General features: G+C 32.5%; 35 protein-coding genes and 1 long non-coding RNA gene across 64 annotated transcripts; 21 read left to right on the forward strand and 15 right to left on the reverse strand.

The window, feature by feature from the left end:
• Window positions 1–2,574: 2,574 nt before the first annotated feature.
• LOC8280191 (3-ketoacyl-CoA synthase 11) lies at window positions 2,575–5,387 on the reverse strand. Its single transcript, XM_002516989.4, has 2 exons — window positions 4,273–5,387; window positions 2,575–3,531 (listed from the first exon to the last, which is right to left on the reverse strand). Exons 1-2 carry the CDS (start codon window positions 5,056–5,058, stop codon window positions 2,737–2,739), a joined length of 1,581 nt encoding a protein of 526 aa, XP_002517035.1. The 5' UTR covers window positions 5,059–5,387; the 3' UTR covers window positions 2,575–2,736.
• Window positions 5,388–9,177: 3,790 nt separating this feature from the next.
• LOC8280190 lies at window positions 9,178–11,338 on the reverse strand. The gene is made up of 2 exons (XM_002516988.4): window positions 11,093–11,338; window positions 9,178–9,647 (listed from the first exon to the last, which is right to left on the reverse strand). Exons 1-2 carry the CDS (start codon window positions 11,219–11,221, stop codon window positions 9,546–9,548), a joined length of 231 nt encoding a protein of 76 aa, XP_002517034.1. The 5' UTR covers window positions 11,222–11,338; the 3' UTR covers window positions 9,178–9,545.
• Window positions 11,339–21,957: 10,619 nt separating this feature from the next.
• On the forward strand, window positions 21,958–23,589 carry LOC8280189 (CBL-interacting serine/threonine-protein kinase 7). Its single transcript, XM_002516987.4, has one exon. It carries the CDS (start codon window positions 22,039–22,041, stop codon window positions 23,329–23,331), a length of 1,293 nt encoding a protein of 430 aa, XP_002517033.1. The 5' UTR covers window positions 21,958–22,038; the 3' UTR covers window positions 23,332–23,589.
• Window positions 23,590–23,848: 259 nt separating this feature from the next.
• LOC8280188 (pentatricopeptide repeat-containing protein At3g23020) lies at window positions 23,849–27,143 on the reverse strand. Its single transcript, XM_002516986.4, has one exon. The coding sequence runs from the start codon at window positions 26,579–26,581 to the stop codon at window positions 23,954–23,956; it is 2,628 nt and encodes an 875-aa protein (XP_002517032.2). The 5' UTR covers window positions 26,582–27,143; the 3' UTR covers window positions 23,849–23,953.
• Window positions 27,144–27,323: 180 nt separating this feature from the next.
• LOC8280187 (acylamino-acid-releasing enzyme) lies at window positions 27,324–34,931 on the reverse strand. 3 transcript variants are annotated; one of them, XR_001535078.3, is made up of 19 exons: window positions 34,768–34,931; window positions 34,188–34,366; window positions 33,611–33,920; window positions 33,142–33,366; window positions 32,829–33,044; window positions 32,627–32,701; window positions 31,673–31,805; window positions 31,381–31,532; window positions 31,208–31,290; window positions 30,995–31,116; window positions 30,813–30,891; window positions 29,942–30,119; window positions 29,624–29,684; window positions 28,942–29,064; window positions 28,638–28,835; window positions 28,101–28,221; window positions 27,930–27,998; window positions 27,678–27,754; window positions 27,324–27,578 (listed from the first exon to the last, which is right to left on the reverse strand). XR_001535078.3 is itself a non-coding variant. In XM_002516985.4 (18 exons), the coding sequence occupies exons 1-18, from the start codon at window positions 34,914–34,916 to the stop codon at window positions 27,515–27,517; spliced, it is 2,490 nt and encodes an 829-aa protein (XP_002517031.2). In that variant the 5' UTR covers window positions 34,917–34,931; the 3' UTR covers window positions 27,324–27,514. The 3 variants fall into 3 exon arrangements, 2 of the variants coding, with proteins under 2 accessions (XP_002517031.2, XP_015573526.2); XM_002516985.4 differs by lacking the exon at window positions 28,101–28,221 and having other exon boundaries at window positions 34,188–34,363; XM_015718040.3 differs by lacking the exon at window positions 28,101–28,221.
• Window positions 34,932–35,803: 872 nt separating this feature from the next.
• Window positions 35,804–37,177, forward strand: LOC8280186 (photosynthetic NDH subunit of subcomplex B 5, chloroplastic). Its single transcript, XM_002516984.4, has 5 exons — window positions 35,804–36,077; window positions 36,200–36,260; window positions 36,493–36,555; window positions 36,674–36,732; window positions 36,864–37,177. Exons 1-5 carry the CDS (start codon window positions 35,853–35,855, stop codon window positions 37,098–37,100), a joined length of 645 nt encoding a protein of 214 aa, XP_002517030.1. The 5' UTR covers window positions 35,804–35,852; the 3' UTR covers window positions 37,101–37,177.
• A 2,384-nt stretch (window positions 37,178–39,561) lies between these two features.
• Window positions 39,562–43,196, forward strand: LOC8280185 (serine/threonine receptor-like kinase NFP). Its single transcript, XM_002516983.4, has 2 exons — window positions 39,562–41,251; window positions 42,378–43,196. Exons 1-2 carry the CDS (start codon window positions 40,136–40,138, stop codon window positions 43,107–43,109), a joined length of 1,848 nt encoding a protein of 615 aa, XP_002517029.2. The 5' UTR covers window positions 39,562–40,135; the 3' UTR covers window positions 43,110–43,196.
• Window positions 43,197–47,444: 4,248 nt separating this feature from the next.
• Window positions 47,445–58,651, forward strand: LOC8280184 (putative ion channel POLLUX-like 2). Of its 5 annotated transcripts, none has more exons than XM_025156982.2 (26): window positions 47,445–47,603; window positions 47,737–47,865; window positions 48,591–48,667; window positions 49,005–49,123; window positions 49,476–49,762; window positions 50,440–50,511; window positions 51,485–51,560; window positions 51,679–51,777; window positions 51,864–52,018; window positions 52,108–52,212; window positions 52,829–52,918; window positions 53,397–53,481; window positions 53,578–53,725; window positions 54,067–54,143; window positions 54,244–54,324; window positions 54,900–55,091; window positions 55,173–55,286; window positions 56,131–56,223; window positions 56,357–56,483; window positions 56,545–56,621; window positions 56,777–56,824; window positions 56,916–56,985; window positions 57,075–57,148; window positions 57,632–57,742; window positions 57,834–57,937; window positions 58,095–58,651. In XM_025156982.2, the coding sequence occupies exons 2-26, from the start codon at window positions 47,771–47,773 to the stop codon at window positions 58,126–58,128; spliced, it is 2,610 nt and encodes an 869-aa protein (XP_025012750.1). In that variant the 5' UTR covers window positions 47,445–47,603; window positions 47,737–47,770; the 3' UTR covers window positions 58,129–58,651. The 5 variants fall into 5 exon arrangements, with proteins under 5 accessions (XP_025012750.1, XP_048235339.1, XP_015573528.1 ...); XM_048379384.1 differs by lacking the exon at window positions 47,445–47,603 and adding an exon at window positions 48,396–48,486 and having other exon boundaries at window positions 47,729–47,865; XM_048379382.1 differs by lacking the exon at window positions 47,445–47,603 and having other exon boundaries at window positions 47,623–47,865.
• Window positions 58,652–59,679: 1,028 nt separating this feature from the next.
• LOC8280183 (rRNA-processing protein EFG1) lies at window positions 59,680–63,399 on the forward strand. 2 transcript variants are annotated; one of them, XM_015718019.3, is made up of 8 exons: window positions 59,680–60,080; window positions 60,286–60,415; window positions 60,529–60,656; window positions 60,942–61,080; window positions 62,109–62,223; window positions 62,466–62,529; window positions 62,638–62,925; window positions 63,134–63,399. In XM_015718019.3, the coding sequence occupies exons 1-8, from the start codon at window positions 59,922–59,924 to the stop codon at window positions 63,137–63,139; spliced, it is 1,029 nt and encodes a 342-aa protein (XP_015573505.1). In that variant the 5' UTR covers window positions 59,680–59,921; the 3' UTR covers window positions 63,140–63,399. The 2 variants fall into 2 exon arrangements, with proteins under 2 accessions (XP_015573505.1, XP_015573506.1); XM_015718020.3 differs by having other exon boundaries at window positions 62,644–62,925.
• Window positions 63,190–73,326, forward strand: LOC8280182 (alpha-mannosidase I MNS4). 3 transcript variants are annotated; one of them, XM_048379681.1, is made up of 19 exons: window positions 63,190–63,330; window positions 63,490–63,870; window positions 65,144–65,395; window positions 66,028–66,147; window positions 66,255–66,347; window positions 67,101–67,187; window positions 67,650–67,740; window positions 68,122–68,177; window positions 68,363–68,435; window positions 68,953–69,062; window positions 69,500–69,550; window positions 70,129–70,217; window positions 70,369–70,450; window positions 70,560–70,673; window positions 71,053–71,132; window positions 71,526–71,661; window positions 71,744–71,814; window positions 71,914–72,160; window positions 72,577–73,326. In XM_048379681.1, the coding sequence occupies exons 3-19, from the start codon at window positions 65,267–65,269 to the stop codon at window positions 72,763–72,765; spliced, it is 1,818 nt and encodes a 605-aa protein (XP_048235638.1). In that variant the 5' UTR covers window positions 63,190–63,330; window positions 63,490–63,870; window positions 65,144–65,266; the 3' UTR covers window positions 72,766–73,326. The 3 variants fall into 3 exon arrangements, with proteins under 3 accessions (XP_048235638.1, XP_025012741.1, XP_015573504.1); XM_025156973.2 differs by having other exon boundaries at window positions 63,196–63,330; window positions 63,572–63,870; XM_015718018.3 differs by lacking the exons at window positions 63,190–63,330; window positions 63,490–63,870 and adding an exon at window positions 64,871–65,074.
• Window positions 73,327–73,466: 140 nt separating this feature from the next.
• Window positions 73,467–79,887, forward strand: LOC8280181 (pentatricopeptide repeat-containing protein At4g02750). 6 transcript variants are annotated; one of them, XM_048379680.1, is made up of 3 exons: window positions 73,467–76,813; window positions 76,966–77,045; window positions 79,596–79,887. In XM_048379680.1, exon 1 carries the CDS (start codon window positions 73,870–73,872, stop codon window positions 75,790–75,792), a length of 1,923 nt encoding a protein of 640 aa, XP_048235637.1. In that variant the 5' UTR covers window positions 73,467–73,869; the 3' UTR covers window positions 75,793–76,813; window positions 76,966–77,045; window positions 79,596–79,887. The 6 variants fall into 6 exon arrangements, with proteins under 6 accessions (XP_048235637.1, XP_048235633.1, XP_048235634.1 ...); XM_048379676.1 differs by having other exon boundaries at window positions 73,467–75,944; window positions 76,966–77,061; XM_048379677.1 differs by having other exon boundaries at window positions 73,467–75,944.
• Window positions 79,888–80,057: 170 nt separating this feature from the next.
• Window positions 80,058–81,555, reverse strand: LOC8280180 (auxin-responsive protein IAA4). The gene is made up of 4 exons (XM_002516978.4): window positions 81,203–81,555; window positions 80,899–81,101; window positions 80,683–80,782; window positions 80,058–80,586 (listed from the first exon to the last, which is right to left on the reverse strand). Exons 1-4 carry the CDS (start codon window positions 81,397–81,399, stop codon window positions 80,511–80,513), a joined length of 576 nt encoding a protein of 191 aa, XP_002517024.1. The 5' UTR covers window positions 81,400–81,555; the 3' UTR covers window positions 80,058–80,510.
• Window positions 81,556–103,429: 21,874 nt separating this feature from the next.
• On the forward strand, window positions 103,430–105,950 carry LOC8280179 (auxin-responsive protein IAA14). The gene is made up of 5 exons (XM_002516977.4): window positions 103,430–103,930; window positions 104,189–104,406; window positions 104,959–105,094; window positions 105,317–105,378; window positions 105,560–105,950. The coding sequence occupies exons 1-5, from the start codon at window positions 103,674–103,676 to the stop codon at window positions 105,595–105,597; spliced, it is 711 nt and encodes a 236-aa protein (XP_002517023.3). The 5' UTR covers window positions 103,430–103,673; the 3' UTR covers window positions 105,598–105,950.
• A 1,908-nt stretch (window positions 105,951–107,858) lies between these two features.
• LOC8280178 (protein transport protein sec23-1) lies at window positions 107,859–111,027 on the forward strand. The gene is made up of 2 exons (XM_002516976.4): window positions 107,859–108,790; window positions 109,096–111,027. Exons 1-2 carry the CDS (start codon window positions 108,101–108,103, stop codon window positions 110,752–110,754), a joined length of 2,349 nt encoding a protein of 782 aa, XP_002517022.2. The 5' UTR covers window positions 107,859–108,100; the 3' UTR covers window positions 110,755–111,027.
• A 1,408-nt stretch (window positions 111,028–112,435) lies between these two features.
• On the forward strand, window positions 112,436–116,318 carry LOC8280177 (magnesium transporter MRS2-2). 4 transcript variants are annotated; one of them, XM_025156989.2, is made up of 11 exons: window positions 112,436–112,928; window positions 113,018–113,047; window positions 113,257–113,410; window positions 113,546–113,667; window positions 114,152–114,226; window positions 114,866–115,090; window positions 115,178–115,222; window positions 115,319–115,363; window positions 115,449–115,500; window positions 115,607–115,726; window positions 115,855–116,318. In XM_025156989.2, exons 1-10 carry the CDS (start codon window positions 112,665–112,667, stop codon window positions 115,699–115,701), a joined length of 1,107 nt encoding a protein of 368 aa, XP_025012757.2. In that variant the 5' UTR covers window positions 112,436–112,664; the 3' UTR covers window positions 115,702–115,726; window positions 115,855–116,318. The 4 variants fall into 4 exon arrangements, with proteins under 4 accessions (XP_025012757.2, XP_025012756.2, XP_015573538.2 ...); XM_025156988.2 differs by having other exon boundaries at window positions 112,438–112,928; window positions 115,824–116,318; XM_015718052.3 differs by having other exon boundaries at window positions 112,440–112,928; window positions 115,449–115,478.
• Window positions 116,319–121,372: 5,054 nt separating this feature from the next.
• On the forward strand, window positions 121,373–126,261 carry LOC8280176 (E3 ubiquitin protein ligase DRIP2). Its single transcript, XM_048378807.1, has 8 exons — window positions 121,373–121,679; window positions 121,993–122,272; window positions 122,775–122,874; window positions 123,331–123,670; window positions 123,783–124,228; window positions 124,335–124,385; window positions 125,471–125,543; window positions 125,887–126,261. The coding sequence occupies exons 2-8, from the start codon at window positions 122,152–122,154 to the stop codon at window positions 126,058–126,060; spliced, it is 1,305 nt and encodes a 434-aa protein (XP_048234764.1). The 5' UTR covers window positions 121,373–121,679; window positions 121,993–122,151; the 3' UTR covers window positions 126,061–126,261.
• A 1,320-nt stretch (window positions 126,262–127,581) lies between these two features.
• LOC8280175 (PRA1 family protein D) lies at window positions 127,582–128,359 on the reverse strand. The gene has a single exon (XM_002516973.4). It carries the CDS (start codon window positions 128,196–128,198, stop codon window positions 127,650–127,652), a length of 549 nt encoding a protein of 182 aa, XP_002517019.1. The 5' UTR covers window positions 128,199–128,359; the 3' UTR covers window positions 127,582–127,649.
• Window positions 128,360–129,524: 1,165 nt separating this feature from the next.
• On the forward strand, window positions 129,525–132,764 carry LOC8280174 (protein ACCELERATED CELL DEATH 6). Its single transcript, XM_025156987.2, has 3 exons — window positions 129,525–131,168; window positions 131,253–131,785; window positions 131,920–132,764. The coding sequence occupies exons 1-3, from the start codon at window positions 130,427–130,429 to the stop codon at window positions 132,565–132,567; spliced, it is 1,923 nt and encodes a 640-aa protein (XP_025012755.2). The 5' UTR covers window positions 129,525–130,426; the 3' UTR covers window positions 132,568–132,764.
• A 674-nt stretch (window positions 132,765–133,438) lies between these two features.
• On the forward strand, window positions 133,439–139,580 carry LOC8280173 (CRM-domain containing factor CFM3A, chloroplastic/mitochondrial). Of its 5 annotated transcripts, none has more exons than XM_002516971.4 (11): window positions 133,439–134,416; window positions 135,354–135,849; window positions 135,929–136,059; window positions 136,867–137,217; window positions 137,333–137,489; window positions 137,570–137,862; window positions 138,229–138,288; window positions 138,371–138,460; window positions 138,549–138,704; window positions 138,789–138,926; window positions 139,016–139,580. In XM_002516971.4, the coding sequence occupies exons 1-11, from the start codon at window positions 133,598–133,600 to the stop codon at window positions 139,118–139,120; spliced, it is 2,796 nt and encodes a 931-aa protein (XP_002517017.3). In that variant the 5' UTR covers window positions 133,439–133,597; the 3' UTR covers window positions 139,121–139,580. The 5 variants fall into 5 exon arrangements, with proteins under 5 accessions (XP_002517017.3, XP_015573522.2, XP_015573523.2 ...); XM_015718036.3 differs by having other exon boundaries at window positions 139,024–139,580; XM_015718037.3 differs by having other exon boundaries at window positions 138,789–138,799; window positions 139,024–139,580.
• A 1,290-nt stretch (window positions 139,581–140,870) lies between these two features.
• On the forward strand, window positions 140,871–142,339 carry LOC8280172 (transcription factor bHLH92). Of its 2 annotated transcripts, none has more exons than XM_048379303.1 (3): window positions 140,871–141,260; window positions 141,492–141,788; window positions 142,033–142,339. In XM_048379303.1, the coding sequence occupies exons 1-3, from the start codon at window positions 140,940–140,942 to the stop codon at window positions 142,042–142,044; spliced, it is 630 nt and encodes a 209-aa protein (XP_048235260.1). In that variant the 5' UTR covers window positions 140,871–140,939; the 3' UTR covers window positions 142,045–142,339. The 2 variants fall into 2 exon arrangements, with proteins under 2 accessions (XP_048235260.1, XP_002517016.2); XM_002516970.4 differs by having other exon boundaries at window positions 140,873–141,260; window positions 142,026–142,339.
• Window positions 142,340–143,290: 951 nt separating this feature from the next.
• On the reverse strand, window positions 143,291–145,159 carry LOC8280171 (40S ribosomal protein S15). Its single transcript, XM_002516969.4, has 4 exons — window positions 144,982–145,159; window positions 144,745–144,890; window positions 144,603–144,660; window positions 143,291–143,743 (listed from the first exon to the last, which is right to left on the reverse strand). Exons 1-4 carry the CDS (start codon window positions 144,982–144,984, stop codon window positions 143,495–143,497), a joined length of 456 nt encoding a protein of 151 aa, XP_002517015.1. The 5' UTR covers window positions 144,985–145,159; the 3' UTR covers window positions 143,291–143,494.
• A 4,145-nt stretch (window positions 145,160–149,304) lies between these two features.
• LOC8280170 (calmodulin calcium-dependent NAD kinase) lies at window positions 149,305–152,576 on the reverse strand. Its single transcript, XM_002516968.4, has 8 exons — window positions 152,450–152,576; window positions 152,160–152,354; window positions 151,802–152,087; window positions 150,821–151,033; window positions 150,494–150,617; window positions 150,065–150,396; window positions 149,828–149,972; window positions 149,305–149,682 (listed from the first exon to the last, which is right to left on the reverse strand). The coding sequence occupies exons 1-8, from the start codon at window positions 152,457–152,459 to the stop codon at window positions 149,425–149,427; spliced, it is 1,563 nt and encodes a 520-aa protein (XP_002517014.3). The 5' UTR covers window positions 152,460–152,576; the 3' UTR covers window positions 149,305–149,424.
• Window positions 152,577–154,757: 2,181 nt separating this feature from the next.
• On the reverse strand, window positions 154,758–163,344 carry LOC8280168. 6 transcript variants are annotated; one of them, XM_048379266.1, is made up of 8 exons: window positions 163,027–163,344; window positions 160,599–160,685; window positions 159,640–160,121; window positions 159,435–159,518; window positions 156,685–158,992; window positions 155,565–155,677; window positions 155,303–155,415; window positions 154,758–155,143 (listed from the first exon to the last, which is right to left on the reverse strand). In XM_048379266.1, coding segments are annotated over exons 2-8 (3,210 nt in total). In that variant the 5' UTR covers window positions 160,601–160,685; window positions 163,027–163,344; the 3' UTR covers window positions 154,758–155,035. The 6 variants fall into 6 exon arrangements, with proteins under 6 accessions (XP_048235223.1, XP_015573439.2, XP_048235225.1 ...); XM_015717953.3 differs by having other exon boundaries at window positions 160,577–160,685; XM_048379268.1 differs by lacking the exon at window positions 160,599–160,685 and having other exon boundaries at window positions 163,027–163,343.
• A 4,547-nt stretch (window positions 163,345–167,891) lies between these two features.
• Window positions 167,892–170,870, reverse strand: LOC8280167. The gene is made up of 6 exons (XM_002516965.3): window positions 170,247–170,870; window positions 169,594–169,756; window positions 168,989–169,165; window positions 168,806–168,889; window positions 168,585–168,666; window positions 167,892–168,478 (listed from the first exon to the last, which is right to left on the reverse strand). Exons 1-6 carry the CDS (start codon window positions 170,633–170,635, stop codon window positions 168,045–168,047), a joined length of 1,329 nt encoding a protein of 442 aa, XP_002517011.2. The 5' UTR covers window positions 170,636–170,870; the 3' UTR covers window positions 167,892–168,044.
• A 3,072-nt stretch (window positions 170,871–173,942) lies between these two features.
• Window positions 173,943–175,007, reverse strand: LOC125371139. Its single transcript, XR_007217419.1, has 2 exons — window positions 174,401–175,007; window positions 173,943–174,279 (listed from the first exon to the last, which is right to left on the reverse strand). It is a non-coding gene; the product is annotated as an uncharacterized LOC125371139 (long non-coding RNA).
• Window positions 175,008–176,882: 1,875 nt separating this feature from the next.
• On the reverse strand, window positions 176,883–180,449 carry LOC8280166 (protein WVD2-like 3). The gene is made up of 7 exons (XM_002516964.4): window positions 180,293–180,449; window positions 178,540–179,086; window positions 178,243–178,325; window positions 178,025–178,118; window positions 177,849–177,920; window positions 177,575–177,685; window positions 176,883–177,373 (listed from the first exon to the last, which is right to left on the reverse strand). The coding sequence occupies exons 2-7, from the start codon at window positions 179,080–179,082 to the stop codon at window positions 177,101–177,103; spliced, it is 1,176 nt and encodes a 391-aa protein (XP_002517010.1). The 5' UTR covers window positions 179,083–179,086; window positions 180,293–180,449; the 3' UTR covers window positions 176,883–177,100.
• Window positions 180,450–185,344: 4,895 nt separating this feature from the next.
• Window positions 185,345–190,645, reverse strand: LOC8280165 (ureidoglycolate hydrolase). 2 transcript variants are annotated; one of them, XM_048379355.1, is made up of 12 exons: window positions 190,199–190,645; window positions 189,993–190,078; window positions 189,376–189,450; window positions 189,074–189,202; window positions 188,112–188,234; window positions 187,775–187,977; window positions 187,588–187,690; window positions 187,010–187,101; window positions 186,833–186,895; window positions 186,429–186,669; window positions 186,093–186,133; window positions 185,345–185,706 (listed from the first exon to the last, which is right to left on the reverse strand). In XM_048379355.1, exons 1-12 carry the CDS (start codon window positions 190,385–190,387, stop codon window positions 185,609–185,611), a joined length of 1,443 nt encoding a protein of 480 aa, XP_048235312.1. In that variant the 5' UTR covers window positions 190,388–190,645; the 3' UTR covers window positions 185,345–185,608. The 2 variants fall into 2 exon arrangements, with proteins under 2 accessions (XP_048235312.1, XP_048235313.1); XM_048379356.1 differs by having other exon boundaries at window positions 188,112–188,198; window positions 190,199–190,636.
• A 441-nt stretch (window positions 190,646–191,086) lies between these two features.
• LOC8280163 (DNA repair protein XRCC4) lies at window positions 191,087–193,384 on the forward strand. The gene is made up of 5 exons (XM_002516962.4): window positions 191,087–191,477; window positions 191,552–191,694; window positions 191,768–191,896; window positions 191,982–192,104; window positions 192,854–193,384. The coding sequence occupies exons 1-5, from the start codon at window positions 191,324–191,326 to the stop codon at window positions 193,100–193,102; spliced, it is 798 nt and encodes a 265-aa protein (XP_002517008.2). The 5' UTR covers window positions 191,087–191,323; the 3' UTR covers window positions 193,103–193,384.
• Window positions 193,385–200,513: 7,129 nt separating this feature from the next.
• On the reverse strand, window positions 200,514–201,097 carry LOC125371122. The gene has a single exon (XM_048379448.1). The coding sequence runs from the start codon at window positions 201,054–201,056 to the stop codon at window positions 200,745–200,747; it is 312 nt and encodes a 103-aa protein (XP_048235405.1). The 5' UTR covers window positions 201,057–201,097; the 3' UTR covers window positions 200,514–200,744.
• A 3,281-nt stretch (window positions 201,098–204,378) lies between these two features.
• Window positions 204,379–214,110, reverse strand: LOC8259108 (TNF receptor-associated factor homolog 1b). Its single transcript, XM_002516958.4, has 13 exons — window positions 213,954–214,110; window positions 213,001–213,221; window positions 212,486–212,597; window positions 211,924–212,012; window positions 211,736–211,804; window positions 211,533–211,665; window positions 210,421–210,579; window positions 209,773–210,121; window positions 208,782–208,894; window positions 207,650–207,800; window positions 206,735–207,210; window positions 206,455–206,653; window positions 204,379–205,816 (listed from the first exon to the last, which is right to left on the reverse strand). Exons 2-13 carry the CDS (start codon window positions 213,176–213,178, stop codon window positions 204,560–204,562), a joined length of 3,285 nt encoding a protein of 1,094 aa, XP_002517004.3. The 5' UTR covers window positions 213,179–213,221; window positions 213,954–214,110; the 3' UTR covers window positions 204,379–204,559.
• Window positions 214,111–223,919: 9,809 nt separating this feature from the next.
• On the forward strand, window positions 223,920–233,474 carry LOC8276175 (cellulose synthase-like protein G2). Its single transcript, XM_015725456.3, has 8 exons — window positions 223,920–224,618; window positions 225,919–226,023; window positions 226,205–226,321; window positions 226,456–226,668; window positions 226,770–226,872; window positions 226,957–227,132; window positions 227,303–227,653; window positions 232,819–233,474. The coding sequence occupies exons 1-8, from the start codon at window positions 223,998–224,000 to the stop codon at window positions 233,395–233,397; spliced, it is 2,265 nt and encodes a 754-aa protein (XP_015580942.2). The 5' UTR covers window positions 223,920–223,997; the 3' UTR covers window positions 233,398–233,474.
• Window positions 233,475–233,889: 415 nt separating this feature from the next.
• Window positions 233,890–239,189, forward strand: LOC8276173 (cellulose synthase-like protein G2). Its single transcript, XM_015725460.2, has 8 exons — window positions 233,890–235,402; window positions 235,578–235,682; window positions 236,034–236,150; window positions 236,397–236,609; window positions 236,725–236,827; window positions 236,923–237,098; window positions 237,268–237,618; window positions 237,752–239,189. Exons 1-8 carry the CDS (start codon window positions 234,578–234,580, stop codon window positions 238,298–238,300), a joined length of 2,439 nt encoding a protein of 812 aa, XP_015580946.2. The 5' UTR covers window positions 233,890–234,577; the 3' UTR covers window positions 238,301–239,189.
• A 1,733-nt stretch (window positions 239,190–240,922) lies between these two features.
• Window positions 240,923–244,201, forward strand: LOC8276172 (cellulose synthase-like protein G2). The gene is made up of 8 exons (XM_015725463.3): window positions 240,923–241,578; window positions 241,736–241,840; window positions 241,934–242,053; window positions 242,158–242,370; window positions 242,542–242,641; window positions 242,728–242,900; window positions 243,000–243,347; window positions 243,560–244,201. The coding sequence occupies exons 1-8, from the start codon at window positions 240,991–240,993 to the stop codon at window positions 244,100–244,102; spliced, it is 2,190 nt and encodes a 729-aa protein (XP_015580949.2). The 5' UTR covers window positions 240,923–240,990; the 3' UTR covers window positions 244,103–244,201.
• Window positions 244,202–244,346: 145 nt separating this feature from the next.
• LOC8276171 (serine/threonine-protein kinase BLUS1) lies at window positions 244,347–246,359 on the forward strand. The gene has a single exon (XM_002529273.4). The coding sequence runs from the start codon at window positions 244,592–244,594 to the stop codon at window positions 246,143–246,145; it is 1,554 nt and encodes a 517-aa protein (XP_002529319.2). The 5' UTR covers window positions 244,347–244,591; the 3' UTR covers window positions 246,146–246,359.
• Window positions 246,360–248,783: 2,424 nt separating this feature from the next.
• Window positions 248,784–250,390, forward strand: LOC8276170 (transcriptional regulator SUPERMAN). The gene is made up of 2 exons (XM_002529272.2): window positions 248,784–249,276; window positions 249,435–250,390. Exon 2 carries the CDS (start codon window positions 249,449–249,451, stop codon window positions 250,139–250,141), a length of 693 nt encoding a protein of 230 aa, XP_002529318.1. The 5' UTR covers window positions 248,784–249,276; window positions 249,435–249,448; the 3' UTR covers window positions 250,142–250,390.
• An 11,044-nt stretch (window positions 250,391–261,434) lies between these two features.
• On the forward strand, window positions 261,435–262,217 carry LOC8276169 (transcriptional regulator SUPERMAN). Its single transcript, XM_002529271.4, has one exon. The coding sequence runs from the start codon at window positions 261,600–261,602 to the stop codon at window positions 262,182–262,184; it is 585 nt and encodes a 194-aa protein (XP_002529317.1). The 5' UTR covers window positions 261,435–261,599; the 3' UTR covers window positions 262,185–262,217.
• Window positions 262,218–277,069: the final 14,852 nt, after the last annotated feature.

The following is a 277,069-nucleotide window of genomic DNA, read 5'->3' on the forward strand; positions in this document are numbered from 1 at the left end:
GTAGGCGTTAAACTATAATTACAATATTAAAAAAAAATCGATAATTTCTTTTTGAATTCTTAATTAAATAGGATTAGTTTTTTTTTTTTCTTTTGTAAATCTTCAAAATCTATCAACGACTTTGAAGGCAAAAAAATTTAGACAATGTTAAATTGTTGGTAAAAGGATGAGGATTATTATTAAAAATATCTTAACTAAAATCTGTAATACTTTCATGATACTTGATAGGTTCATATTATATATATATATATATATATATATATATATATATATATATATATATATATATATATATATATATATATGTACTTTAGTACTTTAATGGTATATTTTATACATATAATATGTAGAAATATGTGCTTATTATCTTATTTTTAGTTTTATTATCCAATTTCAAGTGTTGACAGCCAAAAATAGAAAATGTGAGTTAAATATTCTCTAATAGGCTTAAATAGAGTTGTTGCTATCAAGATTCAGAATTAAAAGAGTGTGGACAACTAATTTTACAGGCCCGCCGAATATATCAAGGCCTAAGGGAGGATTAATTAATTTTTTTATGTAATTATGAATAATTATTAGTTATTTAATTAAGTTAGGATAGCTAAGAGTGTAAAAAATAATCCTTAGAAATTTTATATCAGTTATACAATAGAGATATTCAGTTTGTATCTGTTTATTATTTCTCTCTCTGTAATTCTCTACTGTTCATCTTCCACAAACACTTAGTTTAATTTGTCATTGTAATGATGAAAATCGACATAAAATCCATTCTTAAAGTTATTCCACTATAATTTTATTAAAAATAAAATTTATATTTTAACATTTATGTTTTTCTCTTGGAACCCATAAATTTCTCTAATCTCAATGTTATAGTATCTTGCTCGTTTTATTTTATCAAAGTTTGAATTCTAAGGCCAAACTACAAGCTAGAAAGATTGAATATGTCAACTTCATTTGATAGATAAAACTATTTTGATAGTGTCACCTAATTGCTGAATCAACGTAAATATATCAATTTTAAAAATTAGAAGAAAAATAAACCACTCATATATGTATGTATTATAACTATTTTCTGATCCGCCAGTAACAACATTATACCCTAGATACAACAAAAAAAAAAAAGAGCTAAATTTCCTGCAAGCAAGGTATAACACAAAACTATCTCTGACAATAAAAATTGCAACACATGTCTTCATAGTCCAGAAAGAAAGCTCATATGAATTTTGATATCTATTTATATAATGAATAATTTCTTTACCTGTGTATCTTTAATAGTTTTAATTATTATTAGTAGTTGAACATCATATATCGATTTAATAATAATACTTATGAAAATCCTTAGATTGAATGTATTAGAGACACCATCTATATTTTAATCTATAAGGATAAAAGAGACTTTAGATGCATCATTAGTTTGAGTGGGTAAAGAAAAAGACACATCATCGTCTCATTTATTAAATAGACTTAAAGTAAACAAGAGAATTATTTAGTAAATGACTAAGCTAAATACTAATTTATCATATAGCTTTCATACATTATAATCATTGCATATTTATATTATAATTTAGTATAGTTGTTTTACATTACGTTTTTTCAAAATATTAAATTTGAGTGTCTAGATTTATTTTCATATTTTATATGATAGTTAGTCTTTATAACACATGTTCTGCAGTTCCTTGTGAGATCGGTCTCGTGATGAACTAACTCTTACTATAATTTGGTCCGTACACTTGCGAAAACTAAGTTTAAGACATCAATACTAGCTAGTTAGATTATGATTTATTATCTATTTTATCAATACATTAAAAAACTTAAAATTATAAATTGTACATTCATTCATATGCTGTTGCATCATTTTTTATAAATAAACTCTACCCGTCTTCTACTTCAATCTTCTTTTAAAAAAATTAATAAAGCAATTCTTCAGAACACATAATTGACATATATTTGCATGTGTTTATCATCAATCCTTTGTTCGTACCCACATATTGATGGTGGATTCTTGCACTCTACCTCTAACTTGTATCACAATTTGCCACTTGCCCTAGCTATAGCTTGACTTGGTGGTTGTTCCATAACATCTGTCAGCTAAGAATCTAGTATTTTTCTTATCTATAAATATGTGTTTTACGTTTGTCGTGTGTTTGTTAGGTTAAATCAGAGGCGCTGAGAGTAAGATTTAAGCTCTAACATCTATTGTTAAATATAAGTAATGCTGCAAGTTCAAAAATTTAATTCCTGTTCTATTTAAAATGTCAAAGTAGCTTCTTCTTGCATTACGTCTAAAGAATTGCAAGGGTTCGCCATTAAACAATTAGGAGAATCTGCGTAAGAAAGAAACACCATTGACTACTGCTAACGTACCATCATCAATTGGAAATTTACAAGAGTCCAACAAATTAATGCCTTTGCACTTTCTCATACGAAACATGCAAATGAAAATTATTGGGAATAGTAAAACATGAGTTGGTAGAATTAATCACGAGCACAAGATTTTAGATTTTAGATTTTAAATTTATCGATTAAATTAAGATTTATCAATGGATTTTGGATAGACTGTTATAAAGACTAAAGTAGAAAATAATTACTTTTATTAGATAAATCTTGATTTCATCACTAAATTTGTACTCCTCTTGTGTGTAACCACAAAAGAACAATAGCGACACATGAAAAAGAAAAAAAAATCACCCATGTTTAAAATCGATAACACATTCTGCTTGGGGAATCTGAATAGAGCTAGCTTGAAGAAGAAATGGACACCACCTTAGGCACATGTACAGGAAAATCATCAATCTCGTCCATCCAAGGATTCTTCTCTTTGGCAGGATTAATTGTCTTCAATGCACGCCAAACAGCACTGTTACATTTAAATCCTGAACCGAATGCAATTTGCCATGTTCTATCACCTTTCCTGATTCTTCCTTTGGCTTCAGAATAAGCAAGTTCATACCATAAAGAACTACTAGAAGTATTACCAAACCTATAAAGAGTCATTCTTGAAGGCTCCATATGCCACTCTGCAAGATCAAGATTCTTCTCTAACTCGTCTAAAACAGCTCTTCCTCCTGCGTGAATGCAGAAGTGTTCAAACGCTAACTTGAAATCTGGAATGTATGGTTTTATCTTCATTTTAAAGACTTTTCTTGCAACTAAAGTTGCAAAGAATAGTAGTTGCTCAGACATCGGTAGAACTAAAGGACCTAGTGTAGTAATATTGGTTTTCAATGCTTCTCCTGCAACAGCCATAAGATCTTTAGAAAGTGAGACACCAATTCTTTTTTTATCACTTTCATCTTCTTTTTGGAACACACAATTGTAACATTTATCATCAGCTCCTTTGTGGGTGCGAACTGTGTGGATGAGTTGATACTTTGAACGGCGGCGATCCGATGACCTGTTGGAGAGAAGGATGGCAGCGCCACCCATCCGAAAGAGGCAGTTTGAGACAAGCATCGACCGATCATTGCCGAAGTACCAGTTTAGAGTAATGTTCTCCATACTGACCACTAGAGCATAGGAGTTGGGTTGAACCTGTTAGAAGTACATGTTATAGGAGACTAACTAGGTTAGTTCATCTCATATTTGTTGCATCTCTCCTTAAATAAATCTCCATGCTAAGGCATTTCCAAATTACAATTCTGAATTACAAGGAATAATTACTCGTGAGGTTAAAATTCTTCATTTTACGAAATTATTTATTTATTTATTAGCTGCAATTCGAGAACTTACAGCCTAAAACATGATACCTATATTGAGCCATAGCCCTAGTTATTTATTCTTTTATTTCCAAAGCTAAGTTTAATATAATAATGTCCTTGGCTTTTTGGCCATTTCTATATCAGAATTGAAGCTATCATAAATATGGTAGTTGAGGAAAACTAGCATTCATGACTCAAGCAGTAATGTCTTTTCCTTTTTAATTTGATTACAACTTACAGCTGATAACTCTCCATCTCCTTACCTACAAAATTCAAAGACTTTTCACAATAAAATCTCTTAGGTCCCTTAACATCAATAAATAAGGGTGTGCCCTAGTAGCAGCTGTACATGTAAAATGCCTAGCCTCAAACCCTTTCCTTCTAATTTTTCCATCACTTTATTATCATTATTGCCATCATATGTTTGACTACTACTGGACCATGCATGTGTTCGTAACCAATAGCTGACAAGTACCAAATTAATACACAGACACATACGGACCAACAACAAAAAAAGCCCTCTCTTTTTCATGCAATTTATAGTGATTTAAGGAAAAGAGAACCATTTACATACCTGTAAAAGCTGTTTGGCAAGATCAATTGAAATAAGTCCAGCACTGCAGCCCATACCACCAAGATTATAGCTCAAAATATTTCCTCTAAGCTTGTAGTGGTTAATTATCATAGCAGACAGAGACGGTGTAGGATTGAACAAACTACAATTCACAATAAGAATTCCTAAATCCTTAGCTTTAACCCCTGTTTTGCCTAAGAGCTCATCAATGGCGCTGAACATCACAGTCTCAGCCTCCTTCCTTGCCTCCGCCATACACGGGTTTGGTGGGACCCGCATCACGGCCTCCGGCAAGTATGTCTTTTGTCCCAGACCAGACCTCTCAAGAATCTTCTTTTGAAAGGCCAAGTTCTCTTCAGTGAAGCTACCAGCCATTGCTGATTTCTCCATAAATGTTTCTCTTGTGCAGATTCGAGCTGGTTCTGGCTTGTAACATGCAAAATTTACCAAGTATATTTTTCTTGGACGGCTCATGAAGTAGAGAGTAGCCAAGAAAACTATAAGACCAGAACATAGAGTTACAGATACAAAATTGAACTTGAGGTGGTTCCATAGCTGAACAAGATCTTCAATTTTGAGTGTCGAGAGTTGAGCAGAAGCAATGCCTAGAAGTGGAACGAGCAGGAGATACATGGCATTAGAGATTAAATAATGGTAACCTAACTTCACATACTTGAGTCTAACTGATAAGAGAAAGTTTGGCAGATTGTTTCTCTTCATTTCAGGCGGTTGAGCTTCCACTCTGACCGATTCAGGTGGCGAGTTTCGTATACTTTCCTCTGCCATTTCCTTATCAAGAACAGCGCACTGACTTCAAAATTCAAAATTCTTTAGAAACTATAACTTAGGAAGTTGAAACAGAAGACCCAGATTAAAGTAAGAGCTTAAAAGAACAGAACACGGAAAGAAAACAAGTTGTTATTGTCGGAGAAGAAACAAGAACATGAAAAAGGAGTTGTTGCAGAAACAGCAAAGAAATGGGATATTAAGAAACAGAAAAATTAGCTTATGATACGAAGAGGAAAAGGAACAAAGATAATAGGATTTAAAGGGTGTGAAGTTAGAGAAAGAAAGTAGGAAATTAAAGAGAGAAAGGAGTCTAGAGAGAGAAAGGGATGGGGAGAGGATGCAACTACCCCAACGAACCTTTTAATTGTTAACCCGCCATGGCATTGAATTTGCCAACCCGGAAAAGAGCGGGATTTTGCCGTGTGTATATTTTGTGTTTACATGTTTGACCTAACTCTAACGAATGATATTTCCACTTTGCCACTCTTCTTATTAATGTTAGATTATTCACATCCCAGGTGTTTGAATATATTTATGAATAATCTATCTGATATCACATGTTGGTGAACTATATATGTATTCTTCGCCCTCCAAGAAACAATTTTTCTAAGATTGTAACTTAGAGGATCATTATGCTTTTGCATTAGCATTTTTAAGATTTGATTAATAATAATAATTGTTATTATTATTATTATTTGGGATGTCGGCATGAATGCTGTGGTGCATAGACAAAGGAAAAATCATGCATGTTTTTCCTTCATTCCCTTAATTTGCTACTACTATAATTGCAGGTTAATGGAAGGGGAAAAGTATGGAATTGCTTAGAGGGTCTAAATTTAATTAGCAAAAGAGAAAAGAGAGATTATTGGTAATTTATTTACATATAAAATAAACATAAAATTGATAATTTGGTAGTAAAGTGAAGCTACTTTACCAGTGAAATTACAGTTTAAATTTCATTAATCTAAAAAGTGTTAATAAAATAATAGAACTTTGAAATCATAAAATAGTCTGAGCTAATATATTCAAGTATATCTTTCAAAGTCCAAAATCTTGAATTTAAATTCCATTCATATTAAGTATATATAATATGCTAGGTCAGCTTTCTGGTTTTAGAAAGTTATTATGCTAAGTTCTTTTTCTCTTGGGCACTATTAGCTATATAATATATTACCTATAACCCAGGAAAGACAAATGCATTCAGTCCACAATTAAAAGTCTATACAGTAATTGTTTCAAAAAATTAAAGAAAAAGAGTCTATATGTTAAGAGATATACGCACAACAAAACTGTAAATTTCAACAAAGAAAAATGAAAAGAAAAAAACTATAATATATTCCAATAAAATTGGAAAAAAATTAATGTTAACCATAATTTTATTATTAATCTCAGCTCCGTCAGTCACATGTCGTTATATTATATAAAATACCATATAAATTCTTTTATTTTATATTTTATATTATATAAATAGCTAACTATAAATCACCAATACCTATATATTAACAATATATAATATATAAATAGCTAACTGTACATTAACAATATATAATAACTAACTATATTCTGAAAAGTCCCAAAAATAAAGACAGATAAATATTGCAATTGTATATATTGGACACAATCAGTATTTCTTTTTCTAGTGGCTAAAAAAATAAAGAAAGATTCAACTACTTAAATATTATTTAATGGATAAAAACGAAAGAGTTGTTAATCTGATTTATGCATAATAGTGATTTGAATCCATATCATCATAATTATAGCATAATTATTGTGAAGCTTTACATATTAACCAATATGCTGACTATTGCTTAATTAAGATTTGGAATTAATGTGTATGGTCAACCCTATACCATATTGGTCCTAACCAGTTCCATTAATTTCTTCTGGCCTTGAGTTTCTTCATCTTCAAGTATGTTGCCATATCCATATAAAAGACGAACTTAAAAGCAAAAACTGTATTTCTAAAGGCTAGCTAGGAAGATAGATATTGGGCCAACAAAATGTATCTAGAAAGGAGTGGTCCTTTATTCCTTAAAATAATTACTAACAATACATTTCTTGTTAAAGTCAATTATGGATCGTCCAAAACAAGGTTCAAGAATTAACTGCCTATAGAATGCAGAGAAGGAAAGGGTAATACCGGAATAGCATATGTACACTCAACTGTGAATGGACAGCAAAGAACCTAAATGGGGATCCCTCCTTTAAGCCACTGCCTTTGACCTTCAAATTGCGCGTACGACTTTTAAGACAATTGGTTTTATTTTATTTTATTATTTTTTGAACAAGTTCATTTAACAAACGTAATTGTGTTGTCTTAAATGCTCAAACTTCAAACCAAAAAATACCCACCAAAATTAATTAGTGTACCTTTCGGCTTTTGGCAAGTGGACATCCCATCCCATTCTATTTGATGTGTGTTATCAAGGTTCAGATTTCACAAATTGTAGACAAGAAATCTTGCAAACAAGAAATCAATCCCTGCACTTCAGGCCATTTTCTTTTTCTCTTTTTTTTTTTTAATTTCAGGCCATTTTTAAGAATGTGACTAGGTGCAAGCCGAGTGCATTTGTGTTTTCTTCTTTGTTTTTCTTATTTTATTCTCTATTTGATTGGAATTATTACTAGCCTTAGCATATTCCATTAGAGCTTGTCCTTTACGTTATTTTCTAATAAAAAAAGATATAGCTACTTTTGTCTCAAAAATTTCTCATGATATATTAAAACTTGAAAAGCCACATAGGGTAAAAGGAATAGTTAAACACCTCCGTCCATAATTTTGAATATATAAAAGTTAAAGATCACCATCAATGATATTAGAAGATAAATGGAGCTAAATGATGTTGTTAAACTCAAAACAAAACTAATAGGAATAGCTAAAGGAACAATATTAATATTGAGATACCATCTTGTTTTCTTCGAATCAAACCAACTTGATAGATAAAGATGGTCCAGGGAACATCATAACATTATCAAGATTAGCCATATAATGAGAGAAAAATAAAATCTTAAAAGAGCTAGAGAATATTAAATAATTGGGAGAGGGATTAAGATTTCTACATTTGTATCGGATAAGAAACCTTTTTTTTCTTTTAATTTATGTGGAGCAATTATGAACTTTCTAGAAGAAATGCAGGGTTTGCTAAGTCATATAATTAACAGTAAGTGATAAAAAAAATGAAGTAGATTGCTTTAAATTAGTCATGTTTGAGTTGGATTAAATGTACCTAGTTACAAGAAGTAGTGTCTTAATCAGGCAGTTGTCAGTTAGTAGCCAGGAACATGAACATTTCCTGTCATGGACACATAAGATAAGGCTGCCATATGCCGGTATGTTCACCATTGAATGAATCTTCTTGGGTTATCCTGTGAATTTATATTTGAGATTTCGAAATTTCAACGGATAGCATTTATTTGCTAGTAATTGGAAAGGGGAACTTCCATCTTAACGCTCAGTATCGCCTGCCTCAAGATAGATTAGATGGCCATGATTTTATTGATTGAACCATCCATCATCTGTTAATCTTAAGTAACAACCTCCTAATGCAAGTTAACAAGGTTTTAACTCGCGCATCTTTTCTTTCTCTTTTCATGCATTTAATTGAGTAAAATAAAATTAATAGATAATAAAAACTTAAGCCTGTGAGCAATAAAATTAATAGATAATAAAAAGTTAAGCCTGTGAGCAGAGTTGTTGGAGTGCAAATGTTTGAGCTTCTCTAATGTCTTGTTTGAAAGAAGTGACAAGCAGGTAAATTTAGCATTATTATCGGTTTTTTCTTTAAATAATGATTTCAGGGATTTATAAAAGTATTTCTCAGTGTATTTACCAGTAAAAAGTCAGTGAATGAATGCATACGCAATAAACTGTGAAGGGGTCTTTCAGATTCGAGCAACCCTTTTATCTGTTTTCTTTTTGGTGATTCACAAGCAAATATGACCCAAGCACCATCGTTTATAGTTTAAAGTTTAAGATTTCAGAACATGATTGAAGAAGAATTCTCATCTCTCCATAACTTCCTCAATAGAAGAGATCCAAATGACTAACGAAAATCCACATATTTGTATGGCTTCAGAACAGTAAATTCTTCAGCTAACTGGATATTGCAGCAGGCATATTTTAAATCTTGAATGGTGGATTACAAAATTAGGCTTTGTTAATAAGGATACAAACAGAAATGACAAACATATAAAGCCTTCGGAAGGACATTTGTCTCTGATTCGTCCAGTAGGGTCTTCTTTATACCCTATTGAAAGTTTATCCAACTAATTCTCAAGCTTTACCACTATACAATCTGCATATCTCAGGAAAACCAGAAGGTAGAAGCAAATGGAATCCGCTTTAACATTAACTAGATGAGACACATTATTGAAACACTAGAATAGAAGCCACAAAGTCTAGAGCTGCATATTACACATGTGTTGTTCATTGGGACTGCTATCTAACACAGATGAAAGGCCACAAAAGTCACTTGCAGCCAGTATCAGTGACTCTTCCTCTCACGAACTAATTCTCGCGCCATTTCCCTTAGTTCCTCTGGTGATGGAGGCCTTGGTCCCTCTGGGGGATATACTATGTAAGATTTCTTCATGTCAAAACAGAAACAAGAATGCACTAGATTAGACAATGGATCAAAATAATTAAGATCTCGAGAGAAGGAAAATGCTACGGGCTTGGAACTAAAGAACTTAAGATAGATAACCGTGATTTATGTCACAGTTTAACAACATAATAGTTCAAGAAAATCCAGGTATACTGCATGAGAAATCACTAATCTAACAGAATTCCATATATACTGCGTGAGAAATCAGAACATATTATCATTGCCTAACTTAGTGCACATTAGTCACTGCCCTATAACAAGCTGTTCTCCCAGAATATAATACATTGAAGGATCATTCTACTGACAAGAAAAATTGTTGAGACATATGAAATTTCCAACAAACTTCCAAAAGGAAATGTTTTACCGTTAAATCAACGTCACTTGTAACATCCAGAAAATATTCAGTAACAAATTAGAGAGCTCAATATTGGGTTTCTGCCCCACCAATCCACAAACCTCCAATCAACAAGATTGTAAAAAAAAATAAAGAAACAATCTCTCACAAGGAACTTTGGTTCATTAGGAAGGGTGCTAGATGTTGGTAAGGCTGTTCTCCTGTTAAGCAAGTGAGGAGATCTCTAAGCATTCATCTCAAAATTAGTTATTTGGCCAAAGCTATATATTTATACCCTTATAAAGCAGCCTCAAGCAAGATTAACAAAGAGACGAGATGCCTCTTTGCTTTCCTAGTCATATACTAGAGGAACTGCCCTTGAACCGGAATGATCAATGCTCCATTAAAGGTGCCTAAGGATTGACATGCAAAACCCCCATTGCTGAATTAATGATCCATCACCCAGAGCATTATTTACCCAATTACATCCACTAATAAGACAAAGCTCCTCAACATAAACATTAGAAGATCTTTATTACAGCCCACAAAAGAAAAAGAACTACAACTAGGCTACTTTTAAATAAGAAAAGCTTCCACCTAGAGCAATCTACCAATAACCATCTTGAACATAGCAAGTCTTACAGAATGTGTATAAACGTAACAGGACATATTTAACAATAAACAAGGTTCCATAGCTTTCAAGTTCAAATTAAAGCCATTTATTTTTGAGGCTACCAAATAGGCATCTTAGAAGATAACCCTAATTTAATTAACAAGATAGTAAAGGAATGAAATACAAACTCTCTTGTTCGTGTATCCTAAAAGCACTCACTTGAACCCAAAAAAGGCAAATCCATATTATAGCATACTAACACAAGAACATGTACAGAATTATTATAATCAAGAAGCCATCATTCAATAAGCCAACGTTTAGCACTGTAATTCTTTCTTCTTTTTTCTTTCATATATTTGCCTTTACAAATCAATGAAGTTTCTGATTAGTGATTACCCAATAAAAAACATTACATGAAAGAAAGAAAAAAATCCATCAAAAAAAAAAGTAAAGGAGTGCATAAAGAGATGAAGAGTATACATTTCCCATGAATTTCTGGAGATTCTTGGTATTGTTGGCGAAAGTGTACATAAGAATGATTGGAACTGTGACATAAACACCAAACTTTGCGATCTCTAAAATACCCTTTGATGTACCCAATGAAGACATTGTTCCTCGAGAAATCTTTCTTGATCTTGAAAATCACCAGACCACTAATTTCTGTAACAAATCGATCAATCAAGAACCTATTCCATTGCTTAACAGTGCTATAAGCTATTATAAGCTCACCCAAAGAGAGTTTTTGTGGATGAGATTCTTTTATGGGCCCGTTGCTTTACATTTTAAGCCCACAAGACCACAGCTCATTTATTTGCTTTAATTATGAGGAAATTACACCATGCTTTTTTTCTTCTTTTACTTTCATATGCTAGAATTTAGTTTTTTACATTTATATTTTTCTTTTCTTTATATGGTGTTATTAGTTTTTTTTTTGCCTTTTAACACTTTTTTGAGCTTAATACTCTCTTGTTCTACGATTTCTTCTTACAATATTTTCTGATTTTTTAATTTTTTCTCACTTTTTTTCAATTTTCAATTTTCTTTCATTTTCTTTACAATTTTCTACTATTTTTTAAAAATCGATAATTGATTTATTTATACAAGTAGTTTTCTTTTTCAGTTTTGGATTGTGTAACTTTCATTTTCAATCTAATTCACAAATTCTTAGAAATTTAGTTTTTTCTTCTTCTATTACTGATAAGAATTTTGGCGTTATGGGTAATTCACAACTATATACTCGCAATTTCTTCTACTATTGGTAAGACTTTGGAGCTTAGGTTTTGAAGAAAAAAAGAAAAAAATTTAAAATCTCCTACTAAGTATGATGGAAATTCTCTTATTAAGAAGAAGAAAGTTGGTAATAATTCTCATTCAAAAAAGAATATTGATGTTAAAGCTTCAAAAATATAAAAAAAAATATTGATGTTGGTATAAAGCTGTCATTTGTGTTATCTATAAATGTACTCTAAGTGTTTGATGAAATGTAAAACAATTGCAATAAAAGAAAAATAAATGTATTTATAGTTTGAGAGTTTGGAAACTTAGAAGGTAAAGAGAATATAAAATAGAAAAATGAGAGGCTAAGAGAAAATTTTGGTCATTTCTTGTGAACACTAAGACCTGAACTCCATATTATGCTCTTTATTTTTTCTTTTTATTTTTTTGTTATTGTTTTAATTTAATTATTATAATAATAATGGCAATAGATACTCATTATCTATTCATAATATCCTTAGAATATACTATATACTATTAATTGTATTCTTAGTTGTAATTTTAGTTTCTCTTATATTTGTTTGAAAACTATTGTTTAGTCAATTATAATTATTGGTTAAAAGTTTGGGCAAAAAGTTCAGTTTTTTTTCTATTCGTGTGATATGATCTTGTCAGATCATGTTAATCTATGCATAGGACAACTAAAATTTTGGATTTTGAAGAAATAAAAATATAAATCTTGATAGATTATTTCTATTAGATCTTTAAAAAATTAAAACTTGTAGTTTTTTTTTCTAGTTTTACATATATATGATTTTTTTTATTTATGGAAAAGATAATGTGTAACTATGGTTTTTAAATAACAAGCTTAGAATTAAAAAAGGCTTACGATCATGTTATTCTCTTATATAAAATTTAAGAAAGATCGAAGATTTTTTATTGTGAATTTGAATTATATAGTAAGCTTAAGTAGGTGAATATGGCAAAAAAAAATTGGAGGAGGAATTTGATATAATTATCATTTGATTTTTTTAGTTGACGCATTATACAAAAAAGATTATTAGAGTATACTTAGTAGGAATTATTGGCCATATATTTAAATTTAAAAAATATATATAAAAAATGATTTTAAAATCTGAATGGAGAAAATCCAGTAAGAATTAGCATATTATATACTTGAAATAAACTCGTTATAAACTTACTATATATTGTTTACTGTATTCATTTAGGTCAATAACAATAATAGCAAAAAAATTATTTAGTTATTTTCGCACATGCATTTTGTCAAACATCTAAATTATAATATCTGATTCAACAAAATGGTTACATTTTCATAATTTGATAATTTTGAGTTTGATTTATGATTTTGAGTTCATGAAATATAATGAGAAAAATTCAATCAAGTATCATATATCAAAAATATACTCATATACTTAATATATATTATTTACTTCATATCTTAAAACTTCAAATTTGTATTACATTATAATAACTAGCGTACGACTCATGAATAAAAGAAAAGAAATATAAATATTTATTTGTTGTTTATTTTCTAATATGTTTAATACTTTTTTGAATAAAAATGATATATAAAAAGCTTAAGCTAATTGATTTTCATTTTTCTAATAAAGCTCACTCAAGAAATAATAAATATTATTGTTATTATTTTTTATTTTATGTCTCATTTCTTTCATTCTCACATAATCAAGAACATTAAAAATGATATTGATGTGAGCAAATAAAAAGGAAAGCTCATGAATATCTAAAAAAAATGGCTATATACTTAATTAAACTAAAATCTGAATGGAGAAAACTCAATGAAAATCAGAGTATCATATACCTGAAATAAATTCGTTATGTACTTAGTATATACTATTTACTGTACACTTTTAAAATTTTGTCTTTTAGTAATAGAATAATTTTTACATTAAAGTTTATGTATGTGATATTTTCTTCTCAATACTGTTTTGGTGAAAAAAAATAAGTACTATTGCAATGTATGTATATGAGAAAATATTATTTCATAATCAGTAACAATCGCAATATAATATGCTTGAAATATACTAGTTATATACTCGTTATATACTTCTTACCGTTTACTTTAATTCTGTTTTATATGCTTATTGTAAATATGTATATTTTGTATACCTGTATATATTCATTAATTCTCAATATATGAATTTTATACAACATATATATAAAATAATTATTTAAATATTAATTTTCTACAATTTCATAATAGATATTCTACCTGCTTCTATATACTCATAGTATACTTTTTACTGTATATTTTTTTTCCTACTATATACTTATTGTATACTTATTGCATACGCATTACATATTTTTTACCGTAACTTTTAAAACTTATTTTATATTTTATTTTAAACTACTTTTTATAATCTATTATTGATTTATTTTTTTATTTTTTTATATCAATATAATAGTCAATACAATAACACATGAATTTGAATCCATTTTTATAAAATTTTAAAAGATATACTTATAGTACACCTTGGTATACTCGTTATATATGATTTTTCTGTGTTTTCTGCAGATAATTTTTTATTACTTGTTTATCTTTAGATCTAAAAACTTAAATTCTTTAATCATGTTATTCTAAATGTAAGTAGTTAAGTAAATCATATAATATACCTGCTTTGAAGAATTTTAACACATTTTTTTAAACAACAAAAAATAAAAAAAATAGATAAATGAGATTAGTTTACTTAATTTTAGATTTGAATTTGATGAATGTTTGTTAAATAAGTTTTTTGTTATCTCATTTTATTGTTTATTGCATATTATTGTTGAGATTTCTGGTTGATTTCTTGAGATTTTGTGTTGTACTCTTATTAGATTGAGTTGCGACTTTTTAGATATTTAAATCTATTATTTTTGAATTGAGCACGCATGTTTTTCTTGTGTTGTATAAAATAACTTTAATTGGTATTTTTGTAAGTTTTTACATCTTGTGATATAAAAGTTAGAAAGCTCTGTTTTTTAGACATTCCTGGAAATTTTCCTTTAATTATCAGCCGACAATGGCATAGCCCATTTCTTAACGGATTGCAGTTGTTTCTACAAAGCTAATCCGTTCCTTTCTTTCTTTTCTATTTGAAAAATCTCAAATAAGGGTAATGAAAAAATATACATATAAATTTGTTTATGAGCTAATAAGAAATAAGTTTATAGCTTCTAAATAATCCAAGCACATAAGTCTAATCCGTACCATATATTTAAAAAAATTCATAAAGTTCTTATTTTTCAATCAAATGTAAAAGATGAAAGATGTTGATGGTTAAAATCATAGATTAAGTAATATGTATTTTGCAATTCAGAAGTGTGATAGATTACCAACATAAGTATAATTTAAATTTATTCATGTATTGCTTATTGTTGGATTTATTCATTGTCTTACCAAATTACCACCTTCCTTTAATGCACTGAATTACTGTTACTTGTGCAAATGAAGGAGATGGGTCATATTATACATCTGGGCTGGGGCATTTTTGGGCTTCTTTCATTCTTATAATAAAACATATAACAGGCTTATGCGGGGCCCTAAATAAAAAGGTCATTGCTCAATTTAGATCGTTCATTTTTTAAAATAAAAAACAAATGAGGAAAAAATAATATATCCACCACAATTAGTAAAATAATAATATGTACATATAAATATTTTAATGTTAAATTATTAATATATATTTTATTATTTGATACTAATAAATAAATATGTATAAATCGTTTATCGATTTGATATGTTAGTAATAACATCTACCAATTCTATATTAATAATAATTTAACTCTTTCACTTTCAAGCTGTTGCTTCTCTCTCACATATTCCACTAACACTTTTTTTTTTCTTTCTTTGCTCTTCTTTTTCCTAAAGAAAAGTCATATAATAAGCACGTTCGTTTTTCCCTAAAGAAATTGAACACTACTTTCCATGGAACTTAGCAAGAAAACAATCAAGAAAAGCATACTGATATGCGTTGATAAGCTGAATGTTCCCCACAACAACACTCTCAATTTCTATCGTGGAAAAAATAGGGAACCCAAGCCTTTACTATTCTATAAAATTCTAGCATTATTGTGTCCCCTTGCCTGCGTTAAACTTCTGTGGCTTTCAAGCTTGGTGTCCTTTCATCGACAGCAAGAGGCAGGTTGCTGGAATTTTCTTTCCAATTTGATCATCTTTACCAAGTAGAAAATATCTTCTCTTTGAATAAAAGGTGAAATATTAATGTTTATATGCATGCTAATCTATATCAAACAATGACAAACCCTAGTTGGTTGCTAAACTTATGGACATAGCTCAAATTGTGTTGAATTTCTTGTTTCATCTTGAGTTTAAATTCTTATTTTTTTTATTTACAGTTTAATTGCAAAGTTTTATATTTTTATAGTAACTATAGAGATAGTTATTTCCATGCATATCTTCTTTCGAAAGTTCAGTTATAGTTTATCGAAATAATCAACCCCAATCTTGTTTCTCATCTATTGGCCATAACCCTACATATATTACTATGTTAATAATAATCTTTCTCAGTGTTAATGTAATTTGTTTAATATGTTTGATGTTGATATGCAAATCCAATCCTTTTTCTACATTTGCCCAACAAGGCATGTTACATCTAATGTTGTCCTGTCATTGGTCCAAGTAGATATGCCATCTAAATTCATCCAACTACCATGACAAATAGCTATAGTTAAAAGGGTAGCATTATTAAATTGGATAAATATTTGTTCAAATAGAATAATGGTCAAGGTGGAGATTATTTATACCTTAAATCCCAGATATTTTTAACCGTTGAAAGATTATTTAGAAAGGTAAACCAATACATCCAATCACATCAAGTTGCCATCTACCAATAATTCATATATCAAATCAATTTTAATGCTTTTTTAAGCCAACTGATTCGTCATTACTCACTCCTAGCAGGAATAGTTGATTAGTGAGACAAAATAAATAAATAAAATCTCTTAAATTCATCTCAGGGCAATAATCAATTTGTTAAATTGTTCATGGTGCTCGGTATATTCTTGTATAAAATAATGCCTCCCTAACTTCACTCCAAAGCCTAAACAAGTGTGCTGTTGAATAAATTATGCTAGTGACTACTTCAAACATGGAAACCCTTTTAATTTTCTAAGTTATTAAGATCATTGCGTTTTCTTTGATTTATTTTCAGAAAATAAACGATACATAATTACCTTTAAGTAAAGTACAAGTAAATGAGATCTATTTTAAACTTTGCATTAGAATATTTTATACTAACAGTCCAATGAAACCATTAGGTGGGATGAGAAATGCTATTATATATGTATGTTGAAGCCCTCTTTATCTCATATCTTAAAATTGAAACATATAAAATGAATTATTTGCTAAGAGAAAATATCATATAACTTCAATAAATCTGTCAAAACATACCAAGATCCAGTCTAATTATTTCAATTTGGTAGGTGTATAAGTATAATTACACACACAATTCTTCTAGGTTAACCAAGAAGACAGTAGAAATATAATGATGAAATATTTACATCATACGAACTTGTATAAATTATGACATATATACAATGAAATCCAGTATGTGTATATGACTTAATTATATATATTCTGTATTTTTTTTTCTTCTAATTCATAAAATCATTAAATACCATAATCTGAATACTATAATTAGATCTGATCAAACATTTGAATCAGGCTGAAAATTGCTAATATATATATAATCGACCGGAATAGTAACCGTGAATTAACCTATTCATAAACGATCTGATTAAGTGGTCGAATATTCGAGACTAGTTGGAATCTGGCCATTTAGGGAGGTCTAGAATTACTAATTTACGCACTGACTTTAAAGTAAAGTTGGAGGACGATTTGACATGAATTAAAGAATATTATTATTATTACTGAGTTAGTGGCTAGCTAGAATGCCCCCCTCCACACACACACACACACACACACACAAAGAAAAAGAAATATTAATAATAATGATAATGTGTCTTAATGGAAGAGTCAATGAGTCCATTAATAATGGAGAAGGTGACAATAAATATGTCAAATAAAGCATATAGTATTAGTATTACTTTGTTTCTGCCTCCTTTAACCTTGAGATTCATTAAAAAAAATAAAAGAAAAAATTGTTTTAAACATAATTGTAAGGAAAGTGATATGGGTTCTTCATTGATATCCATGGCAGGAGAATTTGAATTTTCGTTACCAAAAAGAAATTATAAGAGCCGTTCACGATTAAGGCATCAAGTGATACTTTTTACCTAATTAATTGCTTAAACCTACAATTATTTCGTGCAATCACTTTTATTAGAGTTTCTTTCTTTATTCATTAATAAAATTAATTTTATACCATTTCGCTTGTAACTTCAAAACACTGTAATTTATTTTATTTTTACATATAAATCTCGTTAACTAAAGTGGCTTTTTATTAAGATTAATAAGATCGTATATTTCTGACTATTACCTAATTAATTGCTTAAACCTACAATTATTTCGTGCAATCACTTTTATTAGAGTTTCTTTTTTTATTTATTAATAAAATTAACTTTATATCACTTCGCTTGTAACTTCAAAACACTGTATTTTATTTTATTTTTACATATAAATCTCGTTAACTAAAGTGGCTTTTTATTAAGATTAATAAGATCGTATATTTCTGACTGAGGACAAGTCTTGGTACAACTAGCAATTAAAAGAAATTTATTTTTTAATGAAACTATATTTCTTTTTATTATTTATATATCACGGTTTTAAAGTGTGAAAATAATTTCATTTTTTATAAAAAAAAAACCCTGATGTGGGCCCTCTCCTTCTATTCTATTATTAAAAGAAATGTAAAATAAGTGAGAGTTTTTTTTATTATTATTTAATTTTAATAATATAGTCTAAGGTTGTAATACAATAAAACAAAAGAAATACAAAAGAATATTTAACCGGCTGTTGGCATAGTGGGTCAAAACAAGAAGCGGACGAATCAGCCATTTTTAAGATTAAATAAACAAAGAAAAAAATATTAAACAATTCTATATACTCACATAATGTAATGCAACTATACTGCACGTATCATTAATAAGATCATGCTTAATATTTTATTTTCAAAAATTTAATAATCTTCCATTTTTGGTTCCCAAAAATATGAGCAAGGTGACCAAGTTGTATGACGTGGCAAAATACCATCCGTCCAACTCAGCAGCAAGTGATGCAAACATCCAGCGAATTGCATGACAAAAGAATGCGACCTCGTAGCTCACGCCACCATCCGAAACTCCCTTCATGGACTAGACCGAACCATTGGCTCAGGAGCTCTCCCTCCGTCGCTTAGTGGCTGTTTTCCTGATTACCTAAAATACCTCTCCAGTCAATTTGTTGTTGTTTTTATTTTTCTTTTGGTATAATTCCTGTCCAGTTTTGACAAGGTTTCTTGTAAAACTTGGAAACAAATGCCATAGAGCTGCCGTGGCCCGTGAAAGGTTTCTTGTAAAACTTGGAAGTGGGTGGGTGGCAGTCGCAGTGAGTGGCTGATCTGATGATGCATGGCGGTGGTGCCAAGTTGCATAGAAAAGTAAAGTAATTCCTGTGAATTGGAACTGGGTGGAGTGTTGTTCCTGTACGATGACGCCCTTTATGTCATAAGTTCGACTTCCAAAGACGATGAGCCTTACAAGATATATTTTGTTATAAAGAATGGGCCTTCTTTGCTTCCATTCTGCACCTAATTGATGCACAATTTTATGACGAAATTTGAAAAACCAACTTTGATATGGAATGTGATATCCAAATCAATTTGTTTACATTTCGATAATGGGAAAATAGGACATAAAATTTATCATAATGACTAAATATATATTTTTATTTTTCAACCGGTTTTGCTTTAAAAAAAAATTAAAAATTGAAATATTTTGAAAAATAATAATAATATCATTTATTAAAACTGACGTATGGTAATTTTAAGAATTCAATGTGTTGAATTATTCATACTTATAAACTTGATATCCTTATTACTTTTAACTACAAAATAAATTATTTCTTAAAATTAATATAACAAAATTTTTAATTCTAAAATTGTTATGTATTAAAAAAAGATTTGGTGTATGTCTCTATTTATACTTTAAATTTATAGATATTTGACATATATTTATTAGTTTTAACTAAAGGAGTATGTCTGGATTATCCATCATCAAAATGTAAAACATTAATAAATATATATCATTTTCTTATTAATTATGGTGGATACATCAAATTTAAATAAGAAATTTTTTAATAAATATACTGGTGTAAAAAGCTATGTGCATCAATGGTTTCATTCGCTGTAAATTTTTTGTATAATTTAAACACTGTATACAAACAATTTTGGCATATATTATGTTAATTGATAATCTAACAAATGGTATAAAATTTGTTAATTATGAAAGAAGTTATCATTACCAATTTGCACAGAGCTGATAAGCTCCAACCCAAAAAAAATAAAATAAATAAATAAAGAAAAAAATGCAACTATCAAATAAAAATCTATTGAGATTGATGTTTTGCCACTTAAAGTGATGGGCAGATAGGTTTCTTGATACAATTGGATGCTTTTGCATATTCCAGTTACATTGACACACACATTTAGCATAATAATTAAGTTTATATAAAGTAGGACTTGACTGGAACACAGTTAAAAGGGAAGAACTATATGAATGCTTATAATATTATTATTAGGGAAGATGCATATTTATATTTTCAAATTTTAGTTATTTAATTATTTTTAATATATATATTTTATTTAATATATTTATATGTATTGTATATAAATATATATTTATCTTATTATTATTTTTTAAACTTGTTATATCATGTGTGCAACTTGGTTTCTTAAATTGAAAATGATAATTTTGTTTATTCATTATTATTATTAATTTTGTATTTTAGTCATTACTAATGATTAATTAAACAAAACCTTTGGCACCATAGTCATTAAAGAATGAGGACCGTTGATTATCAAAGTGGCTGTAGCTTTCAGGATATCTTTTTAATTAAAAATGCATCAACTCAAGTGTGCTTAATTTGCTCCTGCCTATACATTGATGTCGGAGAGAAAATGATTTGACAATTAAATTTTTTTGATATATGGTTTCTATATAAAATACGATCCTTTATTATTATTATTATTACATTATTCTCATTGGTCACTACTGCCTTTTGTGCCCTCATGACTGTCGTCCACAATGAATATTCGAGACATTTAAAAAAAAAAGAAAAAAAAAAGTTTCTTTTTCTTTTACTATTTAATTTGAAAAAGAAGATGAGAAATATAGAAAAGAAATGTTGCTAGGAAAATATCTTCTGAAACTTGATTGTGTTTACGCCAATCCTTTTTCTTTTCCATGTGTCGATGATATGTACTTCTACCAATATTAAGTTATGTGCACAAAATGATTGAGAAATTTCTAAGGAATTAGTGTCGGTGATGAAGGTTCAATTGGATTGTAACTTTTCTATTGTGAACAATATCAGAATATGATCGAGAAACAGTGCTGTCATATGCTGTATCACATCTTAACCTATCAAATATATTCACAGTATTTCAGAATAGTAACAGCAGAAATTAAAATTTGTTGGAATATTAAGTTCTGTGATAGTGGCCATGTCAAACCTGAGCAGCAAAAACAAGTATTTTATAATCGGAAAGGCCAACTTAAGAATTTGATTAATTGATAGAATAGTTTATAATTTGAGACGGAGTAAGAAAGAATGGAATTATGTGTTTAGATGGAAAGATGCATCATTTGGTAAAATATGTTTTTAAATTATGGGTCGTTTAATAAAAAAGGATTAGGGATTAGAACTCCAACACATGCATGCTTGTAACCAAACTCACAGTTAGAGAATGGTGAGTTGTAATAGGATTGGGTCTGAATTAGAAATGAATTTGGTCAATAAAACAATCCAGCCGGTAACTAAAACCTTAAAAGATTTTAACGTGTAATTACAGCTATTTTCCTCCCTTGATTCCCTCAACTTCTCATGTACCAAAAAATCACAACCCCAAGGACATTTTCGTCATCACATTAATAATACACTCCGCCTGACCAACCCCTTCTTTATATATTAAACCACAATCCCCCCTCCCACTCCACCCTCCTCCCGTGCAGCGGCCCTCTCCCTCCTCCATTTCACCCCCCCCCACCGCCACAGCCGCCGCCATACGGCTACCATGGAACCACCACCACGGGGTCCACCACTTTCAAGAACCACCTCCAACACCCTCCCTACCACGCTCCTGAACAAATATGAACTCGGTAAGTTATTAGGCCGCGGCAGTTTCGCTAAAGTTTATGCGGCTCGTTCTTTAGCTGATAATAATAAACTTGTGGCAATAAAGATAATCGATAAAACACGAACCATAGACGCCGCTATGGAGCCGAGGATTATTTGTGAGATCTCCGCTATGCGTAGACTGCAACACCATCCTAATATCTTGAAGATCCATGAAGTTATGGCTACCAAGACCAAAATCTACCTTGTCATGGAACTTGCATTAGGCGGTGAGTTGTTTTCTAAGGTCTTTCAACGCGGTAAGCTCAGTGAATCTAAGGCTAGACGTTACTTTCAACAACTCGTGTCTGCTTTGCATTTTTGTCACCAAAATGGCGTTGCTCATCGCGATGTCAAGCCTCAGAATCTGCTTCTTGATGCTAATGGTAATCTTAAAGTGTCGGATTTTGGGCTCTCAGCTTTGGCTGAGGCCCAGAATGATGGTAGTACTGTTCTTCAAACGGCTTGTGGTACACCGGCTTTCACGGCCCCAGAGGTTATGGCAAGACGGGGATATGACGGAGCTCAATCGGATGCTTGGTCTTGTGGGGTGATATTGTTCTTTTTATTATCTGCTCAATTGCCGTTTGATGATACTAATCTTGCAGTTATGTATAAAAAGATTCATAAAAGAGACTACCAAATGCCTTCCGCTTCAAAATCAGCTAAATCGATTATTATGCAGCTTCTCGATCCGAATCCGAGTACAAGGATGAGCATAGAACAACTAATGAAACATTCTTGGTTCTTGAAGAATTATGAATTACCAACTCAAAATAGTATGTTTGAGTTAGAACAAACAAAATGTTGTAAATTTGATACTTCTACTGTTACTGCATTTGATATCATATCTTTGTCTTCTGGATTGGATTTATCGGGGCTTTTTGAGGCTACAAATAGAAGAGAGAAGAGATTTACCTCGATGGAGAAAGTGGAGAGAATTATGGAGAGAGTGAGAGAGGTTGGTGGGAGATTGGGATATAGAATTGAAGAAGGGAAAAGTGGGGCAATTGGGCTGGGGAAAGGAAGGGTGGCTTTGATGTTTGAGGCGTTGGAAATAGCAGAGCAATTGATGGTGGTGGAAGTGAAGGTGGTTGAGGGTGGTGGTGTGGAGTTTGAGGAGGTTCAGTGGGTGGAGTTGAAAGATGGGCTTCAAGATGTGGTGCTTAATTGGCATAATGATGCTATGTGAAAGAGAAGGATCTATGATCTGGTGGTGATCTTTGGTTGCTCTTGGTGGTGGTGGTGGGGGGGTTGGGTCGATGGAACATGGATGGAATACACTGGCTGATCTATGATCTATGTACATGGGAAAATTCTTTAGTTTCAATCTAGATTTTAATTTAGTGCTTAGTTTGTGTTAGGATGGATCATATGATCCCTGTGGCTTTTAATTATGTAAATGTAGTCTTAATCTTAGTTGGATTGAGATTTTGATTTTTGCTTGTGATCTTTGATTTGCAATGACATAAAATCACTAGATCTGTATACAGTACTGCAGAAGTATGTTTCTAAACACTCTGCAAGTCTGTGTTTGACATCCATTATTGGTGTCATCCTGTCCAACTACAATCTAAAATTGTAATCTTTCTGTTGATAGACGCGCAATTTGGTGGTACGATGGGGCGTCAGAAATTTTCTGTACAAAACAGAGACCTACACCATATGATTTTTGTTTCATTCTCCAGTAAAATCGGAACTGCTAGGCATTGCAGCACAATGGAAAGATTTCATAAAGACTGAAATTGATTGGTCAAGGAAATTATAGTACAAAATAATACAGATTCGCTCACACTTTTTTACACATTAATTGGTCATGTTAATCTCACATCGTCATCGTCCTCATCCACTTCAACTACAGCAGAGAGAGCCGCTAGCCATGTCTGCAAGCCACTGTGACGATCCTTCTTGGTAGTTGCTTCCAGCTTGCCAACCGCCTGCTTTGATATTCCACATTTCACTAAAACAATTCCAAGGGACTTGAAGGTGCAATCATCAGGTTGTATGCCAGCTCCTACCATTTCCTTGAAAGTTCCTACCGCCTCTTTAAATCTGCCATCCAATGCGTACAGCCCAAGCACATTATTGTAGCTCAACAAATAAGTTAAAAGTCCCAGTTCTCTCATCTGTTTTGCAATTTGAATGGCTTGTTCAAACCAACCAAGTCTTTTATACATGCATAACATCATTGCATAAGTAAACTCATTTGCATCCCCTTTCCTCTTCATGCTCTCAAAAATCTCTTCTGCTGGTTTGACCATAGATTGTTCACTGTATAGATCTATCATACAATTTGAAGAATATGTTTCAGGACCCACATCCGATGACTGAAGCAGTTTGTAGGTTTCTTGTGCTTCTCTTAAGTATCCAACTTTGGTATAGAGCTTGATCAAGGAGTTGTATATGACTGTATTTCCAGGCAAGCCTGCTCCTTTCATTGCATCAATGTAACTGATAGCTTCTTTAACACATCCACTGTCAGCAAAAGCATTTATCAACACGCCATAAACTATAATATCTGGCTTCACATCAAAGCCAACCATCTCCTTATATACCTCCTCTGCCATTTCCAGTTTACCTAATTTTACAAAGCTTGAGATCACAGCACAATATTGGACGCAATCGCTAACCAGTCCTGCTTCTTGCATCTTCTTCAGATAGTGTTTTGCTTTGTCAGGTAAGTCTGCACTAGCCAAAATTTGTACGAGGGAACTATAGCTACATTTATCTGGAACTACACCATGACTCTCCATGCTATCAAATAAGTCACACGCTTTCTCGTAATTCTTTCCAAAACCATATGCTTTAATCATCACATTGAACTCAAGGACAGTAAGTTTGTTCTGCTCCAAGCGGCATGCAAAAACTCTTGCAGCTTCCTTTACATGCCCACGCTCCCCATATGCATCCATGTTGGCAGAATAGCACTCAGAACTCATATTTCCTGCAAGATGAAACCTCCAGAACCATAACCATGACTTCTCAAGCATCCCAGCTTCTATGTACATTCTAGTCAAAGCTGATTGTGTATACTCGTCAATCTCTATACCCTTTTCATCCATCTCTGACACCAAATTTTCTGCATCATTGACCATATGCCTTATTGAGAAAGCATACAGGAGGGTGCGATAACTCACAAGGTCTGGCTGTAACTGATCCTTCTTCATCCTTTTAAAGTAGCTAGCTGCCATGTTTATATCATTGTGCTTAGCATGAATGAAAATAAGAATGTTATATGTCCTTGTATCAGGTGGGCATCGAAGTTCCTCCATCTTCTGCATAAGCAAGGCCACTTCTTCAAGCTGGCCTTGATTACCACAAATGTGAATCATTGTGTTGAAAGTCACTGTTGTTGGCAATATCCTTTTCCGAAGCATCTCTGCAAAAATGTCAGATGCTTCTTTAATTTGTCCAGCCTTCCCATACGTGTCTATCATCGTATTGTATGTGTGTGAGCTTAAAGAAACATCCATTTGCCTTTCATTCTCCACTCTAACACTTGCTTTCCCGGTTACCTTATGCCTCAAAGCCTCGCGCAATGACCACTTCTTAAAAAACTCCTCAGCTTTTTGAAACTCTCCTGCCTTCTTATACATTTGTACGACTATCCCCATCGTTACTTCATCAGGTTCCATCCCTTGTTTATTCATCTTCTCAAGCCAATCAAGTGCCTTTTCCCTAAGACCACCTTTGCTATAAACATCAATCAATGTACCATATGTAGAATTGATAGGCGAAATCCGTTTAAAACTCATTTCATTACACAAACATTCAAGGTATCTCCATTGCTTTGCTTTGCCAAGAATCCGAATCATAATATTGTAATGAATCACATTCAATTCATAACAACCCCTGCTTTTAAACCACTCAAAAATCTCCATAGCTCTTTCCCAACTACATTGCTCCTTCAAGATTATGCTCCTTTCTTTATTACTGAGTGTATCCTCCCATGGTTTCAATGCCTCATCCAAATTCTTAATCGTTTCCAAAGCCTCCAAAATTGATGGAATAGAACCACCATAGTTCACCCATTTCGTCGAACACTTGGTGCGCACTTTGTCGACCGAATCATTACCGTTTATCCTATGAAATTTAACACCCAAACTCTTGTTGTTCATGGTTTTATAATTATTCCTTCCCATTTTTCTCTGTTGCCTATCTGGGTTCTGCTCCAAAGCCTGTTTCCCGAACCCATTTTTATGAGCAGAGTCATTAGCTTTATCACGACTCTGTTTGTGAATTACACCGAACTTCTTCACAGTTCCATTAGATGTTTCAAGAAGCCTTTTTTCTCTCAGTTTTTTAACGGGTTCAATGTTTTCTAGTGGAGATACTGATATTCCTGTATTTGTGGAAACTGAAACTCCTACATTTGGTAATGTTCTAGTGGAGTTCAGTGTTAGGAAGTGATTGGTATCTAACTGGAAATTATTCATATACATGTTTTTGGATGAATGGTTATGCGCATTTAACAAATTGTTGAAACGAGGTTTTGAGATTTTACTACAGCTTCACAAAATGATATTTGGGGTTCACAGCAGCCGTTTCAAACTTTGTCTACTCTTAGAACTCTTTGGGACAAAGGAACTGTCGGATGTGTAGAAGTGTAGAACGGAAATTGTCGGATGTGTAAAACAGAGTTAAACTTTGTGTCGTTTGTACTAACTTTTATTTCTCAATCCGGTTCTATTATAAGGAGATGAACCGGGGGCCGGGCTAGAATTGCGGCTCAATACATGTGACTATGAGCATGTGTTCATTTGCCCCGAGTATAGGTCTATCGTACATGTTTGCATTCTAACATCAATAAAACAATTAATAATGTTGCCATCTACTTTTTCTAAAGCAAAAAATCTATCCATTGTTTGGGTTTCCTTAAGTTCTTAATTACTCTGATATAAAAAAAAAAAATGAATTTCAATTAATATTAGTGAATGGTGAAAAAACTCAAACTTGAAAATTCGCATAAAATAAATATATCAAATAAATTAATTACCAGCTTGAAAATGTAAAATCAAATCCCAAACACTCTTTGAAAAGAAAATAGGAACTAGAATGAATCATTCAAAAGAAAGAAAAGGCTATGGTTTAGAATCAGAGATGTCGCTCATAAACTAAATTTATAGTTATTATAAGGATATATAAACTCTTTATATAAATTTCCTTTTCTAATCTTGCCTACAATAACTGGAAATTACAAATCACTTGTTATTAATCTCAACCGTGATCATGTTCCATAGAATATGGGCGTAAGTAACAAACTTGATCAGGATAAAGGTAAGAAAATAGTTTACAAACATATTTGATCCTCAAGATCTTTCTCATGATTAATAATTTTTTTGACTCTCCAAGCATGGCCCAGTCTGAATTGTGGCTCATTTGCAGTATTTCTTGAACCACACCCCAATATTAAGGAAGCTCTCAAAATCGGATTGCGGCCTGCAGAAAAGGAACCATGAATCAATTCGTGAGAAAATGTAAACCTTAGAGCTTGGCGGTTATGCTATTGACTGAGAAGCATGCAAGGCGTAGATTTACCTCTCAATTCCATGAACATCATCAGGAAACAAGAGGATTTTGACCTCTACTCCTTTCTCTTTCAATGCCCGTGCATACTGCATATTTTAAACCATCAGACACATTAATACCATCATATTATGGGAATATTGCATCTAGAAAATTCTCACTGGTCCATGTTTGTCATTTGCATTGCAGTTGTTATTAAATAGGACCATGAAAACTAAAATAAGTTGTCAACCATGGATCATGTTAAAAGGGTAAGTATCTTACTTGCAAGCCATTAGACATTGGAACACGAAGATCCTGCGCACCTATGAGAAAGATTGTTGGTGCTTTGACCTGCAGAGACCAACAGATTAATAAACATCAACAGCAAATGTATTTTTGGAAGTACGAACACTTAGTCCCACAATTTAACAGATAAGATTGTCCGAAGCATACAAGTATCATTCTTCAAAAGAAAACAAGGTGCATATTTTAGGGTTCGGGTTCCTTTCCTCTCGGCCTTTGTTACAGCTACTTCAGTTTCACATACGGCAAACACCCAAACGATACATGTTAACTACAAAAGAAATTAGTTTCTCAAAACCGAGAAATGCCAAATACTTTATCCCTAAACATGTTCTGCTCCAAATCATATACCAAAAGCACAGCTTTCCTATCCTTGTGGCATAGTCCTTGGCACAAACTTCTTGTGCCATTGACAAGAATCCGTAAACATAATTGCCCACTAGAATAACTGCCTGCAAGTAGACCCTGCATATGCATCATTCTGAATCTAGCTATAAAAACCTAAGTTGTGCACTAGCATCAGAATCATGCTTGCAGAACTCATTTTTGTAGTTGGAAAAGAAGTCTTACCTGTTAGTTAAACTTTTTTGCAATTACTTTATTTGGATCACACCATTGTGTACTACCTTTCTCTTAATGTTTTATGAGAATCAGCTGCTACATATTATAATACATAGTTTAGGGTACCTTTGAGATGTGTGATATAGGGGACTTGCTATGAAAGAGAGCCAGGTCATCTGCTGAAGGTGCTTCCGTAAATTTACTTTTCCCCCCAGTCCCATAAGCTTCCACATAGCACCAATCAGGGATGTCTGTTGTACCAACCATTGATGCTAGGTTACATACAGGATTTCTCGCAGCTGCCGCAACAAACTTATGAGGCGACTGCAGAAAGTTGCAAAAAGAAAAAAAACTTTTAACATCAAGTTTACTAATCAAAATTGACTGCCATTAGGACGCATAAGAATTGTTATGTTGGAAACTAGTTCACCTGGCCAATTAAGTGCGTTGTGAGAAAGCCACCATGGGAACCACCAAGAACAGCAATGCTAGAGGGGCTAGCAATACCCGTATCAATAACATGATCTATAGCTGTAAGCACATCATTGACATCCTGTGGATGGTAAGCTAAGAGGTTAGTGTTTACATGAAAACCCAAACCTCAAACTCGGCAACACTTGAACATAATATAGATTTTACTAGATAAAAGATGGAAACCAATGAGGGGAAAAAAAAGAGAGTCACAAAATGCAGATTCTGTATCCTATAAATATAAGATTAAGAGCAATTGAAAAGATAAATTAGAAAAGAATAAAACAGAAAAGCCATGTCTATTTCCACAACTAACATGAATAGGGGCACAAACCCTTGTATATGTAGAAGCTAAGTAGACTAAGAAACCTTTATGTAAATCTCCTAGAAACAGAAAATGGAAATGTATCATCTAAGGAAAATAGGCAAGAATAATTGCAATTTGTAATGTGGAAAATTAATTTGAGGAATTATAGGCTCTAGAAGTGGAGAATCTAATAAATTAATGCGACTTTATATGTTTATTTTAAGGGTTTTCTGGATCACTCAATCTTTGCATATGTTATAAACAGAGGCCTAGTAATTATAGTCAAAGAAATGGGCAAGCCAAGAAAAATAATGAGAGAAGAAAAGGATAAAACCTGGGACCCCACTTTCCCTGGAAGAGATTGCAATGCTTCTTCACCAAATCCTATGGAACCTCTGAGATCAATGATAATGTTAGAGAACTCCTAAATAAAGATCAATGCTCAACCATGTGTCAGTGATATGAGTTCATGTATAAACCTGTGATATTTTAAGCATGATAAGGTGAGAATAAACAATGCCAGAATAAAATTCTTTTGTGGAGCAACACATTCACAATTCATTATAATGGGCAGAACAGCCTCTGGTGGAGTATACATTCTACTTAAAAAATAATTGAGTACAAAAAGGAGAAGTGCAAAGCTTTTTCTAACCTGTAATTTACGATCAACAAGCTATAACCTAGTGAAGAGAGAAATGCCAAAGACTTTGAGAAACTTGACGATGAAACAGAATGCGGGCCTCCATGAAGCATTACTATTAGTGGGTCAGAAGCACCATTCTTCTTAGAATAGGAAGACACAATTATAGCTTCAAACGGTTTGCTAGCACCTGAAGAGAGTATATACAAGCCTCCAAATCAATTTAATGAACAGAACAGTGGAATCATGACTGCAGCTCCATAAAATGTATAATTAAATTTCCCTTTATCAAACCTGTTGATCAAATTTTATACTGGATAGAACCAAGTTTAGGAAAATGCTAGCATCTCAATTATTCTAAGATCTTTCTGAATACATGATATATATTTCAAAATGTGAAGGTTAATATCCAATTTTTTGTTGCACAACGCAATTACAGATTTAAGTATCTTTCTTTCCTTTAAATAGTTCATGGATTGTATGAAATTTAGTACTTTTCCGTGAAACAATGTTTAGAGCTAAATTAGAACTAGTGAATAAGATACATACTACAAATCTACTTGAGCATCTTTGTTTCTTACAAAAGAACTCCTAAATGTTCCACTCTGCATGCCAGTAAAAGTAAAAAAGAGTAAATCAATGGAAAAGTGTACACCAAGCAAAATCTTTCTTTCTTCTTCTTGAGAGGGTTTTACCAAACAATTTGACTTTCCCAACAACTGTTGTGATTACCAAATAGCACATGCATCCTAGATACTAACATCATAATGACACATATTATCATCTGTTTTGTGAAATAGATATTACATTGTTATTGGGAAAATCATAAATGCTAGTCTCGTGCCAATTAATTTAGATACAAAACGCATATCGTATACAATACTTTTTGTTGGGCAACCAGAAACATCCTTGACTGGAATCTTCAATATATCAAAGTGACGAGATGAGAGCAAGGATCTAACCTGCATCAAGAAGCTCTATCTGTGAAACAATAAGCATTTTAAAGCATCATATCGATATGAGAAGCAAAAAATAGAATATCCTATAAATATCAATAATATATACCTCCTCAGAACATCTGAATATTGGGCTTGATGCATCTAACCAATTCCATGTGGCATTTTCAGTTGTTTTCGAAACAAGAGACCCATACCTGATCCCAGGCATGTCTACTGGACTGCTGGATACTGGCATAAGAAATAAAAGTAAAATATTTTCTTCCAATTTTTATCACTTTAAAAGGAAACATTACTGGTAAAGATCAGCATTTAGTTTTACCAGCAATAATGTTGTCCCCGTCCAGAGCAAGAACATTCCATGAAAATTTCGAGTCTATAGGACTAATGCGCTTTACATCCCCACTGTAATTGGTTACATATCGCAAATCAATCATGGACAAAGATATTAGAAGATTTTGCACATGGGAAAATTAAGTCATGCTTAGAATTTACCTTAACACATTGATAGAAAGTAAAACTTCGCAGCTGTGCCATACTGAAGATAAAATCATAGTACATCCATCAGAAAGCCATGGATTACTAAGAAACCCTGAACAATAAAGCCCAGGGAAACAACCATCCTCTGCACACTGCACAACAGGAACCTGCAGGATTATAGAAGAAAACTCTTAGTTAGTATCTTTCTCATCTATAAACAAATACTTCATTGCACAAAAAGTATATCTTTTCTTTACGTACTTAAGAATTGGCCTTTGGACTAAAAGAAAACAAATGAAGATCTCACCACATCAACAATTTTTGGGAGTGAGCTTCCATTAACTGGCCAATCAATTCTGTGAAGTGAACCTGTTCCCATATGAGCCCCAGAATCTACAGAACTTTTTGCAGACAAAAACACAAGGAGTCTTCCAACTGGGCTGGATATGAAAATTACAGATGCACAAAATAAATATCAACCAGCTTATGTCATAGGAAATGAATCAGTCTCTGAATATGCTTGAACATTTTCCAGTAAAAATCACATAGAGATTTTAATATAGAATGGATTTAAGTAGCAAAACATATGCATAATAAAAGCAATAAGCTGGAAAGGAGATGTTAAACTATAAATGTAAAACACTCTAGTTATAAAGCTTCTTAGGCATCTCAATTAACTGGGGGTTATAAAATGGTTAGAAAGGATATTGAGAAAATATTAATCAGCTACTGCAGATTTCACATGATTTTTTGCAAACACTCCTACAATTTTAGAGTTGATGAAACAGATTTAAAATAATTTCTCAACAAATAAAAATTTCAAAATAACCAAAGGACTGCACGTATTTGCTTTCTGTAACAAGCAAAAAAATGATTTTAAAACTGAAATACAAATTATGCATATGCGCCTTGCCTAAAAGAGTAAATTTAGGAGAAATTTGCGATCTATGAAATCAAAGCAGAAATCTGATAAAAATCCATTACTTAAATTCAGCAGGAGAAGAGAAAGAGAGGAATAAGTGCAGTACAATAATACTAAAAATCATTTTTACTCATCTCAAAGTAGAAAGAGAACCTGACCTCTCAGACAACAAATTGCAATTTCTATTCTAGGCTAGAAGTGCAGGAAAAAATCAATCTTCCTAGAGAAAATATGTTTGTATACCTGAAATTTTACAACACTTGGAAAAATTCTCTATAGGAGATTAAAAGAATAATTTTACAGAATATGTGAAGCCCTGAAACCAAGCATCTGGCTTACCTAAACAATGGAAGGAAGGCACTGCTTATACTTTGAGTTAGGTTAAGCGCAGGTGAACCTTCAATAGGATTATCTCTGAAAGATAAGAAAACCAAAAAAACACATAACGATTACAAAACTCAACCTCCAAACGAGAAATTCAGAATTATAAAATAAAATGAACTCTACAAGAAACAAAAAAAAAATACAAGAAGAAACCTACTTGAGTTCAAACTCGGACTCTGATCTATAAACTGGTGCCTGAACTGCATACAATGCACAGGGCCTATTGTAGCAGTATTTTATGCCAAGCTTTCTTGGATCTGCAGACCAACCTACAAAAACTAAACACTGATACGAGTCTTTGGTTGATGGAGCCCAAACAACTTGTCCAACGCTCAGGGACTTTGCAATTCCTTTAACAGGTTTTACCTCTCCACTATCGCGAGATAAAGACAAATTCAGGTTTGGACATTCAAAGAAAAACAATCTACCTTATCATATTACTAAAGACAAAAAGAACAAAGTTGTGAAACCTGCTAGTGCTAATGACAAAGAGCGCAGACTGCCTTTTCCCTGCATATGTCTCTCCCCAACCTTCCTCCCATTCCCCTTGACCTTTCCAGCTGTTATAGTCCTTATCTTTGTTAGCTTCACCTGTTTTGTAGCCTAGACCACTGAACACAGGTTTCGGAGGAGATGGTTCTTCAGCAACAAAAGCAACGAGAGTTTCATCAGAGTTCCAAGATATTCCTTCGAACCTATACATTAGCAAAGTATTCAACAATTTCAAAGCTCTATCTCAAAAACAAATCGATGAAAATACCAACCAAGATATAGTACTAAAACCAGTGCTAATACTAGAGTCTCACTTTCAGCAGATGACCACTTCTACAACTAAAAGACATGTATGTGTGGAGAAAGATTTATACCAGCCTGGCTATAAATACTAAACTAAATGGATCTACTGACAATCAAAAGAATTAGATTGGCATATTTACTCACCATCCATCAGTATATACTGAACCATGAACGGATTGGGGGACGTGGAATTCCTTTTCCATCTGACCCTGGCTCCAGATTTCAAAATGAGTGGGAGATTCATTTTCAGGATTCCTAATCACAAGAAGCTTGGAACCTGATGGTGATGGAACCATTGTAGATACACCTGTCATCTCAATGGGAAATGGGGCCCACTGAAAATTTACAGAACCACTAACTTGTTTGGAAATGCTAGCGGATAGCATGAATTTCCTCCTTTTATTAACCAAAAGATTCGCCTGGCTAATTGAGAAGATCGCCTGGGAGCACATATCTGCACCAAATGTTTCATTTGCAAATGATTATTGACAAAGCTCAACTCTTTTTTGGAAAGTCTACAAATGCGAAAAATCAGATTTTAATGAACTCTATTTAGTCAATACTCATGTTGGAAAAAAACCATAGTTGCTGAATTCAATTCTTTCAACTTTTATATACGAAGCATTATGAAGCCAAAACTTGACATGAATTACATTCTTGCACATGATGTATTCCAAATAATGCCTATAATGCATAGTTACAGAGACACATCAAGTCATACCGGTGTTAGAGTTAAAAGTCCATGCCTTGTCAATTCTGGAAATACTAGTGAACTCTTGAAGCAACTTAGACTGAGAAGCATACTCTTCCTCAGTACTTGCATCTATTCCCAGTGGGGACTCCCTTGATGAAACAGCTTTTGAAGCATCCATTGCTTTAATGGTAAAAAATCTTTTACTACTATGCATAAAAAACAAAAGGTAAAATAAAAATAAGTTAATAGAATAAAATAATAATAATAATAAGCTCGCTCTCCCTCTCCCTCTCCCTCTCAATCTCTACAAAATTTAGCAGAGAAAAGAAATAGCAGATAATATGCTAAAAAGCACATCTAATTATTAAAAACTAATAAATATACAAAATTCAATTGATATAAGAACAAACACTTCCTTTGCATTCCTTACATTTTTCATCAAAAAAAAAAAAAAAAGAAAAGAGAGAGAGAGAGATTAAAACAAAAGTCTAAAACGAAGAAGAGAAATCAATTAATTAGTTAATAAACAGAAACAGAAATAGCAGTAATAATAATAATAGGGTAATGAAGGAAGAAGAAACGGAATGTATATATGATGATAACTTACTGAGAGAAAGGCAACGGAGGTGGGAGTCTAACAGGAGAAATGAGAGTGGAAATAGAAGTAGGATATAAAGGAGAAATAATAAGAGAATTGGCGAATAAACCCCAATTACTGGCCCTGCTGCTTACTCTATAGTACGTGCTTGCTGCCATTTGGAGATTCCCCTCCCCAATAACTACAAAAATACTTTCTATTGTTTTACTATTATTATTATGTCATTTTCCTTTTACCTAATCCTTTTATTATTACTATTATTATTTCATTTCCTTTCGTCCTTTTACTCTATTTCTTTTTTAATTCGAGCACCAACTGTAACCACCAATTAGGAGGCTTAAACCGAATAATTAAATTGAACTGAATTAAGAATTTCAACACACACATATATATAATATTATTAATTAGTGATCTATTTGCGCATTGCCCTAATTGTTACCATTATTTTAATTCTAAATATATTTTTTAAAACTGTGATTTTTTAATTCAAAAAATTTATGTGGGAGGATTTGATTAATAATAATCAAACTAATATTTTAAAATTATTCTTACTAAAATTTTTAATATCTTTTAAGAGTACTTTTTTATAAGACAAAGTAACTGAGTTTCTTTTACAGAATCAAAATAGGAAAGTGATAATCACAAATTTAAAATAACTTACCTATAATTTATAAGTTAGTAAAATAAAATAAAAGTTACTAAAATAGCTAAACTAATATTAGAAAATAAATACATTTTATATATTTTATGTTTTTATAACATTATCCTTTTACAGTTAGAAGAATTACGAAGAATCTTTTTTGTGATTGTAAAAAGTTATATGGAAAGTAGAAAATAATTGAAAATTAATAGCCCCTTTCTTAAGAGTTAAAATATGAAAAGGAATTAAAATTTTGATGAGACTAAATAACCCCCAAAATAAACTGCCACGTTTTCTGAAAGAGTTTTCACGTACACGTGGCGCAAAAATATCAAGCTTTCACGCGGATCATTCTACAGACGACAGTAGCTTAAACATTTGATAGCAAAGGAAAATAAAAGGCGGGCATTAAAACGGTCATCTGAAAGGAAAGATAAGGCAAAAAAAGAGAAAGATGGCAATTAGTTCTTCACTCTCAGTTCTGCTGTCAAATCCAGTACCCAAAATCAGCTCTTATAAATCTGAAATGAAAGAAAGTGGTTTAAACAAGAAAACCCTCAAGAGATTGAGTAGTAAAAAGCGTATATCAACGAGACTGAATGCAGCCGGATTGTCTGAGATAGAGCCTGATCTTAATGAGGACCCTGTCGATCGTTGGGCCACCCCCAGTATTGATCCTGTATGTTTCATTTCATTTTTCTAGATCAAGCATATGCTTGTTTCAGAGTTTTGGTTAATTAATAGCATTAATAAAGTTATTATTAATGCTTTAATTAATTGCTGTTATGTTCCTGAATTCAGGATGATTTTAAGTATGGGGAGTACGACGGTCATCATACCTATTTCGAAGGAGAGGAAAAGAGTAGGTTTTTTGTTTTATTTATTTTCATTCATCAGATTATTTGTTATGATTTCTTTTTTTCTATGATTTTCTTTATCTTTTGAGCTAATTAATTGGGTATTATTAGTATTAAAAGTAATTGTTCAGGAAATAACCCAAATTGAGTAATTTAATAGGAACTTGTATCTGTGGGTATTAGCTTGCATTCGCTCCAGAGCATAAATTAATAACTTCTGTTGAATTTATTATTCAGGAACATTTTGGGAATTAATTGCAGCAGACTATGAAGCAGTAGAGCCGCCAACAGGTTTTCAGGGTATATAAAAACTGTCACAATTCACACGTCTTTCTTTCTTTTTCAACAATATAGTTACCTGGATTACAAGGTGATAAATGTTTCAGGATTGATTTGTAATAAAATAGTAATCTTGCAGGAATTATTTCGTGGCTCTTCCTTCCAGCAGTTGCAGCCGGGATGTACTTCAATGCGCCGGTAAGTTTAATTTTCTGGTTGAGATATTAACTTTAAGAGCTGATTAGTACACGCTGACAACCACAAAGGGGAAAATTGGATTTGCTATATCATGATTAAGAGAGTTACTCGTTGAAATGGTGGGTTTTCAGGGGGAGTATATTTTCATTGGAGCAGGAGTGTTCGCATTTATATTTTGCGTAATAGAGATGGATAAGCCAGACAAGCCTCACAACTTTGAACCTCAGATTTATACAATGGAGAGGGGAGCTCGTGACAAGCTTATAAGTGACTATAACTCAATGAGCATATGGGATTTCAATGAGAAGTATGGCGATCTCTGGGACTTCACCATTAAAAAGGATGCAGATGATATAATGAAGAGATAATTGTAGAAATTATGACTTTGTTCAGGGGTATACATATAATATATACTATAGTGATCAACTATGGTTTTTCTTTGCAATTCTCACTTTTTCTACCTCATGCCCGATTCACATACAAGGCAAGCGGAAAGAGCGTTATAAATTGAAGATTGAAATGGGAATATCAAGCAAAGGCATGTTGGAAAAAGTAGCAAGGCGCAGAACTATGTCGGTTAGTATGATAATAATGGGATCATATTTTTTATTAATTAGTTCCATTTCAAGATTCCACTATTTAGATTAAGCATAAAATCTGTGTATTGATAAGAGTATTGTTATAATAAAAAAAAAACTGTAATTCATCATTAATTTTAATGGTGGATTAGAGGTGAAAATAAGAGCATTAAAAAAGACTGATTTTAAAGAATGATAAATTTGACCAAATTCATGAATTTGGACTTCTATATTGGCTTGTCAAACTATATATCTGTGAATCCAAACATGCCTTAAAAAAGAAAAAGAAAATAGCAATCGTTTTGGACTTAGTGGCCTAGTGGGTGTAAAATTGTCAAAACTTTCATAATACATGGGTAGAATATCTTCAATACTGAGGATATTAATCTTTTGTATTGATTAAAGACCAGAAAGTTGTTGGTTTTTAGTTTTTTTTTTCCTAATTTAAATGATCTCTGGCTATACAGAGATCCTTTTGATGCGCTAAAGATTTTTAAAGTATTTAAATGATCCTTTGGACTGCCTTGCTACATTGTTCGCAATTCCATATTGCTAATTTCCAATGGTGCTTTCACTTTTCACTTCCATCTTCCAAGATTTGCTCCACGAATATCCATGAAGTCGGACCCATATTTATTTATTTATTTGAGACAAATAGGAAGGGTTAAAGTAAAAATGTGAAACAGATTTAGGGGCTAATATTAATTTTTTTTAAGAAAAATTGGAAAATATATCAAACTATAGAGGTAGCGTTTTCAATTTTAACTTTAGGGGGGCCACGGTCCACACCCTTGCACAACGAGTGAGTAATCACTGCCTAAATTTCATGACTTTCTTGCGTTTGCAATTTGCATAGAGAAGGTTGTTTCCCACCTATATGGCAATAATAATAATAGACCCAGCCAAAACCCGGTTCTAATCACGAATCTGATTGGAACCAAATTCGTTAAATTTGGAATTAGTCTTGATTAATGGTTGCAACCATGTTTGGAATCTCTCTTCCTATATAGTTTTGGTTCATCCATCTATATATATATATATATATATATATATATATATATATATATATATATATATATATATATTAATTTTTAAAATTTTAAATTTTTTGATACTTATGTTTAATTTTTAAAACGTAAAACTTTTATCTAGACATATGTAATATTTTTAACATATAGGATTCAAACTCATGTGTAATTTTATAGTTTTTTTATTAATTTAGTGATTAATAAGTTATATTTATAATTAAATACCGACTCGATACTAAAAAATAACATATCTATTATCTTTTAATATTATATAACTAATAAATGATTTTCAAATCATATAATAATAGTAATTATATTCTAAAAATAGCATATTAATTATATTTTAATATTATATTAACTAATAAATAATATCCTAATCAGGATAATGATACTAATTTTATCTTAGAAAACTATATTATTTATATTTGAATATTATATTAATTAATAAATTAATTTTTTAATTAGATAATAATTCTAATTATAGAGAATAACATTTTAAATTATATTTCTAATAATAAATTAATTTTTTAATTACATAATAAAATTTTAATTCTAAAAATAATAATATCAATTATAGTACTAAGTTATATAATACTAAAATTAATTAAAATAATTTTTATATTATTGTATTAATAAAATTTTAAAATTTTAAAAATTAAAAATATTTAAAATTAGTTTATTTGCTATTATCTGTTAAAATATTAAAAAATAATATTAAATATTAAATTTTTTATTAAATTGTATCTATCAATTTAATTTTATAATCAAAATAATAATAGTGGTCGTGCAATGCACGAGTAAATTACTAGTTTATCTGAGATTTTCACCTTAAAAAGAACTAAGAATATTTAGTTTAGTAAATATTAGATTTTTAAGCTAATGAAGTTAAATTTATGTTTTAATTTTATCCACTTATATAAGAAAATATTGGTTGTATATAAAACTAGTAAGTTTTAATTGAGTTGATCTGGTTAATAATGTCTCATATAATATTAAATATTAAGTTTTTAATCATGATCTACCAAGAACAAGAAAACTAATTAAATCAAATCATAAATATTAATTTTCATAAAACATATAGATATTATAACAAATGTTATGAAAATACATATTAAACAAATAAAAAAGTGTAATGTATTCAAATATATATAACCAAACATAAACCGGTAATTCAAGGAGTTGCAATTGGCAGTTTGATAGGAGCAGTAGGATAGAGTACAAGTGGGAAAGTGGCCTCTTAACTCCACCCCTTAGAAAAGTCTCCTTCCGTGACTTATCAGCTTACTTTACCTCTAAGCCATGGCTTTCTGGATCCATATCTGTGCAAGAAGTCTTTGCTGATCTCAGGATCGGAAACTGACCAGTAAATTTTCCAGTAGGACACATCACATAGCATTATTACTACTTTCTTTCTCACAAATTCAAGGTCATGCAAATCATCCAATTTCTGCCACATGGATTTTATCTTTGACCATTTTACGGCAAAGACTCATAGTCATATCACATCCCTTCTTTCAATCTATGTTTTTACCATTCTGGCAGATATATATATATAAAGAAATATTACGTGTTTATCATTGATTAGTAGTCTGGAATCTGATGACGGACTTAAGCATCGCCTAGAGGAGAAATTCCTATACAAAGAAAGTCAATTATGTTGACTGGAAAAGGAACATTAGTTCTTGACAGAGGAGTCTCGACTTTCAAGTTTCACAACCTGCCTCCATAAATATAAAACAGCATCTTTATTCTACGAGGAAGTGACAAACAGAACCACCGTCCACCAGGCTGCCAAAAATGAGAGCCAAAACCAGTTTAATTCTTTCTTTTCTCTTCATTTTTTATCTTAATCATGTTCTAAACCATTTACGAGCACAACCAAGCACTGATGGGATCACTTGCACAGTGAACCAGACCAGCAATCCATGCCAAACCTATGCTTTTTACAGAGCTATGGCACCTAACTTCCTTGACCTGGCTTCCGTAGGTGATCTTTTCTCTGTTAGCCGTCTCATGATATCAGAGCCGAGCAACATCTCTTCTCCATCTTCACCACTAATCCCAAATCAATCTCTCTTCGTTCCCATATCGTGTTCCTGCAGAGCTATTAATTCTACAACTAACCTCTCCTATGCAAATCTTTCATATACTATCAAGAAAGACGACACCTTTTACTTGGTATCTACTACTCAATTCCAAAATCTTACCACTTACCAAGCTGTTCAGGTTGTGAATCCTACTCTTGTTCCTACCTTACTTGAGATTGGCCAAGAAGTAATCTTTCCTGTATTTTGTAAGTGTCCTAATCAAACCCAGTTGCAGAATCAGGTGAATTTTATGATATCTTATGTGTTTCAACCTTCTGATAACTTATCATTAGTTGCTTCAAGTTTTGGAACAAACACACAGTCCATTGTAGATGTTAATGGAAACAACATACAGCCTTTTGACACTATATTCGTTCCAGTCAATAGACTTCCACAACTGTCACAACCTGTAGTTGTTCCTTCTGTGCCTACTGAGAAGAAAGAGAGGAAAGGATTGATAACAGGATTGGCTGTTGGGCTTGGAGTTTGTGGGTTTTTGTTGATCTTGATAATTGGGAGTTGGGTATTTAGAGAGGGTAAATTGAATAGGAAAAAGAGCGAGGAGGATGAGGACAAGAAGAGGTTGCGATTTTACAAAGGAGAGAAAGGCTTGACAGAAATGGAAACAAAGTTGATAGCAGATGTTTCAGATTGCTTGGATAAGTATAGGGTATTTAAGATTGATGAATTGAAAGAAGCTACTGATGGGTTCAATGAGAATTTCTTGATTCAAGGGTCTGTGTATAAAGGGTCCATTAATGGACAAGATTATGCCATCAAGAAGATGAAATGGAATGCCTATGAGGAGCTTAAGATCTTACAGAAGGTAATTTCCCATTTCACAATCACTTTCTCTTTGATTCTTATTATAGGATTAAGGCACCGAAAACTCAAATATTACTGCTTAAATAGCATTAATGGTAATTAGGATCATAAGATCATTTCTTGTGGAAACTGGTTAACAGAACCCTGATTGTAGGACAGCAGGAGGATATAACTATGAATACAAGCATAGAGATGAAAAAAACTGAAACATCTAGTAGACAAGGACACCAGTATATGGCTTCCATTAAAATATGAAATTGTTTATTTTTGTTAGCTCAAAAAATTTGTTGGTTAGGTAAAGTGACCTGTCTATTTTGTTGGTTTTTTTGAAGTTTTAAATTGTAGGATTAAAGTATGGTTATCCGGTCCAAAGCTTTTTAGTCATAACTATAAAATAGCTCAGGTTTCAAATAATTGAGAAGGAAATGACCTTATGTACTATGTCAGCTGGCCCCAGTTCTTTGGAGTGTACTATTTTGGGTTACTGACCATCACCAAATGCAACATGATATTCAATAGCTTTCTGTTTCTACCATTAAAAATGAAATTGTTCAATTATTGTTCATGGTGCTTGAAGGTAGAATGCTGTTCCTTTGCAAAGTAGAATGAAAATATTAGACTCTGGTTTTGGTGTTTGTATAACATTTGGAGGCATCTTTTGATACTATTTTGGAAAATATGGCAAAATAGCTCTGAAGTTAAATACTACATAATATAATAATGGTGATTTCTTTATCATTTATTTTTGCTTTGAAATTAAATACTATGTGTAATATATTAATAATGATGTCTTTTCTTCACCTACATTTGTTCTGGAGCTATTTCTTTTTGCTCATTTGATTGGACTATATCATGTGCCTAGTTCTTTGGTTTGGAATCTTATTTAGTTTATCGTTTTAAGATTGGTTATCTTTCCCAATTCCTTAGAATCTCTTAGAGATTGGACTAAGCTAAATCAGAATGATCCAATTAGTAATTTGCCAAAAATCCAATTGCTTCACAAATCATTTTTAATGTGCCTTCTCAACCTTCAATTTCAATCTTGATTCTTAAGTTTAGCCTTTAATGTTTTTCCTGGAAAATAGTTATTATTGCATGACATTCATACTACTTTTTGTCTTTTGAAGGTAAACCACGGCAATTTAGTGAAGCTAGAAGGGTTCTGTATAGATTCTGAGGATGGGAGTTGCTATCTAATATATGAGTATATAGAAAATGGCTCTCTCCATTCATGGCTACACATCAACAAGAATGAAAAGCTAAACTGGAAGACAAGGTTACGGATCGCCATTGACGTAGCCAATGGTCTCCAATACATTCATGAACACACTAGACCAAGGGTTGTGCACAAAGACATCAAAAGCAGCAACATTCTCTTGGATTCAACAATGAGAGCAAAAATTGCTAACTTTGGGCTAGCAAAATCAGGCTGCAATGCCATAACAATGCACATTGTTGGTACTCAAGGCTACATTGCTCCTGAATATCTAACTGATGGTGTGGTGTCGACGAGGATGGATGTTTTTTCTTTTGGCGTAGTTTTGCTTGAGCTCATATCCGGTAAAGAAGCCATCGACGAAGAGGGTAGGGTTCTGTGGGCAAAAGTTAGTGGAAATTGGGATGGAAATGAAGAGAAGAAGGTGAAGAGATTGAAAGGGTTTATGGATGAGAGTCTTTTGCGTGAATCATGCTCAATGGAGAGCATAATTCATGTAATGAACGTTGCAGTTGCTTGTCTGCACAAAGATCCTGCAAAGAGGTCTAGTATGGTTGATATTGTGTATGATTTGTGCAAGAGTGATTTGTTCTTTGACATTTCTGAAGATGGATTGTCTGATTCTCAGATCGTGGCAAGATAAATACATTCGAGTGTATGGTACTTGATGCAATATATGTAATGATTATAACGTTTATGTGTAATATAAATGATAAAAATCTTCAGTAAATTTTTTTTCATTTATTACAAACTAGGAAATGAATACTCTAATTTAAAGTCTCACTAAAGTTGACATATAAGCTTATTTAACGAGTTAAATTTATAAATATTTTTATAAAAATATTTTAAATTTTGATATAATGATATATTGGTAAAATACTGTTTTAAGTGTGTTTTAATGCAGTTGTATATTTAATACTCGAATGTGATATTTTAATTAAGCAGATAATTACTATCTCACCTATACTCTTTTGATTTTATTTTTTTTAATGCACTTTTCATGGGTCTTTATTTTTTTTATTTATTATTTAGGATGACCTCATAATTTTCGACTCCCGAGTAATAAATATCAAGCTCACCCAATTTATTCAATTTATGACATGTGAATGGGTCAACTATGGTGGATGGAAAATTGCCTCATCCAATTCTCAAGACCATAAGAAGGCTGCTTTATATGTTTCCACACAAGGACCCAAAAAGCCTTTGTCATGCTACCTTAATTTTGATTTTTGTTCGAGGCCCCAGAAAACCATTTCCATAAATAGAACCCAATAGCAAAGCCCAAAAGTTTTATTTTTCAGGTCACGGTATAAAGGAGTTGAACAAGAATAATGCACCACTTTTTTTAAAGAAAAAAAAAATTTATTTTTATGCTTTTTTCAATTTCCTACGACACTATTTTTTAAAATTTTCTGCTTTCTTTTTTCATTACTTTTTGTCAGAAAAAGATATACTACGAGTATACCTATAATGATATAATTTTAACTTATATTATTATGAAATGAGTGAAACGACATAGGTTGATCATTTTAATTTTTATATTTTAAAATTTTATTAAAAGAGATACTATAAATATACCTAAAAATACCAAAAGTGATCAAATGAAGTAAATTTATCATTTTTATCTTTTAAATTTTTTATTTTTTATTTTTTAAAATTTTATTAGAAAAAAACACTAAAAATATACTTAAAAAATATTAAAAGAAGTCAAATGAAGTAGATTTATAGTTTTTATTATATATCTTTTTTATTTTTAAAAAATTTATTAAAAAGATATTAAAATATACCTAAAATATACTGAAAGAATCTTATTTTAACTTATATTATTATGAAAATAGCTAAATGAGGTAGATTTATTATTTTTAATTTATATTTTTATATTTGATATTTGTAAATTAAATAATATTATATATTTCTATAGTAACTGGTGTATTTTAATGATGTGAAGACGTGTATTTAAAAAAATATATTATAATATAACAAAAAACCAAAATACAGTTAAAAAAAATATAAAAATATAGTTAAAATAAAATCAAAAAGGTCATTTAAAAATACTAAATACATATAAAAAAATATTTTAAAAAATACAATAATGTATTTCAAAAAACCCGTATACTTTCATGATTTAGATTGTAAAGGTAAAAAAATTTTGATTGTAAAGATAAAATTTTATATTTTATTTTCCGTATATATTTGTAAAAAGCCTAACAAGAATCCAAAACGTTGTTAAGGTGTTGAAAAATAGAGGCCACGGAGTCTTTGGCCAAGTCCTTGGCTCCTTTAATGCTGAAATTGCGACAGATAGGAAGCGGTCCCAATCCCACGGCACAATTATTACACGCAACTCACTAATAAAACAGAAGCTATCTCTATGGTCAGTGGTCCTGTAAGAAAACACTCATTAGCAGGTAAAGCATTGTCTGTCTTGTTGAGTTGATTCAACTGTGGGCAATGCCAATGGTCTGAACTCAGTGTGATAGGTGGGGTTTTAGGTACTGAGCTATTGATACTTCTAGTGCCTGTCAAAGGACAGAGGCTATCAATTATTCAATTTGAAGATTCGGTTGAGACGGGTTTTAGTAGTAGCTTTAGCAGTGGAACCACTGTGATCAATGCTCCAAAAAACTTTGATATTGGTCTAATTCAGCTTATAATTTTAGAAAAAATCAGAAAGACCGTACCACAAATTTGAAGAATTTTCTATGAACTTTCCGCTATGTACCGGTTATTGTTGATGGAGCCACAATGATGAATGGTCCTACATTGTTATCCCTAGCCTCTAAATGCAAACCTCTACCATGTCCAAGTAAACAAATTTGTGATATTTTTTTTATTCCCTCTCTGAATGGGTTCTTCTTGGGATGCACCAAAACAAATCCTTTAATATCTTAGTCTTATACATCATTGGCCTAGCTCACGCTCAACGAAATAGAAAAATCTTCAATGGATTATGATATCGCAGACCTTAAGGCACGTAAATTATAAAATTTCTATTTTGAAAATGTATGATGAAACCTAGGCATGGTTTAATCAGAACATGGTCTAAAAACCAAAAAGAAGGAAAATCTTTACCAATTGATGTCCAAGGTTCCACGTTTTCTTTTCAAATTGACATTTGACATACATAAAAATTTATATATAATTATATAAAACCTTGAAATTAATTATGATATACTAGAAAAGAAAATCGAAAATAATATCCCATTTTTCACATGCTTTAAATAGTTAGCCCTGAAAAATAAAATAAAATTGGCCACCACAATCGAGTGGACAGTGCAGAGAGAGGACTGGGCTAGTGAAAGATCCGTTTCGTTCGTTGGCACGGAGAAGCGTGCAATTATTCATCCACTTGCAAAGTCGCAACAGGCGACACAAGTATCAGAATTTTTTTTTATTTAATAATTAATTTTATTAATAAAATAATAAAATATAAAATATAAAATATATTAATATTTAATCATATTATATAAATAAAATTAATAAGATAATAAGTTAATACAGTACATAATATATGCATTTTTCAGATATAATTTATAAATATATAATATAAAAATATATTTTAAATAAAATTCAAAAAATTTATAACTTATTATATTTTTATTTATAATTAATCTAAATTTAATAAAAATATTTTATTTTTATATAGAAGATTATTATATACAAATTTTATTATTATTAAATAAAATTTAAAGATTCAATAGTTGCTATATTTTTTATAAAAATGGTTGATAAGGATGTTACAATTACTTTAAATACAGAATCATAGGCATACTTAATTCAGTTTATTCTATTTATTGGATTTGTAAAATTAATATATTGAGTTTATAGTTCAATAAATTTCTAAATAAAATAAAAACAATTCATTATATTTTTTAATAACTAAACTAATCTATATAAGTTTTTGATTTTAAGATTTACATGTTCTGTTTTCTTATATATATATATATATATATATATATATATATATATAGAGTCAAATTTATATGGCTAGATCCAATCCTGGAAACATTGCTTATATCTCATTATCACCTAACACTCGTAAAAATAAGCTTTATATCGGTCAATATTTAATCAATCTAATTGACTGTGTACCAACTTGTAATTGCTTTTTATATCATTAATTTTTAGGTATGGTTGTGAGTTAAAAGGAGGATAAGAGTTAAGAGGTTAACACCCTTGATCGTATAATTACTATATCTTAATTTATTTTTTAATCCCCCTTTTACACATACTAATACTACTGGTGAGACAAATTCACTTTGCGATTCTTTTATTTTAAATTCTTTTTATTATCTTAATATAAATTACAGATGAAAGACTAGAGATAAACTTTTATCGTAATTAAAAACTTAAAAATTTCCAATGGTACTTTTAACTACTAATTAATAGAATTTAGCTACATGATTAGAAATTATATATCAAAATAAAAGAACAAAAATGATAAGATTATCATAGGATTGTAATACAATCAAGAAATAACGAAAATAAAGAAAATAAAGGCTCTTTTTAGCTATTGTTAAAGATAAATACGGAAAAGAATTTCTTTATAATTATATTTTTGGGACCAACTAATTTTTCTACGAGAAAGTTATAGCTTATATGCCACTAAATTATACATTTATTTAGTTAAATATATCCAAACTAAATATATATTTTGAAAAAGAAAAAGACATAATTTAAATAAAAATTAGAAAAGAAAAAAAAATTGTAGTAATAACTTTAAGAAAAAAATCATACACTAAATTACTTTATACAATAATCTATTTCATTTTAAAATTTTAATAATAGCTTAATTAACACATATCTTTTAAATAATTAATATTATATGGAGATAATTTAAAAGAAGAAAACAGAACGTAGAAAGATTATAATTTATTATAATATAATTTTTTTTTATTTGAAACCAAAATTTTGATAGTTATATAAAAAAAGTTGCTCTTATATGAAATATAACTCTAAGAGTCTCTGTAACGGAGAAGTCTAATGTAGCAACTGTGGCATACCAGAAGATATTAACCAAGATCTTAACGTGGAATCTCCCTCCCTCATTTGCAAATAAAAACCAAAAGCAGGCTTTTGTGGTCCCCAAACAATGCAGCCTCTGGAATAGGCAACTAAGATTCAAAAAAAGAAAAAGGTGAACTTCCCTTTGCTTTTCTTTCCACTCCATTTTTCTTAAAAGATTATCCGCTGAATCATTAACTACACTTTCTACTATTACTTCTGCCTGTTTGTACGTATCTTGTTATCTCTCTTTTCTTTTCGCTCGGTAATTTCGTCAAACACGTAGAGAGATAGAGAGAGATGCTTCTTGGTCAGTTACAGAGCTCTTATCCATGGATTTTGCCACCTCGAGTGCCGAAACTAAATCATATGATCTCTCCATCTTCTACAAAGCGGTGACAATCACTTAACTCTCATTCTTGTTGCAATGCATTGGCTCTTCTTGAACTCTATGCCTTTTCATTATTTTCTCATGTGCTTCAACACTTGATATATTTTCTCAATTGTCTAGTTACTTGCTTGAAGTGATCACACGTGAACTCGTTTCTTTTTGAGTATTTGAACAAGTATGATTTGTTATTTATTGCTTAATTATAAAACTTAATCGTGAAACTGTGAAATGTATTTATGAATTTCCTTATTGTTGCCAACGGCTTCTTTAGATTTTGTTTAACCAGCTTCTTTAATCTCTTCTTTTAATAAAAAAAATGATGTATCATTTTATTAGTGCATAGTTGTTCTTATATATTTCTTAAATTCAAACCAAAAAAAAAGAAAAAGAAAGAAAAAAGAAAACTGTTGGATTTGAAGTACTTCTTTGTTGATCTGGCCTTCGTTATGTTTACAAATTTTAATGTAGATTTTGAACTGTCAGCTGTTAATCAGGAAATAGGTCTACAGCGTTCTATTTTTCTTTTGCATATAGGAATAAGTTATGTCCAAGACTTTGATGGTATTCATGCGAATATATATATAAAAAATTATCAGTACGATGAGTTGATTAATAGAAGGAAAATGTGAGTTCTTCTTTTTCTCGGTGCTTGTTTCTATATAATGCTGGCAGCTATTTTCGTTGAAGCAATTAAGGTTCATGTTGATTGCTGACATTGTAGTTCAACAGGAGATCAGTGCCATGCCACATTAAATGGATGAAATCTTCGACAATAAATTCATGTAGTTTCAGAGTACACTGTGGTGGTGAGTTAGAAGCAGTCTACTTTAACAAGTTACGAGGCAGATGGCTAGTCTACTTAAAATGCCTGTATTACATTTTGTCAACAACTTAACTTTAACAAAGAATTAACAGTTACAGTTTGTTAATTAATCTGAGAAGTAGGCCCTAAATTAACAACATTATTTTATGTTTTTCACTTGGTTATCTAACCAAGTCTTCTAATGTTCGTTTTTGTAGGATTATATCATGCCACCTAGCTTTTTTACACATGTTTTATAAGTGAATGTTATGCTCTGCATTGGCAGTTTGCTTTTGGTGATTAAAACTTGTTTCAATTAGATTCTGGTAATTTATTTTCAGCAAATTGGGAAGGCAATTCTCGGAGGCAGGGGGATAAGTTTAATTGTTCTTCTTGCAAGGATATTTCAGAGGATTCGAATACCAAATTCTTGAGAATGAGGCAATATAGTAGTTTTCAGGTGGGGATTAAGTGAAATAATCTGATATGGAAGTAGTTATAATATGAATGAATTTATAATTCATAAGGTTTTGTTTTCCTGAAATTATTATTTAGAATGAAGACAGTTTTAAAAATATTAAAAATGGTTCAATTGTGTTTAATGTTCTTATAGGTGGTATTAATAAATTTGGTTCATAAGTATTTTTTTGTTATTTATGTATGGAGTTTCAAAGAAAAGTAATAGAAAAAATAATTTCTATTCAAGCATAGTTTAATTGCTCAACTTGTTTGTAGATAACTATATGTGTTAAATTGCATAATGTTATCGGTAACTTGTGGTAAATGTTTGATACAGTTAAGTTTACTTGCAGGATTATGAAGCTAAACTTGTGATTGAATCTATTTCATCATATTGCATATTCAGATTTGCACAGTTAAATTTAGTAAATACATTGATAAAGATGGTTCAAGACTCAATTCCGTCTTTGGTTTTGACCTTTGGAGCTACAAGCTCACCTTTTGCTTGTATTTCTAATTCCTTGAATAAACCAACACCACTTGGTTTGGATGTTTCCTTCCCTTCGTTTCAAGATCTCAAGTGGAGCTTAGCACGTTTGCTCTATTTGTTCAACATCCAACTTGAGAGAAATGTGGCAACGTAAGTAAAGTAATGTGTTTGCTCTTTCTTATTAATAAGCCTGTGAACCTGCACCTCTCTACCTGCTGGTTCATAAAAATTTGCTTTGAGTTCGTGATATTTATTTCTCATTTTCGTAGCAGGTATCAGAAAATAAGATGTCATAATATGATTATGAAACTGATATAATTACAGTTAAGACTTAAAGAGAAAATGAAGTATGCATCTTTTTCTTCTTAGCATAGGAATATAGTAGCATGCAATCACAAGTATGTTTGAAAAATCAGGCCTTGCCATCACCTCTTATAGCATTATATTTGTAATATTATCAATTCAATTTTTTTAATGTGGAGAAATTGGTTGTTTTGGAAGTAATAGCAACCATTTTTATAAATATCATCTAATGTGAGATGGTCAAGATGATATATTGAAGTCAGATAGTGTGTAGGTTTTACTTTAGGCTTTGTAGATAAGATCATTCTCCATCTTTAGGGTTCAAAAACTACCATCCACATATTAATGCTGGACTACTTGTATGAAGATTCAAAGGAAAAACAGGAGATAGTAGTTGGATTACATTTGGAAACTTATAGTTATCAGCTCATAATGGGTGCTGCTGTGATACCAATTTGTTTGTCTGTTGTGTGCCCAAGAATATCTGCTTGTTAAATGATTGATTGGTTTAAAATGCCTTGTAGGTTCTTTGTAGTACTCCTTGTGGCTTGCTTCTCATTTGTTGTCATTGGCGGTTTCCTATTTTTCAAGTTCAGGTAACCACTCATTGCATTTTCTGGAGAAAACTAAGATGTAGCTTTATATTTGCTAGTTGTTTTGTGGGAAATGACATGGTATCTTTCTGCAAATGTGCTTGTTTCTGCACCATGCAGTGATGTTTCTTGTATCTGATATCTCTTGCTTAATAACGTTTGCAGAATCACAACCACTTCCTTTGGCATGTAATACTTAGGTTTTATCCAAATTAGAGAGGAAGGAGCATAATTGGAAATATATTGTGTTTGTTAGAGAGCTTATCATCTTCTTTCTTGGTTTTGAGTTTAAACCAACTTGCCAAGAGCAAATATTACTTTGCCTGTCAAGGGAGTCCAGGCTTCTGAAAGCACTGTTTCCTTTCATCCATTATAGTTATGGCCTTTGTTAACTGGGATTTGCGTTAGTGGTTCCCTTGCAAGTCACCAACTGTTGTTGGGCATTACTTTTTTTCTTTTTTAATTTTTGAAAACATGCACGATGATGCTAAGATTTATTAGACTTGGGATTATTGTCAAGTGAAAATTCATTTTGAGCATGCCATAAAGATAACTGGTACGAGTAGGAGATTGTTCACATTTATGCTTCCTTTCTTAGATGGCTTGTTTTCTCTGTATTTCTGCAAAGCCTTCTTATTTTATTCCTAATATGCTCCTTTATATGTTGATTGAGAATTAAGACAAAATTAACAAATATTAAATTTATGAATTCTGTCATAGATGCTTTTGTCTCTGGGAGGATCTCTTTAGATTTTGGTTGCATACTTGTATATGAGAAAGCATCATTTGATAGAGCATACATCTAAAGGTTATAATATTACAAGTTGAAACTCTTCCTTATAAGTTATCGTAAAAGTCCTTTTTCCTACCACTATTGCTGTCTCTTCATGGCTTTAGAATTCTCTCAATTAACTTTTATAGCATTTATTTTCTTTCTTGTTTGCTAATCTTGTTACGTGTTAATTAAATGACATAGGGGTAGTACACAATCTCTGGAGGACTGCTTCTGGGAAGCTTGGGCATGTCTGTGTTCATCATCTACTCATCTGAAGGTTTGGTGATGTCCCGTTAACTTCATAGCTCTTTTCACTTGAAATTTTACTGCTGGTTTCATAATTGCCAATTTATGTTTGTTATGGCTAAAGAACTATATTGCATGTGGAACTGCAGCAAAGAACACGCGTTGAACGTGTTATTGGCTTTATTCTTGCCATATGGGGTATACTGTTCTACTCTCGGCTATTGAGTACAATGACAGAGCAATTCAGGGTAAACTACTGGAAGTCTGGAACAACAATTGCTTATTAAATCAATTGTACGTTTAAATAACTTCCTTAGCATAATTACTTGGACAGAATAACATGCAAAGGCTCAGGGAAGGTGCACAAATGCAAGTTCTTGAGACTGATCATATCATAATTTGTGGAGTAAACAGTAAATTGTCTTTCATACTAAAGCAGCTAGATAAGTATCATGAGTTTGCTGTCCGCTTAGGTATTGCTACAGCCAGGTAATTCGTTCTCATGTTTCCAGCACAGATTCTATGTCCCTAATGTGTCCTCATATCTTAATTTGTAAGACTTGTGTTTGTCTTTATAGGAAGCAGAGAATTCTTCTCATGTCTGACCTTCCAAGGAAGCAGATAGACAAGCTAGCTGATAATTTTGCCAGAGATTTTAACCATATTGATATACTCACTAAGAGGTGTTTGTGTTTGTTCTTTTCTCTCAATTGCTGCAGAATCTAATATGACTTTCTCTTTTTTCCCCTAAGACCACAACCACCGTTTTCAGGGATGTCACTGTGTACTAGAAATTGTTCCCCTTTTCTTTCGTGGACTGACTTGTTCTATGGTCCACAATAACAAGGAAAACATATATCTACTAAATATGTTTTTTGTGCAATCACCAATACATGATGCCAACGCATCAGCAAATGCATTGCCAAATTTTAGATTGGAAGCTACCTAATTACTATTGAGTGTCAGAGAATGCCTGCTGATTTTGACTAATTTTATGGGCGGAATGGTAACTTTTTTAATGGAAGAAATTTTTGATTGCTTCATAGTTTATTTACTACTTAGTTTGTATTTCCTCAGTAATCCAATTGTTTTTTTTCCCGGAGCTGTAATCCAAAGTTTCAGGCATAAGGGATTTCTATTGTTTCTTGATATTGACTAAGAGATAAAGTGCTGTTGCTTATTGCTTGTACCATTCCAATAATCACCAATCGCCGATTATCATTTTGCAAAGTTAAACAACTCGAACATATGAAGTTGGTATCTAATTTGAGGTCTATTTTTTTGCTTCCACTTCTACAGTTGCAGCCTTAGCCTGACGAAATCATTTGAAAGAGCTGCAGCTGATAAAGCACGTGCTGTAATTATATTGCCAACAACAAAAGGGGATCGGTAAGTGAGAAAGCCTTTGAAGGGGATCCTACTGTTGTTTATTTATACAGTACCATATATTTATGCAGGAAATTGCTTGCATCTGATTGTGGAAATCATCTTCTAGTCGTTACAAGAGTGTATTAATACTATTGTATGTGTTATTATATACTCAATTTTAACCTGTGAATATTATGATTCATAGATTTGCGAATTGGTTAATGAGGCACTATAGCCACTGTCTGAGGTAAGAAAAGGCGGATTGTAACCAATACGTTGATTAAAGTGACATGATAATGGTTTATCTTCAGTACATGGATTGAACTTTTCTCTCCTATACTGAGTTCTGGAGTTAATTTTTGAAGTTTACGTTGTTGATGTATATCAAATATCAATCTTCACTTTGCTAATTTACCTCCTGATTTTCTTATATCCTTGAATTATGCTTAATCTATATATTGGCTAAAACTAAAGTGATTTGAAATCTTCAATTGTTTAGGTATGAAGTTGATACCAATGCTTTTCTATCCGTGCTAGCCCTTCAACCTATTATGAAGATGGATTCTGGTCCCACCATTGTTGAGGTGCATGACTTATTGAAGGCTCTTAATAAGACTCTGAGGTTTCTTACCTGATGTGAATTTGGATTTTTCTGATACAGTATTGGTTTTGAAATACAGGTCTCAAACTCCAATACATGTGATCTCTTAAAGTCAATTTCAGGGGTGAAAGTTGAACCAGTGGAGAATGTCGTATCCAAATTATTTGTTCAGTGCTCTCGGCAGAAGGGGCTGATAAAAATCTACAGACATTTGCTTAATTATCGAAGTACTGTACGAATTTTCATCTAGAATTATGTTCACCAGTATTGTATTCACACAGAGAATTGCATCTGCATTGATTACCATATCTTTTATATTTGTAAAACTAATATCTCTCGATTCTTCTTGATTTCATCATCTTTATCTTTTCTGAATACCTTATATTATAGTTTCTATTGAAACAAACACACATAAAAAGATGCATCTGCATTGATCATCAGATCTTTTATATTTGTAAAACTGGTATCCTTCCATTCTTCTTCTTTTAATAATCTTTTCATTTCTGAATACCTTGTGATTTATAGTTTCTGCTGAAACACTAATTGCTATCATGTTTACTTATTGCAGAAAATGTATTTAATCTTTGCAGTTTCCCTAATCTAGCTGGAATTAAGTATAGGAAACTAAGACGTGGATTTCAAGAGGTAATTCTCGCTGATGAAAAAATTTCTGTTAGAAGAATATTTCCATGTAATCTAATATGCTAATTTATATATCTTTTTCCTCAAATGGGTATCTTTTCAGGTGGTTGTATGTGGTCTTTACCGGAATGGGAAAATATATTTCCACCCAAGTGATGATGAAATCTTGCAACAAACTGACAAAGTACGCAGAGACTGGTTTTTTCAGAACTTGCATTCTCTTTCTCCTCAATTTTCAGATTTAGAACCACAAGATTGAGATGCAATCTAGTTTAATTGATAATTTGTGTAAGTAGCAAGAAAATTGAGTAGGCTGTGAGATAGTGAAGGGTTAAGCCATCTGAACTGTTTGCCCTGTTGGTCTGACCTGACATAAAAGATTATATTTTTGTATTCTCCCAACAACTTGTAAGAGTTTTGTAACAGAAACTTCAACCATGTGATTAAAGTAGGGTGAATTAAGAAGTAATATAAAAACCTAATGATATTTTGTAATCTTTCCGTCATGTTGTCTCAAGTTATGTGGTTGATTATTGATCTTATCTTTGTTAATATTTCCGGATATCTACATCTTTACCAGGAAACATGTGATTATTTATCATTTTATCTTTTGAAGTCTGCTTCACACATGTTGATTTGAAGTATGCTTCCTGTCATGTTCTTGTTCTGAAGTATGCTGCTTCACTCATGTCGTTGATTTGATTATATGCTTTTCCGTATCTTAATTATATTCTCTCTTCTTTCACTTTCCTCATGTAGGTTTTGTTCATTGGACCTGTTCATGGGAGAAGGAGACCGGAAATTGCATATTCTAGTGTTTTCAAAGAAGGAACGTCTTTTATAAACAATCTCAAAGTAGAAGAAGACAATGAAGAAATAAATCATGCCATTGAATTGCGAAAGACACGGCTTGAAAATATCGTGACGCGTCCCAACAAATCGGGCTCAAAGGTATCTTTTCAGATAATTTTCTCAAACAACATGCTTTGATTTATGTGCCAACTTGTACAACTGTTTTGCTGGTGAATGCAGGCATCAGATTCATCTCCGGGACCAAAAGAATGCATACTTCTACTTGGATGGCGTCCAGACATTGTAGAAATGATTGAAGAGTATGATAATTATCTGGGACCTGGAAGCGTATTGGTAAGCTTTATATTTGGAGCCTTAAATTCTCATTTTAACTCGTACCTACTCCTAAAATCTCTTGCAGTGTTAGGCATTTGGAACAAGTTTTGCTAATGGATATATATGGATATAAAAAGTTATGTTTTGCAATGTCATGCATTACTTAAGAATAAAAAGTGTCCATGTCATCTTCTTCATGAATATTTGAAATGCAACTTACACTTATGCAGCTTTCTTTACTTTACTCTCTGAAAACGATAATTCAGGCTCCATTGGTATCTAGATTTTGGCAAAGGATGAGGAGTATATTTTTATCTGGAATCTGTTTCCAAGCATACCAGATTATAGCTGCCCTCTTCTTCCTTTCTTTCATTTTTCTTTATCTATTTTGTTTCAACCCTAGTTGGCATTGCCATCAACGACCATTTAATGGAAATTAACTTCCCACGTTACAAACTAGCACTAGGATATGTTAAATTTGGTGTGGTAAAACTTAGTTGCTCACTCGACCTATAATGCAAACACATCCTGGTGTTGCCCAACATAGCTGGGATTTCCCAGCTGTTACTAAAACAGTATCAATTGTTCCATGGATTAAAATGACTGGACTGTATTTTACTAGTCTATTTGAAAATTTCAAACCTTTTCCGCACTAATGCTTATTTCTCTTTCTTTTCTTCTTCCTCTTATTATTTAGTGTTTGCAAGATATTATAGGCAATTTAACTTCAGGTATCAATTATAATTAACATAATGTTTACTTGATGGAATCCTACTTCATTTCATGTATCACAAGATTTAGCTTTCTACATCAAACATGCAATGGTGTAACTTCCAGTCTTCATCATTCTATGTAAATGCAGGAAATTTTGTCAGATGTGCCTTTAGATGACAGACAAAGGGCAAGCAACAGTTATAGTCAAATACAACTCAAACACGTCCAAGTTTCCCACAGGGTACTGCTTCAATTAGTCAACTAGAGAATTCACAATAGATCTTCCCTTCCATTTCTCTCTCTCTCTCTTCTTTTTTCTTTTCGTAATGTTTTTCCTTTCCTCCTAATCCTCTATGGCCTTTATGTTACTGCAGATTGGAAATCCCATGGATCATGATACCTTAAAGGAAACAATTATCAATATTCAAAAGTCTTATCTTAAAGGACTAAATATTCCATTATCCATTGCTGTGATATCAGATAGAGAATGGCTTCTTGGAGGTAACGATATTTGATGCTTTACTAGATTCAAGGAAGTCTTGTATTAATTATCCTTCTTCAGATCCAGCCAGGGCAGATAAGCAGTCCGCATTTTCCCTTCTCCTTGCTGAAAATATCTGCGATAAACTTGGAGTTAAGGTGAATATAACAGGATCCTTATTTGCAATTTCTGAAGATTAGCTTTTAAGCTCTGCTGATTCAAGAACGTTGATGATGACTTTTGAAAGTGTTTTTTTCTCTATTTGATCTTCCGAGTGAAATGAAAATCACTATAATAAATAAGCATTTTGCAGGCCCAAAATCTAGTTGCGGAGATTGTTGACTCAAAATTAGGCAAACAGGTAAGATGTCCTTCAACAGACAATATCAGTTCTTTGACATGACAATTTTAATATTTCATTTTTATATATATAAATTTTGAAATTTCTTCAGATTACAAGAATCAAACCATCCCTGACTTACATAGCAGCGGAGGAAGTAATGAGCCTTGTTACAGCTCAAGGTCTTGAATCATTTTATTCTACCTGCTACGATAGCGTTTCTATTATTCCAGTGTTAAATTTGCAGATTAAACATCTGTTTACATGACAGTGGCGGAGAACAGTGAATTGAATGAGGTGTGGAAAGACATTCTGGATGCTGAGGGCGATGAGATATATATTAAGGTAAAAATGATATTTCAAAATAGTACTTTGCATCTCCAATATTCTTCGGCCTGAGGGTAGCTAGGCCAAAATGATTAACTGACCATAGAAGGAATACTGGCTAGCATAAGGTGGCCTTTCTTGTTTGTACTAAATTGAGAATTATTTTGTTTCTATTATTTCAGGGGAAATTGAATGTTGTAGGTTAATTATTTATTGGTTATGGATCACCCCTCTCTGGTGGTGATCTGGCACTTTGTCAATATGTAAGTGGATAAGGGGGAAAACAATATCATTGTAGTTTGATAAACTAAATAAAATGTTTATTTTGAGATGCGATCAACTGGTAGTTAATAGTGAATACCGTTGGCGTTTCGTGAAATACAGCTTTTTATTATACATCTTTGCCATTATTAAATTGAACATGGAGTATTCAGTTTGTAAAGAGATGCTGGTAACCTAACCGACCCATTTTCACTCAAATTGCTTTTATGTCTGTGGCAGGATATTAGCCTATACATGAAAGAGGGGGAGACTCCTTCATTCTTCGAACTCTCTGAAAGGGCATTTTTGCGGCGAGAGGTAGCTATTGGCTACGTCAAAGATAATAAAAAGGTAAAGGGGACTAAGAAGTTTATGAACACCATAATTTGATTTTATTACACAAATTTGATCTAGACATCTTATTCAAGCCTTACTATTGCAGGTTATCAATCCGATTTCCAAATCAGAATCCCTCTCACTTGGAATGTCAGACTATTTAATTGTTATATCTGAGCTTGAAGGGGAACAACCTATCATCTATAAAGAGTAAACTTCAATCAATCATCTTATTTGTTGCTCCATGTATCTTTTTGTTCTCTTTTAGTTTGTTGCACGGGTTGTTTAATGTAGATTCAGGTAGCTAAAAAGTATAATATTATCAGATTTTGGTAGCACTGTTACACCATGGTTGTCTGGAAATCAGCAGGGTGTCTTTAAGCAGAAATGTAGACAGCTGACAATTGGAAGGCTTCTCACCAAAGGAACTACAGCTGAGTTAGAGGTTCAGTTGGTTGGATGGCTTAAGTTTCATATTTTACTCTCAGCGCTTGTTGTAATGTAAGTTAATTGACTTACGAGCCTCACGAGCATCACGATCATCACTTGGCAATCGACAATTGTATGACAGCTCCAAAACAATGGGTGTAGCTAAACTTGATCAAGTGGATAATGGATCTAGCTAAACATGATAAAATGGACAGGTCGTCGGAATGTCATGCGCAGCAATTCAGCAGATTTTGTGTTTCTTGAGAGTTGAAACCCAGTCCCAAGTGTCTTCTATTTTCACGCATGTATATTGTTTGGTAGTGCAGCAAAAATTTGTATCCATTAATAATTTACCCGCAGGAAGCACTGTAGGTATTTGATTTAGAGTTTTTTGTGCTGCTGATAATTATTTCTAACTATACAACTGAATTTATTCCTTTAGTAAAATGTAACAATCATCATTGATCTAATCTCAATTAGTCAAGAATTTTATCAGCTTCTCTTAAAGAACTTTTTTTATCATTTAATAATTTATTTGATTTATTTTTTATTTAAAAAATATTATTTTTTAAAATAACTGATAATAAAATCATTTAAATTAATTCTTTATAATTTATAAAAAACATATCCTGTCCAAATTAAAATAACCATGATATTTAAATAATAAGACATTTTGAAAAGAAAGTCTACAAACACTTACATTTAAAAAAGTTTATATATATATATTAACGAACTAAGTTGAATAAATTTAATTATAGCAAATTTCAATTATTATAAGTAATGTTTGATAATTTACATAATTGAAAGAAATATAATATATGAGAATATTTTAAGAAATAAATTATACTATAAATAATAATTTAACCATTAATAGCAATAATTAATAAAATTTAATTACAGCAATTTTCAATTATTTTAAACAATGTTTGATAATTTACATAATTGAAAAAGAATATAATATATATGAGAATGTTTTAAAAAATAAATTATATTATAATAATTATTTAATAATTAATAACAATAAATAAAATTTTACTAAACAATTTATATATAAACAGCTAAACTAAATAGATTTTGTATATTTCAAGTGTTGTCTTTTTAGGTTTAAAATCAAATTTCCAATCAAAATGAAAGTTTAACAACATTACAACTGGAATACGTTTATAACAAATGTGTATGGAAGAGGATCGGTGGTCTCAGCGACCAACAGTCACTGAGAAAAAGAAAAAGAAAAAGAAGACATCGTAGGGAGAGTAAAGATAAGTTCAAAAGAGAAAATAAAAAGAAGTAAGCTCTGGTGGATTCATAATTTGCCCCTTTTTAGTTGAAAATAACTATCGCATCAAATGACTGATTATTTTTTTTCTTCTCTTTATCTCACGTACCCATAAAAGATTCGTAGGGCAAAAATGTCTTTAATCTTTTAAAAGAAAAAAGAATAGAAGTCATTAAATTCTTTTAATATTCAATTTATATTAAGAAGAATTCATTTTCCGTAAATTTAAAAAGAAAAAATTTGCGGTGATTACAGTGAATGAAACGGCGGTGCAGGATAGAGAGAGAGAGATAAAAAAGAAAAAAGAGGGAAGCCATCGCTATCGAGCGCAGCTAAAAATTTAACCTCCAGCAAAGCTCCCCACAGGCAGCAGCTAATTGTAGTTCAGTAAAAGTGCAGTCCTTATAATTAGTATCTCTTCTTTATTTTTCTGGTCACTCTTTGTGGTTCTAAGCAAAGTCAATAATAGTGTGAATTGAAAAGAGAGTAATGGCCCATGGTGGCTACGGTAACCGCAGAGTCGCCGAACGGAAACATCATGTTGGTCGGCGATCTAAAGGATTAGGCGTAGACAAGAAGCCGAAGCCAAAACCTAAGGCTGTTTCCCTTAAGAATCAGATTCGTTCCACTGAGCGCATGCTCCGCAAGGTACATTTTTGAATATGAAACAATTAGAAAAGGAATGTTCCATTTCTGTGCCCTAGAGCTAGGGTTTGTTATTAGCGTTCACCATTTTATTGAACCTGCGTCGTTTTTATACATGTTTGACGCTTTACTTTCCTAATTGGAGAGTATCCGTGTGTGTGCATGAGTAATAACTGTTTTTATGTTCCAAAATTAAATATTATGTTAGGAACTTCCACCTGAAGTAAGAGAAGCACAAGAGAAAAAGTTAGAAGGACTCAAGAAGCAACAAGAGATTCATACTCGTTTGGCTTTGGAACGCAAAATTTTCTTGCGCGATAGGAAGATTAAGTTTTTTGGTAATATATGCTGCCTTTTCAGTTATCACAATAAATATATATTAACTTTATATGGATACTCTTTTACCTCCCAATTCTTGATTGACCCTATCAAAGAGATTTCACTGTTTTAGAGAGAAGAAAGATTGAACGGGGAATAAGGCGCTTGGAGAAACTTCAACGTGGTTCGTCTGGTCAGCCACAAGATGCAGAGATTGCTGAACAGCTCTCTAAATTGAAAGAAGATCTTGAATATGTCAGGGTATGCTGTTATAATTGTTTTCAATTGCACATTTTTCGCATTTTGTATTTAAGTGTGGTGAGTGTTATATTGGGGTTTCATGCAAAGCCTAACTAAGATGGAAGATGTGGTATTTACTAATTGATAAAGCTTTCCCATTGAGTGGCTGTTATTTAGTTGATCCCAAAGGTCTCCAATTAGAAGCTTAAGTGAATGTGCATGGTTCGGATTGCTTGTCGAGAACAAAATAAATCATGGATTATGTAGGGCAAAACTAATTTTATTCTTACATTTTTGCTAGTGCAGTTTTTTCCCAAGACAGAGAAATATGTATCTTTGTTTACTGGAGGTGAGGACTCGGACATGGTTGATAGGAGAAATAGATTACGCAAGCAGATTAAAGCCAACTTAATTGCTGCTGCCGCCAGTGGGAAGGATATGGAAGGTATCTATCACTGGCATCTTTTATGGTTAATGTTATTTCAAGATTGATTTTTATTTTATTATTTAGCTTTATTCTGATACGAAGTGTTGACTAGTGGAACCTATACAAAATGCGAGTTTAGATGGATCCCCTTTGATGGAGAGTCATAGTAAATCACCTTAAAGAAATAAATTACATGCTTTGATGAAAAGACATTGACTTACACATGTAGTTGATAAGCTATGCACTTCAATTATGAGATAAAATTGGTTAGACCTGTCCTTGATCAACTGCTTGGAATCAGGTTGATTTGTGCATCAATCCTTTTCAAAATCTTACACGGATGAAATGGAAATTCTATACCTTTAGTCTTATATTCTGTCTTCAGAAGCACTGGTTGTACTAAATTGATCCTTGACCTCCAGCAGTAGCTCCACGCCGTGTGCCATGGAAGAGAAGAATTCCGTTCATGTTTTTGTTAATTAGTTAGAGTAACAGGTTGAACTATCCACATTGGTCTGGAAATTGGTTTATTCTTACTAGATATTAATTTATTTAGGCAGTTTGTCTCAATATCTTTTGTTGGGAATTTGGGATTGAGTTGATAATATGTTTTTAGTAATGTTAGTTTCTTTCTAGTTTTGGCTCTCTATTTTGTATCTTGTGACGTTTTGCCTTTTTAGTGCCGGCCATTCTTATGCATACCACTTTTGAGCAATCATTTATCCCCACCTAGCCTTCTTGTGATTACAGTGAGGCCTTGAGTAAATGCTTAAATGGAAATGTGGTGGACAGTGTTCTCAGTTCTTCGCTGATTATTGGGTGCAAATAGCTTTGCTGAGGCTTACAACTTTGATTAAAGTGGCCTCATAGATTGAAAGCAACCACCAAGTAGTTCTTTTAACAATAGAGCTAGAAATGATGGATAGATAATGGCAACTTCTTATATCTGCTATTTCACTTGCAGTGTACATTCTTGTCATTATGTATTCTTATATATTTGCCTCTTTGAAAGACATTAACATCTCCTTTTAAACTTCACTTTACAGAGACAGGGAGTGAGGATGATGGGCTCTTGGATTTGAGTGAAGACGATTTTTTCTTAACTGGAACTTCAAGTGATGAAGCAAATGCCGATGATGAATGGACTGATAAAAGTACAAGGTATGATCATATTGTTTGTGGGAGATGAAGGTTTTTACTCTCACTGTTGGTGTGGCATTGACATTTGTTTGTTTACATTAGTCACTTTTGATACCAGTTCAAGGCTGATTTTCAGAAACTTATGTAACCAACTAACATGTGATGGTACATTAGCCAGTTGCTGTACTGTCTTTTTCTTTGTGCCTGCAAATGTTTTTAGGCCAAGAAAGTTGCATTTCAAATTTTATCATTTACACTTTCAGGGAACAGGCTTCTAGCACTTCTGGAAAAGCAGCGTCTGGTATGTCCAGTGATGAAAGGAATCAGGTCATCTATCCGACCTTAATATTGCATCCCTGTGAAAAACCTTTACATTGTTAACTGTTTTCATGTTTTTCTTCATCTTTCTTTCTCACTTCAACTTGTCTCACGTAGCGGCAGATGTCTGCTAGAGCTCTAATGCCTCCTCCTCGCCCTTCAAATAACTCTCGGTCAAATTCAGTGCATACTCGATCAAGGTTTGGAGCTTCATCAAGCAAAAAGCCATGGATGCAGAGGTCTGAAATTTCTACATCCAGCAATACATCAAGTAGCATAAGTGGATCTTCCTTTAAAGCAGGGGAATCATCAAATACAAGGACAGGCCACAGTAGTAATTTAAGTTCGAACTCTGATGCCCGCAAACCGCGAAGGAAGAGGAGGCCAAAGAAGAAAAAGCAACAGGTATCTTTTTCCTAAAATTAGTTCTCTGCCATTTATATTGTCCCTATTTGTTGGAATGCTAATCTATTTCAATGATTAAGGACGTTATCTGTAGTCAAGGATTACTATTCAAAATATTGATTTTGGTAGTGATTCCATAACTCAATATTGTATGTGAATTTCGGTGATCTTTGCTGCATAATTGTATGTTTTTCTCCTCCATTTGCAGGCATGAGGATGAACTCGGCATTTATGTAACTTCACTATAGTCAGTTGAAGTATATCATCAGAAGACAGTAATGGAACACTTATAGTTCTGTTTTAACCATCAACAGTTGTCATTTTTCTCTTTTTTTGCGGTTAAACAGTGAAGATTTTGTACTAAGTGGTCTCTGGAATGATCATCTCAAGTAATCTCTCAACAAGGTGCTTGGTTTATGTGAAAATTCTTTTCAATGGCATCTGTTATAAAGTCAAGTTTTTGATTAGCATGAACTCCTCACTCTTGTCTTTCTTCATCTTCTCCTTATTCAGTGTTTTTCTTTGAATGAATTTTGAATGAGATGGTTAAATTGACTTTGTCAGGGCCATAAGCGCAAGCATAGTAGACCTGTTTTGTAGTTGGTGACTGACAAGAGTTTCTACTTTCTTTGTTAAACTCTAAAAGGTGGGAGAAGGTTGACTCTCTTAGTAATCAAGAGTTGGATATCATTGGTCAACATAGTGCCTGTGTTGTGCTTTTGGTGATGCCTTTCATGCTTGTGGATATAGTGGGCAGAAAGCGCAGATAAGCTCATTGCAGTTTGTGATGCAGCTTTCTTCAGCTTGTATTTCTAGGGTATTTCACAAGTTCTCATGTTTCAAATGCCACTCCGATGGTTTTCCTCCTATTATTAATCACGTTGGCGTACTGAAAATTAAGAGGCAAGGGCAAGGGCAAGGGCAAGGGCAAGGGCAAGCTACCCTGTAAGCAGTTGATCCTCATTTAAACTACAATGTCTAACTCAGTATGATATGCGTATGGTTGTCGTTGTGGACGGTACTAACCTTCTAACCAAGATGAGTAGTAGATAAGATAGCAAAATCGCCTCTATTTCTATATGAAAATGAACGTCAGCTTGGGCTTAAAAGGATATAGTCCTGCTGTTGGCGTGGGAAGTAAAGATTTTACTATACTTTAACGAGAAGATGCAAAATTATTGATTATTTGCTTTTTAAGTTTCAAAAGAACATAAACGAGACTGTTTCTTGAAATTTCTTTCCTCTAAAAAACTATCAATGCTTTCAATAGTAGAGAAACATACTGCTGCTTTTAGTAAGTCTAGATCATGATGAGCCATTTAAAATCAAGATCGACCATAACTGTAACTAAAAGAGGAAGAAATGACTTGTTGAAATTTTCAGCCAAGAAGTTTTGGAGTAAATTAAATTAAGAATAAATTTTACATTATATTTAGTTGAAATTCATAAAATTTAATTATATATTTAAATTTGATGTATTTTAAATGAGACGAAAGTTAATTTATTTATTTTTTAAATTAAATTTATATGAAATTGGTAATAATTAAATTAAATTTTAATAAAAATATATATAATTTATAAATAAATTTTATATTAATAAATAAATATATTTTTTAATATTAAAATATCTCTTTTAATTTTATTATTTTTATTTATTTTCTCTTGAAATTTTTTTAATAAATAAATATTTTAATGCATTTCAACCAAATGATTAGTATAATTCGATTAAAAAGCTGATTTTAAAGTGAATTAGACTTTGGAAAGTAGTTCTGGGATCAAATTGATCATTTAGCCGTCATAAAGGTAATAATAAACTCTTACTAATAATGGTGGATAGTGATCTAAAAGACTCAAATTTGATATTTTTCTAATTTTCATAAATAATAAAAGAATACTGATTAGATATAATTCATCATTTGTTTATTGGTGTAATAGTAACTTTGAGTTTTACTTGCTCCGAATTTCACTTCTAGAAAAATTTCTGATCCCAAAGAAGCCCTAAATGAAAGACGGATAGTAAGAGGCCTTGGAATACCAAGAATTGATCTAGTTAGCTTCCGTTCCTTCAGGCTGGGAAAAGAGATGTAGAAATGGGCTGTTGTTAAACTTGGGAAGTTGTCCAACTAAAAGCAAAAGAAGAAGTTTATTGGTAAACGTAAATCATAACTCGTACTGTACGACTGTAATTATTTGGCTAAGGAAGTTTGAGTTTGGACAGGGACAGGGACAGCTTTCGGAGTAAAACAGGCCAACCGCAGAGGTAGAGTAGTGAAGTTTAAACAGAAACAAAAGAAGCAGTCAGCAGGCCCGCGTCAGAAGAATACGGAGTGAAGCAAAGCAGATGGAGAAAACACTGAAACCATGGATTCAGTTTTTTGTATTGCTCTCGTTTATAACGTCTACAACCTTCTTCCATAGAGCCCTTGCAGATGGCGTCACTCCTCTTGAAGCCAAAGTCCTCCGCGACGAGGTAACCCCCAAACCACATACATTACTAATCTTGTAAATTAAGCTTCTCTTGATAATTGATATGATAATGTATGTAATTGACGATTCCTGGATCTGCCACTGCCTTTCCGGTGTGATCCTTAGATTTCTTTCAAGTGAGAAATCACCATAAGGCTCTTTCTCTATATCTGATCAACCTCTTGTTTGTTGCTGCTTTAAAGTTGTTTCGATGAAAGACATGATGAAATAGATAAAAGTTTGTTTCTTTTTTCCGAGGAGTTATTTTTTCTTATAGTGATATAATTTCGAAAATATTGTACAAATGGCTAACAATTATTCTCAGATTCATGCATTGCTGAACTTTTTCTTTTTATATGACTTGCTTTTCTACTTCTACATTTATATTAGGAGCAATTTTGGAACATCAATTTTTCAAGTGGATATTTGGTCAGCAGTAATGTTAGAACCAAAATAAATAAATTATTGAACATCTTATGGATGCCAATAACCCTTAGGGTCATTGACGATCAAGAATCTTTTTAATCCGTTATGAACTATTGGTGTCAATATGCCATCTATAGGTTAATGGACATAGTTTGATCTTTCCTTGAGCTAGTGGCATTTCTTAATAGGTAATTTATTTTTGTGTTATAGGTTCGTGAAATGTTCTATCACGCTTTTAATGGATACATGGAGAATGCTTTTCCCCTTGATGAATTAAGACCTTTATCATGTGAAGGAGAAGATTCTCTTGGTGGTTATGCCTTGACTCTGGTTTGTAGATTGCTATCTTTTTCCTTTTTCTTTTTTCTTTTTTAAAAATGTCTTGTATTATTTTAGTGAATTTTTGGTGTTATATTACAATCCTGCCATTGTTGCAGATTGACTCCTTGGACACATTGGCTCTTCTTGGTGATCGAGATCGCTTCACTTCCTCCATTGATTGGATTGATAAAAATCTTCGGTTTGATATAGTGAGTAACACTTTTGTTATATTGCATTTCTATTTTTGCTCTAAGAATGTTGAGATAATTTTGAAGGATCAACAATTTAATAGGAAGTGATGAGCTGAAAATTGGCTTCTGTACTATGAAAAGCTTTTCAGCCATCCAAATCTCATCTTCAGCAATATCCTTAAACATTCTTTTGATCTTCTATATTATTGTGATCTGTAAGATGGGATTGTACCTTTTGAATATAAAATATCACTAGCAATCATCCACCATTCCAAACTCTTATACATGTCTTGGAGATTTAAAATGCTCTAAACATCAAGGGCCCTTTAGCTACCTCATAAGGTGATCCTGTTCAATTATGTATCATCTAAGGTGTGCACCCATTTTCTTGAACTATTGGGATTTTGCAGTTATCTCAAACAATGATGTTTCGTTTTTCTTCACTTTTTTTTTATGTTGAATGCCTTTTTAAATGCTTCATTTGCAACATGTTTCTGAAAAAACCATATGCGGAGAACAAGGAGCCAGTTCAGTTCTCAGACATATTATTGGGATTTAATTTTTACTTAGAGCTTCAGTTCGCTTTTTTTTTTTTTTTTTATACTTATTTTACATGTTCTAACCTTAATTCATGCCTTTATTTTGCTATAAACTTCACCGTTTTTACAAATAAAATCAAGTTTGACTGTTGACTTCAATTTTGGACATAATAGTTTAATTGTAGAAGTTATTCATTCTCAGCTTCCGTGTCTCTTTGTGTATTTCATGCAGAATAAAACAGTATCTATCTTTGAGACAACCATCCGAGTCCTTGGAGGTTTGCTCTCTGCTCATCTAATTGCAAGCGATTATTCTACGGTACCTTCAGTTTTGACATTTTCCCTCCTATTTTATTCTTGGTAGTACATGAATATGAATCTTGGTGGCATATCTGACAATTTTAGTCGCATTTATCTAAGATTAATATTATTTATCCATTGCGTTTGCTATTTTAAAGTATATTCAGGAGAAGCTCACTTCTTTATAAGATATTTATTACATATCAAACATGCTTGCCTTCATGTACACAAACACAGTAATTTCTCTTCTATGCACTTAAACTTCTATTGCTTAGTCAAAATAATGATAGATTATAATTGTCTTGATTGCTTTTTTGTGCGTCGTACTTATTTCGCTGCATGGTATAAATGACCATGATAAATTATATTATTCAATTATTAAAGCTTGATCTGCAAAACTACACCTCAGTTATAAGTAAATGGTTTAATGCCCCTTTACCATTTGGATTTGAGATAAATTGCGTCCCATCTTTTGGTGTAGGGTATGGGAATTCCATCCTATGAAAATCAATTGCTTCACTTAGCCGAGGATTTGGCTTGGAGATTGCTGCCAGCATTTGACACTCCAACAGGTATTATAGCTGGGTGTTGCAGTTTGCTGCATGCTTTGTGATCTTTGTCATTCAAATTGTTGGGAGGTTGAGTCCTCTGCTGGTACATAAAATTTTTTCTTTATATGCCATTTAGCACTAGGAACAAGTATATAGGAATTCATTATAAATTTTTCTGTCAGCTTAATTATATTTCCTAATATAGCTGTTAAATTAGATAACGGAGAGCTTATACTCGGTTGGCTTCTTGAAGCCTCTAGCAAAAGCAGTTTGTAGCTCTGACTTTGCTTTCTGGATCGCACTTCACTATTAGCTCTTATTTTCAATTTCTGAAATAGTACATATTTTGAATGTTGGTCTTCAAGTTCTTGTTTCTCCAATTTAAGTGATTACATGTGGCAGGAATTCCATTTGGGTCTGTTAATCTGCTGCATGGAGTTGATGAACATGAAAGCAAGGTAAGTGTTCTTTCTTGTTTATAAGTGCAACATTTTCAATCATTTTTACTTTGAAGTGAACATTTTGAAACTCTTTTGGGCCAATTACTATGTTTCTCACCATTTTCAGATTGTAACCGATCAGTTTTGTCCATGTAACTTTATCTTATTAACATTTTCTTAATTTCCAATTTTGGTCTATTTAGATAACATCAACTGCTGGTGGGGGGACTTTGACCTTGGAATTCGGGGTGCTTAGCCGACTAACAAACAATCCTAGTGAGTATTGATACCAATTTAATAGGCTATTAAAATTTTTTTATTCCCCAACTCTTACCTGACTGTAATTGGTTTATATTACATTTTTGGGAAAAATAAGATGTCAAACTTCACTTGTGGATAAAATTCTGAGTCTTTCTCCCTTGAAGGGATAAAATCTATGAAGCTTGTTGATAGAGAAACTTCTCTAGAATTGAATATCACACACATTCTAGTATTGTTTTCCATGTGAATTCACTTGGCTCCAGATGGCCGCAGACTCAAATTACCATTAGAAGTGCTTAGTAAGAAAGGTGGAAAAGGTTGTTGGAAAGTTTGACAAAGGCCTAAATAAGTTGCATGGAGCTGTGATCCTTATTGAGTTCAATAATATAGCCTTGAATTTCTTTCTTTTCTCAGACCTTTTTCAACTATGATATTTTATTGACTGTTTTCACTTATTATCCTTTTGCCCAAACTTCAGTTTGAGCATTAATTAGATGATCTTATCTTTATACCCCTTTTTCTGGAAATTCAGTTTTTGAACAAGTTACCAAGAATGCTGTGCGCGGATTATGGGCACGTCGTTCGAGACTTAACCTAGTTGGTGCTCATATCAATGTATTTACAGGTGAATGGACACAAAAGGTAACATTTCTGTGAACATTTTTTAAAGGCTTAAAGGGACCTTCTGATTTGTAAATTACCTAATCCTAGTAGCCCTACCACACCTTCGCTTTGTTAAGAAGTTATACTTAATTTGTTAATGCCCTCTATTATGTGAGTATAAGATTATTGATGTATTTAGTTTCTATACTTAAGGTTCCCCACGAGAAGAAAAGAAAACAAAAGAGCTCTATCTCATGAAGATGTTTGTCTAGGAAATTTTAAGCTGCTTTTCCTCTGCATATCCTGTTCTAAGATGACTTCTTTTTTAAATCACGTTGATGTTGATTATTTTTTTCCTCTTTTTCCTTTTCTAATCAAGCTGCTTCTAAAAATTTCCTGTGGCTGAAATATTATATTCTTGGGACCGTTTCATTTTCATTGAGCAACTTTATTAAATTTACTATGATACTTTGCAGGATGCCGGAATAGGAACAAGTATTGACTCTTTCTATGAGTACCTCTTAAAGGTACAGAATGATGATTTCATGATGACAGATGATATTTTCTGGGGTTAATATAGTCAATAGCTCTGCAAGATGTTTTGGACCTGTACTTCTGTTCTGCCCTATCAAGGTTTAGGAAAAGCACTCTATGCATGTATAAATCTTTGTAGAAATACCACTTCATACAGGATTATCTGAATTATGTTTGTAGCTCACGATAGATTTTCTTGACAAATGGATTTGGGTAAAACTCATTTCCAAAAGCTAGCTTAAAGGAAGAGAGTGCCCAATCCACTTATATACACTATTCTCCCTCATGCTTGACGTGACATGCAAACGGGCCGGGTCCAAACCCATCACCGCAGACAAAAGACCGGCCTAATACTATGACAGATGGGCTTGGGTAGAATTCATTCGCAAAGCTAGCTCAAAGGAAGAGGGTGTCCAATCTACATATATACACTATAATAGCCCAGTAACTAGGCGATGTGGGATAAATACAACTTATAACATTTCTCAATCACAATAAACAAAGTGCACTTTCAATATGATGATATTTGTTTATATTTAGAAGATTTTATTGAAAATCTGTTAATTTTCAGGCGTATTTGTTATTTGGAGACGAGGAGTATTTGTTCATTTTCCAAGAAGCTTATGCAGCTGCTATGCAATATCTTTTTAGTGATCCTTGGTAAAAGTATTTAGCTATCATGAGCATTTAGATAAATGCTCATTATTGTTGCATTGATTATTGGGTTTCTCTTTTGTTTTTGTTCTCTTTTTTGTTTCTCTTCTGAATTTAAATCCTAAAAGTTAAATATTACTTTCATTTGTCTTTGTAGGTATGTAGAGGTAAATATGGATTCTGGTGCTATTGTCTGGCCATTATTTAATAGTCTGCAGGCATTCTGGCCAGGCCTTCAGGTTTTTGCTTTTTCTGTATTCTGGCTTTGAACCATAAAAATTAATAGTTGACTTCTATTTGTACGTGAGTTGGAAAAGACGCAATCTAAATTTTTTTTTCTTTTGCAAGGTCTTAGCTGGAGATATTGATCCTGCCATTCGAACACATGCTGCCTTCTTGAGTGTCTGGAGAAAATATGGTTTCACTCCAGAAGGTTTTAATCTTGCTACTCTAAGCGTTCAGGTATCCGATTCAGTAGTGTATTCAAAACTGTTATAGATAATTGTGATTTGATATACAATTTTTAAAGATATTATCTTGTCGGAGTTAAAAAATGAGTTTCACTGAATTGAATTGTTATTTATGTGCTGAATTTTGTCAAGCACTAAGATTATCAGTCAAGGTAAAGATTTTGTTAATGAAGTATCTCCTTGAGGACCAAATACTTACTAATGTTCTGTGGCATCTGGTGGTAGGGCTGTTTTATGTGCTCATAATGATTATTCATGATCACCATAACTTGCATTTGTGGTTGATGATGCTATACTTGATAGTAGAAATTAACTTTCTTCAATGTTATATCTCATTTTTGCATGACATACTTTCGTGATTTGTTTGATAGCATGGGCAGAAGAGTTATCCACTCCGTCCAGAGTTAATAGAGAGCACATATTGGCTTTACAAAGCTACCAGAGATTCCAGGTCAGGATGTTTTAACTTCGTTCTTTCTGATGCATTAGCTTGAAGGGACATTATGTAAACTATTTCTATTTTATTATTGATCTTGTATACTACTTCAGGGAAATTTTTATTGGAGTTCCTTGTTTAGGAAAGTTGGGGTATTATCATGATATTGGCTTTGTCTGGCAGGCAATATTTGCTGTTCCTATTAGGTTTAAATTTGTTCAATTCTTAGAATTTCTTTAACTGTTCTATTAAAAATGCACAACCGAATTTCAATTGTTATGATGAATATACTATTGTATGTGACAAGGCTTAACTATGATATGAAAAATATTAATTTTAGCAATACAAGATCTACTGCTGAATTTGTGATTTGCAGTTGAAATACATATCTAAAGTTAATCTTTATAGATATCTTGACGCTGGGAGGGACATGGTTGCAAGCTTGCAATATGGAGCTCGTTGCCCTTGTGGATATTGTCACATAACAGATGTGGAATTTCACAAGAAAGAAGATCATATGGAGAGCTTTTTCCTTGCTGAAACAGTATGGATCAAATTTGAACTAGCTAAGTCCATGTGATATTTACTTGACTTCTGTGTTATTGATACCTACTAAACTTTCTTAGGTCAAGTACCTATGGCTACTTTTTGATTTGGCTTCAGGTCCAGATAACCTCGTAGAAAATGGGCCATACAAGTAAGGGTTTTATACTTGCAAGTTGTAATTATGCTTCAAGGAACTCTTTCTCCTAATATTTCTCAATTTCATTTATTTGCTTTATTCATTTATTTATAGGTATATCTTTAGCACTGAAGGACACTTATTGCCTGCAATGCCTCAAATATCTCTTTTAGGGGAACACTGTTCATATTTTGGTGCTTACTGTGAAAGTGATGACATCAAACAGGAATCTCCTAAATCCAGTATCTCTGTGAATTCCCATGAAATTAATGCTAGTACATTCTATGGTGGTCAAGTTCACCCTCGGTATCCATTAGATTCCACTTTTTTTGAGTCAACTGCCACGTCAGGGTTGATGAAGGTCAGTAGTAAACCACCTTCCTTTTTTTTTTTTAAATAGTTGGGTTGTCTATTCCCTTCCTGAACCCTTTAATACATACCACCATGAATATTTATTTTATTTTATCATGGCTTCATCCCCTCATTTCTTTTAATACTGCCACCACTTAAGCGCACTGAAGAAAATTATTTTCATTTCATGATATCTTCTTTTTGAGATGAAAGTTTTGCATTTATTTCAGAATTTGATTGTCAAACATTTGATTATGAATTGCAATGAACTCCATTTAAGAATGAGCTTTTATGGAAATGAATGGCCAATAAATTTTATTTATATGCTGAATGCACATTGAACTTATTTTCCAATGGTTATAAAAGGCTCTCCTGTGCTGCTAGGCTTTTTCCTCTGCTTTATTTTCTTTGGGGTACGTTTTGTAGGGGATTTGCCCCGGATTAACTCATGGACAAAAATATGGCATATCATATCTGGAACCTACGGGTACTTCTCTGGAGGATGTGTCCACACACCAAAGGGAGAATGTGGTTAAGAGCAACTCTCTGGTGGTTGTTACTGATCAGAATGCTGATAGTTCTCCTTCTAAGAACGATCAGAATCAGACTGTTTAGAAAAAAAATCAACTGATAGCAGGCGGCAGTGATCCATCTCAAGCATGACGATGGCCTCCACGCATGAGTTTGTTGTAGCTTTAGTATTTGGTTAGAGGATGCATCTAAAGAATCCTGAAGCTACATTATTCACATCCAACTAGCTTTTGCTGAAAGATCAGGTCCAGCAGGCATTTTCTGACAGTCGAACTGATTTCAGTTTGTTATTGAAGCATAACAATCAATTGGTCTCTGTACCTGGGAAAACCGGATGTTTTGTTCATCTTTTCCTAGCAGCAGTTGTTGATGCACAGTGGAGCTCGAGAATAGAAACATAACAGAAAATTGAAGCGGGATTACAGAATTACTGATCATACTGCCTCAACACCATGGCAGGAGTTGTATACTTGATTATTTTTGGCGTTTGTAACTTCCAACATGATTTACCGCCCTCCTGTAAAATGTACTAGTAGTCATAGCAAATTCCAAAAGTCGATTGTATTGGTTAGCAAATCTTAATTATCTCAGGGTTAGTGAAATTCATGAATGAAGTACAAAAGATCGCAGAGATTCAACCATCCACTTCATTTCTTCTTTAACATTAAATTAAACGATAGGGCAGTTTGCAGAAGTAATTGTCTCATGCTAGGAATCTGTTGATTATTGTCTTCAAGGCAAGATGTTATTTTTCCATCAGTTAATTTTCTAATATCTGATTCGGGAATGGCTAAAATACTACTAAATTTAAACTATTACTTAGAATTTCACTACTAGTGCCGCATTCTTATTAGTGGATATTTATATGTTTTCTTTCAATATTAGAGATGGTAATGCTAAATTAGTGAACTTTGATGGGATTTTACTTCTGGAGTAATATAATGTGTTTTTTTTTTTATTCATTGGAAGTGTGGCAGATATAAATTCAAATCTCTTTAATATTTTATAATAAAATATATCAATCAAACCATTTTTTGATTATAAAAGAAGTACTAGAATTGCTAAATTATTACTGAATTATCGAGAACATTAAATAGAATAAGGCCAATCAGAAAACATTTTAAAAGTTAATTTTACCTAACCGTTAAAACCACCTTTTATCTTATTCTCCAACTTTGGCGCCATGAAATGAATCACTCCCTTATCTCAAAACTTCTCAAGCAATGCCGCTCTCTCAAAACCTTAACGACTATCCATGCCCATCTCTTGATCTCGGGTTCCATCGCCTCTTCAGACCTCACTTTGAACAAACTTCTCCGCCTCTATTCGAAATTTGGTGCTGTCTCTTACGCTCACAAACTGTTTGATGAAACTCCTGAACCAAACTCATTTCTTTGGACAGCATTGATTCATGGTTTCACCGAGAATAACCAGTATGAGAATGCATTTGCATTCTTTATTAAAATGCATCGAGAAAACATTGTGCCTTTGAATTTCACTATTGCATCAGTGCTTAAAGCTGTGTCTCGGCTGGGAAGAATCAAAGATGGGGACTTGGTATATGGGCTTGCAGTGAGATGTGGATATGAGTTTGATTTGGTAGTGAAAAATGTGATGATTGAGTTGTTTATGAGGTGTGGCGAAATGGGTTCTGCGAGACAGATGTTTGATGAGATGGAGGAAAGAGATGCAGTTTCGTGGAACTCAATGATCACGGGATATGGAAATAATGGAAGAGTTGATATTGCGCGTAAGCTTTTTGATAGGATGGAAGAGAGGAATGTGATCTCTTGGACTAGTATGATTCAGGGATATGTCAAAGCTGGGGACCTGTTGGAGGCAAGGGTTCTTTTTGAGAGAATGCCTGAAAAAGACTTGGCATCATGGAAGGTGATGGTTTCTGCGTATATGAGTGTAGGAAATCTTGTTGCCGCTCGGAATCTTTTTGAATTGATGCCGATTCATGATGTTGGAACTTGGAATTTGATGATATCAGGATGTTGCAAAGCAGGGGAAATGGATGCTGCTAAAGAGTTCTTTGATAGGATGCAGGAAAGAAACGTTGCATCCTGGGTTATGATAATAGATGGGTATATCAAAGTTGGAGATGTAGATGCTGCTAGGTCTGTATTTGATCAGATGCCTGAGAAGAACCTGGTTGCTTGGTCTACCATGATTGGAGGTTATGCCAAAACTGGACACCCTTATAGTTCTTTGAAGTTGTACAAGACCTTCAAGGAACAAGGTATTAAGCCTGATGAAACTTTTGCATTGGGAATCATCTCAGCTTGTTCTCAGTTAGGAGTTCCAGATACAGCTGAATCTGTCATCTGTGACTTTGTCGGACCTTCACTTTTTCCGAATCTGCAAGTTGTCACCAGTTTGATAGACATGTATGCAAAATGTGGAAACATTGAGAGGGCTGTGCAAGTGTTTGAAATGGTTGACCAAAAAGATTTGCATTGTTATAGCACGGTGATCACAGCCTTTGCAAATCATGGATTGAGTGAAGATGCTATTTCCTTATTTAGTGAGATGCAAAAGGCAAATATAAAACCTGATGGAGTAGCTTTTCTTGGGGTTTTGACTGCTTGTAACCATGGGGGCCTTGTTGGGGAGGGCAGGAGACTTTTCAGACAAATGATAGACGAATATGGAATTCAACCCTCGGAAAAGCACTATGCTTGTATGGTTGACATTCTCGGTCGTGCTGGGTGCCTTGAAGAAGCACATAGCCTCATATGTAGCATGCCAGTTGCACCTAATGCAACTGTATGGGGTGCTCTGCTTTCAGCTTGTAGGGTTCATCTCAATGTTCAATTAGCTGAAGCTGCAGCCACTGAACTGTTCCAAATTGAGCCAAATAACTCTGGAAATTATGTTCTTTTATGTAATATCTATGCCGATGCTGGACAATGGGATGATTTTTCTAAAGTGAGGGCAATGATTAGGGAGAACCGAGTTAGAAAGAATAGAGGTTCCAGCTGGATTGAGTTGGGAAGTGTCATCCATGAGTTTGTCATGGGAGATAAATCTCATTTTGATTCAGAAAGAATTTTCTTTATGTTGGAGTTGCTATGCAAAGATATGATGTTTTTGGATATAGTATAGACCTCAAAACAAAAGAAAGAGCTATTGCCTCTCTGCATGGTGTGCCCTAATATTTTATGACCATATATAGCAGTTCGGAAGATGATTGATCAGAAAGAATCAGAGAAAGAACAATTTAGATTTTCTACCAATATACTGAGATTCGCAGGAGGGTGAGTATTGCTACGGCTGTAAGTTTGTTTAGGAGGATTATGGGTTTTAATTACAGAATTAACTTCCTTATAATTCAAGTGAATGCCGCTGCATCTAACCCAATGCCATGTATCACTGAAATTAACATAAAGTTCCTCTGTGTTAGTTGGCCAATTCAGGCTTACATTAAATTTGACTTAAAGCAGCTTATAAAGTGGATCTAAACTTCTCTTCTTATCTGCTTTTTGTTGCTGGTTGAGCCTTCAAGTATTTAGTTTTCAACAAATTTCAGTTCAAGTGCATCAGTAGCAAGTCTAATATTCATTTATTTGAAGTCATTTTTGTCATTGAAACTTTTATATGTTTGGTTGTCCAGTTTTTGTGAGTGGCGCTAACTGTATATATCATAGGCATTGCCAGTGAAGTGCTGAGGTGGCCTAGTTTCTTCCTTTAGGTGGCTTGTAGTCATACCTTAATGAATGTGGTCCTACAGAGAATTAAAAGACAAAACTGCTGTCTATGTAGTTGAAACAGTTAAATTAGTTCTTTTCAATGTGTTTATTGAGCCAAATTGAATTTTCATATCATATTATTAAGTGCATTATTGAACAAGTAGTAATCAGCAGATGTTGCATTAAAAATCCTATTGGATTCCATTTTGGTCTGCAAATAGTTGAAAACTTATTAAATGCTTAGATCCTCAAATCCATATTGCGTATCTAGCTTGATATCAGTATCTGGGATATGTCATTAGCTCCTAAAATAATCTTACATCATTATGAAGATGGAGGTGAACATGCCATAGGTTACCAGATGTTCCCAATATTATCTATGCGCATTTTTAACCAAATGTGGCTCTATGTGATGCTAACCCAGTGAGGATAGCTAGGTAGGTGATACACCTATGGGCAGGTCTCCTGATGTGAGACTGGGCCCAAAGGATCCCTTGCTAATGCCCTATGCACGCAATCTCATACATGTTTAAACATTATGAAGCTTTCTTGACTGATTAAACAGGATTTGTTTTGTTCACCTGTGCAGACTCGAGGCTCATTTGGGAAATTTGAGATCTGTTTAAAACTATTGCTGCATGCTCAAAATAGAAGCCAATGGAAACTAAGGTACTCTTTTTGTTAGGTAAGCAAAAATCTTATGGATTCCAACAGTGCATCTGTAAGTCTTGAACCCTCAAGGATAGTAACATGATATTTCATTTGCAATGTACTGTCTTTTAGTAAGATAATACTGAAGAGCAGTAGGTGCAAGCTGAATTTATAAAATCTGATTAGTCTTTGAAGTAATGTTAGAATACTGAGGAACTATTGGTTTTTTGGGTTCCTAGATGGATGCTAAACTTCATACCGACAGCTATATCAACTTAGAGATCACTACAATCAAACCCTGGAATTATAAATGTCAGAATTCATTTGCTGGATAATAATTATGATTTTATTTAGTTGCCATTACACAAAGGGAGGTAATAATGTATTGTTTAAACCTGCAACAAGACTGCTGCAGTAGTTAGACGCAACAAGTTGTTGCCTAGTGCCCTTATATTTATTTAGTGACTGTAGTTCAATAAATGTGTACATTTTATGTCGAGTGCAGTACTGCATATATAGTTTTTTCTTTCTTTTTTCTTTTTTAATGCTAACGATCAATTGAAAAAGTAAGTATAAAAAGCATAAATATATTGCATAAGTTGTAAAACATAGGAATTAATTAGTAATTCATCTTATAAACTGGGGAAAAATTATATGTAAAGATGCATTTGCTTAATGGCATGTGGTTCCCAATTGATCACCCTTTTGCCAAAATACTATCAGACAAAAACAATGTCTACCAAACCCCAAAAAATTTGCTCTTTGCTCGATAAGATTTCCCGAACTAAAGTATTAATTTTCTGTTTAACTCACAGCCACACCCAATTAGCTACCATGTTTAGTTAGTGAAGTCTTTCTCTTTTATATTCTTTTTACTAAAAAAAAGAAAAGAAAAAGAAAAAGCTTATCTTAAAAAGCAACTGCTTTAGGTAAAGACAAATTATACAAAAATTTGTCTTCCAAAAACAAAGCAATACCTTTGGTATGGGTCTCTACTATGTGCAGAGGGAAGGTTCCTACACAGCCAACAATTTTTACTTGTTCTGAAACTTTACAATATTGAATTTCTGGAGGAGAAATGGTCATTAAGAATTTTGGAGATGACCCATCTTGGAGAGGAATCTAATTTAGTAGTGATTGCTTGCTTGTCGATTTCAAGACCAGAAACTGTTGCTTGTTAATTACTACTACTTCTGACTATTCTCTCTAACCGTGTAGAGCATTTCATTTCATCATCTATCATGTGTCATGTGCATTTTTTCCTGGTCTGCACTATTCCCAACATGGCTTTCCTTGTCAATATGCTATGCTGCTGACAATAACTGAAAGTGATAAAAAAGATGTGAATCTTTCTCTGGTAAAAAAAAAGAAAAAAAAGAAAGAAAGAAAGAAAGTTCAACTTGAAGTACCTTTTTCTTTCTTTTTTCTCTTTTCTCTTTCTTGAGGAGACTTGATAGTATTATATGCACCTGTTTATCCTCTCAGTTCACATTCAGATCCTGAAACCCTAGTTCCCAAATGGAAAACAAAAGCTCTGAATACCATGAAGTGCTGCTTAAGTCATGTCCCTGAGCGTGGAAATAAGAATACAAGGAGTTTGCTTTTTTGGAAAAAGTATAAATAAAGTAATTTGTGTTAAGTGCCTTTTCACAAGTATTTTGTTTAATAATATTTTGAGATATATAAGTGTTATTTTTTCTTTAATTCTTTTGTGATATGACATTTCTAAAATTATCATACAGCTAGCTATCACCTAAACTAATTTTATCATTCTTCTAAGAACAACAAAATAAAATGATCTTATCATTGAAAAAAATATTTAAATTATATTAATATAAATTACATTAAAACATTAAGAAACAAAACTATAGGCTAATAAGTGTAAAAGCGTTTGAAAAAATAAAGTGTAAAAGCGTCTAAGTGTAGGATTTTTCTTCTTCATATTGCTCCTTGTCCTCTTCGGCTCCTTCAAAGTGAATATTATTAATGAATACTTTCTGGGCTAAAGGCTAAAACGTAGGGCAATGAAGGCTGTTGTATAGCTTTTGATTGATAAGAGACGGGCAGAATGATATGGTTGTCCAGTCATATAACTCAGACTCTGATTAGTAATTGCAGAAACTCCATTTTTAAATTGACCAACTTCAGTTGTTTCATTTTTTGCTGCTTAAATCTAACTGTTTGAAATGATTGCTCAGGTTCTTTTTTTTTTTTCCCTTTCTTTATTCTCCTTTGATTTGATGCTGTATCTTGTCTAGCAAAAGAATATAATGACTAAGCAGGGAAAAGAAGAAGAAGAAAAAAAAAAGAGAGAGTGACGAATCTTATTTTCCTATAAGTTTGTAGAAGTAGGAAAACATACAGTGGGAGGAAAAAAGAAAAAGAGAAGAACCAAAAAGAATATCATATAGTTGTATGTAAAAATACATTAAATCACAAAATATGTATTTATACTTTTTCTCGAGAAAATTTTTCCATTTGCTTAATTTTCTTTTCCAAGTTTCTTAACCCGAAACGAAAACTCCTTTTTTCTTGTTTTCTAATATATATTTTTGTTGTTGCTTTCAGGTAGTAGTATTATAGACCAGCTTTCGCACAGTATTAAGGGTCACCTTCCAATCATTTCAAGGTTAAAATTCTTTTGATGTTCTCAGAAAAGAAAAGAAAAAGGAAAAATCTTTATTTAATAGTAGAAGTGGTGTTGCATTTTTGTTAAATGAAGATCATAAGATCAACGAAACCATCATTTTGGTCATTGATGTGATCTTATCAATTAACATTATATCAATGTTGTAATCAGTCGTGGACAAGGAATAATTGAGTAGACAACCCTAAAGGATCTTGTTCTGTATTTCTTCAACATCCAAATCTTACTGGAAAAGTGACATTTTTTCTCGTGGGAATATTGAATCCATCATCAACCTGTAGCCACACGCTCCAAAGTTTTTAATATCACACGACGTGTGCCACATATTTCAACCCACAATAACATCTAAAATATAAAATCATAAACAGAAAGAACTGGAAAACTTGTAATTAACCGCACACTTCTGGTATATAACACTTTATAGTTTCGTATACAGAATAAAATACTACAGTATACCAAAACTTGGAGAACCCTATTTTTGATTTCCTTTCTTTTTTTGTTCTTTTGTTCTTTTTCCCATTTACACTATTGTACTTGAAGAATTATCTTCAAGCATGAAGTTTTGGCTTGATGAGATTACAAGGACCAACAAAATGATACCGTAGTGTCCAAACCAAAACCAAAATAAACTTTTGGTTTTTCTTTTTTTCTGTTTCCTGTTTAAAATTTCCCAGTGCAGCTGCAATGGAGTCAGTCAAAAATAGAGCGACCCAGAGATTCAGATTGAATTTCTTTCTTGGAGAACCCAAGCTAAGAGATTTTATCTTCATGGGAGACACAATCTTGTCTTTTTCTCCTGCTCCTTTGGGTGGCTGTTGCTTGTGTTGTGGGGTTTCTCATACTCCACAGCCCAAGCCTCTTGCTTCCGATCCTTTCATGATTCTCAACCTTTTGCAGGATGACATAAACATACTGCAATAATAGTAAATAACCTTGTTTAGTACCAAGAAAGCAGATAACAATATATCTTTAAGAAATGGAGATAAGAGATTAGTAAAAGAAACTTACTCCCATGGAACATCTCCAACAAGCATCCAGTCACCATCTTTGTCCTCATAAGTAGGCGCATATTCTGATCCCTTGTAGCCTTCTCTTTCTGAGTACTCACCTGGAGAAAGTGTCAGAATATAGTAAGCAATCAGAACCGCCACGTAATATTTAATTTTTTGATAAAGAAAATGATGTGTGTGAAGCATATGTACAAAAATCAAAATGTAATTATACCTATGGTAAATTTGAACATGCTCTGTAAAGCCTTGAGGAGTTCTTTGTAGCCCTTGTAAACCTTGAGGTCGATCTTTCTAAGGTATGGAGCTCCATCCATGCTTACTTTCACATACCTCCCAGAAGATTCCGCCTCAGTCTGCTTTGTCTGCAAGTTATTTTTCCTGTAGGATCGGACTGGAGGCCACCCAACTATCTGTGCTCTGCGTGTCACAATAAATGAATAAGTACACATCACATAAAAAAAGAATTTGCATGAAATAAGGATCTAAAAGCCGAAGCGCAAACAATAACCATGACTTACTTGGGGGGAGGAGCAGTTTCTGTGTAATCACTGGCCTTTTCTCCGCACTCATCTCTGGTCTCCGGCAATGGTCTCTTGTTGTTTCTTGTACAAGAAAGTGCAGCTTGTTCTTCATTTCTTTCTGTCCCTGGCAACCCTAGTCTAAGCTCGGTTGCCTTGAGATTCAGATCGTTCTCATATGCAACAGCACCTTCCATGTTCCAATTCAAGCTTGGGTCAAGCAAAGAAATCTTGAAGATTAGCCAAATGAAATTCTGTGTGTTCTTGTTATATTCTTTGCTGTAGAGAGAAAACAAGGATTTTAGGTAATGAGAGGAAACGAGTTTTGTTTTGCTGTGGAGATGTGAATGCAAAGAAGTGTATTTTATAGACTATATGATAAAAAGGTTCAAATAAAGAAGAAAATGGAAATGTTATTCTCTCAATGCATGAATTATGGACAAAGACAAGCTAAGCTGTCGGTAGCAATAGCAGCACCTTTGAGGCAACTTGTCCATGCAGTTAGGGGACAATAGCGGGACAAGCACAGCCGCCCATATGGAAGAGCTTTAAGGTGAGGACGGTCAAGATGAGTTTTAGGAGGTTGTGGGAGTGAAATCAGGATCGTCCATTGCTTTCTAAGAGGGAAAAGAAAGATTAGGAGACATCACCATGTGGGTAATGGGGTCCATTTGGCTGTTGGGTATGGGCATGGGCATGGCCATGTGGGACTAGAATTTTGCAGTGAGTTTTGAATTTGGTTAAGTTTATAGATTGTGGGGTACATGACATGTGGGATAACATGTGTCCATGGTCAGCCCCTTGACTTATTATTTTTCTCATTCTTGCCAAAAATACTGTTACTCTATTATTTTGTGTCTATTTATTTTTGTATGGACAATCTCAGCAGTTTTTCATATGAATTTTTTTAAGTGGGATCCGAGTTTTTTTTTCTTTATTAAATGATTATTGTCTAAGGATACATAAATAAAATACTAAGAGTTAAGATTTTAAATATATAAATGCATATAAAAAATAGTGTTATACATAATATCTTTTTTAAAAAAAATAAATAAATCACCAAATAATACAATTAACATATAAATCCGAATTATTTCTTAAAAGATAACATTTAGTTCCTTATTTATTACATGTTATGTACCGTTAACTATAATTTCGAGTTTTGCCCATTACAACCGGTTAGTTTAGGCTTGTTTCCTAACTACATATTGAAAAAGAGAAAGGAAACTAAAAGCAAAAGGTTTAGGATTGTTTTTTTTACCTCCAAATAGAAAAAGGAAAACAAAGAAAAAGAAAAAGAACAAAAGGTTTATGCTCCTTTTGATAAATTCTTAGATAAACTCGTATTATTACGCTGTTAAGTTAATTATACGGTGACATGTGATTTTATTTATTAATTATAATATTTTTACTAATTAGTATATAAAAATGCTACAATTAATAAATAAACTTACATATCATCATATAATTGATATAATCTCTAATAATTTCTTGCTAATTTTTTACATCCAAAGAGAAAAAGAAGGCTTCATAAAAAAGGTTGAGAGGATTCTATAGCTTTACCTTACAACTCAATCCGCAATCCGTAATGTGTGTGCTAAGAAAAAATGATTTATTTTGATGATCGAGTCTCTACATGCATTCTCTACATATTCATTCCATTTTACCTCTTTTTCTTTCATGAAAATTTTTCAACAATGTAAATTAATACTGCGAATTAGTTGCTGTTCACATAATGTACCATCTATCTATGATATGAAAATTCCATCCCCACTTTGATTAAGAAGGATATGCAATAGTGCATAACTTGTTTCATATCTATTGAGTACTAGGGATTGCCTCAGAAGTAGAAGTAAAGTGTTAATTGAGCATGAAGAATTACTTTAAAATAGTTAAGTGGTCATGGTTTTTTGAGTCATCACATATGAAAACTTATTTTCCGACTGATATCTAACTTTCTATCTGCTAATGTTGTCTCTGGTAAACACAAAAAAGAAAAATTAAACCTGGATTCAATGATTCAAAATGGTCAAAGAATAGAAGAGTAGTAGGGTGCAACAACATGTGAAACATTAGGGCATTAGGGCAAGAGAGGGTGAGACCCACAGGCTGTCCATTGGTCTGGAAAGAGTGCATAGGATGCCCATTCCACGCTGTGCAACCCAGAGATCATCAACATCATGGGTCCATTTCCTGCTGCACCTGCAACCCACCCGTGTGCCTTGTAAAGTTTTTTTTCAATGTTTTTGGTAGATACCTATTGTTTTCAACAATTTATGTTTGATGTTACTTTCATTTCGTGTAAAACTCTTTATTCCTCCTTTTTGAAATTTATAATCATCTTTCCTGTCATTTCTTTTCTTCAACATCTTAGCTGTACACCCTTTTTGATTCTTTGTATTAGAGCTATCATACACTTTTAAAGTTTCTCTACATCTGTAAAACAGCCTTTAATAATAAATTACAAAAGAAATGGTAGCTAGGTTTATAATGCCTTGGTTCCTTGACTATTTAACTATTTTTCAAGACATTTAATTCCTGTTCAATTGCTGAGAACTTTTCCATTTTTTATCCATATTTGTGTATACTGATTTCATCTTTTAGATTCCGTAATTGACAAATCATTTACCCCAAATTAAATCTGCAACCAAGAAAAATATTGTTTTATGGTTTAAACGCTAAATAATTAATGTGAGATATAAACATAATCACCAACTAAGCTAGCTCTTTGAGTTCTTGAGCTATAAATGTATTTATGAATTATGATCACCACCCATGTATCAAAAAACTGATGCCATTACTTTTTTAACTTCATCAACTAAACTTTCAAGCGGTTATGGAAAACATTAGCTCAAAACTTCAGACTATTTGATTAAATTTTTCTGACATGACATCTTCTTTTAATACCAAAAACGTTTTAGGAATGAATAAATTAAGCAAGAAATAATGCTTGAACTGTATTCTTTGCCCTCTACCTGTGCTTGATTGCCGTGTGCTTGCCATTATAGCTAGAGCATACCCTGATAGCAACAGCACAGAAATCTACAATGGTTAGCTAAATTCTGTGGTGCAAGACCGGTGACCATCAAAGCTGTTTGTTAGCTTGCACAAATAGTGGCATCCTATAACCTTTAGTTTGGCCATTGCTCAATCAAGAACAGCAACAAGATTGTGACTCACATCAAATGAGATCAGATTTTGGGTCGATTTTTTTTCGATGCCTTTGATCCACTAAAATTTCCAGGTTGTATATGAATTTTGATATGACTCGTCAATGGAGTCGAAATTGTCTAGTTGTCATGGCGGGTCTCAAAGCTTTGACTGAGTACTTGTGATTTAGACCTTTCAACATTGGTGGTGCACACAGATTCTGATTTTATGTCTGGTTCCTCGACAATAGACGTGTGGTAGTAGTGATGGCATATGGGATTTCTTTTAGAAGAATTTATATGTATACATATTTTTATATATTGAATGTCTATCCTTTATGCTTTGATGAATTGAAGATTTATTAATTGCTAGTGAAGTCTTGGATCCCGAGTTCCTTAGAGAGTGAGTTTTAGCTGACGTTCGGTTCACCTTTTGCAAGAGATAAAGCCATGGAAATTATGGTACCAATGCCGTACTTGTAATTTCTTATCCAAATCATTCGTGCTTCATACCCTTATGGATAATCTTTAAAAAAGAAAAAATGCTTACCGATCAATGATAAGCAAAATACAACTCATAAATTGCACAAAATTAAGTAATTATAAAGAGCCAGGGTCACAATTTGGACTTGTCAACTTATGGTAGGTTACATCAGACGCAAAATGTACATAAAGGACAACAATATACATATGAGATGCAAATTAAATTAAGTCAAACCAAAAGGGTTATGGGAAAACTTTTAACTTAATAAAACGTATGGAACATATTCAATTCAATTTCCCACCTCCTTATGTTTATTTTTCTTTGCAATTAGAGACAGAGAGTCAGAAGAACCAGCTAGCATGTCTATATGTTCAAAGAATATTGCATAAACAGTGCATCCTTATCTAGTTAAGGTAAAGATTTTTCAGTCTCAAAGTGGTGCCAGGAATAAGACACAAAATGTTCTCTTAATATTCTTCACAGCTTAGATTTCGTGTCTTGCGATAACAATAAGACAGACATGGAGACCCTCGTACAGGAGGTATGGGCTGGAATAATATTTACTTGGTTTAAGCTTTCCTTTAATTAACAAGTCGGTGCTGAAGAATTAATGCTGGTATCACTTGTAATGTGGCAAGCACAAGAAATGAACCGACATTAAGCATTGATGAAGCGCTGTATTAGATCTAAATTTTGCCTAAGAATGAACAAACAAAGAGATCGAAGGGCTTGAAGAGCTGGAAAGATCATTAAATTTGCTTTGTAGTATATAGTCCTTAAAACATAGACAAAATGACAAATATACAACTTAGCAGCCATGTATATAATAGTGGTCCCAAACAAGCTAACAGATAAAGGAAAAAATCCAACTCATAAGAAACCCCCCCTCCGCGCCAAGGAGCACTAAGACAAAATTTGGGTGTCATAAATTGTAGGGCGCCTTTCTGTGCATTAAATCCGTGGGCATTCCCTTATTAATTTCCTCTTATATTCATCTCTGGCTAACTAGGACCACCTTTTCTCTAAAGGGTCCACCTTAATTAGTTTTATAGAGGAAAATATAATAATAATTAAATTGCTGCATATTGAAATTGAACCTCTAATTCATGTACCTCTGTTAATGTTTGCACCAACCAAACCTAGTGTTCTGAACCCTAAAGACTCACTCAATAACCTAACCCAACCACCTCTGCTCCTCTCTTGTGAAACATATGACACCTTAAGCTTGAAATCTGTTTCTGCATTAAATTTTGTAATGCTTCTTATTGGATCTGCTAGCTTATACATACACACACATACATATTTGCAATAGGCAACCACTCGATTTTTCATTACAAGTATATTACACTTATCGTTAAATAATTGTCATGTACCCTCTGTATTTTCACACTTATATAATATGGGGTTACAATGTTTGTTATGACATCAACTCAAAATAATTTAGATACACGAGAGATCTCAATAGAAGGAACTTGGCAACGAGATTGCCCGTGAATTTAAGTCAGTGGCTTAGATTGGGTCAAAATGAAGGGATTCTTGGTGGACCTTCATGGTCGGGTAGAAGGGCAAGCTGGCATCCAAAATCACCAGTATGTTTTCTGAAAACCGCGTTCATCAGGACAAAATGATTTCAAACACGCCGAGTAACGTTGATAGGAAGCATCATACAACTTCATGGGCAGGTACACGTGTGCTAGCTTATACCTGGTGGGATCATAGCAAGGAGGAAGAAGAAGATGAACATGAAGAACCTGTGTATCTGCTTGGTTGTCAGGATCTGACACGAAAAAATAATAATGGTGCTCGCCAAACTTGGAAAAACTTTGATACATTTCATCAAAATCCTGATAATGTATGTATTAATTGTGTGTGCAGTGCACGTGTTACGAATGCGACTGACTAATAGCATATTTATCAAAGCCATCCATGGATTGCATGATTGATTAGAATTTACTTGAAGTTAGTCAGGCCACGTCTGTGCATCAAAAGCCATTCATGGGATAGCTGCATGGGACCCTTGTCGAAGTTACTGCTAATTAGTAAACATTATCAATGTCCAAAACTGGGACCTATTCTTCCTCTTATACTACTACCTGTCTGCAGTAGTACGTATACTCCAGGGCTCGAGTAGATTTATAAAAGTAAAAAATTATGAAAAATGATAGCAGCAAAAGAAATAATTCGGATCCAAATCCAATTGACAAAACCATACGGATGATAAAAATAACAATAAAAACTGTGCTAATTGAATAACTCTCTTAAAGAGTGTCCGTTACCGAGTCTTATAATCTCATTTTATCCATTTATTTGCTAATAAAAAAAGTATAAAATATTAAAATAAACTACATATATCAAGTTTATACACTATAATAATAACAGAGTAATACGTATATATGAGAATAAATAATATATATTTTATTATTTAAAATTAATAATTATATATCAATTATTTACCAATTTGATATATAAGTGACAACATATACCTCAATTAGACAAAAAATCTCTACATTACTGAATTTTGTAGATTGGTAAGCTAAATAATGGTATTCTTTGACAGACCACTGCAGTTGACACTATTTTAGAGAATTTATGTAAGCCTTGACTGATAATCTCATTCCAATTCTGAAGTAGTTTTTAACAGACCAATATTAAAAATGACAATCATTTATTTCTATTTTGATTCATACATTAATTTTTCTAAATGGATCCGACAAAATCCCTATTCAAGAAGTAGGAGTAGCTGAGAGTTCCCACGGTGCTATAAACAAGTTCAATGCAAAACACGAAGTTGGTTAAACGGTCGTCCAAGTATTTTAGCAATTGTCTGTGGAAAAGCTTGGAATTTCTTTACGAAGCATCATTGCATGATCCTTCAATTGCCTAATGCAAGTTTTATGGAAAATTTTAGAATTTCACTGTAAGGCATTGCACGGTCATGTAATTGCTCGTGCAACGAAATGTTTCCAGAAATTGAGAGTTGTATTCTTTTATTTTTATTACCTTTTGTATCTATGTTGAGTATAATTTTTACATTAGTTTTTATATAATTAATAATAACTTTCTAACCTCTTAATATTTTCCTACTTGAAACGTTATTGTTTTTTCTTTTTTGTGCATACATGAAAGAATCAAAACCAAGTTTTATTGCATCCTGTATGTATATTGCCAAAAGCCCTACCAAATTAAAATATTAAGATAGCGATCATATTTCAAAACCCATATTATGCCTGTAAAATAATGTAATTCTTTGTATATTGTAGAGGTAGTTTAGTCTTTTCTATATTCTTAGTATAGGAGTATATATAGCTCTCTTTTGTATTAGGGTTAATGACTTTTTGACAAGTACACAAGACAACAAATCTTTCTTCAATCCTAACATGGTATCAGAGCCTCTGGCTCTTGGAAAACAAATTGTTCTTTCTTGTCGTCTTCTTCTTGCTGTTGTTTGTCGAATGCTCGCGCGGTGTGTCTTCGCCGCTTCTTAAGTCTGTTGGGTTTCTTTGGTCTGCGTCTTCTTCTTGCTGCCTTCTTCTTCATTGCGCACCGCTGGTCTGCGTTTTCTTCTTCTTTGTTGTCGCCGACTGTTGGTTGCATCATTGCTGGGTCTCTTGCGTCGTCTGTTGTAGAGCGTGCATTTTCGTCTTCTTGCTACGTGAGTTTGTTGTTTGGCTGCTGTGAAACAATATTATTTCATATGAGCTAAAAGAAGGTATTTGGACTGAAATTGATTTTGAAAATTGGTTTCGCTTCCGTTTGTTGGTGTTTTAGTGTGTTGTTTTGTCGATTGTTGTTGATTTGTTGATTTTCTCTTTGTGCTAATCACTTTTGACTGTTATATTTTAGGTAATTGATTACTGTTAATTTGTGGGCATGATGGCTGAAGTTAGGGATGACTCGCTCCAAGCAATCAGTGTTCAATTAGATGGTAAAAACTATGCCTATTGGAGTTATGTTATGAAAAATTTCCTAAAAGGTAAACAAAAGTGGGGATATATTTCGGGTGCCTCCATTAAGCCCCAAGATAGTGCGGTAAGCAGAGACCATGTGGCACTACTGGATAAATAGGAGGTCCATAATTCAAAAATTATCACCTGGATCAATAATTCTATCAAACATTCCATAGGCATTCAGCTACCAATTGGAGTCTGACATTCGTGCTTTTCAACAGAGAAATATGAGCACTCAGAGATTTTATGAATCTATGGCAGTTGTGTGGGATCAATTGGCTCTCACAGAATTTGCTGAATTGCGAATCTTTGGGGCTTATGTTGCACGAAGAGAGGAGCAGAGGTTGGTACAGTTTTTAATGGGCCTTCGTGATAAGTTTGAGGGACTTCGCGGGTCTATTCTGCATCGTCATCCACTGCCTTCCATTGACTCTGTTGTTAGTGAGCTTTTGGCCGAAGAAATTCATCTAAATATGAAGCACTCGGTTGTAAAAGAGGTTTCTTCAGCTTCTACTCCATCTGTTTTTGCCATGCATCCTCGAAACTCTAAATCTCACTTCAGACCATCTAGATCTGTTGCTCGGGATGAATGCGGGTTCTGCAAGTAAAAATGTCATTGGAAATCTCAATGTCCAGCAAAGGAAAACAGCAGCAACAGCAGTAGTCTCAACAGTGTTCTTATCAACCACCGCCTCTCCACAATGGACCTCCCCTTCTACCTCGCCCTCATAATGCTCTATCAACCTCCTCATTGGACCCATCACTGATCGAACAGTTTCAGCAGTTCCTTGCTTCTCAGCCTCATGCCATGTCTGCTTCCTCTCAAATAGGTATGTCATCTAGTTCTTCAGGTATATCCTCTTCCTCCTGGATTTTAGATTTTAGTGCTTCAAACCACATGTCACCTAATTTATCATTATTTACTTCTCTAACCCCTAAAGTTTCAGTCCCTGTTATGAATGCTAGTGGTACACCTATGCCATTGCAAGGTGTTGGTTCAGTTATTACGCTTTCTCTATCCTTATCTTGTTCAATTCAGGATCCGCATTCTCAGGGGGTGATTGGGATCGGCCATAGAGAAGGAGGACTTTATGTATTGGATCAGCTCACAACTCCTCATACTGCAGCATCTGCTTCTGGTGTCAATTTGTCATCCTTTTGTTTAAGTCTGTCCTCGTCTGTGTTTTATTTGTGGCATTCTCGCCTTGGTCATGTCTCTGTGTCTCGTTTGCAACTTTTAGTATCTACAGGAGCTTTAGGGAATTTGAAAACTCATGATATTTCTGATTGTAGTGGTTGTAAACTAGCAAAGTTTACTGCATTGCCTTTTTTCTAGAAGTACTACTATTTCTGTTACTCCTTTTGAACTTATTCATTATGATGTATGGGGACCCTCTCCTGTCTCTACAAAAAGGGCTCTCGTTAATATGTATCTTTTATCGATGATTGCACTCGTTATTGTTGGGTTTATCTTATGAAACGTCGATAAGACTTTTTTGGCATTTATAATAAATTTCGATCTCTTATGAAAACCCGACATTCAACTGTCATTAAGTGCTTTAGATGTGACTTGGGAGGAGAATATACTTCTCATGCTTTTAAAAACCTACTTGCTTTAGATGGTACAATTTACCAGACTTCTTGCACTGATACTCTTGAACAAAATAGAGTTGCTGAAAAAAAATATAGGCACATTCTTGAGACTGCTCGATCCCTCTTGTTGTCTGCTAGCGTTCCTAGTGAATTTTGGGGGGAGAGAATTCTTACTTATGTTCACTTAATTAACAGAATTTCTATTTCTCATAATTCTGGTTTGTCTCCCTATGAAAGATTGTATGGTTGTCCTCCAGATTACTCTTCCCTTCGTGTCTTTGGTTCTATATGCTTTGTCCTTCTTCCTCATATTGAACGTAGTAAGTTAACATCTCGCTCTACTATATGTGTTTTTCTTGGTTATAGTGCAGGTCAAAAAGGATATCGTTGTTTTAATCCAGTCAATCATAAGTTATATGTTTCTCGTCATGTTGTTTTTCTTGAACATATTCCTTATTTTACCATCCCTGATCATCCTCATAATATATCTATGCCTGATTTTGTCCACATTGACCCTTTTGCTATTGATATTGATGAGCTACCCTCTGCTGGCATTCCTGACACTTCTATTGGCTCTTCCCCTATATCATCTCCTGAGACTGCGGATACTATCGAACCTCGCTATCCGGTACGAAATCGTAAATCCACTAAACAACCTGATTTTTATTATTCTTGTTATTTGAGTTCATTTGCTTCTTTTCTAGCTTCTATTCATCGTCTTTATGAGCCTTCATCTTTCAAAGAAGCCATTCTTGATTCGCTCTGGCAGCGTGCTATGGCTGAGGAGCTAACTGCTCTTTATCAAACACATACTTGGGATTTAGTGTCCCTTCCTACAGGTAAACGTTCTATTGGCTCTCGCTGGATTTATAAGATTAAAACTAAGTCTGATGGATCTATTGAAAGGTATAAAGCTCGTTTAGTGGCTAAAGGTTATTCTCAGGAATATGGTCTGGATTATGATGAGAATTTTGCTCCCGTAGCTAAAATGACCACAGTTCGAACACTCATTGTTGTTGCTTCTGTTCGTCACTGGGATATAACTTAAATGGATGTTAAAAATGCTTTTTTACATGGTGATCTTCACGAAGAAGTTTATATGGTTCCTCCTCCTGATCTTGATCATCATCCTGGTGAAGTTTGCAAACTCAGGAAGGCTCTCTATGGTCTTAAACAGGCTCCTCATGCCTGGTTTGAAAATTTTTCGACTGTGATTACTTCACTCGGTTTTCATCCTAGCAACCATGACTCTGCTCTATTTGTCAAATGTACTTCGGCTGGTCGAATTTTGCTTTCTCTATATGTTGATGATATGATTATTACAGGTGATGATGCTGTCGGGATTAGTCTATTAAAGTCCGAACTGATATTTTTGAGCTTGCTCGACTTTTTGATAATAAAACTGTTGATACTCCGATTGAGCTCAACGCTCACTACTCTGCTTCCGATGGTTCTCTACTGCAGGATCCGAGTCTGTATCGGACTGTTATTGGAAGTTTGGTTTATCTCACTATCACTCGTCCTGATATTACATATGCTGATCATATAGTCAGTCAGTTTGTTACTTCTCCTACTACAATTCATTGGGCTGCTGTTCTTCGCATTTTGAGATACCTCTACGGCACTCAGTTTCAGACTCTTCTACTTTCATCTACTTCATCATTAGAGTTATGTGCTTACTCTGATGCTGATTGGGCCGGTGATCCTACTGATCGTAAATCGACTACTAGATTTTGTATTTTTCTAGGTGATTCCCTTAAGAAGCAGGACGTCATTTCTCGATCCTCAACGGAGGCTGAATATCACGCTATGGCTTCCACTACTTGTGAAATAGTTTGGTTGCGATGGTTGCTTGCTGATATGGGTGTCTTTTTACGGCAACCGACTCCTTTACATTGTGATAATAAGAGTGCTATTCAGATTGCTCACAATTCGATTTTTCACGAACGGACCAAACATATCGAAATCGACTGTCATATTACCCGTCATCACCTTCAGAATGGCACCTTGACATTGCCTTTTGTTTTGTCACGACTCCGTCTGTGGACCCGTGACCGGCACTAGGGAATGGGTAGGCGTAAGGCCACCGAAACCCGTAATAAGCCTAACACTCACTGACTTAAACAAATCTCATCTCAAATTTTACTAGTAACAATGCCATAAATATCTCAACAATTAAATTTTACATAACTAATTAGGTCTGCAAGAAGAATTTGGCGAGACCCGAAACTCAGAAAATTTATAACTGATTCATCTACTATTACTACTGCGGAGAATCTAAGATTTTACAAATTAACATACCAAATCGAATACACCACCCGATGATGAAGGAGTCGGGTTACCGAGTAAGAGTCGCGAGAGAACTAACAGTCACGAATCTGAAAAACAGTAAAAATGAGACTGTCAGTCTCGAGAGTGAGTTAAAATCAAATAATCTGGGGACTATTGCATTCTTCTCAGAAAATATAGATTATTCAAATCAGTATATCAAACCATGCACGTAAATACAAATCACATTATAATCAAATACCATAATAAATAAATAAATAAAAATATATTTCTACTTTTACGAGATGAGTGGCTCAATAGAACCCTAACCCTAAATTCTAGTAGCCATTTTGGCTCTCTTAATCCAATAAGACTGGCGCCCAGAGAGCAATGCTCGACCAGGGACCTTACCTCCAGTCTGGTCACTTAAGTATCCAGATAAGCCGGCGCCCAGCGAGCAATGCTCGACCAGGGACCTTTACTCCGGCATCTCATTCCAATAGGACTGGCGCCCAGAGAGTGAAGCTCGACCAGGGTCCTTGACTCCAGTCCGGTCACTTAATATTCAAATAAGCCGGCACCCAAAAAGCGAAGCTTGATCATGGTCCTTTACTCTGGCATCTCACTTAAATCAGCCCAGAAAGCCATGCTCGACCAGGGTAAAACTCATAATAATCTTATTACCACAATTTACTCAAATCAGCCAAGAAAGCCATGCTCGACTAGGGCGAACTCATCAAAATCTTATTACCTGTCAATGATCATTACTGGTACACACGCGGTCCTAATGTAACCCATCAGACGGCATGTTCTATAAGGCCACATTTTTCAAATCGCAATCATCACATTTAATGAATATAATTGTCTAATTAAATCATCTAACACATTATCAAGTTAAAGATTTAAAATTTAGGGCCAAGTAACGTGCAATTTGTGTCGAAAAATAATAATATCTGTATTATTATAACGTTACTAATAATAATATTTATATTATCTCAATAATTAATAATCAAGTGAAATCATTTATATTGCGATACTAACAATCATATCAAGCATAATTCTAAAATAGCATATTAAAATCAGACTTAGTAATAGTGCAATGATTAAATGACTTTAACTCACAGATTTGGCGACCTCCTAGCTCTGCTCTGATGCCTCGGTTGGAGCGAGCCGAACAGACAGATCATCTAATTACGGAAAACAATTTATCAAAATGCGGAAACAATTAACCATTAATCCTAGGCCTAGATTCCTAGGACTAGATTCCTAGGACTAACTGTCTAAAAATCTTGACTCGGGAGAATTCTACCGAAAATTCGATAGAACCTCCCCTACAACATGGACATTTACCCCCCGTAAAACGGGTCCAGGACCTGCCAGAAAAACACTACAAATATCCAACAATTCAAAACAACAGGAGTCGGGTCCCCAAACTTCATATTTTTTCCGACTCCGCTACACAGCACAAAACACGAGGCAGGCAAACCGACAAACAATTATTTTTGACTCACAATATCATCAAATACTCAACACAATCAATAGACACACAAATTAAATCAAAGAATTTCAAAATTAACGGGCCAAAGATAATTATCGAGACGCTCGGTCGCTCGGTCGACTCGCCTCCAGCCGCCGGAGTCCGATCGACGATTCGAACACATCATCGAACTCACAACGACGCGCTGATGACGATCCCCGCTTCCCATTTTCCGATCCGACACCCGATCATCCAGAGAGATTTTCAGATGATCACGGCCGTCGATTCGCAAACGAAGCCATCGCCACGAAACTAATGCCATTGCGAAGCTTAAGCTGAGGAGAGTCAGTTGATGAGCTCTGATCAGCCTAGCCTCTTCGGAGATGGCCAGAAAAGCTTAAAAACTGAGCTGCTGACGAAAACTTCCCTTCGCTGCAACTTTCTTTTTCGGCAATCCCACAACGTGATTAAGGCCTGAAAAGAAGGCTTGCACCTCACTGATCATTTTGAGACCGGAATCGCTCGAAATGGTCGCTGAAAACTCCTTCTACAGCGGTGAGAAGCTGCGATCGTCCTCCGCTTGATTCGCCGTCTGCCACGCTACCAGCCACCGCCACCGCTACTATCGTGCTTGCCGGCGCTGGCTGCACCACCGGTCAACTCCGCCGAGCCCCAGACTGGCGCCTCCCCCATCTGTCATGAAAGCCGACGTCCCCAAGCTTCCTCCCGATTCCTTTCTCTTCCTCTTCTTTTCCTTCTCGATTTTTCTTTCCTTTCAATATCAACATTAGGCCTCTGAACTTTTCCTTATGACAATTTGGTCCCTCAACTTTCTTAATTACTTAAAATTTCATCCAATAGAATCCCAATTTAACCCCTAAACTTTTCTTTATCCTTTCAATTAAGCCCTTAACTAATTAATTTGGGCCAATTTAGAATTATTAAAAATACACGATTACATAAATATCCCTGACCGACATATTTATTTATAAAAATACCAAACTCATAAATTTCCATTAGAACCCCATAAAAATAAAATTATACTTCTGATCCTTATTCCAGACTAAATTTTCAATTTAGTCCTAACACACAATTAAATTAAATAACCAATTTACTAATTATTTTCCAACTTAAATTTTAATACCACTAGCTAATTAATATACCAATTTCTCCAAAATTCTTTTATAAAAACATCATTTATAATTTCTTCCAAAATTTTCCAATATATATAATTTTATTTATATATATACATATACATTGGGAAAAAATTAGAATAACCAAAAATATATTCTGCCCTTCAAATAATTTACTTAATTAATTCTTAAAATCTCAACTAATTGAGTATAGAAAAATAACTCATTCAATTGACTAATATTAAAATTTTCATTAAATCATTTCAAATTAAACCAAATAAAAATAAAATAAAATTAATTTAAATAAAAATTCATTTATTAATCATTATTAATATTATCTTTATTAAAGAAAAATTTCGGGTATTACATTCTTCTTCCTTACAGCTTGCAGACTTGTTTACAAATGTTTAACTGCTTCACGGTTTCGTTTTCTGTCTGACAAACTCTCGATACTTGTTGCCATCGCCTCGTGAGTTTGAGGGGGATGTTAAATAATGTAATTCTTTGTATATTATAGGGATAGTTTAGTCTTTTCTATATTCTTAGTATAAGAATATATATAGCTCTTGTATTAGGGTTAATTAGTTTTTGACAAGTACACAATACAATAAATCTTTTTTAATCCTAACAATGCCCACTCGTAATAACAGATTTTAAGTCCTCTGATTTATCAATATTATATAATCTATTTTTTTTTCATCTTTTCTTTTTTCCGTTCTTTAGACTCTGATTTGATGGGAATTGGGAACTCATGATTTTATGCTTTTAGGGATTGACTACAGTATCATTGGTTATATGTAATTTTGTACATTTTGAGGAGAAAAAAAAAAGTGATTAGTGGTTAATTTAATGAGGGCCAGCCACCTGGTTTGAAAAACGCATAATAAGGAAACATATACCAACAGCAAGTCACTTTAGTTGACTAGAAGAAGAAGATGATGAATAATAATAATTCATTGGGTGCAATTGCTAATTTCTTAATGATAATAAGTTACTTTTTTTAATAATTTATAATTATCAAAAGATCAATGTTTGAGTTGATATATCCAAATCAACATATTCTATTCAAATAAATCTAAATAACTCAACTATAAATGAAAAGAATTTCAAATGACATACAAAGAATCATAATCCAAATAAGATGATAAATATATTGTGACAGCCTAATTCAGAGAAATAGTCCAAGAGTAAAAGTCAAGGTAAGAGTAAAATATCAGGATAAAAAACGGTTTCTAATAAATTTTTATGATTATAGCACTTTAGATATATAAATATATAAAAAAATTGAATTGCACATGAAAATGTTAATTACATAAAATATCAAATTTAATTATTTAACCATAAAAACTATAAAATTAAACGCACTCTGAATTTTAAAGAATCTCATGGGTAACATAGTTTCCCACAAATTCCAATCCTGCTCGGCAAAGATCATAACGGGACAAAGGGTCAAATTGCCCCTGCACTTGTGTGTCAAGATAATAGAGGCCAAAATGACCTTTTGAAGAAAAAATTAAAAAAGAAAAAAAGACAAAGAATGCAGCCCCCACCATTATTGTTAATGGCTGATATCATTCTGCAAAAGACCATAAACTGAAAGATCTCCACCCTTATTGTTAATGGCTGTAACCAGATTTGACGAATCATATTGAGCAACAAACAGTGGGAAATCCAGCTTTTCCAAGCCAAATAAAAGCTGTATAGAAGAGCATAAGTCAAGAAATTCTTCTCAAAGATATTATCCTTGTAAAAGTTCTCATGCAACTTAACCACATAGAAGAGCATAAGCCTAGCAGTTCAGATTAAGAAAGAAAAGAAAACATGGTTTAGTATTGTTGAAAATAGAAGATAACGATAATGACAGGTACAATCTATAAAAGGATCAGGCAGTAAATGGACAGCCGGATCAACTTTATCAACAATTAAATGTTTTCAAGAATGTTTGGCGGTGAAGGAATGTCAGTACAATAGGCTCTACTGTAATTTTTCTATGTTTTTATTGTTTTATAATATCTCAAGAAATTTCTTAAATTCAGACTCTGTCTCATTTAAACCTATTGAATTCTAAAATTCATGAATCTAAATTTATAGATTGTAAAATATATAAATTTTAAAACTCTTATCGTTTGGATTAAATATAAAAATAATATATTTTATTTAAAGTTAAAGGATAACCTTTAGAATAATATAGATTTATTAAAAATAATATCGAAATAGAAAAAGAATATATATATTTTAAAAGTTTTTATTTCTTATATGAGAAATTAGAACACTAAAAAATAAGATATTATAGAGAATAAAAAATTCAAACTAAATCTATGAATTACTTAAAATCCCTTATCTAATAATCCATTAATCATGTATTTAAAATAAATGATGTGAGATGATAATGCACTTGAAATTTATATGATGAAAAAAGAAATGTAAAGACCGATAACATTATAAACAGAATAAAAATGGATTGGTATTATTATTTTTAGCAAGAATATATATTCTATACATAAGAATTCAAATCCTAATAATTCTTCTCTTTAAAAATGATGACCAAAAAGAAAAGAAAAAAGAAGAAGAAGAATTGGCCCTTCAAGAAATTGGAATTAATGTAAGTGCTAGAATAGGACGAGATTGGCAGTAAAATTTGACTAGAAAGACCGAAAACTATTGAAATTGAGAGACACAGAGGTAGAGGCAACTGTAATTGAAGGGGACAAAAGCTTTAGGAAGTAGATTTAAATGTGAGATTTCATGGTTAGGTGAAATGGGTTCAATCATGCATTAAGCCCTTTGCACAATTTCATACCATTACTTGAAGCTTCAAAGGGCCCAATTTTTGGGCTCCGTACATACACACACATGTCGCTTTTACCTTTTATTAGCCCTTTTCCTCCGCTGAATATCGGCTTGATTTTTTTATTTTTTATTTTTTATTTTATAGAATATCTCCAAATCCATAAATATAATTTTTAAGATTCAAACCAGACCGGTCTTTATATTTTAGCTTTATTAGAAGATAATGAGTATATGGATGAATTTGTTATTTCTCAGCATCATTAAGTTTATAGGAAGCTAAACACTTTATTGCTTCGCTATTTCTTTTTTTTTATTGAAACCCAAATGAAGCAAACATCAGAGGTGATAACAGTAGCAATAATCTCAGGAGGATTGCTGAACCACTCCTTGTAATGCGTCGCACGATTCGCATGTCTCTCCCAACAAAAATGAAATTGCGTCTTGCTAAAGTGCTTAGCTAACTTAATACAATCATCAATAATTAAATGAAACCAAGAGAAATATTGGGGTCCTCTTATATTCTCAATAACTTGAAGCTGTGTCTGCTTCCGTATTCTTCTCCTTCAACCATGAAAGACCCTTCTGATGCTTATTGCTTCTGCCTCTCTATTGCTTCACTCATTTGATTCTAGAAATTTAACCGTTGGTGATATTTTAAATTGCTCTATTAGAAAATTTAAAAAAAAATTAAAATTTCTAAATTTAAAAATTTGATTATATTTTAAGAAATATTATCATATTAAACTTTACCGAGTATTATTATAATATGTAGAATCCATTAGTTCAGTATACTTTTGCAATTTGTACTATAAAATTTATTAACCTTATGTATATTATATGATATTTAATTTCATTTTGTCTGAACACCATTCAATACTATTGAAACTCTAACCCGGGACCATTTGCCATACTAAATTTGAAAACAAATCTCTATATATATTAATTCTTGAGACTTAAATTTTTTTTAACACATGTATTTAATTTTTGACACATAAATTTTTTTTTGGACATGTGTACTATTTTTGACACATGTAATTCAAAGTTATGGGTAACTCTGTAATTCTTTCTATTAATTTATTGATTAATAAATTACATTCCTAATAAAATACTCATTCTAATTCTAAAAAATAACATATTATTAATAATTTAGTTTTCTAATTAGATAATGATTAATTTTCTTTATGGTTATCATATATAATCTAAAGAGCAGCACATCAACCATATATATCATATTAATTTCACATATAATAAATCAATCAATTAATAGACCTTATTATGTTCTGATGCTTTGAATTAATGATATAAATTTCTTTTCCTTCAAAAAAAGAAAATTTACAGTAATTGCTATTTCAAGGTGCTGTTAAAAATCTCTTTTTTTGGCTGCAGTTAATAGAGTGAGAGACAATGTTATTTTATTTTAATGAAAACATATAATTTGTATTCACACATATTAAAAAGCCCCACATCCATATCAGGGCCAATACTTGAAATATCTTCTCATATGGTGTCACAAGAAGTAGATATCTCACCATTCTTTAACATAAAACAAAATTCAAAAAAAAAAAAAAACCAAACATATAATGGTTTTTTTTTTTTACTAAATATATTTGAATGTTAATTACCAGTTTTCTTACTTTATTATTTTCCATAGTCTGAGGGAAAAAGCCAGACAACTTTAAGAACTAACTTATCCAAAAATTGGATTTATAGCCTACAAATTAATTTGATCTTTCATTGAATGTAACGAATTAAGAAATACAGTGAACAAAATAAGAAATATCATTAAGAAAAAAAAATTAAAGGAAAATAAAGTGAACAGTTTGGTCCACTAATTGGTTAATGTAAACCAGGAAATTGATTCATTACATGATATCTGTTTAGGAAAAGTTAGTTGATACTCTTGTCAGCCACTAGTGGATTTGGATTTTGGTATCCACTTTGGTTTAAGTTAAAACAGATGTTGAATTCATGTATGATATATTTCCACAATCATTCCAAGATTATAAACCATCTCAACAATACACTTATAGCCACTCAAAAGACAAAAACTTTCTTGACTTCATTATATTTCCCATACAATATCTAATAATAAATTAAACTGTATTAGTTATTCTGATTAACTTTAAAACGCGTTAGTTAGGGCAACAAATTAAAAAAGATAATCAAAAAATTAATTAAAAGGGCAGGCTGTTTAGGCAATATATATATATTTTTCTCTTTCTAACTAGACATTCCAAGGAAAGAGTGCCATGGTCAGCCCCCACCATGGTATCTTATGTTTCAGGTTCTACCAACATTTGGAATAATATTATTGTGGGGGAAGATTCTCATATATTGCCTTGGTAGGACCAGCATTAATTAATAAACTAGATTAGTGATCATAATTTTCTTTGGTCGAGTAATTTGCACTATTCCTTAATTAATGTTTACTTTGTCCCCCTATGCAGATTAGGATGATGACATCTGTGTATAGCCCTCTAGATCTAACCCTTTCATGGAAAAGGGATCACATAGAGTGGGATAGCATGCCTTCAATTATGGCCAATTTTGTGATGCATTTATGTGTTGTGTGTGATCTTGTAACTCGTCCAACATGAATGTTAATTACCATAAGTGTGTTTATACTGAATATAGTTGGGAGGCCAAAGTTATAAATTTTATAACTATTTTATATGTGTTATTTATCAACTAAAAAAAATTCTAAATAATAAAAGAAAACCACTTAAGAGAGATTATATTTGGTCAGTGCTTAATAGTGTATATTCTAAAAGATATATATAATGGTTACCCTTAAGTTGAATTATTATTTATTTCTGTATAATAGAAACCTGTCAAAAGGCCGACGATGAAGAAAAAGAGGAAGTTTTGATTTGGAAAGGGTTCACCTAGTAAAGAAGGCGGAGAATTGGGCAGGTATTCACTTTTAAGCAACACAAACAAAAGGATATTTCATATCAGGTATCCCTGTGTTAATATATCTAGGAATCTGGTGGCTTAAAAATGACCACAGGACCACCTTAGGTGTATGTATATATATATATATATATATATTTGTATATGCATTTCTTTTTTCTTGTGTTACAGGATTGACATGATATTCTGATTCAACCTTAATAAGGTTATAAGAAAGAAGCTTAAACAGGGATTTTCAATTGATGGCTGGAATTAAATTCCTAAGCTTTTTATTATGAGATATGCCAGCGTTTCTTGAGTTATTAATCCCCAAAAATCATTATTTATATGAATAAAAAGGTAACATGTCATCTTTTGATTAATTATTAATTATTATTTTGGCCAAAAGTTATCGGAAGTGAAGGAGTCACTTTCTTTGATGGATAAAGAGTAGTTTGGGTGTGGTACAGATCAAATACAAGAGATTCTTGTATTCTAATATGATTTTGACTCTACCAAAGTCCAAAAGATGGAAATGGTGTGTTTTTGTTAAGAGTGCGTTATTATCCAGGGAAAGATGTGGTTGGGAGTGGCTAAGATCATGGGATAATTATCAAAATAGAAGAGATTGTGTATATATATATAAACTCGATGGAAACAAGCAAGAATAGGGTTGAGAGATGTTGATGGGGCAAGGGCACAGCTAGGGTTAGGGATGTTTCCATCAAGAAAGGATGTGACCTGTCTCTAAGTCACCACCATGCCCTTCAAGCTATTACTTAGCATTATAATTAGTGACGTTGATATCTTCTACTGATTGATCTTCTTCATCTTCATGTTCGTTTCTGTGTTCTGCTCAGGAGAATTGCTAACACTTTATGGAGCATTACATTTGCATAAATTAACCTCACAATTTCGGATATGCCAGAAGAAAAGGAAATGAATGAGGAATATACACAAGAATGCAATGAATATCCACTTCCTGAAAAGTGAAAAGAAAAACCAAGTGACTTCAAATTCTTTTGATATTTTAGTGTTTCTTGGTTATTCCATGCCCTAAAACAAAGGCTTGTTTATAATTAATTGTTTTAAAGAAAAGTTTGCTTAGCAATTTGTATATAAAAAAATGCAATAAAATATAACTAAAATGATTAGATGTATTAATGATATTAAAAATTTTCCCTTGCATCACATGAATTATTGATTCATGTGAATAGATGCATAATTAGAAGGTTCTTAGAAGAATCTTTACCATATATTAACAATATATGTACAATCTTTTCTTTTTTTTCTTTTTTGGTAAAATTGGCATATGACTAAGTCGTGCTTTTAAAACTGCCCCTTATCAGTTTATTCTTTTTTTTTTTTTTCACTTAGAAGCTAATGATTTCTTGAAAATAATGTAGGATCTCCAACCAATAAAAAAAGAAAGAAAATAATGCAGAATCAGAACATGGGTTTGCACCAAGAAAATTATTAAATAAATTTTATTGATGTAAGTCCTTATGGTGATGACAACATGCCTGCCTTTAAGGAGAAGATGAGGAATTGAATTTGAAAAGGATATTAGAAAATGATGAGAAAATAATGGGTTATTTTTCTGTTGAAATTGATGGTAGCATAAGATAATCATTGCCTTCTAAAAAGAAAAAGAGCAGTGATTCAATGCAATACATCATTTGTCATCAAAGATTCTTGTACTCATTAAAATGATTTCATGAGTGTAATATATCATCTTTAGTTATATATCTCTAAGAATTTTGTATATATATATATATATATATATATATATATATATATATATATATATAATGGTGCGCTTGTTACTTTAAATGTAATTGATGGCACCATATTATATAGTATCATTATGCTATAAACACATCAATTATTATTGCATAATCCCATCGTTTTCTTTTTGTAAACTTGAACAAATTATGATAAAATATAATTATATAATTTAGATATATTGTTGGTAGTATTTTTTTTATTTAACTATGTTGATGATTATTTCTTGTGAGAAGGGTTATCAGAATTTGATTAATTTCTATTATGTAGACAAATTCCAACATGTAACCTCACATTCAAAGGTGAAAGTAAACATTGTGGCTAAGGGAGTAAAAAAGAATTTATAGAAAAATTATAAAATAGTATTTTATTGTAATAAGAAACTTTTCATTGTTAGATTTCCTTTAAAAAATAAGAATTGCCTCATTTGTTTCATGAGAAATTACATTATAAATATTAATATGTAACATATGATTTTTGATCTTACCCATCTTATTTTTTACTTGCAATTGCGTTCCTCCTCTTGAAAAATTGGTAAATAAATTACCTGTTATCGTCACATGGGAGGATGGTTGACCCTGTAGGAAACTTATAAACAAAAGGATTTAACTAGTCGGCTACCTTCTCTAACTCAAAGATCAAACGTGGCAGGAGTCTCCACGTGTCGGAAAAACCGTGGATCAACAACATGATATGACATACACATGCAGCCATACACACAACTTCCCCCTCCCCCAAACACAGTTATATTATTGGGGGTCTCTCTCTAGCTACCTTGCAAAAGAGAGAAGAAGACACAACAGAGAAGAAAGCAAATAAACAAGGCAAAGCTATAAACACTCAAGAAAGGGAAACAATAATAAAAGGAAACAAGGAGAAAAGAAGTATCTATATCTGTGTGTACATATATATAAAGAAGGAACCTCTCAAAGGGTGGCTGATTGATCAAGAAAATGGCGAGTGTTGAGAGAGATTTGAACTTCAAAGAGACCGAGTTATGTCTAGGATTGCCTGGAGGTGGAAAAACTGAGACGGTGGAGACACCAAAAGCTACTGGAAAAAGAGGATTTGCAGAGACTGTTGATTTGAAGCTTAATCTTCAGTCTAAAGATGGTGTTATGGATCTGAATGACAACAATATCAAGAATGCTTCAAAGGACAAGAATCATCTCCCTGCTTCCATCAAAGATCCTGCCAAGCCACCAGCCAAGTAAGTCTCCATTCTTTTCTTTTTAAAGAAAAAACGAAACCTCAAAAAGATAATTATAGGTTCAAAAATAGTGCTATGCTATGCTACTGCACTTACTGCTAAATTTACCAATATTTAACAAGGGGGTTTACTTTTTTTATTTTTTTTTGGGGGGGGGGGGGGGGGGGGGGGGGGGTGGGGGGTTCATATTAGTCTCTTGAAATGATCGTGTGATATAACACATATGAGTGTGGATTTCCTGGATTTTCCTTTCTTCAGGGCACAAGTTGTGGGTTGGCCACCAGTTAGATCTTACAGGAAGAACATAATGGCTCAAAAGAACACCAGTGAGGAAGGGGAGAAAGCAAGTAGTGCAGCATTTGTTAAGGTCTGCATGGATGGTGCACCTTATCTTCGCAAGGTAGACCTCAAGATGTACAAAAGCTATCAAGAACTATCTGATGCCTTGGCCAAAATGTTCAGTTCTTTCACTATGGGTAAGTATATCCATTCATCCCACTTACTTTCCGATTTCAAGTCATGAAAACTAAACTGCAGAATTTTCTTTTTAAACTCAATTGCACAATTAGTTTATGAATTTAATAGATCTGTACATATATTTATTCCTGGCCAATATAAAAATTCTGCAAACATTATTATCTTTATATGTCGTTTTCCTTTCACTACCACTTTGCTAGAGATATACTAAAAATTTAAACATGTTCTGAGAAAGCAGCAAGGCAAATGCCAGGGCCAAAATAATTGCATTTTTACGAGGTTTAAGAACAGAAGAAGAAAAAAGAAGCCAGACAAAAACTGCTGTTTCTTTATCTTCCTGCTTGCTGATGAAAGCAACACATGGATAAAATGGCAAGCAGAACTCATGAGATCAACTGGAACTTTAAAGAAAGTTCTTTAATTTAATCGAATATATCTGAACATCCTTGTTTAGATATAGGTCAAGGCACTATTAGTGCTAATATTATATGTATTCTTTTTTAGCTAAAATGAATTCTTTTTTCTTTTCTTAAAAAAATAAACTCGTGAAGGTAATTATGGAACCCAAGGAATGATAGACTTTATGAATGAGAGCAAGTTGATGGATCTTCTCAACAGCTCTGAGTATGTGCCAACCTATGAAGATAAGGATGGAGACTGGATGCTCGTGGGCGATGTTCCATGGGAGTAAGTTCTTTATTGCTTACAAAACTCGTAAAGCATGCAAAATTTTTTATTTAAATTTTATCTAATATATATATATATATATATAATGACAGTCCAAATTAGATGCCACTTTCATCATAAGCTATAAATGGTGAATTTTCCATTATAGAAGTGCAATACATTGTAAAAACAGCTCAACTAAATTTTTCTTCTCTTTTTTTCTTTACATGGGATCTCATGCAGGATGTTTGTTGATTCATGCAAACGCTTGCGAATTATGAAAGGATCTGAAGCTATTGGACTTGGTATGCACTTGATTATGTATCTTATATATATACAAATCTCATTCGAAGTGGTTAAATTCCAATTAATAATAATAATATTAACTGCAAATCTTACTACCTTATACACGTAAATATTTTTTTTTTTTTTTTTTTTTGCATGTTGGGAAGCAAATAACATTAAAAAAAAATTGTCATATTGCAGCACCAAGAGCTATGGAGAAATGCAAGAGCAGAACCTAAAAAATGAAGTGGAGAATGCATCTATGTTTAGTCTGTTTGCATGCATCCAAGAAGAGTAGAAGACAAGGGGCATGCACTTGTGCAAGCAAAAATGGTGTTTCTTTTGGACGCGTCTGTGATTTTTATTTTGCTGGTATATAGATATCAAAGATCTAGACATTTGTAATGGACAAGAAGCAATAAACTACTTAACCCTGTTGTCTGGCTTGTTTATTACTAATGGCTTGCTTAATAATTATTTTCCCCACCCCTTATTTTGGTCATTGTTTGTTGTTGTCCTTGCTGTCAAAGTTGTTAAATGTTTTATTCCTTTAATTTTAATGCTACAAATTCCTTTCTTTCTTTTTTTATTAGCAATATTCTTATTCTGATACATCTGCTCTCTCTTTTTTTTCCCTTCTTTCATTCATATGCATAAATAAATATAGAGGGAATTTATTAAATTTATGACCCAAGAGAGGGAGAGGGAACAAGCCCATGTGCATGTTTATGGGGATATCAATTATGGCCATTTTTTATGGTATATGTCTTTTATTATAAATTTGGGATAATATACATATATATATATTTGATTGGTGAATATGTGTAGGCTAGGTGCTGGTGACTGGTGAGGGAATATGGTTTGGCATTTTGTATAATATGGGTGGGGGTGAGTGGGATGGTGGTTACATATTAACTTGCACATTGTGCTTGTGTTAATTTAAATAATCATTATGATCATTAATATATTGTCAATATTATTCTAATTGAATGTTATGGGATCACTACCACTGAAAGTTAAACCGATTCTATGTATTATTCTACTTCGCACACAGTTTAAGACATATTTCTTGGATCTGGCAGTCTCATTTTCTATACATTACAAAAATGGAAAAAACATAAGAATATGTTTGATTCTGAAAGTATGCAACCTGTTGAGCGAAGGAGGAACATTACATATCTCTTTAGCCGAAGGTCATTGCGCAAAGCTAGCTGCCTTTCTGAATCTGGATGCATTCCCAAAATTAAAATTATAAAATTAGAAATTTAGCAAAGATTCTTGTTTACAATGACATAATATCAGAAAAACCCAACTCTACGAAATTTTTGACCATGCACGATATCTTTTGTCAAGCCAGTAAAAAGATATTAAACATTCTTTTGTTAGTAAAACGAGCTAATCGTCATTAATTGACTGTAGACTGCAAAGTTTTAAATTCGAACTCGGGTCAGATTTATTTTTTTAATATATGATATTTTTAATTAATTTAGAGCTTACTTTTTCAGGTTATTAATGAGAAATTATATTCAAATGTTTCTTATGAAATTTTTATTAGGGTTATTTTCTACCCTTTGCTGAACTGCTGGTAGACAGGTGACTGCTTTTTCTTTTTCTTTTTTCTCCCTTAATTTCTCTCACTGCCTTTCTCTAAATTATATATTTGTATTGGCAGCTGAGTTGTTTGCCTAGATTAAACATTCTTCAGCATGCAAAGCTGGCACCCTTTTTCTCACCTTTCTGAACCCTGAGTTCTGCAAAGATTTAAGGTCAACTCAGCCAATAGAAAAAGAAATGGAAATGAAGATGAAAGCAATTACTGTGGGGTTAATTGGAATCTGACTGATATCTTGTGTGTTTATCTGAATGAATTTTTCTCATTGTTATGCTTGTCAACAGGGAGGAGGAATATTATATTCTTCTTCCATATCCTATAAAGTATATAAAGCGCCCTTTAGTAACAGTCAAGACAACCCTACCCAAGCCCGTATCAGCTTCAGCCCATTCTTTAGTTCTTTATCAGCCCAGCTCCTTGCCTCATTCTTGTATCCGAAATATTTTTAATCCAAAAGGTCAAATATCAATGCATGTGCCCACTTCCTTGTTAGCTACAGTACAGGGCTCACTTTAATTAGGTCCTATTATGTGTAATTTATTTAATCCAATAAATAGTTCATAAAAATAAATACCATCTATCTATCAATTTTTTTGTCACATATATTAGAAAACTTTTCTTACATTAAACCTTCTAACTTTCCAAAGATTCACTTTAACCCTGCTGATATGAATTTCTGCCCCTGCCCTTGAGCTCAAGATTCAACCAAATGTATAACTCACACGCCATCTCTCTATGAAATATCAAAAATTAAAAAGGATATGCTGCTATTTGAGTTCTACGACCCGTAAAAATCATGTCCCGCATTGTCTACCTATAAATATATATAAAGAAAAGAAGAAAATTTGCTATTTTCAATTCACCTGCCTTTTTCTTCTCACATACCTCAAATGCTTGAATAACCGGAATAACGTTATAGCATCTATAAACGACTCCCATTTTAAAAGTTGAAAAAATAAACGACATGTCGTGTTGAAAAGTTCAAGTGGAGAATTTTCTTTTGCCTCGCTTTCTCAGCAGCCAAACATACCCTCCACGTGACGACATGTTACTTGCATCTTAAACATCTAAGATTCGTCCTTTGCAATAAACCACCCTTAAAACCCAGATCAAATCCAAAACCCTAAATAATGGATTTCGTAGAGCTAGAATCCATAGAAGGTCTGCGTTGGTCATGGAATTCATGGCCAACAAGAAAAAACGAAGCATCGTCGCTAACTATACCGCTGAGCATAATGTGTACACCATTAATGCAATCGTCAGAGCTCCCGATTCTGCCATACGAACCACTAACCTGCACTCGCTGTTTCGCTATCTTGAACCCATATGCCCGTGTAGATTACCAGTCTCGTATTTGGGTCTGTCCTTTTTGTTATCAGAAAAACACTTTCCCAATTTCTTATTCAGGTATTGGTGAAACCAATCTTCCTGCCGAGCTTTTTCCAACTTATAGTACTGTAGAATATAAATTCGATAGGATCGAGACAAAATTCGGGTCGAGTTTGGGCTTGCGTTCAAGTTCGGTCAACGGGTTGTACTCGTCTAGTTCTTCTTTGTCTTCTATGGTGGGGACGACGACTCCGAGAATTGCTGGTGGGGAGATGGGACCGGGGTTTGTGTTTGTGGTGGATGCTTGTACGGATAAGGAGGAGCTGAGAGCCGTTAAGAATGAGTTGTTGTTGATTATTGAACAGTTGCCGGAGAATGCGCTTGTGGGTTTGGTTGTTTTTGATTCTATGGTTAGAGTTTATGATTTGGGGTTTTTGGACTGTTCCAGAGTTGTGGTGTTTCATGGTGAACGTGAGGTTTCATCTGAGCAGGTAAACTTTTCAACTTTTTGGTTCTGTTTACTTGTTTTATGGTTAGACTTTAGAGAATTGTGCATAATGCTTCAAGTGGTTATTGCATTTTAAATTTTGTTGAAGTGGTTTTCTAAATCTTACTGCCGCTTTGGTTTCTTTCATAATCTGCACTTTTTGCACAGATAGAGAACTAACTAGGTATTCATCTTATTGTTGTCACCTTCGATAAGCGAAGGAATGTCCTTTTCCTTGCATTTATGTCACAAGTCACAAGTCATGTACTTGGTTGTACTAAATCAAGTGGTCTTTTCTTTTAAACCCAGACCCAACAGCTTCTCGGCATACATCGCACCAATCAGCAGCAACTTGGAAAGAAACTATTTACTCAGAACCAGGGATTTTTGCTACCCATATGTGAATGTGAGTTTAATATCACTACAGCTATTGAAGAAATTTGTTCTTTAGCTGTAGTCAGGCCTGGGCATCGCCCTCAAAGGTGCACTGGTGCAGCAATATCTGTTGCACTTGGACTTCTTGAAGGATGTTCAATGCATATAGGTTCCAGGATTATGGTCTTCACTTCTGGACCTGCAACTTTGGGCCCAGGGGTTGTTGTGGATTCAGATCTCAGTAATTCCATCAGAACTCATAGAGACTTAATCAATGCCAGTGCACCATACTATTGGAAATCTTGCAGCTTCTACAATCGTTTGTCACAGAGATTATCTGATGCATCTATTATTCTTGATTTATTTGCTTGTTCTCTTGATCAAATTGGAGTGGCAGAGCTAAAAGGTCCTGTTGAGAAGTCAGGTGGATTTATGATGTTAGGAGAGTTATTTGAGTCAGATCAATTTAGAAAGTGCTTGCGGCATATTTTTAGTTGTAATGAAGAGGGTAATTTGAAAATGTATTTTGATGCGATTATCGAGGTGGTCACCACAAATGATGTAAAAATTTGTGGAGCACTTGGGCCTTGTGTTTCTCTTCGGCAGAAAAATGGTTTAGTGAGTGACCGTGAGACTGGGGAGGGCGGTACCTATATATGGAAGTTGGGTACGCTAACTAATAAAACCTGCATAGCTTTTTTCTTCGAAGTAGGTGATGAGCAGAAAGCTCATCCTGGGTCTGCATTTTTTATACAGTTCATAACACGTTATAGACATGGAAACTTAGGAATCCGGAAAAGGGTTACTACAGCTGCAAGAAGATGGGCTGGAAACAAATCAGCAGAAATCACTGCTGGTTTTGATCAGGAAGCAGCTGCAGCTGTCATGGCCAGACTTGCCATTCACCGAGCAGAAACATGTTATGCTCGGGATGTTGTCAGATGGCTGGATGACAGCCTTATTTGTTTTGCTTCTAAGTTTGGAGACTATATCCAGGAAGATCCATCTACCTTCAGATTGTCAACAAACGTCTCTCTTTATCCCCAGTTCATGTATTATTTGAGGAGGTCCCAATTTATTGATGTTTTCAACAGTACTCCAGATGAAACTGCATTCTTCCACCTGATGTTAAACCGGGAAGGAGTAGTGGGTTCCCTCATCATGATACAACCTACATTATTTCAGTATTCCTTTGATGGCCCCCCTATTCCAGTCCTCCTAGATGTTCGCTCCATATCAGCCGACGTAATTTTACTCTTTGATGCTTACTTCCATGTGGTGATTCACTATGGGTCCAAGATAGCTCAGTGGAGGAAACTTGGATATCACAGAGATCCAAACCATGAGAATCTGAGAAAGTTGTTGGAAGCTCCGGAACTTGATGCAGAGCAATTGGTGGCGGATCGAGTTCCAGCACCTAAACTGATAAAATGCGACCAACACAGCAGTCAGGCTAGATTTCTTCTTGCGAAGTTGAATCCATCTGTTACTCACAATTCAACATATATAGAACATTCTGAAGTTATACACACTGATGATTTGAGCTTGCAAGATTTTATAGATCACTTGCAAACCCTGGCAGTGAAGGCTTAACTTCGGGGATTGTTGTACAGTCAGAGTTTCTCCTGTTCTGATTCATTTAGTTTCTTATTCACTTAGAGCTAGAACATTCTGTGTAAATTGATTCCAAGCATTGTGGTGTCTTATTCACTCTGGGTGTAGGTATAAAGGCTTCTATCTATTGTATGTAGAGCTAGTCTGATTTCCTTCTTTCTTTCTGTCAGGTCTTTTTTGTCCATCTGAGTTTTAGTTACATCAGGTTTTTATGACATGATGAATACGAGAATCCTTTTATTTGTACTGCCATCTTCATCTTATACAACAGTCTATTACGTCTATAACCATGCACTTCTGGGAAATGCAGCATTTTCATGAAGGAAATGCAACAGTTGCACAGCAACTTCTGTCGGCCTCCGAGTCCATTATCTGAAGATTGAGACGTATAATTCTCTTTCTCCCTAGTCTTTATCAAGGCGCTGATGTCGTTGACCAATTATCTAATGTTCATGTTAGATAGGAAGCACTATGAGCAGAAATCATTAAGATCAGCAAAAAGAACTTACCAGATCAACTTATTATTAAAGCAGAAACAATTTTTAATTATAGGAAATAATCAAGGATTCTCCTGCCCCATTTGCATTTTCAAAGAGATGTCAATTCTTTTAGACTGATCTTATCCGTCGTTAATTTGTGATATCATAGTACCATTCCAGAAAAGAGCTGGAGGATAAACATCAGTAGTTGTTTACGTATAATAAAACAATTTGGATGAGAATAATATACATATATATTATATTTTATTTTGGCTGCATTATTATGATCTAAATATTATTAATCAGCATATATAATATAATATTGGATTATTTTTAATAATATTTCCACCGACCCTAATTAAGTAAATCACAAGCTTATACAACAAACAAAAGGATTAGGTAGTAGCAACTGAATTTGGATTTTCTTCTTTCTTATATTTGGTGACAAATGAATCATGTGAATTTAACTTTTACCACCTTTATTGGTTCATAAGTATCATTATTAATATTTCTAATTTTAGAGGTTAGGTATTTGGATTGGTGTGTAGTCAGTATAAAATTATTTTGAAATCGGATAAATAAATATTAATATACAATTAATTTTACTATTAAATAATATATCATGAAATATTATAAGGAGTGTAATATCACATTAATTAATAAAATAAAATGATCTTTTAACATATGCACTTATGGATAAGATATTAAATAAATAATGAGTAATTAAATAAGTATAAAATCATGTAGTAGTAAATAACTGTCTAATATAGATAGTGATAACTAAAATTCCAATTCTGAATGCTAAACAAATAATAAAATTAAAATTCAAAATTCCAATTGCAAGGTTGCTGAAATTTTTATTTGAGAATGACTTTTAACTTTAAAAGTCCCATTAAATTCAGCATATTTGCTTCTTATAATCTTTATATAGGAATTAAGAGGATTACTTTCGGAATTAAAATATAGTAATTATTAATACATGTTTAATTTTTTTAATGTCTTATTAGTATTTTAAATTTTTGTTAAAAAAACAAAAACAGTTAGCAGTTGGCACCGATCTATTTTTGCTTTTCTCTAAAGGAGAAACAGTTAACCGAGATGGCAAAAACGTGAGAGATACGTGTCAAACTACGATCGCTAACAACCTAACCACATTTCATAATACAATACAACCTCACTACACAGGATCTAAACCCCTTTCCTTTTCTCCCCATCCCTCCCTTTCAAAAATCTTTTGAACACATAAGGTCCTTTTTCTGCAGTATCAGATTCTCCATTGCGCAACCTCGACACGCACCTACACCTTAGGATTTTTGAAAATTAAGACGGGAGTCTAGTAAATATAATTAATATCAATAGTGATAATATTAATAGTTGGAGATGTGATTAGTGATATGATTAATAATCGAAATGGCGAGGGACGGTTACGTGGTCCCTGCCGATCCTCAGGTTGCAGCCGCTACTGCAGCAGCCGCCGTGAAAAAGAAAACGCAACCGGCGAGGAGTTGGATTCTTGTTGATGCTTCTGGCCAAGGCACAATTCTTGATGCCGATAAACACGCGATCATGCATCGCGTTCAGATTCACGCGCGTGATCTTAGGATTCTTGATCCTTTGCTTTCTTATCCTTCTACTATTCTTGGCCGTGAAGGAGCCATCGTTTTGAACTTGGAGGTTTATTTTCTTTTGTATTTCATTTTCTTTTTTGTTTTTGTATTTTTTCGCGCTTATTTAATTTTTATTTTTATTTTTGTTTTCCGCAGCATATAAAGGCGATTATTACTTCTGAGGAGGTGAGTGCGTCTCTATTTTATTATACAAATCTGTTTGATTGATTTTAATTGAACTTGTTGGCCCTTGTTTCATTTGAGTTTTAATAGTTTTTAAACTAGTCGGAGCCTTTGACATGTTGACTGTGTGTGCAAATTCTGTACTTTCTCCATCTTGCAAATAAATGTTGTTTCAATAATTTCGATCTAATTGTTGTTACATAATGGTATAGGTATTGCTTCGTGATCCATTGGATGAAAATGTTATCCCAGTTGTTGAGGAACTTCAACGGCGATTACCTCCTCCAAATCTCCTTCCTTCAGGCCAAGCGGATGGGAGAGAGTACCCTAATGGCCAAAATGATGCTGAAGCCGGTGAAGAGGATGGTATGTTTCATTATCTTTTTTTTTTAATATTCCTATTACCGAAGAACAAGAATGGATTAGTGAACATGTGTGCTTTTCTATCTAATTTAGAATTTATTGCTTTGATTTTCTAGTAATTGGTATAATAAAATGCAGAGTCTCCATTTGAATTCCGGGCATTGGAGGTAGCTTTGGAAGCCATCTGTAGTTTTCTAGCTGCACGAACTACTGAACTAGAGACTGCTGCTTATCCTGCTTTGGATGAGCTTACCTCCAAAGTAAGTACTTCTTGCTATAACTAATATGTTTATTACCTGATACTTCTTTGTCATGAGCTAACACTCAACTCCTGCCTTGGACAATGTTTATCTTTTTCTCTTTCTATTTTTTTTTTTTTAAAATGAAAACGAAGCATCATTCTTTCTTTTGAAAAAAAGAGATGAAAATATCGGACAAGGTTAGGGGCTTCCAATGCTTAATCTTTTCTATATTGGAGGCTTGCCACCTTGTTGTACTCATTGTCTCAGACAACTGAAAGAGGGAATTGATCATGATCTTTTATATTTGATTTAGCCTTTATCATTGAGCTTATATTTATTGTGCTTTCATTTTGCTTCTTTTGCCTCCATGTCCATTTAATGTGTTGAGCTTAATAAAATCCCATTGGGATTCTTTTGCATTTTTTTAGTGGGTAAATCCCTTTCATTTGCATACCAGCCACTAATTTTTAGACCTTTTGTCTTTTCACTTAAAAATGTGCAGATTAGCAGCCGTAACTTGGATAGAGTTCGTAAATTGAAGAGTGCAATGACGCGATTAACAGCTCGGGTTCAGAAGGTATGTGTAATTGTGTATAATATGTTGTGCTTTGCAACTATTACAGTATCAAATACTTTCTGTTTTTCTCCCTTTTAAAATGGTTTAATGTAATTTTAGTTACCTTGTATGGAGACTTTGTACCCTTTGGGAATTGATATTGGACTCTGTTTGCTTTAGTGGGAATTGTTTTTAAAAGGAAGGTTCTAATTTCTTCTATTCGTTTCATATCACTATGCCAAGTAAAGAGGAGTATTCTTTGCTAATTACTGAGTCTGGATAAAGATTTTGCAGAAAAAATGCTTGTGATGATAGATCCCATTAATCTATTCGATTTATTTGTCTGCATCTCTAATTGCATATAAAATGTTAATTTTAATAGATTCAAATTCTGTTTATTTGCTTTCTAGGTAAAGGTGCTTATTGATAAAAGATGTAACAGAATTTTGGACAATAGTAAAATAATCATCATGCCAGGAGTCTTGTATCAGAAGTGTTTACAAATTATAGAGAAACATTTTGTTGCACTGGAAGATAATTAATCATGGGGACTTGGAAGAGACTTATGTGGTTTACTAAAGATTAAAGATGCCCATAAATATCACCTCAAGACTTTTCTAAATTAAGCAGGAAGTAATCTGTGCTATCATTTTACCGCAGGTAAGAGACGAACTTGAGCAGCTATTGGATGATGATGATGATATGGCTGATCTTTACTTGTCTAGAAAGTTGTTTGGTGCATCCCCAGTTAGTGGATCAGGTCAAGCCAATTGGTTTTCTGCCTCCCCCACCATCGGTTCAAAAATTTCTAGGGCAAGTAGGGCTAGTCTAGCAACAGTTCGTGGAGATGAGAATGATGTTGAGGAGCTGGAAATGCTACTAGAGGTTATACAGTGTTTTACTTCTAGTACATTTTATTACTTAAACTGGGCAGAAACTAATGTTTGATATGGATGGTAAACACTAATGCAGGCCTATTTTATGCAAATTGATAGCACATTGAACAAATTGACTACGGTATGTGTCCGCTTTTCTTCCCTGCATGATAACTTTGGGCATATTCATCATGGAAATGATTATGACTGCGTATATTGCATAATTTGAAAATTGCAGTTGCGTGAATATATTGATGACACAGAAGATTACATTAATATTCAGGTATGTTGAACTTGAATACTCTGAAACTTATTAGGCTACGTATGTGTCTTGTCACTCAAAACTCATGCATCATTTTTCTCTGCAGCTCGACAATCATCGAAATCAGCTAATTCAGGTGCTTTTTTTTTGGATTCCTTGTATGTAGTTTTTATTCCCATACCTTAGTTGTACCCTCTTTTCCTGTCTGAACATTGGAATATGTGAATTGACCTCTTGTAAATTTATTTTAACCTTTTCCTGCAGCTAGAACTCTTTCTAAGTGCAGGAACTGTTTGTTTATCCTTCTATTCTTTGGTGGCTGGTATATTTGGCATGAACATCCCGTATACATGGAATGATAACTACGGTTACATGTTTAAATGGGTACGCAAATACTTTGAGCCGGTAACCTTGAGCTGCTATATTTATATTGATTTTGTGTACTAAATTATGTCTCTCTTTTTGTTGTTTGGATTTCTAGGTAGTTATTGTAACCGGAGCTTGTTGTGCAGCTATGTTCATACTAATTATGTCCTATGCTCGCTACAAAGGCCTGGTTGGATCTTGAACTCATCTATCTGTTCCCTTAATGGAAAAAACATGGAGATTTTTGCCAGGGAGGTATTATAGCCTTTTAAGTCGCATCTTCCATCTCTTGGTGGCTGCCTCTGCATTCATAAAATTTCAGGTCAGCATTCACTGAAGGAAGAGGATAAGAGAATCGTATAGGTTGCAAAGGCCTGATTAATTGTTTCAGGCACCAATACTGATAACTGTAAAACAAAATGAGATAAATATACTTTTCAGTTTCTTTTATATAGTCCATTATTTTTCCTTTGATTCTGATAGGGCAAGAAGATGGTGCTTTTTAATTAAATTGATCTGTAACCATTACCGTATTCTTCTAACAACAATGGTTGTCATTTGAAACAAAGGAAAAATATATATGCAATTCATTGAAATTATTTTTGGTAAATTTAAGATGCTTTTTTATTTCACCTGTGTTTTTTTTTTTTTTTATTCGAGTTAATTTACCTGAAGTCAGTTACCGCCTCTTTTAGAATATTGGAACAATGTTCGTTGCACTTCTTTGTGTAACATCAATGGTCCGGTGTTTAGCCTACCACTCCAACCGGTCATCAGGAAAGATGATTCTCGCTTTCCAAATTTTGGTGAATATTCAAGTATAACACATTCATGGGAGGATTCTAGATGTGTGACCTACTAATAGTACTTGAAAAATGGCCCCTAAAGATGGAAATTATTGGCGATGAGGTGGTGTTTGGTTAGTCTTTTATTTTCATTCGTGAGTACTTAAATTATCTTGGTTTTAAGTCTCTATTGATGGTGAAAATAAAGATATTTTTGTGAAATAAAAAATACGAAAGAAGAATAGAGGATTTTGTAAAATAAAAATCAAGAATAAAATAAATAAAGAGAGAAGAGAGTAATTTTTCTTATATTGTGTATATGTATGTGTATTTTTCTATTGATTATAACACCTATAATAGGTGTAAATGATTACAAAGATAAAGTTTTATTTACACAAAGAAATCTATTTATAGACATAATGATAGACATTCAATATAACCTAACACTTTAATATATTGTAACATTCTCTTTTGGATGTCTATTACAATGAATATGCCTCGTTGAATATGTTTCATTAAAATCTTACTAAGAAAAATTTTATAGAAAAAATCTTAGTGAAGGAAAAAGAGTACATTACTATGTAAATGTTTGTATCATATCACTACTTCGTTAAAAACCTAGCCAGAAAAAACTCAATGGTACAAGATCTAAGCTAAGGGTAAAAAAGTACAGTGTATTAAAATCTCTCCCTCATAAAGAAATAACATTTAATAAAGTTCTTTTAGTCGGCACATGCTAATTTTATTCACTAATTTCTCAAACATTGTTGTAGGGAGTGTTTTTGTAAGCAAATCTGTCAGATTATCAATAGATCGAATTTGATGAACATCTAAAACTCCTTGCTTTTGAAGGTCATGTGTGAAAAAGAACTTTGGCGAAATGTGCTTGGTTCTATCTCCTTTAATATATTCTCTTTTGAGTTGGGCAATACAAGCAGCATTATCTTCATATAACATCGTTGGGCTTCCTTTACCAAATGAGAGATCACATGTTTCTTTAATATGTTGGATCATAGATCTCAATCATATGCATTCTCTACTAGCCTCATGCATTGTCAATATTTCAGCATGATCAGATGATGTGGCAGTTAGAGTTTGCCTAGTAGTACGTCAAGATATAGCAATGGCACCGTATGTAAACAAGTAACCCGTTTGTGATTAAGCTTTATGTGGATCGGATAAATATCCAGCATCTGCATATCCAATTAATTCTGATTTCGAGTCTTGTAGATAAAATAATCCCTTATCTATATCTAGCTAGTAAATTCACAGAAAATGTTATATCAAGTCTTGTATAATTAACAAGATACATTAATGCTTCAATAGCACTAAGATATGTTACTTCTGAACAAAGTATTTTTCACCATCTTCCATCTCTTACTTGAAGTGACATAATTGATTGATATCTTATTGTTTTCATCATCTTCATGCACTTGAGTCTCTTCTGGGGTTCGACTATATTTTTTGTTATAGGCTCTTCAGGAACATCAATATTAGGAATGTTACTTGATTTATTTTGTTCCTTTTTCTTTTTTGGATTTTTACCCTTGAAACCAGGTGGCCTATCATGCTTCTGGCATGTCATGAACTAATTTGCTATAATATTAACATGTTGTCCTACTTTGACATCAATTCTAGCTGGAGCAATTCCAGTTGGTATATGAGATTTAGTAACTATTTTTGGATCACAAAATGCATATGGCAATTGGTTTGCTATATTTTATAAATAAATGATCCTTTGAACTTCTAGTTCATATTGTTTCAAATAAAGATCAAGACAATTTAATGATGGCTCATTCCAAACAATTTGTTTCTCTAATTGTTTGTTCTCTCCTTTCAACTTAGAAAATAAAGCCTCATTAAAATGACAATCATTAAATCTCGCAGTAAATACAATCCTCATTAATAGCTCAAGATATTTAATTATAGATGGATATTCAAATTTAATATATTCCCAATCTTTTCTAAGGTCCCATTTTTGTGCGATATAGGGGGTCAATTGAGACATAAACAACACATCTAAAATTTCTCAAATGGGAAATATTTGGCTCATAGTCAGAAACCAACTGTAATGGTAAAGATTTATAATAACTAGTTGGCCTGATGCGAATAATAGTTGTTGCATGTAAAATTGCATGTCCCAGAGCAATTATTGGGAGGTTTGTTTTCATAAGTAATGGTCTAGCTATTAATTGAAGACGTTTAATAAAAGATTCTACTAGACCATTTTGAGTATGAACACGAGCTACTGGATGTTCAACGGTTACTCCAATTGATATATAATAATCATTAAAGGTCCTAGATGTAAATTCACCAGCATTATCAAGACGAATTGTCTTAATAACATATTCTGGAAACTATACTCTTACTTGAATTATTTGAGCAAGTAATCTAGCAAATGTCAAATTTCGATTGATAATAAACATACATGTGACCATCTTGTTGATGCATCTATTAACATCATAAAATATTTAAATGGTCCACATGGTGGATGAATTGGTCCACAGATATCACCTTGTATATGTTCCAAAAATCTAGGTGATTCAATTTGAATATTGCTCAGTGAAGGCCTAATAATCAGCTTTCTTTGAGAGCAAGTTAAACATGAGAATTCATTAGATTGAATAATCTTATGGTTCTTTAATGGACAGCCATAATAGCTTTCAATAATTTTTTGCATCATTGTTGATCCAGAATGATCTAATCGATCATGCCAAATAAGAAAAATCCTTAGGTCAGTAAACTCCTAGTTTACTATCACATTTATTTCAATAGTACACATATTTGTGTGATATAAGCCAATAAAGAAAACATGTAATTTCTCCAATACACATTTATTTCCTATTATGATGATTGTAATATAGAGATATTCAATTTTTTCATGTTTGTAATTTCAATATGATATCCTTTTCGACAAATATCTTTAAAAACTTAATAAATTTCTACAAGATTTTGGAAGGAATAATGCATTTTAATAAAGAAGTATATACCTCCATCTAGTAATATATTTGCTATTCCGGAGCCTTCAATTATTCTTTTACTACCAAATGTTGTATTGACATAAGTTTCTCATATTATTAAGTGAGAAAAATATTTGTTATCTCTTAATATGGTGTGCGCAGTAGCACTGTCTGCAAGACATAAATCTGCATCATTTGTTCTTAATTCTACTAAGAATTGAGCAGGATCTATAATATTTTACCTTTTTATATAAAAAAAATGAATAACACGTCAATTAGTATCAATCTTTTAAAGACTAATATATTTAGTTTTTTAGGAACATAAAAATATTAATTCCTTAATAAATTGGGATACTAAAATTTCAAGATACTTAGTTCTTCAAGAACTTATGGTCAAAATTCTTCAAGAATTTATACCTTAAGTTATATATTTATTTAATAGTTCTTCAAGAACTAACACTAATATTAGTTCTTTAGGAACTAAAATTTATAATACAAGTACTTCAGGAATTAAAATCTATAATGCAAGATCTTCAGGAACTAAAATTTATAATGCAAGTTCTTCATGAGCTAAAATTTATAATGCAAATTCTTTAGGAACTAAAATTTATAATACAAGTCTTTCAGGAACTAAAATTTATAACATAAGTTCTTCAAAAACTATATATAACACTAGTTCTTAAGGAATTAAAATTTGTAATATAAATTCTTCAAAAACTATATATAACACTGGAATTAAAATTTATAATACAAGTTTTTCAGGAACTAAAATTTATAATGTAAGTTTTTCAGAAATTATATGTAATACTAATTTTTCAGGAATTATAACTAATATTAGATAATATACTTATAATAATAAACAAAATAAGGAAAAAATAAAATAAAACTATAATCCTATGAAGTATGTAAATAAAAATCATAATGGCAACATAAACTAGTATTTAGTTAAAACAAAGAAATTTGGTAGAATTTTTTTTTAAAAGTGCTATATACTCATTAAGATTACAATAATAAATTCAATAAAGATAGAGTATAGTCTCATGCAATTTTTTTTTTTTAAATATGAAAAGTAAAAATAACTCTACCTTGAATCTTGTTTTAAGCAATTATGCTGATAATATATTGTAAAATAAAGATCAAGAATAAAGTAAACAAAGAAAGAAGGGAGAATAACTTATTTTATATTGTATATATGTATGTGTGTGTATTTTTCCATTGATTGTAACATTTATTTATAAGTATAAATGATTATAAAGATAGGTTTCTATTTGCACAAAAAAATTTATCCATAAATATAATAACAAATAACCAATATAACTTAAATATTTTAATATTATCATACCAGAGATAAATATTTTCTGTAAGCTAAACTTTAATTAATATCTTTGAAAATTTTTGAATTGAAATTTTTTGTACAATGTGAAAGTAAAACAATAATAACTCTTACATTTTTCAGTTTGCAATTGTCAATCCTGTAATAAATTTGAAAAGAAAAAAAGGTGGGCGTAAGTTTCTCAGGGGTATCCTTGTCCATGTAGAAAATATATTTTAGCTATATCTTTTGTAACAAACAAAATTAGGAAACATATATATCTGATATTACTAATTCATATTATCAATTAATCTCCCCACAACCACAACACAAGGAATTAGGAATGGTAACCCTAACAGACTCCTGTTATTTTGGGCTTTCTTTCCATAAAGACGATCCAATGGCAATTTATATAAGGACGGAATATATTCCAAGCAACTCACTCTTAGTTGTTGGTGTAAATCAGAGACAATTTTATCATCATTTACCCTCAGGGAAAGAAAAAAATAAAAAAGAGAACCACTAGAATCATATTTAAATATATATATATATAATATATAAAAAGAAAGGCCCCCGTTATCTAAATCCAACGGCCATTAATCATTCTGACTGTGGGACCTCAGACTATATGTGCCGACCCATTCTACGCATCTCACCCTTTTGACTTTTCATCATATTAAACACGTGAAATTCACGTGCCTAAAGCTAAAATACGCCGTCTAACCCACGCGTGCGCCGCAAACGACACCTGCAACCAGAAACGGTGAAAGGCAAAACCAAAAAAAAGAATAGAAACAAAACACAATGAGAAGTACGCAAAATGTTCGGTGCGCAGGTTAATCCCTTACACACAGCAGGTGTACTCTATCCTCCATCGCATCCTCACAGAAAATAAAAACTTACTCGGAGAAAGAGTAAGTTCTTTTTTCTGAATCTATTATTTTATAATAAAATCTTTATTCGTTTTGTTTTGGCTTTTGTTGTTTCGATTAGTTTCAAATAAGAAAAAGCCTCGACTTTAGATCATATCAAGAGGCCATTGCCATTGTCTGAATCGAACCAATACCCACGTCCAAAAATCCACTCCTTTTCCTTTTTCTTGTTTGTGTCTTTGTTTTCGTGCTCCGGTTTCTCGCCCACCAGACGGAAAATTGGATTGGAAAAATTCATTGACAACAAACATCTGCAACACTGAATTTTTATGATGATTATTATTATGTTGTTCAGAAAGGGCAAGAAAATCTCGTGATTTTTGTACATGCAACATGTGGGGTACGTGAATATACATATATTAAGATAAATATATTAAAAAAGGAGGAGGAGGAGGAGGAGTGTGTTTTTAGTGTGCGTTAGTAGTAAGTGGTGGCGTTAGTGAAGAAGAAGAAGATGACGACGACGAGGCAGGTGGTGAAGGTGGAAAGGGAGAAGCTAGAGACATGCATGACTTGTCCTCTTTGCAATAAACTCTTTAGAGACGCTACTACCATCTCTGAATGTCTTCACACCTGTGAGTTTCTCTTTTTTTTTTTTTTTTATCCTCTGTTCTTTGTCGATTCAATTTCGGTTTCTCTTCTTTGATTTTGTGTTTTTCTTTTTTATATGGATAGTTTTTCAGTCTACGTAATCTTTTATCTATTTTCTATATTTGGAATTTAATTTACCTATTTAGCCTATTGCACGTAATCAAGATTTTTGTATTTGCTTTTTCTTTTTTGCTATTATTAGCGGTTGTACCAATATATAGAGTTTCTATGCACCATTTTTATTAGATTGCTTTGTTTTTCAGTACTACACTTGTCTATCTGATGTCATCGGCATTGTACCCACATGATCAATAATTTCAAACTAGCTTACATTTTTGCAAGCTATGATTATTAGTTGGACTGGCATTTGTTCATGTTAAATTCTTTATTACTTAATTACCTCGAGATAATTGTATCACAAGGCATGTCACAAGGAAATCATATTAACAAGCAGATTTTAATCTGTCTCTTTAATTTTTGAAACAGTTTGCAGAAAATGCATTTACAGGAAGATAACTGATGAAGAGTTCGATAATTGTCCAGTGTGTAACATCGATTTAGGGTGTTCTCCACTGGAGAAGCTCAGGTATTTGTTTATATTGTTTTGTTATAGATTGCAAAGTTTGTATGTAACACTGCAGACACTACAGCTTTGTATGATGGTATTGTTGTTGTAGAGTATGCATCGTATATGTGACCCAATAATTTTGAATGCTATTTGACAATTAGCCAGTGCGTTAACTTTGGGCAGCATCAAATTAAAAGTTTAAAAAAAAAAATGTGTTCACTATGTAAGTAATGAATTTTCTAGCAGACAATCTCTGCTTTTTCATAGTCTTGAGTCTATCAATTAATGTGTTTGGAAAATTCTCGTTTGGTTTGTGCACTACAATGTTACATTTTAATTTGTTCTATGCTATACACAATTAGAGGTTGATTATGGGTTGTCATATGCCTAGAAACTTTAACAAGATCAAGTAACTGAGAATGAATTTGTTGACTACAGCAATGACTTAATTTGCTTTTCCATGCTAATCCACAGGGCAGACCATAGTCTAGAAGATCTGAAAACCAAATTCTTCCCTTCCAAAAGACAGAAGGCTAAGGCTCCTGCAGTTATGCCCTTGGTCCCGGAACCTGTTCCTTCAGTCTTATTACCTGCCAGAAGAAAGGAGATTTCTCTTTCTTCATTGGTAGTCAGCACACCTAAAGTATCATCAAAGTCTGTTCTGCCTAGAAAACGATTAAAAGCTATTGCTAGGAAGAATCCTGCTTTACGAGAATCTATTCTCATTGAGGAATCTATTAAGAAACTGGATAGGTTGCATGAGAGTTTAAGCTCGCCTGAGACTATAACCAAAATTGCTCAAAGCATAAGGCAGGTAAAGGGGGACAAGCTTCTATTTATCTACTTCATTTCAGTTTTTTTTATAATACTTCTTAGATAATGTGCTTACGCTTTATTAGTTGGTTTGTCATCATTGTCAAGTGCAGAATTCATCTCCTGACTCATCTAAACAGCACAAGAAAGAAAAGGATGCAGAGGATAGTGCTGAGCCATGTGAAAGCAAAGCTGATTTGTGGAAACCCTTAAATTTCCTGGTTGAAGTGGCAAACAAATCAAAGCTTACTAAGTTAAATCCACAAGATACTCTAGTCCAAATGCAGCTGCCTGATCCTGCAGAGAATGAACCTGATGAAGTTGTTAAAAATAATGATGATCATGGTAACAGATCGAAAGCCAATGGCAATGCAAATGAATTGGTGCCATCACCATCAAAAAGTTCAGTTAAAACTAGAAAGTCGCAAGGCCTACGGCAAAGAAGAGCAGCTGAGTTGGAGGGGTCGACTGTTCCAGCAAAAGCTGTTACTGATGCAAGCAGTAAATGTTGTGGGGAATTTAGTCCAATTTGGTTCTCATTAATTGCCTCTAATGATCAGTAAGAATTGGTTTCTTCTGCTAGTATTAGAGTTTGAATGATTGACTCAAGTTTATCATCATCATGACAGAAAGTGAATTTCTGACATTGTCATTAATAATTTCAGGAAGGTAGATGCACCATTGCCACAGATAACTTCATGTTACTTGAGGGTCAAGTGAGTTTCATTATTCTTATTCTCTGCCTCCATATTTATAAATCTGGTTAGCTTGTCATCTTCTTTTTATAGTTTACACTGATGGTAACTTGATTGGCAATGTCCTTTATAATTGTTTTTCTTTTGTGATGTCATGTTGAGCACACTATCTGTTTACTCAGTTTCCATTTGTCTCTAAAATAATTTTCAGGGTCAGCAATGATTGTGTTTTTGAGTGTGTACTTCTGTTGATAATCAATAGATGCAATAATTCATATAGTATACATGCCCATTTTTTGTGGAGAATTTGAAACGTGCCTATAGTATACATGCCCAATGTATGTGGTCATTTCTGCCGTTTCAGAACTTGGTCAATTCTATGTGATGTCTTTTTAGACTAAGATACCAATACCGTATGGTTTAGAAATTTGGATAATGTGCATGTTAAAAAGTTTGAATATTTAAATGGATATTAATTAAGTAAATTCTCTTATCGTGTTTTTGTTCAATTACAAAGAATAGAGCATAGTAACCAATTGTGCCATAAATAAAAAAGTTCTTTTTTATTATTTTTATGTGTCCTTAAAATGGAATTATTTTCACCTGGATATGGTCTTTATGTTGAGAATATGCTGGAACTTGATTTAATTATGAAGAAACCTTGTTATTGCTGGAGCCTCATTGCAATAAGCTATCTATCATCAAGAGTTTCATTCTAGCTGAGTTCGGCTTGGTGCAGTTTTAACTGTTTAAGGAATTTGATACATCATAGATATGATAGAGTAGTAGGGATTTCCTTGATTTAACAGTTCTTCTTACCTATTTTATAGTCATGACAGCTATAGAAAACACATCACTACATTCTTACTGGACAAGCAGACGGGGTAACACTGTTTGAATTTAGTAAATGAATAATCCAATGAATGCTGGCAAGAGAATAAGAGCAATTCTGATACATTTGGGTTCATTAACTTATATTTATCTAGCACTCTTATGGTGTTTGTGCTTGCATATTTTTGCCTTTTGCGGTGCATGACCATCTACTGAAGCTAGAACACTTTCTCTGAGAACTTACATTTCTACTGATAAGTTCTCAAATTGTGCAGAGATGGCAGTTTACCTGTTTCATTTATTAAAAAGTATCTGGTGCAAAAACTGGGGCTCAATAGCGAGGCTGAGGTAAATGAAATTCTTAGCTCTTTCCTTCCCTTTTTCCATGATAACGAGACGTCCCTTTTCCCCCTCTTCTGTGAAGTCTTAACAATGTTTCTTTTGGTGGTCTTTCTTTGTCCAAACAAAGCATAATGTATCTAGTTATTCCTATCTGCTGTGTTTTATGGTCAGTCTTCCCTTTTGTAATATTGCATTAATAACTTTCCTTTCTGGAAAAAGATACTAAGCATATTGAAAATGTGAGAACAGAAAAACTAAAAATTAGCTTCTGAAATGTGCGTTACTGTCTGTTTTGTCGGGGTGAAATAATTCAAAAACTAACCTGGTCGCTATTTGGAATTCTTAACAGGTAGAGATCGGGCTACAAGGAAAGCCAGTGGTCTCAACACTGCCGCTGCAGAACATAGTAGACTGGTGGTTGAAGATGGCACCAACATCTGAAAGAATACAGACAACTGTTGGTAGCTCAGCTAAAGACTTTGTTATGGTTTTATCTTATGGCCGAAAAGCTCAGCCTCCATGAACTTGTTTCTACAGTGGTCTCAGTCACCTCTTTGAAGAAATAAAGAAATGATCTGAGAGAACAGAAGTATTCTTTCTTTCTTTTCTTTCCCAGATTTCAGTTGCATGTAGCAAGTCCATATTTTTTAACACTTCCTTGATGCACATAGTACGTAGGATAAGTTTTTTTGCCAAATATAATATGGGTGATCATCTTGGATTTTTTCTTTTTCTTTTTTCTACTTGGCCTGCAAGGTAGTGAATTAGTAGATAATATTATATACAGACAGAAAATGAATTCACGCTCAGGATTTCAGTCCATAAAGAGAGCAATTACCGATAGAATTCGTGGGAAAGCAAGATACAAGAACCGAGTTTAAAATTCTTTTTATAACATATAGACAATAGGACATGATCTTCTTGAACACTACCTAGACTCTTAAGTGGAATCATGTTTTCAGGCAAAAACTTGGATACTGAAAAGAAACAGGCCTAAAATCATGTTTCTTATTATTTTTTATGTGATCTTATTTCTTTAAAAATGCCTTCAGTTGAAGAAAACAAAGCATGTGATTTCTAAGTATAACAATTTACTAAATAAAATTCAAGAATTGAAGTGAAGACTGAGTCTTTTACTTTTGTTTTAATTCTTTCGGAATCTTATCACTGTCAAAAAATAAAAAGGATTCTACATTTTCTTGGAGTTATCAAAATCAGTCAACATTAGTTGCAGAGACACAGACAATGTGATGAAAGGTTTTTAGAAATGGCAGTGTAGGGTTTGATTTGAGATTTCATTTCCTTCCTAATAAGAAATTTGAGGAAGGAGGCCATAGGATGACGCCGTGGCCCAGGAAGCGTTCCCGCGAGACCACTTCCCTTGCACGTTTGATACCTTTTGTTTTTTCCTATAATTCTTTTAGTATCAAAAATTCATAATTGTAAATTACGATAAAATAGTTTTATATATTCTTAATTAAAATTTTAAAATATTAATAGACCTTAGTGTTAATTTATATATTATATAAATATAAATTATAATTATCGTATTAATTAATGAATAAATTTATATATATTTATATTAATAAAATTTCAAAATGCACGCACGAATAAATCTATTGGAATTCACAAGGTTGAATGAGACCAGGAACTCTCGAAACCAATCTGATTCTTTTTTTTTTTTTTCTCTTTTGGAAAAAAAGGGAAGAGAACGAAAGCACTGCTCAAACTTGCGTGTTCGATTCAAAGGAGGGAATAAATTAAGCATCATGATCTCCATTTAAAAATTACATAATTATTAACTTAAACCATCTATCTACAAATTCTGTGCCATGGGAGGAAACATCAATCACTAGCAAGATTGTTGGTTTGAAACCTGGGGGAATACTGAATAGGAACAGAGACCCATTTGCTCAGAGAAGAAAATCCAATTCTCAATCAACACTACAACTACATGTACCAAATTTAACAAACCCATCAAGGAATCACAGAGTAAGTTTTTGTCGAAAAAAATCATGTGCAAAATCATTAAGCAACTTGCAGATTTAGTACAAAAGCTAAATATTTTCATTCATTTTCAAATTGAATTGCCAAAAAAAGAAGAAAGAAATACTACAAGCCTCCTCTAAGGATAACATCATCATCATCATCAGAGAGCAAGTTAACATACGGCGATGTCTCGATATCATCAGCTACGAGATCATCAGTACTCCTCAGCACCGCATGTAAAACCACCAAACCAACACCAATCGCAACCGCAACCGCGACATTAAACCAAACCCCGCTCCAGACCAACACGAATATCGTAACTGCAATCAGCGAGACCAAGACCACAAAATCATTGACCTCAAAACCGAAAACCCTAAGTGGCTCTTCCTCGCGAGCGAAGTAGAGAAAGACCCAGCCGATTAGAGTGATGAAGAAAGCAATTAAAGACAGAGGATGATAGACTAAACTCAAGAAGAGAACTAGTAAGATGATGAGTGAGTAATTAGAGCGGAAATGAGTTAGGTTCTGGGTAACGCGAGTTGTGGCGTCGGGGACTGAAGATGGGATGTTGAGTGAGGAAATGTCGAGAAAATGCGGCCATGGCCGCACGGTGGCGTTTAGGGATTGTGTTGTCTGTTTGAATTGAGAGATGAATCGAGGAGTAGTTGACATTGATTTTAAAATAATTAAAAATCAAGATTGGAAAAACGAAAAGAAATGGGCAAATTTATTTCCTTTAGATTCAAAGGATTTTCATTTCGTTTCCAACAAGGAAAGGAAATTTACGGAGAAACTGTTTAAGGTGTTTGTGCTAAGTTGACTCTCTGTGGATTTTGGGCTTCGACCGGTGACCATCATCGTAAAAGCCCATAAGATTTTCTCAATGTTCCAGAAAAAAGAAAAAGAAATTTTAATACTTAATAAATATAAAGAATTCAAACTGCATTTTGTATTTTAAAAATTTAAAAATTATATATATATATATATATATATCAATAATAAAATGAATACATATAATTTAAATGAGGATATAAAAGTATTATAACAATAAAAGAACTACTGTATATTTACAAGCATTTTAAGCTCTATATTCATGTAATCTACCTGTGTTTGATGATGATCACATTATAATTTCAATTTCTTTTTTCCTCTTACATAATCGGACTATTAAGCCTTTGATCTAATAGAATTGGAAAAAACTATATAACTCTGAAGTGGAAACATCAAATTCGAACTTTCACTTTTTCTCCTATAAATTAAAAAAAAAAACAAAGATTTTGAACTAACGAAAAGACAAAATGACTCATGACTAACATTTTATGTATCATCAACCACCAAAATAGAAAAGGATTCAAATCTTTGATAAAAAGAAAAGAAATACAGATCGTGAAAACTTAAAAATAAAAACAATTAACAGTTAAAATTATTTTAAAGAGTATAATTTTTATTATAAAAATAAATAATATTTATATATAAAAAATAAAATATTTATTTAAACCCAATAAATTTTTATATTTTGTTTTATTTCTATAAATATTAATAATTTTAACTTATCTTTTTTTTTAAGCTGCTGCTTGTGAAGTATGGAAGGAAATTAAATTTTAATTCCCAGTAATGGATACTTTGTAATCTATTAATTGTAAGGAATTATAAAAAAAATTCTTTCAACAAATATGTGAATTAGGAAGGATTGGTCGATTAATTTTTGTCAATAAAAAAATAAGAATTGTAAATATTAATTAAGTCAAAATATAGAAATTTGTAGTGCATTTATTAAGAATAAAGTAAAGAATAAAGCTTGACTCTGGAGAGAGCTAAATTGACTATTTTTTTTATATTTAAAAAATAAAGAATATATTAGAGTGCTATTTTATGATAAGACTCTTTTAAATAAAGAGTTTAACATATATAAAGAGTGCATTAAAAATGATTTTATAAAAATATCAATAATGTCATTTAATATTAGCTAGTCTAACAAAAAAGGTAACGTAGAAAAGATCTTTAGCAAATATAATTATATATGTTTATTTATTTATTTAATTGCAGTCTCAAAATGATCATTAATTCTAAAATGTGCAAGTGCAACGTGATAATACATGCATGAGCTGAAAACATAAATTTACTGAAATAAAAGATTCAGAAAGAAAAGAAAATTATGTAGTTTTTCTGTCCAAGATTAAGTAGTTGTTTCAATCCTTCAAAAACAATTTAAAAAAAAACAAAAAACAAAAATTCAACGGTTGTATTAGAATATGATTAATAAATTCATTGCCAGGTGAGAACTCAAGGTTGGTTAGAAGCAAAATTTTGCCTTACTTAACAAAAGGAGAAATAGTCTTGGAAGCCATATCAGTACAGATATGCCCAGACAAGCATTCATATTATATGAACTCATTATTTTATTAAGAAATATGAACTCATTACTTTGTAGACAACAGTTACAGTTTAATAATGGGAGAACCAAAAGAAAAAAAAAAAAAAACCTATCTGAAAGTCTAAAGATTTCATTCTTGAGTTTAAACTTGATGAATCCGTTCCAGTTCATCACCTGTCTTAATGAGCAACAAAATGGTTTTAATGAGCTAATTATTTTGAATTCTCCGGATAATTGAAAGCAAATTAATTAAGGTATATTCTGCAAGACCCATGAAATAAAAGTAAACGTTGCTGAATTTTCTTGGATGATGTACTGCTTTCAGTCTTCATCACCGTATACAGGGTCACAAATTTCTTAAATTTATTTTCATACATTGACTTTATCAGTAGCTCGTGTTTAAATTATAACGTTAGTTATGGATTCCCCTCCCATATTAATGTTAAAAGTAACGTGTAGACTTGGAAAACCAAATCATACATCTCTCTCCTTCAGGATCGGATAGAAATCAATAATTTTTATTCCTATGGGTTCTGAAATCAAGGTCAACGAAGCAGAAATTCCGTCAGGCCGCAACACGGGCCATAATATGAGCTACTGTAGTTCAATTGATGATGATGACCACGATACAACAGAGATTCCTGATCTCGATAGCAAAACAGAGGACATGGCATACATGGATGCTGAATTGTACAAGGCTGCAGTAGAGGAAAACATTAATTCCTTGAAGAAGTATGCAAAGGATTTAGACCTTCAAGTAACCCCAAAAAAGAACACAATTCTGCATATCCATCTGAACTCTCCGAATAAGAGATCAGTCGATTTCGTGAAAGAAGCACTTCAACTATGTCCAAGTTTGTTGTGGAAAAATAACAGCAATGGCGATGCCCCATTACACATTGCAGCAAGGTACGGACATATTGATATAGTGAAACTGCTACTTGAACAAGCCAAAGCACAAAATGAAGATTTAGAAACCGGCAGAGGAGCAATGAAACAGATGTTGCAGATGCAAAATGAGAAGAAAGACATGGCTTTGCATGAAGCAGCTCGAAATAATCACCTCAGCGTTGTGAGATTATTGACCCGCTTAGACCCTCATTTTTTGTATCCTGCTAATGATTATGAAGAAACTCCACTTTACCTAGCTGCTGCAAGAGGGTACTTGTATGTGGTCATTGAAATTTTGAATACCTGTAAATCAGTTGCTTATGGCGGCCCCAAAGGCAAAACTGCTTTGCATGGTGCTGTATTGAGTGGCAATCGAGGTAAGGTTTTTTACAACTTTACTGAAACATAGAGGTTAAAGCATAATCTCGTGAAATTAATTGCAGAACCCATTTTTCTTTCAGGAATTGTACTTGAAATACTAAAAAGAGAAAAGAGATTAACTATTGAAGCGGAAGAAAATGGATGGACTCCACTGCATTATGCTGCGTACGGGAACGACCAGAATTTTGGTGCTTACGTAATTGTGCAGCGGCTATTAGAATGTGATAAATCTGCTGCCTACGTTGTCGACAAGGACAGGAAGAGAACAGCACTTCACTTGGCGGCCTGTCGAGGCAACGTGCGCATAATGAAAGAGATTATTTCCAAATGCCCTGATTGCTGCGAAATCGCTGACGATAGAGGCTGGAACGTTCTTCATTACGCCGTCGTTAGCAAAAACGATGAAGCATTACAGGTCATCCTCCGAAATTCATCGCTGATCGACCTTGTAAATGACAGAGATGCTCAAGGAAACACGCCTCTTCATCTACTTGCTGTCTCTCGGCCTTATTTGCCAAGTTTTGTATTTGACGGAGAAGATGATCTGAATGCTTTTTACAAGCAGAATGTGCTCTCTAGAGACGACTTAATTCATGAGCTTCTCCAGCCAAAGGTTAGGCTTTGCTTCGGAATTCAACCTATTACATAAATTTTCCAACTTCTAATCTCACATTTTTTGAGCCAACTTCAAAAACCACTGGGCCGACCTTCTAATCCTCGACTATGATTTTATCTCGCGACTTGCAGGAACAGATTTTAAAGTGGATGAAGAATTTGGGTAATGGACCAATGGGGAAATTTAGTATCAACAGAAAAGGCAGTTGGGAAGTGCAAGATTTACGAAGTGGACCAAAAGAGGCAAAAGTCCTAGCTGAATTCGAGAGAGCAAAAGACTCATTTCTGGTCGTTTCAGGCCTAGTAGCAACTGTAACTTTTGCGGCAGCATTCACGCTACCAGGTGGTTACAGAAGTGATGAAAATGACCCACGACAGGGTACTGCAATTTTAAGTAAAAGTTCAGCTTTTGAAGCATTTATCATAACTGATACCATTGCCATGGTTCTCTCCACTTGCTCTGTGTTCATTCATTTCATTGTGATGCTACTTGGGTATCAAGAGAAGTACTGGTGGTTAATCCGATCTGCGCTTTTGTTTATAATGTTTGCAATGGGAGCAATGGTGGTCGCATTTGCTACAGGCACTTATGCAGTTTTATCCCCCTCTTTGGGGCTTGCTGTGGCCACTTGTTTCATTGGCTTGAGCTTCTTCATCTATGTGTTTTACATGCTGAAAAGGTTATATAGCAGACATTTAGAGAAAGCCTACCTGGAAGGTGCAATGAGCATCTCAAAAATTGGGGCAAAATTCAGGTTATCAAAGCCATATTTCTCCTAGATTTCCACTGTGATTGGCCTGTATCTTCTTCATCTATGTTAGTGGTTTACATGTGAAGATTTTTGAGAGATTAGGTTAGTATCTTAGAAGAGAAAAATATAACTATGGCTTGCTAGCTTTTGTATAACTATCAGTTAATCATTGCATTTTTATTTTGTTAAAATTATAAGTTATTCTCCTTTACCATGTATCAAACATATTATTCTTAAATAATTCTATAAATAATTTCTTTTTTCCTTGTAGAAAATGCAAAAAATTCAGATCTAGGATGGATGTTAGGTCCAGCAGGCACATATCAAACCTCCAATTCCAAATTCCAAGTCTATTATACCATGAAAAGAAAATCAATACTTCTCTCCATTTCTTTACAATCCCATAAAATAATTTTGAGAATTTTATATTTAGTTCTAAAAGCTCAATTCGATATAATTATTTCATTATATTTTTTTTAATAATTTGAATATAAAAAATATATATATATATTTTATGCATAATTATAATTAAAAAAAGTTAAATTAAATAAATTTTAATTTGGAATATATTTAAAATATAATCGACAGAAAATTAAGATATATTTAAGAAAATCTATGAATTTCAAGGAGCGGTTTCACCATTTTGATAGTAAACTTTATAATTGTGCCTAACATATTAACTTCTTTTATTTATCTGATTTATAGTGTAATTGTTTCATAAAGAATAAAATTTTCGTTATGAGGTAATTATATGGATATCCATTTAAAAAGAAAAAACCAATCGTTTTAACCGGGTCAAGGAAGTTCCTAAACTAAATCGGAATATCTGTATTCTTGCGACCAAACGGACTCTAGATATTCTGTCCTGCCAAGGATTACAGCCACATTGTGAGCGAGGAAAAAAAAGAGTTTCAGTTTGTAATAGTAGACGTTAAAGTTAAACCTTCAAGAAACCCTGCCAAAATCTTACAATTTGTGTTAGTCGAGTCCATATGAACTAAATTACCATATCAATTCTTCAGAGAGTCAGAGTTGCACCACAAGTCTGTTTTGCTCTAATGGCTCTGGTACCTACTCGCCAATTACATTTCGATTCTTTTCAGAGTTCCTTCTGTAAATTCAATGCCATTCCTCTCCAATTCTTCAGGTACAATTCTTCATTTCCTTTCAAGACGCAAAATTTCTACTCAAATTCAAAGAGCCTACCATGGAAATCCAGTTTTTTTCCCATTAATAAACAAGATATAAGTTTACCAACTAGCAATTGGTTCTCTAAATGGAACAAACCCAATAAACAGAATCACCCAAAACCCCCTCAGGCAGTGTTAAATTATAGAGATAGTGATAATAGTAGTACTGGCGGTACTACTATGGAGAAAATTGTAGAGAAATTGAAGAAACATGGGTATATAGATGGTAATGTTGATGAGAAGAAAAAAGAGAAAACATTAGAGAGAGTGATCCAGAAAGGGAGTGTAGAGGATATCTTTTATGTGGAAGAGGGAAATTTGCCAAATTCGCGAGGTGGGTTTTCAAAGGAATCACCTTTAGGGGTAGAGGATGTCTTTAAGAGTAATGGGGAGGTAAGGTTTCCTTGGGAGAAACCTAAAAGGGAGGAGCTTGAGCATGAGAAGAAATGGACTGCAAGGAGCAAGAGTAGGACACAATTGGCTGAATTGACATTGCCCGAGTCAGAGTTAAGGAGGCTGAGGAACTTGACTTATCAAATTAAAAGTAAAGTGAGGGTGAAAGGAGCAGGAGTTACTCAGGAAGTGGTGGATTCCATTCATGATAGATGGAAGACGTCGGAGATTGTGAGGGTGAAAGTTGAGGGAGCGCCTGCGCTTAATATGAGAAGGATGCATGAGATATTGGAAGTATGCTTCCTCTTTATTTAACTATTATTTTTATTTGTGAATGTTATTTCATTTTCTGGATTTGCTAGTCTAGGTTATTGATGAATTTAGCTTATTTGAGTTTTGTTGATTGGAGATTGGGTAATTAATCAAAAGAAAGAGAGTATCCCAGTTATTACGTGTATCTATGTAATAGAACCTGCAGTTATGGAAGTTTGAGTCTTTTTGGTAGTTTAATAATGGAATCTCTTGTTGATGTTAATAGTACTGAAATGGAAAAATATGCTCAGAAGAGCTGGTCTAAATTCGAGCATAAGGTTTCGACATCCTTACACGTTTAACAGCCATTCTCCTTATTTCCATAGCAGAAACTACCAAAGCTCACTCTATCTACTGTTCAGAACTCAACACAATGGAAAACCGACTTTGCTTGATTTCATTGCAGAAAATATTTAAAGCCTGAAGAAGATAAGAATTTAATACGTAATAGTTATATCCATTCAAACAGATAGGTCCCAACAATTTCCACAGGCAAGCCAATTGTTTTGCAATGAATTTTTTTCCTGAAGTGATCATCAAGCTAATAAATGGCATATTATGACTTTGACAGTTCACGATTTTCTTAGAGCTGACATGAACTGTAGATGAAGTAATAAATTAGTCATTGAAAGGGATATTGCACAATAAAGAATCTATTTCATGCTAAGAGTAGTTATTAGAGTGTGAGTTCTGTTGCATGTATCTTCTTGTATGCATTATTCTCTCTGCTGCAGTGCTGCTATGCAATTATATCTGTAAGTCTGCCTCCAATTATTCAAGGGAGGGGGGGTTTTTTATAACCATGTGTAAGAAGGTTGTTTACTCATGCATAAAAAGATAAATGTTTTCCATCCATTGATTAATACCATTATTATTCTTTATTCTAATATTCTTTTACTTCTACTTCTAATGTTTTCAGAGAAAAACTGGTGGTTTGGTAATTTGGAGGTCTGGAACTTCTGTATCTTTATATAGAGGCGTGAGTTATGAGGATCCATCAGTGCAACTGAATAAACAAATTTTGAAGAGAAATGAGCTATCTAATAATTCCTTATCAACAGCTACTGGTATTATTAGAAGTCCATCTAAATCTGCAGCTTCCAGTGACTTGAATATGCCTCATTTAAACTCAGATTCAACTGCTGATGGTGAGGAAAAGAAAGAAATTGAAATGGAGACAGAAGTGAAGTATGAAGATGAAGTGGACAAGCTGTTGGAAGGTCTGGGTCCCAGATACACGGATTGGGCAGGATTGGATCCATTACCTGTTGATGCAGATATGCTTCCAGGTATCATTCCTGGTTACCAACCTCCATTCAGGATACTTCCTTATGGAGTGAGATCTAGTCTTGGACAAAAGGAGGCAACATCTTTACGAAGGCTTGCTAGGATTCTTCCTCCACATTTTGCATTGGGTATGCCACTTTCTATCTTGGTAGTTTGTGGAATTTCCAAGTGCATTAATAACTATTTTTTGCAATTTTGACTTTCCAGGCAGAAGCAGGCAGCTTCAAGGCTTGGCTGATGCTATGATCAAATTATGGGAAAAGAGTTCGATTGCAAAGATTTCACTTAAACGTGGTGTACAGCTGACTACTAGTGAGAGAATGGCTGAAGATATCAAGGTAACAGAACATGTGCAAACGCCTGAAGGGGTTGCACCATTTCTGAGCAACTGGATGAATACTTATTTTCCTTGTATAAATAATGTTGAATTTTGTGCATGACTTGATATATTCATGGTTGAAAAATAAATGGCTTTTCTGTGTATTTCATGCTCGTATCCTACTATAAAACAAAAAGAATTACAGAAGGAAATATATGTGCAAGTCACACACACACACACACACACACACACACACACACATGGTTATTTTGGAAGAGATGATGGATAAAAGTTACTTTTAACCACACTGTTCAGCTGGAATTCTCCTGGAATATTATGTAGTAATTTGGTATAACACTAGGAACCTGAGGGAGCATTTATTTTGGTGCTTCAGAATGTGGTCCTTTCCTTTCCAATACCACCACAAGTGCAAATGTTGATGAGAAGATATCTCCCTTCCCCTCCCCAGGAACCAGAAAACAAGCATCATATTACGATCAGAACCTGGGTTCCGCTAGTGGTCCATGTAATAATCCATGGACTATTGCTTGTTCCTTTCTGAAAATCAGCAACATAGATAATGCTTAAAATCTGTTTTATGAGTTTATCCTGGTATATGCTTAGTTCTCTGATCCAAGTAATGTGAAACTGTTTGCTGTCATTTTTTAGATTCTGAGCTGAACTATCAAGTAAAACAGACACTGATTAGTACTGAAAAACTAATAAAATGATTTTTCTTCTCGCTGGTTGTTTATTTTTCTTCTCGCTGGTTCTAATAAAATGCTAGAAAATTAATTGATTGTGTGATCTTGTTTGTTGGCCGCAGAAATTGACCGGGGGTATGCTGCTTTCTAGAAACAAGGACTTCTTGGTCTTCTATAGGGGAAAGGATTTCTTGTCACCGGAAGTCACCGAAGCATTGGTGGAAAGGGAGAGGTTGGCACAATCCTTGCAGGACAAAGAGGAGCAGGCACGGTTAAGAGCATCAGCCTTGTTTGTACAAACTGCTGAAACACTAGAGCAGCCAGGAACTGCTGGTACTCTTGAAGAAACTTTGGATGCAGATGCAAGGTGGGGAAAATGCTTGGATCAAAATCATAGGGAAAAGATTATGAGAGAAGCTGAAATAGCAAGGCATGCCAACCTTGTCAGAAAGCTTGAAAGCAAGCTTGCTTTTGTGAGTTCCTTTAAAATTGGGCTCTCATGCAGTTTTCTTACGTGTTAAAGTACTACAATTGGATTCTATAATATGGATTTGTAGTATAAATGAACTCCTTGGTTTTTGTTTTTAGGCTGAAAAGAAGCTAATGAAAGCTGAACGAGCGTTATCCAAGGTGGAAGTATTTTTGAAACCAGCGGAAAGACAGGCTGACCCAGAAAGTATAACTGATGAGGAGAGATTTATGTTCCGCAAGCTTGGTTTGAGGATGAAAGCTTTCTTACTTCTTGGTAAAATGAAGCTTCCAATAAATAAACTTATCATGATTTGACTTAAGAGTTTTTTATGAGGGGGTATTCTCTTGCTTCAGGTAGACGTGGAGTTTTTGATGGTACAGTGGAAAACATGCACCTGCACTGGAAGTACCGTGAATTGGTTAAGATCATTTTGAAAGCCAAAAATATTGAACAGGTAAAAAAAATTGCGTTAGCACTTGAAGCTGAAAGTGGGGGTATCTTGGTTTCAGTAGACAGAGTCTCCAAAGGATATGCTATAATAGTATTTCGAGGAAAGGATTACCAGCGACCTTCCAAATTGAGGCCAGGAAATCTCTTGACAAAGAGGAAAGCTTTGGCTCGTTCGATAGAGATTCAAAGGAGTGAGGTAATTCTGCAAATATGTACAAATGCACATGGTGTGAGCATGCACTGCATCTTTTCATATAAACCACGAATTAAGTGACTGTATACTTGATGGCAGCTGAGTTTTCTTCTGGAGTTGTCTGGTCAGTGAAATCAACTGATCTTGCCTCATGCTAGTTCTGTCCTCCTAGTTGGGTTGTTGCATCAGTCAATTTATAATATTCATGCATATGAGAGAGTGATGGGTAGTTAAAAATGATGATTATGGTTTAGCTTTATGGTTAGGATGATTATTGCGAATATGGAAGTTAAATCCTAACGTTCATGACTTGATGTTTGTAGACAACGTTTCCAATTGTTTAACTTTTCTATTTACATTGTCAAACAGGCTCTCCTGAAACATATTTCAGCTCTGCAGAAGAAAGTGGACAAAATAAGATATGAAATTGTAAGGCTAATGTTTTAGCTATTGCGTTGCATGCTTCCTCATTCAAATGGTATTTGTTTATGCTTAATCGTCACATGTATAGGCACAAATGGAGAAGGTGAAAGACCAAGGAGATGAGGAATTGTACGACAGATTAGATGCTACTTATCCTACAGATGATGATGACACCGAGGTCTCTTTATATTCAATCTCATTTAGATTATTTTACATGATTTAATTGGCATTTAAAAATCTTACTTTGTTGTGGTCTTCTTTTTTAGGAGGAAGAAGATGAGGCATATCTTGGGGCATATATCAGCAAAGGCGATGCTAATTCTGCTGATGATGATGAAACTGGGGGCATAGTTCACAGTGTTCGTCTGGAAACGGGTAACCTTTATGATGTCCAACATCAAGAGTCTGAAACTGAATCTGAGGTCTCTATATACTTGATCTTTCATATTGCTGTCTTTATTTGCTATATGCACTGGTCTAACACCCAGTTCCTTTTCATTTAACAGGGATTTGAACAGTATCCTCAAACAGTGGAGAGTGCAGTTGATTATGAAGATGATATTAGATGTGATAATTTTGTACAGAATCTCCATTTAAATTTTCCATGTAATTTCCAGAATCAAGTATCCAAGGAAAAAACTGAGGTTTGTAATGGACATGCATAAGCACTAATCGGTATCCATTTTCTCTCTGTTAAATTCACTTGAAACCCTTTTTGTTTCTCCACTACTAGGAAGGCAGATATGAAGCATATCTGGAAAAACTAGAGGGTGAAAATGATGATGATGTTGAAAGAAATAACTCTAGTTCGGAGTCCCCTTGCAGATTTTCCCAGTGAAATCTCTCAGAAAACACTTGAGGTTGGAGAAGGACCTGCATAAACAGTCCCAATACCGTAAGCATTTGCACTGACGTATGCATTTGCACTGATGGTGGTTGACCTAATGAGTAGCTTCAAGCTACAGATTGCAGAAGGATTTGAGAAAGAGCAATGTTGCCTTGCAAAAATTAAGATCTCTGACCACCTGTTCGTCACCACCTTTAGGTTTTCTTTTATCTTGTAAATTAATTGGTATCTTCAGTTCTTATAACCTGTTTACCATTTTTCATATGCTTGTACAAGTTAATAGAGTTAGAATTTGAAGCTTGACAGGTCTTACTGATAGCCTGGAAAATAATAGTTGTAAATGTAAATGTCTTTCCTGGCAAACTTGCTGTGCAATTGCTTATGTTCAACATTCTGTAATAAATGTTGCTGCTTTCAGCTGATTATTGGGAAAGAAATCGATATTCTGAGAGGATGTGTTTTAGTTGCAGCCATAGTTCATGCACTTTTTTTACAGGTTTTAAAGATGCTGTTGAGGGCTACTTGCACTTTTTATATTGCGAAGTCATTCTTCAGAATTAAGAAAAGCATATGGTTATGCCTGGTCTGTATAAGGTTTTAGAAGAAAATAGTTGAAACGTCAATCCGGGGTGTCCTTTTTGAAATGATTTTTCTTTTTGTCGTCTAAATAGAGTTTCATGAAAGTGAGTTGAATTGGTGAAGAAATTCAGGAAAGTCAGCAAACATCAATTATGTTAGTTCACAATATTCATATCCTTAATTTATATTTTATTCTTTGTTAAAGAAAAAACCTTATCAATTATAAGAATTGCGATGGTGTGGAATTTTTATATTCTCACGTGCTCTTTTGGTTGCACTATAATAATAAATCCAAACATAATACTACTTGATATTATAAAAAAAAAGAAAGGAGTTGCACCTTTGGATAAATGACTTATTATAATTACGTTATATATGGTAATAAAAAGTATTAAAATAATATAATTATTTTACATACAAAGGTGTAAAATTTTTTGTGTGTTTTTCAATAATTTATCTCAATAAATGAAATCAGGTCGACCAATATATTTTTAGAATTTGCAAATGGAACATAAATAGTGGGAATAAAATCCAATTTTACCACTGAATTTATTGTTTGGATTTAATTTAGTTTTTTAAAATTTATAAACATTTTAGCTCAAATTTTTATATATTTAACTTAAATTATCTTTTTTCCTTATAAAAATAAGAGAGTTAGATATTTAAAAAAAAATAGATATAATAAAAAATAAAAAAATATTAATTTTTACATAAATTAAACTATTTAAATTAAAAAATATATATTGATATTTAAATAAAATATAATATAAAAATAAATATTACCAATTTTTTAATACTCTTACTGTTTTTTTTTCTTCATAATAACAATAAAGAAAATGGTTATAATGGTGGTGGTTTCGAAGACTGTGGAGGTAAGAACAATTTTAATAAGAATAAGATTAGTAATAATTATTTATTATTTAATTATATTAATTATACTAAAATTATAAAATAATTTTTAAATATTGGCATGGAAAACATAGGAGTAGCCCCACTTCAATAGTATGAAACCTTAATGCGACCAGTCCATTGACTACGTAGAAGTGGACTGGACCAGACCAAGCCTTGAGTACCCAACATAATTGACCCCATGCTAAACGTGACTTAATGACCTCTTCTTCTTATCTCAACTTTAAAAAAGGATAAAATCACGTTTAAAGAGAGGGCTATTTGATTAGTAGTTATACCCATGGAGGCCAAAACTTGAAATTCCCGGGTAAAGGAAAGAAAGATGGATCATTTCTTCGGGGAGGAATGTTTGCAGATTGATGCCTTCTGGGATGTTCTTGGCCCAGTACTTGACCAAAGTGCTTTCCAGCCATATACAAGCATACCCAGAAGTGAAATTGCTGCAAATAGATCAAATTCTACTAACATGAACAAGAGAATGATAGAGTTCATGAAGAGAAGTTTTCCAGTAGTAACTACTGAAACTCAAAAATCTGATGACAGCACAAGATGTTATCGTCGAAAAATGAGCGAGAGATTGAGGAGAGAAACGGAGAAGACAGGGTACTTAGCCCTTTACTCTGTATTGCCCCCTGGCACCAAGGTTAAATTCCATGCGCACACGAGCTGTATATAAGATGTATCAGGAAATGATTTTCTTTTTCCTATATATTTTCTTTTTGTTTATTAGACTGAGGTTCGAACTCGTACTTCACGGCCTGATGACACTGAGCCAATGCTGATTGGTTATCTATCAGATAATGAGTTTTAGTCATTGATAGAATCATATATGGTCATTCCTAGTAACTTGTTTTGCATAATCATTTGATTACAGAAGGATAAGAACTCGATTATGCAAATGGCGTCAAAGAGAATTCAGGAGCTGAAAGGATCTAAGGAAGTGTTAGAGAGGAGAAACTATGAGCTTGAAGTGAAATTGGAGGAGATGAGAATCAGAAATGAATCCACGAGTGGAAAGATTCAGTTCAAAGTACATTATCCAGGAACATCTGGAATGACTTATATGGTGGAGGTTCTCAAGTGCCTGAATAGCTTGGGATCCAAAATCAGAAGCATCGAATCAAGCTTTTCTGATCAAGGAATTGCAGCAGTGATGGATATTGAAACCCAGGTATAATATTTTTTTCTTTTTCCTTTTTGGAACAGATTATGGTACATAAAAACTCACAACGGTCGAATCTTAATTTCTTTTCTAAATATTCTTGCTTTAATAATATTTTTGGATAGATAAATCCCGTGCAAGCACCCATATTAAGACATGCATTGCTGAGAGATACATTTAGTCACATTTTATGGGCGCTTATTTTGCTTCTTTCTGTGTTTTTTTTTTTTATCTAATGGGTGGAAGATTTCAGAAGCTGAGGTAAGAAAGGAAGTGCAGAGGACGTTAGAAGATCTGCAATGGAAACTTCAATTTCATTTCCTAGAATATTAGAAAAGCGATAAAGAAATGGAGTTGGTCACTTCGGCCCTGATAGTTTTCAATCTTTTACTTCGTACCAAGAAATGCAAACGTGTTTGTTCTCAAAATAATTTTAAGAAAAGAAAAAAAGAAAGCAAACGCGTCGTATGACAGAAGTCAGTTAGCCTGTAACGTGTAAACATCTCTGACCCTTCCAAAAGAAACTTCAATAGTGAAAGCAACAACTTGCATTTTTTTTATTTCCGCTCTCAACTATTATTTTTATATATATTTCGCACTCAAATATAAGCTTCATAATCAAAACAATGTTAAATGGAAAATACATGCACATAATGTTCAAAAACGTTGGTCGTTTTGGACCTTCCAAGGATGATCTCCATAGATTTGTCAACTCTGCTCAAGTCGGTCCATGTAGATTTCCAAAAGCAACGGCCACATGACGATTAATGGAAAATTGGCTCTCCACGCGTCAAAGTTTATCAAAATTTGGTGAAATTGATTATACCATTGCCAAAATCATAATTGCTGCTTCCCATTAACTGCAGGGTTTAACTGGAACTAAAGGTGATATGATCAGCTGCCAACCAAAGCCAATGCACTAAATAACTGTCCCTTTTAGTCACTTCTGACCAAACAACCAAAGCACCAAATTTCCATTTAGTATGTTTCAATTATTCAGTGGCAAAATATAAAATATTAATGAATAGAAACATTAATCACTTTTCTATTAGTATATTCGTTATAGTATATGTGCGAGCCATTCTCGTACAAGAGCAAGACAAAGTAAAAACCCAAATCTCCAAAAATGGTCAGCTTACAAGCACTTTGGCCACCAAAATCATCAAACAAAGTTGGCAGCAAGAACTCAACCAAAAAGAGAGAGCCACACCAATTTCATTTTGAAATGCATCTCAATCTGAAAATGCAAGACAGATTCGCAAATCAGTGAACAAAATTTGCTCCATGAGACTCCAAGAACTCTGTATCAGGTTGATATTCATTCATTGGAGCACTAATTTCCAAAGCATTCCTCTAACCACATCTTTGCTAAAGCAAACATGGTGATGCTGAATCCGAATCCATTCAATGGAGTATAGGTTTTCAAATTGTCCATTAAACATCATCACACTATCCAAAATAGAAATACTCATCCGGTATCTGAATGAACAAATGCTAGATGAAGGGTAAAATTTGTGAAATCCAACATATTTTGACTACCATAAAAAAAACAGAACAGGTCTTTCAAACAGAAGTAAAGTCAAAATCTCTAGATAGAATACCAGTTTAAAGACCTAAGAACACAAAGAAACAATTTAAATAGACAAAAATTTCATCAACATAGACGTCTTCATATAATAGAGAGGAACGGAGCATCCAAGCTGAAGACAAACTTTTCACTTGAGAGGAATGAACCTAGATGAATGGGTGGCACCAATACCAGGTCTACCATGCTTGACAGGCTTGTATGAGATTGAGAACTCAGCTAGATAATGACCAATCATTTCAGGCTTGATTTCAACTTGATTGAATGTCTTCCCATTGTACACCCCAATAACACTTCCTATCATTTCAGGAACAATGATCATGTTACGGAGATGGGTTCGGACTGGTTCTGGCTTCTCACCAGGAGGGGCCTCCCTTTTCTGCTCCAAAACATAAGAAAAAGACTTAGCTAAAACTGGTATAAGCCATAAACAGAAATACAAAGTTGAGAGAACCATAGTTCAGTACAACACCACTATAAATGAATTCATGACTGAACCTGTGTCTCATGCCTACAAACTAATTTCACCAGAAAATGGTACATATGATTTCTTACATTACACAGAAGCATGCAACTTTAAACTCCCTTATTAAAACTTCCGCCTCTATTAAGCCTTCTACTATGCATTATACAGCCTACAATTTTTTAGGGTGTAGAAGACAGAATTGGTGAAACAACCAAGAAGCAGGGAACATGAATAGAGCAAAGTTTGTAGTGAGACTTAGTAACAAAATAGCGACCAGAAAATAAACACATCTCCACAATAAAGCTTTTTCATTTCATATCCACAGCACTTCAACACTCCCAAACAAACAATAATTCCAACTTGAACTAAACCCTGTTCTATACAAGAAAGCTTTCTCACTAAATTTATGGAAAAAAAATCTCAGTAATACAATTTTTATCTATGAAACCAAAGTAAAGCTATCAGAAACAACATATCCAAATGCTAAAACATTCTATACAGAAAAAATAGAGTAACACATCAATCAAAGTGGAAAATCCATTTTCAAATAATACATAAACAACAACTTAAGTTAGTGATAATCAAGTTGGCATCTTGCAGAAATTGAACTCTTTACATAAATAAATGACATTAAATAAATTAGGATTCCAGTCTAATGACAAATTAGTAACAAAAACAAGCACCCGTATATACAGAAACTTAACACCAAAATCAAATCTTTAACCGTATAATTAGAAATGCAGATATCAAGTAAAGAAAGAAGAAACATTACCGCCTTGCGTAGCTTCTTAATCAAAGCCATAGGCTTCCTCTTAAGTCCTCTTTGGAACCTATTATACATACAAACATTTTCAATTACATCAAACATCCATATAAAAAACAGCAACAATAACAGTGAATAAAATTATCAAAACCTTCTGCGAGCACGGGCAGTGAAGAGCTTAACAAGCTCATCAGTGGACATATCAAGAAGTGCATCTAAATCCACTCCTCTGAAACTAAACTTCTTGAATGTTCTCTTCTTTGGCTGTCCTGTTGCCACCTCTGTCTCCACATCCGCCTACACATGCACCGACACTTTTTCATAATCTTAATACACAAAACAAACAATTAAGTTGATTGAGACTGAGATTGAGAGATAGGGGCTTTACCATGGTTGCTTGTTGAATTTTAAATTCAATAAACCCTAATTGGAGAGGATCTGTGTGGCCGCTAGGGGTTTTTTTACGAGAAGAAGTTGAGTGTTTTGCTAAGCTGTGGTTTTATAATCTGATAGGAGCAGCGTGTAACCCTAAACTGTATTGTTTTGCACATAAGGGTCTGTAGAGTTCGTTATTTAGTGTTTGGTCTTCTGGTAGTAATCTTGGGCCTTTCTTTAGTTATTTCTTAGCCCACGATCAGCCAAATTAAGAACTACTTTTGGGCTCTTCTTGAAATTCGTCATGGGCGACACTGCCATGCTCAACCCGGTTAATGTTCACGGTGCACTGTATTTTGAAAAAAAAAAGAAAAAGATTTTTTTTTAAAATTATTTATACGATTTCTTTTAAAATTTTATAAAAAAAGTCAACATTATACTTACAAAATATTGGAAATTTTTTTTCAAAATTCATATAATTGTACTTTCAGTTTTTATTTTATATATTAAAAATACCGAAAAAAAAGATACTAAAAATATACCTATAACATATAAAAAGAATATTATAAATTATTATAAATTCAGTTTTTATTTTAGATTTTTTTACTATTTCAGAATTTAAAATAAAATATTAAAAATATATCTAAAAGATATCAAAATTTTATTTATTTTAACTTCTATTATTATAAATTTACTATTTAGAATTTCATATGAAAAAACTTACTAAAATATTATTTATAAAATATCAATAGAATATAATTTTAACTATATATTACTGTGAAATTAGACAAATGATATAGATTTATTATTTTTATTTTATATTTTTATATTTAATATTCGTGAATTAAATAATCTTATGTATTTTCTACAACAACTAATGTATTTATAAGATATGACGATGTATATTTTAAAAATATACCATAATATATAAAAAGTATATCTACTATATGAAATATAATTAAAATAAAATCTAAAAATATCTTTAACTATAATAAAAATATATTAAAAAGATATCAATAATATATATAAAAAAGATGCTATAATGCAGTTAAAAAAATCCGTATAAATAAAAAAGTTTTAAGAAAATCACTAAAAAATATTTGGAAAAATATCATTAAAAACAAAACTTTCAGTGCATTTCTTCCGCACTCCTGTAAATGTCCCTTAAAAAAATGTCATTTTCTCTAAGAAATTAAAAACTATAATATTTTTCAAAAAACCTCATTTTTGCAAGATGACTGTAATTTTTGGAGAAAAATACTGTGTCACCATATAAAAGTTAGATGAATTATTGATTGCCGTGGTTACAATGGCTTTTCAATATTTTTATATTTTATATATTTATTAATTAAAAATTATTAAAATCTAGATTAATCTGTATAAGAAATTTTTTTAAAAAAATTATTGTAAAAACATTTTAGTACGTAATTTAATATAGAAGTTACAATAGTAAAATATTTTACATAAATTTTATAAGTTTTTTAAATAAACATATAAAAATATTTAAAAACAACTATAATTACATCATTTTATAATTCACCTAAAAATTTTATTGTCTATCTTTGGTTATTTTTGAGATTTTCTATCTTTTTATGTGGTTAGCTAGTGCATTAAAATTATAAAATTATCGTCAATGGTTTATTACTCTTTACTTTTAAATATTAAAATTTAGGAAGAATTCCGGTATTTAAATTTCTTCCTTTGCCATTCACTAAAATTAGTGAAATTTTATCCCATTGATAATGAAAAATACATTAGTGTAAAAAAGTGTTTAAAAAATAAATAGGATAGATGTATATTTATGTTTATAAATTTTAGTCATTTAATTAATTTAATATTTTAATTTTAGACATAATTTAATATACACTTAAAATTATCATATTGTGATATTTTAACACGTTTTGATATATGTCTTCATTTAATATATCTAAATGTATTGTATAAATCGTTTAAGTATTATTTAAAAAAATAAGATTCATATGTATGTAAATTAAGAAAAAATGTAAAATTCAGGTGTGTCCCATATTAAACCGAAAATATTAAATTGACTCGCGGATGTGGATATAAGTTCTAAGGCACAGTGATGTATTTGGCCGAATTAATATTATCCATTTTATATATTTTCCGCACCAATTGAATTATCCCCAATCTAACGGTTAATTCAAACATTTTGTATTGCACGTAGACCTGTTCATGGCCGGGCCTAGGCAGGCTCGGGCCGGGTCTAACTTGATTTTGGACAAGTTCGAGCCTGTCCAGGCTCAAGAATTTTTTAATATCTCTGAGCCTAAGTCCGAGTCTGAAATTTTTTGAAAAGTCCGGTCAGGCCTGGCCAATTATTAAACCTGTAAATAGAGGTCGGGCCTGTGCATTACTAGGAGCCGGACCTGTCCCAAATTGCAGTTACATTTAGATTTAGAGTTTTGTTTTGTTATTAATAACAATAATATTATAAACAGAAATAATAGGTAGCTAAGTGGTATATAGCACTTAATTATAAGTTGAGGGTCACAAGTTCGAGTGCTAGTATGACATTTCTTTTTTTTCTAACTAAACTAGACATCGGGCCGGGCTTGGATTTTTATATAAATTCCAAGCCCAGCCTAAATAGTGCGGGCCCGGCGGGTACCCAGGCCCATGAACAGGTCTAGCACGTAAAAATCTAACGGTTTGATAGGGATTTCTCTCTCTCTCTCTCTCTCTCTCTCTCTCTCTCATGAACAAATAACTAATCTAATCTTGAAATTCTAGCTAAATGAAAATGCTTTCACGGGTTTTATTTATTTTTTTCTATTTTTTTTATTGAGAAATGATGATATGTATATTCTAGTATATATATTTTCTTATTGCCTAATTAGGCACTAATTTAGTTTTTCTATTTTAGTTAAAGATGTGTATATAAATAAACACTAGCGTAAAATACAATTTATAATATAAATTCAATCTTATTATTCTTTTTTACGTGGTATCAGAACCTCCCTTTTAAGGGTTGTTATATTTTCTGCATATTATTTTCTTTTGGTTTTGTGCAAATAGCATAATTTCTATTTCTTGCGTCGTTTCTCAATATTCTATCGCCGAATTTAACTTCCATCACCACCGGAAGATTCTTCTCTATATGATGAATTCAACGCTGCAAAAATCAGTCCAAACGGACATCAAACGCTCCATTACGATCCGCCGGAAGTTTCTACTGCAATTCAAAACGTTATACAGCTTGAAGGTTGAAGACAATCAAAACGACAAGTCGTTTTGACTGCTCAATATTCACTCTGCCGTTTATTCAGTTGCCTGCAGTTTTTGATTCTCGGTTTTTAGCTGTCCGGTTCAATCAAACCAGTTAACCGAACCAGTTCACTTTGGTCAGTCCGGTTCATCCATTTTCTGGTCAGTTTTTTTTCAACTCGAAATGGTTTCTAAGGTTTTTGACCGTTCTGAATCCTTTTTTGAGGTATGTTTTGTCAAAATCATACTTTTTATCTTCGGTTTGGTTCATATCTCATTATTTCCGCATATTTTCTTTGATTTATTACAATGGTTGTTTCAGATGGCTCTACTCTTCCCGATTGTACTTTGTACCACCAACTTGTTGGCAGTCTTATTTATCCTACTGTCACTCGGCCTAATATTTCTTATGTTGTCCATATTATTAGTCAGTTCATGGCAGCTCCTTGTACCACACATTATGCAGCAGTTCTTCGTATTCTTCGCTACATTCAAGGGACTCTATTTCATGGACTTCATTATTCTAGTTCATCCTCTCTTTAATTGCAAGGGTATTCAGATGCTGATTGGGTAGGTGATCTCACTGATCGACGATCTACTACTGGTTATTATTTCTACCTTGGCGATTCACTAATTTCTTGGCTTGTAAGAAACAAATTGTTGTCTCTCGCTCTAGTACCGAAGCAGAGTATCGAGCCCTTGCATATACGACTTCCGAGCTTCTATGGCTCCGTTGGTTGCTTCAGAGTGTGGAAATTTCTTCTCTATCTGCTACTCTTTTGCACTATGATAATCAAAGTGCTATGCAGATTGCCCATAATGATATATTTTACGAACGGACAAAGCACATCGAGATTGATTGCCACTTTGTACGTCATCATGTTGAAAATCACACAATTGAGCTTGTTCCCGTATCCTCTCAAAATCAGGCTGCTGACATATTCACTAAGGCGCATTCTGCTCCTCGATTTCGCAATCTTCTTTCCAAACTCAAGCTTTCTGATTCTCATCCACCTTGAGTTTTAGGGGAGATGATAATATGTATATTCTAGTATATTCTCCTATTGCCTAATTAGGCACTAATTTAGTTTTTCTATTTTAGCTAAAGATATGTTTATAAATAGACATTAGCATTCTCATTGTAAAATACAATTTAGAATACAAATTCAATCTTATTATTCTTTTCTACAAGAAATACGCTAAAAGTAATACAATAGACACCAATTTGAGTTCAAGGTTTGGTGCTGTTGGTGGATGGTGGATTCTCAATCATTTGAATGGAGATTTTGAGCTCTGATTGAACGATGGACCTTGAAGGAGAAAATACGACATCTTTCCAAATAGAGCCGGATTCGAAGATTGGGGTTGGATCGCTATAAAGCTCGTATATGGATTCAGAATCTGGATTTACATTCCCTACGTTTGTCAAGCATTTAATTTCTTCGGGATCTATTAGCAGGTTGTTGTCTCCATCTTTCCTTGCTATCAACTGCATTTCATAATTCATAATATGTCATTTTTAGAGATTGGTAATTGCATTTCAAATATTTTCTTGTTTTGTTTGTTGATGCATTTTCATGTCAAATCAAAATTACAGTACTTTCAAGGGTAAGAATGTGTTTGCAAAGTCTTACTTTAGGTGGTCCTCCCACTGCGTTGGTGGAGTAGAGTCTGGCATTGTCGACAAGTTGGCAATAACTTGTAAATGCACTTGCAAATCTCTTGTGGGACTTTAGTTGTGAACTGACCCTCACTGCCCTTCTAGTCATTATAGCTCTCCTGTACAAGTGATTAAAGAAAAAAAAAAAGTCAATTTGAACATTCAAATTAATTGGAAATTTATCCATACCATCAATGTCAGGATTTTATACCTGATGCCTCTGATGACAGCAAGATAAGCATCACAAACAACTCCAACCAACTCTATTCTGTATGGTTTTCTTGGTTTCACTTCTCCGTTCTCTAGCTGTTGTTGGTTTTCAGCTTCTTCTTTCTCCCAGTAATTTTCAGTAATTGTTCCGTCCTCTGCTACCTTGTATCCTGCTCCCATTCGATACCGATGTTTGTGCACGTTACGTGCCATTGCAATCGTCTGCTCGACAAAAGGCTCCCATGACAGAGTACCATCCATGATCACATCTCGACCCTCGTTTAGTGCAGTTACTAATAGAGATGATGCAGCATCGGTTGATGATTGATGCACCTGATCAATAGTATCATATAACTTAACATGTTAGTCACTTTGCATATCAAATGATCAAGAGAGAAATGTGTGTGTGTGTGTGTGTAATTATATGTACCAGCTCAGCTGTTTGAAGCATGTCATCATGATGACCCATTGCACTTAGAGCTCTATAAATAACATCAGATTCCTTGAATGCATCTGCCTCTACTACTACAGGTGCTGCTCCAGCCCAGAATGACCTGCCAAATTATTACCCATTTAGTTTGCCAACAAAATGCCTTTTTCATTATAAGAATTTAAATATTTCTTTGGTTATGGTTTTAGATGTAAAATTGTTCTGCGTATGGTTCTTAAATATGATTTTAGCAATACCCTTATGTCATATCAAAATTTAATCCTCATAAGATTATGTGCTTATTGATAGAATACGGAAGAGGTTTACTCTTTGAGGATATCCTTGATGACCGTGCTCTTGCCTGCCCCCATACCACCACCCATAAGTAGCAGCACAGGACTCCTCTCGCTGAGGTCCATTGGCACCATTAAATCAGAACTTTGTGGTTCAGCTTTGCTGATTGCTTTCATCTCCTCAACCAGGGTGGAGAAGACCCTTGTCACCTTTAAGTCCTTGGTCACCCTTTCAAATCTTTGTTTCCTGCCAAAGGATAAATATCAAAAATTTCTGACCAAACATATATCATTGGCATCGCTCGGAAAACCAATTTTGAAGTGATGTGTCAACCGAGTGTGCCACGTCTGACATTGTTAAATGACTATATCCTAAAAAAGCTGAGGGAGTAAAACACCTACTTGAATTATCAAAAAACTAAAATACAAAAAGCTGTACATTCGCACAATTTCAAATGCTTATAAATTTATCTCATGTTTTCAAAATAAAGTTAGCAGACAGATAATGTTAAAATAAGATAATCTGATTAAAGAACGTCATTCCAGAGCTACTTGTGGTAATGATATTATCCCAGAACTAGATTCTAGAGACTGAAGAGGATTAAGTTTTCTGTCTCTATGTTTCTAATACTCGGAAAGCTGAACAAATTCAGGAAAATTCAGATAATGGGATCTTTTCTTCTAATACTTGGAAAGCTAAATTGGGCAAGTATAATCGCGCCTGATCAATTATTTCCTACAAGAAGAAAGATATAAAATCTATTAAATTGCCTTATAATAGCAAAATTTATAAAAACTAAAGCTAATAAATGGACTACCCTTTTTTAAAAAAAGAAAAAAGAAAAAAGCCAATTGGACTACAATAACGTGTCTACAAGATACTAAATTCTTAAGTATTATAATAAACCAAGTTGATTGAATTAACTTGAACATGACCTGGACAATTTAGTCTTAATTATCTAATAAAGAAAACAAAATTGCTCCAGAGAAATGGAACAGAAAGATGAACCTTTACCTTGTTGCCGCCATTACAAAGTTTTTGAGCTTTGGCTTTTTCTCTGATTCATCATGCATCACCTGGCTGACCATATGAGAAACTTGAGTCCAGTGAAAAGCAAAGTAACTAAGGATGCATCTTTCAAATTCTTCTATCAACTTCACATATAAAGATTCAGCCTCATCTTCACTAGCAAAGAATTCATATATGTTTGCCTCACAGTCTTTAGATTTTCTTAGATAATCATAGGCCAATTTGCAGAGCTGTGGGCATTCATTTGGATCTACAAATCCCACCTGCCTAGCTGCGTGCAGCAACACAATTATCAAAACATGAAAAGAAAAGAAAAATATCAATGGAGAGTTTGTGTAATCACCAACATAGTGAGAGAATCTTTCAAGATGTCCAACACGACCAGATTCGGCCCTGTACAGGCGTGGCATGATGGTTGCTATATCCTTCTTGGCTTTACTTCTTTTCCGGTGTTCGTGTGCAGCCGCGGCCGAGATAAAAGCAAAGAAAGAAGCAGCAATAATTCTTGCAAGAATGGCTTTTCCATCACGACCGTCAACTGGACAAACAGTGAAATCTTTTGTCAACTGCATCACAGAAGAAGAAAGACTAGAAAGAAAGAAAGGAAACATAAAAAATTTAAAGAAAGCTCACCTTGCTTCATCTTGTTGAATCTTTAGAGGATTCTTAACTCTTGTTGCTTTGGAATTAAATTCTACTTTTTGTTTGATTGGTGTGTAGATAAATGGGCTGATTGGGCTCAGACTAAATAGAATTATTTTATATATGTATAATATTTAACCATCAATATTCTAAGCCAAAAGGTATAAGAATGTTTCTAAAATAAAAAATGTTGAATTAAATTTTCATTTTTTTTTCTCAATTAAACTATTAATTTTTTATAAAAAAACCTAATTAAGTTCCATCTTTTTTTTGGCTTAATTAAACCTATTAATTTTTATAAAAAAATCCAATTAACTCCTAATGCTAATAGGGTCTAAAATATGGTTAATTGTAAGGGTTCATTATTTTGAGAGTGCAATAACTGCTGTGAATATTTTAAAGTGACGTATATATAATGTGAATGAGAGAAAACTACTTTTTTTTTTATTTAACTTATATCACATCCTTCTTCCAGGATTGGTCTTTTTTCATGAAGTGTAAATCTTTATGGTTTTATTGTAAAAACATATTCGAGATAGTAAGATATAATCTAAGTCAACCAATTTGTATTTATTCTCTACTTACAAATGAGCGTAATGAAAAAGACGAAAATATTATTATCATTTCAGGTGGTGAAAAAAATCACTATTCTTCTTTATAAATGAAATTTTATAGATACTAATTGCGTAAAAGTAAAGAAAAATAAGTGGTTTTCTCTTCCTCACGTGATATAAACACGACTTTAAAATATTCAGAGCAGTTATTATTCGCGCTATCAAAATAATGGAACTATTAAATTTAACGATAATTTTGAACGCCGTTAACATTAGGGGTTAATTAAATATTTTATAAAAATTAATGAATTTAATTAAATAAAAAAATGAAAATTTAATTGTACTTTTCTAATAAAAGTAAATTTTACTTTTTATTTGATTGGTGTGTAGATAAATGGGCCTATTGGGGTCAGACTAAATAGAATTATCTATATGCAATATATATAATATTGAATCAGCAATATTCTAATCAAGTGAGTGACTTTGGTGTTCATTTACTATTCACATGAATCATAAGGCAATACTTAATATTCTAAATCTTGTTAGTTGGTGCTTAATGAATTATTATAAATGAACAAAAAGTAATAGTGCAACCGTTGTACATGATTAAATCAAAACCATAGACACCTACAAATAATCTTTTATTCACCCTCACAAAACACATGTTAATCTGACTTTTCTTCCTGAGTTTGTGTTATATAATACAAGATTATAATAGAATTAAGTGGTCTTTTGCATTCTGCCCTTTGAGATAATATAAATAAGAATTAGGTTTAGAGTGGACCTAACGAAATAATAATAGTTATAACGGCATATACTAGTATTTGATTAGTTATATAAATCCACACTATGATTAAGATTTGGTAATGTGATTTAACAAAAGAATAAACACAATTTTGCCACTTACAATGCCAAGTCAAGTTTAGCCATTCACAATAACCTGAAATTGATAATTAACTTTTTGATTGATTGAAGAGCTATGACTCTGATAGTCTAAGGATTATACCACGAGGGACAATTATTTATTTATATTCGTTATAAAAAAACATAAAATTAATATATTACCGAAGAGAAATTTCAAATTCCGAAAAGTACTTGACATGAGTTTCAAATATAAATTGATAATTAATTATTAAATCAATTAATAAGCGCTCTAATAATTATCAGAAATAATCAAACAAGAATTAAATCATAACAAATAAAGTAATTATCAGAAATAGCAGAACAAAGAATTAAAATGAAAACCAGTGGGATAAGGACTGATCAACTAATACATGATGCAATAGGTATTAAAAATTGAAAATTGAAAAATAACTAATGCAACGACAATTATACGAGTGATATTAAAATAATTAATAAAATATAATTACAAGTGATTGGAGGTTAATGATATATATAATTTATACAAAAATAACGAATCCTTCATAAAAGAAGAGAGAATGAATGAATGGATTTGTCATATACGAACTCTTTTGTTCAGCTTGGCAGGCCAAATTCTAGTTAGACAGAACTATACCAAACTGGGTATTGCTATGGCATTATGAAGGTGCCATTTGTATGGTTGTGACTCTGTTCGAAGCTCCTGTGATCATAATTAAAACTCTTTACAGAGAATTTTGATTTTCTACTCCAAGTTTAAATGACCGATGGCTATTAAGACAATTTGTAAAATATTAGTTCACAGCATATAATATTGATAAAACGGAATTTTAATGGTCATAATCAAGAGTTCAGAAACTCAAACATAATGGGAGCAACAGCAAACTATATTAGTGATTAATCAAGTCCTTTTAATGATTAATGAAATGAACAGGACTAACAAAAATTCTGGAGATATTCTTCAAGCCGAGATTTCCATCCTCACAGTTGCCCCGAATTCAACAAGAAAGAAAAAAGAATATACTATAGTGCAAAGATAGCACACTTTTGCATCACTTGTAACTTTATATTATAGTGCAAACAACTTCAAACTACTGATACTGAACAATATGATTTTCTATAACAATTTTGTTTTTTTCCCCCCCTAAAGGCCCAATGTGTTCTTCTCTTCAACTTTCAATCTTAACTCTTTTTCGGATGGTAATTTGCCACCAACCTTTGAAGTGGCAGACCACCATGCTTTAAGCTCATCCTGCAAAAGCCACAAGTGCATGAAAAGGTTTGCAGTCATGAAATGTAACACAAATCTAAAGACCTAAGTTCAACTTCAAGGTATAAGCTCAGACAAAGCAGACTTTCATAGCAAGTGTCTGAAACAAGAACCCAAGAAAACTCCAGCCAGCATTTTTACCTCAAGAAAATCATGGTTGGAGACAAATTGACTTTCGATTACACATTGGATGCCACCAACATTTACCGCGATAGATTTTTTGGACTTCTTCGATGAACTCTCTATTTGTCCTCCTGCGCAGTCAGAAGAAAGAATCAAATGGACAAACAGCCGTTGTAAGACTTCAGCATTTATCAGGTGAATCCAAAGAGTATATATCGAGACAAATATCTACCAATTTAATTTAAAAGAAGTGTTATAGAATACACAATTTTCACCATACCAGTAATGCGAGCTACATAGTATCCAGTTCCTCCTAGTCCCTCCTCCCACTTCCCAAGCCGTAAACGCACAAAATAACCATCAATTGAGAGTGACGCACTAGAGTTCATCCATCTGATGCCCATACAAGAAAAATAATATCAGTAATGATAGGAGCAGGTTTGACAAGATCAGTTTAAAGTTACGGGAAGAAGAAATTTGTTCAAATGTTCCGTATATGAAAGGAGTATCAGACATCAGACTTTCAAGGTTGACGACCATAAATGAGAAAGCAGGACCAAAGTTTTCAATTTACTTTAGCCATAGGATGACTTGAATATGCATCAACAAAGACCAAAAATCTGATCACAGATATTATTGTTCAAGAACTAAAGCACTATATGACTATACTTAGCCAGGAAAATCTAAAGATAGCTTCAACAAGCAATTTCATGGGGACGGGCGCTCCATAAAATCCCTTCAGTGTTAAATGCGTAGAGCCGCATAAAGGAGAAAAATTATCTGAGAGATTTACAATATAAAGAAAATCTATTGGAGGAAACAATCAAAAGTAATAAAATAAGCAGTTAGACTTTGTCTATGCCTCTTATCTATCCTATGTTTTGCTTCCCAATGTCAACCCTTACTTAACTATCTTGTTCTCTTGGTTCTTCCTGTATTACTTAATAAAACACATTTAATTAGTTCTTGATTCTATTTGTTCTACCTTGATGAGCTTTACTTCCTAAGAAGTCCATTCCAGTTTTATTGTCTAATATTCTTCAAACTTAGTTCTCCAGGGAATTTGAGGTTTAATGTCATTTTGGGCAGTTTTCCTACATATTTCCATCACCACGTGGCACTTTGACAAACCCCCACCCAAAAACTGACCTACATTTGTTTCAGTAATGTTTGTTATATTTCTCATAAAGAAGATAATGCTTTCCATACACTGAAACTGACACTAAAAAAGAAAGAACACATTGCCAGTATGCATGTAAAGAAGCATAATATCAATTGAAAATGCTTAAACCGATGTCCTCTTATCCAATTGTCTTAAAATTCACCTGTTTCTAATCTTCTACGGTTCAAGTAATTGCATTGGGAAACAAGTATAAAAGGGCAAGTTATGATCTACTTACTTGAGAATGTTTGTTCTTGTCAAACGGAGGCTTCTTACTGCATCAAAGATTCCATTTGGTACATCAGAAATCAGGCCATTGACAAAACCATATAAAGGTATAATTTGATTTTCTTTCAACTCCTTTTCTCTGGAAGTCGAAGAAATATTTTTCTCAAACAACCTTATATTCAGTTTCATTTTTCCAGAGGTAGCAGCTTCATTTGATTTCCAGCTATTCATATCTTTATCCATTCCATAATCATTCCCATAACAAATTGCGTGACCGCTGCCAGTGACATTTTTCGCCTTTGTATCATCTTCATTTATCACATGAAGCTGCGATTTGCTAGGACCAGCATGGCTGACTGAAGAAGCATGGCATTCTGCTTTACTCCTTACTCTTGGACATGTGCTAGGACATGCAACAGCCCAATGATTGAGCTGAAAACATCTAATACACACACAAGGCAGTTCTTTTATCCCACCGTATATATTGATATTCCTTAAAAGATCTTCAAGCTCAGTATCTGTTACTTCCGAACATTCTCGCAAATCATGACCCTTTATGCCACAAAAGAAACAGGTCATGCTTGCACGATCAGAATTATCTGCGTCATCTGAAGGCGTGATGTATTTGGGTGCATCCAATCTCCTCGGGGAAACAGAAGCCATGGCCTCTGAAGTTTTAACTCTTGCGGAAGATAAGATGGGATTCAGTTTATTCCCAGAATCATTATCAATGTTTCCCTTTACATTGTAGAAATCAAAGGGAGCCCTATTAGCAGTACTATAATTTTGTATAGGCAATGGCTCTTGAAAATTTTTGTTCCTGACCTCTACAATTTCATGTTCACTGGAAGAACCAAGAGGATTCTGTACTTGAGGTATCAGCCCCATGCTATCAGCAGAGCAGTTAAATGCCTCACCAGTACTTTTATTGGAAGGATAGTGGTTAAACGGGGCACCAGAAGTTTTTGGAGAAAATCGAGCTATCCACAAGCTTCCCAGTGGATCACCTTTGTAACCAAAACCATGGGCTGTCTTATTTTTAGATGGCAGTTCAGGATCAATTTTACCAGCACTGCTGGTCTTGTGTTTACCGTGAGAAAAATTGGAGTCTGTTCCATCTTTCTCCTTACCAATTGCCAAGTTACATGAATTTTTGTTCTCTGTAGAGACACTCCCATTGCTTTCTGGAATGACAGGAAAACTCATAGATATATCTCTAGAATGGACAGTCATACCAGCGTGATAGCCAGATGTAGGCTCATTGTGTTTCTCATTTGATGGCAGAAACCGCTTGTAAACATTACCACTAACCATACGACAAGCTATTGGGGCAGCATTCAGGTCACATATTTTATTGTCCTGGTCACATTCTTTAGATCCTTCTGTTTGATGATTGACATTCAAGGTGACAGTTTCTTGACCCTTTGTCTTTCGGCAATACAGCGACTGAAAGACGGATTGAAATCCTCTTGTGTCGCATGCAGGATCTTCCTTTCTATTGCATGTGAAAACATCCTGACTAGGATTCTCATGCCCATGATTAGGATTTGAGAGAGCAGAAGAAAGAAAAGGTGCCTCTCCTTCACTTGATTTCAAGAATCCCTTCATCATGTTTGAGATCCAATTCACAAATGAGCTATCTTGTTTACCAAGTGATGAGGAACCAGGACTATCTTGAATTTGTCTTTTGACTCTTTTGCTCCCTACCATCAACTGTTGATCAAAGTTCCATCGTTGTTTTCCTGTTGAAAATAGTTCAGTACTGTTACAGCTTTCAACACTCTCATGACTGCCATCCTCCTCATTCAGCATCCTTTCCTTTGCATCTCCATCAGATAAGGCCTTAGACTCGCCTTGTCTTTGAATATTTTGGAGTCTGCTGCTAGTGGGAGACTGGTTGTATCCAAGAGCATATTCTATTGGAATTAACTCATGCTGAGTGTTATTTTCAACTCTATCAGCAGATTCGGATGCTAAATTTTTGTTTCTCATACTGCAAGAATTTTCACCAAATGGTGTTTCTAAATCATTTTCAGCAGTTGACTCCAGTTTGTCCAAGGAAAAAATGCCAGGACGGCCTATGACCATCTTGTTTTCTCTATCTTTTTCTCTAACTGAGGGTGGTTCCTCATTTTCTTTTCCAGAGCATGCTGCATTCTGAATTTTTATACCATAATCTTCACGTCCTTTCACAGTATGAAAATCAGAAACCAATACAATTTCCATTCCTAATTCATGATCATCATTGACATCTGTAGCTCTGACAATTGGTTCCTCAAAAGTTCGATAATTCTGTGCCACATCCAGTTTGGTTTCATCTGTTTCAAATGACAAAAGAATAAATTAGTGTCCTTCCAGTAGGTTTGAGAAAATAAAAAGAAGTTACATTATCTTCTGACGTAGAGACATGTGGTGGAAGAAGAAAAAGAAGATAAAACAAATCTTAGCCTCCTTTGTATCAAAGACAAACAGCTCAAGAAATGCTTCTGAAATCCCGTAAAACTCTTCCATTGATAGCAAATTACGAACTCTCCAGAAATTTTTTCTCTTACTGAAAGTATAGGGTATTCCAATTTCAGAACAGTAATGAAGCATTTTTTCTACTTCCTCTAAAAAGCTTTGGAAGACGACTTAGAGTTATCATCTGGATATGATTTCCCAGGGCTCAAAACAAATCTGAAGTGATAGCATGATGCAAATGTTTTTTATTTTCTGCAGTTCGAGATTTTTAGCCATTCAAGATTTACTAAATCACGTTACCTTCGGCTTTATCGTTTCTTAGATCCTCTTTCTGTAGAAAATAGTTCACTGCATTTTTCATCTCAACCACCTGATCACCAGTTGCTGCCAAATGAGAAGTGTTCAGTAATTCAGGACACAGATTTAGGAATGTACAATGTCAAAAATTATCGGTACAAATTCAACAGAATGCATTCAGTGGTATGTTGAAACTATTTGTCAATACCTGTCTTGTCAAGACCTGTTCCACTTAATGGCATGATGCCTACATTGCTTGTAAGAAATGTAGTGGAATTATCTCCAGAAATTTCACTAGCGAGCTTGCATGCCGGTAGAGAAGCTATACATATTTCATTGTCAAATAGTTTGCCAGTATTTGAGATAGGCTTATCAGAACTTGATCCACTTGCCATATAAGTAGGTCCTACACCTGGTAAAAGAGAGGGCTTCTTGTCGATGAAGCTTCCATCAGCACATCTAAGACTCAAACCTTTATGTGGAGACCATACTAGTTCAGAGAGTGGGTCGGTGGCTACAAATGTTATGTCTGCCGTTGAAGCTGCATTTGCACCTGCACCTGGATCATTGCTCAAATTTCTCTGAATGCACTGATTTGAATAACCCAGAGCAAGGCTTAAATTAGTCGATGGTTCTATGTTTTTATCATCCACATTCATCTTTGTTGGATGAACTCTCCTGTAGGCAATCCTGAAATGCCAATGAGGTCCAGGTCAAAGTCAGACTTCTCCATGGTGCTAAACACGAAAACTGTCTACACAAAATATTTGAATCAATAAACACTAATCCGGAGGCCAAATTTTTATTTGATGGGATAAAATGCAATTTTTCATCCAAAATTAGAAGATGTACTCATATTACATAAAATTCAATATGGATACAGTAAATGTTATGAACTTTAGTCTTTTCATTAGTACCTATCTAATTAAATGATGAATGCAAAAGCATATAGAAACTTATTGTTTTATTGAGAGGTTATATAAAAATTCTGTCCTGTGGAAAATATTCTGTTGGCCATTGTACTACCCTTCCTTTTGAGATACGAAAACCAATAGGATATGGGTAGCTGCCTGATAGAAACCACTTATCGACTCCATAAATTACAGTACTAGTCCTTAGACAAAAAAAGAATCACTGATATCTACATGTCCATGAGTTGATGCGCACATCGCCTACATCTACATGCCAAACTGGAACGAAACACAGATGTGATCTTTGTAATTAAATTTCCTTGAAGCTTCAAAGCCCATGTATCTGATAACCGGATATAAAATTCATTAGTTAGAGCTTATAAAATCAGATCTCATGTCAGTTTGTATGTCAATGGAAACCATTCAACTTCTTTGTAATGCGAAAGGTGGTTGACTAAGAAGGAATGACATGCAAGATTGAAGTAAATCTACTCATCTTACAAAAAGGGTGAACAAAGCTCATCGATAGCACAAATGTGCACAAAATTACATATGAAAACTATTACAACTGCTCGGCGCTGTCTCCATTTTTTATATTCCATCCCCCTAAGAACAAACTTCCAATAAAATGCTAGAGAATTATGTCTCCCACATTGACACTAGCCTGAATCACATTCTTTTCTTTTATCTTTTTATTCTTTCATGTTCTACAGTTCATTCAATGCAATGCATACTTTCCTGATATGCGTATAGTTTCAGTTTTGTTTAGTAACAGGATCCTTCAATGGAGTATATTGAAAATTCAAGCCCAGGGATAAACATATTCAAGTCATTTTAACTGAACATGATGAAAAAAAAAATGAACAAATTAAAAAAGGTTCTTCTAAGCTAAAGAAATAAGTTACTCAAACTTCTAGTATGTGTCAGATTCATACCCATAACAGTTACAGGAAAGGTCCTTCTCTTCTTTTTTCTTTTTTGTATGTTTTTGTTGTAATAAGAAGATAAACTTTAACAACCTACTTCAACCCAAAAAGTGTTTGATGTGTTTCAACCAAGATAAAATAAATGCTTAATGTGCGTAATAAGGGTAGAGTAAATAGTCTGAATAACAAAGGAGAACACATTTATTTACACAAGAGTTGAAACAAGAACCCACTTAAAGAGAAAAGAGAAATGTATATGACTCATACAGAGAAACATGAAACTTATAAAATGATAAAATGATTGCAGGCTATCTTCAAGAAAGCATATGACTTCGAACATGAAATTCACATTAACTACTTACAAAGCAATGCCAAGGACAATGAGATAAAACTTTGATCCAAAACATGTCAATGAGACATCATTCTCTTACTTTAATTGACACATGAAGCCAGTGGATTGATTGCGACAAGTTTCTCAAGTGATCATGGATTACAATAAATACACCAAGAAGAACCTTATTATTCAGAAAACTATCCTTTTCCGCTGTACCCTATTGAATCATAAAAAGATTGGCAATATCTTCTCATTAGTGCAATGCCAATGAGTTTTTAGATACTTATGGTAACACATCTACTCCTAGACTTGCACTTCAATGAATATAATCTATCTTACATGTCCTGTTTATTTCCATAATCTGATAAAAACATGACTGTCCGCGAGCAATACTCACAAACAATTGGTTCATGATTTAGAAGGGTTCGATTAAAAAGCTTAACGACTTCCCTCTTACTTGAGTCTCAAGTACAATTTAGATTCCATGGAACTAATATGCAGTACCATGTCATATAATACCCAAAAAAACCCCATAAACAAAAGTAGATTTTCATGATTAACCTGTCTGTTAATGGTTGTAACTAAAGAATCAAAATTTAAATAATCATGATGACCAGTAACAGTAAAAGTTGATCCTAGAAACATTAGCCTCAGATAGTGGTTTTGACTGTTGTACCAATTAATAAATGTTGCATTGAGTGAGATTTTAGAAGTGGGGTCCGGCTCCTTCCTGGTAGTAAAGATTTGGATAAGAAATTAAGCTAGTGAGCCTTCCAGTTCATATTTCTTTTTGAGTTCGAGGGCAAAACCTATACTGAATCAAAATTGGCATGTAGAATCACAAGGCAATTACTCACTTCATGACCAAATGAGGTGAAAATTTTTAGATACCAATGCATAATGAACTAACGATTATTGTTAGAAAAATTAGCACCTAACTTTTAGTTTCTTTTCTATTGAATAGCTGAATTCTCATAATTTCAACCAAAGACTCAGATGTATGAACCAATTATCATTTGCCTCAATAATGCATAAGAAATACGATCAAATAACACGACTAGAATCCAGAAAAGGCCAGAACTTTATTCTCTTCCTTGCGAAAGAACCTTAGCAGGATGAATCCATCATTGCATGGCTTGCAAATAAAACACAAATATACTAGTAGATTCAGATAAATCATCTCAGAAGATCACAGCAGAACTTTTCCAAAATATACAACCGCTGCGAAAAACTGAATGATATTTGATCCACAATGTTCTCTACAATACACACCCAGAGAACAAGTGAAGACTACAAATCACATGAAAAGTAAAGTATGACCACAAGAAACACCATCACCATCCAAGCAAAAGCAATTTAGAGTCAAAAAGAAGATTGAGAGATACCCATCGGAGAAAATAAAGATTTAAGAAGACCAAACATACCTATCGTTCTTTAAATGCTTGAAGGTTGCTTTCTTTTTCTATTATAATCCAATATCATGCAACCAAGACCAGAACTTTCAAAAGGGTGCATAGACCAAAACAAGAAAATGGATAGTATATTATGAACTTATATCAGAAAAAGATAGAAGGAAGGAGAGATCAGTTGTATGAGCTCTAGAACAGAAAGAGGTTTAGAACAAAATGGTTGCCAAGCGTCCTGCCACAGCAGTTTCATGAAGCAAACTCTCTTTGCTCTTGTTCAGATTCCCAGGTATGAGGTCCAGGAGTTGCCACGTTGGCACATTGCATGCCAATAGTGTCAAGTCCTTGAGAGTTGTATCCATTTATGGAATGCTACAAGTCAATAGAAATATTATCACTTCAATAACTACTGTTTCAATCATTTGCATATCAAAGTATCAATTTTTCTAGGAAACCGAAAATAAAATATTTCATTTATTTGCAAATCCACTTTTCTGTTTTTATATCATTTAGAGCAAAATATTTTGTTTTTGTTTTTTTAGGAGCTCAATTAGGGCAAAATTAGAATGATTTACAATGCATTATTATTGGTTACTCTTGCTTTGCTTTTTCCTTGGCGACATTTAAAAGAGAGTATTTTACCCTAGCGTCAATTAAAAAAGAAATCCAAAGAAAGAGTTAATTTGCCCCTAGAATCAGACACAGGATCAAATAAGTCAAATATAAACTATTATTTAACAATTGAACACAAAAACTTCTATTTTACACTCAATTAAGTCTTAAGTTTAATTTTAAATTACGAAGCACTCGTTGGTAGTAGTGAATATAATACTTTATTTATAAAATACTTAAAACTAAGATTTTATGGATTGTGATCTCCATTGTTGATTCAATATTTTAAAATTTTTTATGATTTATTATATTAGAGGCTTCAACTACTAATATAATTTTTGATTTCAATATCGTAATACTACATAAAAATTCTAAATCTCAATTGCAAGAAAACTTTTATTTTTTTTCCTTAATAATATTTTCTTTATTCAAGAACAACTTTATCACTTTCAATAGTACTAGTTCCTAGTTTCAAAAATAATAATTAGCAGAAAAGAAGATCAGAATGTCATAACTCGAATTATTAAATCGTGAATAATAATTAGATTTTCGTTAAGAGAATTTTTAATTCCTAATAAAAATTAATTATATTACATAAAAATTCATTTTTATTAATCGAGTAATTTTCTTTTTGAAATCCATGTTATTCAAGATCTATTTCCAGGTAAATTTTAAATGTAACTAAACCTTAAATAGAATTTCGATGCTAAATGGTTAAAAAAGTTGATGTTGGATCTATTTGAACCTCTGTCAGAAGTTCAGGGGCCAAACTGATCCCTTTGTTTCTGCTTCATTTTTTGTCCCGTTAGGAGTTCAATTGCATGATTCTTTGGCCCCAGCGCTTGAATTATTATTATTATTATTTTTTTTTGGGTTAGTTTCAATTTCACCTGCCTTTGTTAACAGGTACATGTAAATTTCCTTTAATAAAGTAATATCATAATTAGCATAACAGAGATTGCTTAGCATAAAGAGATTAATACTTAAGATTTTTGATAATCTTCCTTAAATCCAAGTAATATTTCTTTTATGAATTTTTTTCCAACTAATATTTCTTTTCTGAATTTTTTAATTAGTGATTCATTAATCTTGTAATGCATCTCAATCCGTGTTTTAAAAATCGGACTAAATCTGCTGGTTCAATCAACCGGATTGAAAATTAATAGTCAATCTGATTTAATTTCTTAAACATAGAATTTACAGTTGAACCGGATTACACCAACTATACCAAAAAAATTGATTTTTTACATATACCCAAAAAAAATTATTAAGAAATTATAAATTTATATTTAGAATTATTCGAACTTACATTTAAAAGAAAAATAATAGTTTCTTTATGAGTATTTATAATTTGGTTTCTTATAATATATATATATATATATTACTATACTTATAAAAGGATATGATTCATCTATTTTAATTTGTTAATTAAGTATTTAAGATTTTCATATTTAAAATTTATTAGATATTACTAAAAGTTAATAATTTATTATTAATTAGTTATAATAATAATTTTAGAATTTAATAAATAAATATAATAAATTTGTATTAGAGCAATGTAATCGGTGAGTTGACTGGTCAAATCAGTTGAATTTAGTAATTAGTATTTTGATATGTTTGTATTTTAATTTGATTTTAAAAACACTGTTATTCATAACATTATCTTTATAAACAAACACCCAAAAGAAGGAATCATCAACTTATTATCTTAAAAATAATTATTAAGGTCAAATTTTGATGAATATCAAGTGAGGATGAGGTACTTGGCAAGTTGAATGATGTTGATCTTCAAAAGATATAAATGGGCCCATGATTTTTCACAAGATCCATTTCATTATAAATACTATGGTATAGATATGTATATCAACCACTTATCTTTGGATCTGGACCATTTTACGGCCACCAAGGATTTTATTACATCCATGGAAACACTCAGATCGTCTCTTTCAAGCTTTATTTTATTTCTCTGCAAGTGACCATGGCCATGCTTCTTATTGAATCCATCTTTCTTTCCCTATCACTAACTAAAATTGGTGTTTGTCAATGGTTTCAAAGACACTGACCATTTTGCTCTATGCTAGGAAAGTTATGAATTTCGCGGCGGTTGTTTTTGGTCCGGTCAACAAATGCCCCGAATACACCGGTTAAGCTTTATTTAATATCTTATTAAATTACCTACAATAATGTAATACTACCTTAAACCCATCTTATTTTTTCAAGAAAAAAAAAATAAAACACTTCTTTATCATTGAATAATATAAAAATTATACTACTAAAATTCATAATAAACTCTTATAATTACTAATTCATAAAAATTTCAAATAAAAAATATCGAAAAAAATCCAAATATTTTTTTAAATATTTATAATATTGATATTTAATTGAAAGATGGAATTAACCCTTCATTTTTTGAAATCAACTTTCTTTCTTAGCAATATTCCGCATACTATTTACTTTTATCTAATTCAAAATAAAATTTAAAGCAACATCACTATCATTCAGAAATGACTCATTCAAATAAAAATAAGTCTTGAAACATCTTTATCTATTATATTGGCTATAATAAAATTAAAATTTAATATTCAATATACATTAGAACTTAGGATAAACTTCAAAAGAAAAGATAGAAATAAAATAAAATAAAATATCTATAAAGTTTGCATACCTATTATCTTTTATGCATAAACTGATTTTAGTCTTACTTCAAGAGATTCAATAATTTATATTTGATTAACATTTGAGGGATGAAAAAGAAGAAGTGGAAGGAAAAAATTATATTAGGCAAATAAATTTTTATTTTTATTTTTAAAAGAGCTACTTTTATTTAGCTAATAAATGTAATCAATGAATTAAATTGTCAATAACAAAAGTAGTTAATGAAATATAGATATTATGTTTGTTAATGATCCTTTTTTTTTAAATCATATTTACAAACATTTAAAGAGTAATATAAATCAAATTATATATAACTTGTAAAGGAAGAGTAGAAGAAGATTGATTGAGCATAGGGCAAGATAATGTAGGGCACCTGGAATACAAGCAAATTGTGTGTTGTGAAAAACATTTACAAGTAGTTTTATAGGTTCATGTAACAACAATAGTTTCGCCCCTTTAGATGAAAGCAGTTTGTATGGTCAGCTCTGTCTGTTTTCAGAAACACTTTGGGGTCACTAGTCATTTGAGTTGTTGGCTGGTCTCAATCATCGCATTTAATTTTAATATTAATTTTATAGACTTTGAAAGATAAAATCCATTTTCAATTACTGATATAAAATTGCCTTTTTCAGGGTTTTTTTTGAGAGGCTTTCCAAAAATAATTTATCAGTTGTGGATATGTCAGATTCAAATTTTATCTTGCCATAATTTTTATTTTCATTTACTAATATATGGGTCCCCCAGTATTTTTTTTATTTAAATATATTAATTAACTCTAGAGTTAAAATTAAAATTCAACTCTATTCTTTACAAAATTATGATCGTTCCCTCAGTCATAATGATTTTTAAAATAAAATATTTATTATTTTATTTGTTTTAGTTTCGATTTTGGTTACACTCAATCGATGTGCTTATTTATTAATAATTTTATTAATGTATAGAAATTTTAATAATGATTTTTCTTTCAGAGAAGTTCCAACAATGGATTAGAATTATGGATTCTCTTTTACACATTTAATCAAAATGGATATTATTATGATATCTTTAAAATAAATTTTGCATGAAAATACATTTCAATAATTAATTTTAAAATATTAGTTTATACACCATTTTAAAAAATTGAAATTAGGATTATAAATAAAAATATAGCCCACGCAAGGCAAATTAGTGACTAGTTTTAAGATAAAATGAGAAACCAACCATTATTCCCTGAAATTTTAAAAAAGACGCAATTTTACAGAATACAATGCCGACATAGATATAGATTTAGGGTTGACATGCTATAGGTTTTGCAGACCAATTGCATAGCAGGTTCACCGTTGGACTTCACTCGCTGTCCTATTAAGCGGCTGCTAAAGATGTCCCCACTTCCAACTCACTAAGACAATAAGCTCCAACTTGCCAGCAAGACCTTCATTCTATATTTTATTTTATGTCCTCGATTGACTTGCCTGATCTGGAGCAACCTAAACTACGACCGCTACAATCAGTTCTAAACATTCGGTGGACTTGCAGAATTTAGGGTTAAAGGCAGCCCAAATGTCCTGCAGTTTCTTTCTATCAAAAACTAGATTTATATCTCAGGAAAAAGAAAGGGGCAGGCATGAGACACAGAATCACGGAGAAAAAGATGTGATTCAATTGGACCAATTACAGAAAATTTAACATCAGTGGTACTTGATACCTTAACAAGTTCATTAAATAGTTGTATATTAGTTGTGAATTCTTCAAAATCATATAGGGATAAACTGTCATTAACCAGAAAACTCTCATCTCCGCGCAATTCTTTGCCCTGCTCCAAATAGCAAGGCCTTCCCAACTGCACCAGAATGAAGTCCGCAGACTAGAGCTATTGTTCCACCTACAACTATCCATTTCCAATCAATGCCATGATCCTTGTGTCTTCTGATGTCTACCGCTCCATGTTTATCTTCTTCGCCAGTGACTGGCTCAGAAGAATCCATGCTTTCATCAAAAGAAATTTTTGTTGTAATTCTTGCCATAAGTGCACTTCTAGACAATGAAGCCTCTGATTTCCTAGCATTCTGGTATGCTCTCATGCCAGAATGCAACTTCTTGACAGTTCCCCACATACCATGTCGCACTCCCAGCTTAGCCACATCTTTGGGGATTCCCATGTCCTCACAATGAAAAAGGGTAACCTCACATGCAGACATCTGTCCATCTCCTTTGCGAGATTCCACTGCATTGATTGAGCAAATAGGCCAAAAACAGCAACATTTCATGGTCAGGATTTCACAATGCTTAGAAAAGATAAACTTGGTGACTAGATGCTCAACACCGCTTACCAGCTCTGATAACCCAACTTGAGAAGTAAAGATCCACTCGCCTTGGCTTGTCACGCTTGGGCAGGCCTTCATATGGCACCCCCTGCAATGTCATACCATTGCATCTCAGTTATATACATCCAACAAAATGTGATATGACGAATAAGCAAAATATCTGGAATCAATAGAGGTGAGAAAGGAAGAATGAAAGGTTTATAAAAAGCAGGCAAAAAGCGACATACCTTTGTCAGACAATAATATGTCTTCCCAGCCTCCCATATTCTACGACCAATAATATATTCTCGATCGCTGCAGAAAAATGGAAACTGCAAATTGGAGGACTTTCCGTCACTCAATGCTACATATTATAGGAAAAAAATGTGGCACAAAAAACCATGATATCTATAATAACTCATTCCACTAACCTTTTTTATCCAATGGACAATCATTGTTCCCGAATGTGGGAATTCCTCTAATATTTTGAAGTATGCAAGCATTGGATCCCATTTCAGTCGAAACTCATCATCCCAGAAAAAATCTCTAACCAGTTCTGGAGTAGCATCCTCAAAGACAGTTCTACTACGGTATACAGTAGGAGCATTCTGATAAATACCACCACCACCAATTGATAATGCATGTTAGTCTTAGCACCAATTTAGGGTATGCTTACTTTATATGAATAAGAGCATACAAATAAGGCACATGATCGAATATAAAATGACGTGCTGCATCACAAAAGTGAGAAAGGCATGTTAGGCAGTTGGCTTAGCGGACCAACACCGGAAGCATCTTTAAGCTGAAAAGCTTAGAATGTGAACATGACAGACAAAAAAAACATGCAAACACCTGGAAACTGGATCCAAAATGCCAGGGGATCAAATGGGAAAAAATCCAACAGATTCTTAAGTTCCTAGAGCAAGGAGTTGAGGGACATACTAACAATTCAAAATACCATTGAAGGGCATAGTTAATACATTAGATGCCAACATTTGTGGAGCAGTTTCAGCTAGCGAAAGATTCCAAAATATACCTGAGGCTCGTGGCGCCAAGCTTGGTATGCCATATTTGAGGTAGATCTTTCCATCATAAATTGCCATTCCATTTGTCCATCCTTCCCTTCAAGAAGATGCAGTAGGTGTTCCAAATCATTCTCCGTAACAACATCCTCCCCCTCCTGAGGTTCCCCACAAGAGCTGCAAGAAAATAAGGTAGCACAACTCAGTTTATCTGCCTTGTTCGGGATAAATCATGTATAAGGATTTAATTGAAATTCTTGCACAATCAAGTCAATTATGGCATTACTTTTCTCAAGGTGAAAGAATTGAATTCTAGCAACTATAATCTTTCGAAGCATGAGAATTGCGTTAATAGAATTATTGCATTTCTATTCACTTTCCAAATATTGTTAAAAAGACAATGTAAGGTGAAATAAGCCATCAAACAAATAAAGTTCTTAAAAAAAAAAGTCAACGAATTGAAGATCCAAAATGCATGAAATCCTTCAATACATACAATAATATGTATACCGACAACTAAAATCAAATGAAACATCCATTATGAAATAAAATCTTCCATTAGTTGAAGCAAAAATAAATATCTCAGTGCCACAAAATGGTAAAATATAAAAGAAAAAATAAAAAATAAAAAATAAAAAATAAAAACTAAATACCGAAACACGCTTACCTAACAGATTCACCACCACCACCTCCATCTGCCGAGTTTCTCGTCGGCGCCATAGAAGCCGGAGTAGCCATTGTAGGTGCCAATTTTACATTTTTGCCCTTGAAATTAGACCAAACAGTACGGCAAACAGAAAAGGCCGATAAAGCCGTAAAAGCCAACCAAAGGCGACGAGCTCCAAAACCAGGCGGCGCAGTCCATAAAAACCTGAACCTACTCCTCAAACCAAGGAAAACCAAACCGGTCCACCTAGGCCGCCAAGACCAGCCGATCACGAGCCCGATCATAACCGCTAGCCATATAGGTACTGCACAAAGCAAAATGTCGACAAATGTTTCAGTTATTGATGGTCTTTTTAAAAACTCCATCAGATCAAAGAATGACTCATCCATTTCTCTAACTTTCCAGGAAAACTGGGATTTCCCGGGAAAATTAGACCATTTGTGTCAGATCCAGGGGTAACAAACAGGGATCTCTGGGAGAGAGAAAGTATCGTGCTATGTCGTGTTGGGGGTTGGCGGTTGGTTTCAACGTTACGGTAAAAGATGACGCGGGCAGTGTTTAGTTTTACTTTGTGAACTGTGGATATTAGAAGTAGATTTTGGATTGGGTTCTTTTTCCCTTTTTACCTAAATTTAATGGCAGTTTCTGTTATTATAGATAAATAGTACTGTTATTCAAGCTTCATTAAAAACCATTCATTTCCTTCTCTCTTTTTTTAATTTATTTATAGAAAATGCTTTTTTTAAAGATTATGTGTTTATTTAGATAATTTCGAATCCTGGAGATTTAACTTTAGAAAATTTTGTAAACAAATTTAACATAAAAAAGAGAACTAATTTCTTTTTCTTTAATAGAAGTTTTAAAAAATAGTTATTGCCAAATTTAGATTTAAAATTTCAAGAATATGAATTTAAGTAGTAGGACTGTGTCTCAAACTTAACATTACAGTGAGGCATATTCGATTCCTTCAATAGTTATTCTGAATTAGTCTAAATTAGTCTAAACACTAAATTTTTTAAATTAATAATATAACGAAATCGACTTAAATCCAACTGATATCGATAGGTATTAATAAATCTTAAATAAATTTTTTAAATTTTTTTTATAGCATCAAATTAAATCACAAAAAGTGTAGCTATTTGAAATATCATTTTATTATATGTTATTATTATATAGTATATAGTTTTATATAAATGTAAATCATAACTATTTTATAAATTCTAAAAAATCATGACAATCAAATTGCTCGTTACAAAATAAAATATTCATTATTAGTTCGCTTAATTTCTGATGTAAAGGGTACTCCAAAATATTAACACGTAAATCTTTTTAGGATAATGTTTTTTTTTTTCCTTTCTAATGATTTTCTTTTGTTGTTTGGTTACAAAAAAATGCTTCGGTGCAGAGGAGAGAAAGAAAATGCAAAACGGGACAGTCGCTAATATGTATTTTTGTTGACTAAGCAATCCATCCATGTGTATAATAATTCCATCTTTAATTTTAATATTTTGTATGGATCATATATATATATATAGGTAATGTGCATTTTTATAGTCAAGCCTTTATTAGGCGATTCCCATGGGCCTCAAAAATTGGGTTGGCAAGTGTTGGGTGAATAATTTATCAAATCCTATGATGTTTTAATTCCAAATTCGACAACATAATATTTCCAGCTGGAGCATTTCCATACAGCATGAATTATAAAGTTTATATAGGAAGTAATTGGATGAGAGAAATGTAGGCATTTGATCTACTATTTGAATAAATAAACCAATCACAAAATTTCATATAATTTTTTTGGTAAAACATAAAGTTATCCCTCCTGTAACCTGTTTCTGGTGAAATAATTAGTATTAAAATGGCAGCTGATCATTTTATGTTTATTAGTTAAATTCAAGATATAGGCTCCAAGTAGTACAACTTTATAATCTCTGGATAATGTGCAAGAAACCCTAGTCATCATGCTGTTACTATAGATGAAATGGAGTTTGTTTCTGGGCCACAAACAACTTTGTGCTAAGCAAAGAAAATTTACAAGTGATTATGATGCCCAACAAAATCTTCCTTTACGTCTTTCACTCTTTTAAAATGGACCTTTTTTTTTTAATCTGCTGTTTGAATGCTTTTATTGTTACCAAAATTTTCATATCGTCTGGTCACAGAAAAGGGTACTCAAAAAGTATTTAAAGAATCCACTGTGTTTGAAAGAAATTTTGCTGAAGATGGCTTTATCGAGCATAGGGATCGCCTTTTCTTAATGCCATACATACTCGAGTTGTCCCTCTTCTCTTTTGACTCCTCTTAGATAAGGAGAGAGGGATGTTACAAAGTACAAATTGCTAATAGAATCTACTGGGTGCCAAAGTGATTTCATTTCTTTTGGAGGGTTACAAAATGATGTCATTGCTTAGCATTGCCATATGAACAAAATGATGTCATTTTACTGTTATTCTGTACGGATTAAACTTCTGGTTTGCTAAATTCTATGAAAAGATCAAAGCTAGATTTGTCTATAGATAAATTTCTTCATCGTTATTTGAAATGTTGCTCAACCCTTCTTGCTAAAGCCCAGAAAAATTCTATAAGAGTGTTTTGCTTTTGCTGAATGATAACACAGCCCGTAAATTAATTTCATTAATCATGAAATTAAGCCAACGTACAGGGAGAACAATCTTCCCTTATTGATGCATCAGGAAACGGTGGATATTCATCATGAGTTATACAAGGTTTGTCCGATTATAGTATCAGACAAAAGAAGAGTTTTCCAATTGTACACATTACTAAAATTCAGCTGAACGCATATGGTATCATCTATTGTTTGTGTCTGTGCTTGTTAGCCAAAGCTATTAATTCACTCACATGGTGATATGTCTTCTCAATGCAGATAAAAAAACAAACCCACATGGCATATGTCCAATATGAACCATGCAAGTGGTAGAATGGTGTTTTTGTAATTGTTTCAGTGCATGGGCTAAGAACATGATCCCACATTAAATGGGAAGGATAGTTATATTTCATGCACAAAAACTGACCCACATTTTGGGGGTAGGGTTCTCACCCACTTGACATTTAAAAGTGAGTCGTGGGCTAAGAGAAAGGGGCTGAATTATGATTGCAGTCTTAAGGTTAAAAATAAAAGCTCACTTTGATGGGTTAGTAGTTAGTACTCCTAGAAAGAGAGGGTCACTCCTATCCTTTCTCTCATGCAAGAAATATTAATAAAGTGAGAACCACTAACAAGGCAACAGTGGCATAGCTTCAATATTCTTTGCAACTCCCTGCAAGCAAAGCTAATTTGGTAAAAATTGAACTACAAAAAGATGAAATGAAACTTTGTTTTTTCTCCTTTTGTTTTCTCTTTCCAGTCAGATTTTCACACTAACTTCAACACCTCATTTATGTTTTCTTTTTCAACGCATTTGGTAAAAAGACGACATTTGAATCCAAACTCCAAGAAAATTTTAATTCTCAATCGTCCATTACTTGCATCCATTTTTCTCAAAGAGTAGAAGTAGTGAATTTGCATCTAATTCCTCTAAAACATACTCATGTTCTTACTTAATTAATTAAGCAGATTTAATTGCATATCCGCATTGATTTATAAAGATGAATTTATCTAGCTAGAGACATCAAATGCTTGGTATTTATTAGTACCAATAGAAATTCATGAATTCTGTTTAGGATATATAGACTGAATTTCAAAATATATATTCAGCAAAGAACTGATATTACTAGACATTTTATTAATCTAACTTTCTTTTGAAAAAATTATTTGGTGCAAGATTCAAGATCCTTTTGGTTACAATTCCCAAGAAAGATTGATCTTCAATTCATCAATGAGAAACGAGATCACATTGCCAATTCTAGTCATCATTAAAAGAGAAGCTACATATATGTCTTGTGTATATATATACAAACATATGTTGGATTTAACACAGGCAATTATACCTTGTTGCATCCTGGAAACTTTGATATTAGATTTATATGAATTTGTATTCTTGATCTTCGTTAAGACATGCATGCTCTTTCTTTTCTGCAAACAGAGAAGAAAGAAACAAAGAAACAAAGAAAGAAGGAAACAAAGAAACACAATCAAATTGAAGCTTAAAAGGATAAAGAGAGAGTTGAATATATATACACACACGCACACTTACATGAAAAGATTGACAAAACTCGTAGGATCAGACAATGCCCAGGAGGGGTTCCTTGAATTTCTTTCTTTAGGTTGGGGGGAATGAAGCCTGGTCCGAGATCATTCAGAAGCTGTGATGGGTGGCATCAAGCGAATGGTCTCGAACCAGACAGCATTCCCCTCAAACTGGGCATAAACTAGAGAGAGAGAGAGAGAGAGAGAGTCTTTCATTTTGATTTGGCCATGCATTGGCTTTAATGGGCCCTTATATACGTGAGGATGATGAAGTAGTAGTGTAGAGAGAGAGAGAGAGAAAGAGAGAGAGAGTATCTTTAAGTGTGTCTTATTATTGACATGGAGTCCCACTTTCTACAGTTTCTCTCTCTTAGTCTTGCTTTTCACATAGCGTTCAAGAAGAAACTTTGGCTTGCTATGCTTTTTTATATTAATCTGTAGCAACAATTTTCACTTTGCTTGTTGCACTCAATTTGACATCTCCATTTAGCTACCAAAAAACAAAATTTAAGTACCAGAGCTTTAGAGATTATGAGATTTTTGCCCTCAATATAATATAATCAACCGACACTATTGCAAGAGTAAAGTTGGGAATTTAATTCCCTCAAGAACAGTCCTTGGATCACACCGCCACCAAACGCATCCTTTGTATTATATGGATCATGAGGTGCCATAAGGCTTGAAAATGATATGTGGACACCGTAGTTTGGTGGGGGAAATTGAGGCCACTTGTGATCGATAATAAATGGGTCCAAAATCAAAGACTTGATGCAAATATTTAGGGTCAAAGCAAGATCCTTTTTTAGAATATAATTAATAATTTAGAGACTATGAAAAGCTCTTTCTTACCTGCCTTATATTTCTCATTAACCCATCCTGTCAAATTATCCAATGGCAACCATTGGCAATTGAATGCTTGTTTAATCAAAACTTAAAGCCATGATTGGTCATTTGCTTGGAGAACTGATATTATTTTTTTCAAGGAAAACTTGTATTTCTATTGCCTAACATTTTGCTTTTTGGTATTATGATGTTAGCCTGACTTCAACAACCTTTTTGTGAAATCAATGTATATTCACAGTGTAGCTTAATTAGTACTGAAGTCCTTTCTATAATTCTGAGACTTTGAATTCGAATTTTAATTAGAACCAATTCGTAGAAATAAATAAAAATTAATGTGCTGTTGTTTCCAATTTATAAAGTTTTAATTGAAAGATGGAAAATTAATATTTCTAATGTTTGCCAGTAAATAGCAAACTGGACCAGCTAATTCAGACAAATTTAAATGATCATATCACATTGCTTAAGAATGACTAATTAATATAAACAAACGTAGACCTTATTAGGACATGACAGTGACCTTGACAATGGAGTTTAAAGGATACCTCTTTTGACTCCTACTTGGAGTGAGGAGGAGATAGGAGGCGGGTGAAGCAGCAGCAACACTGAGAAGCATTTACCATAAACAGTCTGATTCCAATCTTAAATGGAAAGAAATACAGGTTGGCCTGCTAAAGATTTTGATCAGAGGCAGAAGACAATAAAGAAGAATGGGAAGTGGGCATTGGAAGGAAAAGCAAGAAAAAGGAAATTAAGTGATACCATATGTAGACTGTGCAACATGGATCTTACTGTGTCTGTTTCAAGCGTCCTACCTACCTAGTACTACTGTAAAAGCTAACCATTACTTCGCAATTCAAAAACTTTCATTACAGCAGCGTATTAAATAATTCGAGATAAATCAGAAAATTTAGCTTTTCTTTTTCCACTTACACCACCCATCTTTCACTTCCCTTTTACATATAGAAATAAGTGCAATTTAAGAGATATGCAGATCAAAATATACTGCTTTTGGAGTGATTGTAGAGGTGCCGGGTTAAGTAAATGCTCGAAAGAACAGTGGGTACTGTTTTGGGAATGCCAAAAACAACATATGGGGGAGAAGAAAAAGAGAAAAAAAAAAAAAAAAAGGATGCAGTGTGATTTTCAAGTAAGAGCTTAAAGTAGAGGCAATTTTCTAATGCAATTGCTTTGGACTGCGCAAATTTTGCAATCACAGATGGGGCATTTAGTGGTTAGAAAGTCTATCTTTTGCTGTTAGATTATGAAATAAAAAACACTCGAAACAGCGGTTGCTTTACGCTCTTTGAGCATCTCTTTTTTTTTTTTTTTCTTTTGCTTTAAGAGCTTTTCATGATGACACTTACCATAATTACGCATAACAAAGATTCAACAGCAGCACAAATTTCTATCCTAATAAAGCTCAGCATCACCGGACCCCTACCTTAACTTTATTATTTCCTCAATCTTTGCTTATGTATTGCTTACCTTCACATCACTATCAAATAGACAATTATCTGCACAATGTCCATTGGTTTCATAAATTGTTGCTAATATTGCAGGTAACGTTTTTGTACCAAATGACAATAGTTCCATAATTGTTAATGGACTGAAAAGAAGTAAGGAGGGCGAAACTAACCGCAATGAACTTACAGAAAAATGAGGATATTTTATATAGATATGATAACTTACAGAAAATTTACACTTCATACATTATACAAACACGGCAACCAGTCGTTGCAAGTTAAAGGGAATGAGATGCACATCCTTCACAGAAGTCACAAAAAGAGAAAAAAGAAAAAAAAAAACAAAAGGAATTGGAACCTTTTGCCTCTTATAAATTAATAACTCAAACACGAACTTAATACTAAACACCAATGCTTTCAGTACTCTCTTCGTTTACCTCAGGTGGATTTGAGTTGTCCTTTTCTTGCCCATTTTCATCAATTTTGCATACAGCATGGCCGTTCAGGATGTTATATTGATCCTTTCTGTTAACATCTTCTTTGCAACTGCCCAAGCTCTGTCGACTTCCCCGGCCGCAAGCTCCTTTAACCTTGTCTATCTGAGATGGATTTACTGCATTACTGCAGCTCTTCCTTCTGCCCAGCTTCGGTGATTTTGCGCGAGTTGGTGGAAGCTGGGACTCAGACAAAGGTCAGAAACAAGATATTGATCATAAATAGAACAAGAAATTGTTTCTGTAGTTTTTAGTAAGTTCCGTTGGTTATAATACCATTAATTTCCTTTAATATTGCAATATTAACAAATCAATATTTCCTAAAATATCACGTACTTGAAAATAATCAGCAGAATATGGGAATGAGGGCATCAGCAGTACCTTTTTCAGCTCGGTCTTTGGTGGTGGTCCCTCATGGTAGAAACTTGGCATCGGATTAGCCTTAAACAACAAGCTCTTCCTCAATTGCTTGATGTCTGCCTCCTTCTCTTCCTTAAAATTCAGAATTGATAATAAAAATAAAGATAAAGAAAGCATTTCAGAATCATCTACCTTAACAACCAAAGAAGAATTGCTTGTATAATAAGGACATGAGAGAGAACTACATTTGCAGTTCTAACTAGCCTTTTATTGTGAGATGCTTCAAGTAATTTACCTTGGTCCTTGCTTCACTCTCGGTTTTCTCAGCCTCCAATGCTTGGTGTTTCTCTTCCAACTTTGAATAGAACTATTCGATGATAGGATGATAAAGACATTGCATCTATGTTATAAACATTGATGATTATAAAAAAAATAAAGCCAAAATAGTACGCAGGGTGATATAAGCAATACCTCCTTCCGTTTCTCAGCACGTTCTGAGCACCTAAATACTGGAGCTGATGCAGCAGCACTCCTGGACTTAGTAGTCCGAGCAGATGCTGCAGTACTATACACAGTCAAGGTATGAAACCAGTTTCAAAGCAGGTACTGTACCAAAAAGATGGCAGAAGCATAAAAAATAGCATAAAGAAAACTAAATTGAATATATAACTTCAATAGCATGAGGATACATGGAAGTGACAGAACAAGTATCTTCTTCATCAGGATGCTTCTTGTTATTTGGTTGCAATGGCTTTCTCGATACTCCAAGTGGCTGCAGTTAAGCAAGCATGTAGACCAACAATGAAAATTTTTCTATGAACCAGATTTCATTAGCATTACATTTCCCAACAATTTCATAATTCTACTAAATATTCCAACAGGTATCTATTTTCAAAAGCCACAGCTATTGATTTGGAAAGAACGAGTTAACTTTCATTTGGACGAATAGTTACTACTAGATATCTATGCTTGGCTGCAGAAGTTACCTGATTCTGCTTTATGGTGTTTGGATGTAGCACATTGTTTGAATAAGATGATTTTGTGCCAGCAGTGGCACTAAGGTCAGATCCAGTAGGTCGAATTCCAGATGAAGCACGTTTTTCAGTTGCTAGGGCAAATGGCTGAGGAACTGTGTGTTTTGTACGAACAACTCCAGCAGCAGCTTTTGATGCATGCTTAACACGGGGCCGACACTTATTATCATCTTTTGTTTTCTCATTTCCTGATTTGACCTTCTCCTCATCCACAAAGTTTGAGCTCACAACATTCTTGTCCTCCTTACTTTTTTCAGCACAGGGAACTTCAGTAGTCTCAAATGCAACTTCAGTTGTACATTCCTTCACCTCATATTCTTTTGCCTCAGAGCTCTCCTCTGAACTCTGAAGCTCTGGTACCCCATTGATAGGCTCATACGACTCTAGAACATTGGGAACAGTTTCGTGAGTGGAATCATGGGAAACACCATTGGAATAAACAACAACACAATCTGACTCCTTGTCCATGCATATATCAGTGACTTCTACTCCCATTGCACTGCAACAAGAAACACAATCATCAGAATCATGAAATTGGTTATATTCAAATGTCTCTGCATCAAAGCTCATCTGTTTAAAGTCAGATGTTAAATCACCACATATCATCTACTGCTAACAATTTTATCTCTGTAGCAAATATCAGTACAGTTCATTTGATTATGAATTGGCTATCAGAAAATTTTAATAATGTTCGACATCCCTAAACAATGCATCGAATAAAGGAAGGGCTATATTCAATTCACAGTGGATAGTATTAAAAGTGCAAGAGCACCACTATTTGTTGATCTAAGAACTACTGAAGTATTCTGCAATAAAAGAAAAACTAAAAGGAAATAAAATAAAAAATTTGTGTTTGTTTCACAAAACTTATTTTAGAAGCAGTTAACTACTGATGTATATTTGTCAAAAACAAAGAACATGTGAAGATACGGATTTTAATGTAAGTGGAAGAAAAATAATCATGGCTTCAGCAAATAACAAACTTTAAAGCGGAGATTGAAAAAGGCACAAGTGACGATTTAACTTGCAAACTCATAAGAATAGCGAAGAAAAATAGCATTAAGATAGTAACTGCAAAATCAGGGGCCAAATGAAATAAGGACAAAAGAAAGAGAGGGAGAACCAAGAAGGGATATCTATACTAGCCCCTTAATTGCTGTTTTAAGGGAAATATGCAGTTTTTTGTGGCACCAAAAAGGCATGCAGTTGACAGATTGACTTGATTTACAGTGGAGAATTCAACAGCCATGTGTAGAAATAAAAGAAAAAGTTCAAGATTATACTGTCATTTGCACCGAGCATATGAAAATCTCTGGTGACGCACATAGTAGCATAATCCTTACTAAGAAAAATGTTCAATTCTCTAGGATTCCACTAATCGTAAAAGCTATAAACGTTCTACTCGGCAACCAAACACACTAAACAACTCTAAAGACATAAAAAGAAGGGCTTTCAAGAAAAGAAAAGGAACCCACATTTTCAAATCAAAAACCCATTATAAAAGCTCTTCAAAAGGTAATGAAGCAGATCAAAATATCAAAACGAAAATTTGAAAAAAGAAAACAGATCAAAAAAGAGCAGATAAAGATAAGAACTTTGAAGGTACATTACATTTAAATTACATAAAAATGGGGTTGAGAAGAGGAGATCTAAAGAGTGAAAGATTGAAATAGAGAAGTGTGATAAAATTAGTAAAACAACTTACGGTTAATCGGTCCGATCTGATGAAGAGAAAATGCGCTGTAGAATAGTTTGATTGTTGGTTTTGTTGGATTATGGAGGCTGTGAGTGTGTGTATGTCTGTTTGCGTTTGTAAGTGTTTGTTTCTGTTGCTGTCCTGTCCTCTTTAATATATGTATATATTAATAACTTTATCTCTCTCTCGTCGGTGTTTTCACGCCGTTACTGCACGGCCGTTAAATTTTTTAAATTTTGAAGATAAGAATTCCCCTCTTCCTTTTTTTGAATTTGATCTCAGATTCTTTTACAGATATTTTATTATTTATTTATTTATTTATTTACTTATCGTACTTAAAATTTAACCGACGAACAATATTCAACTCGCATCTTTAAGAATGACTATGAATTTTGAATTTTACTGACTATAGAAAAATAATAATTAAATAAATAATAAAGTTTTACTAATATAAATACCACTTACACGCAAGATTTCTATTTGGTTTTTTTCTGTATCAATTCACTCTACTTTTTGTATGTTCATATTTAATATATATATATATATATATATATATATATATATATTAATCTTATTTCTAAATTTAGATTTTAATAAAATGAGAAAACTCTTTAATCAGATTAATATGATAACATAATTTATTTAATATCGTGTCCTCATATTACGTGATATATTTATTTATATAGTATTTTTATAATTTATGAAAAATCTAACAAGCTATAAATTGTCTTTCATTTATGTTTATCTATAAAAATAAAAATACATAAAATTCAAAAAATTTCCATCTAAAATAGACCACTCGTGCTATACTTATTTATATAGCATAAAACAGGATTGCAATCTAATTATGGATTAAAGTAGATTATAACATGATTTATTAAAATTTATTGAATTTCTTTTGTTTTTCTGATGGGGACAGTCCAATATTTATAATGTTCAAGAATACCATAATAAAATATTGAAATGGGGTGCACATTTGCAAGTTAAGCTATAGTTATACTCATTTCTGTGCTTGAAACTTGAATAGTATTTTAACATAAGACAAAATAAATAAACTCATGAGATGCACTTAAGAAAATTTTCATTAAGTTCATAAAAATATTTTTATGGATTAACTCAACGAGTTAATCCCCCATTAATTAAGCATTCATTTTTTATATAAAACATATGTATGTTTTAGTGATTTTTACCCTTCTCTAAAATCTTATATATTTTCGTTAATATGCCAATATTTGTCAAATGTATGAAATGTTTTAGAACATCCCATTTTCAAATTATTATTTTTTAATTTTAAATATGGTATTGAGACCATTAATTTATAGGGAAGAATAGTATCCAACTCATGTTAGTTGTCATATTCTCCATTTATTATATTGCAAGAAAATTATTTGAAACATTTAAGTCCATTTTTCTCATGTACAAACAAAAATTTACCAACTTCCATTGGTTACAACAAGTCAAGAACCCATAGTTTTCTAGTGCTCACTACATGTCATCTTTTTGTTTCAACTCCCATAAATGTAAGTTCCATCTCAATTATTTTTAATATAATATTTATTTATGAAATTTTTAGCTGATCTTAAAGTGGAGAAGTTTCAAGTTCGATTGTTTTTTTATTCATCGTCTATTTATATTTATAGAAGTTTTATATAATAAAATATGTAAGAACATAATCGATACTAGACATTTAATAAATGAAAAGAAAAATTTAAAGGCCAATTTAAACTCATCCAATATAAATTTATAATCATCGAATTTATTAAATAAATAGTTGATCATTCGTTATCTCAAACAACAAGTCTAGGTATAGCTTTCTAAAATAAAAAAAAAAATAAAAAAAAATAAAAAAGAGTCTAGGTATAGCACCTTAATTCTATTCTAAACTAATTCCATATGAAGGCTATTAATTTTGCCTCAAATAATTTATTAATTGAATTAGGATACAGTTGTTAGTCTTTCATTAGCCACTTAATTGATAATGTAAGAAACAAGAGGGCACAAGAATGCTACCCAAAAGGAAAGCCTAACAATTTTGGTTAGCGATGACAAAGTGTGGACAAAGAATTGCCAGGCAGTTTGCTTTGTCTTCTCACCCATTTTTTTATGTTAAGGCAGCCCTAGGGTTTCATTTCATAAAGAACCAGAACCACCCTTCTTCTTCTTTCCTTAATTGAGAATCTTGTCTTTCATTCTAAAGTACCTTCAATCTCATATTATTTATGAGCATCACTCTCCACAAAATGCCACATTATTTTCTTCTTTAAACTGTCCCCAACAAATTCTGTTCCCTTCTTCCCCCTTATTTTAGTTTCTTTTCTCCCAAAAGTTTATGCTATCCAATGTCTTTAATTAGTGCTCGATAATTTTGCAAGTACAATTGAGAATGGTGAACAGATTCCTCCTAACCCATTAAAAAATTTAAGCTTTATGATAATATATATTAGCTTTTGGCTTGCTTGTGGTTAGTCATGGTCATCCCTAACAACCTCTAAATTCTAATTGCTCTGATTAAATGTGATCATTAAAATTAGGACTATGATTGTAGAAAGTTCAAGATCATATGATTGACTAACCCAAGTTCAAGTTCAAAATTATAAGTGATGTCTAAGTCAGTTTTATATGTACTTTAACTTAATTTATTTATTTAGATGGGTTTAAAAATGTATTTTCATACGTCAAGTATGTTCAAAAAAATTGCATGAGAAAGGTTACCCCAAATATAAAGTCAAGTGGTTAGCATTTTTTGTGGTGCAATTGAAGGGAAAAATATGTAAGGGTTTGGCTAGAAATGGTAAATTATAGAAAAAAGGATGATATGGGTGAGAAAGGAGTCATTTCTTAAACCATGTTCCTGAAAAATAGGAAAATTTCACAAAAGAATTAACCATTATAAGAAATCATATTTTTAACGTTATTTGGGTAGAGATTAGTTGGGAGGTTAAGGCATAATAACAGTTGGGTTTGTCAAATCGGCCAAGAAGATATGTTCGTATCTTAACCAGAAAGCAATAAAATAGAGAAGAGAAGACGTTCCATCTAATTATTATTGCTCAGGCCCCATTCTTCAATCTTTGATTATTCCTTCTTAACCCTTTTGATAAAGCCCTAACACCCTCTAATTAATATTTATTACCCACTCCACTTTCAATCTCTACATACCCATTTTTGCCCCTTCACATTATTCTTCTTTTACTATATGATATTTTCTTTTTCTTCTGTGTCCTCACCAACAAAGTCTGGTAGGGTGCTTGCCTGGCTAGGGTTCCAAAAACCACCTTAAAAATCATTGTCCATGCAACTAGTTTTATGATTTTAAGCATCGTGCTTTTAGTTTTGTATCTAACTTTGTATATTCTAAAAAGAATTAACTCATCCTGATTGATTGCCTATTTACAATCTAGATAAAATTATTAAAAAGAAATAGTTAAATATGGACTAATAATAATATAGAAACTAAAAATATTAAATTTAGTCATGACTATCAAATGAAGTTTGAATTCTAAACTTTAATTCAATAATAAATTTATTCTTCCATATATAAATTAATTATTCGACTTTTATACGCGAATTACGTCTATTTTAAATTATCTTATAGATTATAGGGACTTTTGAGGTATGGAATATCTCACTTTTACTGAGAAATTAGAGAGAGAGAGAGAGAGAAGTAACATATGAAATTTCTGTTTGATTTGATATATTGGTCATTGATTAACCATCAAATGAAACAACTTATCTATTAATTAAATTGTTACATATATTTTTGAAAAAAATAAAATAAAATAATCCACTATTTAGGAGGTTAAGCTTGATGTTAATGAAGATTTGAAGGGCAATTATAGAAAATCAAGATTATGAGGCAGAAATGGGATGGGAGGACAGAGAGGTGAGGGTGTAGGGTGGGATTTGTGAGCTGTGAAGAGAGGCTGTGAGTAGAGTAAAAGGAAGGGGTGGCACTGCCCATTTAATAGCTACAAGGCATAAAATCTGAATAATCACAAATAGGGTCCCACATGACTTGTGTCATCCCCACCATCAGACCATTAATCTTCAATATGAAGTGAATGATTGATCATCAAGATGGGTCCTAGGTACCAAGATAGTACATGCCAACGGCCATGATTGATGACCTTCATGATCATCTACTATCTCTGGGTTTTCTTCAATTTCTTTTACCTAAAAGAAAAAGAAAAAGAAAAAGAAAAATTGAAAACCATGGAATGTAAAATTCTCCACAAGTATAGGTGTATCCCACTTGTGCAAATGATTGAGAAAGGATGATATCATGTATCAGAGACATAGTTGCTGCTGGTTAATGTCACAGGTTGAGTAGTGTGTACTATGTAATATGTATTTATGCTTGATGGATAATCAGTCAACGACCCTAAAATTCTGGACCACATTTGCTCGATTGGTGATGCATCTCCCTTGGCATTCAATTCTTGCTACTTGTAATTTGTTGCTCCACCCAACTGCACTAATCCTTCTGTGTCCTAGTCGGCCCTTCTTTTTTTCTGTATCTATTCTACATAGTCATAGAAATTTGCATGCCGTCTAGCTCATCTTTAAATTCTTTCCTTTCTCAATCATTGAGAAAAGAAAAGGGTGACATGTAAGAATCGAAGAGATTCCCAGTTCAGCTCTTTCTATTCACCGTTTATCAATTAGCTTATTGCATTTATTTATGAAAGAATAATAAATGACTCGAGTTAGTGAGTCTATAGCATTTGTAAGGAGATGTGTACAAGAAAACTAGTGCTCTTAACCTATAAAGTTGTTAGGCTTTTGATGAATTTCTTTCTTTAAAGAAAAAGTCCGGTACCATGCAAAACCAAAATATACGCCTTGTATGTTTAATCTAATTCCCTTCATATTGCCATCAAATACATATTTGTAATATAACACTACTCAAGCTTGTAACCAACATGTATAATTCTCACATACGCGTTTGATGATTCACTTTCATCAGCTTTAGTTTGTTCTCTGTTATTGGTTATCTAATCCAGCTATTTCTACTCCCATCACTATGTATCAGATATTTGAATGCAATTCATTAGAGTTAAGTAGTCACATAATTTCATGTTATTTATTCAAAGAGAACTTCTTTACATTGATGCCAAATTGATCGCATGAAATTTGATACAGAATGTGCAACAGATATCAGATCTCAGCAGTTGGCTCGAAGACAAACAACACAGGCCACCACTAGAGAAGGCAATAAGTGCTTGCACTGGTTGCATCGCATGGTTTCATCCAATTCCCTATCACAGTTCTTATTTTGCATTTTCACAGGAGATGCAGTATCTAAGAAGAGCTATGATGAATACATCAGTACAAAGACAACTTGGCGAGAGTCAGCGCTAATACTTTCACTCCATTTCCTATATCCTGACTGGAGGCGTACTCTTCAGGTTTATGGCTATATCCTGCAAAAGCAATAGTGTGTCAACTTTAGCTTGTTTTACTTAGTATTATTGATCATAAGGTCATCATCAAGTTAAAACTCTGCACTTTTGCGCATTAAGGGTTTTATTTGGTCAATCCATACTTATATATTGCACTTGAGCAAGGCTTTTCCTAAAAGAAAGTTTTTCTTGCCTCCACACAGGGTGCTGCACTAGCATCGAATTTACAGTGAAACTCTAATTGCAGTAAACAGATTCAGTGGCATGAATTTTAACAAAAGGCTAGCAATAACTTTATGCTAAGTTCAAACCCACTACAAGCATTTTCCACGATAACAATAAAAATTACCAACTGACAACGTAAGAAAAGCATTGAACTTAGAGTTATGAAGTAAAGCAAGTCAGACCTTTGTAACATGGAATGAATAACATGCCCATTGGAGATATCCTGCAAGGACGTAATGTTGTATGATTAGTTGATTTTTTGGTCAATGGAACAAAAAAGGATAAGTGCAGTCTCCTAGTTTTGTGGAACCTAATTAAGCAAGTATGCATAACTAAGGTAGAAGTTCATGACAGAATTTATCAACTAGTACAACTGGAACAAACATCGAATGAATAGTATATACCAATGCCCATCGCTTGGGCAGAGGTTCAGGAAAAGGACAATGACAACAGAACTTTTGATTGAATATCAGCTCTGTTTATGGAAAAGTGAAAGTCCAGCATATAATATCTCTTACCTAGCCATAAACAATGAATCATGGTAAGCTCTGCTAATCATCAACTTATGTGTCAGGTTTAACTCTTTTGATGCAACTTCCATGGCCTCAATTATTGACTTATCAGAGAGGGCTGGTGGATCCTGATTTATGATCTTGAATTCTGATAGCTTGACACCACGTTTTTTGGCAATTGTAATAGCCGATTGCTGAATCTTCTCAATTACATTATTTCTTCGCTTTTCATCAATATCTCGTGTGTCTGCCAAAACATCAAACAAAGAAGAAGAATATGCTATTCAGGTATTTCAATAATCAATTAGTTGAAGAGTCTAAATAACCTCAGGAAACACCATTAACGCCAACTTAATTGTACTCAAACTGTAAGTCGGTTAAAAAAACTCAAGTCACAGTAAAAATCATACCAATTTCTAGGTGTGAGTTGCTTGGGATACTGTTGATTGCTCCAGGATGCAACTCAAGAATGCCTTAAGAATATAAAGCATTAATTCCAACATAGATCTATGAAAAGTGAAGATAGTGCAAAAGAGAAAGGAATTCAACCATAATGTATGGTGGAATGCAAAGAAAACATGACGCACCTACAGTACCGACAGTATCAATTGAACTGGATTCTAGCACATGTTTCTCAACAGCTAGTGCCAACTCTGCAGCTGCCAATCCTGCATCATTTCTGATCCAAATGATGCATGTAAAAGTTAAACTACTTATTTTGAGTGAACAAGAAAATGGAACAAGTTGAAAAACAGTTAAGATGAATTTGAAACGTTTAGAATGAACATCATATATGAACTTGCTTGTTATTTGCCACTTTCCCTTACACCCACGACATATACAGGAAAAGAAATTATTTGAAAGAAATTTGGAAGATTTTGTATTTTCCTGAAAAGAATTAAAGATTGTCAATTCATAAAAAGAAAATGGAAAAACAATTGTGAAACAAGGGTCTCGCTTGTGAAAAATAGAGAATATAGAACGTACAAAAATCTGTTAAAATAGCATAGAAGAATGCATGCGCATACAATCAAATGCCCATAAATTTCTCTTTTCAAAGAGAAGAATTACAAGGAATTTAGCAAAAGTAAAATAAGGTGCACCGGTTGATAAAGGTTAAAGAAAGCCTGCAGCAAACAAGCATGTGCACAAGGCTGACAATCACCTGTTTGGCATCAAGACAGCACCCGCATGACCACCATTGCCTTCAAAGTCTACTTTTATGCTTGCAGGGGCTGCAATTGCGGTTACTACACCAATTGATATACCTGAATTACAGTTAAAAATTGATTATTAAAGGCAGAAGATTTATGTGTATAAAGTTATAATATTACAAGTAAGACGTAGCCTACCTTCTGCCTCCAGAATGGGCCCCTGTTCTATATGCAGCTCCACAAAAGCAGAGTAACTTCCCTTCTTCAGGAATACACTAGACAACTCATCTTGATCTTTTGCATACCCAGCAGATCTAGCAGCCTCTAGAAATGATATATTTTGGTTGTCAAATGTTGACTTCAGAGCTTCTGCAAGTGCCTCACTCCCTGACAATAAGCGGCTGCACATCAAGGGTAATGCATAATCTCATAAGATTGACTGGAATGAGCACATATGCAGCCTCTAGATTTGAAAACAAAATAATACTACGAAATAGAAACACTGATATGGGTTTAACCATGTGATGGTCCTGACCTTCCCAAGCAGCTAATCCCAAAACGAGTTGGCTCTTCTGAGGTGAATAAGATGACCTCCAACGACCTTCTAGTCTTGAATCCAGATCTGTGATAGTCTGAATCAGGATATGATTGTCCAAAACTAGGCATTAACAAGGATAAATCTGGAATCACCAGTCGAATCATAAGATATTATTTATATTTGTTGAAACCATGAACATTCTTTTAGAAAATCAAATCAGACAACACAAGAAGACTAGTTAAACTTATCGTTTCCAAACAACATTACTTAAGTATGTATTAGATTAGAAAACTGTTTAAGAAAATAAATAGATATATAACAATAAGTAATTAGGTGCAACATCGGAATGGGAACAACCAGAGGTGGCCTATGTTTCATTCAGGAATAAAATGTTCCGGATCTCTTTCCAAGTACTTTGAAATTATACATTGTGCTATGCTCAACTCTCAACTTGGGGTTTTAATCAGTTTCAAACTTGGTGCGTGTGAACTAACCTTAGGTATTCAATGTGAAAAGTAATTCTCTGTTTATATTTATCAACGATTGTTACACCTATATATACAAGTTATATCTCTAATATGAGAATTCAAATCAAATACTAACTCCTAAGTAAATCCCTAATTATTCTCCGATTATGTATAGCTGTACACTCCTAATTAATATGAAATAGTTGCAACAGTGTGAAAGAAAGATAATGTAGATTTCTTTTAGCTCAACCTATCGTAATCTGGCTACGGAAGACAGTTAATCGAAGATAATCATCTCATATTGCTTTCAAAACAGCTACAGCATTAGTGGCATTTTACATTCAAAGCATTGGATTGTGTGGAGCTAGAATTTTCTAAAGCAATACTCTTAGGCCTGCTTAAATAGCAGGTTCAATATGATAGGTCGAAATCTTTCAGACCTTATGAGAAAAGAAAAGAAGTTCGTTAATTATATCAGCCAGAAAGACAAACCTTTTCAGTACATTTATGGCTTCAATTGCACCTAAAACACCAACAGCTCCATCATATTTCCCAGAATATGGAATAGCATCAATGTGAGAACCAGTTGCAACTGCAGCGAGCTCTGGCTCAGAGCCATCCCTGACAAAAGAAAAGCAAAAGACCAGAAGTAGAGTACTTGCATAGAGACCTCAAGTAAAAAATCAAAGCTTCACGAGGTCTAGTGGAGTTTACAGAAGGTGCATTTCATAACATTATCAAAACTTAGTATGATATATATTAAGAATCAAATTAATGGGCAAAGAAAGACTCACCAACGACCAAATATGTTACCAACAGCATCCTCTCTAACAGATAATCCAGAGAGTCCCATCAAATTTTTGATGTACCTGCAATCAGGCATGTGCAATTGCTTTGCAAGATGAGGATAAATGCTAAACCCAGTTGAATATAACAAATTTTCTAACATTGCTTAACATGGAAAACAGCGAATTCATCGCCAAATGTTTTTTCAACACAATCAAATAAAAAAGGACTCATCTCAACATAAGCATACATATAAAACCATGTTATTAAAACATACAATTCAGAGGCACAGCATCTGTGAAAGCAGTAAACTTTAGATACTAGAAGCTAGAGCCTCTCATTTTTTGGTCTAGAAATTGGTGATCCACACAAAAACTTATCAGAATCTTTTTTTTTTCAATGGGATCAGTGCTTACACCTGGAATTTACAAGTTCCTGTAGTCAACATAAGTTGTATTTGATGGTTAAGTACTGGAACAGAGTTACTGTATGCAAAAACACAAATGAAGTAGTAACAAGATGAATTTAGTAATTATTTTTATATACAACAGAAACCAATCTAAAAAAGATGACCTATTAGATCACAATCCAACAACAGAAATCTAAAAAACAAATAAAAACTTACCTGCGTGCTAATACATCTTTCTCGGAGTACAAGACCCTAGTAACTGATGGCGCAGGTGTATCAGAGAAAGCAGATAGTTCATCAATCTGATAAACGAAACAGACGACATTAACACAAAACTTGCACTAATAATCGAAAGCCAGCAAACCAAATAATGGACAAACTTAAAAGTGACATTGAGCACCAAAAGGATCAAACTTTAGTACTTGTTTTTGTAGAGTTTGAGTGTCCACTGAAAGTGAAGAAGGTGAAGCAATTGAGTGAGAGAGTTCATGAATTGGGTAACCAGAGAAGGCCTCCATGGTTGTGGTAATTGGGTCATCGTTATTTTGGGCTAAGATTGCCGAGATTGAATGGAGGAGCAGGAGAGGAAGAGAGAATCTAATCAATGACATGCTTTTTTTTTTTTTTTTTGATTCTCAAAGTTTATGGACTATGGTTGAGCAGTGAGCGAGCACAGTACACCAATGCTGTAATCTTTCTGCGAGGGGGTGCAAATCTGACGTTTGCCTTTTCTTTTATTCTTTTTTGGTATTTTTTGTCGTCTTGTCTATATGGAACTGGAAAGCTAGGCTGTACTTACTATTTAATTAGCTTTTTTAAAAACAATAATCACAATGGAGTTGAGAAAGAAAAATCTGACTTGGTACAGGCTACATAAGCTCAATCGATTACATGGCAATACCATGCAAGCCTTCTATGATTTGGCAGACACGCATAAGTAAACCCAGCCAAAATATCCGTTCAAACTACAAAAACAAACCAGTCAGACTTAAAAATTTCCAATTAATACTGAAATTATAAAAAAAAGAGACCCATTAAGGTTTAACACTTTATTAATTTTAATTGACTTTCAATCTAAACCGACCCGTCCCAATCTTTAAGAGATTAAAAGTATTAATTGAGTGAATTAATTTTTGTTTGAGATGCCATACACATTCTTGTTTTGTAATCATTAAACTATTATGGAATAATGTTGCGCATGCCACATCAGTAAAAGGAGATGATGTTCATAATGTGTTTTGTGTCACAGAAGCTAATAGAATGTGATGGGCACAGCCCACAGATAGCCCGTAAGCAAAAGAAACTGACGTGGAACATACTGGGAAAAAACCCCAAATGTAATTGCTTTTGTGTCACGCACTTCACTGGCCAATGTGTTGACATGGCCTGTGACACATAAGTATAGGCCTATTCGGGAAGTTCGACGGGTCCTGTTCCTGTTCCTGTTCCTGTTAATTGCCCCAAAGCCGCAAATACAGAGCTTACACAAAAAAAAAAAAAAAAACACTTGCAGCTTCTCGGAGAAGAAATATAGAAAAGGACAGAAAATGGAGACATCAAAGATAACAACAGAAGCAGAAACAGCGAGGCACACGTGTCTAAAGCTCGAAATCACCGAACCAATATTCGTAAAAGGGACATGGTTCGACTCCCACTTCCACCTCTCCATCACCGATGGGCTCAACGCTTGGGTCTGCAACGGTATTTCCTTTTCAGCTACGCTTATGTTAGTCTTTGAGCACAAGCTTAAGCATTTCTACTTGAAATTTTGACAGCGACAGAAGGGCAAGTGAAAGAGAGAGCAGCGCAGTGGGACCAGCCGGTGTCTGAATACATCAATTTAGCCGAACATTACTTAGGGTTTCAGCAGCCCGGTTCAATCTATCGGTTCGCTGATGCCGGTGATAGCCATAAACGCGTGAGTGAATCAGTTGCTTGAGTTTTTACTATAAATGCAATTTGGTTCTCTAATTAATTTGGTGTAATTGCAGTTGTCATGGACATTTGAAAAGGAAGGGACAAAGCTAGAATGGAGATGGAAATGCCAACCATCTCCTGATAATAAGATGACTACTGCAGGAATCTTGGACTTTCTCATGGATGCTAATATCAGGCTCAGTGTGAGCTTCATTTTGGCACTTGTTAGATAGATGACTTACGTTCTTTTCGTTATTGTAATTACATTAATAAAATATGTACGTCTAGGAAGAAGTTGTTAAGAAGACTCGTTCGTTCGAGCGGTTAAAGGAGGAAGCTGACAAGTGTTTGACACAAAGTGAGAGATTTGCCGGTGAGAAAACTGAATTTGAATCTTCAATATATGCAAAGGTGTGTGCCTTTAAGTGTCTATTTCTTTTGTCTTCTCAAACAATTTTAGTTGAAGATTTGTTATTACTGTCACTTCAGCTCTAGATCAAGCTGATTTCTTGCTGCCAAAACATTACATGCCTACATTTTGTTAGTGCACTTTATAATTCTCCTTGGAATAAGAGAAAAATAATGATGGTGATAATAATAATAATAATAATAATAATAATAATAATAATAATAATTTCTTGTAAATTGCATATGAGTGACTATTTCCATATGAATCTTAGTTTGGAAATTCACATTTCCAGTTCCTTATATTTGTTTACTACTGCATCGACCTGGTAGATGGCGGTGGTTCAGTAACAAATATCACTTCAGCCTTTCACTGTCAAAATTGAGGAAAGGAATTATGTTGGGGATTTGTGCTTTTCCTTTTGAAAAGCAAAATCTTTCATGATTTCAAAGAATGGATGGGCTGATGAAGCATCTTGCATAGTAACATTTGCTCTACGAGATATTAACAAAGTATGGATAAGCTAAATTTAAGAGGCACTTTGTTGGGAGTTTATTGCTCTGTTATATCTTTCCAGTTCTATGATAAAGATATACATTTTTACTCAAGATCTGTTTAAATGTTATTTTTATATAAATTGTATTGTTAATGCAGTGTCTCAAGTTTCTATCATATCCTAGGGCTAATAGAGTCTATCATCATCTTGTGTCTTTTCTCACAGTTTAGGACTGATTTCACCATTCTCTGCTTCTAGTTTCTTGCAGTCTTGAATTCAAAGAAACGAAAGCTCAGGCAGCTTCGAGATCAGCTCTCAAAGAAGGAAGCTTCAGGAAAATTGCCACAAGAAGAGGAAGAAGAATCCACAGACAAAACTGAGAGTTTTGAAGAAGATAGTAGTGATGGTGACAAGAGTGAGGAAGAACCTCTGGAAAAAGTTACAGGAACTTCAGAGGATAAACCATCAAGCAGGGGGCGTGGTAGAAAGAGGATCACACGCAAGTAGCATCTCACACTGGCAAATTTCAGGTTCCAGCAGGTTTTAGCATGCCAACAAGTTGAAAGATAACGTAGGAAATAGGAACCTGGGATGCTGGGATGAAGGGTTTTTTTTTTTTCAATCATCTATGTGATTATCTTTTGACCATAGGCTTTAGGTTTATTATTGCCCAGTCTTCTGCCTGAAATATTATGTTTGATGTGTTATAAATTTTAACTGTTGACATAATGCATCAACATCATTATTACCAGAAGGAATTAAGGTTTAAAACCAAGTGTAATTTCTTCACTTGCTCTGAAGTATTCACATATTTCATAAACCGCTTAGATTGCATGCGTAACAAATTAATATACTATACAAATTGCAGCAGATCTGCAAACCCAGACCATATATTAGTTAAATCAATCAACAACAGATAAATCTTAAATGTTTAAATTAATATCAACATGAAGAGCGAAAACTCTGATAATCATCGATAATTACTCTTCTTTTGCTGTAGAGAAACTATTTTCAATTGCCCAACTGACAAATATGAACTTTCTGTTATGATTTTTTTCAAATCAAATTACACAATAGATAATAGCTCTTGCCATCTCAATTTTGGTTTTGATGGGACTCAAATTGGTCAAGTATGGCGCTTGTTCTTTGCATATTCTATTGCTTTTATTTGCCTCATTTGAATCTCGTCGACAGCTCCCAAAGGCACACAGAATTGCTTGACATATAGCATTAGGAGTTCGGGGTGATAAAATCAAGCACACAACTTGCTCTTAAAAAATTCTGTAAATGGTAAAATAAAACTAGAGAAATTGATCTTATCACCTGAGAATGGAATAGAGATTTAAAAAAGGTGATAGTATTATCAATTTCTTCTAATTATCTGCTTCTGCATGTCTGTGATGCCGTCTAGGATTCCATGTTGTACTTGAGCATTTGTTTGCGTTATATTTTGAACCAGTCTTCATTTATTCTTCCCCATGTATGCAAGGAACCTATTCGCAATTAGTTGCAAAGATTATTATTACTCTTAAGGATGATCTTGTCTCGTCTCCCATGGATGCTGCCTAAATGGTGGATAATACTAGATCACTAAACTCGTCATCAACTATCATGGCTTGTCTCAGAAAAGAAATTTTTAGTCCCCTGTTTCATCTCTATACTTTCTGCCGGCGACCTTGAAATGGGATCATTTTGTTGCTATATATACCCCTTTATACTCCAACTACAAACTCACCTTTAAAGAGAGAAAATCTAGGATAAGCAAAGAAGTGAAGATGTCAAGTTGTGAAGACGAGATATAGCCGAGCTAATTACTGGCATATAATTCAGTTAAAACTTCTCATTATATAGCCGAGCCGGTAGTTAACAGCTGATACGTATTCTCATGTCCATCGAATTCGCAGGTAAGAGTTCGTGGCCGGAGCTGGTTGGCAATAATGGGGAGGCAGCAACGGCTATTATCATGAGAGAAAACCCAAGAGTTAAGGCAAACACTGTGAAGGAAGGGTCACCCGTATCAGGGGATTTTCGAAGCGACAGGGTTCGTGTGTTCATTGATGACAATCATATAGTCACTCTAGTGCCTAAAATTGGATAGCTAAAGTTGCGTTGCTTGTCAATTTGTTATGTGTTAATGTGATTTAAAAATCAATAATGCTGTGCTTCTGTTCGATTAATTTTCTAGTTCTTGTGCTACTATTATAACTAAAAGGTCATGAATCATGATATATAGGAATGTTTTTAAACATCAGACTTGCCAATTACACATACGTACCCACAGATGGAGGCACAAGTCAACAAAAACAAAAATGGTGTGTGCATGGAGCTCGCCACAAAGAGATCATAGTCTAAGCCATCACGTCCCGTCTTCGAGTGTTCTGCAAATGCTAGCTCAGAAATACCCTTCTCATAAGTCAATGTCCCCATTTACACTAACATATTTGATGCCATAACGGGTTCTTTTTTCTTTCCTCCCATTTCTTTTCTTTCTTGTTCATCCATTGCAAGATTCACGTTGAATTCATACCCGATAACACATTATCGCGTGGCCGATTTTTAATTTCTCTTCTTTTTTTAGGAAATTTATAGAAGAAGAAGCCCTTTTTCTCGTTAAAAAAAAATGAATCTCTGCGACTTTCGATATACTTAAAAAGAAAAACTGACCATGTTCAAATATAAGGTCCTACTAATTGGTTGATCTTGAATTATAATTAATTAATTTAATGACATTCAACAAGTTCACAATCGAAAGTACCAACACCGATTGTTTACCGCCTAACATGTTTACAAAAATAATTAAGTATAGTTTGAGTTTTGAGATTTTGAAATCATGAATTTAAAATTTTTAAATTTTTAAAATTTTATCGTTTAATTAAATATAAAAATATTAATTTTTATTTAGAGTTAAAAGATAATTCTGAAATTAAATAAATTTATTAGCAAAGATATTAAAATAAAAAATATTATAGCAATTCGTCATTCTATTAAAATGGTGGATTTTGGATTTTTTTCACCTTTTAGTTAGGAAATTAAAACCTTTAAAAATGAGAGATTTTAAAGCATGAATTTTTTTAAAAAATTTATAGATTTTAGAATATTTTTTTAATTATTAAATAATAAATTTTATAAAAAAAATTATTTAAAATCTCTCACTCGGAACAATTTTTAAGTGATAATGAAAATCAGTAATTTTAAATAATAAAACTATTCATATTAACAGCTTGTGAGAGTAAGCAAGAATGACATGAAACTTCTGCCTGCCTTGTGTTAAACGTTGCTGTTTACGTGCTTGATTTGAGAATTGAGACCATCTCTTTTACCAAATTTCAAAGTCAATAGTAAGAACTTAAGAAAATAAGAATGTTCAATTCGGCCCAGTCAATCAACTATCCTCAACTTTGAACAAACAAAAACAGAATGTCAGCTCGTTTTTCTTATCAAAACTAGACCCAAAAAAGAAAAATTAAATTATTTATCTAATTATACACCTCTTATGGATATCTATATAAATGCACAGAAACTTCCTATAGATCCCATTTTCAATCTCGTCCTTTTAACTGAAAACAAAAGATCCTTCAAAACTTTGATCAGACAAATGGAGATCAATAAAAGAATTCACTTTACAAATTCTTTTAAGTTCTTTACCATATTGTTCACTATAACCACGCCACTACAACTAGGAGAAGCTATTAGAACTTCCCATGGAGAGCAATGGCTGACGAATAATTTCTTAAATTCTCTCAAGAAAGGTCCGGTCCCGCCGTCTTCTAGTTCTCCTTGTACATACATCCCAGTAGGAGGAAGTGGGCATTGCCCTACCTTGAGTGGAATGAACTTTGCTGGCCGTCTCGACCATCGTGCACCGCCTCGACCTACTGCTGCCACCTTTACCTCTGATATTCAGAGGAGCGACATGCAAAATCCAAGTTCTTGATCTTTGTATTTACATCTCCGCAAGCTACCCCATTCCTACGCTCATCACTTTGTAGTGGTATTGAGTTTTCTGTTTGGTTACATGGCAAAACATACTTAAGAAGCATGGTCTGCTTATATCATTTTCATAATCTATGATTATAATAAGTGTACGAAGTTATCAAACCAATTAGCATGTGTTTAAAGTACTAATTGACTCTCCAAATAGAATAATTTGCAATGGCATTCAACTAAAGCAAAGCCCCATATCTTTTGGCTTCTTTTCTTGACCTGCAGAAAGCCATCTTTTTAAGTTTTCAAAGAGTTGAAACATATTGGGATAATTGATTTTAATTATCTGGAACAATATGACTCCCTTAATTTGATGAAAATTGAAAGCACTGAACTTCTGAACCATTAAACTATTCTTATTAAATAGTGACAGTAGCACCTAAACAACTGTTGTTTTTTTTTTCCTTTTGTATTTATATAAACTGTCCAAAGTTTAGAATTTGACTCAAACATTTACATAAAACTTCTAACTCTTTTTGCTTGCATATTCTTTTGAATTTAGTTAGATAATGAAGTACTATATGTAATCTTTTGGGCCGGTAATTGACAGACAAACTTTAGACAATGCCTAAAATTACAAATTTAGTAGTTTAATTTTTATTTTTCTATTTTTTTATCTAAGTCTTTTTTATTTAATTAAATATTTAAACCTACTAAAAATATTTAATGTGATATTTTCTAGCCACTTTTTCAAGTTAAAATATTTATTTGACTTATTTTAAATAGTAAATTAATTTAAATACCATTCTTTAAAATAATCTTGTCTTTTTTTTTTATTTTTTTATCTATTTTGGCACTATTTTTTAAAAAAAATTATTTTTTTATCAAGAAATTAAAAAAAAGTTATAGGTCTTTCTCAGGCATCCGAATAACAATTAAAAAAGAAAATAAATATATTCTTCTTATTTTTTTAGTATTTTCCTATATTCACTTAAAAGAAAAATATATTAAATTTTCATAGAAAGAAAACAATTAATAGAATTAAAAAATAATGAATAATTTATTTTAAAAAATATTTAAAATTTAAGATTTAAAAAATTAATCCAACATTTTTACTTTTTAATGTTAAGATAAAATTTAATAAAAAAAATAAAAAAATAAAGAAAAAAGAAATAGAAAAAATGCATTTTGCCATTTTAAAGAGAACACCCATATGAAAAGAGAAATACCGAAAATTAGAATATAAAGTTATGGAATGCATATTGATAAAAAAAATTCCATGCCACTTTAAATTTAAGAAGAATTCTTTTTCTATACTAAATATATGTCCTCATATATATATCAAATCGATAGATAATTAATACATATTTATTAATTTTAAATGAATGAATATGTATCAATTATCTAACATCAAAATATAAAACACTCATAATATGTATTATTCTATTGAATTATATTAGCATCATAATAATTTCGGACTTATTGAAGAGTACAAATATACATGTGTTTAACTCCAATGGCAACTGCACCAACACTGTCCAAACACATTGGAAAAAGGAAGATGAATACAGACAAGTGATTGACTATATATCAACTATTACGTTGACTTAAGCATATGGCAACCCCGAATATATTATCAAATGGCTTAAAGTCTATATTGTAATTGCATTGTTTTACAAGAAGTGATTGAATGACAGACGATCTACTAATATATGATTGTGGAATTTTTAATTGTTGATATCATAGACGGTAAAATAAATAATCCTCAATTGTTTGCTCATCAATTGAAGGTGAGCAACGATAATAGCAAATGCCACTGCAGCAATTCTATGTATGTCTCAAATCCTTGCTTATGGGAATCGGTTTTCCATGTGAAAACTGAGGTACTTATATGGTGTAATAATATTGGCGCAATTTATCTTACAGAAGCTCCCTTGTGTTCCATGCTTGAAGCAGATATAGAAGCTAGACTATCATTTATTTGGCAGCAAATCATATATGGTTTTATGGAAGTGAGCAGACATTTTTACTAAGCTTTTGAATTGTTCGATGGCTTTTAGTTCTTACGAAAAATACGAATCGGAGTTTAAAGAAGGGGAAGGAGAAGAATCATAAGTGAAATCCAATCCCTTCGCTGGAAAAAGAAATCCAGTCAATTTTTTATTACATGATATTACATAAGCCCCGTCGAAGACACCAATCGATCAGACGATAACTCCTTTGATAGAGCTCGAAGGAGAGGGGGGGTGGTGGGGTTATTAAGGGATTTGGATGTATTCATCTAGTTATCAAACTAGATGCTAAGGGTCATTGTATACTTATCTTACTACATTGTGTAAAATCGGTAGTATATATGCTCGTGTCACAAGTTGAGATATCTTTAAGGGTGATAAAATATTATTTTAAAAGTCTCAACGTAACTGTATATTTAACATTCAAATTTAAAATTTTAATTAAACAAGAATATCATTATTTTATTTTATATATCTTTAAATACTTATAAAGTTTTAAAATTAATAATTATAATATGCATTTAGTCGGCCTCCGAAATGCAAAGTGTGTTTAAAGTATAATTGAGTCTCTAAACACAGTAATTTGAATTCATATTCAACCAAAGCAAGCCCGATTTATGGCTTCTTTTCTTGACTTAGAAAGCCAGCCTTATCAGTTTTGAAAGGAGTCACTGGAAAATGAGTTGGAAATCCAAATAACAAATTTTGATAATTAATCTTATTAATTTTGGAAATTTATATGGCTGCCTTTAGTTCAATGGAAAATGAGAACCAACATTGAACTTGTGAACTATTTATTCTCATTAAGGGTCCAACATAAAGATTTGACCCCAAAACATTTGAATAACAATTTCTAACGTTTATTGCTCGGATATCTTTGGTGGAAATTAAGTAATGAAATTATCTTGAAGAAGACCAGATTCTTGCCTGTGTTGGTAATCGAGAGACAAGCTTTAGACGCGGCTCTCATGCTGGTTATATGTGACTTGACGTTCTTTTATTATTTTTATTATTATTACTTTGTAATTCAACCAATTTTAATGAATTTGCTTGGCTGGTCAAAAAATATAAATTAACCTGTTAAAATGGTTGATTAAAAGTTAGCTGTTTCTCAGATTATAATAAGAAAAAGACAGTTATATTTGTTATTAACATTTGTATTCTGTCTGCATCCATATACTTAGTGGAGCGATAAATTATATGTATACCTTAACTCAAGATTCAAAAAATATTTATATCATAATAAACCTAAAAATAAACTTAATAAATATGGTATATGAGAGTCTCACTTACATAATACGTTAATTATGCAAGCATAGTACAAGAAGCTTCGCGAATGCCCTTTTCTGCCAAACTGTTAGTGCACAATTGGCTCTCCCACCTAATCCACTTTTCTATGTTTGATTCACATTCTGTCCGCCCGATTGCAATCAAAAATTAAGCCCACAACATTTTAAATATTTCTACTTACAAAATATATGGTTTACATTATATAATTTATTATAGTTGTCATAGCTTACTCACTTTCCACATACAAACCAGATTCCTACTGGGGCAAGCAACCTTAAAACTATCAAATATTAACGCCACCATGCAATGAAGTCTTAATAAGATTTTATTATATACCCTTCAAGTTTAAAAGTAAGGTATTTTCACACCATATATAGACTTGGAACTGGTCAAAGAAGAGCTGCTTTAAACATTTAGAGCATGCTTTATTTGAAGCCACCTCTTCCTTCTGTTTCAAATTCTAACTTCTAATTTCAATTTAATACGTAATTTTATGTTAATCTTATATTATCAGTTGTCTCTCATCAGTATCCACTATAGGAACTTCAAAGAAGAAGCACCAACCTAGCCATGCCATGCATAATGTTCAGGCCACAATGCACAAACCCACGATTTTCGTATGGGGATCGACGTTGGCAAACTTTAAATCCTTCCTCTAGCCTATTGGCAACCAATTAAAATGTATGTACGTATGAGGAAGAACATGTGTACTTTGTATTGAAATTCTGTGTGTCTTACATTAAAAAAATGTACAAAGAGAAAAAAATGAAAGAACAGAAAAAGATTACAAGAATTTGTATTGTATATTGTATGAATGTTTCAGGACCTGTAATTTGATCCTGCTAGCATAATTCTTCTCCCTATTCAATTCTACCTGCTAACAGAAACCTGAGCTTGGAGTTTCTGTATTACCAGCTTCATTTCTAATGGGTAGTAGTAGTAGCAGCAGCACCACCAAATTCAACCGTGAGACGCGGATAAGCATTGGCGTGGGACAGACCATTACCAGCAACATTCATGGAGTTGATCACACTAGGACAGGATGGTCCGCCAGTGTTGGGAATGTTAGTGCAGCCTGAGGCACCAGTAGAAGGGGTATCACCCCTTTGAAGAGACTGCACGCCCAGCTCTTTGTTCACATCTTGATCGTATAAAATTCTGCTAGCTTGGTATTGTTGAACATGGAAAGAAAGTAGCAACAATGCTGCCAAAGCAATACTCAGAAGCCTTTTCATGATTTCTTGAAAACTATAATGCCGATATAGAAATATGAAGCAATAGATAGAGTTAAGGGGTATTTATAGTATAAGGTTTGAAGAGTTTGGTCAGTCTTTCTTTTATTATTCTTATAAATGTTTTGACTGTTGACTACTAGGGTTTTGGTTTATAAAAATTTCAAGAAATTGAACAAGTCATAAGCAAGAAAAAGGAGGGATTCTTGAACTTGAATCCCAAGGGTTTACCCACATATTATAATATTAATGAATTGTTGTTATTATTGGATAAATCATTTATATGGTTTTAAGGTATTGATATGGTCTTTCTTCTTATTTATTTATTTATTTATTCAAAAGTATTGATATATATGGTCTTTAATGGAGAATAAAGAGTGTTTGATTGATTCATTTAGCTTTACTGTGAGTTATGGACCTTTTGGTAAGTGGGTGGAGGTTCAAGTGAAAGGAAATTTCTTGGGAATGTATTTTGCTTAGACCTTGAATGCTTTCTTGTTGTCAATGCTGACAAACACGTATTGTTTGAAATGTTAAATGCAAAAGGATCATCCATTTATTAATTAGTATAATGGATTAAGATTCTTTCATATGGTGGGTTAAATTTAATACCATAAAAGTGAAAAAATTACATATTATTTTATTGCTTATTATTGTCCCTGAAAATTGTTATGTAAACTAACCCTAAAACTAAATAAAATAAAATAAAATAAAATAAATTTATTAAGTAAATTCACCTTAGGATCATGTCTCTTATATACTATATAGGGACGCAAACAAGGTGAGCCGAGCCGAACTTTTCAATATTCAGACTCGATTTATAGAAATTTGATTAAGTTCGAGTTTGATAATACTTTATATTTTAGAGTTCGAGATCGGCTCGTTATAATTTTCATATGCTCGAGCTCAGTTCGAGCGTGGCTCATAATTAGCTCGATATTATATATAAACAAGCTGAGCTCGAGCTCGGCTTGTTATTAGCTCGGTACTTATATAAACGAGTGAAGCTCGAGCTTGACTCGATTTCAAGCTCGTTAAGTAAGTTCGATTTTACCAAATATATAGCTATTAGTTTTGCAATTATAAATAAATTATACACAAAAGCAAAATATACATATAAATTCAGAAACTAAAATAATTAAATTAAATTCAACAAATAAAGAGTTCAACAAACTCCATGAATACAATAAATAAAATTAAAATACTACAACATATCACAATACAAGTGATATAATGCAGCCTGCAAAGATTTGAAACTTCTGAAAGCGCTAAAGATAATATTATATTATATTTACAAAAAGCGCCAACGATAATGCAATTCGCAAAAGGCGCTAAAGATAATGAACATTTATAATAACTTTTACTTTATCGATAAGCTTCACATTAAGTATTATTATAAAAATATTTACTCATGCCTCGTTAATTTATAAATACATAGACTACAATTGTTTAAATATCTTTAAGCATTTAAATAATATATACTTATTCACTCAACACTAGAACTACATAGTTTTATAGTAAGACAATGTAGTTTAGATTGATTTAAGTTACCTATATCATACACCAAAACTATATTATTTTTATACATAATATATATTTTATTGTTTTACTTCAATTAATTTAGTATAAAAAATAAATTGATAAGACATTAATAATAATTAAATGTACATAATCAAATACCAACTTAATTAATAATATTATTAAACTAATATTTGATTAAATAACACTAAAATTATTTAATTAGAGAATTTACATTTAAAACCTAATTTGTTGGTATATATTGTTATTTTAATATAATAAAGGTTGAATTTTTATTATCTATTTGTTTATTTATTTTTTCAATTAGAATATATTATCTTTTTAATTATTTATTTATTTATTCAGTTAATTCACGAGTCGGCTCTTTAACGAGCCGGCTCGCGAGCTCCTTCACGAGCTAGCTCGCAAGCTCAGACTAGTCAAGTACTACTAAGCTCAAGCTTGGCTCGTTTACTAAACGAGCTCGAAAATGAAGCTCGAGCTTGGTTCGCTTATCCTAACAAATAGACTCGAACGAGCTTTTTATTGAGCCGAGCTCCGAGTAGCTCGCGAGTTGTTCAACTGATTTGCAACCCTAATAATGTTAACTTCATATGGAAGAGAAGTACTCTAAGACATTTCTATCTAGGAATGAGAAGAAAAAACTCTGCTAAACTGAACTAATCAGAAGATTAATTGAAATTAAATTAAATAATTGATTGACTGAAGTGGTTTATTCAAATTTAATTTTTTAAAAAAGAATTGGTTAAATACCAAGTTATTGGCTAAAAAAGTATAACTAATTAGATTGACGGATTTGAACTTTAATTTTACATCAATTAATATGTATATATTATACAAATATAATTTTTTACATTATTTTTGAAGACAACATTTAAGAAATTTACTTTTTATTAAAATAAATAATTTTGAACTTTTCATCATTTAATCAAATTTGATAAATTTTTTAAACCTTTTTTATTAAGTGAAGCATTGATGATTAATCAACCGAATTTTCAGTTAATCGAATTACTAATTGTTATTTTCTTTATCTAGATTTTTTTATTAAAAAACAAAAATTTAAACCGATTGGATTGATTTTTTATTTTATTTTCCAAAACGTATTTATCTCTAGATATTTTTTTTAAAGAAAACATCTTAGATAAAAACGCCAAGAAAAAAGATGTTATTACACAAATGATTTGTTTTATTTATTGGAAGTTTAATTTGTTGTGGGCTATTCGGAGTAGCCTTTTTTTTTTACATTTATCATAAAAAGATAAAAAAATTATTTAATATAGAAACCATTCTTACAATTTGAGTTAGATTTTAAGTATAATAATCTTTTTATAACCATTTTTTAAAATTTTAATTAAAAAAAAAAAAAAAAACATATGACCAAGAATATTTGTTATTTTGGAAGAAAATAAAAAGTAAAAGAAAACCAAAGTAATATTTATGTAGATAACAAATTGGAATGAAAAAGGAAATTGACTTCTGCGAAAAGTAGAAGGATATTCTTTATTGTAACTGTCTTTAGCTTTATTATGAGAAATAAAATATCATAAAAAGACAATTTATTCTTAAATTAAATAGGTATTAAGAATATATATACATCTTTTAGTTAATTGCATTAATTTTTATTACTATTTTCTTTAAAATAGTAAATTGGAGGTCTTAGCCTTTGATCTGAAGAAAAGGTGCAGTCGTATGTTAATCAAGTCCTAAAGTAGAGTAGGGTTGAGTTTCATAATTAGGCTATTTCTGGATAATTAACCAAGCCCCACAAAATACATGAAAAGCCTCATACCAACAAACTAAAAATGCTTTAGGCAAAGAAAGGCGGAAACACTCTACAAAATGTTAGCTTATGAAAAAGATTACAACCTCACTCCAATTCTATGACCCAACAATTTCCCCAAATATATATTATTACAATGGACAACGACACCTACAAATTGGCAGGGCAATTCCTTTTATAAGCTCCTTCAGTGACCGCTTGAAGGCCTATATACTGCATAGCCATTGCTATTGCATGCCAATGATGAATAATCCGGACCGTAATAAGGAGACCCATCACCCTCTGCATTCCTCATACCAGCTAAAGAAATATCAGAGGCAGTCATTTGCCATTGGTTTTGAAGCCGCCCATCAATATGCCCATTTGCATATGGCAGTGGACTGGCCTGGGGAATATATTCCCTAACTCCGTCGAAATTAGAGCCAAAGGAGCTGTAACTCCGCTGAAACCCGCCATCATGATAACTCCTTGTGCGCTCAAATCTGCAAGAGCTGCTGGTTGAGGAAAGCAAGTCAGTTGAGACGCCAACATCACCTGGAAAAGAGCATTGGCGATTTAAGAAGTGTGGTCCATTGCCAAGTGACTGGAAGACATTGTTTGCCCCAACCACTTTCCCAATGCCATGTTCATCATCAAGTAAATCGTTGATGATATCGAGATGTGGAAACTCATCTGTTACTACTCCTTGAGAGCTCTCCATGCGCTGGGGTCCATTCTCCAAGACATCACGAGTTACCATCCCAAAAGGAAAGCCAGAATGGACAGAGTTCGGCTCTATCCTATCAGAGCTCTGGGGTAAAAACATTGATCCAGATACCAAAGCAGCTGGCTGCGTGTGTGCTGACTGAAGGTTAACTCCCAGAGTATGGGAGCTGGCATGAGTGAAACCAGATGAACTTGAGCCAACGGGATTACCCACAATGGCATTTCTATATGACAAAGGAGCATAACTATGATTAGCAGGTGAAGGATCAGGACCAAGCCTACCAGTTGCACTGACTGAACGAGCAAGTAATGGTGGTGTTTGAACCATGGAAACAACAGGAGCAGTTGCTCTCTGACCAGGCGTTAAAGGAGCACTGGAAGGCCTTGACATCAGAGGAACTTGCTGTAGAATAGGCTTATCAGACAGTTTAGAAGTTGAGGCATTTTGGATCTCAGGTTTTGACAATCCGGTATTATGAGCTGATATACTTGTAGCGGCGGCTTTATCAGTCTGCCGAGCACAATTTGGGGATGCTTTCTTAATTTGAACAAGATCTAAGGTAGCTGAGATCTTGTTTTCCAACTTCTGTTGAATAGCAGACTGCAAATTCTTCGGAGGAGTTGTAGGAGGGCTTCTAGATGATGACGTAATAGTTGTCGCTTTTTCTTTAGAGGAACTTTCCACATCAATCGAGTCTTTGGTGCTCAGTTTCTTTTGCGGCAAAACTTCTTCCACAACCTATCTCGTAGGAAAGGAATACTCATCAAGATAGATAGATACTACATATAAAAAAGAAAAGCTGTAGCTCTAAGGACATAAAACCAATAAATATCAGCAGTAAAGCAACAGCTTTCTTAAGCAAAGAATTTTTCATTTTTTTTTTAAAAGTACCTAGAAAATCTTGAAGAGAACAGACCCTTCAAGAGTTAGATTCTAAACTTTGTTAAACCAGAAAATGAAAAGAGATTTATTCACAAAATCTGAAAATATTTGTTAACCGCACCACCAAACGAACTTTTGAGAGCAAAAAGTTCATGATCCACTAGAGTTTTTTTCCCCCCAAAATAAGATGATGAACGAGAATTTAATCAACACAAAGATGAAAAATCAGGACAATGAAGAAATAGACATTAATCTAAAACACTTATAGCAGAAGAAATTATGAAAGAAAGATAAGAAAAAAGAACAGTTCCTCTCGTAGAAAATGAACCAAGCAGCTGGAAATCTAAACACATTAGTAAACACCTAAGAAGAAAAATAGAAAGAAAAAATTGAAAGTCTTCAGTTAATTAAAAGTATATGCCACTAATAAAGCCTGCATAATTTCATATAAATAAAAATCCAAACTTGAGTAAAAAAAAATATGGCAACTTCACCTCCTTAACTATAGGTTGCTCAGTCCAAGTACTTCTATCCTGTGAGGCATGAACAATAGCCTCAGACTCGCATTCAACAGATTTGCTACTTCCAGTAACATCATTAAATTCCCCACTATCTGCTGCAGGCCCAGAAAACTGATTATCCATTTCAGCTGTCCAACTCCCATCACTTGCCTTGCCTCGTGCATGCTTCCCTCTACAAATAATTGCAGAATGAGTCTCATATCTATATTAGTAGCAGAGAATGATGCGAAGACAAAATTGTTTGCCACTTTACCTGCCAGGAGATTTTACATACTGGTAGTTTGAATACGAGTTCCCCTTGTAGGAGCCATTGGTGGCAACTGATGGGACTGAATCTGTCGAGCATGTTGAAGAACTATCATCCATTGCCGATGTATTCCTTTTTTCCAATGTTCCATTTGGTATAGATGACAGCCCACTAACACCGCTGCTACTTGCATCTGTTGGAGGATGGACTTCTGAAGTATCAGTATCCCAATTGACAGGACTTGCATCTCTGTCTTCTGAATCGGGCTGCAGTACTTCAGTAACACCATCCGCTGAGTCAGACACATCCGACACATCTTCCAGAATATCTGGCTTTGCGACTATTGGCTGCACCTCTACCATAATGGAATCCTTTTTCTCATTACTTGGATTTCCCTCTTGGTGCTTGTCTAATACTGCCACACCAGACCTTTCATCTCTTCCTTTATCCTTCCCTTTGCGGTTATTCCGTTTTTGTTTAGCCTGTAGCATATAAGAAGCACGAGTACCCAAGTAACAGAAATTTATTCAGCATGCAGTTTATAAAAATAAAACTAAACAAGTAACTAATATCCAGATTAATTATTTTAAATCTAAAAGTAACTTCTAACAGTCTAAAAATATCAAATTCAAAGACAACTTCTAAACTATCTGCCACCAATTTCTGAACTTCCTGTTCACTGTTAAGACAGAATTTCTATACACAGTGGACCTTAAAAGTATCTATATAAACAGAAAATACGAGGGGAAAACCAAAAAATAATTAGAAAGTATCAAATAGCTCCAATTTATCAAACTCTGAAATTAAGGTCTCTAAACTTAATTTAAATTTTCAAACTCCTCTTTCTTCTTAATTGCTAACATGTGAACTAAAGAAGGTCAGAAGATTAACTCTTATGAAGAAGAACGAGTGATGTCAAACCTGTTTTTTCTTTGACTTCTTTTCCTTGTCAGCTGCTCCACGCCTAGCCTTCTGCTCAGTTTCAGCCAGCCATGCTGCCTCTTCTTCACGGATTAGCTCTTCTTGCCTCTTCAAAGCTACAGCTTCCTGGTATGCAACTTCAATTTTGTGGCTATATGTAAACGAGACAAAAGCATATCACATGAGGGCAAAGGCTATCAATTAAAATCTAAATCATCAAGCCACAAAGGACTTAGAAAATCGTAAATTCATTATCAGATGATAATAGCTCAGTGTCCTTCAAGTATCTCAATTCTAAACAAAGAAAATATTAAAAATCATACCCAAAAAAGAGAAAGCAAAAGATATAGACATCAATCTTGATCAAATTCTAAAATAACATTCCATCAAATTGAGTGACAGAATACCACAATTATCAACAAAAAAAATGTTAACCCAACAGAACGATTGGATTTCCTTTTCTCCAGGAAAAGAACAGATGCTGCCAGCTCCAACGTATGATGCATATCTCCAAGATACCTTGGTGCAGCAAAAAGAATTGGCCAAACACCTCTCCCCATAACAAATCCATATAGAAAACAGAAATCACCACTTCCCAGTTGAAATGCTTTCACAGCTTAAAGCTATTTCAACTCCAATCACCAAGTCAAAATGTTCCTATCTTATTAACTTAAACTCCACTTTCAAAGCATTCAATAAAAGCTTCTAAGCAATATAATTATAAAAACCATTCTAACAGAACGCAACGTCTAAGAGAAGTTCAAAAATTGTTAAACCATTGTATCACATTCTTTGAAGACCATTCGAGAATATAATTTGCTGCAAAAACTACTTTTTCAGTATTAATGCATAGACGAACAAGTTAAAGTCAATTATAAATATCACAATATCAGCAGACATGCATGGAACTTTTAGTACTCCACTTCCAGAAGGTTATTCCCCTTAGAAAACAACATAAAACAGAAGAGACTCTGATAAAAAGTGGAGAACTCTCAAAGCTGCTAAGCTGAAAAAATGCAAATATCAGAAGCATGGCATCATCAACAGTTTAAGATCAAAGAAGCAACTGATCCACCAGTATGGTAACATATAAAAACTTTAGAAAATAAAGTTATAGAGAGAGATATATTACTTGAAAATATGAGCGAGGACAAATATTTCCACTGTCCTACGCCCCAATTCTGTAAGACGCCTTTCATCACGCTCAATAGAATCCTTGTTGAAATCCTCACCAGAATTCCCATCCTGTTAAAAGTGTAAACAGTTTTTGAGACGCAAAATGCAATAACTACAAAAAGAACACAGACCACTTCAAATCCAAGGGATAGTAATATTGTAAGACAGAATCTATTTTCCATTTTCTTTTAATTACACCATCCATGCAAATACTAAAATCTATAAATATATACATGCCCCTTTCTCAAACTTAGAACACTTTGAGCTATGCATTAATAAATGCTTAAATATATAGATAGAAACAAAAATTACACATCATTGTAAGAACTTAATTCCCTGTTCTAACACAAACTTCTTTTCTTGTTTCCATTATAGCAGAAATAAGATGCAAATCATAAGAAATAGTAGTAAATTTAATTTTCTGGAATCAAGAGAAGAATGGAATTGCAATTCCTGTTCAAGCATTTTCGGTTCAGCATAATTAATTCCTCCCAAACACATCAGCAAAAATAATTCAATTTTGTTAAGAGAGATGCCACACACGAAAGACCATACACCACCATCTCCCAACATCATACACACCACCACTAGCAATGCAGCCAGGAAAATTTAGTTCTTTTTTAATACCATTGATTCTATCCCAGCAAATGAAATATTGAAACTGCATTGAGGCTAAAGCCCGATGAGGTAAACCTTATGATATTTATATATAGAAATATTCTTTTATCACATCACAACAAGAACCAACATAGGTTCTTGTCTCAGAAGTTATTCTAAACTCTGCAAAGCAAAAATAGCTTGGCAACCATTACGACAACCTCCAACAAAATGTAAAGTGCATCTTCTACCCAATAATTATCAATTCCCTATACTGCCCACCACTGTATATAACTAGGATTTATCACAAAGATTAGCGGAGAAAACTAATTTTTAGAAATCTAACCCACCTTTGTACGATTCTGTGGGCCCTTTTCATCTTTGGGAGGCAATGGTTCCATGGCAGCTCTTTCAAGTAGCAGCAGCACATCGTCCACCAGTACAAACATATCTTTCTCTACCCGAACAATTGGAGCTGGCATTTCTTCAACGTCCAACAATTTTGCCCTCCCCTTCTTACTCTTCGTTTGGCCTTCAAGAGCCTTCAATCCACTATACAAGGAATCCATAACCAAAGTAGATGTGACTTCCTTCTCTATAAAGAAATGCTTTACAACTACTTTCAGAATTACATCTGTTTTCTCTCTTGACATGCGCCTCCTGGCATTTTGATCCATTCCCAACCAAAAAGCACAAAAGCTGCAAAAAGTGGTACTCATTTGTTGAATTAATATGATACATTGACCAGAACATTGAGTAAGATAGGCGAGAAAAATAATAAAACAAAACGGAAAAATGAGTCATTTGTAAGACGACAAATTCCACGCACAGCAGATTTTTAAAACCATGGTCACAGGAAACAGACAAAATTCATTCATATCATAGAATGATTACAGAAACAGCACAGATTATATAAATCGACTGCTGGCTTGTTGGATCTACTAATCAATGTTAAGATAATTGAAGTGGTAAAAAGTTTCAATTTGTGGATACAATACCTTGACCACCTACTTTTGTCCTCTATTAACCTCCCAAGCTTTCCTCGTCTCTCTTCCACAAAACGCCGACAAATTTGTTCTACATTTGTCAAGTACACCCTAACAAGTTCTCTCCTATATAGACAATCAAGGCAACGGAAAGGCCGATCTGCTTTCTCCCTAAGACAACAAAATTAGAATCAAGAAAAAATGAGAACTTACAGAAAATGTGACATTTTGCAGCAATTTCCTGAAATAATCTTAAAAGACAAAGTTTTTATATGAGTGAATGCAATAATCTTTTTACAAACTTCCATTTCAAAGTTTACAATCACATAAGTAAGCTCAACCTGCAAACAGTACATAGTTTTGGCTGGTAAGAAAGGTGGTAAAATAATTATAATTTAAGATTGAGCATTTTTCCCAACCTTTTTCATGTGTGAATTTATGCACAGCCACACAAGAAAATATAATCATTCTCATGCCAGGAAATGCTGCAAATTAGGAAAAAATGCTCTCTTCCTGAGGCTCAAATGGCCAATGCAGACAAGATATGTAAGAATCAACACAAATGTGAATATCTTGTAGAGCAGAAGAGGCGTTGATAGGTCATGGTAAAAGCAAGGTTCAAGTAATTTCCAGTAAGAGTTTAGGGAAATAAGAGAAATTGGAACAATTCTACACTTGTCAGCATAAATTAAATGATGAAGTAAAAGCAAATTCCTAAAGAAAGAACCACTGACACAACTGCAAAATATCACAATATACATCTTATCATCCTGCCTGACAAGTGAAAGTAGGGAGTTGAAAGGGATGAAGAGAAAGAGTAAAAAGGAAAAGCATACCTAAATACTGAGCCAACTTCGCTGTGAAGTGAAATTGGTAAAAAGATGTAAAAGAATTGTTACTCTACACTCAAACATAATTTATCTTTGGCAAAAACACCAGGACTGGAAAGTAAATATCAGACTATTGACATCTGACAAAGTGAACAAATAACGAAACCACTAAAACACTAAAAAGAATGTAGTAACAAATTAAAGATTTACCAGCAAACGGCATTTTAAACAATGGACTGCTGCAGTATAAAGCAAAAACATTGTAAGACAAGGGGAATATAAATTATCAGATACCTGATGACCTGCACCTGAGCCTTTATTATCAGTGTGTCAGCAGCATCTATGAACCCATCTGACACTTTTGATAATTCCATAAATTTTTTCCATCCCCAATCATGCTCTTTCTTCCAGAACCGATGTAATGTATCTAAAGAATTTGCAGTCAGTTAATAGAACATCAAGAACTCCACTATGTAACTGACCATTATTTAACCAACCTGAATATTTTGATTTTTTTGGATCTTTATTCACCACAGCTATTGTGAACTGTGCAAAATGACTCCAACCTGGTTCACAGTAAAGGGAGTTTATTTTTATTCAAGATCATATAAATACCACCACAAGAACTAATAATAGTGATAAACAAAGCAATTTCTATTTCTAAAGAACTTCACTAATATCAAACCTGGAAGAAGTTTGTCATGGTTAGCAACACAAAGAAACAAAGAGAGATGATTGCACACGTCACAACCTTGGGGATATATTAGTATGTACCTGTCACCCAAAGCAAAACCCTTAAACCAAAGCTAACAATGCAACTTTTATTGTAATATCGACTTCACATGAGCCACATGCATATGCATGACAGTGGCACATAGAGAACACTAGGAACGGAAGGAAATGGACAAAACCATCAGTGAAGGGTAAGGTAGCTAACAATCTTTAATAATCAATTATAATTAAAACAAAGCCTCAATCCACAAGATGGTAAACATCGCCATACATGATACTGATCATAATGTAAACCGATAACAACTGGTTGTGCTCTTAGTTGCAGAACAAATAGTGAAAAGAATGAAACATTATTCGCCATACATGCAGTTACATAAATGTATTTATGCAAGTATTCACAGTAATTGAATAAAAAATGACAAAAAGAAGCATGAAACACTATTAGGGAAATAAATGGGATGCCAAAGAAATCATTACAGAATGCATTAAAAAAAGAAACCTGCAAAGCCTCATACCATTTGTAGCCGCCAACCTCAAATGCATTACTGCGCAATTCTCTTTTGGCAATCTGCGAAAATTTCTCTATCTTCCATGTATATTTTCCATACAATTCAGAGGGTTTTAGCCCTATGGCAAAGAAATATTAATTTAAAAATTAACCAACCAGAAATCAGTTTAAATAACTGGGGAAAGAAATAGAAGAAGCAATCGCAGAAATTAAAGGAAGTTGAGCCACAAAACAAAGGGGAAAATTAAGGTGCACGAGATAGCATCTCCACATTTTTACACTCAAGAAATAATAAGAATGGAAGTGTTCCTTATATGATCCTGACATCTTTCCTGCAGTTGGGTTTAACCACCAAGGTTGAAGACAATCTTTTATTTAAACGTTTAACCCTTTTCACACATTTCAACTTTCAATCTCAAAAATATAATGGAGTTTGAAGTCTCATAATGCTCATAGGTAATAAAGAACATATTCACTCGAGAACAATACAAAACCTCTAATACAGGAAGAACCAACTCATACCTCCATCATCATCATCATCAGTGTCCCAATAAGGAGGCGAAGTTGACGGGGTTCCATTTTCGACCTGCTCAGAAGACCGCCATTCTGCCAATGCCTCACCTGATTGACAACGCTGCCCATTTGAAATCCCCTCAATAGACCTTCCAACTCCAGCTTCCTCGCTCACAATCCCAGCCATTTCCCACTCCAAAACTCCTTCCCCCACAATCCAACTCCACCCACTGCACAACAAGAATCCCCTTGTAAGAGAATAAACAAATTCATACCTCAACCTCAAAACCATGATGACAAAAGACACTTAATAGTTTTACAAGCATAACCAGTTCCTCAAAATTTGCTCTTGAAACTGACTATGGATTACAGTGAACACTCTGTGGATGGTGAAAGAATTTGCCTTTTACTCGTTCTTTTTCAATAAGATGAATAATACCACAACCAAAAAATATTGTAACAAAATGTCTCAATATGTAAACTCACCACAAATCAAAATATGAAAATGAATATTTCCATTTCAATCTACTAGAACCTGATAAATTTCATTTCAAACTCTTAATTCTCAATCTCAGCAATTTTTAGCAATCAAAGAGACCCAGCAAAAATAATCCTCAAATTTAAAAACCCATCATACAGAAACCAATTAGCAATAAACCCTAATCTCAAAATTAACCTTTATCAGAAAAATAAAGCTCAAAGAGAATCAATCATATTGATTGAAACAAACAAAATTAGAACCCGGAAACAAAGCCATCTGCATATATAAACATTAAACATAAACCGAATTGCATTAAACACACGCTAATTAAAAGCCCTTTACTATATGGGACAAGAAAGCTAAAGATCGTATTCAAAAAATATCCCCAAAACCCCGATCAAAAACCAAACCCTAAAAATTAAAATAAAATATTATCGAAGGCAAAAAAGAGAGACAGGATAGATCGAATGCAGAAACAAACCTAAGCTTTGTTAAATGGGTTATGGGTATAAGCTTTGAGATTCTAGAGAGAGAAATAGAGACAAAAGAGAAAGAGAGAGAGAAAGAGGTCCAAACCAAAAGAGCAGCAAAATGAAAAAAATAAATAAATAAATGAAAATAAAGGAAGAAGAGACCAAAGGCAGAGAACCCAAAATAAGAAAATAATAAAATTGTTAATTGTATTTTATTGTTATTTTTATTTTATTTTATTTAATTAAATGAATTTGTCTGTTTATAAAAATAAAATTGGTTTTTCATGACTTGTATATATATATTTTTTTTTCTTTTTTCTTTTTTTTCTTTTTTTGTTTAGGGAAGATACAGCTTCAATAGGAGGAGTCAAAAGGTATCAGATATGGAAAAAAATAAAGAGAGAAAATAGGGTGCTCATTTCATTTCATTTTTCTTGAAAATTAAATTAAATCAGACATTAAATGGTAAGTAATTTATAATAGGAAATTTTTGAAGGAAATAAAATAATTAAGAAAGAGGGGATTGTTATGTTGTTGTAGGTCACACCGCAGGGTCTGTGGACAGATATGGAAGGGCACAGAACAAATAGAGGAAGGGCTAGACTAGAGAGAGAAGTGGCATTTTTGGATGCCACCAATCCTTTTCTATTGGCTATACATGTCTGTGGGGTCTACCATTTTTTTTTTCCTTAAAATCTTTTTATTTTTGTTTTATGTTTTCTGTTTTAGGGTTTGCTTCTGTCATGGTTGGCTACGGATATGAGGGATTGAAGATGAGAACTTATTTCGGGCTGTGTTGACAGGGGTTTGGTTTTGGGTTCGGGTTTGGGTTTGGGTTTGAGTTTGGGATGGGTTGAATTTTTGGATGGACTTGGGCTTCAAATTTGGACCGAATCTTATCCTTGGGCGGCCCAAAAAGAGAATTTTATTCACATGTGTAACCCAAAAGAGACTGACAGCATTTGCCAATAAAATAATATAATAGGAAGATTGGAGAAAGCTTGAAATTATTGGTCTTTCTTGGAAAACAACAGCTAAGCCTTTGCAGTTTCCACTTTATGTACCTCTACTTGTCCAATTTATTATTATTCTAATTATAAAATTAAATTAATAGATATAATTTAATTAAAATTTTATTATTTATTTATTTATAATATTTTAAAAATTATAACAAAATTAATTATTTTAAAATATTTTTTAAATTTTTAAATCTTATTATAGAATAATACAAAAACTATTTTAAAATATTTTTTAATTAATTTTAATATTATATAACTTAATACTATAATCAATATTAATATTTTTTAGAGTCAAAATTATTATATAATAAAAATTAATTTATTACTAAATATAATATTAACAATATTATTTTCTATAATTATAATTATTATTTAATTAAAATTAATTTATTAGGTAATATAATATCATAATATAATTAATATGCTGTTTTTTATAATAGAATTAGTATTGTTATCTTATTAAGAAACTATTTATTAATTAATATAATATTAAAATATAATTAATATGTTATTTTTTAAAATTACAGTCAGTGATTTAATTATGAATATAACTTATTAATTAATAAATTAATAAAAAAACTATAAAATTATATATAAACTTATGTGTTATATGTCAAAAATAATACAAATGCTACGTGTCAAATAAATTTCAAATCTTAGAAATTAATATATATAGATGTGTATCTTTTCTTGCCATGAAACAGTGTTGCATACTTTTTGTGCTTATCAACCACCAGTCATCATCACTCTTTATCTGTCATGCAAGCTTCTGCCCTAATATCCATGGTAATAGCTGAGAGTGACATTTAAATTCATGTTCTTGCTGTAGACATCCAGAGAGCCACTTGAATTGTATTGTTCTAACCCTCCTTCCAAGACTTGTTATTACGTGGTTTGGACTATTTTGCATGAAAGAAAAAAAAAAGAAGCAAATCCAACATCACTGGGAAGATATCTAAAGAGTCGAGACTACTCTTGGTCGTTTTGGATTAGCAGTTCGGTTTGCATGTCCTTTTGTGATTGGCTCGCTTGCAGATTGAAATGGCACTCATATAATATGGGGGGTCCAATTTCCTTCCCATTAATGAAAAACTTCAATATTAAATGAGTTTTTCATTTATTTTAATAAATATATATATATAAAACAACTACACTTATTGTACAATTTAAAGCTCATCAATTCTTTTTATCAGGAAAACAATTGGATGCTGTAAAGAGTATTAAACCTGAGAAAGAATTGTTTATCAATTTTTTACACAAAAATAAATGAATGAAAAATTGACAATGATAACACTATAGAAGCAATATTTAAACGCTAATTGCAGTAGGCCAACCTTTAGGGCACTGGAACAATGAGTCGTTTACGGATCAAACTGCAACCTGGTATTCCTCTCAGAATTCGTCATTTTAACAACTCAGTCTCAATGCAGTGATTAAATTAGATTAGGCATTCGAATGATAAAGGCGCAGGTGAAGCCAGTTAACCACAAGATCATAATTGAATTACAAGCTCTTACTTTCTATAACCATGGCATGACTCCATCTTTGTTTTGCTATAAGTTATTAATCTGCGGCTTCTTCTTTGTAATTTATTGGGTGCTGTTGGTGCAATGGAACTGCATTTTCGTACCCTTCTTCTTGATGATGGCATCAAATTTGGACTCGTGCTCACCCATCCACCCAGCAAAAGTACCGAGTTGGCTCACCCTCTTGGCCCCATGCTACGGGACTCACGGGCCAAATTGCGAGGTCTGACTTTATTCTGATAATTAAAAAAAAAAAAAGGAAGAAGAAGAAGAAGAACAGATAAGTTCAGAGATGGTTCGTATTTCTGATCAATCAAAGAGCGAAAGGATAAGATTTTACAATTAATGTTTGTAATTACTCACATTAAATGTTCAGTTCAGTAATTGAAGAAGAAAAAAAAGGAAATTCGTATCTTAATAAAAATTTCATACTGATTAACTTCAAATTTGATACCTCTCTTTTCTATAAATGTGATTATTTCAATTAATTTGAACATATGTGATAATCTGAATTAGCCCTTACTGAAGAAAGATTAAAAAAAAAAAGATGTGTTCTGGTAAGCAATTGTTTATGTAATGAAAAAGAGGATTACATAAAATCTCTAAAATTAAAAAAAAAATTATTAAATTTTGAGAAATAATGATTTAAAATGCTTTCAAATGTATTTATTAATAAAAAATTTAAGATCTTAAAAGTTTATTAATACACTACAATATAGAAATTATATTAAAAATAAATAATTAATTATATGAATAATTAATATTAATATATGATTATATTTATTTTTGTTAATATTATAAATTATTGTATAATTAAAAAAAGTATTGGTCAATATTTTATTATTTCTATAAAAAATAATTTATTAGTTAATAAATTAATTATATAAAGATGACTAATCTCTCGATATTTATAGGTTGAAATATTTTAATTAAAAATAAATAAAATATTATTTAGATTCAAGGTAGAATCCCTATTCTTCGGTATGAAATTTTATTTGAAAAGAAAAAAAAAAGAAGGCTAAAGTAAGGAGTGACTTAATTTTATTCTATAAGTTTTTCAAAAAGCTTTCGTTGTTAGATCCTTTAAAGCTATTATTTCTATTTTAAAACTAGTTTTTACTAGTCGTTTATCCGTAAATTGCATGATCATTATTGTTTTTAATTATAAAAATAAAATTTATATATAAAATTTAATAAAATATTTATATTTAATATTAATTTATAATATTTTAAAAGATAATAGCAAACTAACTATTTTTAAATATATCTTTTATTTTTTAAAATTTTAAAATTTTATTAGTTCAATCATATAAAAATTATTATAAAATATTTATTAATTAATTTTAGTATTATATAACTTAATTCTATAGTTGATATTACTACTTTTAGAATTTAAAATTTATTATATAATTAAAAAATTAATTTATTATTGAAATAATATTAAAAATATAATTTAAGATGTTATTTTTTAAATTTTAATTATTATCTAATTAGAAAACTAATTTATTAGCTAATATAATATTAAAATATAATTAATATCATTATGTGGTTATAAAACTATTTATTAGTTAATATAATATTAAAAAGATAATTAATATGCTATTTTTTAGAATTATGGTTTGTGTTTAATTATGAATGTAATTTAGTAATCAATAAATTAATAGAGAAACCTATAAAATTACACATAAGCTTCAATCATCCGTATAAAAATAATACACATATCAAAACAAAAGTCATACATGTCAAAAATTATACATATATATTAAAAAAGATTTAAGTCTCAAATGAAAATTATAAGTGTCTAAAGAACTAGGTATTCATTCAGGTATTACATTACATTAATAATAATATAAATTGAGTTTATAAATAAATTTAATAATTTTTTTAGTATTTTATAACAATTATAATATTTTAAAAATAATAAGTTAGATATGTTTAATATATTTTTTAAAATTTATTTTTAATATTTTAAAATTTCATTACTATAAATAATAGAAAAATTATTTTAAATGTATTTATTAATTAATTTCTAATACTATATAAAGTAATATTTTTAAATTATAAATTATCATAATTAAATTTACTTATTAGTTAATATAATATTAAATATTAAATACAATTTATTAATTAAAAAATTAATAAAAAATATAAATTTATATATGTGTAAAAAATGAAGATACATATTAAAAAATTTATATATCAATATATAGCAATACTGTTTAAAAAATATATATATATATAAACTTTATATATATTTTCATCTTATAAATTTGTTTTGTCTTGCTGTCATACTTGTGAACACAAAAAGAATACAATTTGCCATCAGGGCTCTCTCTCCCTCAAAATGCAAGAAATTTCATTAACCTCAAAACTCTATCCATTGGATTTGAAATATTGTGACCATTCACAACCTTATCATTTGATTCTCACAATTTTTATTGCTGACGTGTAACGCGTTGCTGATATTTTGTTTTAGTGCAAGCACTGAAGGATTTGATTTTTCTCGATAGTGTACAAGTTCCAACAGAGAGAAAACTCTTGGATAAAGAAGAAGAAGAAATTGAGTAACTAAAGCCCACTAATTTGAAAGTTTGTTGAGTTCTAAAAGAAAATTCAAAATAATACCAAATAAAAATATTAAATGCGGATAAAAAATGAAATAAAAAAAGTAAAATATTTAGCATTTTAAAATATTTATAAAATAAAATCATTGTGGATAAAAGAAATCTGATATATAGGATAAGTGTCACTGTGTGGGTAATCTATCTAATATAGGTTAAAGAAATAAAATAAAATATGAATAGAAAATAAATAAATATAATTTAATAGTGTATAAATAATATAATAAATTTTTTTTAATTTAATTAAAATATTAAATTCAACTCTTAAATATATAATTGTATTAAAATCTTTTAAATAGTGTTTTAGTATTTATACATGTGCTTTAATATTTACAGATGTTATTCCAACATGTCCTAAATTATTCTATAATGTTATATCAGAAAAGAAAATGATAAAATATAAGAAGAACTTGATGATAAAAGACGGAGAAAAAGCATAGGCAAAGCCGCAAGGGATCTGTAATTAACATGGGCAAATTTCAATCCAATTGGAAATATAGCGTAGGCGAACAAGCGAATTTGTAAAAGTCAGGCTAATTTCACTTTTTTTTTATATATATATATTATAATACAACTAGTCATTTATGTATTATTATTTGATGGGTGTCGAATCCAATAAAAATAAGTTCATATTTTTCAAATAAAAATAACTTGTAAATAGTGATAAGTAGGGTCGAATCCACAAAGATTGGTAAGATTTATTTCTTTAACAAAATTCAAATAAAATTAAGGGGGATTTAAATTTGTAATCAAAATAAATTAAACTAGAAATCAATTAGAAGCAATAATAAAATTTGAGAAGATAAATCAATATGAGAAAACTCCAACCCAAGGTATGATCTGAGTTTTAATTCATTGAATTAATCATTGATGCAAATATAATTTTCAAATTTATTAATAAATTGGATATAGTTGTTGAGAAGCTCTAACAACCTAATTTCTCCTTAATTTTTCGTTAATCAATAGAATCCATTTGATTAATTCTCTTATTGAATAAACAACCCTAGAAAAGCTTCCAAGATTTAATTTACCAATAGCAATGCAATTTAGAGAAACCCAACCCTAGCCGACAAATACATAAGATGAATTCATTTAGACTAGATCATGTATCCACATAACATGGTTATGTTATTCTACCACTAATCATTAGAATAATTAAACAATTACGGATTTAATATTCTAATTTGGCATAAACTATCTTGATAATTGAGTAATAGACCTTCTCACACAATCAACAAAAATAGAATTTCTAATAGACATAAAAAATACATGAATATTAATAGATTTGAGAAAATAATGAATAACAATTAAATCTCACAACCCATATGAATTCAAACCTTAATTAACCTTGAGTTGGAAAGAAAAGAGTTCAGCCACACATAATTGTTGTAGAGAAAATAAAACAAAAAAGGAAAACAATGGATGATAGGAAGAAAACTAGTTTGCAGCCCCCTTTTCTCCAAAACCTAAAAAAAACTATCCTTGTCTCTTTTCATCTTTTTCTTTTTATAGGAAAACTTGGTTCCTCGTAATTCCTAAAATAATCTTAAGTTGTGAGGGGTTTTTAGTAAATAAATATTCTCAAAAACAAATTAAAAAGTCACATGGCAAATAGTATCACTTTAAGCTTCTTTTCACAAATTCGGATTTCTGAAATATGCCGTGAGTATGCTTTAACTGAAGTGATCTTCTATCATTTTTTCTTCATTTTATCCAAAATTCTCCAAAACATCAATCTCTATGAAAACTCATCAAATATCATCCTTTCAGCTTAATGTTGCATCAAAGTGTTCATTCTAACAAGAAAATCAATAATCACATTTAAAATCCATAATTAAGCATAAATACTTCAATAATATCCAAGAAAATATGATAATTAGCATGCATAAAACGCACACTATCATTATTATTATTTTAAAAAATAATATAAATAAATTTATAAAAATATTTAAAACTTCTAAATTTTTCATGATTATTTATCATGCTTTAATAAATAGTTAAAAATGTTTTAAATGTCTTTATTAATATAATTCCTACTGATTCAAAATATCTGTTAGTTATTTTATCAATAATTACATATATTTTTAATACACAAATATACTTTTAAGAATTAGTTTATTAATTGTTACAATACCAATAATAAAATTAAAGTGTTATTTTCTAAAAATATTATTTAATTAAATAAATGACTTATTAATTAACAAATCAATCTTAAAAAATAATAAAATTATGCATCAGTTTAAACTACGCGTGCTGAAAATTAATACACATATTAAAAGAAATCAAAATATTATTCATAAAATGTTAAAAATAAAATATATCGTCATTTTTTTTTTGTGGGCAATATGTATGGCATGGTCTTCTTTCTTTTGACCATCCGCCATTATGTTTGTGGTTGCGGTTGTCATAGAATTCATGCCAACGAGGTCTTCATCAGCCATGCGCCATTTCTTTTTCTATAATGATTTGATTGTATTATTTCCCTTTTTAAACTCCTTACACAATCCAATTTTAATTTAAATTATATAACATTAAATATCATAAAGTCAAAAACTACAGAATTATTATGAGATAATATATTCAAAATAAACCATATATGTAGGTTTTAAGTAAATACCCATTACATGAAAAAGAAGATTAAATTTACATTTAAAAAACAAAAGCTAAATCCTTAATGTTTAATTTAATGAATAATTAAATAAAATTAAAGAACTACCAATATTCTTATACGCAATTAATATTCGATCTTATTTTGGACATAATGTTTTCTTTAATAATTACAGGTAAAAGTGATGAAGACCCGTTTTGGGTATATTCCCAACAATGGAAGCAACAAACAGTCAAAGACTAACCAACGGTCGATTGCACCAAAAGGAAGTCGAGAATATAATGGAAAATTTGGTAAAAATACTTTTAGTGGATATTTCTGGAGACGACAGTCGGCTAAATATTTTTGAATAGTCATTATCATAAATAAATTTAAAATTATATTTTATTATTCATGTCAGATTTACTGTAATTTTAATATTGCAAACGAGGATAAAAAAATGTAAGGACAGAAAATCTTTTGCACTCATTTTTTTTTTAATTTAAATATTTAAGAGATAAAATTTACTTCATTACCACCACTTATTGCATACGATGTCACCGCCATAGTTTTTTTAAATTACTATTGCAAACAATTGAAATATAAATAACATAAATATAAGACATTAAAATCTCTAGTCCATGAGGCTCTGAAAGTCAAAAAGTAATCAATCCAGTATATATTCATTTATTTCTTTAGTTGTTTATCCGTTGAGTATAAATTTTTACTTGCAAAAATAAGAAAAGGTTTATCTTTTTAGGAAAAAATTTATAAAATATTTTTTTATAAATCATTAAATTTTATAAAAATTATTATTTTTTTATAATATGATTTATTTTTTCATAATTAGTTTCACTTACGAAAAATTAGTTTAATTTACGAAAGAATATAAAGATAACTGTTATTTTTTATAATTTAGCAATATATTTCACGATTAAAAAAATTTAATATTTTTTATAAATTTATCAATTTTTCATAAATCACTAAATTTCGCAAAAGTAATCATTTTTTTCATAATATTAAATATTTTCTCGCAACTAGTAACACTTACAAGAAAATTAGTATAATTTGTGAAATAATACAAAAAAGATTAACATTTTTTATAATTTAATAATATATATCGTGATTATAAAAAAATATGTATTTTTTATAAATTTATCATTTTTTTCATAAGTTATTAAATTTATTAAAAGTAATTATTTTTCTGTGAAATTATTCATTTTTTTACAACTAGTAACATTTATGAAAAATTAGTTTAATTTATAAAAAAATATATGAATATGATTGTCATTTTTTATAATTTAATAATATATTTTGCGATTAGAAGAAATTTTAAATTTTTTTATAAATTTTAAATTTTTTCTTAAATCACTAAATTTTACAAAAATAATTATTTTTTTATAATATCCATCATTTCTTTACAATTAGTTATACTTACAAAATATTAGTTTAATTTGCTAAAAAATATAAAGATAATTTTCATTTTTTGTAATTTAGCAATATATTTCACGATTACGAAAAATTTAGTATTTTTATAACCTTGTCAATTCTTTGTAAATCTATAAATTTCATAAAAGTAATTATTTTTTATAAAATTATTTATTTTTTGCAACTAGTAACACTTATAAAAAATTAGTATGATTTACAAAAAAATATGAAAATAATTATCATTTTGTAATTTATTAATATACTTCGAGATTATAAAAAATTTAGTATTTTCTATAAATTTTCTAATCTTTTTATAAATCTATAAATTTCTTAAAAATAATATTTTTTTCATAATACTATTCATTTTTTCGCAACTAATAATATTTATAAAAAATTAATATAACTTGTAAAATATATTAAATTTTTTTATCATTTTTATAAAATATTTACTATCTTCATAATTATAAAATTGTAGAAGATTCAATGAACTATAAATCATCTTTTCATATAAAATTTAAAAGATAAAATTTAAATTAATTAAAAATTAATAATATTTAATACAAAGTAAAGTGAGCTTATTTTACCATAAAATAAATATGAATTTCTAATATAAAAAGCTAATGACATGTGTCACTCAGTCAAGCAATCAAATAAATTGTTAAATGCAACCAATGACTTTCATCGCATTCGATTTTTATATGCCTTTATCACCATCCTCCTATTCTCACAGCCCGGTGATCTCCAACAGCTCACAAGCAATGGCCAAGATCCTAATCATTAATTATTCATGTCATCATCTATAAGTACAGGCAGCTAGCCTTACTTGCAAACTCAAGAGAAAACGAAAGAAAGTAAGAAAAATTAAAGATCAATGGATGATTCTTTTCCTCTCCATATCTGCAACAAGAATGTCCACACGCTTTTTATTATCATAAGCAAGTCTCACGCATTTGTGCACTGTATCGCCATAACTTTCTTGATTCACTACAGAACATCCTTTCTCTTTCATAACCCAATAGGCATAGGCAGACTTATAGTTACTATACCATGGCTGCTGGTGTTTTTTTCAGAAATTCTTCTGTTCTTCGCATGGCTACTTGGCTTAGCTTATAGATGGAGACCAATTTCTCGAACTGTATTTCCTGAAAGATTGCCTGAAGATGGAAAGCTTCCAGGGATTGATGTGTTTATATGCACTGCGGATCCGAACAAAGAGCCAACTATCGATGTTATGAACACAGTTTTATCAGCTATGGCATTGGATTATCCTGCCGAGAAGCTTCATATTTATTTATCAGATGATGGCGGTGCTTCTATAACTTTGCATGGCATAAAAGAGGCTTGGCAGTTTGCAAAGTGGTGGCTTCCATTTTGCAGGAGATATGGAATAAAGACAAGATGTCCTAAAGCTTACTTTTCAGGTGCTGCTGCTGCTGAAGATAATATCTTCGACAATACACCTGAGTTCGTAGCTGACAGGTTAAAGATCAAGGTCTTATAAACAAACTTACTTAACCATGTTTTATTTATTTGGTTATATATTTCTTTTTTCCTATACTGTCACAATCTCTTAGTGTCTTTTCTACTATATATTAAAAGGTTTTGAAGATGCTGGAATTTATTCTTAGATGCAATTTGAACTTAATTAAGCTATGTTTTAAGTTATCGGCCTGTTAAGTTTGAGACTGATTCGACCAATTGATGACGTTAGTCTTTTGTGTCCAATCAAGTCAGTGAAGGTTTGAAAAAGAAATTTAAATTTATATGTAATTTTATAATTTTTTTATTAATTTATTAATTAATAAATTATATTTTTAATTAAAAATTAATTTTAATTTTAAAAATAATATCTTAAATTATATTCTTAATATTACGTTTAATAATAAAATAATTTTTAATTATATGATAAATTTTAATTCTAAAAAATAGCAACATTAATTATATTGATAGTATTAATTTATATAATACTAAAATTAATTAGTAAATACTTTTTAGAATAATTTTATATTATTGTACTAATAAAATTTATAGTTTTAAAAAATAGTAAGAACAACATCTAAAAGTAATTGGTTTGCTATTATTTTTTAAATTATTATAAATTAATATTAAAAATTTTATTTAAATTTTATTTATAAATTTAATTTTATAATTAAAATAATAATAATTGTCGTGTAATGCATAATTAAACGACTAGTATATATTAATTAGTAAAACATTAAAATACTTCTTTTTAAGAACAACTAATATGAATTTAACACAAGTTTTTCCAGATTTATTATCCCCATATATTATATTATATGAACTAAATTATAATTAAAGATTTTATAAATCTGTGATTTTATTATATGATAGAATTCTGATTTTTTACAAACTGTTGATTGTTATATATACAAGTTAAGATCCTACTCTAACGGTTGACTTTTAGCCTATATTTCTCAACGTGGAAAAAGTTGAATTTGTAAGAAAAGTTGCTCTTTTTTTCGTTGTTGATTTGTGATGAGCAGCCTGTACAAGCACAGATGAGCAGTCAGTACAAGCAACAAGTACATATTTTATCTTAAATGATATATGTACATTTGACTAAGCCCTAACAATCGGCGTCGTAACCAAGGAGAATGGTTTCTTTTTTTTGTTTTGTTTTTCTGTTTTTTTCCCCCTATTCTATGGAAAAAGAAACATTGTGGAATATAAGATTGTTTTGAAGTTTGGGTAATTATCCCTTACCCTCTGCTTTCTTTTGTCTTTATCCATTGCAAGGTGTATATTTTTCTGAGCTGGTAATTTTCGCACAGGACAAGTATGAGAAAATGAAGGATAATATAATGAAAGCCAGAGAAAATGGTTGGCTGGAAGAGATAGGCAAGGAACATAGTCGGGATCACTCTGCACTCGTTGAGGTACAGTTGGCAGTTGGACCATATCTGTTTTTGCCTGTAAGCTAGATCATTGGTTCATGTCTTATAAATCCTAACCAGTGCTGTTCTTTCAGAAGAATGTCAATGGAGTCCTCAAAGTTTATCCTAAAAGACATTTTTTCATATTCTTTTTTATTAATAAAGTATTATAAATATCTTCCAGGTGATAAATGAGATTGAGCAAAAAGACCATGTTGAGATGCCCTTACTCGTTTATGTTTCTCGAGAGAAGAGGCCTTCCTCTCCTCACAATTTTAAAGCTGGAGCCCTTAACATCCTTGTACTCACTCTATCTCTCTATACACATCAATTTTAAATAGATCAAGCTCCATCATGATGCCAAAAAATGGAGCTAATATATATATATACACATTACTGGATTATTTTATATCGGCTTCTCTGATGTTTTTGCAGCTTAGGGTGTCCGCTGCAGTAAGCAACTCACCATACATACTAGTGCTAGACTGTGACATGTATTCCAATGATCCAACGTCGGCTAGGCAAGCAATGTGTTTCCACCTTGATCCCAAGATCTCTTCCTCTCTAGCATTTGTTCAGTTCCCTCAATTGTTCCATAATATTGGTGCAGATGATATATATGACAGTAAAATCAGATATATTTTCAGGGTAAAATATAATTAATACCCTAATAATTTAATTAGTTGAAGAGTAAAAATTGGAATGATGTGTTAATGTTCTGTTGGAATTTTGTTTTTTTACCATTTCAGCTGTGTTGGTATGGCATGGATGGACTAGAGGGTCCATGCATGTCTGGTACAAACTTTTATATCAAGAGAGAGGCATTATATGACAGCAAAAACATTCATAATGGTATAGAACAATCAATTGAAGTTATGTTATTATTGAAATCCTTAATCTTTCCTTCAATTTTATCGAATTTTTTCTATTGCACAGGTGGAGAACTGGAGAAACTTAGAAAATCTTTTGGTACTTCCAATGAGTTCATCAAGTCCTTGAAACCAGACTACAAACCGAGTAGCATGAGAAGGAAAAGAGACTCTTCATTGTTGCAAGAGATGGAAGCTTTGGCCTCTTGCACGTATGAAAATGACACAGAATGGGGAAAAGTAGTAAGTGCATAATCTTTTTTTTCTTTCTATATTTTTGAATAAAAACATAATAGAGCAAAGGGTATATATCTTTAGTACACAAGAAAAGAACTAATAAAAAATCTTGTCATATATTTTAGTGAATACTGTAAAATGAACTTTCTTTCTGTATATGATTGCTATGGTATCAGGTTGGTTTCATGTATGATTCTGTGGTAGAAGATTACTTCACAGGATTCATCTTGCACTGTAAAGGCTGGAAATCAGTTTATCTTAATCCACTAAGGCCACAATTTTTGGGCTCTGCAACTACAAATTTAAATGATGTATTGACTCAATACACAAGATGGATGGCCGGGCTAGTAGGAGTTGGTATCTCAAAATTCTGCCCTCTCCTATATGGACCGCCAAGAATGTCTTTTCTTCAAAGCGTGTGCTATGCAGAACTTGCTCTTTTCTCTCTTTTTCAATCCTTCTCCCTATGGTGTTTAGCAACTATTCCTCAACTGTGTCTACTATGTGGCATTCCCTTGTACCCTGAGGTAATAACATTACTATATCGTTGGCACTCAATTGTTTACCTTTCTCATTTTTATACAAACAATGCTAAAAAAATGAATAAATCTTAAAAGGACCCATAAGTGCTAAGATCCAACTAATTAAATAGCTAATCATATAATCATTTTGGTAATTACTGGACCAAGTCCAATTCTTAGTAATGAGCTCTCTGCTCATGGTACCAGAGCGCATTTTACTTGATTATTTATTTCATGGTAATTTTTGCATGATTGTTAAACCAAAATAAAATGCAAAATATAAAAAGAATGATAAGGAGAGTTTCATACATTATGATCTTGAAGAAAATAGAAATGATAAATTTATTGATATATGATTTTGATTTTTACAATTAATTGTGTTGGTATATATATGTGCATGTCCAACGGTAGCTTATTCTACTTGGTTGCCTTGGTATTTCTATCCAACGTCCCTTTCTTTTTCTAGAAAAGGTTGGAGCGGTCTTTCCCTGCCACAGGGATGGTTGCTCCCTTTCTCAGGGCCTGTGATGACCTGCCCTGCACAGGCTTTTCTGCCTGTGCAGTGTCTGAGGCCATGCTTGCTTTACTTCCTCTTTCAACACTCCCCCTTAAGTTGGGTTCATAGAGGTTGATCGAACCCATCTTGCTTAAAATTGAGTGATGCGTCTGTTTGTCAAGTGCCTTTATAAGGATGTCAGCTAGTTGGTCCTGGCTCTTAATATACGGAGTTTCAATTTCTCCCTTTTGAACCTTTTCTCTGATGAAGTGGCAATCCACTTCAATATGTTTAGTTCGTTCATGAAACACAGGGTTTGATGCAATGTGACGGGCGGCTTGGTTATCACAATGCATTGTCATAGGTCCATTAATTTCTACCTTCATATCTCTGAGGACTTGCTTGATCCAAATGAGTTGGCTAGATGTTGATGCCATTGCACGGTACTCAGCTTCTGCGCTGGATCTAGCAACAACGTTTTGCTTCTTGCTTTTCCATGTTACTAAGTTTCCTCCCACAAAAATACAAAAACCAGTGGTTGATTTTCTGTCACAGCTTCCAGCCCAATCTGCATCAGAAAATCCAACTATAGAATTAGAATTGTTATTTTTCATCCAGATTCCCTAACCTGGGGTACCCTTTAGGTATCTGAGAATCCTATCTATAGCTTCTAGGTGACAGGTGCGTGGGGCATGCATAAATTGGCTCACCATACTTACTGCAAATGATATGTCAGGTCTAGTGACAGTGAGGTATATTAACTTTCCTACCAAACGTTGATAATTGTCCTATGTTGGCTAGAGGTTTTCCATCTTCAAGATTGAGTTTGACTTTGGTTTCCATAGGAGTGTAGGCAGGTTTAGCCCCTAATTTTTCGGTTTCTTTTAAAAGATCGAGGATGTATTTTCTTTGACATAGGAATAAACCTTTGGTAGATTTTGCCATTTTTATGCCTAGGAAATATGAGAGCTGCCCGAGGTCCTTAATATCAAACTCTTTCTTTAGACTTTGTTTGACATCCTTAATACCTTGATCATTATTTCCTGTTATTATGATATCGTCAACATAAACAAGAATAATGACAGTGTGTGTGAGATTGTGTTTAACAAACATAGAAGAGTCAGAATTGCATTTAGCAAAACCAATTTTTAATAAAAAGAGGCTTAGTTTGGCGTACCATGCTCTCGGAGATTGTTTAAGCCCATAGATGGCCTTTTTTAGCTTACATACCATGGGTGCATCTGTGGCTGATTTGTGACCAAGGGGGAGAGTAATATAAACTTCTTCTTCTAGATTTCCTTGTAAAAAGGCGTTCTTCACGTCCATTTGGAATAGGCTCCATCCTTGATTAGTTGCAATTGAGAGAAGGATTCTGACCGTGTTCATCTTGGCGACTAGAGCAAATGTCTCTTGGTAATCAACTCCGTAAGTTTGAGTGAAGCCTCTGGCGACGAGTCTGGCCTTGTATCTCTCAATGGTCCCATTACTATTATACTTTATTTTGTATATCCATTTGCATCCAACTGGTTTCTTATTTGCAGGAAAAGGAACAATATCCCAAGTGTCATTCTTTTCTAGCGCTTGAAGTTCGTCTTTCATAGCCTTACACCATTTGGGATTGGTGTTGGCTTCGTAAAAGTTGGTTGGCTCAGGATGGGATGAGATCTGGCTTAAGTAGCTACAGTATTGACTTGATATGGTATCATAGGAAATAAAAATTTGGATAGGATACGATACCGAATGAGATACATAATCTCTTAATTTCAGGGGAGCGAGTTTGACGAGTGGACCTTCTCAAGGCGATTGCTTCCTCCTGAGGTTGAGGTTGGCTGTCACTGATTTGAGATTGACTTTCAGAGGTTGTATCTCCAATTGTATTGTCTCCCCCTGAAGGAACGACCTTGAGACAGTAGATGGCTCCCCCTGTATAAAATCCTGAGTAGGGCTGCTAAGAGAAAAATCAGAGTTAGGCAGAAATACTAGCGAGCAAGGCCTATGAGGATTATCATGAGTTTGGGTGGTGTAATAAGGAATTGTCTCAAGAAATGTGACATCACGAGAGATGTAGGTTTTATGTGTATAGGAATCATAACATTTATATCCCTTTTTAGTGGAGGAATATCCCAAAAATAGGGTCTTGACAGAACTTTTATCGAGTTTGTGTTGGCGGTTTATGTGAACATAACAAACACAGCCAAAGACTCGGAGGTGACTTAAATCAATTTTCCTACCTTTGAGAACCTCTAGGGGACTCAAATGTTTTAAAATGGCAGTGGGAAGTCTATTGATTAGGTAGGCAGCAGTTAAAAGGGCATCTGACCAAAAAATTGATGGAACATTATTTTGAAAAAGGAGAGTCTGAACGACATTGAGAAGGTGTCTATTTTTTCGTTCAGAAATACCATTTTGTTCAGGGGTGTTGATACAAGTGGTTTGATGAACAATCCTTTTTTGTTTAAAGAATGTAGAAAAGTTTTGGTTTATGTATTCTGTGCTATTGTCAGAGCGAAATTTTTTTAAAGTAGCATTATATTGGTTTTGTATGAAATTATAGAATTCTTGAAAACGAAAAAAAACTTCATTTTTTCCTTTTAGTAAATACACCCAGGTAGTATGAGAGGTAGTATGAGTGTAATCGTCAATGAAAGTGACAAAATATTTAAAGTGATTATAGAAAGTAACAGGGGATGGATGCCCTAACCGTTGATGCATTAGCATGTCTTGGTTAGGGTTTGTTGACAAAAAACATTTCTTGGGAGGAGCATGAAGGTAGTAGAGACCATCTTTTAGTCTTCCCTCACCAATCGTCTTCCCGGAGATTCGATCCTGAAAAGTGACTGAGGTAGGTGAGAAGATAACATTGCAGTTTAAATCATAAGTAATTTTACCCACGGATAATAGATTGGATTTAAATGCAGGCAAATATAAAAATATTTTCAATTTATGAGTTAAATAAATTTGAAGTGCCATATCCCTGAATTTTGATTTTTTCTCCATTGGCAACAGTCACATGGTGAGAAGGAGAAACCAAATTAAGGTTGGTTAGGTTTTTTGGATCCGAGGTCATGTGATCCGTTGCCCCTGAGTCAATAATCTAGAAATTTTGACAAGGTTTTGAAAATTTTTGTAAGGAATTTAAAGCAGTGTGAACTGAACCTGACCCGTCGGGTTAAGTTGACCCAAACCTGTTGGGTTGGAGGACCAAGGCCTGCAATTGGGCTGATATTTCAGCCACTTGGGCCTGATGCTTTTGCTGGGCTTGAAGTGCGGTTGGGCTGGAAGGTCCGGATTGGGCCGGATTCAGAGGAGTCGGGTCGGGTCCAAGGTTGGCCCGGGTCGGGTTGGTGTAACCCTAGGGAGTCAGGTCGGGGCGTCATATAACAATCTGCATATGACGCCCAGCCCCTGAATTCCCTTTTCTCCCTAGGGTTCCCTTCGGGCCTTCTTCTTCCTCCTCTTCTCACCCCTTCACCGCTCCCCCTTTCCCAACCTTGGGTTGGCTTGAGCTTGGGGTGTAGGTGCGACTCTGACCGCTTCGCAGCGGTCGACCGCTGCTCGCTCTCCTCCCTGCTCGCTTTTCTTCGGTGAGATCAGGGTGACGCGATGCAAAGGCTTAGTTTTCTGCGAGTTCAGTAAAGGCTGAGGGATTCATAAGATTCCTTCGCCCCTCGTGCAATAAGGGGACGGAGGATTTGAGATCTCAAGCTCTCGTAGCTTGTGTCCAATCCTCCCAGGTAAGTGAATACTGGATCATTGTCAGCTCATTTTTGAATTTCTGCTGTGTCTGTTGAAGGAGGTAGGTAAGTCTGAAGCTCTTCCCATCTTGTCAATGTTTCTGTGGCATATTGCGATCCCGATTTTGTGTCTTGTGTGATTCTGGCCAATTCCTGTTTGAGATTAAAAATGTGAGCAAAATTTTGTTGATGGTCATATAGGCCTTTTACCTTGTCCCATATTGCTTTTGATGATTCTAGCAACATGCAGAGCCTGGAAATTTGGGGCTCCATAGTGCTGGTAAGCAGCGACATGACCAGGTGGTCTGTCGTCTGCCATTTTTCAATTTTTTTCTACTTCTTCTTCTGTCAGGGTTTCTGGTCTAGTAGGTTTGGGTTTGGGTTTAGTCCCAATGATGAATCCCAATTTCCTTCTGCCACTAAGCCCTATGTAGACAGCTTTTGACCACTCGAAGTAATTTTGATTACCTCTGAGGATTATATTGGTCAATCTGTTATCAGTTTGAGACATGATGAATTTTCAAAAAGAAATTCTGAGAATTTGGTTTTTGTTTGCTTGATTGATACTTCACAGGTTTGAATCCTGCTCTGATACCATGAAGAAAATAGAAATGATGAATTTACTGATATATGATTCTGATTTTTACAATTGATTGTGTTGGTATATATATGTGCATGACCAACGGTAGCCTATTCTACTTGGTTGCTTTGGTATTTCTGTCCAACGTCCCTTTTTTTTTCTGGGAAAAGTTGGAGCGGTCTTTCCCTGCCACAGGGATGGTTGCTCCCTTTCGGGGCTGTGATGACGCCCGCAGTGCTTTTCCGCCTGCGAGGCCATGCTTGCTTTACTTCCTCTTTCAACAGATCTTGATTAATATTAAGCATTTCAAGTCTGCTTTTATTATATTTATTTTACAATATATTTCTCTGTTCTACCACAGGTTTCAAATCCATTCTTTTTCATATTCGTATTTGTTTTTACGTCTGCCCTTGCTAAACATCTATTCGAAGTCGTCTATATGGGGCGCGACTCGTTCAAGACTATGATAAATGAACAAAGAATATGGACCATAAGGGCAGTTACATGCTCTACATATGGAAGTTTAGATGCTATTTTTAAGACTCTTGGCTTAAGAGAAGCTAGTTTCTTGCCCACCAATAAAGTGGAGGACGATGATCAAGTTAAGATATACCAGATGGGAAAATTTGATTTCCAAGCTGCAACAAGGTTTCTTGCTCCATTGGCTACCCTTGCAATCTTGAACATGGTATCATTTTCAGTGGGCATAATTAGAATGATTGTTGCAGGGAGTCTTGATAAGTATTTCTTGCAAGTTCTCCTCTCATTCTACATCTTGGCCATCAATTACCCTATAATTGAAGGGATGATTATAAGAAAAGACAAGGGTCGTATTCCGTTATCTGTAACTCTGTTATCTGCTGTGTTCATAATGATTTTATTAGCTTTGGGATCTCTTGTACTCTCTCTATGTATTAAATTACTAGATAGTAAGTCTTGAAGACTTAGTTTGAAAGAACAAATATGGAGAATTATATATCTTATCTTTTATTAACTGAGACAAAGTCTGCTTGCATATATTATTTGGATAAATCTAATTGGCTAGATTGTACTCCACTAGAAATGTTCTTTTAAATTAATTCCAGTTTTAATTTATAGGAGAAATCAGCTTATAATTAAAATGAAACTATTAAATAACTTATATGGCTAGTAAGCACACCTTCATAAATATATAATCTTCTTTGAAATATATCAATTTGAAATATACATGGAGTAACCCATTACTTGCGCGAATGAGACACCAGCGGGTTGGCCACGTTTTATTTATAGTATTGGACTAATAAATTTTTCAACACGTTATAAATCATTTTAACTATTTTATTATCTAAATTAAAAATTTATATTCTTTTACTATTTTATCAAAAAAATTTATTTACATATATAAACATATATTTTATAAAAAATAATAAAATTTATTATTAATTTGCAGCAACTATAATAATTATTATACTATGACCAACAGTGAAACCCATAGCTTTTCAGCCAAATTTCTTCTTTTACCCCTCTAAAATGTATTATTGGTAGCTTTTGTTTCTTTAGCTATTGTTAGTCGGAGAATCGGATTAGCATTCCATTTGTGGCATTATGTTAGTCTACTAAGTATCTTGTTGTTTTTTCTCTTTTTTGGTAAAATTCGATTTTTTTAGCTTATTTGACCTGTCTTTCCTAATTTAGACTGGATTATATTTATATTTTACACCGCATAATGACGAAATAATTAATATATAATTTTGACAACATTTTATTATTTACTTTTAAATTTTCAGTACTTCTAATTCTTAGAATTAACAAATCTATAAAGCTTATAATTTGTCAGACGCAAATCAAAAACTTATAAAAGGTTATTTTAATTTTTCATTATTTTTTTTTTCTGGAGAGGCTTCCAGTACGTCTCAGACCAAAAGAAAAACAATGTGCTGTATCTGCCTTACTCCCCAACCAGTCTATTTCTTTCCCCTGTGATCTGCTTCAATTCTGCTTTTTCCAAATCACGTCTTATATTTTTACATAATCTATTATTATTATTATTATTATTTTATAATGAAAAATTGAAAATTTATAATTTTAGTATGACGATAAATACATCTATTTTAACATACAAGTCCTATTTAAACTAAAAAATGAAAACATTTTTCTTTTACAAAAAAAAAAAAAGAAAAAAAGACGTGGTCCGGGTCTATCATGAACCAAGAGGACCCCGCAAAAATGGACCTGGTCAGGCAAGAATGACCCGATTAGGAAAATCTCACCTGGCAGCTAACTTTACTGCCAAAAAATTACTCCACTCATTTCATAGTATCTATAAAAACAGGCAGCTAGAGTTACTGACCAACTCAAGGAAAAAAAGACCAATGGACAACTCTCTCCCTCTCCACAGCAAGAATGTCCACAAGCTTTTCATTCTCATAAACAGGTCTCATGCATTTATGCATTGTATCGCTATATCTTTCTTGATTCACTATAGAACATCCTTTCTCTTTCAAGACCCTAAAACCGTAGTCACATCTGTACCATGGCTTCTCGTGTTTTTCTCTGAAATTCTTCTTTTCTTTGCCTGGCTGCTTGGCCTGGCTCATAGATGGAGACCTATTTCTCGAACAGTATTTCCTGAAAGGTTACCTGAAGATAGAAAACTTCCTGGGCTTGATGTGTTTATATGCACTGCGGACCCAAATAAAGAGCCAACTTTTGAGGTTATGAACACAGTTTTATCAGCTATGGCATTGGATTATCCTGCCGAGAAGCTACATGTTTATTTATCAGATGATGGTGGTGCTGCTATAACTTTGCATGGCATGAAGGAGGCTTGGAAATTTGCAAAATGGTGGCTTCCATTTTGCAGGAGACATGGAATCAAGACAAGGTGCCCTAAAGCTTACTTTTCAGCTGCTGATGATATGTATGATAGTACACCTGAGTTCATAGCTGACAGGGAAAAGATCAAGGTTTGATAGAACTATCTATAATTTTCTTCAATATATTAAAAGATTTTGAAGATATTATGCAAGATTCTGAATTTATAAAAGCTTAACGTGCGGGGGCTAACTAATCATTGAGACTTGTTATATACTCGGTTCATCCGGATATTTTTACGATTTATTCGCTGAAATTTTTGCACAGGAAAAATATGAGAAATTCAAGGAAAGTACAATGAGAGCCACAGCAAATGGTTGCCCGGAAGGGATGGGCAATGCAAACAGTCGAGATCACTCGGCTGCTGTTGAGGTACACTTGATCACACCTCTTTTTGGCTGTATGCTAGATGGTTTATGGTTTATGTCTTAAATCTTCTATATATTTAATTTTAAAAGTAATTGAAAAAACATACTACTTCAAAAATAAATTCAAAATCACTTAAATTTTTATGAAGTGAAATTTTTGATTCGTCTTTTCATATTAAAATACATAATGTGGGAGCATTAAAGAGTATCAAACCGTCCGAAATCATATTTTCTTGGAGATTTATGTTGTGGATGTGCTAATCTTTATTTGACTATGTCCTGACATGCAAACCAAAAATTCAATTTAAACTTGTAATTATTAATTAGCAATATCTTTATTTTTTATTATTCTCAGATGATAAATGAGAGTGAGCAAGAAGACTATGTTGAGATGCCCCTAGTGGTTTATGTTTCTCGAGAGAAAAGGCCCTCCTATTCTCACAATTTCAAAGCTGGAGCTCTTAACGTCCTGGTACTCAATTCTATCCCTTTATACACATGTATTCTTAACTAGATAAAACTCCATCATGATGCCAAAAAATAAAGCTAAAACATAAATCAATACAATATATATATATATATTGAACATTTATATTTGATCGAGATTATTAATTAGGGTAGAAATTTAATTAATCTTATCAGTATCAATATATATTTTTATTCATCTATTTACATATACAACTGGATTATTTCATAGACTTGTCCAATTTTGTTGCAGCTTAGGGTGTCGGGTGTAGTAAGCAATTCACCATACATACTAGTGCTAGATTGTGACACGTACTCCAATGATCCAACTTCGGCTAGGCAAGCAATGTGTTTCCACCTTGATCCAAAGATCTCTTCCTCTCTAGCATTCGTTCAGTTCCCTCAACTGTTCCATAATATCAATGCAAATGATATATATGACAGTGAAATCAGAAACAATTTCAGGGTATGTATATGAGAATTAACTAAAGCCTCAATTTCATCAGTCCCCTTAATTAAGTTGAATTAATTAATGGGTACAAACTCTAAGGGTGTTGATATTTTGTTATTCACCATTTCAGTTATGTTTGTATGGTATGGATGGACTAGAGGGTCCATGCATGTGTGGTTCAAACTTATATGTCAAGAGAGAGGCATTATACGACAGGAGAAACATTCATAATGGTATATGGATAATTTGATAAATATTTATCAGTGATACATGATTAGCGGAAACCTTAATTATTCCCATATTTTAATGACTCTTTTTTGTTATACAGTTGGGGATCTGAGGCAGCTCAAAAACTCTTTCGGTACTTCTAATGAGTTCATCAAGTCCTTGAAACCAGATTACAAGCCTAGTAGCATGAGAAGGGAAGGAGAATCTTCATTGCTGCAAGAGGCTAAAGTTTTAGCTTCTTGCACGTATGAAAATAGCACAAAATGGGGTAAAGAAGTAAGTGCATAATCTATATCTTTCTATTCTGAAGAAAATTCTTTTGGTTACAACATTAATTGAAGGATATCTTCAGTTAGCACTCAAGAGAATATGTGACAAATTTAAAGAAAAGTGAAGTATTAATGAAAGACCTTGTTACGTATACAATGGGTTACTATGGTATCAGGTTGGTTTCCTGTATGATACTGTGGTAGAAGATTACTTCACAGGATTGACAATGCACTGCAAATCCTGGAAATCAGTTTATCTTAACCCACCAAGGGCACAATTCTTGGGCTCTGCAGCTACAAATTTGGATGACGCATTGACTCAATGCACAAGATGGATGACGGGGCTAGTTGGAGTTGGTATCTCAAAATTCTGCCCTCTCCTATATGGACCACCAAGAATGTCTTTTCTTCAAAGCATGTGCTATGCAGAACTTGCTCTTTTCTCTCTTTTTCAATCCTTCTCCCTATGGTGTTTAGCAACTATCCCTCAACTGTGCCTACTAAGTGGCGTCCCCTTGTACCCTGAGGTGATTTATTACTACTATATTACACAAACTCAATTCTTTATCATTTTCATTTTTATATAAAAACGACATATATCAGATGCATGTCTACCTTTACTATATTCGTTTTAACTTTTTTTTTCCTATTCTATCACAGGTTTCAAATCCATGCTTTTTCATTTTCATATTTGTTTTTACATCTGCCATTGCTATACATCTATTCGAAGTCCTCTATACCGGGGCCTCGTTCAGGACTATGATAAATGAACAAAGAATATGGACCATAAGGGCAGTTACATGCTTTACATATGGAAGTCTAGATGCTATTATGAAGACTCTCGGATTAAGGGAGGCTAGTTTCTTGCCCACTAATAAAGTGGAGGACGATGATCAAATTAAGCTATACGAGATGGGCAAATTTGATTTCCAAGCTTCGACAAGATTACTTGCTCCATTAGCTACCCTAGCAAGCTTGAATATGGCATCATTTTTCGTGGGCATAATTAGAATGATTTTTGCAGGGGATCTTGATAAGTACCTTTTGCAAGTTCTCCTCTCATTCTACATCTTGGCCATCAATTACCCTATAATTGAAGGGATGATTATAAGAAAAGACAAGGGTCGTATTCCACCATTTGTAACCCTGTTGTTTGCGATGTTTACAATTATTCTATTGGCTTTGGGATCTGTCGTTTTTTATTTATAAATTCGCCAACTGCTAAGTGTTGAAAACTATAAATAGTTTGAGAGAATAAATATGGAGATTTATCTGGTCTTTATTAAGACAAAGTCTGCTTGCATAGACTATTTTTGGATAAATTTTTATTATAACGCGATGAATAAGTGAGTGATACCTGTATATTACTATCTTGATATCGGATAATTAACATATAGTCAATTATTTATTATGTGAAACTTATGGCGACAGAGGAACAAGCAATTATGGAATGGGCATCATGCTCGCCTTGACAAAACAGTATTTGCTGCGCTAGAATTCTTGTGTGACTGGATAAACGCGAAGCAAAGGTTTGTTCCCAGTAAGTATACAAGTGAGGATGCATCTCAGGTGATAAAATAGAAAGCCCCTCCAACAGAATTTCTGAAATGCAATGCACAAGGAAAAACTGGTGTTGGGAAATCCTCAGAGACCATTCAGGGACTTTTATCTGAGGTGCCTCGATTCTTATGGATGGTTATCAAGTTCAAGAAGCAGAAGCAATTGGGTTGCGAGAGGCTCTTTCATGGATTATACGGCTCGGGTACTAAAGGGTCATTTTTGAATCTGACTCACAGGTTGTTGTTCAAGATATTCAGAATAAAGCTTCAATGTTTAATGAATTTGGCTCTTTGATAGAATCCTGTATTTGCTTACTCTTATATGTTCCTTCTTTTTCTATTGTTTTTGTTAAAAGACAGGCAAATGAGATTGCTCACAAAATAGCTAGAGCGTCTCTGGTTCATGATGGGTTTATGTCTTGGTCTGAACCTCCAACTCTAAGTTTTGTTTTGGCAGTCTGGGTCCTTATACTTTTAGATTTATTTAGTTTAGTCTCTGACAATTGTATTTAATGAATCCCATACTTTTATTTTTATCATCTTTAAATCCTTCCATTAAGCGCATACATGCAAATGTCGTCAAACAAGTTAACAAAATACTTAAATTTGAATTATTAAGTCTGAAATTCTTTTTTTATTTTAAAATATTCTTAAACTTTTACTTTTTTAACTTTTTAAGCTTTTATAAGACCTCCTTCAATTTAAGAGTTTGTCTTAAGAAAGTTTTTAAAAATAGAAAAATAACGTAAATGAGGCAAAAACTAGTGTAATATAAAAATATTGAAGTTGAGAAATTAAATAGCAATTTAGCAACATAAAATAAATATTGTCTATTGAAATTGAGCGTGTTCACAAACTCAATTAAGGAAATATAATACTTTATGGATGATATATTTATTTAATTAAAATTTAAGAAAAAATACTTTAAAAAAAATGATATCTAGTTGCACAATCTTTCCTAAACTAATGTATAACAGTTTATTTGAAATTTTTTATTACCATACTGTGTTTGGATGATGGACGATAATTTAATGACTTGTTATGAGATTGACATTTATTATGAAAAATTAATTTATAAAATAAAAAGAAAGTAACACTATTAATTTAATATTAATTAAATATAATAAATTATTTCGTATTGAAATTTTAGAAAGATTATTTTTCACATTTAATAAAAAGTAGATAAAATAATAAAAATATAATTGAATAAGTGTATGATAATTCTTCTATACGCATTTAATTTTGTATATTAAATCTAATGACATAAATGAATTAAGACTCAAATAGTATTTGAAAGTGAAAAATATGACAAAACATTATAGAAATATTTAGAGACTTGATGAATCAAAATTATCAAAGATTTTTTAGAACAGTAAAGAAATTTTAGGGACTCAATAAACTAAAGTTGAGAATTTAGTATTTTGTGAATATAATTTTTTTTATTTACTCGCAATAACGACCAAATAGAATGACATAAAAAGATAACAAAATAAAATGTCGGAGTTTATTAAAACACAATTAATTATTAAGAATTAAGTTAAATAAAGTCAAAAAATATAAAATCCAAAGATGAGTCTGGCCTTTGTTGTCTTTTAATATATAAATATTTAAAATATAAAAATATTAATTTATATTTATATTTTTATTATATATCTAGAGATAATTTAAAATATATTAAATAAAATTTTTATAAATAATAAAATATAAATTTTTATCATCTCATTCAGACGTTCCTGATTTAATTTATATTAGTCGTTTACTTATGCATTCATGACCTAGGTATTATTATTTCGGTTATAAAATTAAATTGATAGATATAATTTAATAAATTTTTAATATTTAATTAATTATAATATTTTAAAAAATAATAGTAAACTAACTAATTTTAAATGTTTCTCTTAATTTTTTAAAATTTTAAAATTTTACTATTATAATTTAAAAATTATTAATTAATTTTAGTATTATATAATTTAATATTAGAATTGATATTTACTATTTTTAGAATTAAAAATTTGGTTATTAAATATAATTTAAAATGTGATTTTTAAAATTAAATTATTATTTAATTAAAATTAAAATTAATTAATAATTTTAAAAAATAATTAAAAAATAATTTTATAAAATAAAATTAGTATTATTAATCTAATTATAAAATTATTTATTAGTTAATAGAATATTTAATATAATAATATTTTATTTTTTAGAATTAAAATTAATATTTTCTGTTCTTGGGTCAGTGTACTAGCTAGCTAAAGCTCATATTTCAATTCCCGAATCCATTATCTGTAATCTAAAATCTTCTTTTCAACAAACCGTGAAACAGTATCTCAAAGAAAAAAGATGGAGTCTTCCAATCTCCATATCTGCACTCCTCAAATCTCCTCTGCCATCATTAATCGATCATATGCTTTCTTTCACTTCACAGCTTTGATATTCTTGTTCTATTATAGAGTCTCTAATTTGCTTCTATCAAAACCCTTTTATCCTTATCTTCTAATCTTAGTGGCTGAGCTGGTACTTTCTTTTATATGGCTATGTACCCGAGCTTTTCTATGGAGGCCGGTTTCTCGAACAGTTTTCCCTGAAAGGTTACCGGAAAATAAAGAGCTTCCGGCTATTGATGTGTTTATTTGCACTGCAGACCCCAAGACGGAGCCGCCGGTGGAGGTCATGAACACCGTTTTATCTGCTATGGCGATGGATTATCCGCCGGAGAAGCTTGCTGTGTATCTTTCTGATGACGGAGGATCTTCTTTGACATTGAAGGGTATGAGAGAGGCGTACATGTTTGCTAGGTCTTGGCTACCCTTTTGTAAAAGGTTTGGAATTAAGAAGAGGTGTCCTAAGGTTTATTTTTCAAGCTCAGAAGACGATCTTCTTCATTCTCATGATAGCGTGGTGTATGAAGAGGAAAAAGAGAATATCAAGGTTGGGACTTTTTTTCTTTTTTGTTTATTATTGAGCTTTCGAATTTTACATCATGCATAAATTTGAAAAGTGAAATCTATAATATGTAGTCCAATAAACTGTATCTGTATGGAAGAAGGAAGTCCAATTTCACAATCGAAACACTCAAATCTTGCAGAGAAAATACGAGCAGTTTAAAGAACGAGTGGAGAGAGCAGAAGAAAATGATGAGAGTGAAGACGAGAGTAACATTGGCAATAATGATCATCCTCCATTAGTCGAGGTATGAGCTACTTCAACTGGGTGCATGAATTCTATAGCACAACTAATAATATACCTTTGCTACATATTGTCATTATTTATTCCTGAACTGCAGGTGATTCATGATAAATCTAGTAACGATTATCAAGCAGAGATACCTCTTCTTGTCTACGTTTCTCGTGAGAAAAGGCCTAATCTTCCTCACCATTTTAAAGCTGGAGCACTCAATGTTCTTGTACCTCTCTGCCTCTCATCCTCTGTTTCTTCAGACTGTAAACTTTTGTGTTTTATGTCCACTTAGGTTTGTTAAGCAAAATGTTGATGTCATGATTTTTGCAGCTAAGGGTGTCAGGAATTATAACAAACTCTCCTTACCTTTTGGTACTAGACTGTGACATGTACTGCAATGACCCAACATCTGCCAGGCAAGCAATGTGTTTCCATCTTGATCCAAAAATTTCCTCTTCACTTGCTTTTGTCCAATTCCCTCAAAAGTTCTATAACATCAGTAAGAGTGACATCTATGATGCCCAGATAAGAACATTATTCGTTGTAAGTAAATGAATTTTGCTTCTGTTTCTATTTTCAGGTTTCTTATTATTGTATTCAGTAATGTGATTGCTATGTTAAACCTTTGTTGATTGTTGTAAATCTTGTTTTCGGGAATGTGCTATGTTACTTTTCTTTTTCTTTTTTTGCTGATTGTTGTATCCTGTTTATTAGATAATGTGGCCAGGTGTGGATGGGCTTCAGGGTCCAATTTTATCTGGGACTGGCTTTTACATTAAGAGAAATGCATTATATGATAATCTTTCATTCAAAAGTGAGTGCGATACTCCTTGAGCAAATGTTTTGTAGTTGAAATTGGTTGATTGTCCTGTCTCTTGATATATTTCTGACCTGATGCAGATTTAGAGCAGCTAAAACAATCTTTTGGTCACTCAAATGACTTTATAATGTCAGTTCATTATAGCAACCAACACAATATCCATGACAATAGATACTCATCAGGCAAACTCTTGCAAGAGGCACAATTTTTGGCCAAATCTATATATGAACAACACACTCTTTGGGGTCAACAGGCAAGCAATTTTTACGCAAAACCTGCCTCTCAATTTAGCATACAAATTATGGATCATACATTTTTAATATTGCTTTTTTATTTTTTGGCTTGAAAGCAGATAGGATTCTTGTATGGTTCTGTGGTAGAAGATTATTTTACTGGAATGATTTTGCACTGTAAAGGGTGGACTTCTGTTTTTTGTAATCCTTCAATTCCAGCATTTTTGGGAAGTGCTACAACAAAATTGAATGACACATTAATTCAAGGCACAAGATGGTACTCTGGTTTGATGGAGGTAACTTTCTCAAGGTTTTGCCCTTTCATTTATGGGGTATCAAAAATGCCTTTGCTTCAGACACTGTGCTATGGCTGCCTTGCTCTCCAGCCGGCCTATTCCTTTCCCTTGTGGTGTTTAGCTACTCTGCCCCAACTCTGTCTCTTCAATGGCATCCCTACATTTCCTAAGGTAACATCATTATTTTTTTTCCCTATCATAAGAATTCACATGTTTAGCCTGATAGTAAGTCCATTTCTTAACTTGGGCAAAGCATCAAGTTTAAGTCCTATTTAAACCAAAAGAGAAAAGAGAAGAAAAAAGGTTAAAAAAATATATCACTTCCAGGGTTTCTGAATTCTAGCTCAAGAGCTTGTCCAATTAATAGTTACTACTCTGACCAGGTTTCAAGTGCATGGTTTATGATCTTTTCATTCATATTCCTAGCATCTTTCTTGAAACATTTAGAAGAGGTCCTCTCTTCAGGAGGCACAGTCCAAACCTGGTGGAATGAGCAGCGAATTTGGATGATAAAGTCTGTTACAGCATATACATTTGGCAGTTTAGATGCTATCTTGAAGTGTGTTGGATTGAGAAAAGCCAGTTTTATTCCAACAACTAAAGTTGCAGATGAAGGGCGGGTTTCATTATATCAAAAGGGCAAATTCAATTTCCAGACGTCAACAAGGTTACTTGCTCCTATAGTAACATTGGTCATTTTGAACATGGTTTCTCTCATGGTGGGAGTTGCTAGGATGTTCATTGCCGGAGATTGGAGCAACATGTTTGGACAAGTTTTACTTTCACTTTACATTGTAGTGGTGAATTTTCCAGTCATTGAAGGGATGCTATTGAGGAAGGATGAGGGTAGTGTTCCATTTTCTACGAGCCTCTTATCTTTAGTATTGTGCATGACTTTTTTGTATCTAGGATCTATGACCCTTTAGTGCCAATTGGACAAAATCCAACCAATTTGATCAATTATGTAAATTAGTCCATTAGGTTATTTAAAAGTTAAATCAATGTATGTATATGGGCTTAATAAATTTCCGTCTCTAATAATGAACTAATTGAAACCCAAATGTACGCAGCAATCAATTAACTGGAAGGCGGTAGAAACCAAAGGCCTATTACCCTTTTCTATTTAAATTCTCAAGAACCATCATCTCTCTCTATTCTGTTAGATAAAGCAATTGAAATTTCACATGCATCGTCTCTTCTCCCTCTCAAAGATCTCACCGCTATACCTGTTTTCTATCTCTTTCAAATCTCACAAGAAAACCACCTGAACAAACCTACCCCTCTCTTTTCTTTCATCTTTTTCCCCAAACATTACACTTCCATTATAAGCAAAAGCTCCCAAAACTGGAAAAAGAAGCAAACCCATTTCGAGAAATCAAGAATTTCCCAAAACCCATTTCAAGATTTTAGCTTTCATGGCTCAAGTACAAGTAAAGGTTCAATTCCCACTGGACTCGGACTCGTACAAAATCCTAGAGGAGATTGGTGTTGGTGTTAGTGCTATAGTTTACAAAGCAATATGCATTCCTATCAATTCAACTATAGTCGCAATAAAGTCCATTGATCTTGATCAATCTAGAGCAGATTTTGACAATCTTAGATGGGAAACCAAGACTATGTCTCTTCTTTCACACCCAAACATCCTCAAAGCTCATTGTTCTTTCACCGTTGGCCGCCGTCTTTGGGTGGTTATGCCTTTCATGTCAGCCGGTTCTCTACAATCCATAATCTCATCTTCTTTTCCTGACGGTTTATCAGAGCCATGCATTGCTATAGTTCTTAAAGAAACCCTGAACGCATTGTCATATCTTCACAGACAAGGCCACCTGCATAGAGATATCAAGGCAGGAAATATTCTAATAGACTCAAATGGTCAGGTTAGGCTCGCTGATTTTGGCGTGTCAGCCTCTATTTACGAGTCGATCACCGGACAACAAGGTCGGTCTTCCTCAGCTGGTTCATCGAGATTAATGCTTACTGATGTTGCAGGAACACCATATTGGATGGCGCCTGAAGTTATACATTCCCATACTGGGTATAGTTTCAAGGCTGATATATGGTCTTTTGGTATTACTGCGTTGGAATTAGCCCACGGTTGCCCTCCTTTGTCTCATCTTCCTCTTTCGAAATCTTTGATCATGAAGATAACGAAAAGATTCCGGTTCTCTGATTATGAGAAACAGAAGAAAGATAAGAGCAAGAAGTTCTCTAAGTCTTTTAAAGATCTGGTTGCTTCTTGTCTTGATCAAGATCCATCAAAAAGACCCTCTGCTGACAAGCTGTTAAAGCATCCCTTTTTCAAGAATTGTAAGGGTTTGGATTTTCTTGTCAAGAATGTGTTGCATGGATTGCCAAATGTTGAAGATAGGTTTAAAGAAAACAAGGCCATACATGGGATAGACAAAGGTAGTGATATTGGAGATCAAGAAACTGAAAATCTTGAAGAAATTGTGAAGATCAGGAGAATCAGTGGATGGAACTTCAATGAAGAGGGTTTTGAGCTTGACCCAGTATTTCCTGCAGGATCAATAGATGATTCAATTGTGAAGCAGGTCCGTTTTGGAGGTGAAACTGTCATTCAAGACAGGAAAATTGAGCTGAGCGAGTCAGTCGATTCTGGTGAGTCAAGTAGGAGCTTACCTGCTTCAATTGGAGAGGAAATCCAGGTGACGAGTAATGCTCGGGGTGAAGATGGAAATGGAGACGGAGACAGAGAAATCGACAAGGAAGCAATGCTAGGTGGGTTAATGACGTTAAAGAAGAGTTTGGATGAGCAAAGGCAGAAGGTAATAAATCTAATTGTGCTGTTAGGAGGAGAAGTGTCTAGAGAAGAACAATTAATGCAAGTGATTGAGAGGTTGAGGATGGAATTGGAGATTGAGAAGCAGAAGAAGTCTGAGATAGAAATGGAATTGGAGTTTCTCAAGCTTTTAGTTTCTGGTGCATATAATGGCAGTGGTTCTGAATGATAGTGCGTAGTCCCTATTAGTGGTTTGGTTTACTTAGTACGATAAAAGCTAATAGCTTTCCTAAACATTTTCCCAAATTTTTTACCTAGTTAATGGCTCTTATTAATGTTCTTAACAATTTCATTGAAATGGTTCTGTTTGTTGTCTTCGAATTCAACTGTCAGTTACTCTTGCTAGTATCACTAATGCTCAATTCTTAAATCATTTTTTTTCTTGAACATTGTGGATTTAATCGCTTTAGAACATAGAGATAACGAGGGATTGGATATTGTGAATTGAGTCTGCTTGTTGCCCATCCATCCAATCCAAACCCTTCTGGAGCGGGACCTAACCTGCCAGCCGCATAAATGGCATTCTATCAGGATGACCAAAGCCCAGCAAATGCTGGTCATGGCAATGAATGACAAACATATTAGGCCTAAGCCTTGCCCAAATGATAAAAAGACCTTTTTCTTTATTGTATGAGGCTGGGCTTGAAGTTCAGGAGGCTCTGTAACAATACGCCATGGACTTCTTGGTGTGTGGCTTGCGTCAAGCCTTTTACTTTGGATCAGATTTTTAGGCTCGACTAAGACATCTTTGGCCTGCCGTTATGCCCAAGAATCAAACAAGCTTCTCCTTTGCCGTGAGGAAACACACACCTGTGAACACAATTCTCACCCAAAACCAGTTATGATTGCCTAGTTAAAAAAACCCTTAACTTGGTCTATGACAGTCCTTCCTTTCCTTTCTTCTCCCTTGATAAACATGGTAATTAATCGAGTTAAGCTCAGATTTTAAGGCATTTTACATGGTTTATTACTTTAATCCAATGTTCAAAGTTGATGATAGAGACAGCAATCAAATGGTCAAATTACTTTAAATTTTAATTAGCAAGAAAATCAAATGTAGATTTATTTCTTTATTGGCATAATAATACACCTCTTTATTCTGTGTCTGTTTTGTCATAGATAAATATGGCAATTAACCCATTAACACTAACAAGCTTTTTCTTCTCTTCTTTTTTGGGTTCAAAAGAAAAATTGTCTGTCTTACAATCTGCCATCATGAGTGGAAGAGACGGCAACGTGTTACACTGCAGGCAAACCCTGCAATTTCGGCTGTAGAACCTTAAAAATCAAAACTATATATAGCATTGCATGGAGTGGCGTTATTGGCCACTTGTCTTTCATCATATCTAAAGCTAAACGTGGCAGGATCTTTTGTCTATGCGGCCTCTCTGATAAAACTTGCGCTTCTTTTCACTTTAAAATGGCAACTAAAAATATGGATGCACTGAGATAACCTGTCGTTTTGAAATAATGGGTTGCTGTAAACTCAAAGCTTCTTTTTCTTTTCAATGAGATGAAACTTTGCTTGCTTGCTTACATGGTGCATTTCAACCACCCCCATTAATTATTATTCTTTAGTTATGCATACCATGTTCATGTTGTTCCCAAAGCTCCTAAAACTGTAATTTTAAATATTAAACTCATGTTTTCATTTTCTTTTCTTTTACATTTATTCATATATATCAAGAATTCAACTATAATTATATTGAACATATTTGAAATTTAAACTGAGAAGTAAGTAAGTGTCTTTATGTTTGATAATAAAATTAAGGGACCACAAAATAATATTCATGATCTTGGTATGGTGAAGTTTTGTACCGTGTGACTAGCCATGGTTGCTACTTGTGGATTGTTTCAACTTAACAAGGAAAAAACATCTGGAATTTTAATGAGCTTGAGTAAACAGAGTATCATATTGTTCATTTCTATGTCTTCCTCCTTTTTCTGTTTCGGTTGTGTTATGGAATGAGTACTCGGCATTTGTGCTTCAAGGGCCCAAAACCATTTTATAATTACAAGGGCTCCCTAGCTAGCACCTGAATTTAATGCTACAGTTAATTATAATCATAAATTAGGCCAATCCACTGTAATTAACCATCATCATAGGATTTATATGGACTGATGCATCATTATAATCAATACCTTGTATTTGGTTTATATTGGACCATGAGCTCAATTGATATTCGCTGAAATGAATATATTCAAATTCGAGAATCAATTACTCTACAATAGATCATCATTGAAATGATACTTAGAATGTAATGGCTAGAGAAGATGTGCATTCACGAATTTAGTTGATAGTAGATATATAATTCGATGTTTAAAGATGTTAATAAATAATCATATACATTAATTAGTTCGAAAGATGGGTTGAATTATGTGATCTAAGAACGGAATTCACAAATCAAAGTAACCGTAAAACAAAAAAGGCGAATGTTTAATATCCAATATATGCAAAGATTTTGATGACAGCAACTTAGCGGGCACAAATACAGTGGCAACTTTTCAGAGCTATTGAGCAGGAATTAAAGAAGCTTTTCGAACTCGATGAAACACATTCATGCACACACTAATTAAATGATTCAGATGTGTGGGATTCATTAAATATGTCGTGAATGAATAGTTAACCATTTTACAGGTTCGGCATTCATTACTCTAGTAACATCAAGTACTTTTTGTCTACTAGTCCTTGTTAAGGCCATGATAAATAAAACATGCATTTGATGATAACACATAAGCCTTTGTCATATATTGACACTTATCAATTTTGTTGTTTTTAGGCATTATATATTTTCGTTGGTGACATAAACCATCTAAATTGAACTTATGTAAGCTTGATTTAATGGCAAGAACAGATTGGTTAGAGATCAAGTCATGTATCTTGTCGTCTAAGAATCCTAAATTCTAAGCAGTTATACTTAGACAAGTCATCAAGATGATTGAACTGTGACCATCTACTCATCATCACTGAAGTTCTCTTTACAATTGTTACAAAAACATGATAGTACTTGGAAACAATTTAAAGGGAAGTGAAAATACGTTCGGCTAGAGTCTGCTAGATTTGGCAAACAGGCATGGCTGGCAGGCCGAGGTTCCATTTATAGTAAGTAGTGACTAAAACATATGGGGCATTTTGCTTTGGCAGCCTCCAATGGGATTTTTCAGCTTCTGTTCCAGAATTTGATGGGTCTTTCTTTCTTCCCTGCAACTTCTATTTATCATCAGTATTGAATCAACAGTACTCCTCCTCTTTCTTTCAAGACCCAGACCCACACTCTATATCATTACCATACATCTCTGGTCAGTTCTAATTTTCGATTCTCTCTCTCGCTCTCCATCTCTTTTCTTTACTTGTTTATTTCTCAACTTTTTGGAGATGGGTTTTCTTTGTTGTTCTTGCCTTCTATAAAAATTGAGCTAGACTGCCGTTGTCTTTCTTCCTTCTTTTCTTGCTATAGGTTTCTCATTATCCATGGAGAAGAACAGTTTGAATAACAGCTTGAAAGACCACAGTATTGCCAGTAGAGCCTGCAACAACAACAACAACAATAACAACAACAATAACAACAACAAGCAGACTAGATATTCATGGAACTATAACAGCAACAGCCAAAGCTTTGGAGAAGATTATCTAGGTGGGTTTTCATGGCCACCACGATCTTACACTTGTAGCTTTTGCAAAAGAGAATTTAGATCTGCACAGGCACTTGGTGGTCACATGAATGTTCATAGAAGAGACAGAGCCAGGTTAAGACAATCACCTCCAAGAGATGGTCAGTGCACTATGCTTAATCTTAACATTAACCCTAACCCTAATAACCGTACTCCATCATCTCCATTCACTTGCATGATACCTTCCTCAGCTCCTGCTCCTCCAACTACTACTACTACAATTTCTGCATTATCTTCACCATCTTTTGCTTCTTCTAGCGAAACCAAGAAATGGGTTATTGATGATAGCACATTTCGTGACCCTATAAGCCCCATTACAAAAGCCAGAACCCAGAAATCGCTCTTTGATGCTGAAGAATTTGATGAACTCACACAAGAAGATGGGTGCAAGTTCTTAAAGAAATCTGAGATTGTAAGGTTAGATTTGGAGATTGGCCTTTTTAATGACTCTAAAGAGGAATTAGACTTGGAACTTCGACTGGGATACTCTTAGATAAAGTACTATTTCAGCTTTATCAGCACCAGCTCAATTGCATTTCTTTGAAAGACTACGTATCCTTGGCTTGTTGCAGCAGGTCCTGATCAAATATTGTAAGCGGCATGATATGTTTAGTATGTTAAAAATTTTGATGCTTTTAGAACCGAAGGTGTTCATGATATGATCCAACTTGAACCACGTATTTGGAATGTAATTTTCTCTTATCCAGACTTCCTTTAATCTTTTCAGTATTATAAAAATATATAATCCATCAAGTGACTTTTCGTAGCTAGATTTCTTGTCAGTCTCTTAGATATTGCCAGCAGAAAAAGCTTCTGGTTCGACAAATTAATAAGTTCTTGTCTTTTATACTGCAATACTTATAATAATTAGAGTTTCTGATTGATATCTCACATATTGATTTTGGAACAGAGAGAAACTTTTCATATAGGAGAAAGAATGTCATTTAATTCTATATAATTTTTCTTTTTAAACTTTTCTTTATGTTTTGTTGCAATTTCTCCATTGCTCTAGTTAATATTCTTATTGGTATGCAGTTCTTGTTAGGTTAACTGTAACATAACAACTTTAAAAATCACTACTTGGTTTAACTAAAAAGAAAAGAGATACACCCTGGTGCTCAACGTAATATGTAGATGACATCAAATAAAAAATAAATAACATAAGATTGAGGTCTTCGATCATCTTCTTGGGTTAGCTTGCAGCAAACGAGACTTCCAAAGCATCTATTACATTATGAAAAAGATTATCACAACTAGCTGGTTAGTTACCAACATATTGAACATTGGATATTACATAAATAATAATATAACAATTAAGATTGCATGATTGAGCATGAGTTGCTATTATATTAAGAATGTCAAATTTGTAAAATTAACTCGTCAATGCCATTCTTCCTTTTTCTCAATAAACATGCATAATATCATCCTTGCTTGGCGCAATGACGATGCAGCTACATAGCTTAAGTTTCATTTTTTCCTTTTCAAGGAATCGGATAGAAATATTGTTAGGTATATAGATTTAAGAAAAAACCATGAATTCCTTACTGATACGTATAATAAGTATATTTTGCATTTTTATAACTACAATGTGTGTCACTCAGTAGCAAGGTATATATATACATAGAATAACCAAGAAAACCGAGTGATCAAAGAAAGTCCCCGAGCAGCTTAATAATCATTCTACTTATAGTTTTTTCTCAACCAAAATCAGTTCAGTTTGCAACAATAAAATGCTCTCGAAACTGTTAATAAAACCAACCGCCAAAGACAAAGCAATGATAGAAATTCCTGGACTACATGCAGGAAGAAAAATAAATCTCAAGGTGGAACCTCAAGCCTGATGACAGCAGTTGCAGAGAAAATGGTAAATGCAGCATGTACAATGCTTACGAGGGCATAAATTAATAATAAGAAATTATGCTCCTGTTAAATCCGGAATCATACTTTCTAAATGTATTATCCAGATCAACCAAAAAGAAAGTAAGAATTAGAGGCGATGTTATATTGCAATTTCAAATATGTTATTAGTTAGTTTTCTATGTATGATCATCTTGTTTTCCAATTCAGTTGGAGAGGAACAATGATTAGTGACTTACGAAATGATTTGAGAGCGTTTGTATTGAATTATATCCTGGGAAAAGGTAGCACTGATTAGGTGATGTTCAAGAAAGCAACGATCTTTGTTTCGATTACTGAAACCAACAGCCATACAAGATGAAGGAAATTGACTTCCATAACTTTTATGGTGAGTCTTTTTCCACACATATAGCTAATGTTATATATATATATATATATATTGTGTGTGTATGTATATAAATGCATTATTTCAACCATGATGGCAAATCATTATTGGAACCAAGTTCCAACACACACTTCATAAGTGCAAACTGTAGAAAGCCATGATGCCTATCTTATGTGTTCTTATAAATAAATAAATAAATAAGTTTTTGGTTAAAGCAGTAGTGAAGTAAACTGGTAAAAACACCCCCACTAATTACAATCTATTATTTATCCATGTATCAAAATCAATTCATATATGGGCATAGGGTACATACAAAACTGAAAGTTAACCTATTCTCTATTTCTTCTTTTCTTGAATAGTCTTTAAATTATTTAATCAATCTTGACTCAAGAATTTTTGTTATGCTTAATTTCAAGTACTCATATTATTAATACTTTCTAACTCTTTTTTGTTCACAAAATAAGAGGAGATTTGAAATTAAATATTATTTAAGTTGAAATATGTATCTAATATTTGAGTAAATTTATGAGTGCATGTATTTTAATGTTTAATAGGTGAAAGGGGAAAGTAATTGGGTCCAAAAAAAAAAAAGCAACTAAGTCTATACTATAAATTTTTAATATGTTGGTAGCTCCATTCGACCCACTTGAAAATATCCAAATTGAAAAATAATTTTTTAAAAAAAAAGAAAAAGAAAAAAGCAAAGGTGAAAAAGCTATCTGAAATACAGTGATTCTAACTTCAAGAATCACAACAATAAGGAGAGAGGGAGAAAGAGAGAGAAGAGGGATTTCAAAGATCTAAAGTTGCATAATTATGGAAGCAAATTGAGAGTAAGTACAATAATGAACATGAAAATGTTACAAAAGAAACAACGAAGAGATAAGCAATCTGTATATATCATTAATTGATGTCTGGGTTCAATTACATTACATAGTATACTAATATTACTATAGCCATGAAATGAAATGAGATGAAATGATACACATAAAAAGATAGGTGGGTAGTTTTTTTTCTTTTGTTTTTTTTTTCAGAGAGGGGCTGAGTGAGTGAGTGAGTGAGTGAGTAGTCTTTGGATGCTTTTTCCCAAAATCTGATGGTTTGCATGTTCCCGACAATGTCTGGTTGTCAAATGGTATGATGGCTTTTCCTTAAACTGAGTATGGGGTTTTGGTCATTTCAAAGCATTTCAGACAACTGAGAGACTAAAACTATTTCTTAAAATGGAACTTAGTCAAGGCCCAAACACTTGCATACTTGCGAACCCCACCAGTATGTAACCCCACCCCAACATCCCCCTGTCCTTCCTCATACAATTTAGTACTTTCTCATCTTACCTCATCATCTCTTTATGCCTCGACTCTCTTCTTCATATTTAGGGTGCTCTCCTCCTCCTATCCTTCTCCATTTTAATTATTCAAAATTATGCTACCTCCTTCTTAATCCAAAATACAATGAAAATTCTGTATGTATTAGAGAGATAAAGTCTTAAATATAACATGGAGATAGAATTTAATCACTTAATTTATGTATTGCTTTAGTATAGAAGAAAAAGTCACTAATAAATGCTAGATAAACACTCCAATATGTGCATATTTGGACAAGCATGTCATTGTCCTAATAAATTCTATCGATTTAATTTTGATTTTGAAATGCATAAGATAATTCTACAGTAAACCACTAATCAGATTCTTAAAAGGGCAGTTACAGAAAAAAAATGTCAAGAAATTCTTGTTATTATTTTTTGAAAAAGTAAAGGCAGGTGAGAATTAAGAGTAAAGTCGGAAGGCTCCTGACTGCTTAGCCATGCATAAATTGATGGGTGAATTTTAGAGTTGTGTGAAAGTACATGGACCACCAAAATGACAAACGAGAAAGAGAGGAAAGGCCCGGAGAAGTTCAATACCGTCCCGTTCTGTCCTAAATGGTGGGCCTCTCTTTTTAATTTATTTTCTTTATAACCACCCCAAGGAGCCCATTAAGTGTCCTACTGAATTTATTAGTCCGAGTATCAAACTGTCAGGGACATCATAAAATTCGTAAATAAATGTCTATATATTTTACAATCCTAGTGTTACATATAATAATAAATAGGTCTAAAATTTAATTTTTATATAAGTATATAGACTATCTTTCATCTGTTTAAATATTTATAAATATATTTACTAATTATTTAATTTAATCAAAATTTAATCGGATACAGTGGCTGCACCAATTCAATAATTTTAGTGTGATATATTTGAGTTATATATATATATCAAAACTAGCTAACTCTATACCACCCCATTTATACAGTGTTTTTTTCTTCTTCTTTCTCTTAATTGGTACATGGGAGTGAGATGTTTGAAATTTGAACTGATGGTATTTAATCTGTACCTTATCTAATTTATAAGCAACCGTCCAACAAAATCAAATTTGCATGCAGATGTAGCTAGCATTGGCTCATATACAGTGTAGGTCCTAAATGAGAACATCAATAGAGAAATATGTTGGAAGAATTAGGAGATTTTTGGAAAAGGTCCCCACACGTGGATGGTGAAAGAAGAGAGTAAAAATTATAGACAATTCGAACAGTGGAGAAAGCTACCAAATACTTATTTTAGTGAAAGTGAGGAGAGAAGGCATGGCATAAAGCTTAACCCAGTCGGCGCATCTCACCATCTTTCCTTTCATCTGCATATAATCCATTTGCATACTCACATTTAGACTCTGATTCTTATGCTGGTTGATATTCAGTGCCACTTCTTGATTTTCATGCCCTATTATTCTGTCTCTTCCGTTCTTCTAACCCCAATAACTATTATGTTTCTAATCAATCACAAAGTATATTTTTATTTATGAGAAACTGAAAAACATTTAAATTTGATTCTTTTTACTACTATCTATTAGTGTTGACGTAAACTTACCATCGTGCTAATATGCTTAAAATAACAACTATATCTATTTATATAGGTTTCTAGATAGTTCATTCAACCTCTAAGACATATGTGTACATAAATAAATAAATTATTTAGATCACTTAATGGTAAATAAGGAGTTATTCCCTAATGCATAGCCCCAGAATCGGTGGCCCGTTAAATACAAATGAAAAATAGGAAATAAATGTGGAAGTAAAAAAAGGAGGATCCTGATATTACCTCCTGGGATTCATGAATTGATCACTGTCACTAAGATACTAGCTGGCTGAATGGTAATATCATCCATCCTCATGAGGAAATAAGTGTTGAAGGGTTTTGCATGATTCTAAAACTCTAAATGATGAATTATATTGTTGACAAAAGAGTGATTTTGGTCTATATATGGTAAAAGCAGTTTTAAGAGTGTAGTACGTATATATATATATATATTGAAATTAATAATTAAATGAACCAACATGTATTATTATTATTTAATTCCGTAGATATAATTAAGTAGGGGTCCCAAACATTTTGGATTTGCAAAAGAGCTAGTCAGTAGAGAACTTTTATATCCCATTTACTATATATATTTATATTCTCCACTCAGTTGTTCCTGAGAAGAAAAGAGAAATTAACATTAAGATGACATATAATATAGTATGTTAGTGTCGATATGAACTTTTTAATTCCATAAACTCAGTATAATTTTTGTGTAGCAAGTAAAAGTTAAACGAATTAAGATTTTTTTTTTTTTCATTTGTTTCTAGTGTGTCCGCAAGAAAAATCCGTTTAAATAGAAGTGTTTCAAGCCCAAAAGACCGAGTTTGACTGAGTTCAATCATGGCCTATAGGATTCATTTACAGACGAAATGAACTCACCCAGTGACCCTTTTATAAAAGTTTTGGGCCCAATGCCTAACGTGGACTAGGTTCCCCCTTTCACAAATTTTGTTCTCATCATTTGTTGAAGTTGAGTGTAAGATACAAATCTTTAAAAACAAAATACACCTTTTTCTTTGAAGATAAAACCAATTGTCCAAAATTCAAATATCAAAAACCATTAGTACTACAAAACTTTTAAGGTAAAAATGACGCAAACAAAATTGTCCTTTTAATTGGGTGAAGTTAATTGATAGAGTTCAGTTTAATCGTTGAAGGATTATAATGAAAATATAAGCGGTTTTCTGAATATCATTAAAAGTGCTAACCTAGTATATTTATTTCTTAAAATCAAAGAGATTTAAGTTTAAGACTTTTCTTTTATCCTATACTTATATTGATTGTAATTTACTTTTATAGTGAGTATTAAAGGATGATTACTTTTGTTATTATTATTGGAAACTAATACCAGTATAGTATATATATAGTAAGTTTGGACAACAAACCTGCCGAGTTAAGATGTGAGCGGGATACTTATATCAATGACCACTTAATTTTATATTAAATTTTATTTTGGTCATATATTTTTGTTTTTATTTTATTACAGTCATTTAACTTTAAATTGGATAGCAAATTAGTCACTTATCTAAAATCTAGTGGTTTAATTCGCTAGAATAATGACATTGTCTTAAGCATGCAATGTTAGACTAACACACATTTTAAAAAAAAATTTACAAATCACTATTTTAGTCATCAAACTATTTCACTAAACTATTAATTTAATATAAAATTAAACACAATTTTAGGGTTCAGAAATTTCCTAGGCTATGATTATAAATATTAGTTGTTTTTTTTCTTTCTTTTCACCTTAATAAATTCAAATCAATTACATTATTTATTTATTTTTATCAATATATTATTTTCAAAATAAGAAGAAAATAAGTGAAAAATCAAAAAGGGAAGAGTGTCCAACCACCAAACTAGTAATGTTTTTGCGCTTGTTTGTGTTTAAACTATCTTTTCCTTTATGCTTTTTATATGTCCACATGTCTATTTAAGGATGTGCGATCAATTTCTATTTAGTGCAAGAACTTCAATATCAAATAAGTGTCTAACTATCAAATTTACTAAATCTGAATGCTAATTATAAAATAATGAGTATGCACAACATCCAGTTTAAAAGTGCATTTTCTCGTTGTTATCTATAATGTTTATCCATTGAAATAGACTTTTGAGAATTGGGATTTGATACTTCACTTCAAAGCTTCAGAATTAGGAATTTCGTTTTATAGTATTAGAGATTTTATTTTATAGATTTATGAGATTTTTTTTTTATTTTTCGATGAATAAACCACTATATTTTAGATAAGTGACCAATCTGTTATCTAACTTAAAATTAAATGACTGTAATGAAAAAAAAAAAAGTGATGTGACCAAAATAAAACTTAATGTAAATTAAGTGACCATTGATATAATTATCCAAATGTGTGCATATGCCAGTTTTTACAGTATGTTTTATCCTATTCTTTTATACTTTTTTCTTATAGGGTTCTTAATTATTGGAATTATTTATATTCTTCAACCATTGGGATTAATATTTTGTTATATATATTCCTTTATTTTTGACATTAGATGTACATCCCTTAATTGGTGTCATTAAATAGAACTCTTTCATTATATAAACCCTCTTTTCTATCAATGAAAATACATAGAATTCATATAAAAATTAACAGTCTGCTGAAATTTAAAAAAGAAACTAAGAAAGATGTTCTGATTTTAAATTTCTAGAATACCCAAAAGAAAAGGTAACTAGAAGATGATTAAATCTTTTAAATAAAAATTCTGCTATTGAAAAGGTCACCTGCGAAAGATTACAAGTCACGAAATGACAGTCTCATAAGTTTTTATATAGGAAATATGATACTTTAGTGTTGCTTATGTTGTTGTTGCAAGATCCTGCTCACCTTCATCCTCATTTGGCACTTCATTTCATGGCTTTGATAGCAAAGTCTTGTCCTTATACTTCATCTTATATTTGTTAAATCATTTTTCCTTTACAGACCGTTTGATTGAAATCCATAAAATTTATAGAATTTATTTACAAATTTAAAATTTATGTACTTTGAATAAAACAAAAACTAACTTAAAATTTTACATAATTAAATTTGTGTGGAATTGGTTATAGTTAAATTAAATTCTAATAAAATAGATAGAATTTCTAAATGAATTCTACATTAATAAGTCAATATATTCCATAACACCAAAATATTTATTTTAACTTTGTCATTTCCATTTTATTTTCTCTTTCATGTTTTTTTCTCAAATAAAATGAATTCTTTTTATAGATTTCAACTAAACATAGCATTAAGAAATAAAGAAGATTAAAGAGTATTTATTAAGTATGATATGAAGAAAACGCTGAAATAATTGAATCTTTTTAAGTTTTTTTTATAATTAAATTTATTTTATTAAGATAATTAAGGGGAAAAACCACCAAAGCAATAAACTTTAGACGATGAAAAAATTTCACTTGGAATTAATACCATAGAGTAAGAAATTAAACAAATTTTAAATTCTTGTAAAACTGAATTGAAATAAATAAGAAATACATAATAAAAATACAAAATCTCAAAACTTATTACAACTAAAATATGCTGTTAAACTGAAATAAACTGATAATAAGGATAACAAAAACACATGCTTTGGCTTAAGTATATCAACAAGATCAGCACAACTCAAATTTGTTGAATCTTTTAGCTTATAATAAATAGAAGTTAATGAGATAAAATTAAAATAATGACATTGGAAACAAGTAACGGGAATCTTATAAAGTGTAATGTGTTCTGGCATTTGATGCTGCTAAGATAATATATACTATAGGTAAATTTTACTTTAAATTTACATATTAATTTAAAAAGTTGGTTTTTTAGCTATTTTTTACTAAAATGCTAGATATTCTTAAGTTTATTTATTCACATAAATTTAATTTGTTGGATTTATCAATTCATTTATTGTTGCTATATAATTTTTAACTATTGACTTTCGAATAAAAAAATTTACGATATTACGTTGGAACTGAAGAACATACTTAGTAAAATTTATAATTTTGAGATGGAAATTTAAATTTTAACTTAGGTGCTAATATTTATGTTTATAAATAAAAAAAATATTTTTGATCATTAATTTTTCAATAATTAATTGACAAAGAAAATTTACTATAATTTAGGATGGAAAGAAAATACTATTTTTTTTAAAGAAAAAATGAAGGAAATTAGAGATTAAATTTGAAACTTTCTCCAAAGCTATTGTTGGAATGAGGTGCCATATCATTTTTGGCCTTTGACCTTAATTCAACACATTTCAAATCCAGGCCTGCAAAAGATTTTAGGTTATATTTAAATACAGTGTATTTCCAAGAGGGGTATTAATCTACATTCATAAATGAAATTTCAACTTCTTACTTTCTCTTCTTTTGCTATATCAATTTCGTTTTAGGAAAGAAACTATAAATTCCACGACAAAATGTGATTACAAAATTATTTAGACATTTAGATGTAACCAATGGCGAACCGGTAAAATCTTTTTAATACGGCAAAACACGGAAAGAAAATTAATATATTAGAGATTAGGGTTAGACATATAAAAATTAATAGGGGGCCGAAGACAAATTGAAGATATTTGAGAGTTTTTAATAGTGAATTAAAAAGGCAATAGATCAATTAATAGAGTTAATTTGGGAGAATTTATTAGAGACTAGGATCTTAATTGTTAATTAAAAAGGCAATTAAGAAAAATGAATTTTTTAAAAAATAATTTTAATGGTAAGTGAGATTATTGTTCCCGACTGATCCCTAAATAGAATTGCTGTTGGATATAACTATCAAATTTCATTACTGAAAATGATTACAGTTCCATCTTTGGATAAATTTAATTTCAAAGTTTATTCTTTTCATATGGTTTTCCTGTTATAACAAGAAAAACACACACACCCACACACACAAAAAGTAATGTACGGTGAAAGAAAGAGAATGCAAGATCATTGTTGAATTAAGAGAGTGATTAATAAAATCCAAGATGATTGTTAAAATTAAGAGAGTGATTAAGAAAAAGAAATGCATGAACTGGCACTAATTAAGAAGTTGTTAACAGCACTCACGTAGTTGTCATTGATGCCCTTGTTCCATTTGTCCAAGATTGTTTGTCTGTAAAATCAGTATAGTCGTAATTAGAATTAGCAATTAATATATGTACTAATGCATGACGATCAACAGCATGTAAAAGAAGCCATCTTAAGGACAACGTCAAAACTTATTAAGCCACTGTACCTAAACGCGTTGTCTAGCCGTCTTTGTGTTCAAAAAGAACCAGAAACCAGCTATTTATAATATCAAGTAGCACACTAAAAGACACATGGTATGTTAGAGATTATTCCAATAAAAATAAGCACTGAGTTACATCAGTTTTATTCCTTTTGAACTGCTCCTCCTCCTTTTCCCCTTCTTATTAGGCATTAGATTTTAGATTATAGATAATTAAGGAAGTTGTTTGGTTGGGATAGCTACATTTTTATTGAATTAAATGAGATTAAGGCATGTAGATAAAACATTAATTTTCAAGGCTGGAGTGACCTAGCTAAATGACCTTGGACCTCCAAGAGAATTTCTTTTTAGATGATATAAGTAATTAGGCCATCTAATAATATGTTAATTGCTCATTATTTTACCTTTTTTGAATTAGTTTGACTGGTAAGGAGAGGTGCTCCCTTTCCTTATCAATCATTAGTCCACTCTCATTGAAATGCTTTCATATTTAATGTTGAATTTGATTTAAAAGAATACTGCTCACTGTGATATTTATATTTTTTTTTTATCTCTTTTCCACTCAAATGAAGCACCGCTGTGATAATAAAAGTGTATTGATTAATGTTGGTTTGTGATAAAATAAGGTAATTTAAAAGAAAACATTGACTACTTTTAGAATGCAATTCACAAAAAGGTTGACTGTTACCGATTTAATTTTATTTGGGATTAAATTATTTATGATGAAGTTAATATTTTCTGTTTTGTGAAACTCAAAATCAATCTCAACAAGATGCTTGACATATGATCAAACCAGGCATGATAAAAAGTATTTTTCATTATTTGGATTGATGTCGTATCAATGTGAATGCATGGTTTATATATGCTGTAAATTGCAGCCTTCATGCCTTAAGAGGAAAAAACATTTTTCCATATAAGACTATATATATGTAACAGTTGTTTCCAATGCCTGCAGTTTTGCTGCTTAGCAATTAGCATTTCCATCGTTCTCTCATATTAATGGCAAGAATTTTACATTCACATTTACTTGGAAATTGTATGTATGATGTAATGTGTAGCCAGGTTTCACACTAGTAAAACTAATATAAAGAACATAATGTAATCAAAACTGAAACTGTAACCACAAGGCACAAGGGATCAGTTTTTCTTGCTATGATCAGTACCTAAAAAGTAAAAACAGTATTAAGGAAAGTTCCAATTGGATATAATAGCAAAACAACAAAACGCGTTTAAGAGAGGATCTAAATACATATGAAAGCTACATAAGCTCACATCATAATGTATATACAGATTGTAATACCAATTTACTATATATATGGATCCATCTGAGAGCCGACCAAAAGGGAAAAGTCCTATAGCATAAGCCAAAATCAGTGTCTTCACAAGTACAAATACATTATTTAACATTGATTTAAGAAGTTAACATTGATTTATGAAGTTATTACCACGAGAGAACGCCAATGTCTTCTACTTGTCTCCTTTTCTTCTCTATATAGTCTATCACCTCCTTTTCTTTCTCTGTCTAAAAATTCAGTTCACCTTGTTTTCTTCCTTGTTTTGATCACAAGCTAGAATTCTTTCGATCGATTTGGATACTAGAAAGTTTCTGGCAATATGGGATCAAGAATACAAGCATGTTCAGATACTTCAAGCGAAGAAAATGATCGGCAACAAGTCAAAGAAGACGCAACCACCATTACCACTAATACCGCTAAACGTTCTTATGAGTGCAGCTTCTGCAAGAGAGGATTTACCAACGCGCAAGCTTTAGGTGGGCATATGAACATACATCGCAGAGATCGAGCAAAGACGGCCAAGCAAGTTATGTCTTCTTCTTCATCATCAATTTCAAGCAAAACTAATGAGGAACACACAAAACCTAATTATATTGGGTCAATTTCAAGTGAACCCATGAATTACTATCAAGTTTTGGAGTCTCAAAAGAATTATCCAATGTATTTTCAACCATCTGGGTCATCTAGCCCTAGACAGGTGCCACAAGTTTATTATAATTATGGAAGTGATGATTTTCTTGTCCCACGAAATAACAAGTCTTTGAGCAGGGATGAAGAATGTTGGGGTGCAAATTTGAGCTTGCAGCTTGGGTCTAATCATTTACAAGATAATGGAATGAATATGGAAGTTGCAAAAGAAGATGAAGTGGATTTGGAGCTTCGACTTGGTCATGATCGATTATAGATCATCTCTTCCTCTCTCTCTCTCTCTCTCTCTATCGGTATATATATATATATATATATATATATATATATATATATATATATATATACCCATTAACCTAAGTGCAGAATACACGGAGAACTTGTCGTACAGGATAGGGTATAAAATTTACTGTTGTGGTACTACTTCACAGAGGAAGGAGAAATTGATTTTATGAACTTGATGGTCGACTATAGCACTCTTCTATATATATATATATATGTATTACATATATTGAAGTGGAAACTATGTTGGGATTGGACTTCAAGAAAGAAAAGACGATCGTTTTGGTGATCATTTTGGTGATCAAGAATGAATCTTGGTTAGCAAGAGAAGCCCTATTTTTAATTTGTTGAGGTGAGTTTATACGTTGTATGGTGTGTGTGTCTTTCCTAAGTACAGATCAAATTAATCTATGTTTATTCTTAATTAATTACTACATTGCAGTTCCTCATTCAATTCAAGCTGAAGTCTTGTATATTGTTATCAATGATGCCTCTGTCACTGTTCTTCTATTCGTTTTCTCAATGCATATATATTATCATTCATGATTTTCATTTTGCTTGAAACAAAAATGCATTTTCGATTTTTTCACTTTTCTGAAATGGTTTCTTTTTTGAATTACTAATTGGATAGACAAGAAGGTGAGCCAACAACATAAGATATCGAATATATTTTTCATATTTGGCATAATATCCTTAACAGAAATAAAAAGATCAACATTATTTCGAACATTATATATGACAATCATCTATTACATTACTTTTCACAACTATGCAAATAGGCATGCATTAAAAGAAAAATTATAAGCTAGTTGGATGACAAGATTTTAAGAGTAAAACCTCTTAATATTTTTAAGTAACAATATAGAAGAGATATTTGAACTTGAGATCTTGTTTAAATTGAGATATGCACCAACCGACAAGCTAAATCTTGTGTTAAAACCTCTAAATATTAAGCTAGATATATAGGATTATTGAGCCTTATCTTCATTAATTGATTGCATGTGGAATAGAATTTGGAAAGGAGATAGAATCTTATTGCAGCCTGATTAATCTCCCCATGGATTACAAGATAATAAAGACCACCTCATGAATGTAAAGTATGCATTTGCGAAAACTGAAAACCAAAATTCTTCAGATTCAATGTGCATGCTAATTAAGGGTCATCCTAAAACGTTTAGCAGGCTACTATTCGAGGAATATGTAATTTGCCAGAGTCGGTCTTTTGAAAGATGCTAGAGCTTGTCTAACTGACAATTTTTTACATGTGAAAATTGCATAAAAGCTTAGGAGAAACAGTTCTAGCAATGTATCTTCGAGGATCTTAAAATATATGTAGCTTTTTGGGGGTATAACTGTTTAATCTCATGAAGATGGACTAAATGCATATGAAGACTCTGGCCTTTACAATTACTGTACAGAAGCATTAATTTATAAAGAACAAAATATCTTTGATGAATCTCACTGAACTGATTAACTTTGCCTCATTTCCATTGGAAAACTGTTGTCATATATAGAATTAGGAAAAATTATTAAAGTAGCAATTGCAATAAGAAGTTTTCAATGCACTAGCTGCCACCCTTCTCAGTTAATTTGAAAAGCCCAGCTTCTGTGTTCACATCTCATTTTGGATATGAAACCAAAAATCGCCCGTTTTAATTGTTCTTCTGACATGCAAAGTAATGGAAAGTTTCCATTAACAATAGAACAACTAATAGCAACTGTGTTGAAGCACAATGGAACGACAGTGTTACAAATACTGTGATATTGTAGTATTGTATTTTAATTATCTTCAAGAGCCACATTTCTACTGGATTCAGCACGTGTGAAACTTAATTCAAGTGATAATAGCATTTGCTTTTGAAATATAGAATTTTGGAGTTCAAATTCTCACTTTTTACACTAAATGAGTTATAGGCTTTATGACAAATACAAAAAGATAGTTATATTTTTATTATTTATAGCCCACGATCTATTCAATTTTTATACATTAAAAAAAAAACTCTCAATTGATGTAACTCTGTTTATACATGCAGTTAAAGAAGTTCATACTTGAATTATTACAAATAAGATGATGCCAAATTAAGTTGAATATATTAAGATAAAACACTTAATATAAGATTTTAAAAAAAGACATGCTAATATATGATTTTCAGCCACTAGTTGGCCCCCCCATTCTTAAGTAGCTGGGATTGTGATTTGGCATGCCAGCCAGTCTTTGCTTAGATTATCCCTCTTACTAATATAGCATAGGGCTATTGGCAAATAGAAGTTGACTTTATGTTAATGTTCTACTGTAGTTTTAATATAATTTTACCACGCGAGCCCTTTTCATATAATTTATGGTTCTTAAACTTGTTTTGTGAAATAAATTCAAAGGCATTGTGAAAAAACATATGTAGGCTAGCTCTTATCTTTTTAACTAGTATCCTGTTTCATTGTTGGGGCCTCCCATGGGCTCATACAAACTGTGGGTGGGCTAATATTATATTATTATCAATGTGGAACAAATAAAATTGATTGGAGGAACATGGCCCAATAAAAGAGGAACAATTCAAGAAGCAAGATCCGTAAAAACCACATGCAAAATTAGAACTAAGGTTGTCCAATAGTTTGATTTAGAAAAAAAGAAAAAGAAAAAAAAGAGAGAGATTTGTCAGTCTGAAGCATTAGCAAGATTAGCTTCCCATACAAATGGATGAGCACTGCCCTGATATTTCTTTTGTTGATGAATACAATTAGGGCTGCTTTTTACAAGGAGTCCCACCAAATGCCAGAAATTCAAAGTAGCCATCAAAGTTGGGGACCAGAGAATGCAAAAGGGTATTATGTGTATGCATAGAGCAGGTCACTCTCACTCCTATCGTTAGCTCTGGGATCTCTTATGCACAGAGAGACAATTTTGCTGTAAATAAGACAATCCTTTCAACTAGAATCATGGAACATGTGCTCACTCCTGAAAGAAGCTCTGGCAGTGTACAACTTCAACGGTCCGAACCTCCTTTCTTATGCAACAAGCCGATACCGCCAGCATTTATGCTAGGCTAGCCTCATTTACATGAGTTACCACTGCGCACAGGGCTAATGCATATTGTGCTTCATGCTTAGTTAACATTATTCTTTTTAACAAAACATGAATTAACATGATGCTTGATCTTTACCTTCAATGAATCAGATTTCATTTGAATTTAAACTCGAAATTTTACATCTCTTAAAATAGCTTTTAATATCAATTAAGCCATGCCTAATTAGTACAATAACTTAATTTCAATTATACCAAAAAAAAACTTGAGAAATAAGTGCGTGTATTATCTTGTTTTATCAAGAAAATGGGGATGAAAAAGAAAAAGACTAGGATCATTTATCTTTGACTTGGTGATTATGCTTGTTTGACACGTGTGAGGAACATAAACCACTAAGTGTTTTGTGTTGGCCAGGTATGAATTCGATTATGCATTCTCCCAGTTTATATTTAGAGCTAATATTTCACACGTAATTTGTAATATGTGCTTCAATTAGTCCTTCATTTAACACTTAGGGTACCAAGATTGAATATGTTCTTATTTAATTTTAGTTAAGATCTTAAATTGGCCAGGAATGGATCAAATTTATAAATTACGGTTGTTTTGATAAAATAAAAAAACATGGTCAAATTGCAAATTTTTTTTGCCATTAAATGTTCTTTTTTTTTTTGTTTTGTTTATAATGTATATATAAAAAAAGTCGAAATTGGTGGAAATTATTAAGACACGCATTAAATTAAAATATTTTTATTTTCTAAACAGGATATTAACACTTATTTTCTAAATAGTTTAGAATAGTCATTTACCATTTGATTACTAAAATTTCAAAAAATAAAGAGAGCAGACACTATGCAGAGACATGAACCATTATTTTAATGTTGGTTCAAATCAAAGAATCAAACCGTCAAATCCATTTTTATTAATGGTTGGTTTTGACCCACATTTTGCTAAACCACTTTATTAGACAGGGAAAGTGCTCTCACTCCTCACAAAGTAGATTGTACTTAACATATAACTATAATTCAACTTTAAGGACAAAATCTTAAGCCTTTGGTGCAAGAAATATTAAGTAAATGCTTCCACTAGGAATTGTTCAACCAAATACTATGAGCATTAAACAGGAGATTAAAATTTCACCCCACCATATTTAGCTGAAAAAGGGAACAATACACATTACTATTTATTGATGAGTGGTTGTGGTGGTAAGTTTGTTTCCCTTGAAGGCAAGGATATGACCTCTTGTGCTTTAGACACATGGGTTGTATCCCATATATAGATGTGGAGTGGATACATAGTTAGGGGCATGTGCAGCTGTGCAGAGGACCCCTCCACCACTTTTGCTACAACTACAAGCATGTAGCCTTCCACAGTAGAGCACATGGATTAAAATGGGACATGGTCTTTAGGGCAATCTCTTGACTTTAGGAACCCCAATTATGCTTTGTGTCTCCATTGTATGATGCATTCTCTCATCCCCACCCCATACCATATACACCCTTCTTCTTTCAGTCAGTTCTGTTCTATGCAGAATTCCCAAGCTTCACTTTCCATTTCCCTATCTGCCTCTCTCTCTCTCCCACCTTGCCTTACCTTTTCATATGCCCACCTATAATAATTCTACACTCAAATCAGAATATAGGCATCATTTCCATGGATTTTATCCCCTGTATCTTAGCACCTCCCTTACAGTTTCTCTTGATACTATTCTTCTCCCATTTTTAGGAAAAAAACCCCACTATTTTTAAGTAATTAATTACTTCTTCATCTAAGAAAAAAAGAAAGAAGGAAAGAAAGAAAACAATTTCTTGAATCTTGATTGCAATGCCAAATAAAGATAAAATTAATCTTGTTTTGGACCTTAACAATTTAATAAATCTTATAGTTGCACTTTATTGATTTGACTCTGCTCAACTAAAAAAAAAAAAAACCTGCTTTTGGAATCGTCAATCATGGGAGCCCAATGAAATTGACAATGTTTGCTAAAGGAGAACAATAATTTTCAGTGAGAGAAGCGTTTGATTCTCATATCCAAACACTTACTTAGAATGCAAATAAAAATCTCAGACTTCCATTTTATTCGACTCTTGAAAACATTAATAATAGATCAATTTAATTCCCATGAAGCTTCCGAGTAATCATATTAATAATATGGTATTCAATTACTCTTTTGATATCAATTTTATAAACAGAAAATATCTGATTGGTGAAAATACATTAAAGAATTAATTTTATTTGAAAGAGAAAAATTAAAATTAAAATAATAAAAATTTATTGACTTACTAATCTAAATCAATTTTTATTTCAATTAAAACACATAAACTTTATATTTGCACATGAATTCATCGATTTTATAAATTTTAATTAAACATAATATTAAATTATTAGAATTCAATTTATTTTTTATATCTAACATAGATCATTACTATATATTATACTCCAAAAATCTGATAATATAAGTATTGAAAAATTAGTTATTTATTGAAGCATCATGTATGTTGTTAGTATTACTACTTTAATGATAAAAAATACTTTAGTCTAAAAGATTGACTAATAATAGTTAAATAAATATAACAACTCAACAATAAAATACATTACAATGCAAAGAATAAATGTTACTGGTTGGTAACAGATATAGATCTGTTACGGTTGGGTATGAAAAATCTATATTCACGCATCTACATGAAAACTGATTTCTTATAAACTAATTCAAGAATATACGTTACCGGTGTTTGGCAACATCACGAACCAAAGAAAAACAATGATAATAATGAAGAAATAGCAAGATTGCCAAAGAAAGGTGCTGAAATCAAGATTTACAATAGAAATTGAGAGTTTACCTGCTTCTCTTTCTTCTTTTTTCTCTTTTTTTTTTTTTTTTTTAAGTTAATTCTTTTAAAATTACAGAGGATAAGCTAAGCCCCATTCAGGAACGGGACATGATTTAAAGTCCAATGAGGTTAGGATTTTTTTTATATTTATAACAAATCATGAGTATTTTATTTATTGAATAATAAGAGTATGTAATTATACTTTAGTAATAAATTTAAATATAATTAAGTAGAAAATAACCGAATTGATCTTCCTCATTAGAACAATTAACGGAGACCCATAATATTAATTAAGTTCCTCTACATATTTTTTAAATATAAAATACTTAGTGATAATTTTTTTCCTAGTATAAGGAGACATTTTATATAATTCAATTTATTTGTGGACGGATGATTAAATTCTCTTCTGAAATTGTAGCTCAGAGTCAAATAAATGTAATTTTAATTATTTTAATAGATAGACTTATAACTTCTGTTTAAAAATTAAAATAGATTTAAATTTTGACTAAAATTAATAAAATTGATGGCAACGGTGATAATAATGGTTTGACAAAATCGACGGTAACAGTAATATAAAGACAATAATTGTTAATTTTAATTTTTTTGATAAAACATAAAAAAATAGTATACAAAATTTAAAAATTTTAAATTTAATTTATTTTAAAATTTAAAATAATAATTTTAGAATTTATTTTATTTAACTAATTTAAATAATAAATATAATAAACATATTTATAATTTTTTAAAATTTAAATCTATTTAATTTTTAAATAAAAATTATAAATTTATTTATTAAAATACTTAAAATTAGAGTTATCTAATCACGAGCTATATGAATTCAAGAGTATTGAATTCTTATCCTTTTATTTTTACTCACATATTCATAAAACTGAAAATGATCGTTAAGAAAAGTAGTTTGTACATCAAGTTTAAATTAACCTTATATACAATTTTCAAATGCAGAATAGGAAAGGAAAAACCTACGAGAACATCATTCTGTCCTTCGTACAGAATTATGTAATGATGTGTACTGATTAGAAAGAAAAAAGAAAATTAGAAAAAGAAAAAAAAGGAACAAAGAAAAAGAAATTCTATGTTCATCGTACATAGACCTACAAATTGATAATCTTTTGAGAGAGAGAGAGATGCTAATTTCTTTGTTAAGATTTGATTGACATTCATGAACCTTCTTTTTTCTTTCTTTAACTTTATCATTAATAAAGCAGAATTTGTATTAAATATCTCTTGTTAACAGTTTCTGGTGGAATTTAAACTTTCATTCCTGTCCACTACTTACTTGCACTGATCACTGAAAAGAATTTTGTTTTGTATCGAAGAGAAAAAGATATCACAGAAATGATCTTTCTGCAACCAGATTCAGTCCCCATTTCAGTTCACCCTATTTTATCTCTTTGATTTCTCACAGTAAAAATTTGAAGGGAAATATTTTTTTCCCCCTTTCCTTTCTCTTGCATGCCCCACAATTTTTATGATGGTATTTCTGGAAAAGAAGGCACCAAGGGAATGGTGATTCAGGCATCAGAAAAAGAAATTCCCTTCATCCAAATTCTAGTCTGGCAGCACAGGCGTTAGCTCTAATGGATGCCACATAATAATGGCTCGAGCAAGGTTTAATTATTTTAAATTTGTAACTGTTGAGAATTATGTATGCTGTTTTATATATTTAGGGTGTTAACAGATTAGCAAATAGATTTGAATAAATGCAAATTAAACCCACCACTGATCCAAAAGAGATTGTGGTCATTTTGAATGGAGAAGTTATGCTGCATTTTCTTTTAGTAGTATTGATACATGCCAATTTAACATCTTTATAGCCGAAGAACATGTCCATATTGGATGGGCAGGCTGCAAAGTGACCTGAAAATAGGTGAAAAGGGGTTTTGATTTTTATTTTTCTTAAGAGAGAATAATAGAAGACATGACAAGCCCATTTAAGTGAGTGATTTGAATTAATAAAGTCAAATATAGGTCCTTTAAAACTCTATTAAAGATGTTATAATTGGATTGTTGATTCCAAAAAAAGAGGGTCCCATCCGTGCTGAGACCCTATAAATTTTGTGACAAGTGGAGCTTCTCCAATCAGGAGTTTTCCATGCCCTCTAGATTCATGACCAAATTAGCTTTTTCTTTTACAATTTTCTTGCAAAGATAAGTGAAATGTTCTTTGGACTAGCCAATGACATGTAGAGTACATATTTAAACCCACCAGATTAGCGTTACTTTCAAACTTAACATCCATGTAATGTGGACAAATAATTGGATTGTCAATCCTATTTAATTAATTCTGATTTATAGAATTGAGGGCTTTTAGTAAGAGCCTTGGAAATTTTCAGGCGGAATCGGGTGCTTCCCTGCATTGCTCTCCAGAAATAATGGGTCGCACAAAGGACAAACTTCTTCTTCTTTTGTTAAACACAATCATTGCACTGAATTTTGACATTTAAAACTTATTAATTTGCATTTAGAGGATGCAATAACATACTAGTCAAATTTTTTTTACATTTTTTTTACATTTTTTTTAAACCTCCAAAGAAATATTTCTTTATTATAACATACTTTCTTTGACTATTTAATGGAGACAAATAGTATTTTATCTTAAATTATTTCATACAAATGGAAATTAGCTCAAACCAAGCTAGGAATTCCAAAGAATAAAATGTAAATGTATTATTGCTAATTTCAGTGGTAGTTTGGGTTATACAAATTAAGAAGGACAAATTTACCTAATAATGGAATTGTTTGTCCCGCCTAAAAAAGTACACCATGATACTAAGAACCGAACCAATGTCAAAAACAATGGGTGGAATTCTAGTGCCCAGTTTCGAGAGAGAGCCAGAAAATATGGGATTTGAATTTCTTACAAAAGAGAAAGAAGTTTCGTAGAGAGGGGAAAAGGAAAGTGCAACTAATGGAAACTTTAGTAATACAGTGTAAAATGATGATTTAGTGATGTTATAACAAGCAAAGCAGGAGGGCGAGATGCATATACTACATATTATTTGTTATTAGACCATTTACGTAACAGTAGTCCTTTTTAATTCTATAAATAGAAGAGCAGGTCGATAATTAAGTGCATGAATTAGATAATGCATAGTGATTTTGCCTGGTGAAAATAGTATCTGCCTGGCTAACTTGGCAGTGCTGTTTCCAATTTAGATTGAGGATTTGATCCTAAGAACCTTCCGTCTCTCGTGTTTCGCCATATCTATTTTATCATTCGTGCCAACCTTATGAATGCAGGCATAGCAATAGTGATTTTTTTATTGATTATGACATTTGGACAATGAGAACTTATCATATTTTTATAGTGGAAAAGAAATAAATAAAATTAAATAAAAGCGATTATAGAGAAAGAAAAGAAGAAGAAGAAGAAGAAGAAGGTAGCCATAGAATGCAAATGGTTTCGATCACGTGTCAAGAAGGAAAGGTTGCCATGGTCGTGAAATAAATAATCAAATCAATTTCACTAACAAACCTAATCACTTATTTCTCCGTATCTATAAAATAAATTTTGAAAAGTTTTTAACAACAAATACAACTAAATTGAATAAGCAGTTGTATTTGATCATTTGCATAAATAAAAATAATATAACATGCATATATTACTAAACATTTTCAAGTCGGTTTTAAATAGTAAAAAAGGACATCGAAATTAATTGTTGACTAAATTAGTTATAAAAATAAAAATAAAAATAAATTATGGCTTAGAATCAAACCTATTCCATAATTAATTCACATGATGTTGAAATGCCATACTCGTTTTCACAATTATAGTCTCACCACAGAAGTGGGGTCAATTCCTCCAAGATAATTCTAATACATATAATGTTCCCAGTGCAATGTATTATATAATATTCTCTTTGACTCAAAATCAATAATATGTATCCCCTTATCCTAAATTATTTAGTCTAATCTCTCCATTTCAACTTTTTCTTAATTATCACCGTATGCTAATAGACTTCCTCTTGTTCTCTTTTTTGCCAGAATCACAATAATTAGAGGAATTAAATCCAATTCGCCTCACTTTTAATTGGATAATTTTAGGAGTTCCTATTAATTCTCTTTAAATATCTAATAATTGATTCCACCCATAATTAAGTATTTGAATGCTATTTGTTTTCTAATTTTCTTGTGGAAAATTAAAAGAAAATATGAATTTTCAGAAAACCCACTAGTTAGAAAGTGAAGAGGGCATGCCTTTGTTGTTGATAAGTACATATATATATATATATATAAGATTAAAAAGATGATGAGTTACAAAGTTCAAATGTTTTTTCTTTTTGGGAAAACAAAGTTCAAATGTTGAATCTAGATAGTCAAACCAACCAATTTTTCTTTCTTTTTTCTCAAAATGTTATGGAATAAAAGGAAAAATTATTACTATTCTAATTTGGAATAGTTATTCTAAGAATTGGTTTAAGTTTTAGTAATTAATAATTATTTTTTGAAATATATTCTATTATAAACTAAAAAATGAGTATTATATATTTTAAGAAATAATATTCTTTTTTACTTACATACTTAACATGGTGGTAAGTAAATGTATCGTAAAATTTTAAATTTATTTTATTTTTTAAAAATAGCATATCTTTTAATTGTCTATTTTAAATCCACTTCGTATCATTTTTCACTATTTACAAGCATTATTTTCACTCACTATCGACCATTACCCACCACCCACTACCACCGTATACATATAATTAATACATAATATTTAGTTAAAATTTTATTTAAAAATAATTAATCCAAACTCATAAATTAGAAAAAAAAAACTATATTATTCATACTTATTTTATTCTCTAAAAGTTAATATTTTTATTATATTTTATACTTATCTCATCTCATAAATCAAATATGGTATACATTCATATAATCACTAGCTGTATTCATCATTACCGCTGTCCTAATAACTCAATGATCGATTTCCCCTTTCATTTCGAGAAATTAAAAGACGAGTGATTCAAAAATTGAAGAATAAATTGGTAGTGCAAATTACTATACACCAATCGAATGGCAAATTGAGTCAATATTTCATTATTGATATCGGAAAGTTTTTAAATTAATTATCTTATATAAAAAAACATATTAATAATGAAATTTAATAACGAATTAAAAATGATAAAAATTTGATAATCGGCAATGAATTAAAAATGAAAAAAAAAATAGTGCTATGTTATTAAATCTAAATATTAAAAATTGACGACGTATTTAAAGATGAATATTGGTATTATAAAAGGGTTGATTATTAGCGAAATTAGCTTAAACCACACGGCTTGAAATACCAAACCTTTTTCTTTCTCTTTTTTCCTTTAGATAGGAAGGTTTTCTGAAATTATACTGTTAACAGGAAATTCTATCACTTTCACAAAACAAATTTTGGCGGAGAGAATTGTTGCAAATGCAGCAAAATTGATTTAATTTATGGGGTACCTAAGGATTGGGATGCCACTACCACTGCCTTTAGACCATGAAAAATTTGTCTCACTTGGAATTCAAATGAAATTTATCGTTATTATAGGTGACACGTAAAAGATAAAAAAGCCATTTTCTGGTCCCATAGCATGAGCAACCGGCACCTGTTTAAATTCCACATACATGAACATGATATTATGGATCCCATGCTATCTGAATGTGGTCATCCCCTACTTATTCAATTTCTTTCCTTTCTTAAATTCTTCTCCAATTCACTGAAGACTGCCTATAGTGACAAATTCTTCGTAACAACCAATAATCTTGCTAGATTCTTGTATATCTGCTATGTTGGCTTTTAACTTTCCTACAAGTACTAATTAAGCTTATCATAATAAATGATTTAGTTTAATATATATGAATTTCATCGGGTTTCATAAAAATATTATATTAAATTTATTCATTAATTTTTATCGTAAGTGATTCGCATATAAAAAAAGCTGATTTCATGTGAAATGTATAATTTTTTTTAATAAATTTAAGAAAATAATTAATGTTTAATCTTATATATATATATATACAACTTCGCTCATTCATATATATAATTCACTTGTGGATTAGTCAATAAAGGGATAATAATCTCATTGACGCTGGTCAAGTTGTACAAGTCATTAAGGCAAAGATTTTTCCATGTATGGAATGGTCTGATCCTGCTGGACCATCACACTCTCATGCGCCTCTCTTCTTAAACTAAATTAAACAGATAGCTTAACCGCCATTCGCTTTCATACCGCGCGTGAGATTGATATTTCCTTAGACTGCATGTGCCTGTCACATGGCTCGACCAATGCTTCGTTTCGAAGAATGCCGCACATGGTTAATTAAAGGGTGGTTTCTTCCTTGTAGGCTAAATGCTACGAAGCACCAACACGTTGGCTAAAGGATTAATTTGGCACCTGAACTTGTACTCAAGGAGTAATTCGTTCAGATTTGTTAATTCTTTATTTCTTTTTTCTAAAAAGAATTGTAAATTTAAAAAATTTTACTTAAATTGAAATATATATTTACTATCAAGCTAAATATATAAATTCAAAAAAATCTAACCTATAGAAAACACTCAATTTCATTCTGTCGAATTCTATATAACTATTTTTTAATTAAGTTAAAGAAAAAAATCTGATTTTATATAGTTTGATTTTAATATGTAATAGAGATCAATGATAATATTATTTATGATAATTAATAATTAACATTATATTTTGATAATGTATTATATCTTATAAATATTAGTTAGCATTATACAAATTATATAAATAATAGATATACAAAATTTACAACAAAAATCTTGTAAGTAAGTTTTGGCATATTAAATTAAATAATTTAAATACCAATTTTTCATCAACTTGCCAAAAGTATTTAATTTACCTTAATGATCAACAGTAGATGTTTGTAAACTGCACATAACATAATATAATAAAAAAAAGCATTAAAAGAAATAACATAAAAATAAATGGATTAAAAAATTATGAAGTTGGAATTGATCAATAGAAAGAATGCATGATTGTATAAATTGCCATTATTTGAGCAACTGCTTTGTAGCTGAGTTATAAAAGAAATATAAGCACAGCACAGCCACTTAAGATTGAACTGATATGGCGTTTGGGTATTAAAGTATGATCCTCCTCAAAACTTTTACTTTTTTCTTTTAATTTTAATTTTAATTTTTATAAAAAGGAAAATAAATTTCCATTGGTGGGTTGGTATATGCTAATAAGAACGTCAGCAGTCTGAGATGTGAATATGACGAAGGGCCCTTTTAGTTTTATTACAATGTAAACTCATCGGTTTCACAGCTAAACAAAACAACTGGGCACTTGTGTTTTGTCTCCTTCGAACTGAATCAGAATTACCGAATCGATTGGTTTCGCACACTTCAATTTCAGTTTGGTCATCTTTTAAATTTATAATATCAGCTATTGTTTGAATTTAAACACAAATATTCGACTAAATCATATATCAGACTTTTTTTTTTATAATTAATAATAAAATACTTATATTTTTAATTTTATTTGTTACACTAGATATATTTATAGACTAAACAAAAAATTTTTATTGCGATATACGGTGAATCATTCTATATTTTATATTTAATAAATTAATATTTTTATTGATTAATAAATTATTAAGAAATCAATTTGTTATTTTAGATAACTAAACTTAATGAATTTATAATTTTTTTATTTGTTAAATATATCAATTATATAAAGATCGATTATATTTATTGAATTAAAAATTTTATTATTAATATTAATATTATGTTAAAAAAAGCCCAAAAATAAAAATATGAAATAAGAACTGAAAAATCGAATTCAATAAAATTAAAAATAACTTCATCTAATTCTACTCACTATGAGTTTTTTTTTTAATATTCGAATATGCATGGCTTAGTTTATATAAGCGCAAAAGTTTTAATTATTGAATTTTATTGGTTGGATTCGGTTTTGAAACAAATTTTTATTAGAGGTGCTTATGTTTTGTTTATCCAATAATGACTTCTTTTAGTGTATTTTAATATAGTCTGCTAAGATTCATGTTCTTATTATCTTCCAATGATGATGAATCTAAGCTTAGATTTGGTTCATACACCAAGTACACGTACGGATATTATAATATATATATATATACATATGTGTTGCTGTTCACTACCTAATCTTCTACATATATTAGTATCATTGGTTGGTCCGTAATTTATTTTTATAATCAAATCTTAAATTAATATAAGCAACACAAAGAAAATAAAAGATTGGCCTTCAATCTGATTTGAAAATTAATTTTTGGTTTTTCCAGTAAGTGAGATTTAAATTATAATCCTATTTTAAAATACTCTCATTTAATTATACAACTAATGCACCAAAGCTATTAAATAATTGCTTTAAATTAACCGCATTAGTAATAATAATTTCATTCACATATTAAAAGTTTATTTATTTATTTTTGAATATGTGCATGCACCTGATCTAACTAGCTCTATTTATTTGTCTTCTAGAATTTTTGCCACTTACATGCACAGCTTATATTCAAAGGCAACCAAACGGTGTCACTAAAAGTGACCCAATAAAGAAAAAGAAAAAGAAAAGGTGACATTGCATCACTATTGACAAAAAGGAGCTCAGTCAAATAGAATAGAACTGCAGATGGCTCTGCAACTGCAATTTGCAACACAATCCAATTACAAACAAAAAACAGTAGAGCTTGAAAGTCACGCGCCACATGATGAAAGTAGGGGTACATAAGAAGGAAAGCTCAATCGGGATATCGACATCTGCCACGTGGCAGTCATTCCATATTGGCAAAACAAAACAAAACCAAACCAGAGGCCGGTTTGGGATTGTGGATTTGGGGAGGTTAAGAAAAAAAGAAAAAAAAATTGTCTACTCGAGGATTATTAGACTTGTATACTTCCATTTTCGCAATGAATACTCGCTACATGCTTCGCTTCTATTCCCTTACATAATTTAATTTTTTGATGCATCCAATCTGTTTGAATAAATATATAAGATATTATTTTATATCAATTTAAAAGT

The sequence above is a fragment of the Ricinus communis genome, chromosome 9 (assembly GCF_019578655.1).
Source record: "Ricinus communis isolate WT05 ecotype wild-type chromosome 9, ASM1957865v1, whole genome shotgun sequence".
Classification (NCBI taxonomy): Eukaryota; Viridiplantae; Streptophyta; class Magnoliopsida; order Malpighiales; family Euphorbiaceae; genus Ricinus; species Ricinus communis.

Excerpts from the sequence above, each read along its gene's own strand:
- LOC8280191 (XM_002516989.4), bottom strand. The coding sequence starts at position 5,058 with ATGGCAGAGGAAAGTATACGAAACTCGCCACCTGAATCGGTCAGAGTG. Across the intron at positions 3,532-4,272 it reads TTGCCAAACAGCTTTTACAG|GTTCAACCCAACTCCTATGC; the intron begins GTATGTAAATGG and ends TACTTCTAACAG.
- LOC8280190 (XM_002516988.4), bottom strand. The coding sequence starts at position 11,221 with ATGTCTTCATTGGGTACATCAAAGGGTATTTTAGAGATCGCAAAGTTT. Across the intron at positions 9,648-11,092 it reads TCCAGAAATTCATGGGAAAT|AAATCTTACATAGTATATCC; the intron begins GTATACTCTTCA and ends TTTGACATGAAG.
- LOC8280189 (XM_002516987.4), top strand. The coding sequence starts at position 22,039 with ATGGAACCACCACCACGGGGTCCACCACTTTCAAGAACCACCTCCAAC.
- LOC8280188 (XM_002516986.4), bottom strand. The coding sequence starts at position 26,581 with ATGTATATGAATAATTTCCAGTTAGATACCAATCACTTCCTAACACTG.
- LOC8280187 (XM_015718040.3), bottom strand. The coding sequence starts at position 34,916 with ATGGCAGCAAGCACGTACTATAGAGTAAGCAGCAGGGCCAGTAATTGG. Across the intron at positions 29,065-29,623 it reads CAGGGAAAGTGGGGTCCCAG|GATGTCAATGATGTGCTTAC; the intron begins GTTTTATCCTTT and ends TACCATCCACAG. Across the intron at positions 27,999-28,637 it reads CTATATCACACATCTCAAAG|GTCAAAGCACCAACAATCTT; the intron begins GTACCCTAAACT and ends TGGTCTCTGCAG.
- LOC8280186 (XM_002516984.4), top strand. The coding sequence starts at position 35,853 with ATGGCAATTAGTTCTTCACTCTCAGTTCTGCTGTCAAATCCAGTACCC. Across the intron at positions 36,261-36,492 it reads TTTCGAAGGAGAGGAAAAGA|GAACATTTTGGGAATTAATT; the intron begins GTAGGTTTTTTG and ends TTTATTATTCAG. Across the intron at positions 36,733-36,863 it reads GGATGTACTTCAATGCGCCG|GGGGAGTATATTTTCATTGG; the intron begins GTAAGTTTAATT and ends GTGGGTTTTCAG.
- LOC8280185 (XM_002516983.4), top strand. The coding sequence starts at position 40,136 with ATGAGAGCCAAAACCAGTTTAATTCTTTCTTTTCTCTTCATTTTTTAT. Across the intron at positions 41,252-42,377 it reads AGCTTAAGATCTTACAGAAG|GTAAACCACGGCAATTTAGT; the intron begins GTAATTTCCCAT and ends TGTCTTTTGAAG.
- LOC8280184 (XM_025156982.2), top strand. The coding sequence starts at position 47,771 with ATGCTTCTTGGTCAGTTACAGAGCTCTTATCCATGGATTTTGCCACCT. Across the intron at positions 49,763-50,439 it reads CTTGAGAGAAATGTGGCAAC|GTTCTTTGTAGTACTCCTTG; the intron begins GTAAGTAAAGTA and ends AATGCCTTGTAG. Across the intron at positions 55,287-56,130 it reads TGGGACCTGGAAGCGTATTG|GAAATTTTGTCAGATGTGCC; the intron begins GTAAGCTTTATA and ends ATGTAAATGCAG.
- LOC8280183 (XM_015718019.3), top strand. The coding sequence starts at position 59,922 with ATGGCCCATGGTGGCTACGGTAACCGCAGAGTCGCCGAACGGAAACAT. Across the intron at positions 60,416-60,528 it reads TAGGAAGATTAAGTTTTTTG|AGAGAAGAAAGATTGAACGG; the intron begins GTAATATATGCT and ends TCACTGTTTTAG. Across the intron at positions 61,081-62,108 it reads CAGTGGGAAGGATATGGAAG|AGACAGGGAGTGAGGATGAT; the intron begins GTATCTATCACT and ends TTCACTTTACAG.
- LOC8280182 (XM_048379681.1), top strand. The coding sequence starts at position 65,267 with ATGGAGAAAACACTGAAACCATGGATTCAGTTTTTTGTATTGCTCTCG. Across the intron at positions 70,674-71,052 it reads TTGCTACTCTAAGCGTTCAG|CATGGGCAGAAGAGTTATCC; the intron begins GTATCCGATTCA and ends TTTGTTTGATAG. Across the intron at positions 71,815-71,913 it reads GTAGAAAATGGGCCATACAA|GTATATCTTTAGCACTGAAG; the intron begins GTAAGGGTTTTA and ends ATTTATTTATAG.
- LOC8280181 (XM_048379680.1), top strand. The coding sequence starts at position 73,870 with ATGAATCACTCCCTTATCTCAAAACTTCTCAAGCAATGCCGCTCTCTC.
- LOC8280180 (XM_002516978.4), bottom strand. The coding sequence starts at position 81,399 with ATGGAAGGTGCTGTTGCATATGAGAACGATCTGAATCTCAAGGCAACC. Across the intron at positions 81,102-81,202 it reads GAAACTGCTCCTCCCCCCAA|AGCACAGATAGTTGGGTGGC; the intron begins GTAAGTCATGGT and ends TGTGACACGCAG. Across the intron at positions 80,587-80,682 it reads GTTGGAGATGTTCCATGGGA|TATGTTTATGTCATCCTGCA; the intron begins GTAAGTTTCTTT and ends CTATTATTGCAG.
- LOC8280179 (XM_002516977.4), top strand. The coding sequence starts at position 103,674 with ATGGCGAGTGTTGAGAGAGATTTGAACTTCAAAGAGACCGAGTTATGT. Across the intron at positions 103,931-104,188 it reads CCTGCCAAGCCACCAGCCAA|GGCACAAGTTGTGGGTTGGC; the intron begins GTAAGTCTCCAT and ends TCCTTTCTTCAG. Across the intron at positions 105,379-105,559 it reads ATCTGAAGCTATTGGACTTG|CACCAAGAGCTATGGAGAAA; the intron begins GTATGCACTTGA and ends GTCATATTGCAG.
- LOC8280178 (XM_002516976.4), top strand. The coding sequence starts at position 108,101 with ATGGATTTCGTAGAGCTAGAATCCATAGAAGGTCTGCGTTGGTCATGG. Across the intron at positions 108,791-109,095 it reads GTGAGGTTTCATCTGAGCAG|ACCCAACAGCTTCTCGGCAT; the intron begins GTAAACTTTTCA and ends TTTTAAACCCAG.
- LOC8280177 (XM_002516975.4), top strand. The coding sequence starts at position 112,665 with ATGGCGAGGGACGGTTACGTGGTCCCTGCCGATCCTCAGGTTGCAGCC. Across the intron at positions 113,668-114,151 it reads TGGATGAGCTTACCTCCAAA|ATTAGCAGCCGTAACTTGGA; the intron begins GTAAGTACTTCT and ends AAAAATGTGCAG. Across the intron at positions 114,227-114,865 it reads TAACAGCTCGGGTTCAGAAG|GTAAGAGACGAACTTGAGCA; the intron begins GTATGTGTAATT and ends ATTTTACCGCAG.
- LOC8280176 (XM_048378807.1), top strand. The coding sequence starts at position 122,152 with ATGACGACGACGAGGCAGGTGGTGAAGGTGGAAAGGGAGAAGCTAGAG. Across the intron at positions 122,273-122,774 it reads CTCTGAATGTCTTCACACCT|TTTGCAGAAAATGCATTTAC; the intron begins GTGAGTTTCTCT and ends TTTTTGAAACAG. Across the intron at positions 124,229-124,334 it reads TTAATTGCCTCTAATGATCA|GAAGGTAGATGCACCATTGC; the intron begins GTAAGAATTGGT and ends TAATAATTTCAG.
- LOC8280175 (XM_002516973.4), bottom strand. The coding sequence starts at position 128,198 with ATGTCAACTACTCCTCGATTCATCTCTCAATTCAAACAGACAACACAA.
- LOC8280174 (XM_025156987.2), top strand. The coding sequence starts at position 130,427 with ATGGGTTCTGAAATCAAGGTCAACGAAGCAGAAATTCCGTCAGGCCGC. Across the intron at positions 131,169-131,252 it reads TGTATTGAGTGGCAATCGAG|GAATTGTACTTGAAATACTA; the intron begins GTAAGGTTTTTT and ends TTTTTCTTTCAG. Across the intron at positions 131,786-131,919 it reads ATGAGCTTCTCCAGCCAAAG|GAACAGATTTTAAAGTGGAT; the intron begins GTTAGGCTTTGC and ends CGCGACTTGCAG.
- LOC8280173 (XM_002516971.4), top strand. The coding sequence starts at position 133,598 with ATGGCTCTGGTACCTACTCGCCAATTACATTTCGATTCTTTTCAGAGT. Across the intron at positions 137,490-137,569 it reads GAAAGCTTTCTTACTTCTTG|GTAGACGTGGAGTTTTTGAT; the intron begins GTAAAATGAAGC and ends CTCTTGCTTCAG. Across the intron at positions 138,461-138,548 it reads CAGATGATGATGACACCGAG|GAGGAAGAAGATGAGGCATA; the intron begins GTCTCTTTATAT and ends CTTCTTTTTTAG.
- LOC8280172 (XM_002516970.4), top strand. The coding sequence starts at position 140,940 with ATGGATCATTTCTTCGGGGAGGAATGTTTGCAGATTGATGCCTTCTGG. Across the intron at positions 141,261-141,491 it reads TATTGCCCCCTGGCACCAAG|AAGGATAAGAACTCGATTAT; the intron begins GTTAAATTCCAT and ends ATTTGATTACAG. Across the intron at positions 141,789-142,025 it reads TGATGGATATTGAAACCCAG|ATTTCAGAAGCTGAGGTAAG; the intron begins GTATAATATTTT and ends AATGGGTGGAAG.
- LOC8280171 (XM_002516969.4), bottom strand. Across the intron at positions 144,661-144,744 it reads ACTGCCCGTGCTCGCAGAAG|GTTCCAAAGAGGACTTAAGA; the intron begins GTTTTGATAATT and ends TATGTATAATAG. Across the intron at positions 143,744-144,602 it reads TTAAGAAGCTACGCAAGGCG|AAAAGGGAGGCCCCTCCTGG; the intron begins GTAATGTTTCTT and ends GTTTTGGAGCAG.
- LOC8280170 (XM_002516968.4), bottom strand. Across the intron at positions 151,034-151,801 it reads TTTGTAATGGCGGCAACAAG|GAAACAAAGATTTGAAAGGG; the intron begins GTAAAGGTTCAT and ends ATCCTTTGGCAG. Across the intron at positions 150,618-150,820 it reads ATCAAGGATATCCTCAAAGA|GTCATTCTGGGCTGGAGCAG; the intron begins GTAAACCTCTTC and ends ATAATTTGGCAG.
- LOC8280168 (XM_048379265.1), bottom strand. The coding sequence starts at position 160,528 with ATGGAGTCGATAAGTGGTTTCTATCAGGCAGCTACCCATATCCTATTG. Across the intron at positions 160,122-160,457 it reads TTCGTATCTCAAAAGGAAGG|GATTGCCTACAGGAGAGTTC; the intron begins GTAGTACAATGG and ends TTGGCATTTCAG. Across the intron at positions 159,519-159,639 it reads AACAGGTCTTGACAAGACAG|CAACTGGTGATCAGGTGGTT; the intron begins GTATTGACAAAT and ends CTCATTTGGCAG.
- LOC8280167 (XM_002516965.3), bottom strand. The coding sequence starts at position 170,635 with ATGGATGAGTCATTCTTTGATCTGATGGAGTTTTTAAAAAGACCATCA. Across the intron at positions 169,757-170,246 it reads GGTGGTGGTGAATCTGTTAG|CTCTTGTGGGGAACCTCAGG; the intron begins GTAAGCGTGTTT and ends ATTTTCTTGCAG. Across the intron at positions 168,667-168,805 it reads CATATTATTGTCTGACAAAG|GGGGTGCCATATGAAGGCCT; the intron begins GTATGTCGCTTT and ends ATGACATTGCAG.
- LOC8280166 (XM_002516964.4), bottom strand. The coding sequence starts at position 179,082 with ATGGGAGTAGAAGTCACTGATATATGCATGGACAAGGAGTCAGATTGT. Across the intron at positions 177,921-178,024 it reads GTGCTGAGAAACGGAAGGAG|TTCTATTCAAAGTTGGAAGA; the intron begins GTATTGCTTATA and ends ATCATCGAATAG. Across the intron at positions 177,374-177,574 it reads CAAAGACCGAGCTGAAAAAG|CTTCCACCAACTCGCGCAAA; the intron begins GTACTGCTGATG and ends TCTGAGTCCCAG.
- LOC8280165 (XM_048379355.1), bottom strand. The coding sequence starts at position 190,387 with ATGTCATTGATTAGATTCTCTCTTCCTCTCCTGCTCCTCCATTCAATC. Across the intron at positions 186,134-186,428 it reads GATTCATTGTTTATGGCTAG|GATATCTCCAATGGGCATGT; the intron begins GTAAGAGATATT and ends ACGTCCTTGCAG. Across the intron at positions 185,707-186,092 it reads ATTCATTCCATGTTACAAAG|GATATAGCCATAAACCTGAA; the intron begins GTCTGACTTGCT and ends TTGCTTTTGCAG.
- LOC8280163 (XM_002516962.4), top strand. The coding sequence starts at position 191,324 with ATGGAGACATCAAAGATAACAACAGAAGCAGAAACAGCGAGGCACACG. Across the intron at positions 191,897-191,981 it reads ATGCTAATATCAGGCTCAGT|GAAGAAGTTGTTAAGAAGAC; the intron begins GTGAGCTTCATT and ends ATGTACGTCTAG. Across the intron at positions 192,105-192,853 it reads AATCTTCAATATATGCAAAG|TTTCTTGCAGTCTTGAATTC; the intron begins GTGTGTGCCTTT and ends CTCTGCTTCTAG.
- LOC125371122 (XM_048379448.1), bottom strand. The coding sequence starts at position 201,056 with ATGAAAAGGCTTCTGAGTATTGCTTTGGCAGCATTGTTGCTACTTTCT.
- LOC8259108 (XM_002516958.4), bottom strand. The coding sequence starts at position 213,178 with ATGGCTGGGATTGTGAGCGAGGAAGCTGGAGTTGGAAGGTCTATTGAG. Across the intron at positions 212,598-213,000 it reads TGATGATGATGATGATGGAG|GGCTAAAACCCTCTGAATTG; the intron begins GTATGAGTTGGT and ends TCTTTGCCATAG. Across the intron at positions 207,211-207,649 it reads AGAAGTCAAAGAAAAAACAG|GCTAAACAAAAACGGAATAA; the intron begins GTTTGACATCAC and ends TATATGCTACAG.
- LOC8276175 (XM_015725456.3), top strand. The coding sequence starts at position 223,998 with ATGGATGATTCTTTTCCTCTCCATATCTGCAACAAGAATGTCCACACG. Across the intron at positions 224,619-225,918 it reads CTGACAGGTTAAAGATCAAG|GACAAGTATGAGAAAATGAA; the intron begins GTCTTATAAACA and ends ATTTTCGCACAG. Across the intron at positions 226,873-226,956 it reads CAGCAAAAACATTCATAATG|GTGGAGAACTGGAGAAACTT; the intron begins GTATAGAACAAT and ends TCTATTGCACAG.
- LOC8276173 (XM_015725460.2), top strand. The coding sequence starts at position 234,578 with ATGAAAACATTTTTCTTTTACAAAAAAAAAAAAAGAAAAAAAGACGTG. Across the intron at positions 235,403-235,577 it reads CTGACAGGGAAAAGATCAAG|GAAAAATATGAGAAATTCAA; the intron begins GTTTGATAGAAC and ends ATTTTTGCACAG. Across the intron at positions 236,828-236,922 it reads CAGGAGAAACATTCATAATG|TTGGGGATCTGAGGCAGCTC; the intron begins GTATATGGATAA and ends TTTGTTATACAG.
- LOC8276172 (XM_015725463.3), top strand. The coding sequence starts at position 240,991 with ATGGAGTCTTCCAATCTCCATATCTGCACTCCTCAAATCTCCTCTGCC. Across the intron at positions 241,841-241,933 it reads ATCATCCTCCATTAGTCGAG|GTGATTCATGATAAATCTAG; the intron begins GTATGAGCTACT and ends CCTGAACTGCAG. Across the intron at positions 242,054-242,157 it reads CTGGAGCACTCAATGTTCTT|CTAAGGGTGTCAGGAATTAT; the intron begins GTACCTCTCTGC and ends TGATTTTTGCAG.
- LOC8276171 (XM_002529273.4), top strand. The coding sequence starts at position 244,592 with ATGGCTCAAGTACAAGTAAAGGTTCAATTCCCACTGGACTCGGACTCG.
- LOC8276170 (XM_002529272.2), top strand. The coding sequence starts at position 249,449 with ATGGAGAAGAACAGTTTGAATAACAGCTTGAAAGACCACAGTATTGCC.
- LOC8276169 (XM_002529271.4), top strand. The coding sequence starts at position 261,600 with ATGGGATCAAGAATACAAGCATGTTCAGATACTTCAAGCGAAGAAAAT.